Here is a 277,174-nt window from a genome sequence, read left to right on the forward strand (position 1 = left end):
ATCAATGATATTTTTTTATTTTTAAATCATTTTAGAATTGATTTTTTTTTTATATTTTCAATCATGTTTTTTCTATAAAATAATTAAGATTCTTAATTATATTTGGATTAATTTATTATTTTTATTGATTAAATTCTATACTGCAGTATTACATCACTAAGTATATTAATTCATGCCCGTATTAATTTATTTTATCATTCCAGTTATATTTTGGTACTTTAAATTCATCATTCCTTTTAAATTTGTTTCTATTATTTAATTTTATTCTGTTTATTACATAAGTCAATCCCTATGGAATACGATCCTAGATTAATCTTTGGTTCATCATAACTTCTAGTTCTATAAGCGTAGAAGTTAATATTATAAATTTATATATAGAATATGTAGTAGACTATAAGTAAGACTAAGTCTATATACATAATTATGAATATTATAAATTATATCTATCTAACTATTGGCTATTATATATATATATATATATATTGTATTATATATGTATAAATATATACGAATTGAGCTTCATACGAATTTGTTCACGGATATTAATCAAGTTGGTTGAGCTTTATATGAGTTTGTATCGTTTAATAATCAAGACTAATTATATGTTTACGTACGATCCATTTAATATTCGATTCGAGTCGATTTTGAGTTTAATCGAGTTGAATTCGAGTAGACTGTTCATTTTACAGCCCTACTCCTGAATGTTGCTCGTAGTCTCCGTTTTCAAGCTCACTTACCTTTGACTTTTGGGGGTGAATGTGTCCTCACCGCTGCTTATCTTATCAACCGTACCCCAAGTCGTATTCTTGATAATAAATCCCCCTTTGAAATTCTCTTCAATATTCCACCCACCTATGATCATCTTCGCGTGTTCGGCTGTCTCTGTTATACTCAAACTCTCCATACTTCTCGTGACAAATTTTCTCATCGCGCCTCTAAATGTGTCTTTCTTGGCTACCCTAGCAATCATAAAGCCTACAAGCTTTATAATCTCAACACCTAAGTCACCTTCTATTCACGAGATGTTACCTTCCATGAACACCAATTTCCATTTCAAGACATTCCTGATCTTCCTCATACATCTACACCTATTGTACCTCTTGTGAGATCCTTAAATTTTTGTGTGTTTTAATTCCCTATTTATTTATTTAAATGTGTTATTTTATTTTATTTATGTTTTATTAATTTATTTTGGTGTATTTTTGGTTTGGGCTTTTGAATTGCAATGTTTTTATTTTGTTTGGCCGTGTGTATGTGTGTTGTGTTGTGACCAGCCCGTGTGTTTTGAAATGGCCCAGCCCGTGTGAGTTTGAAACCCAGCCCCTCCCCTTAGTAGAACGACGCCATTTTGGAGAGGAACATTAGGGATCCATATCTTACTTCCTGCGCCGCTTAGCTTCTTCTTCTTTCTTCCACCATTTTCCAGCTTCTTCTTATTCTAGCAGCTATCGTTACCACCACCTTCTTTCCTCCACCTCATGGCAGCTTCATGTCGTTCGGTAGTGGCTTCGAAGACTCGCTGTCAAGCTACCGCTCCGCACGGCCACCATCTTCCACCTCATTTTTCTACTTTTTTATCCATGTCGTGTAGCAGTGAACTCCGAAGAGTTGCTGTCCAACTGCCGCGCCACACGTCCGCACCTTGGCATTTCTCTTCTCCACGGATTACATTGCCATTTTTCGTCTTCTCTACCTGTGTGACACGCGGCCACCTCGAGCTTCCATTGCATGTGAACTATGTTGTCCTCTTCAATCAAACCAACTTACTCGATCTATATATAGGCCACGGGTTCCTCAATTAAATCTTCCGAGTTCCTCATCCTTTCTATCTTGTATAAGCTATTTTCATTTCTAAGTTTTTAGTTTATTGTGTTGTGAATTTTGTTGGTGAGTTCGAGAGTTTGTGAAGTGTTTGCCATGTCCTGCTATCTCTATAAAAGTTGAGCTTCGCTCGGTTTCTTGGAAATTTTTATGCTTACAGTGAGTTAATTTTCCATCCATTTTTCTAGACCGAATTCCTTTGAGAGAAAACCCACCAGAAATGCCACTATCTTGCCCTTGAGTCAGTGTTGCCGCCACTGTGTCGCCACTTTTGGCAACACCTCCATTCGCGCGATCTTCCAAAAATTTTCCATCTTCGTGTACGTAATTTTTCAACGCAACCCATGCGTTTTAAATAGCGTTATTATAATTGACATTTATTTATGAACTGTTGGTTTGTTGGAATTGGGCCTTGGGCTGTTGAAGTGTTGTGAATTAATTGCAGTTGAGGTTAGTGTTGGGCTTTGGGCCAGATTGGAGGATGAGACTACACGTGTAGTTGGTTGTATACTGTGTATTTATAATTGTTGTAAATTTATAAATGAGCAATTTAATATGTCATTTGATAACTATTGTAATGCATATTTATTGTCTTTAATAAATTGTGCTATGAAGTCACGTTATCTGTTTGGAATTGAGACGGATTATGTTGGTGCGTGTGTATTACGACCCTAAGCCGAGATGAGACATTATCTCGGTGGAGCTCATCTGGTCACTCGGGAGCGTAATAGAATGACGTGACGTCCCCTGAGTTGTCACAGGGTGACGATAAGAACGGACGAGAAGGTAACGCTCTCGTACCGATTCTATAGCCTTTTGCTGGCGGGGTTAAAGGCTGCTTGGCCATGTACGCACTGAGTGCGGAACTGAGCATCGCTCATTACGAAATCTCATGTACGGACATTACCCGTGGTGTGACGATGAGAGTCAAGGTGTGTGAATGGTCCATAGGAGAGACCGTGGTGCATACATAATAAAATAATGGTTATGACTGGGCCAAATGAGATTTTTGGCGTGAGTGATTAAAAGTGTAATTTTTGGGAAGAAGGAAATGTGGTTTTGTTTTCTTCATATTTGATTGTATGTGCACGTGCGATTGTATTAATGTGTTTTAAATCTCTTAGATGTTGTTTTGCTTAAATTACTTACTGAGATGTCATAATCTCACGTGGTGTATTACCCTACAGTTCTGTCTTATGGTATCTTAGATTCTGATGCAGAGCTCGAGAATGAGCTCGAGAGACCGGCTCCGCTAGAGGTATGACTTGCTGATATGTTGATCAGAGTTATGAGATTTGTTTCCCTTATGTTATTTGTTTCCTTTAAATTATCTGTCGGATGATTGTATAAATCTTGTAATGATATTTTACTATTTTTGAACAATTTTGGTACTTAATAAATAAAGATATTTTTTATTTATACGTTGCGAATATTATATTTAACACTTATTGCATGTTGTACACACTTTGAGCACTGGTCGTTGGGGTGCATGATCAGTGTAATCATCATCCCGGTGTCACAAACTCTACAAAAATAACACGTGGGGGTTGAGGGCGCCACACCTCTCCCTATCCCTGAGCCTATCTTACCATCAACTTCTCACACTCCTTTCATTACTACCCCCGTTCCACCTCCCCCTCCCACTTCCCTTCATCCTTGTCGAACCATTACTCGACCCGCATATCTCTAAGATTATGTCTGCTAGACCCTACACAGAGCCCACGACATCCTCACCTGCTGCACAGACCTCAAGTACTGCTTATCCCTTATCTGCTTTTCTTTCTTATTCTCGTTTTTCACCTTCTCACATTACTTTTTTAACTGCTCTCGCTACTTCTGTTGAATCTTCATGCTATTCCGCTGCCCTTTGCCATTCCCTCTGGCGTGAAACTATGTCTACTGAACTTAGTGCCCTTGAGGCCAATTCCACCTGGACCCTTGAGCTACTACCTCTTAGTAAGAAACCCATTGACTGCAAATGGGTATTTAAAATCAAACTTAAGGCCGATGGTTTCGTTGAAAGATACAAAGCACGGCTGGTTGCCAAAGGCTATACTCAAGTTGAAGGTCTTAACTACCATGAGACATTTGCTCCTATTGCCAAAATGACTACAATTCAGTGTCTATTGGTTGTTGCTGCTACTCAACAATAGATCATCCATTAACTTGACGTCAATAATGCATTTTTGCATGGTGATCTTGATAATGATGTTTACATGACACCACCTCCCAGTTATTGTCCCGAAGGGGAGACCCATGTCTGTCTTCTCCGCAAATCCCTCTACGGCCTCAAACAAAGCCTCTCACAACTGGTTTTTTAAACTAACCGATGTGCTTCTTGATGCAGGTCTTTCCCAATCTCAGGCAGATCATTCTTTATTCACCTTGGTTATTTCCACCAGTATTACCATTGTTCTTGTCTACCTACACACTTCAAAACCAAAGATCTCAGTTTTCTCAAATATTTTCTTGGTCTTGAAGTTGCTCGTTCACCTCAAAGCATATTTTTCAACTAACGAAAATATGCTCTTGATATTCTATCTGATAGTGGATAACTTGGTGCCTGAAGCTCTCCATTTCTCATGGAAAAAAATTTGAAGCTCACCAACCATGATGGAACTCTTCTTCCTAATCCTCGTGCTTATCAATGACTCGTTGGACGTCTCATCTACTTGACCATAACCTGCCCTGATATTGTTTTTGCAGTGAACATCCCCATTCAGTTTATGCATGCTCCTCGAGCTCCTCACATGCAAGCCGCCACTCGTGTTCTCCGTTATATTAAAAGCAGTTCAGGGCATGGCATTTTTTTCTCTTCCTCCAGTAGTTTACATATTACTGCTTACACTGATTCAGATTGGGCCAGCTGTCCCACCACTCGTCTCTCCACCACAGGCTATTTCATCCAGCTCGGTTCTAGCCCTCTTTCCTGGCATACAAAAAAACAGACAACAATGGCATGTTCTTATGATGAAACTGAATATCGTGCCATGGCCGTCACCACTTGCCAACTCACCTGGCTGAAACAGCTCCTCACTGATATTGATATTTCTCATCTCGAGCTAGCTTACATTGTGACAATCAATCAGTTCTACACATCGCTCACAATCATATATTTATGAATGCACAAAATATATTGAGATTGATTGTCACCTCGTTCGTGACAAAATCTGATCAGGTCTCCTCACAGTTGTTCATATATCCTCTCATGAGCAAGTCGTCGATATCTTCACCAAAACTTTAGGACAGAACCCCTTCCACCATTTTCTCTGCAAGTTAAACGTTACATATTTCTATGCACCAACTTGAGGAGCGTATTGACATAATCTTTCCATATTAAGAGCACAAAATCAGCAATTCCTTGATTCTTGAAATTGTTCTATATATTTTGTAATTAGCATATCATTTCATTAGCTGCACAGTTTCCATATAGAATCTACCCTAGCGTAGCTGTATATATATATACGTAACCACCTTGAGTGTAAAATACAGATCATTTCAATGAAAAGTCTGATCATTTTTTATATTTGACAGTTCACTGCTCTCACTCTTCGAGGCTTCGGTCTCCACTGTTGCCATCTCTCTGTCTCTCAGTCTGGATTGAAAACCTTGTGTTCGCAGTAGTAATGGTCACTCAGTCCTGCCTCGTCTCCCAAACCCTTTCATTCCTCTCCTTCTTTCCCAAAACTCCCTTTCCCACTCCCACTCGCACCTCCTCATTCAACAGAGCCCCCAACCTTCGTTTCCCAATCTCTCTCTCTCGCCCAACCGCAATGGCCTCCAACTCCAATCTCTCAAATGACGTCCCGGACGCCCTTCAACAACTAGACTTTCTAGATTCCGAACTCGATCACTTTGCTAAGGTCGCCAACAAGGTCGCCGACGCCGCCGGAGAAGTCAATCGGAAGTACTTCCGGAATAAATTCGAGATTCTTGTCAAGGAGGATCTGAGTAAGTTCTTCTTTCTTGGAGTGGGAAATCTGGGTGTTTGATTTTCGTTTGTTTTTTCCCTCAGTTAATTGCTGAGAAATTTCCAGGAAAAGGAAGATGAGAGAGATTTTGCTTGAATCTACAGATGATAGAGAGTATATGAGTGCTTTGTTTTTGGGTCGTTATGGTAATGAAAAAAGAAGAAAAATGAGAAAAAGTCATATTTTTTTCCTCGGCAGAGAAGGTTAAAACTTAAATGTGAGTTGCTTGTGCTGCTTTGATGTTCCAATATTCCAATTAGTCTCGTTAAGAGATCTAAATATGGTTTGTTGTGAATTTGACTATTCTAAATTTGTTAGTTTGGATCTCAATTTCATCTCAATTCATCTTTATAATTTTTTTAAATTCTAATCTAAAATATAATAAATAATTTAATTTTTTTAAATATTAAAATAATAATAATATTAAAAAAATAATATTCTAACAATATCTTATAATCTCAATTCAGCTCAATTCTAACTCAATTCAACGACTAAACACAACTTAATCATTCACAACAAACCACTCCTACAATCAAAGTGATTGGACTGAATAGAAAATACGAGGCTTTATGCAGTTCTTTTTATGTCCTGAACCTTTACTGGCTTTCTGAGAAAACCGAGGAAGGTAAAACAAAATCAAAATCGAATTTATGAACTTCTATGCTTTATGCTATTCTCATTTCCTTAAGTTGGGAGTACTCGCATTCTAGTCGACTTATGAGTGGTTTGTATTCAGAGATTAGTTGAGATGGATTGAGATGATTTGTGAATGGTAGAATAAAAGTTAAATTATTTATTATATTTTATGTGATAATTTGAGAAAGTTATTTTGAGATTTAAAAAAGTTCAATTGTTTATTATATTTTATATGAGAATTTAAAAATATTGTAATGATGAGATGAGTTGAGATGGATTTTGAATACAGACGAGGCCTAGTCAAACTAACTATTATTTACTTTCGTAATTCTAGATGATGGCAAATTAGATTTCTCTCTCTCCTCACTTTTACCAATAAAAAAAAAAGATCTCTCTCTCCTCACTTATTAGGGGAAAAAATATCATGATCAGATAGGATTAATTAATTTATTTGGTCTAATTCTCTACATTAGGTCTTTTGTCATCGTTGTTCATATTTTATTCGATTTGCTGCAGGTCCTGTAACCATTGCAGATCAAGCAGCAGAGGAATCTATGGTTAAAATTATACTTGAGAATTTTCCTTCTCATGCAATGTACGTGATTATAATCTAAATACCATCCCATGTTTTTGTATCAAACTAGTTGCGTCTAGACTTCATTCTCTCAAGTCTCGTGGTATTAATCTAAAGAGAATTCCTTGCGACCAGTCCGGCTGTTATTAGCCAAATAACAGTCTGCCAATCACATAGTTACACGTATAACTTCCACCACACTTATCCTAAACCAGCAAACATCAGAAAAGGGGCAATCTCTCTTTTGCGCGATTTCAACCCGAAGGAAGTCCCCTCGCCCCTTCGCCGAATCTCAACCCAAAGGAACTCTCCACGAATCGCGTTGGCTTCGTCGAATCTCAACCCTAAGGAGAACTCCCCACGAATCGCGAATCTCACCTCCTTTGTTGAAGCTCAACCCGAAGGAAATCCAGAACCCCTGAATCTCAACTCCCAAATCTTCTCCTCGTGCCCTCACGAAACCCAGAGCCCATCCACCAGTCCACTGACATTGACCCTTCTCCTCAAACCACAATCTGTCAAATGTATTTGATTTTAAGAAAATAAATTTTCATTGTTGTTGTTGTGAATAATCAAATCGTTTGAGATAAAAGCTTACAAAAGTGGATTGAATGAACCAAAGACGAAGAATGAAGAATCGTTGGTATAAAGGAATAGAAAGGTCTTCGACACCGATGTTTGATGGAGTGAGGCAAGGAGTAGCAGTGAGGAGAGGGATGATGCCCACGTTGACGCCCACTCCAAGTGCAGTGGCGGGGTTGGAGCCGTTGATGGAATGAGGATTGGACATGATGGGATTATGCTAATGGTGGTGGTTGTGGTGGAAAGATGAGGCAGGTGTGACGACGAAGAGGTTGCGCAGGCCCACCATGCCCATCTCCATGGACGCGAGGCCGTAATTGATTTGCCTGGAGGGCGCAACAAACCACATTCCAGTGGGTCTAGTGCTGGTTCCTACGGCGGTAGGTCCGGCATTGAAGCCAAGGGAGAACTCATCCGGGGTGGTGCGGCCCGCGGCTGAAGAGGACGTAGCCGCCCAGTCTGTGAAGGCTCCAGAATCCGAAGGTAACCTCGTGAAGTCGAGCTCCGTTGAGGCTCTTGGTCGATCTCTGTCGCACAGGTTGGGTAGGGGAATTTCTAGGGTTGGGGGCTTTGGTGGAAGAGGGAAGAAGAATAGATGAGGGGCTCGTGTCTTGGGCGGTGCAAATGAGTAAGGGGCTAGCTTGATTGTCTATGGTCTAGCATATTTTTCTTTTAGTGTTTTTCCTTACGTGTCTTAAGTTGAATGGAGGGCTGTTTTTGCGGGATTAACAACCGGACCGGTCTGAAGCGCTTCTCTAATCTAAATGCTATGTTATTAATATTTATTTTCCTTTCTATCATCTCCTTGACTATCAAATAGAAATACCAATCACAATGGGCTGAAGTGAGGTTGTGGATTGAAGAAAGATTGTGTGCGTTTTGTAAATTACCAATCCAAAACCAAAAGTGTCGAATTTCACAAATAAAAATGGAATTTTTTTTGTTTCTTATTGCTAACTTATCAAAATATATGTAATCATAGTTATGGAGAGGAGAATGGATGGAGGTGCAAAGAGAAGTTTGCGGACTATGTTTGGGTTTTAGATCCAATAGATGGAACAAAGAGTTTCATCACTGGTATTTTTCTTCCTTTTATTTACATATATTATCATCATTAGGCTTAAGCCTTTTGAATTATACACAAATAATTCTATGCTACTATTTGTTCCAGGAAAACCCTTGTTCGGTACCCTAATTGCACTCCTATACAGGGGTAAACCAGTAAGTATACCTCAGCTCTTATACAGTGCATAATATTGAACTGAAATTTGCGATTAATATAAAAGGTGGGTTTTTTTTCTTTGAAATGTGAAACATAAAATTCTCTTTTTAATATGTTAAAAAAGTATGGGAGGAAGAAGGGAGGGAAATACATAGAATCCCAATGCATCCATGGCCTGTGCCCAAATCATTAGTGAAATACATATTGCCAACGGTATGTAGGGTTTTGTCTCTTTTGCATGGTATATGGATAGTTCAACTTGTGAAATAGAGATAAACTTCTTAAAAACTATATGCATGTTTTTTTTCAGATTCTTGGCATAATCGATCAGCCTATTCTGAGAGAAAGATGGATTGGGAGAAGTGGAAGGAAAACAACACTAAATGGACAAGAAGTGTCTACTCGGACTTGTGCAGAACTGTCACAAGCCTACTTGTATGACTAGTACATATTTCTTCTTCTGAAGAAAACAATAAACAAAACAAAAAAGTGCAGGAAATTAAATATCGGTTATTTTTTCTATGCATTTACATTTTATTGGGAAGATAGTGAAACTCTTTATGCATAATTTCTGTGATTAGTGGATCTATAACCTGTTTTCTTTTTGCATGCTTCCTTTCATTTTCTCTGTTTAGGTACACTACAAGTCCACATCTCTTCAGTGGAGATGCCGAAGCAGCATTTGTTCGTGTTAGAAACAAGGTCTATGGTTATCTGCTTAAACTTGATTTTGAAAGGAGGTTGTATGTTGTATTAAAAATATTTCCTAATAGTATCTGAGGATGTGCTTATGATTTAAAAAACTGTATGAAAATTATGATAATTCAGATTTTTTTAATGTTTTCGGTATTGCTTCTACTCATCTTTCCTCTCTACATCTGATGCTTCACCAGTATTTCTGACAAATTTTTTGGGCTGCTTTTAATCTGCGTCACCAGATGGCTTGCAGTATAAATTTGCCGATATTTTTAGAAAAATAAATGGCATGGTTCCCCGCACTATTCAATTAGGTGTACCCTCTCTTGCATCGGGAAACAAATTGAAATACTTGTTCATTGATTCCTGATGTTCTTTGTAACGTTCTATGATCCACAGGTAAAAGTGCCATTATATGGCTGTGACTGCTATGCTTATGCTCTTTTGGCTTCTGGTTTTGTGGATCTAGTTGTTGAGTCTGGTTTAAAGGTAAGCTTCAGTCACTCTTGTTTTATATTGTTGATTTACTGTGACACCCAGGACATGTTTGGTTATGCTTATATCTCTATTATCAAGTGCTAGTAAACGTTCCTAGATTTTCAAGCTGGGACAAGTAGTGAATGGCATGGGTGGCACTGGTCAAATGGATATGTGTCCAGGTCTTTCCGAGAAAACAAATCGGCTGGAGTGAAATTTGTATTAATCTTTTGGTGGTTATTGGGGAAACTACCTGAATCATATTTTCAGAAATAACGACAGCAGGGTTTTTTTTTTTTTTCCTGTAATCCTTTTGCGCAATAATCATCTTATTCAGAACATATAGCTATCCTGCTCCTATCTGATCAAAATGGTAACTCTTTTTTCTCAGCCGTATGATTTCCTTTCGTTGATACCTGTGATAGAAGGTGCGGGGGGTGTTATAACCGATTGGAAAGGAAACCAGCTTCACTGGGAGGCATCTCCAGATTCTCGTGCAACAAGTATGCTAATTATCTGCCAAGTTTTCACTTTTTGATGCAGACTGTAAATTCATTTCGTTTTGTTTTCCTGGGTGTATTTTTCATGGTCAAATCAACTTTGCGTAATGACATTTTGTTGCTTATTGCTTTATTTTCCAGGTTTTAACGTAGTGGCAGCCGGGGACAAACAGATTCACCAACAAGCTGTAGATTCATTACAATGGCAGTGAAGATTGAGTCGAAATGGAATATGTAAAAGCCAATGCCATTCACGGGTCCTATCTTCGGGTTTAGATATCTTGAATAGGATGTAGATGGACCAATAGGATTAAAAAAAAAAGAAAAACACTATAAATACAAAGGGATCCCACACATTGTGAGTGTGCCATGTCTCCTCTCTCTCTTTTTTTTTTCCTTTCTTTTTTTTCCTCCTCCCATGCGTCTCCCCTCCCCTCCTCCCCCCTTTCCCTCTCTGCCTCCGCCTCCCCATGGCTGCCATGGTGGTCGGGGACCACCTCAGGACCAGCAGAAGCCGCCGGTGATCCAAGCGGCACCGTCTGGCGGGGGGATGGGAGCTCCCGTGCACGGCAAGCTTGTGGACTGCCAGCTGCTTCTGCCGGCCCTAAGGTGGTCCCCAACCACCATGGCGGCCACGGGGAGGGGGAGGTAGAGAGGGAAAGGGGGAGGAAGAGAGGGGAGACGCACGGGAGAGGCGCTGCCGTGAGGGAAGGGGAGATGACGGCGGCTTCTGCCAGCCCTAAGGTGGTCCCGGACCACTATGGTGGCCACGGAGAAGGCGGAAGCAGGTGGGGAGATGCACGGGAAGGGGGAGACACACGGGGAGGGGGGGAAAAAGAAAGGAAAAAAAAGTGGGTAGATGTGGCAATGGTGTGCCACATCAGTGTGTGGGATTCTTGTGTTTGTAGCAGCCCTCAAAAAATAAACCACAAAAATATCTCTTAGGAGGAACTGCATATTTTTCATTGTCTTTTAAAGCCTGTGTGCATCATGAAATGCAAGGGCAATTGTCAATTATACCACCATATGTAGAATTTCATAAGCCATATTCTCCTCCCACCATAACTATTTTGGGGCACGTGTCCCAATCCCAACAGGATACACGGGATACGTGTCTCAAACTCAACAGGTCCACCAAGCCAAATCCTCGTTACTAAACCTGCCTTCAGGTTCTCAACTTGTCCTGGACAAGATTTGGAACCCAAGATTGGGTTGTGTATGGATACAATGATAGAGACTAATAAAAGCAAATGTTTTTTCATGGATCCAAGGGGTCTCTTTGTATTGGTGGATTAGTAATTGGCCTGTGTATTTCTTCCTCGGACATGGATTGAATTTCATTAAGTTGATCCGGAGAAACAGATGATTTCTTAATGCAATATGATCACCCAAAGTTTGGAATCGACGATTCCTGCTACTTTTTTTTAACTCTCTCAGGCTTGTGTGTGTGTGTGTGTGTGTCCATCAATTACAGGCTGTGTCTGTGTAGTTATTTCAAAATAGAAACTGTTGATAAAGAACAGTGAAATATGCTTGAAACTGTATGCATGTTTAATTTATGTGAGCTATATATCCCAGGAGTCAGGACTCGGGACGTTTTAAGCAAATGAAAAGCAGTGGCATTGATGTATGTTTCAACGTGTATGAAAGGGTTTACAAAGCCAACCCGAACTGCTCAAAAAGCCCGAACGCTATTATAGTTTTAATTTAATCAAAACCAACCAACCACTTCTAATTTTATTGCAACCGCTCAACCTCTTAATTTCGTGTTAAGCAATAATGACTTAAACCAAGTTAAGTTACTCGGAAATTGATAAAATGGCCAAGCATAGCCAGCCATGGGCAGAGGCAGCCACTGCCTCATGTAGGAGCATATCAACTAGAAATCCCAAGATTTTCGAAATTATTTTGACTTTTTTTATAAAGTAGATTATAAAAAAAGAAATTAATTTTCCCCACTCAAAAACAAATATATATTTATAGTTCTACCCTCAATTCAACACCCCCCCTCCCAAAAAAAAAATCTACTCAAACATAAACACTTTTCAATTTTTAATTTTTATACTTTTAACTTTTCAACTTTTTCATCGAAACATTACCTAATCATTACAACGTTTCAAACTTTCAAATAAAACATAAAAAATAATTTAATTTTTTCAAATCACAAAACAAAAAAAATATTAAAAAAATTATATTCTAGCAATAATTTTTAATATTTTTATTCAACTTTTTTTTCTCTCATTTCGCACAACCCATATAACATCTTAACTCAAACCATTTTATTACTATTCATGTACTATTTTACTACTATTTACAAACTTCTCATCATCTCATCTTAACATCCAAACGATGCTTTAATATTCTCTTTTACATGAATTATGTATGAATAAGTATCAATCCTCATTATATTACAGATCATAGACTGGACAAAATGCCCTTCATTTAGTCCACTGTTTATGGTTTAAACATGCCACAACGAAATTTGAAACACATTTTACTATAACTTCTTACATACACAAATATATATATATATATATATATATATATATATATATATATAACACATGATTACGCGGAGGGCTCAAAAACTTAGTATAATGTTGTGCCATATGCTACATACATATATATAGGTGGGCATACATATATGTAGAGATTTACTTCATTTATTTAGATATTTCCACACAGACTGCAGCCAAGCTTTTATACTCATGGCTAAATGAGCATCAGTTGGGTATGAGTTTGAAAGGAGGCTTCACAAGAGCTGGTGCTGGATCATATCTTCCATAGTCTTTTGTGTTGACCCTTAAAAGCCTCTCGTGGATACTGACCTCTTCATCGTGGCGGGATGGTTTCTGTACTGGTATTCCCTATGTATCCATTAAATAAATAAATAAATATATAAAATCACACAATATTGAACTAACAAATCTGAAAATAAAAGAGGACGTTGCATGGACGAGTACTTCACCCACATATCACAGTAATTTAATATCTAGCTAAGAGTTTAGTGCTTTTCAAGTTTGATTATTATATATAGAGAATCATCGATCCATGCAGCTTGGTGCTTTTGATGAAACGGCTACAGAAAGAAATTAAGAACATGACTCACATCCCAACACAAATAAGGATCAGTGAGTGACAAACCTCATTCATTGTATCCGCTTCTTTAGCCAACTCATTGAAGAACTTGGACTGCCCACCTGCAAAGGCATTTCAAGCATACAAATGGTGTAAGATTCTCCTCTTATCAAGCATATTTGAAGCAGCCAGCATATATGGGAAACGTATGGAAAGTAATGTTCACTAAAGAAAAAAGGAAAAACAACAGCTTATTAATTAATTTGTTCACATGCCTGGCACTAATATGTATAATAAGCATCTGCAGGAAAAGAAGATCAAGATCAAGATCAAACCCATGAACCTTTTCAGGAGCAACTGACATAAAACCCTAACCCCTTCTCTAAAAGAGGCTGCCAGTGATCATGTCAGTACGATTTGCAACAAAGGCTGCAGCAAATTACTTAAAAAGGACCCAAAGACCCACCTGCAATACAAGCTGATAAGAGTGATGCTAAAATGAGGAAGAGGATGCTGAGTTTCTTGAGAAGAATGAGACCCATGTTAGGACACAATTTGTGCTTTTCCTTTTCTCATGCAAGAGATCCTAGACCAAATGATGATTCCTTTCTACACTGTAAGGATCATTAACTTTACTTAGGGTGGGAGTCTTAGAGAGAAGCTGAAAATTGACAGTTAATTAAAAGGAAAGCAAGTTCCATTGCTTTTTAGTTTTAAAATTCAAACAAAAAGGGGAAGGAGACCACTTTTCTGTTGTTGGGGCACGTCTAGCATGTTAGTGGATTGATTGAGGCGAAATGTTAATTTAAGATGATAATCCTGAGATGACGCCTAGTTGAAACTACAAAAACACCCTCAATATTAAAACGAAGTTTGCTATTATTTCCAGATTAATATAAGGAATGAAAGCATTAAAGCAGGAATGCAAGAAATCAGCAAACAGATGATCACTTCAGGATTGCAGAAAATCAGAGAAGAGATTTCATAATCTCAGTACGTGTACATAGCTATTCTAGGAAGTCCAGGCTGTTAGTCAATTGTATTTACTATTGCTCTTTTATTGTAGCATTCTCTAATTCCTTTCTTAGCTTAGTTTCCTTATTTACAGATTGTAACAGCTTGTAATTATTTAGTGTGCACAGACTGTAATCATCCTATATATGTCAATAATATACACCCTCTCTATCTCAACTCGTGAGATAGCTTTTTCTCAAAACTTCTTTAATTAATTCTTCTTGATTTCTGTCAAAATCCATCTGCTAGCCATGCATAAGAGATTCCCAAGTACATGCATGCATTCAAGACAATTAAGGTGGACACATTTCATGAGCGTGCTGTAGTCATTTTCTTGATTCAGAAAATGACATTCATAAAACTCTATATATATGTGCCTCAGAATATGCTTATATGTATGAAGCAGAGCCTAGAATCATTGTATTTTCAGGTTTCAGCTGCATAAGGGTCGAAAGAGACAATGCAGCAGTGCAAACTTGGAAAGCATGCTAGCTTGTGATAAATTATTAGATTATTTTACCTACTTATGCTTTTAAAAAACACATTAGGTTGGCATAAAATAGCTTTTCTGGATGATTAGTGCTTTCAATTATCTCTAAAGACAAAGACAACAAACCAAATACCACTAAAAGGACAGTGGTGGAGAATAAAAGAGACACTCTGTGAGGTTTATAATAACAATATTTTCCTTGCTCCCTTTTCTAGCAAAGTGGTATGACGAGACAGACACCTTTCCCCTCATTCAAGCAAATCCTCCCTTCCTATTAGCACTCAATAATTGGGTCAATATTCTACTGATCCCTAGAGGTAGGTTAATTTTTGAAACACCAATGAAGGTTGAACAGCAAATGTGATCAAAGGGTTCTTCAGTTCTATGGTAAAACCTCATGGCCGGTAGGACAGGGATTCTTGTGATATTTTGTCATGATTTCAAGCATGCCAAAGGATGAAACACAGCACTTGGCCAAGGCTCCCTTTTTTTAGTTTACTTGCGGTAAAAGTATGCCATGCGGAACCTAATTTGTGATTGCTTTAACGAACAACCCAGTTTGTGATAACTTTAACAATCATCTCCAAGAGGAACTTTAGATTATTTTAGGGTCGCCTTTGGACTTCCAATAAAGTGATCACTTCTGTTCCTCTTTTTTCCTTTTCCCTTCCTTCTCCTTGTCCTTCTTTTTCTTTGCTGTTTTTCGGTCATGTCAGTAGTCTTCCTTCTTTGACAAGTACAGACTATATTTATATATGAGAAAAAGAATATTTACGAATATGATATACTAACTGCATTACTGATTGGACGTTTTATATCATTTATATTTATAAAAATTTTGAATAGATCAAAGAATTTCTCGTCACATTAATAAGATTGCCATTGTCACATCATTAGAAAAAGTTTCTATTGACAGATTACTTCCATTAATCAAGTCAATATCTTCTCCAATTTTTTTAACACAATGCTTTTAGTATAATTAGCCGTTACTCTGTAATTACACATTCATACCATACTAAATTAGTTACTTTAGATAGATTTATTCCTTATATCTATTTATTTGACCACTCCCAATGTAAAAATTAAGTCATTGAAATACAAACAATTGAGTTCTTGACATAGTATCAGCCTAACCACGATCCCTCCCTACCTGAGACCCCCATGGCTTCTTCTTCCTCTTCCACTGTCCTCTCTCCCTATATCTTCCATCCCTCTGACTCTCGTAACCTTATACTCGTTTCCGGCCTTCTCATCGGGGACAATTTTTCCAAATGGCAAAAAGCCATGACCCGTGCTCTTAATGCCAAAAACAAACTAGTTTTTGTCGATGGTACTCTTATCCCACCCGAAACTACCTCTCCAGATTATAGACAATGGAATACAACCAAAGACATGATCCTTACCTGGCTCCTAAATTCCATCAGCTCCTCCATCGCCAACTCCCTTGAATTTCACACCGATTCCCGAGCCGTATGGCTCGATCTGCAGTCCAGATTTTGCCGTGGCAACAATGCTAGGATTTACCATCTCAAGCATTAGTTATCCTCCCTGAAGCAACACAATCATTCTGTCCATGATTATTACAACCAAATCAAGCAAATTTGGGATGAACTCAGTCACTTACAACAAACCAATGATCTCAAACAATTGCAGCAACAAGCTGAAGATGAGAGAGTTTATCAATTTCTTCTTGGCCTCAATGACACTTTTTCCCAACTCAGAACCCAGATCTTAGCCATGGAAACCCTTCCCCCCATCGCAAAATTTTTTTTAATTCTTTGTTGTCTCTCCTCGGCAAACCACCATCAACCTCGGCGCCGATGGCTCATCAAGTCTCCACCTCTTCCCCACTTCCTGGTTTGACCCATGATATGTACCAAAAGCTCCTTGATCTGCTTCAACCGAACACTTCACCCGCAAACTTCATGGGTAATGTCTATTCTTCTCCTTCCTTTGATAGCCGCTCTGATTGGGTGGTGGATAGTGGTGCCACCGATCACCTCTGCCATGACTGACGCCTCTTCTCTACTCTGTCTCCCCTCTCTTATGACCAGAAGGTCACTTTACCAAATGGGCATATCATAAACATTGAGGGTGTCGGCACTTGTCATTTGGCCGAACACCTCATTTTACATAATGTTCTTTTTGTCCCTCAATTCTTATTTAATCTCCTTTCTGTTCCCAAACTCACAAATACTAATTCTTGCATTATTTCTTTTTCCTCTTCCACTGTTTCTTTTCAGGACCCACAGTCGATGAGACTGATTGGAGCGGGTGAGCTTTGCAATGGACTTTATGTGTATTGGCCCCAACCCATTACTGATTTTTCCACTCAAAGTACTGCTAATAAAATCTTATGGCACCAACGCCTAGGTCATCATTCCCGCTTAGTTATTCCTAGTCTTTTCAATAATCCTTGTGTTATTTCTGATTGTGACATTTGTGCTCGTTCTAAGCACACTAGACTACATTTTTCCATTTCTACTAATAAAAATACTATGATTTTTAATAGAATTTTTTGCGATATATGGGGTGACTATCATACTTCTTCTATTTATGGTGCTCATTATTTTCTTACCATTGTTGATGGTTTCTCTCGCACTACTTGGATTTATCTCATGCGCTATAAATCTGAAGCATACACTTATCTCATGCATTTTTTTGCTCTTATCAAAAATCAATTCCAAACCACGGTTAAAATTATTAGAATTGATAATGGCCAAGAATTTATTTCTCACAAATTTCAAAACTATCTTCATGATCACGGCATCCTTCATGAATGTACTTGTGTTGAACCTCCACAACAAAACGGTGTTGCGGAATGTAAATATCGGCACCTCCTGAATGTTGCTCGTAGTCTGCGCTTTCAAGCTCACTTACCCTTGAAATTTTGGAGTGAATGTGTACTCACCGATGCCTATCTCATCAATCGCACTCCCAGTCGACTTCTTCAAAATAAATCTATTTTTGAACTTCGTTTCGCTATCCCTACAACCTATGCCCATTTACGCATCTTTAGCTGCCTTTGTTATGCCCAAACTCTCCACGCTTCTCGTGACAAATTTTCTTCGCGTGCTTCTAAGTGTATATTTCTCGGTTATCCTGGCACTCATAAAGCATACAAACTCTATAATCTAGACACTCAGGTTGTTTTCTATTCTCGTGATGTCACTTTCCACGAACATCAGTTTCCTTTCTAAGATGTTTCTACTCCTTCACCTACACCTCTTCCTATTCTTCCCCTCCTTGTCCCTGAACCCATCTTACCACCCTCTACCCCTACCTCCACTATTTCCGACTCTCCTCCCCCTCCTCCTCCTCCTTCTCCTCCTCCTCCTCGTCCCCGTCGCACTACTACTCAACCCACATATCTTCAAGACTATATATGCCCGACCATACACACTGAGCCCACTGCATCCTCACCTGCTGCATCGACCTCAGGTACTGCTCACCCTCTATCTGCTTTTCTTTCTTATTCTCGTTTATCACATTCTCATCTTATTTTTTTAAATGCTTTCACTGTTTCTGTTGACCCTACCTCTTATTCTGCTGCTACTCATCATGCCCATTGGCGAGACGCCATGTCTGCTGAACTTCATGTTCTTAAAGATAATTCCACCTTGACACTTGAACTCCTTCCCCTTGGAAAGAAACCCATTGGATGCAAATGGGTGTTCAAAACCAAACTCAAAGCAGATAGCTCCGTCGAAAGATACAAAACTCGGTTAGTCGCCAAAGACTACACTCAAGTTGAAGGCCTCGACTACCATGAGACTTTTGCTCATGTTTCCAAAATGACTACCGTTCGGTGTTTATTAGTTGTTGCTGCATCTCTAGTGGATCATTCACCAACTTGATGTCAATAACGTCTTTTTACATGGCAACCTTGATGAGGAAGTCTACATGACCCCTCCTCCGTTCAAAAGAAGAGACTCGCGTCTGTCGTCTCCGCAAATCCCTCTACGGCCTCAAACAAGCCTTCCGTAACTGGTTTTTTAAACTAACTACTGTGCTTCTTGATTCAGGTTTTTCTCAATCTCAGGCAGATCATTCTTTATTCACATTGGTTACTTCTACCAGTGTCACTCTTGTTCTTGTATATGTCGATGATATTCTGGTGGCCGGCAATGATCATTCCAAAATTGAGGTCTTCAAACGTGTTCTCTCCACACACTTCAAAACCAAAGATCTTGGTCCTCTCAAATATTTTCTTGGTCTCGAAATTGCTCGATCACCTCAAGGCATTTTTCTCAACCAACGCATATATGCTCTTGAAATCTTATTTGATAGTTGACAACTCGGTGCTCGGACCGCTCCCTTCCCCATGGAACAAAACTTGAAGCTCACCAATCACGACGGCTCTCTCCTTCCAGATCCTTCTCCCTATGTAGACTTATTGGCTGTCTCATATACTTGACTATTACTCGTTCTGACATTGTTTTTGCAGTGAACATTCTCAGTCAATTCATGCACGCTCCTCGTGCTCTGCACATGCAGGCTGCCACTCAAGTACTTCGTTACCTCAAAGGCAGTCCCGGACAAGGCATTTTCTTCCCCTACTTCAACACTCTTCATGTTACTACATATACTGATTCTGATTGGGCCAGTTGCCCCACCACTTGTCGCTCCACCACAGGCTACTTTGTTCAGCTTGGCACCAGTCTCATTTCTTGGCGTACAAAAAAGCAGACCACCGTGGCTTGGTCCTCCGCTGAAGCTAAATATCTCGTCATGGCCGTCATCACCTGCGAACTCACTTGGTTGAAACAACTTCTCACTGATCTCGGTGTCTCTCACCCCGAGCCTATCAGCCTCTATTGTGACAATCAATCTGCTTTATACATTGCTCACAATCCTGTGTTTCATGAGCGCACTAAATATATTGAGATTGATTGTCATCTTGTTCATGATAAAATCCGGTCCGGACTTCTTACCACTGTTCACACTTGCTCCCATGAGCAAATTGATGATATCTTCATCAAAGCATTGGGTCATGATCTCTTTCACCATTTTTTATGCAAGTTGGGCATTACGAATCTCCATGCGCCAACTTGAGGGGGCGTATTGACAGATTACTTCCATTAATCAAGCCAAGATCTTTTCCATTTTCTTTTAACACCATGTTTTTAGGATAATTAGACGTTACTTCTATAATTACACATTCATACCATACTAAATTAGTTACCTTAGATAGATTTATTCCTTGTATCTATTTATTTGACCACTCTCAATGTAAAAATTAAGTCATTAAAATACAAACAATTGAGTTCTTGACAATTTCTGAAATAATGGATGATGACCTCAAGTTATACATGAAGTAACAAGCAATTGGAACTGCTTCTTACCAAATTAACAAACAAAAAGAAAACTAAACAACCAAACTAAAAATTGAAGAGTTTGGTATGATATATAGCAGTCATTGAATTGTCTGCTAAACACTCTGCTCCTTCACAACTTATGCGCTAAAAGTTAGAAGCTAATCCCAAAGAATCCATGCAGAACGTACGAAGTTAGATTAATTATCAAAATGGACAAAATCACATTTCTCAACATACACTATGCGACATCCACAATGTTTTCTCTTCCGCAAGGCTCCCTGAATAATAACAATGATTTTGAGGGATCCAATTGCAATGAGAGAACCCGAGTCGTCTCTAGAAAATTGCAACCACTCTTCGTCGTCACTATCCGATAGCAAGCTAGCTTGTCTGTTTTTTAGATATAAAACGGTGTCGTTTTTTTAGTCAGAGTTATATTGCAACAGAATTAATACGTCGCCGTTTTTACTCTAAAAAGTAATGTTCTTAATGCTGATATCTATATGTCGTTAAAAATATTGAATCAGCGACGCTTGGTGAAGACGTGTAGATCTTTGGCGGCACGCTGACTCGGGGAGGCTAGGAACCCGAGCTAGTCGGAGACTTCACCGGAGTGCCGCCTCGCCAAACAACGCTTCAACACCAAAGCCTTTGCCTGGCCTCGGAACGATGCCATCTTATAACTGTCGTCCTGCCTTTTTCCAGTTCATGAAGTCGTTTCTTATGATTCAAGTTGAAAACAATTACTCATTAAGTATGAATACAAGTTTAGGAATTCGGCCTGGTTTTCCAGAGTATCACATCTAGGTTTCTTTGGTGTCACACAAACCATGGCAGGTTGTTTGATAAAAAAAAAAAAACCATGGCAGGTTGTATCAGACAATTGCTGTCTAAATATATATTGCTGCCAAAAGTTCTTATAAAACACCTTTTTCTGCCCAGTAGAAACCGTTACATGCATATGAATAAAACAAAACTCAATAACATAAAAAGCCCAAACTCATAAATTAAAACCATTACCTGCGGCTTCTTTATTGAAGATAAGCATTACTTTGAGATACAGATCTTTCATTAAGTAATTGCTTCCACTGCAAAGCTGACCCTGGATCATCGATACTTGGAAAGATATTCCAAAAACGACTCAATATATCTGTCCACAGCTCTAAAATACTTCTGCCTCCAGTTCTTTTTAATGATAAGGATCCCAAAGAAAGCCCAAAACCCGAATGCATAGGATACTGTTACAAATGCGTAGAAGAATAAAGGGTGATCAATTATCCTGTTGCTTTCTTTTTCGTCTTTTTCGTCTTTCGGTTGGTTTGTGCTTGAGCATTTTCTTAGCAGGGGGTCTCCACAGAGTTCTGGATTACCGTCATAGCATTGCATTTCGAAAGTTGAAAATTGCCGCTCAAATGGGATTCGTCCTGAAAGATTGTTGTAGGCAACTCTGAATGCAGATAGAGAAGTGAGACCAACCAATTCAGAAGGAATTTTACCCCTCAACTTGTTGTGAGAAAGATCCAAAGTCTCCACCCTTGTCAAGTTTTGGAAAGATATTGGAATGGAACCTGTTAGAGAGTTATGCGACAAGTTTAAGGACACAAGCTGTGACAATTCTCCCATTTCAATGGGAATGCCACCTGTCAATTGGTTTGATGACAAGTCAATTCCAGTCATCAACAAGAGGGGGACACCTTTGAAAGTATATACCTTATCTTTTATACGAAACATTGATACAAAGCTCAACCCATAGTCTGAACTATTACTCCGAGTTAATAGGTAATACAGTCGACCCTTTTGCGTGAAATAGTTGGAGTTAGTAGAGCTTGGAGAACTCTTCTTCCAGAATGTAACGTTATCAAGGCAGGAGGGAATGCCTCCTGAAAGACGATTACGAGAGACATCAAAAACTTGCAGTCTTTGCATTCGACACAATCTTTGTGTTAGGTGACCTTCAAGGTGATTTCCACTTAAAAGAACGGCTACCAAGTGAGGATGATCATACAGCCACTTTGGAATGTTACCAGACAAGTAATTGTCACGAACATCTAGGATTACCAAGGCCGGACTGTTCGATATCGCAGGCGAGATTATTCCTTCAAACTGATTGCCGCTAAGATATAAGCACTCAAGCTTTGTCATGTTGGAGTGCCTTGGGAGCATTTCTCCTTGCAGCGTGTTGTTTGACAGATTTAAATATACCAGTGGGGTACTGTCATTTCCAGTCAAACTTCGTGGTATTGTTCCCGAGAGAATGTTGTTAGAAATGTCTAATATTTCGAGAGACATACTACCAAAGGATGAAGGAATTTTACCTTCTAGTTCATTTGAGGACATGTCAACATGTGATAAGGATGAAAAAAGATTTCCAAAATTTTTAGGAAGAGTACCTTTAACGTGATTATCAGATATGTCAAACTTTCGAAGGTTTACAGTTCCATTAATGAAGCAATCAAGAAAAGAACCTTCAAATTTGTTGCTTCTCAAGTATAACTCTGTGGTGTTGGTGTTAAAGAACAGTTGACAAGGTATGCTTCCTTCTAATGAGTTGTACGACAAGTCCAGGTACTGCAAGTTAATCTGGGTGGAGATGAAGCTCGGGACAACATGACCATTCTTCTTGTTGAGGTTACATCTCGCCAAATTCAGTGTAGTTAGCTGAAAGGTCGAGATCCACGAGGGAGACTCAGTTTCAACTTCCAACTCATGATTGCTTGAAAGATCGAGATAATCGAGACTTGAAGAATTGGCAAATATGGAAAATGACACCAGCCCTTCTAATTGATTACCAGAAACATCGAACAAGGAAATTTGGCTTTGATTAGAGAATATTGATGAAGGCACATTACCCTGAAGGCGATTATTTGAAAGATCAAACTGTTGAATTATCCCTGGATAAGAGGGAATATTGCCGTCTAATTGATTATCCGAAACATCGAACACCACAATCGGGCTATGATTTGAGAATATTGATGAAGGTAGATTGCCATGAAGGTGGTTTCTCGACAGATCAAGTTGTTCAAGGTTTTCAATCGTCCCAAGACAAGAGGGGATATTGCCTTCCAATGAATTACTCCCAAGATCCAAGATCATTAGAGATTTGAGTCTCTTTAGCTCACAAAATGCTGCAACCAAGTAAGTTTGAGAAATGTGCGTTAATCGTTATATGATTGGTCTATGATAAATAGTGGGTAATATTTCTACCAAGCAATTTAAATGAAGAAGACGTATAGATGAAAGGATTGACCTTGGCTGCCCCGGGTGGTGGCCGTCAAGAACCACCCTCAACTTTTCAAACCAGCTAGAATCGTCAATTTTTCAAAATATGGTTTGAATTTTTGATATTTTTATATGAAAAATGATTAACTTATAACTCTATATTAATTATTAATGAATGGTAGTTTTATAAAATTGAAATTATTTTTTAATAAAGTAGCATACTTGCATTAATTGGTTGTGAAAGAGGTTGTAAAAGAGTAATGAGAGAATACTAGGTGTATTAATTTTTTATTTTTTATGTTTTACACAGCATATAATTTGATTTATTTTTATTTTAGAAAAATAACCTCGCTTTGTCTCATCTAGCTAGGTGTTAACCGTGTTATACCTTAGATTTGTCTCTGGTCACATGGCTAATGATTTAGTAACAAAAGTTTAACGAAAAACTTAATTTGATCAAACTTAGAGAAATCAAAAGTTCAATTTGAAAATACATAGAATAAATTAATTTTAAAACAAATCACATGTACCAATTTAATTAATTTTAAAATAATTGGTGGTCAAGATCCATGCATTTTAAGGCCAAAAACATGCAGACAGAGTCACAGGAGCTCGTGTCGTGCATAGTAAATCTGAGGGATGCTTAAAATGAGATGAGATGATAATTTATAAATTATAGTAAGATAGTTTATGAATAATAATAAGATAGTTTGAATTAAATATTTATTGAATTTTGGGAGATGAAAGAGAAAAAGTTAAATAAAAAATATTATAAAATTAAAATATTGTTAAAATATAATTTTTATTTTATGATTTGAAAAAATTGAATTGTTTTTTTTATTTAAAAATTTAAAAAAGTTGTAATGATTAGTTTAAAAAAATTGTAATAATTAATTTTAAAGTGTTTGTATTTGAATTATGTTTATAAAAAAAATAAGATTAGACGTGATGAGAAAAAAAAAAAAAAAACTTTTCAGACATCCTGAATCATCTTACAATAACGTACCGTTTTGAACTTCATCCATCAGTCAAAATGAAGTTATTTGGATTTGAGAGCACAAGCTAAGCAAAATTAGAAAATTGTGTGTCTATATATATAGAGAGAGAGAGAGAGAGTATAATGATGATGAAATACATGGGGGATAGATAAATGAGGTTAGGGCTCTCACGTTGAAGCTCTCCTCCAATGTTGATGCCGCTAAGATGAAGCTCTTCCAATTCACCAAATAAGGTGAACAAAGTTACATTCGGGATCCATGTCCCTGATATTGGTATATCATACATGCTTAAACTGATAACGTTAAGTGCCCCGTCGCATTCGATACTATCACTTGCCTCACAACAATCCCCACCGTCAAAATCCTTGAAGGCTAGACCATCAGTGGAGTTTCTTATCTCCAAAAGAGCTCTCTTCTGTTCTTTGTTGCATACTTCGCCCCAAGCGGATGGGCAGAAAGTAGCGAGAGCCATAAACCAAAGCAAAATGACTGATCTTTTACCAAAGCAAGTCTCCATTTTTTCGAACCAGGGATTTATCAAAATGCGCAAAGCTAATAATAATGGCTATTCTTGTCTTGTTGATGCAACAGCAGAGATCAATGGTTTTGCATATTTGTCATCGTCTCGTTGGTGCCTTTTATAATGTCTCCATCCACGCTAGAGGATATGTTTTGGGTAAAGTCTTGAAGCCAGGTCTTCCCTTCCATCAGTCCATGCATAAAAAAGCGCAATTTCCGCTACATTTTCCTGGAAATTTCAATGTGAACTACTTTAACTTGAAGATTGTCCCTAATTTTGATAAATTGGTATCATCGATAAGTATATTAAGGTTGCGTTTGAATATTAAGCTGAATTGAGTTGAGTTGAATTTTTTATAAATAATAATGAGTTAAGATGATAAAGTAAGTTTTGTGAGATCTATCTAAAATGAGTATAAATATGTTTAAATGTTACGATGAGTTTAAATGTATTTATGAAAAATAAAAAAATGTTGAGGTGCTACCTAGTTTGCCTCCCTTATTACATGTTAAATTTTCTATTAAATTTGAAATGTTATGTTTATAAAACGGTAAACCTTTTAAAAGTAATATTTTATTATGAACTATTATAACTTTTAAGTTTTTTTTTCTTTTTTTACATATAAAGATATAAACCGATTCAAAACTCCATCCAAAAGCACTAATTCAACATTTATATTATTTTGTATTTTAAACAGAATCATATGACTCCAATGTGATATTCTATCGGTAAAAATAAGCATTCTATCCATTAAATTTGAAATATTATGTTTATAGAGCGATAATCATTTTAAAAATAATGTTTTAATATGAACTGTTGTAACTTTTAAGTTTCATTTCTTTTATTACATATAAAAATATAAACCGATTCAAATCTCAATACAAAAGCATTATTTCAACTTTTATATTATTTTGTCAAATAAATTGTCCTATAAACCATTTCAAGTTTCTTTATTATAAAATTCTATCTCTCTAGAAGTCTTTTCCTCATGCACAACATACACAACGATAAGCTTATTGAGCAAGTTATATAGGCTTTCTAATTATTCTTGAGTCGGAAAGGTAAGAGAACGTCTTGTCAATTGTTAACGAGGACGGTGACTCAATTCAGATAAATCTTACATTAAAAAAAAAAATAAGTCTTACGCATTATACATAGGACTGTAATCGAGCCGAATCAAGCTGATTTTTGACTTGCAGAGTTCGGCTCAATTCAAAATACTCAAGCTCAAGCTCGAGCCCAAGCTCAAGATTTGTATTTATTCTTTATTCGAATTCTACTCAACTTTTTTTTAAAAAAATAAAAAATATGTAATATTAAATTTATACAACTAACAAGCAGAACTTCTATTAAATTATAAGTTTTTAAAGAGTAATAAATATTTAATATCTAACTAGTTGATATTTATACATAATAACAATATATTATATGCCTATATAAATTATTAATACATACATAATAATATAGCATATGTTTATTTCATATATGGTTCTAATATACCAGTATATGAAATTATTAAATCTTATCGACTAATTATTATATAAATTATAAAATATAACTATGAAGTATATTTAATATATAGATATAAATAATTAAGTTACATGTTATATATAAATTATAAAAATGTTATGTTTTATATATTATTAGCTAGCTTATAGATATATATATATATATATATTTATATATATAAGTATATGTATATATTTATTAATGGGGTTTGCTATGCATCTGCCTACACCCGGCACACACTTCACATATTTTTTTTTTTTTTTTTACACTCAATGCATTGAGTGTGTGCCGGTGTAGGCAGATGCAAAAATTTTTCCTTTATTAATATATGAATAAACTTTAATCGAATCGATCCAAACATAAAAAATGGGCCTTGACTAACTTTAGTCAGAACAAGTTAACAACAATCAGCCTATTACGCGGCTTATGGACTTCTTTCGAATTATTCTTTACTCGAGTCGAAAAAGTAAGAGAACGTCTTGTCAATTGTTAATAAGGACAGTGACTCGATTCAAAGAAGGAAAATGATAGGGTTACTACCTTCTTATTACTTATTTATTACTTTTTTTATATTTGATTTTTTTTATAATTTTTTATTTTACTTAATAGTTAAGGAAGTGATAATTAGTAAATTTATATATTTTTTTAATTTTTTCTTAATGATTAAGGATGTTAAAAAAATACTTAAAATAAAATGATAAAAAATTAAAAACACTACAAGTAGTAGATGGGTAGTAGATAGGTAGTAAGCCTATCACTACCCTTCAAAGAAATCTTACAGAAAGAAAAAGAAAAATAAAACAAAACAAACAAGAAGTCTTACGTTACACACACCTAACTAATCTGACTAATATTTCTAATTTTTCAATTATTTTTTTGTAAAATAACACCCAGAGTTAAGATTTATCCACTTTATGCCTTGTACGACTATACGCAAGTGTGTTTAAACACAATGGGCTTTCTTTTTCTTTCTTTATTGATTGTGGGCCCCAAGAAAATTATATGGCAACTATCAGTGATTACGTAAAAAATGCTTAACGTCCCGTTCCCGGCACTCGTTACATTAATGTGTATTTTTTTTTATGTATTTTTATTGAGTTTTTTTATATAAATTTTGTTAATAATTTTAAATATTTAAAAAAATAAAAATAAAAATCATTTTTTTACTTTCTGATTAAAGAATGTTTTTTAATAATGTTTTAAATTTATTTTATTTTTTAAAATATATAAAAATATTAAAAAATCTATATAATAAATAACTTAAAAAAAAACACTTAAAAGAATAATGCTAGACCCCAGCGAAGACCGTAGCATTGTCCTTGATTACATTGACTGCATTGACTTGACGCTATGTACTAATTATTAATAGAGTAGTGATAAACAATCTATCAACAATTTATCTACTACTTTCTTATAAAATATAATTTTTTTAAATTTTAGATATATCAAATCAAAACCAAAAAGTAAAATCAAATTTTTAAAAAAAATATTATTTTATTCAATAGTAGTTTAAGAGTAATAAATTAGTTAGTAGTTTATTATTTCTCTTATTATTATTATTATTATTATTATTATTATTATTATTATTATTATTTTGAACACATAAGTTATTCATTGCTTCAAACTGTGTCATGGCCTTCAGCCATTAAAAGAGACATAATTCATGGTTTTACATAGTCTATATCTAAAATTTCATAATCCAGTGAGACAGCTTTCTTAGCCGGTTGATGTGCTACCTTATTTGCCTCCCTTTTTACATGTTAAATTTTCTATTAAATTTGAAATGTTGTGCTTATGAAGTGGCAAACTTTTTAAAAATAATATTTTTTAAAAGTAATATTTTATTATGAACTATTATAACTTTAAAATTTCACTTCATTTCTTACATATAAATATATAAATCGATTCAAAACTCAACTCAAAAGCATTAATTCAATATTTATATTGTTTTATATTTTAAGCGAAGTCACTCCAATGTAACATTTTACCCATAAAAATAAATATTCTACTCATTAAACTTGAAATGTTATATTTATGAAACAATAATCATTTTAAAAATAATATTTTATTATGAACTGTTATAACTTTTAAATTTCTTTTCTTTTTTTACATATAAAAATATAAACCGATTCAAGTTTTCCCTCAAAAACATTATTTCAACTTTTATATTATTTCGTCAAATAAATCACTCTATAAATCGTTTTAAATTTTTTTACAATAAAATTCAGTCTCTCTCTAAACTTATTCTTGAGTTAGAAAAGTAAGAGACGGTCTTGTCAATTGTTAATGAGGACGGTGACTCGATTCAGAGAAATCTTACAGAAGGAAAAAAAAACAAAACAAACGAGGAGTCTTACATTTCACACACCTAACTAATCTTCTAACTAATATGTGAGTCGGAACAATCAAATTTCTAATTTTTCGATGATTTTTTGGAAAATAACACCCAGAGTTAAGATGTATCGACTTTATGGCTTATACGACTAAATGCAAGACGGTGTGTAAACACAATGGGCTTTCTTTTTCTTCCTTTATTGATTGTGGGCCCCAAGAAAGTTATATGGCAACTACCGTTGACTACATTGACTTGACGCTATATACGTATTATTAAGAAGATATGAGATGAGATATAAATTAAATAAAATATTATTAAAATATTATTTTTTAAATAATAAATATCCCTTCCTATTTTACAGACTGAGACAGAATCCATGATAAGCGTTGGATGGACAAGGATTAATCTATTGAGGAACAGAATGCTTATTATAATAAATATAAACAAAAAAAGCATGCCAATCGAGAAACAGAAAACAATGCAAACATTGCTCAACATCTGCTAAATGGGTAAGAAGATGAAGAGATAAAATACCAATCACATCCAAATCACAACATTCATCAAAATAAAGCAGGTGTCTAGACAAGTCTTGAGATTACTAAGATGATGAAGCAGCATCAATCGGTTTGTCACTTTCATGTCGCAGGCTGTTTTCTCTACTGTAAGGAGCCTTGGCTCCCTGAGAACAATGAGAATTGATCCATTAGGAAATATAAACACAGAAGGATTAAACATTTGACTCAAGCTACCATAATATTTGCAAAACAACCACTTACTTGAAAGATTGTTCCTAACTTTTTCAATGCTTTACCCCGCAGCCTCAGAACATCCTTGGAAACACTAGGGTCTTTGAGAACCTGAGACACACAGAAGAGTCAAGGAAATCATTTCTTAAATTTCTGAGATGTTAATTTCTTAGAAAGTTAAAAATGAACCTAGAGTTCCTTTTCCTCAAAATCTCTATAACCTTTAATTCTAAAAGCACCCAAAATTCGAGATTATTATAATCTGTTGATTTACTGGTATATAGTCTTGAAAGTTCTTTATGAGCAAGGGACAGCTAAAATCATCTAGCATCAAGCCAAAATACTACAGAGAAAATATTAAAACTCACTGCTTGGCAGACATGCGACAGGATTGTCTCAATATCGACGACATTAATCTGCCAAAGGGAATCAACCATGGCTTCCTTCTTATCTTCAATGGCTTTCAGCATGTTCTCTTCTTTATTTTCTCCTTGGTTTAGCTTCATCAACTCATCCTGTATCTGAATTAAAGACACGGCACCTACACATTCTGAGAAGCATTAGCTATTCACATTCATTAGCAAAAGTCAACATTGACAGAACAACCTAGATTCTATTGTTAAAAAAAGAAAAAGCTTGATAGCAGATACACAGTACCTGAAGCTGCCATCACTTGCGATTTTATCAGATGTCCTTTATCCCGTACCCATTCTGCTAAAAATGGTACCTTCATGAATCGTATGTCTTTTCCAAGTTCCTTAGCTGCTTTCCTTGAGTAAATATAGCCAATGGTATGTAGCATAGCCTCACCAAAAGCTGATATCAGTAACAAAAATGAGCAAGCAAATTGCACTTGGTGATGGGGAAAAGAGCGCTACTATTTCTTTGTATCTAATGAGTACCTTCGCTTTGGTATGCAGATATGATGCAAATTTTTGCCTTTAAAGGCAATGGAAGACCAAATGAGGCCAGAGCAGATATACAAGCAGGCATGTATGTATTAAGCATTGCATGCACTTATGAAATACAAATGCAATACCACCTCCATTCACTGCTACTCACGGAAAGTGACTAAGAAGTGTGAAATGAAAGGTTTAAAAACCAGTTGGGTTGGTCCCAGCATAAACCTTCCACCAGATGGACAATGCAAACTGTCAACATAGTCAACCAGGCGGCCTTGTGACAAATTGTGGACTTGTGCTTGGTGAAGATTTTGTTCTTGGTGAAGAGGGGGGACAGATAACACTAAAAGACTTCATATGAATTTTCACCAAATGAAGTGTTCCACTTTTATCAGATTTATTATGTTAATGAGGCTCTCTCCAATTACAATAACAATAAATGCCTCTGAAAGTAAAGTAGCTGCTTCTCAAACCCTACGGGCCTACAGTAATAGTTATTTGTATTTTGTGCCCATCACTTGCCTTATTAACCAAAAAAAAAAAGGCCTTATTAGCCAAGCATTGACCTAACTAAACTAGATTGAGCTTTTATGTAATTGAAATCTAGAATGGAACCAAAACATCTTTTGGTTCAGTAGTGTTAGACTTTAACTTAACATGCCTGGGGCATCTAGAAAAATTATAGAGACCCTGAGGTTTGCTCAAGGATAAAGGATTATTGCTAAATGCGAGCTAATTCGTTCATACGACCACTCTAAAAAAATAGACCACCTTCTGAGAGGAAGATAAGGAGCAGGGGAAAGGACACAAGAAAAGTTGTTTAAATGTCAATAAATTTCTTTTGCATGTAGTTATAAATCTGAGATTTCTGGAGAATCTCAATCAGAACTTGCTATAAAGAATCAAAAGATCTCATACATGACCTGAAAATAGCTCATCAAGGCCATCTATGATGCTCTTGCTTTAGTAACTTAAACAGTTTCTTACTTTATTTCAATTTAATATCACTCTTCGTTCCCTGGAATATATTGGGGTTGCTACTCATTAAAATATCTTTTGTTCGGAGAGATTCTTGGAAGCCAACACTTTCCGATTTGTAGAATCTTAGGGTGGTTAAATATAGAAATTACCAACTGGTGAGAGCCGTCGTGCCTCTGAATTTGCCCATTCTATGAACTCATTTGTTCTACCTTCAACAAATGGTTGAAGGCGATTTTTCAGTATTTCTATGAGCCTTTCTTCCCTTTCCTTCTGCAATGCCTGCATGTGAAAAAAAAGGCAGGAGTTTCAGTTAAGTGAATCAAGAATTTTAGAGCAATGGTGAAAGAAGTATACCTTTAGCTTCTCCTGAATTCTTTGCTTACGGACCGTAGGATCTTGTGAGGCTTCTTCCATTTCAACAGATGCCAAAGAAGCTAATGCAAGTTGCCCAACATACTCTTCAAAGAACTCACTCCCAAAAAGCATCCCAAACACGGCTGAAGGGTCCACCATGGAGTCCCTGGCAAGGAGAAAGCAGTCACTAGGTTTTAGGTTTAAATAAAAAAAGCATGCGATAAGGAGAATGCAAAGCTTAATAAAGAAGCTGGTTGAAATAGGAATAGTGATATTCAATAGCCTAGTTAAGGTGCCATTTTTTGTATTAAATATTATGATCCAATGTCATTCAGTTTGAAATTAATAGCTCTCTTACAACCCCCAAAAAATGCCTATAAAGTTTCTTTCGATCAATAACTTGTGCTGCTTTTTACATAATTACTTTGATACCTAGATTTCTTAATATAATCAAAGCGAAGCATTGTCGATGAAGTAGAAAAGGTTCTTATAATCATCAAAAGACCTGAAGCTCTTTTATAAATTGCAGAAGTTTCATTTCTTAACAGCTATCCAAAGCACATGCAATTTTTTAAAAAGACTGAAGAGTCTAAACCTATGCTCCCCGCGATCCCCCCACCAAAAAAAAAGGTTGGCAAACTTACGATGAGACTCCTGCCTTTCCATGCTTGTCATATGCTTCACGCTTCTCAGGATCACTTAAAACTTGGTAAGCTTCACCAAGTGCCTTCACATACACCATGAGCCAAAAAATAAGAACGTAAGAAAAACAAAAACAAAAGATTGAGAATTGTACTCTTCACATTTTATTTTACCAGTATTGTTATAGAGCTAAAATGACTCAAGGCAACTTAAGGAAAAGCCATGTGAATCTTTGGCAAGAGGGTAGAATATGATCTATATTAAAACATAATTTACCTAATCAAAAGGCTCAATATAGACCTGGAAAAAACTTAGATTTTTCCTATTTGGTAATGCAGACTTGGGAATTCACAGTAATTAAATGATAGAAGAAGTATTTGTTTTCACAAAAAACTTCATATATAGCTTAATGAATTACATGATAACAAATTGAACAAGTAGAACGGTACAAAACTCAAGATAAGATATTTTGTATAGAATATTAAGAACCTGGTAAATAAGATTATTTTGTATAGAATATTAAGAACTATACCTGGAAATTTTCAGCAGCTTTAGGGTCTCCAGGATTTTTGTCTGGGTGAACTGACCTTGCCTGGAAAGAACATATAAGATATTTTCTAAGCGAAACATTTTACTAGTATTTTTCTTCTATATTCAAGATATGACAGCTCTAAAGTATCTAGAGAAAAAAGAAATTAAAAAGGTTTACTTGCTGTATTAGCAGGTTGAAATGTTGTATTCACTATGACTCGAAAAATGGCAGTTGGGAGTGGTATATCTGGTTCCCCATGAAGCCAAATTTGATTGTCAATCTGTGGTCTAAAACTTGCCCTTTACCCTTCTATTGTCATATTTGTTAATAATTTTTCAACCCAAAATAAACCAAATGCCTTGAAAAGAAAGCTGAAATATTGCAATAGTAGCTCAAACATACACACACACACACACAAACAATAGCAAACGGGTTCTAATCCGATACATTAAACTGATGGTCTAAAAGCAAGTAAAATTAGGTGTCAAGCAGACTATGACTTTTTAAAGCACAGGTTATCAACTCAAACTCACCTCAAATCACGAGCTAATGAAGTGTAATATTCCCCTAATAAAACCACCAGGCATTAATACACTGGGACTGGATGAAACTGGAATTAAATTATTAGCCATTTTCCCGGTATCACAGGGGTGTTATTAGCCTGTGGCCACAAAGTTTATGAAAATTGAGGAATATGTTACAGAAAGTTTTGGACCGTGGCCACTTTCATGGTTTTGGAGTAATTCTCACACCTCTAACACTGTTTGGCTGCTGAGACCATCTCAGACTAATTCTACTACTCACAAACTATTCACTATTATTCTATTCACATATGATCTGATACTCTTAAAGTCTTGTTTGGGGCCTGACATAAGATGAGAATTTTGTAAATAGTAATAAAATAATTTGTGAATAGTAGTGAGATAGTTTTAGTGGAGTATTTTTTGAGTTTTGGAAAATGAGAATCAAAAAAATGAATCAAAAATATTATAAAGATAAAATCTTGTAATAATATAGTTTTATAATATTATTTTTGCTTGTAAATTTGAAAAAGTTGAAATTGATTTTTATTTTTTATTTGAAAGTTTAAAAAATTTGTAATAATTAGTTTGAATATTTTATATTTGAATTATGTTTGAAAATAAGATGAGATCGGATGAAATCAAATCAGCCCCAAACCAAACGTACCGTACGAGCCCAAAATCGGAATCTACATCGAAACATACCCTACGAGTCCAAAATTGGAAACTACATAAACTTCAGAAGCGCTTAGCCAAAAACAAAAAGAAGGAAAAAAAAAGAAGAAGAAAAACAAAACCAAAACTGCTTCCAAAATTAGTGTAAACCCTAGTTAAGGGTCTAGGAGCCCAGCCGCGATTTTGGTTTTTAGGCAGAAAAAGAAAAAAGAAAAAAGAAACAGCGCAAAAAACACAAAAAGCAAAGTAGTTGAAGATGCCAAAGGCTGAATTTGAAGGGAAACGTTAGGTGATACCTTAAGGTAGTAAGCCTTCTTGATCTCCGCCGCGGAAGCGTCGACATTGACACCCAAAACATCGTAAAATGCAGTTTCCTTCACCATATCTCCTCGATCACAGCTTGGAGCAGCACACAACAGTAATACTAACGTTACAATTGAAGCAGATCTGAATGATGTTTGTGCTTCTTACATTAGGGGAGGGAGAGGGGAAGTGCAATTTGCATTAAGACCAAGTTATACGACGCCGTTCTCTACGGACAATACCAGAATATAATATATATATATATAGCGGACCGTGAGGAGCCATCTCGGATCTCTGACAGGTTTACTTATGGCAACACGTGGCGGATAGTCTGTTCAATGCCATCCAAATTTGCACACTTGTACGCCCTTCATCTAAACTGTATTTTTTTTCTTTTTATAAAAAAAATATTTTTAAAAATTAATTAAAAAAATATTAATACATAGTCACTTTCTTAATTATTAATACATAAATATCATTTTCTTTTTCTGTATATTATATTATGAATTCTAATCCTAGAATTAGTATGGTTTATGGATAGGATTTAATGAAATGAAGTCTACGGCTATGTTTGTGTACTAAAGTATTCTCAACACTTTTCAAATATTCTCGTACTTTTAAAAATACTTTACATGCCAAACAACTTAAAATATTCTCAATGGGACTCACAAACCTACTTCAATTTCTACGCATAACTATTCACAAACATTCTATAATACTTATCATTATTATATATAAATAAATAAATAAATCACTATAATATTTATCACTATTAAATATAAAAAAAATATAATATATAAATAAATAAAAAATCACTATAATATATAAATAAAAAAATAAAATCACTATAATATATAAATAAAAACTAAAATCACTATAATATTTATCACTATTAAATAAAAATAAAAATAAAATTATTATAATATATAAATAAAAAATAAAATCACTATAATATTTATCACTATTATATATAAATTAAAAATAAAATCACTATAATATATAAATAAAAAATAACATTACTATAATATTTATCACTATTATATATAAATTAAAAATAAAATCATTATAATATTTATTATTATTATATATAAAAATAAAATAAAATCACTACAATATTTATTAATATTAAAAAATCACTATAATAAAATCATTATAATATTTATTACTAAAAATAAAATCACTATAATATTTATGGGACTCACATATTTTTCAACTACCTATTCAAAAGTCAACAACTCAATATATTTCACACATCCAAACAACTCAAAATACTTTCAATGGGATCCACAAACTCACTCCAATCTCTACTCATAACTATTCACAAACATTCTCAACACTTCTCACTACCCAAACGTACATCTATTTGTCTTCAAATTATAAATGTATTAGTAACAAAAATGATAAGAAATCTTAATTAAATTTTTTAACTTCTCATTCCAAACATATTAAACACGAAAAATGTTTTATAGAGGGCTATAACGTGTATATCTTTTGAAAAATAATCAATTTCACTTTTCTTAAAAAATTTTGACCAGAGTTGCAACCATTAAATTTACGAAAGTTTAGATTCACAAAAAGATCTTTAAAGTTTAAAAAGTAAAATTTATGAATAGACATGTTTAAATATGATAAGTTAAATTTTTTTATACTAGAAGGATATTTACAATCTGATTTATCACAAGATTTACAACAAGTCACATTAATTTATAAGTTTTATTTTTTATGAGATTTCTTTATGAACAATATATTTCTTTAAACTTATATCTAAGTATTTAGAGAAATATTTGGAGTCTCAATTTTGGGTCTGGGCATTTTTACCGAGATTATATTTTTTTAACTTAATGATTAAATAATTATTTTTTTAATAATATTGTAATTATTTTTAAAAATATAAAAGAAATTATTAAAAAAAGGCATTTAGCTTTATCAGAATCCATCCTCGTGCTACACCCTCGGTGGGCGTAGACGACTCAAGTATTTATCATTAAATAATTAATAACAAAAGCAACTACGCAAGTAAAATCTTCATTTTAACCATCAAGTTGTGCGAATTAAAGAAGTTTTGAGTCCTCCTTAAGGGGATGTTTGGATTCGCAAGTCATCTCAACTCATCTCAACTCATCTCACTACTATTTATTACTATTCAGCAACTTTAACTCACAAATCTCACTACTATTCACAACTCATCTCATTACTATTCACAATCCATCTCAGCTCATCTCAGCTCATCTCAAGTCATCTTCGAAACAGCTAAACAATTCATCTTGTTTGAAGAAGTTTCGGCCTTAAACAGGTCCTAAACTAGCGGAATCGAGGGGGCAACGAATGGCAGGGTTCTCGTATTGGGCCGTACGACAATGTGGCCCAACTGTTAATGAATGCCGGTTTCGGGGCTGTCTGGGTAAATAAGATTTTTGGGCTTGAATATGAAGGCCTAAGAAGAGAAAAATTATATTCATCGTCTCTATATACTATATACTATATTTTTTTTTTCTCTTATAAAATATATAGTATAGAAATAATGAGTAGAAGAATTTAATAAGTTTAAAAAGAATAAAACTAACAAAAAAAATTTAAAAAAAATGTGATATGTGATTTGTGAAAATGATAAATAACAAAACTCATTTTCTCTCATTTTTCTAAACCCAATAAAACATATTCCCTAAAATCATTCCAAATGTTGAAACATGGAAAATGCTACTTTAAACGACGTAGTTTTTGAGCCCCATTTCTCTTGTCCCTGATGTGTATATAATAGTTAAAAGTATTAGTTTAATCTTTTTTTGAAAGAAGTATTAGTTTAATCATGAGTATTACAAACTATCAATAATTGGTAAAAATACCCTAAACAGCTCTATTACGTGAGCGAATATCATGGCCTAACAAAGTAGTAGTAGGGAGGGATTGTTTCAAGTGCAATATTAGATATAGTCTCTAAATGAGGACTGTAATGTAAGTTTAGATTATTTTAACTTTAAAATTTTTTAAAATTACAAAATTATTTCTCCTAAAATGATGTTTTCTCTCATTTAATAATGTGCCTGCATATGCAGTCTCTACTTAAGAACTGCAAATAAAATTTCTCTTGTTTCAATCTTCTGGTGCATTGCATGAAGCCTCAAGGAAAACAACAAGATCTTCTAAGCTGCAGTAAAAGATCAGATCTCGCAAATGCACATATATTTCCGTTCCTTCCACCAATTAAAGCCATTTTGCGGAGTACCGATGGAGAAAGCGTAAGCACCCAGGCCAAGGAACAACCATAAAAACACAACATTATCACATGTCATGGGCCTTGAATATATAAGTTAAGTAATAATATTCTATCATTTTAATTCTTACTACCGTTTCATCATTTTATAACGTGGCTTTAAATAATTTGAGATTATTTATTATATTTTATTTATGAATATATTATGATATTATTTAATGTCACATCATAAGATGATGAATAAATCTTTTCGTAATATTCTTTTGCTCTCATATTATACTAATATTGGTCGGGAGATATATATTTATATATATTTATGCTACTCGATCTTTACAGATTTCAGGGCATAAATTCATCCAAACTCTCTGTTTTACACATGCCTAGAAAGAATCACTTCCCCTTCAAGAAAACTGTCAGTCTCTCAATCTATCTCTCAAAAGATAATGTTATATACAATTATAGAGTGTATAAATATTACATATTTCATTTGAAAAAATGTACGAGTCACTCTTAAAAAAAAAGTAATTATTTCAAGTGGATCTTAAATTTATCTATTTTTTTAAAAATAAGTACACAGAAACTACACGTTCTAAAATTACAAATATAATTTTTCAAGACAAATTGATTAAGTGAACAATTCAAAGAAGGGTACTATATCAAGCACATGGTACATTGCGAACAGTTTAAACCCATAAATCGCACTAAAGAGGTCCTTTTTTTTTTCTTTTTCTTTTTCTTGGAGATAACCAATATGCATGAATTACTTGAAATGATACAGCTGATCTCTCACCAAACCAAAATGATTATTTAGGAGACCCCAATCTTCAATTAATGGAGCAGTTCAAGTGCAAGATTGCCCACCTGATCTCTCACTTAACTAATTAATGTCCTTGCCACTTCCTTTTTCCAACATCCAAATCCTAAAAAAGGGGAAAAAAGGCATGCTAAGAGATTTGGTCATCATTGTTCTTTCATTTAGATGTGGGGTTTGCTTTTGCTTTTGCTTTTTAATATTTTACTAAGTCTATATAGTTGCCTTTTTCTTTCGGAATAAATCTATGGCTTTATTTCACTTTACCCCCATTGTTTAGTAAATTTTCCTAATTCCCTTCTTTAACAGAGTTACTTAAATTAGCTCCATTACCATTACTAGAAAGCTCTAACATGTTTGAAATACTACTTGCCTCGTTCCCTACCAATCAAATTCCACTAACATTTTTATAACTAATACAACTTGATATATATCTCTTTTTTTGCCTCTTGGGCAACGCTCCGGTTCACTATTCTGTCTCTTATGTTGCGAGACACGTGTCTCAGATCTCACGAATCGAATTTTAACCTACTGATATTAAATTGAGTTTTGAACTTTTTGTAAATTTTTCCTAAATCTAGTATAATACTATGATATTGCTGAAAAAACAAAATAGTTCGAAATTACTCAAAGTCTATCTGTCTTTCTTTTTTTTCCCTGAAGATATTGCATTTCCATCCGTTGTTTTTAAGCTAGATAAAGTATAAGTAACTATATATATAATATTTAGTTGCGTGATATGGAATGAATAAGTACATTTATTATAAGATAAATAATATTTATAATTTTAGGATGTACAAATATCACGTACTTTCTTTAAAAATATATAGATAAATTTGAAATCCACATTAAAAAAATATTTTTTAATAATAAATTTCATTTTTTTAAATAGAGTGTGCGAAATTTGTACACTATCTATCATTACCCTTTATATAAACACAAAGCTATAATATCTTACTGCGATGTAGTTTTTTTTTTTTTGAATTACCGTACTTCAATTGCATAATATGCATGTTATCAAACATGCATATATGATAAAAGAGGGATGCTAGAGACATAAAGAAATCTTATAAAAAGATTTCACACACTGATGTGGTGCACTAGTAGTGTGCCACCTCTCTCTCTCTCTCTCTCTCTCTCTCTCTCTCTCTCATCCTCCCATTTCCTTCGTTGGCATTGTCTGCCCCAGCCAACAGACGGCGGCCATTAGCCATGCAAGCTTACAGCACTATCGTGAGCTACATGTCCCCTCCGATGGTGCCATTGTCCCTACCAACAGTGCCGCTTGGACCACCGGCGACTTCTACCCACCCTGAGGTAGTCCCCGACTACTATGGCGGGAACGGAGAGGGGGAGAAGGAGAGGGAAAAATGGAGGTTAGAGGCACGAGGAGAGGGGAGAGAAAGGAAAAAAAATTTTGGGGGGGAGGGGGGGCGTGGCACACTAGTGTGTCATATTAGTATGTGGGATTCTTTTTTAAGATTTCTTTGTATCTATAGTATTTTTCATGATAAAAGATATCCATTCAACGTGTTTTTTCATGCTCGGCCGACATGAGTTTCGCTTGTTTGGATTCACAAGTTATCTCAGCTCATTTCAACTCATCTCACTACTATTCATTACTATTCAGCAACTTTAACTCACAAATCTCACTACTATTCACAACTCATCTCATTACTATTCACAATCCATCTCAACTCATCTCAGCTCATCTCAAGTCATCTTCGAATCCAAACATCTTAATTTTAAATAGTAAGTTAGAAATATTCATTAATGGGAAAAAAGATAATAATACACTTACAATTTTTTTTAATTATTTTACTATTCATTTCGAACAAACTAATATAATTGTGCCATTTCATTAAAAAGTATTTTCAATCTTACATAATTACCCTTTATTTTAAATAGAATTATAAAATAGTTGTAAACTAGGTCTAAGTTTTTCGTTAATGGCCCAAAAAACACATATTATAAATAAGTTATATATGAATATGGTTTGTTTACGTGAATAAAGATTAAGCTTTTGATACAAAATCCATCTCAACTCATCTCATCTAATTATTACAATTTTTTCAAATTTGTACATAAAATATAATAAATAATTTAACTTTTTTAAATTCTAAAACAATAATAATATTAAAAAATAATATCCTAACAATATTTTATTCAACCTTAAACTTTCATCTCATCTCAACTCATTATCCAAACCATATTATCTATTAAGTTTATTTAGAAACCAACATTAATGGGAATAATAATGTGATTAAGTGCATGTTTAGAATTGCGGATGGAAATATAGCTTATAACTTATAGTTTAAGTAATAATTCTACTATTATAAAATTATTTGATGTTTAGTAACTATATGTTTAAAATGCTTTTAAACATATTACATTTGTTTATAAACAAATTCAAAAAAGGGATTTATGAGGTATAAATGATGATAATTTGGTTTTTTAAAGATTATAACCTTATCAATGAAAGTTTGAAAATTGTGATTATCTAAAAATTGTATAGGTAGTTTTGCTCATTATCCGTCTTTTTAAAATTTGAATTATGTTCCGTATTATCCAGAAAAGTACATTTGAGGAAAAATATCAAAACGATATTGTTAACGTTGTGTTTCGCACATCCTTGGCCAAGCTCCAACAACTCAAGTCTTCAGTAACGGGCCTTGCACAAAGGAAAATGTAATGCTGCTTTGAGAGGATGGCCTTGGAGTCGGAAAACCTCTGAAGCCAAAGTTAGTAAATGCTCTTGGAGTGTAATAAATCATTAAGAAAGTCTATGGATCTGAGAGAGTTTCCTCGTACTTGGGATAAGCTATTTATACTACAAGTTTGAAGAGTAAAATCATGCTTGTTACTATGAGGTTCAGGTTCCTCGTATTGTTCATTTTGCCAGAACCTTTAAATGCGACCTCATTAATGTGGCATGGCTTTGCAACAACGTCATTAATATGGCGTGTCGTCCGGGTGGTGGAGCTATTAATGCGGCGTTGTTCTCCAAACTTCTCCTCTAGGTCTGCCTTTATCCTGATCTGTTCATGCTTTCTTCTTCTGTAGATCGACGGTCCTCTATATGTCATGTCTGCTATGTGGGCAGACACTCAATGATTGGACACTATTGAAGGGACCTCAGATCAACGAGTCTCATCTCTTGCTGCACCATCCCTCCAACAGGTCACGTATAAGGGATTCTCCCAATGAGCCAAATTTGTGACTATTCATCCCGAGCTGGACTTGGTTGGGCCTCCTAAACCTTGGGAGGAAAATCCTCTTACATATATTTTTCCTCAAACATACATTTTAGATTATTTGGGATTAAAAATTACTTTAATATATAATATTCAAACAACTTATTTTTTCTATTAAAAAACTTTTAAGATTATTTAAATATTTGTTAAGACTCCTAACACAACTCCAAACAAGCTCTAAATAGGCTTAATTGATTTCATTCCATTTAATTAGTGCACACCACGTGTTCCTACGTTTCCAACCTATGATACACGGTATTTAATAGTAAGGATGTTACTCATTATCCCACACCACACACATTACATATTTTAAAAATATTTTTTTATTTTATTTTATTATTATTAAACTATTTAAGTTGTTATACTTATCATTTATACACTACATACTTGTTATAAAAAAATGAAAAAAATGAATATAGGTATAGTATGTAGGGATGATAAGTAGAATTATTCATTTAATAATAAAGTAATACTATTCATCATCCATTTTACCATCATCTTTTTATCATTCCATCATGTGATATTAAATGATTAAAAATTATTTATTATGTTTTACTTATAAGTCTATAATTTAATATAATATTAATGAATGTTGAGAGAATAACGATAAAAATGATAATAAATAGATAATTTCTTAATAATAATTTCGTCTTTTTAATACTCGTGCTATCTTAACCATGGTGGACCCACGTTCGAGGCTTCCAAAATTTTCAAGAAAAATTCAAAATACCCCTACATTTTATTTATAATTATATAAATATAGAAAATATCTCAACAAAATATTTATAATCCTCATATATTCTCTAAGATTTTCTAAAGTTTCAATATACTTAAAAATACTTCTCTCCACTTTGTTTCCTATATATAGTCCCAAAATATTGTATATTTTTCATATATTATCTATTTTTAAGAATGTGGCATCACCAAAATTAAATTAAAACTAAGTTTAGGAGAAATAATAATTTTATTAATATGAATTCTAAAGTTTTTTGTTATACAATATAATTAGGCTTCTTAATATGGGATCTAAAGTAAGAATACAAGAAAAATCATTTAAAGATTGATGATCTATACGACAAATATTCTAGAGGTTTTATCCTCTACACTTCATTGAGTAAGAAAAAAATATATTTAAGATCTCAATTACATCATTAAATGTTTAATGTGACACGAAAATATCTAAATTTTATATAAAATTTGGTAAACTAGTTTACATATTAGAATGAAAGATGGCATTCTAAAATATCATTTGATAGTTTTTATGAAGAAAATAAATTCTAACCCCATTACAAAAATAATCATGGTTTAATATTATTCTATGAAATATCATTGTTAGAAATATGAAATACATATTAATTTGTATTTTTAGGATTTTATACATGTATGTAGTAAATTATTGAGATATAATTTTATATATAATTATATTTTTATGATTTTTTTAATATCTTTTTATTTTATATAAATGTCATACAGTAGAAAAGTTGGCCCCTCGACAAACTTGCTAGTTCTACCATTGTACATCAGCTTGTCTTTCTTTATTATTAACTACCAATCTTGTTATGTTACTCTTGATTCTCCAATATTGATTAGAGGAGGATTATAACTCATTTTAACTCATCATTATAATTTTTTTAAATTTTAACATAAAATATAATAAATAATTTAACTTTTTCAAATCTCAAAATAATAATAATAATAATAAAAACATTCTAACAATATTTTATCATCTCAACTTAATTCAACTCAACATCTAAACGCACCTATTTTTTAAAATTTTCATCTAATTTTGAAGATATAAAATGATGAGAGACACATGAAATAAATTGTATAATATTTATTATATAATAATTATGTATTTAAAATCAAACAAAAATAATTATAAATATTATAATACTCATTTTATTAATATATTTTTATTTGAGACTCTCAAATAGTAAGATAAGACAATTTTCTATTAAGGCAAGTTGGTTGAGTGCCGAGAAAAAAAAAAAAAAAATGTTTGAGTGCTGCTTACTGAACCATGAGTCTGACTGACCAAAACTAGACAGCCTTTAGCCCTCTAAGTTTTTATATTAATTTGTGGAAGAAAAATGTGGTGAAAAGTACCGGGGATGAACCTTTATTTACTTCTAATTTTTTTTAAAAAAAATAAAATATTATGCATTGGTCATTATTCATTCTCATATTTTAAATTTATAAATTTTAAATAATTATACATATAATTATGAAATGTATAAATATCGCATAATTATTTAAAAAAAATAAAATTCACTATCATAAAGTTAATATTTTTTACGTGGATCTTATGTTTTATTTAATTTTTTCAAAATAATTACGAGATGGTTACACAATTTACAATTATAAATATTTTTTATCAAAATTTTTTTATAGGGTGTGAGAATTTTTTTCATATAATATGAAGATATTTTTTATAAGATATGGGATATGAGATTGTGAATAGTAATTGATAATAATTTTTTATTTATTTTTAAACCACACCTCTACTTTTTCTCCAATTTTTTTTCTTTCTTCTGTGTCTTTCTTTTTCAATATTTTTGTTTGTTTTCTATATGCGTGATGGGGAGTGCAGTAGGCGTTGGAATTTGGAATCAGAACCTCCATATCTCTGCTGAAAAAATCGAGTTGGAACCCACTTGCCATTTCAATTGGATTTAGCTATAGATCTTCACACAGAAAGCATTACAAGTTCATTATTCTCTGTACATTTGGTTGGTTTTTTTATTCTCGCAGAAAGTGTACAAGGAACAGTATTAATGTTAAAAAAAAACTAGAAATGAACAAGTTCCAGAACCATCCTATTTGCAATTCATAATAATCTGATTTATTAAATTAAGAATAATATTAGATATAATTTTAAAATATTCAACTCTGTACGCATTTTTTTTAAAAAAATAAGATTTTTTATTTAAAATTATTATTCATTTCATGTAAATATATGATCTACTCATTTTTTTTTATAAAAAATATGCGAGATTTAAATATTTTAAAATTATAAATATAATTTTTCTTGAATTATTATCGTCAAATAAGCCTTGTGTTCCTCTAAATTATGCTGCATTTACCCTTAATTTTTATATAAGCGGGGTTTTTCACTTCAAAAAAAATCTGCAGGAATAATCTATCATTTTCTGAAAAAAAAAGGGGGACCAAAGATATATAATACAGTACTCCTCAGTGTAATTTCCACGTGCATAATGCACAATTATAATACAGGAAAGTGTCAGTGGTCACAGACCTGTGACCACTTAATATTATATAAAGGAAAATGATAGAGCCACCGCTGGTGGCTCCCGCTGGGAGTCACCGTTGGGCTCTATCATGTATTTTTTTATATGTTTTTTTTATAATTAATTTTATATAAATGTTTTTAATAATTTTAAATATTAAAAAATAAATTAAATAAATTATAATATTATTAAAAAATACTTTCTTAATTATGAAGTAAAAAAAAATTATTTTTTTATTTTACTTCGTGATTAAAGAAGTATTTTTTAATAATTTTTTTTACTTCATGATTAAGAAAGTGTTTTTTAATTATATTATAAATTTATTTTATTTTTTTTAAATATTTAAAATTGTTAAAAACATCTATATAAAAATAATTGTAAAAAAAACACATAAAAAAACTCATGCTAGAGCCAGCGGTGGCTTCCAGCGGGAGCCACCAGCGGTGGCTCTAGCATCACTCTTATATAAAACTGTGACTTAATTTGTTTCTGATCCTCCATCTGTTTTTCAGTACTGGAAATATTGTTCCCTGCACGTGGGACTAGTTCCTCTCCACTGCACGAGCACTTCCATTTCAGCTCTTTAATATTGTGTTGATCTTTTATTAATCCTTTTTCAGCAAATAAAAAAAATAAAAAATATTTTGCTTCATCTCTCGCTTTTTTTCATCACTGTTTTCCTCGCAGAATGGAGTAGTACTATGCACTGAAATGCTTGGTCTAAGTCCCGATTTGTATTAGAGATTTGCTATACAACCTCCACCACACTTCATATTTTATATTTTTTTAATTTTTTAAAATTTTTTAAAATTTTTAATTTTTTTTTTTATTTTTTTGAGTTTACTGTTTTAAAATTATTTTAAAATTTCTATTCATATTTTATAAAAGAAAAAAATAATAAAAATTAAAAATAATATGGAGTGTGTAGTGTTAGGAGGTTGTAAAGATTTTTTGTTTGTATCAGGGGTGCTACTAGATGGTGCGGGGCTGGGTACTTCATCCCTGACCCGTCCCGTCCCGTCCCGTCCCATCCTGCCTTTCGTTTAATTTAATAATTCATTAGATTTATATTTTTTTTAGTCTAAATTTTTTTAGACTCAAATTATAATATAATATAATATAATATAATTATAAATTTATTAAAAAAAATATAAACTCATTAGAGTTGTATCTTGAATTGTCTTGGCCTTCTAGACCAATAGTAAGTCCTACATTGCTTAAGAATGACTATTGTATTATCTTGACTTCCTATATAAATGTTAACTTAGGAGGCCAAGTCAATCCATTAACTTAAATTTAAGTTTTTAACAAATTGTATATATTTATATAAATATAAAAAATAATATTTTTTATTATAATTTAGGAGGGTGCAGAGCAGGATGCAGGGTGGGGCCCTGCTGGGGTCAGCCCGCCCTCGCTAGGGATACTTCATGCAGGACGGGTAGAGGGGGCGCCCGCTGCCCACCCCTAATTTGTATTGGAAACTCATCTCATAATATAATTTTTTAAAATTTTTATACAAAATATAATAAATAATTTAATTTATTTCAAATCACAAAATAATAATATTTAAAAATAATATTTTATTCAACTCATCTAAAACTATTTCAATTTATCTCTGAATCCAAACAAGTCTAAGATGCCCATTTTGAAGTGATCAATAACTGCTTCTTTTGATGTGTATAACCTTACTATAAATGAAAATTATACTCCTCCGAAAAATTCTCATAAATTCTGTGTTTATTTACTTACAAATTTAGTATATAATACATAATTTATTATGAAGTCTATATTATATTCATAAAAAATAACAAAATGTCTATTTTTTGATTCAATGTATTTGGTGGGTCAATAATCAAGCTTGCAAAAAGAAGTGTTATAATTATAAAGAAATTTTATAAAAATAAATATATAAATTGATGTGATTTTATATGATATGTTAGATTTATTTTATAATAAAAATAATTTTATAATCTGATATATTATATCAAATCACATCAATCTGTAAATTTATTTTTATAAAATATTTCGTGGATAAAGCATTTCTTGCTTGCAAATAGAGTTATTACGACTACAAATTTCGTGTATCCGAAAGGATTAGTGAGAATTACAGAGTGAACTACAAAATGGACATTCAACTTCCTGCCCGCGAGAGTCCTTGAAAAGGTAATCGTAATGAGAACCAATCCCAACACAAACAGTCTTCTTTATGGCCACAAAGGAAACAGCAAGGAACGTATTTACTAAGCAAAGTATATATATTTGGTGACATATTCGATGTGGGATCAAATTACAGACAGCTCGGAATTCCATTCAGACCAAAGTCCGTAGTGGTGCTTTGTTACTCGAGCAATGCTATATAATCTTTAAACGGCGATTGTATTGTAAGTCTAGTTAATTTTATTTTTAAATTTTTTAAAAATTATAATAATATTCTTATCAAAATGATATTTTTTTTTATTTAATAAAGAGTTTGTACATGCAGTCTCTAAATAGGAATTGCAAATAGAATTTATTTTGTTACTCACATCATCTTCACATATCATATTTATTTTTATTTTTTTAAATTTTTTTTAAATTTTATCATTCTTAAACTAATTGAATTATTCTACTCATCATTCATATACTATATATTTAGTAAGAGGAAAAAAATAAAAAATTATATGTAATACGAAGATGATGAATAAAGTTTTTCAAAAGTAAAATACAGTAAAATAACACATCACTGGCAATAAATTGTCAAAAATATACAAAATCCACTCTTTTATCTCATAATTTTGTCCAACAAATGAAAAGGAAATCATGATTGTTATCATTCAAACGATTGAGTTGAGCAGATTATGACGCAAACTTGGCTGATTATATTATTAAAAAATAGGTAGTGCAACGTCCCACAACATTAATAACAGTAAAAACACCCACCTGGACTGATACAAATAATATGTCGTCTATTCCTTACCACCTCCACGCAGTGATGTTTCTAACCATAGTCTAGACAACAAAAGACACGAAAAAAAAGCCAAAAAAAAAATAAATAAATAAACATCAAGAAGCACGGCAAGATCAGTACTAGCGCTGAAACATGTCTGCAGCAGCAGCCATAATAGGCTGGTTCAAATACTGCAAATTCAACGGGTTCAAAAGGCTATCATATGGCTCAGTGAAGGAACTCGAGTCCCCAGCTCCAAAAACGCCATTGCTGGCATTCGAGAAAGTGAGAATCTCATCCAGGGACTGCAATCTGTGGCTAAGCTCACCCACTTGAGCTTTGAGTACTGAATTTTCAGCCTCGATATTCAAGTAATGCTGGGTGGTGATGTTCACGCTGGTGATGATGTGCTTGTTCTCCTTCCTGAGGTGAGTCACCTGCGAAATCAGATTGTCCAAATGCTTCTGTTTCTTCATCCGAGACCTTCTTGCTGATTCCCGATTGGATATCATTCTCTTCCTCTTCTTCAGTTCCAGCATAGCTTTCAAATCCTCCTCAGAGCCAGAGTTATGCATCAAAGTTGACCCTGAACATGTCCCACTCGAGGATGCCATGCATGAAACACAGAAAATTATACAGACTTTTGTAATAACAGTTAATGGTGAATTCAGAAAAGACAGGCAAGACCCAGATACTAAAAACCAGAAATATATTAGATTATAGAGCAATATAATTATACTGTTAGAGCCTAATGATCAGAGTTTGAGAGGGGATATATCATGAAACGTAGTACAACCAGTACAAGAACACGACAGAGAAGGATTGAACTAAGTGGGTCCTACGCCAGAATGTGGAATTTATCATACACCCAGAGAGGAGGATTTCACACAGAATTTGAGACATGAATCTCAAACATCAAGAACAAGATATTGACCATTAAGATTATCGTTGTAAGAACCAACGGTACTCTGTGATAAAATTCGAGATTAGAGTTTGCAAAAGCCTCGGAAACTCCAGCCCAGCATGCGAAATTCGAAAGTAGTAATCTTTCCGAGACTCGAGAAACAAGGATCTCCGAAGGAAAATAAAATAAATCAACAGGCTTTCAAGATGGGTTGTAGATTTCAAAATAAAAAAAACGACTTTGGACTCAGAAAACAAGAACCCTAATGAACTTCAGATCAAAGCCAGGGCTTCTTCAGTCTGGCATAGTCGTAGATGCCAAAATATCTGCAGAAGTGAAGCAAAAGAAAGACTACAGACAGAATGCGAATGGGAAGGGGCCTTTGAAAGTTTTGGGGATGGAATTTATAGAGCAAAATGGACAAGCGAGGTGATTAATTAAATGATTCTAAAAATTTTAAAAAAATCTAAAAATTAGAAAATATGGAAATAAAGGTGAAAAAGAACTTCGCAAAAATTAGTTGAAAAAGTTGATGGGACATGTGAGGTGGGTTGGGGGAGAATAGTTGAAGGGAAACCTCCGCCTTCCACGACTTCCACCTCCAGCATGGAATTATTCTCATTTATTTTTATATATCTCACTTAATTATTATAATTATTTTAAATTTTTATATAAAATAAATTATATAATTTAATATTTTTAAAATTAAAAATTAAAAAAATAATATTAAAAAATATATTTTTTATTAATTTTTTATTTTAATTTATCTAATTTCCTCCCATCTCATTCGTAAATAAAAATAAACTAATGTTATAAATTTAAATTTATAAAAATTTTTGACTATAATATTTTTCTTTGTACGGAGTACGGACAATTAGCAATCCATACAAAACTACGAGTTTTTTATTTCATTTTTCTCACGAGAGTACATGTTATATATATATTTTTTTAAGAAAAATACTACTTCAATGTTACCATTCAAAGTTATCATTCGAGTATTTTGATTTGTTTAATTTTAATTTTTTTCTTAGTGATTAAAAAAATAACTATTAAAAAAATTGTATATTTTTTTAATTTTTTTTAATAATTAAGAATATTAAAAAATTACTTAAAATAAAATAATAACAAAAAGAACTATAAGTTTGTACCAGTGGTTCGAACCACTACCACCATCCATTTTTTTAAGATTGATGTAAGTGTGCCGTCTAACTTTAATAGTTGGGTGTGTCTATTAGTATAAATTTTATATTTTATTTTTTCGTTATTTTCCTTTTCATATTAACATATTTAAATATTTTAAAAAGTAAAAAAATATATTAATATATTAAAAATTACTTTTTTAACCATTAAAAAAAATTAATATATAAACGTTCGAAATGAGAGTGCAAAACTGAGTTGCCGCTAGCTCCATCCACTTTTTTAATGCCTCGCGAGATATTTGAAGAAACTAGTGCCTGGTCTCAATAGTTTAATCATGCAAGTAGTTTAAAAGATAACGAGAATATCAGCGTTTTTTTTTTCCTCCTAAATATCACATTTTTAAATATATTTATCATTCCTAAAGTTGATGTTAAATACTTTTATTTTATATAATGAAAAATACTATTTTGCCCACTTAGTTTGTCTCATCATTTTAATACTTAATGTATTTTAATTTATTTTTACTTAATAGTTAAGAAAATGATTATTAGTATATTAATTTTTTTTATATTTTTTTAAAAATATTTTAAAATAATAAAAAAATATAAAAAAAATATATAATTTTAGCCTAACGGTCAAATAGAGCGGTCCATTTTAAACAGCAGAGTAGCATGGCTCTTTATATAATTTGTTTGCAGTTTGCTTATGTCCATTTCTTGTTGTTCTGACACGAAACACTAATTAGGAAAAAGGAAGGTACAGGGATGTGGGTTTAGCTATTAATTATTTTGTTAATCAGAATTTGGGTCCAGAATCCAGCTGGACTTTAACGTTAAGAACTCCAGATTTTCGAAAATGACCATGTTTATTGTATAATCCATACATTACTTCAAGGGGTACTTTGTCTTTTCGGTTTGCAGACAAGAGAATTGGAGATTATTCCTTTTCAGGGCAATATTTTGCCACGGTCACCATCTATCTAACTCAATTTTGCAATGGTTCTAATAATATAATTATTTCTGATTATGTGATTGAAATTAACTTAATAATGTACAATGTTCCCATACTATTTGAGTGCAATAATGGTACTCTTTTCCTCTTTTTTTTTCGTTCACTAAAGAACAAAGGATATTTGTATTAAGGTGCAATTAATGAAAATTAAACTTTGGAGAAAAAAGAAAACAAAGTATTTATATAATGGATAATGATACTAATCTTACACTTTCTTTACTATTATTTTATTATCTATTTATTTTTTTCTTTTTACTATTTGAATCTAGATTAAAAATATCATGACTTTTTTGTATAATTTAAAAATAAATAAATTTAATTAACCAACGTAATCATGAAAAGTAGTTAAAAATAAATTAAATTTTATAAAAATTGGCTCAAAGAGTAGTAAATTTAATTAAATTACATGATTACGTTAGTTGATTAAATTTATTTTCTTATAAATTATGTAAGGATATAAAGTTATAAGATTTTTAATGCAGATTCAAATAGCTAAAAGGAAAAAAAGGTAACTGAGTAGTAAATCATAAATCAGTAATAAATAAAATATAAATCTATCATTAATTTTATATAATTATAGAGTATGCAAGCTGTTATTTTATCATCTCAAATGTAACGTTCAAAATTATTGATAATATATTTATATTTTTTTAGTTTTAAAAAAACATAAATACAGTAATAAAAACTTTGAATATTTAAGAGGGAAACATATCATTTTCCTTTTCTCTTATATATAATTAATACAGTATTGAACAATTGAAAGCGAAGATAGGTGCATGATCGGTACTCGATGGCTTTCTGACCAATCTTCTGTTTTGTTCATTGTGGTAAACGAGGCTCAGCTCACATCACTGCAAAGATCTCAATTCTCCATTTTTTTTTTTTCAGCAGCCATAGCAGTTACACTGCACGTGAACCCACATTCATCCATGCTAATCTATGAACAGAGATTTTTTTTTTTTTTCCCAACAAAAGCATCTTTAGGCATCTCATAAAGCAATGGAAAATGCTGGGACCAATGAAATGGAACTCTCAAATTGATTATATTTGTTTTTTTTTAAAAAGAAAAACTTAATGATGAAGGAAGTATTTATTAGTGAATTGATGTTTTTTTTTTAAATATGTTTAAAAATGTTTAGAAAATATGTATAAAAAAAAAAATAATAATTTAACCTTAAAGTAATGGAAAATGATAAGGATCTTGTTGGGAATCCCGTTCAATTTATACTGTTTTAATATTTATTTTTATTTTTTAGTTTTTTTATGTAGTGATTAAGAAAATATTGTTTAATAATATTGTAAATTTAAAAAAAAATATTTAAATTGTTAAAAAAATAATGTGAAAAAAATATTTAAAAAATATTGTTGAATTGTTTTAATCACTATATATATATATATATATATATATATATATATATATATATATATATAAAGGGGATGCTTAAACGGGATCCCTAGCTTTACCCTAAAGCAATACATGGTAAGTGGTAACCACGAAAGGTCGTTTCATGGAATAGTAGTCTCGCACTATGTTCGTACGTAGCCATCGTTTACTTATCTGTTTGGTTTGTGCAACATGGTTTGTTGGTGTCGGGCTGATTATTCTATAATGATACGTTATGATGTTTTTGTAGATTTTCAAGGAGGAAGACTATGGAGGAGTGCAAAGTTCGCATGAAAGGCCGTTCCATTATAATTTAGATATAAAGTTTACTCGACAAATCGCTTAAACGAGAATATCGGATGAAGAATTTGCTCAAGGCGCACTCAATATTTCGCTCCAACGAATAACGCATAAAAGTGAAAATTAAGATTTTCGCCGACACTATAAATATATATTTAATAAATTCTATAGCCATTTATGAATAGTAAATTTCACCGCAAGTGTATTTTGTGATTTTTCTTTATAATAAAATTATCTGCAACTCTTTAAACGTAAACATGTTATCGAATCACGTTAATTTTATATCATGTAATTAATTTACTTGTGTGTAGCTTATTTTTTATTTTTTATCTTCATTTTCATGACATTATCAAAAGAAAATAATTGATTAATTTGTTCCAACTTTCTTCTTTCTTTCATTTTTTTTTTTTTTTAATAAGAAAAAAAGGGAAAGCAATGGGTTACTCGTAAAGGACCAAGTTATCCCAATCCAGACCAGACCAAACTACCTACAAAGCTATAAAGTTGCACGTAATTTTAGGCTCCGTTTGTATAATGAAAATGGTTCATCTTGTCTTATTATTATAATTTTTTTAATTTTTACAAAAAAATATAATAAACAATTTATTTTTTTCAATTCTCAAAATAATAATAATATTAAAAAAATAAGATTCTAACAATGTGTTATTAAACTTGCATCTCAACTTATTTCATCTCAACTCACTATCCAGACGACACAATTTGTAAAAAAAATCCATTAATTAGATGAGTTAGATATAATTTTTAGAGTGGAAAAGTCAAGCTTAGTTTATTTGAAAAAATATTACCCATTAAAAAAAGACTACATAATATCTATATACCTTAAACCTACATCTAGTATTATTCGTTTAGTTAATCCAACCATTATTTGGAGCGGTGGTTGCCATCGTGAGCAACAATTGGAAAAATCTCCTGCTCTCACTGGCATCGAAGGCCACCTACAAGAAAAATTATTCTCATTAGTTACTATTCACCATCTCGCACCTCATACCCTATGAAAAACATTCTCACACTCTATAAAATACACATTCACACCCTATGAAAAAAAAAATCGTGTGGGGTGTATAATATGAACAATTGCTAATTTGTAGCCAAACTCCACCTACAATTAATGTCATTTTTTTCAGTTTTATTTATTTTAAAATTTAATTTAAGATTTTTAACGTAGATAGAGTAAGATAAAATAAAAAGAAAGAGTTTTGGCCAACATAGCATGGACTGTTGAATTGATCAAAATAAATAGGCATATAATGTAACAAATGAGTGTAAAACAAGGAGAAAAATAAGGAGCTAAACATGGACTATACACTTGAGAGCTAACGTATATTTTTCAATACAAATTTACACAATTGAAACTAACTATGCTGTTGAGTAACCATATGAGAGTTTTCATCTGGTTGTTAAGTGAATTTTGTAGCAGGATATTCTACATGTGGCAGTTGAGAAAATTGTGCAGCACCTTGAGAGTGTGGAGGGACAGATACACTAACACCCCCTGCAAATTAATGGGGAGATCGAACGCCATCAATTTGGAACGCAAGAATGTAAAACGTAGTGATGTCTATCCGTCTGTAAATACATTAGCTAGTTGATCTTTTGTGGAAATGTGGCAAACCAAAATGTCTTTATTGACTACATTTTCTTGAATAAAATGGTAATTAATCTCAACATGCTTGGTGCGGACATGAAAAATCAGATTTGAAGCAAGAGCAATCGCGCCAATGTTGTCACACCACAAAACAAGAAGAGAAGGAATATAAACACCAAGGTCATGAAATAACATCCTTATCCAGTACAACTCTGTTGTAGCCAATGCCATAGATTGATACTCCGCTTCGATATTGGACTTGGACACCACCTTCTATTTCATCGCACTCCAGGATATAAGATTTTGGTCAATGAAAACTCCATAACCACTAGTAGATTTACGATCATCCGAATTTCCTGCCCAATCATAATCACAAAATGCATTTAAAGCAATAGAAGATGGAGTGTAAAGCAAACCATAGTCAATAGAACCCTTCAAGTAACGCAAAACTCATTTGACTGCAATCCAAAGGGGTTCATGTGGGCTATGTGTAACGCAACGAACAAGAGGTCTGGAGAGTTAAATCTTGTAACCTAACATCATCTTCCATAACAGATTTGTACACTCTAATATTCCAACAAAATACAAAATCAATTTATTCAAACAAAAAATATATGTCCCTCCATCAAGACACAAATTAACTATCTCAAAGAAATAAATTAGAATTCCACACAGTCTCAAAATTTTCATGACTTAGAATGTCAAAATAATATAAAATCAAAAATTAACTAAATAAGACTCCAAAATAAATACTTGTACCCTCGGGTACTTATTCTTATACAAACATCAAACTTCTCAAACACAGTCTACTTTTGACTCCCAGCTGAAGTATCATAATCATCTGAAAAATATTGTGGAGATAAATGGATAATTATCAACAACTCAGTAAGCAGAGAACATATACTATTGTGTAAACATGAGCATTTTCAGAAATTTCAGAATGCAGGACAAAATATTTACCTTCAGAATGCAAAATCAGAAACATTTACTTTCAGAATGCAAAATCAAAACATGTTACCAAAAATTTCAGAGCGAAACTTTCAGAAAACTTTATTATTCAAAATCATTTGGCATATCAAAATCTGAGACCTTATCTTCATAATATCGAAGCATCAAATTGGGAAAGATACCATGTTTAACCCCTAGGGTTATAAACCACCATTGTAACTCGTGGAATGGCCTTATCCACTATTATAATCCGTGGTTGGGCTATTGGTAGGGTTATAAACTACCATTATACCCATGGCTGGGCCGTATCCACTATTATAATTCGTGGTTAGGCCGTATCAACTATTATAACCCATGGTTGGGCCGTAACGGAAACCAAGCAAAACATCAGAATCAGATTTAATCAGAATATAAAATTAGAATCTCTTGCCAAGGTTTTCAGATGTCACAACATATTAAAACAGAGTATTGAACAAATTCAGATCTTTCGCATATTCAAAAACATTTTTAAAATATTTTCGCATCACATGCACAAATTTTTCATAAATTTCATATTCACTCTTTCTGCATAGTTCTGAAACAGAATTTACAAAATTAGCTCAAGTCTACCAGTCATGACAGAAAATATTTTCTCTTATACAACTTTCATGCATATATGGAACACATATCTGAGGTTGTTTTCAGATTTCTTTTCAAAACAGACATTCATATTTTCAAATCAACCTCGTTTCATTTTTGTTTTATGCAAAGTCTAGTATAGGAACCCCGCTTACCTAGACTTATTAGCTTTTCCTAAAATTTTCCACAACAGTGCCGAGTAAATATCAATCGTCACCTATTGAAAATTCATGTAACTTAAGTAAATCTCCAATTGAACAGTTACTTTGTAATTACACCTAAAATACTTATTTTAATACCTTAAACCCTAAAATTTCTCTTAATTCTAAAATACTGTCACTTTCTACATTCATCAGTATCGACTTAATAAATATTCCGTTAACAGACACATGTATATATATATAAGTATATTTTCTTTTTAGCAACAAACAACTCAACAACGTGTGGCGACAACACTTACACAAGGAAAAGCTAGGGGACAACAGCACCGTATAGAGGCTGTGACAGAATTTAGGTGGCTGAGGTGTAAACCTCATCGGATGGGCGACTGCACATAGAGAGAGTGACGAGAGAGTGTGAGCGGAGAGAGGAAGAGAGTAGGCCATGAGAGGGAGAGAGTCCACATGGAATACTCACTGAGAGAACAGCAATGTGGCAGTGCCAAGGTTGGGCAGCGGCAGATCATAGGGTGGCTAGGGCGTCGATGTCGCTTGGCTGGGTTGAGTCAAACAACGATAAGCCGAAAAGAAAAACTATGTTTCTTGGTGCGAGAATTGGGGCCTTCCGTCGTTGGCGGCGTTTGGCCTTGATCTGAGGAGCACGAAATGGGGCCCATGTGGTTGAGGTGTGGAGGAAACGGGGTTGTTGGCGTGGACGACTGCTCTATTTTTGGGGGGGAAAAACAAAGTTGAGTGAGGCGTTGCTGCATGTAAGAATGGGGTGATTCACAGTGGTGATCTAGGGTTGTGGTGGTGCAGGATTGCGCTGCTGGGCTACACGCGAGAAGGATGTTCCCGATGGCAACGAACTATTGCTGCGGTTGGCTTCTGTTTGGCTTTGCGTGGAGGCTGAGGGAGAAGACGTGGAAAGCTTGGCTATTCAGGGAAGAGCTTCACCGTGCAGACTTGGTTTGCTTGTTATTTCATGATGCAAAGTTGGCATATGTGGGACTCTGTTTTGAGGGAGGAACCGAAAGTGGAGGAGTCTCGAAAAGTGGTTGATGTCCCTCTAGCTAGGCAGTGGCGTGGTGTCTCTAGCTGGGCTTCACGATGGTGGTGCTACGTAAAAAACAGAGTAAGAAGAGGTGTAGATTAATGTTGTATGCTCAATTAATTATACAAAGCATTCAAGTGAAATGAGATTAATGCAGAAAGTCCTCAAAGGTAGGTTAACAAATTGTTTCACCGAAAGAGAAAATAATATAGGTGGTGGAAAGTGAAAATGAAGGAATGGACAACATGCGCATAGAAAAGTAAATAGTGCATGTGGGGTGCACACAAAAGACCGGCACATGGGGTTAGAGGAAAGAGTCATGTGGTGCATGTTAAACAATCGAAAGTGGCAACTCCACAATTAAAAGAAAAACTTAAAAACAAACATAGAGTCCCTCCGCTAGCCGAAAGATAATTAGTGGTCCCAAAAAAATTTGTGAAGCGGTTTGGCTGGAACCGGGTGTTAAAAACAAATTGTTTTACCAAAAGAGAAAATAATCTGGGCGGTGGAAAATGGAAAGGAAGGAATGGACGGCATACGCATGGAAAAGTAAATAGTGCATGTGGGGTGCACGCAAAAGAATAGCACATGGGGGTAGAGGGAGGAAAGAGTCATGTGATGCATGTTAAACAATCGAAAGTGGCAGTTTCACAATTAAAAGAAAAACTTCAAAACAAACATAGAGTCCCTTCACTAGCCAAAAGATAACTAGTGGTCCCAAAAAATTTTGTAAAGCAGTTTGGCTAGAACCATACATTACACTATGCATGAACTGATAGAGTTGGTTGACTGCATAGCTGATATCTGGAAGGGCAAGAGTGCAATACTGCAAGGCACTTACTATCTGTCGATATTCTGTGGCATCTGCCTGCAACTAACCCTCATATGCAGAAAGTTTGGTGCCAGAAATTGTAGGAGAAGCCAGAGGCTGAGCACCTGTCATACGTTTTCGCCCAAGCAAGTCAAAAATATATTTTGATTGTCTGAGATGTAGACCAGTATGATCTCTTGCAACTTGAATGCCTAAAAAATAGGAAACCTGGCCAGGGTCTTTAACGTGGAACGAACTACTAAAACCAGAGATAAACTCCTCAATGACATAAGTGCTAGAGCCTATGACAATGATGTCATCCACATAGATTAAGACAAACAATTTGAATTTGTTAGTCTATAATGTGAAGAGACTGTAATCGACGACAGATTCTTTACAACCATCATCAAGTAAGTGTTGTGATAATCTTCTAAACCAAGCCCTTGGTGCTTGTTTTAGTCCATACAAGGACTTATGCAATCGGCACACATAGTCTTGTTTAGATTAATTAACATAGCCTCGTGGTTGCTTCATGAAAACTTCCTCATCCAATAAACCATGCAAAAAAGCGTTAGAAACATCTAATTGTTTAATTTCCCAATTAAAAGTCACAGCTATTGTAAGAACAATACGAATAGTTGTTGGTTTGATGACTGGCGTGAAAGTTTCATGATAGTCCAAACCATAACGCTAATCGAAGCCTTTTGCCACCAACCTTGCCTTGAAATGATCAATCTTGCCATCAGGGGCCCACTTTAGTTTAAACACCCATTTGTTTCTAACAATAGGATTGTGTGATGGTCTAGGAGAAAGAGACCAAGTGCCATTAGCCAGTAGTGCATCAAATTCCCTACCCATCGCTGCTCTCCAATTTGGATTGGAAACTGCTGCACTATAGGAAGTAGGTTCCTGCTTATTAAAATTAGTGGACAACATTTTTAAAAGATGGTGTTTAGCTACAACACTTTGTAGTCAGGATGTTTTAGGCTTGAAATGTCTTATTTTTGACCGTGTAATCAAACCAGAACGAGGTGCTGGTGCAAAAGGTATTACAGTTTCAGGTTGGTCAATGTGGTCCATAGGAGGTGGAATCATGTTAGGACTCAAGGCAAGAGGTTGTCCAGCTATAGGAGATGGTAGGGTAGTTGGATAACGAGACTCTTGAGAGAACTAAATATCTGAGGGGACAGAAAAAGTAGGCATCTGATTTTCAAGAATTTGAATTTGAATAGAAGTTGTAGTTGGATCTACACAAATTGGTTTAGAATTGGATTCTGCAAACAGAACGTTAGGCAACAAATTACTGAATTGGATAAGGTGTAGAAATTACCGGCTAATGAGTACTACTCGGAGCTTGAGAGAATTGATTGTTGTCCTCTATCGAAAATGTGGTTTCATAAAAAAGAACATGACGTGAAATATAAACTCTTTGAGTTTGTAAGTCTATACAGCAATGCCCTTTTTGGTTATTGGAATTGCCAAGAAAAATATAACGTTTACTTCTATTGGCTAATTTATGTGGCTGATATGGTGGAAGTAAAGGGTAGCACGAGCAACCAAAAATTCTTAATTCAGAATAATTTGGAGTTTTGCCAATCAGCACTTCAAAAGGACAACAGTTTTGAAGGACTTTTGTTGGTAGTCTATTGATTAGGTACACTGCCGTTAGGAAAGCGTCCATCCAATAGCACCGTTTAAGATGTGATTGCGCTAATAAAGTTAATCCAAGTTCTTGAATGTGATGATATTTCCGCTCAATGATACCATTTTGCAATGAAGTATGCAGACAAGTTAATCAATAATATATCCCATATTTTGAAAGAAATTCACTGAATTGTTTAGATAAGAGCTCACCTCCATTATCAGTTTGGAATTGATTGATGGAGCATGAAAATAGATTTTCAACATGAACTTTAAATTTAAGAAAATTAGCAAAGACTAATGATTTATTATGTAAGAGGGATACAACCATGAAAATCTTGAAAAATCGTCTTCAAACAGGACATAATATCAACAACCACTAACGGAAGCTACATGTGAAGTCCACAAGTTCAGAGTGTACCAAAACCAAATGGTTGGTAGACTGTTGGGTGAAATCACTAAAGGGAAATTGTTTGCTTTCGCTAAGAGGACAATCAGAACAAAAGGTAGATTTATTTGTACCTGATGAAAGGAAAATAGAACTTGCACATAAAAGGAACTAAAAAACAGCTTGTAAAGGATGTCCAAGCCGACTATGATGTTGCTTGACAGATGTTTTCTCACCAATAGTTGTTGCAAGACCATGTAACTTGTGAGGAAGGCTTGGCGTGCCAGCATTGGGATAAAGACCATTCTCAACTTGCCCGAGGAGTAGTATTTGATCTGTCTGATTCTCCTTCACATTGAAATCAAAACTAGTTTTGTAACAGTTGTTGTCTAAACAAAATTTATTGATAGATAGTAAATTTGTGGAGGCATGCAAATAGTGCAATATATTGGATAATTGAAAATTAGATTGGCCAATTTGCAAAGAAGTGGGTTTAGTACTTTTAATTAACAAACATGTACCATTTCCTACAATGACAATCTCTCTTCTATTGAATGGCAATGGATGAGTGAGATGTTGATCATCGGAGGTAATGTGAGTATTGGCTCCGCTGTCTGCATACCACACTTGGTGTTCAAATTGTGGATTACATTCAGCTACCATTGCTGCAAGCTCAATTGGCGGATGACAACCCTGATATGAGAATTCAAATTTGTGGTAGTAATCTATAGCAGTATGACATATTCTCCCACATATTTGACACACAGGTTGATTGCCATTGGAGGTCTGAGTTAAAGCTAGTTGACTAGATGAAGAACTAGGGGTAAGACCATCAGTGGGACCACTTGTTTGAGAGGGACCTGATCGTCGAGCAACAGGGACCTGATGGTCGAGCAACAGTAGGAATTGAAGGCCTTTTCTTTGGTCCAAATGAAGGCTTCTTGTTGGCAGCAAAGGCAAAAGTGGTATTAAATACCACTGTGCTATGTTGACTTTCAAGAAGAGCTTCATGACTCAGCAGCTTGGCATTGAAGACTTCAATGGTAAAGTCTTTGTCTCTAGAAGCAAAATTATAAGATGTAATAAAAGGGTTAAAATCCTGATTCAAACCACCAAGAAGGTAAGATATCAAATCCTGATCATCAATAGGCTTCCCCAGGGTAGCCAATTGATCAACAATAGAATTGGCTTTCTCCAGATAGGCAGAACAATTACGAGACCCTTGAGTAATGGTCTGCAACTGGCGCTTCATGTAAGCAATGCGAGAACGAGATTGACTGAAAAATCTCATTTTAAGAGCAGTCCACACTTGTTTGAAAGTGTTTAAACCATACACAAAAGCCACAAGATTATGACTGATGGAGGACAAGATAATTCCCAGCAGAGCTTGATCTTTCTTATACCAGGCTATATAAGAAGGATTGGGAGAATTATCAGCGTTGAACCTCTCACGGACTGGTGTAGATCCTTCCAGGAACCCTAATAGATCATTGTTGTTAAGAAATGGTAGAAATTGGGACTGCCAGCCCAAGTAATTTAGGCCATTAAGCTTAAAAGATGCTGGCGGGGAGGGATGAGAAAGGTTGAGTGGATTGGTGCTATTGACATCATTGGATGAGGGAAGTTGACATGATGCGGAGGTGTGATCCAGGAAGTGTAGCGTGAGCTATTTGCCAACTGATACCAATTAAGATAAAGTAAAAAGAAAATTTTTGGCCAACATAATGTGGACTATTGTATTGATTAGAATAAATAGGCATACATCGTAACAAATGAGAGTAAAATAAGGAGAAAAATAAAGAGCTAAACATGGACCATACACTTGAGAGCTAACGTATATTTGTCAATACAGATTTACGCAATTGAAACTAACTATGCTGTTGAGTAGCTGTAAGAGAGTTTTCAACTAGTTGTTTAGTGAATTATGCAGCAGGATATTCTGCATGTGGCAACTGAGAAAATCGTGCAACACCCTGAGAGTGTGGAGGGACAGATAGTCATATACACTAACACATAGTCTTATTGGAAGCTCCAATGAAAGACAATGTATCAACTATCCAATAGAGAATGTGTAAAGAATGTGACTCACACCATATTCGTAATTTTTTTTATATGATAACTATATTTAAATTCTCTTATAAATTAAATATTGTCATGTATGTTGTATGAATGATACGTACTCTTCATTAATTGATAAGTAGAGGAACTCTTTTACTTTTCTCTCTAGCATGATGACATAAAATTGCTCAAGAACAAATAAGAGAAAATAATTGCATAAATGGTGGTTTCGGGATTGATATTGAATAAGTAAAGAAAGAAAATTGTTCTTCTAGAAATTAATCACCTTTTATGATTGCCATTTGTATAGTAAATATTCTGTTTAAGTCAGTCCTGTCATAACCCAATTTTTTTACAAGCCCAAGCCTAAGGCCCAACTCAGATAAGGCCCAAAGACCAGCCAATTTAAATTTTATTTTTCCTTCTTCTCCTTTCGGACCCTGATTCAGTCCCCCCCGACTCTCGTCTCTCTCTCGCCGAGTCGCCGCGCGACCTCACCCTGACCCAGTAACCACTCCCGCTGGCCGCGGTCGATACGGTAAGCCTCTCTCTCTTCTCCCTTCGTCTTCTCTCTCTTCTTGTAAGATGTGAATCTGTGTAATTTTGCGATGATATGTTGTGTAAAATCTGTGTAATTTTGTGATTATATGGTTGTGTAAAATATGTGCAATGTTGTGATGATGAGTTTGTGTAAAATCTGTGCAATTTTGTGATGATGAGTGTGTATAGAATACGTGTAACTAAAATAGGATGGATGTTGCAGTCTTGCAGTTAATGAGTTTGAGTTAATATTGGGGCTGTTTTTGTTGGGATGTTTTGAAGAAATAAACTGTGATTATACTTGTTTGGATGGATGTTGCAGTTGATGAGTTTGTGTAAAATCTGTGTAACTAAAATAGAATGAGTTTGGGGCTGTTTTTTTGTTGTTGCAAGGAATGATTGGATAAAACTGTGATTATACTGGGGCTGTTTTAATTTGAGTTAATATTGGGGCTGTTTTTGTTGGGATGTTTTGAATGAATAAACTGCAATTATATTTGTTTTTGGAGCTGTTTTTGTTTGTGTCTTGTGGTTTGGGGCTGTTTATATATTAATATGATGCTAAAGTTGGGACTGTTTTAGTGAACACGTGGGCTGTTTCATTTTCTTTCTGTAATTGATGGTGTGGTTGTGTACCCCAAAGTTGAACATTTTTATAAGTACAAAGTTGAAGTTTTATCACCTTTAGGAATTCAGACTTGACGAAATCACGTCTTTTTGATAAACTAATTTAGTGCATATACGACATAAGTTGTCATGTTATTCCCTGAAAGTCCTGCTGATGTCTGTTTTGTGACTTACAATCTTGAAAATCATGAAAAGAAAGATTGGATAATTTATATCACATTCCTTGGTTGAATTGGGAGGACCATCAACAATGCTTGCATTGGATTTTTGGAGTCTGTAAGATCACTGAATTGTTAGTGGTTGGAGTTTATTAGTCTCTTTGAACTGTTATATAGTTCTTGGAGTTCGGGAACTCCTAAATTTCATGGTGTTAATGTTATTCACTGTGAAATTCATGGAGGATAATGGATATTTACTGCATAGAAAAATTCATAGTTAGCTCTGTTGTCATTATCATTTTCTGGTTGGCATAGCAAAATATTTTCTAACTAAAATATTTTCATATTATTTAAGCACAACTTAGAAGTTGGAATGGCAGTGTGGCACTTGGAACATTTAATTTGGTTGGGACTTAGAAAATGTTGGGTTTCTCTCTTTTTTTTTTCAAAATTAGAACTTAAAAAATGTTTGTTGTAATCGTTCTAAGAACATATTATTATGATTGATGTGGATGATGGATGATGGGTGTGGATGTTTATTGTAGACTTGAAGTGATTAGTTGGATGTTGATGATGGATGATGCATTGATGGGAGTGGATGTCTATTTTAGTGATTAGTCATTTTTAATTTTTTGAAGCATGTTAGTAACTTAGCATGTTACTTGTTTTCATTTATTTTTATTTTTTGTTATGTTTTTAGTAAAAAGTAAATTATTTACTTTAGATTGTGATTTTTGAAAAAAAATTAAATTTAAAAGGTCACACAAAATCTTTTTTAAAAAGTGTGCCAAATATGAAGTTGAAAACAGTAAAAAAAAGCCAAAAAAAAGGCTCAAATCCGACTCTGCTCCGACAAGTCGGATTCGGAGTGGAGGATGAACATGTCGGAGTCGGAGGTCGGATTCGACTTTCGACAAAGTCGGAATCAGAATCGGAGGATGGCCATACCGACTCCGACTTGGTCAGTGCTCAACCTTAATTCCTGATCAGCCTCTCACATCCTTTGCATCTCTCGGCATCCAGCTCAGTGGCTTCAGGCCGTCGCATCGCGCAACACCTCTGTTTGAAGCACCACCACAAGCCCCGTCTCACCCCACCATGACGGTAAGCCTATTTTTCCTCTCTTGGTCTCTCAATCTCTCTCTCTCTCTCTATAGTATATATCTCACTGTTTATTCCCACTCTATTTGCTCCGTGCCTGCCAACGTGATCAGTAGAGGCTGACGCATCGCACGTACAGTCGCACTTGACCGTCGCTTGGAGCACATCACACCATTACCGGTGAGAAGTTAGCCTTAGAGGTAAGAATTTATACTAGTGTTTTTGGAATTGGTATATGGTATCTAAACAGCTCATAAACAAAAATTCTGTTGGTTTTAGTGCAATTATTTTGGAATGGATTTGGACGACCCATTTTGTGATGATATTCTGGAGACAGTTAAAAGTAAACGTAGGTTATTCTGACACACCCCTCTTAGCTTGTTATCTTTAAAACTATTTTCCTCTTTAAGCAGTTTAAAGGTTTGTCAAAATTTTTTTTTTTTTTCCAGCCAAGGCTGGTGGCAAGTTTCAACCAAAGGCTAAATCCAGTGCGAAAGATGGGACTTCTACATCAGTCCCATCAGGTCCTTCAGGTTCTAACGATGAAAAGTCTGTTAGACTAACCTCCTCAGGCTTAGAGACTAAACAATATGCTCGGCCCGTTGTCGCAGAAAATAAATTGACAACTGGGGATGGAATTTCTGCAGCTACCTCAGAGATTGTATGCATTAACCAGAAATCAAAAGACAATGAAAGCTCTTTTTCTGACAACAAAAGCTTGGAATCTGTCAAGACCTCATCCCAACATGTCATGGGAGAGGATATTGGCTCTAAAGATGCTCTGCATCCAGAGGTTGCAACATCTGAGAGCCACATTGGTTGGCATTCCTGCATGGGAATCTTGTCAGCAGAGGTAGATATTTGGATATTCCAAATATATATTTTTTTTATATTTGTATTTGTTTGCTGATTGGGAACTCCTTTGGCTTTAGATAGACTCCATGGAATTTGAATTGGAGCCCTTTGGAGGTATTCTTTCCGAGGCTGACGCAACAAATGGTAATGATGATCGGGAAGGTTCCCTTTCTCATTCAAAAATGCCTACTTTTCTTGATTTCAACAATAAGGATTCAGTGGAGCATTTTGGTATTCGGGCTTGTAATTCTGTTGACTCTTCAGCACTTGGGGCATGTGAGGCTGCAGAGCCTCAAACTTGTCCTGATGCTCATATAAACCGAGATACAGTTACTTATAGGGAAGCTGGTGTTTCTAACAATGTTGTAGATATTCAGATTAATAATGGAAGGTCGGAAACAGAGGTGAAGATTTTTAACTTTTAAAGAAGTACTCTGTTTTTTTCTTTTGCTAAATCGGATAGATTTGTGATTAGTTTCAGGAAGCTGGGGCCTTTTCTGGCATGGAAGATCTAGATTTTATGTCTCAGGCCGATACTCCATTTGGTATGTTTAGAATCAGCTGCATGCTTTATTTGTTCTTGCTTTATGTTGCATTTATAGTTGTTTATTTTCTCCGTCATATTTTAGGACTGCATACTGGCAAGTTTCGACCCAAGCCCAAGATGAAAACAAGAAAAGAAAAACCTAGTACTGACATCTCTCACCCAGAAGTTGAGTCTGTTATGCATTCGCAAGCTCCTGAGTTGGTTCCTTCTGACACTGGATACGCTAATGTGGACTCAGTTCCTGCCTTCCCGGCTGACGATTTACAAGATAACTCCATGAGGATTGATGATTTTATTACATTGGACCCAACCTCTGAAATTTCAATAAACGAAGATTCAATAAATCTTGCCAAAACTTCTTACTCCGATTGCCCTGTTCCGAGGGATATTCTGCATTCAGAGGATGTTCCTGAAATTCTAACAGAACTGGTAATTCAATTATGGCAGTTTGCTATGGTATTGGCATTTGATAGATAACCAACTTATTTGCTCAAATATCTTAATACGGTCTTGGCATGTTTCTGCCCTAGGATTCTAACTGTAGAAGAGGAGAAGCTTCTACATCATCGGATCTTCTTCAAAAATGCAAAAGATCTGCTACAGCTGATGAAGAGAACAATGATGACAAATCGTTGAGAAATCTAAACAATGATGGCAAATCGTTGAGAAAGCTAAGGAAAAAAGTATCTTTTCAACTTATCGATGAGCCAGATGGTGAGGCTAATGAAAATGGGGGCTTCTCTAGTGAACCTCCCAATGATTCTAATATAGGCGAAGTTGAGGACGGTGATGATGAAGATGAATATAGAGTGGAAAGTGATGATGAATTTAGAGTGGAAAGTATGTCCCAGAAGAAAAGGGCTCCAAGAAAGTCAAAGAAATCTGGGGTTGAAAATGGTAAACCCGTACAAAAGCGCAAGAGGGCCAATGAAGCTGCCGACCAGTTGACCAAAAAACCTCCCAAAAAATTTTCTCATTCAACTCGTCGAAACAGGAGATGTGGTAAATCAAATTCCCAGATCTCTAAAATTGCAAGATAAACACTTTCAGGTATGCATATTTGCATAGTAAAGTAGGCTGTATTAACAGAATTGTTGGATTACTTTCTCTATTGTAGTGGATAAGGTTTTACTTGAAACACCAGAGGATGAAATTGACCCTCAAAGGTTGCCTATCAAGGATCTCATTTTGCTTGCTGAGTACAAGGAGCGACTAGCGGTACATATTCTGCACTCTAATTCTTGTTCTTGTTCTTGTGATGATGTCATTTTAGTAGAAATACTAGTCTCTTGTTTTTTAGTTGTAGCACTACCTTGCTATAATTACTGTGTCTTTGCTAAATTCAACTTTGCTAATTTGCTTTGGTCATCTACAACTTGTCCACTCATGCAGAGCAAAGAGGCAGAAACGTCAAAAACACCCTTGACCAATTTAAGGTACTCTTTTAAACATGACCTATATGTGGCTAGACCTGTAGAATTGCTATTTGTTTTCTGTATCAAGTGACATAATGTCTGCATTCATAGGCAACTCTAGAAAATTTGAGTTATTTCTTTCTTTTTTTCTATGTAGTCTTTGCATGTCATTGGGATTATGTTGTTCCTCTAAATAAGGGTTTATCTTATGTATATTCTTTTTCTTTTTAGTTTAGGTTCTTACAAGACTGCAAGTATCAGATAATGTTTCTTGATTTTATGTAAATTTGCATTTTAGGAGTGTTAGGGCAGGCCCCTTTGGCTAGGCCAGCTTCTAATGTTGCCTTGTGACTTTATGGAACATGTTGTTTGGCCTGAAAATTGTTGTATTATTTGATGAAATGCGGAATTTCGAATAGCCCGTAATCTAAGCAAATGTTGTTGGTTGTTGGTTATTAATTTGGTTTTATTATACCTGGAGTCATGTAATCCAATGATTAGCCCCCTAGTGGTTGGCTCAAGTGGTAAGAGCCTTGGTCTTGGCGGTATGCTCCCTCTAGGTCCAAGGTTTGGAACCTTGGGTTCAAACAATTTCTAGGGGCTATGTCCCATTGGTTAAAAAGTCTATGATTTACCTGATCCGTGTGATGGGGGGACACATTACACAGGTCCGGTGTTTAACCGGGTAAAGGACATGTTGTGTTTGCATGCTCTCCAGGATTCCTTTTCATAAACAATGTGATCCAATGAGTTTTTTTTTTTTTTTGTGTTACAATTATTTTCTGTGCAGGTCTTACAATTCCTTTCCCGAGGAATCATCTTACAAGGGAGAGGCTGCTTTTGTTTCAGAACAAGGCAGAGGTTCTGATGATGATCAACCAAGTTATGAGGTTCCAACTAACCCTTTCATTAATTACCAGTCTTTCATGGACAAAACTCCCAGTACAAGATGGTCAAAACAAGACACAGAACTGTTCTATGAGGTACAGCTGTAACATCTTATTCATTTCTTGTTTTCACTTGCAAGAAAAAAAACTCCTCGTTTATTTCTTCTTTCCATTAGTAAACCATCTAAAGTATATGATCAGAAAGATGACCAAGTTTTAGTCTTGCAATCACTGTGAAAGCAAATAAATAGTCTGTTTCAGCTTATGAAACTGCCAAAACTGAAGTTTGTTGATTCAAGGAAATCACAGAGACTTAGTCCATTGAAATTTATGGATATCACCCGGGGATCTAAGGCCCGGTTTGGATACAGAAAACCATCTCATCTCATCTCATCATTAAAACTTTTCCAAACTCCCACACGAAATATAATAAACAATTAAACTTTTTCAAATCTTAAAATAAAAATTATATTCTAACAATATTTTATTCAAATTTTAACAAAACATCTCATCTGAACTGCGTAACCAAATGAGGCCTAAGTTTTGTGCAAGAAAGTTTTAAGTTCATCTAGTGCCGCTCGTGATCTTTGAAGTTTTTATCATTCCTCTCCCTCCAGATACACCATGGTAGACAAATGGGGATCAGCTTGCACACAGCTGCACTTGGGTGTTGCCCCTTAATCCTCTCCAGGTAGCAAGGAGATCTTCTACCTGTCGAGGCGTAACTGATGCTAAATTGACTCTTGTCAAAGAAATCGTACCACATGGTACTAGCAACCTCACAGTGAAGTAGTAGGTGGTCCCCCCCCTCCATTTCTGCACATACAGCACCATCCGATATGGCTTATATTTTGTTTGTTAGGTGCAACAAGTAGATCCAAAATAAATTGGCCAAGTTGTTATCTTTTTAGTGAAATTTTGGAACATATGTGGTGTGCGATTATAATCCAAATAGAGGAAGATGAAGGTATATTGGACATGACAGATGGCAAATGTTATAGGATTAGTTAGGTTGGAGATCTGCTCAGTGGTTATCTTTAATTTACAGTGAATTATGTGGGTCTGTTGGGAGAGAACAGTTTTGGTAATTAATGAACACCATGCAGGATTTCGTTTATGCCTCTATGGTACTGGTAGTCTAAGGTTTCTGAGGACTTCATAATTTTTATTTATTTATTTATTTTTCTGTATATTTGTCGTAATCTGTATCCTGCGCAGGAGGAGGGAGATCACCCCCCATTAGTGTGCGAATGCCCGTTGGTGTTCACTGAACTGTTGCCACTACCTTGAACAATTATTGTTTAGTCATATATTAAGGGGTCGTTTGGATTGAGAGAGCATGTCAACTCATCTCATCTAAATCTTATTAAATCATTACAACTTTCTTAAACTCTCAACTCCGAACAAAATACAATAAACAATTCAATTTTTTCAAATCCTAAAACAAAAATAATGTTCTAATAATATTTTATTTAACTTTCAACTTTAATCTCATCTCATCTCAACTCACTATCCAAATCTCCCCTAAATCTCTTCTAGATCTCTCTCTCTCTCTCTCTCTCTCTCTCTCTCTCTCTTTTATTTTTATTTTTATGTTGGGGAATCTCTCCAACGCAAAGCCCTTCGGACCCACTCCTGTACAGTAAATCCCAGTCTTGTGCTCCGTACCCTCGAAAGTTTTCTTTCAAAAAACTAGTTAAATCGCTGGCTTTTCACCAGGGGGTGTAGCCCCAAAGGATTGTTTGCACCCATGAGATGTTGAACCTTGGACTTTGAAAATTAAATAAAATATTGTTAGAATATAATTTTATTATTTTTGTTTTAGGACTTGAAAATTTTGATTTTTTTTATTATATTTTGTGTGGGAGTTTGGGAAAGTTGTAATGATTATATAATATATCTACCAAACCAGGCCTAAATCTATAGTTGAGTTTACCATTAGTTGAACTTTAAAACCAGCCCCAAAGTTGCAGTACTCTGGAAGGGTTTTGCAGTGTGTCAAGTGATTTCCATGAAACCATATAAAGCAGTTCGTGATGTTGTGATTTAAGTGCATCTTCTTTTCTTTTATTCCTTTTTTGAAGTGGGTCTTACCAAATAAGATGGTTTTTGCTTCCCTTGATCTGTCTTTATGAACCTTTCATGTGGCAATTTTCAATCATTTATATGCTAATTAGATGCACTAAGAATGGGGTGCATGTACTGCAATGTAAACAACTTCCCTGGCAAGATTCATGTTGATAATGAAGCATTTGTTACCAAAAAAAAAAAAAAAAGTGTAGGCTGAAAAACTTAAAATTTGAGATAGTGCAAGAGAGGGAAAGGGATGAGACAGCATTAACTCCCTAGAGTTGGTTACTGATTTGTCCTTTATCATCCACTGTCATTTTTTAAATTGGAATAAAGAATTTAATTGCTCTATTTTTTGTTCTTTTTCTCCAGACAAAAGTGGCAAGGTCCAGTCCATCGGTTGCTGTTTACATAAAAATTAAACTATTCTCTGTTTTAATATGTGATATAGGCTGTTCGGCAGTTCGGGACAGATTTTGCTATGATACAACAACTTTTTCCTGGTCGAACTCGTCATCAAGTCAAGTTGAAATTTAAGAAGGAAGAGCGTCAATATCCATTACGGCTTTCTGAAGCCCTAACCAGTCGTGCTAAAGGTGAAGTCCTTTATCTTTCTTTTTAATCTCTCTTCTGTTTCTTTATCTCTCAATTGTACCATGATAATTTTAATTTTAGTAGTCTCAGCATGATTTAGATTGTATTAATTCATGTAGTCTCATATATAAGCATTGGGAAACTAAGCTTAACCATTTTGGTACCAAACTCAACAAGATATATTTTATGGTTTCTATTGGAGTCTTTATCAAGGTAATCTTCATGAGTAGGAATGCCGAAAACTTGCCTAATATATACTTTTCTGTTTTAGATCATTCCCATTTCCAGTTGGTGATTGAGCGGTTGCAACAAGCTTCTCAGGCGGAAGATGCTTATGTAGATGACGTGGTTGGAAGGACAGGCAAGGAGGAGGAGGAGGAGATAGTGGAATTGACTACTCAAGCGAAGGTAAGCTTTTTGGTGTTTTTTTTTTTTTCTCTTCTGCTAAAAGATAATATGGAACCTGGTCTCAAGCCCCACTAAGCATGAAATGACCATGTTTATGAGGCATCTTATAGTTTTTGACTAAGCTAGTTAGGATTATGGTTAAAGGTTTTTTTGGTAAAATGAAGTTTTTTTTTTCTTTAACTATTTCATGCAGTCATGATGCCTCTTTCTAACCTGATATGTGCACAGGAGGAAGTGGCAAAACCTGAGCAGGATGAGGAAGTAGTTGTTGAAGATCAGGAAGCAGATTTGGGTGAAGTTCATAGTCCTGCCAAGTCTGATGCAGGCGATGATAACCTCTATGACTGGAGTCAATATAAAAGTGATTATTAGCAATAAAAAAAATACACAATCTATTTGTTTTTTTTTTTTTTTAAATTTTTATTCTAATTAAAGTAAAGCAGCCTGTACAGCAGCACTCTGACACATGAAACCGCCCATTGCTTCTTGTAAGAGTGATCAATTCTTGTCTGAAAATGCAAACATTTTATCGTTTCCATCTTTTTGACGATTTAGATCATCACCTTCAGCATAAAGAAATATAGCATTTGGAAATAAATGCATTTCTATTTCCATTTAGAAAGAAAAAGGAGTACGTCAATGAAGGAACCTCCCCCCCTCACCCACCCCCCACTTGTTAGGATTTCAACATCTAATTGCAATTTACAGGTTAGGTTGTTAGTTTATGCGTTTCATAATTTGGAAGATGTCTTAATCGAAAGGACCTCATTGCCTTTGGTAAGTGCTACAAGCAACTGATTGGATTGATTAAATCCGTCGGTGCTGAGGATATAAATATATATTTTTGTTTTTTTTTTTAGTTGACTTTGTAGCACTTTGTTTTTAAGCACAAATTTTCTGACAACAATTTAGATAAGACGGAAGAATGTTTTATTATTGAGTAATGTTATATGCATATATATATATATATATATTTATATATATGTAAGTATTGTGTATTTTTTTTTTAAAAATAGTAAGGTCTATCATTAAACAAATTAATTTTTTTATATTGATTTCAATTTTTTATATTTATTTAATTTTTTTTAAAATAAGTGTGCTACGCTTGTATATTCTATAAATGAAAATATCATTTTTCTTTATTATTATGTGTCCCATTTTTCCCACAAGTTAAGTTAGTATTTAAATGTAATTTGTCATTTCTTTTGGTTCAATGATATAGTTATAGGGTGTGTAAGTCTTCTATCCCTTTTTAAAAAATACGGAGTCTATTATTAAAAAATTTATTTTTTCCTATATGTTTCAAATTTACTTATTTTTTTTTAAAGAGAATGTACGAGACTAGACGGTAAATATTATTTGTCATTTTATAATATTTATTATTATCGGTATAAGTGTTTTATGCAATATTAATGTCTATAAATTTTAGTTTCAATAATATGAAAAAACTTGAAAAAATTAAGATAATGTTTTAAAATAAAGTATTGACCAAAATAATTGTTTTGATGTGTTTGTGTTTGTGTTTGTATGGAATACGTTAATAAACAGAATTGTGAACAGATTTTATTCCGAACTTTAATCAATGAGAACGTGTAGGGTCAAAACCGGGGCAAAAATTAAAACTCCTTGCACCCCTTTTGGGTTACAAAGGTATGATATTTGTACAGCATTTGGCATGTTTCACGCTGCAAGCTGGTGCTTGATTGCCTTAGTAGCACGCTAGCGGTTAGATCATCATTTTTATTAAATTTAGAGTCAAACATTAACAAAATGATAAATTAAAGCAGGTAGGTAGGAAAATGAAAAAAAAAAAGAGACAAGATAACTATTATAGTTTGACAATTAATAAAATATAAAAAAGATTTGTCAACTATGGAAATTGAATAGGGAAAAAAAACGACCCTTACCTACGTGGCTCACCAAGAAAGCTCCATGTGGCTGCTTTTTGCCCTTATTTCCGCCAATAATCTAGGCTATCTAGCTTGCATTTGAAGAAAATTTATTTCCATAAAATGGACCAGCAGCGTTTATAGGTGTTAGGTATTGATCAACTAACAATATTCTGAATTTCGCTAAAGGTCTTTGGTCTGATTGTTATAAACTTTCAGCTTCTAAAATGAAGGTCTTAGGTTCAAAATCTCCCTCCTCAAATGTATTAAAAAAAACAATATTCTGAACTTCGATTGAAATAATTAAAAGTAATTGTTGATATCGTGTTTCGCAGCCCGAACAGTTTCACAAAACCCAAGCTCCTTGGTGCCTGCAACTAAGAAGAAATAAAGGCTCCTGTGGCCTTTGAGGTCACTTCGATATCTAAGTCAGTAGATAGTTCTCTGGTGAAGAAGAAAGAAATATAGAACAATGTTGAATTGTTATGCAAATTGAGTCGAGAGTCTCCTGTATGAGGGTTCTCCCTTATTTATACTTGATTTGGACTTTTCCGTTGAGGGAGATCGTTGCATGTTAGACGTCAGGCCTGCCACCACTCATTTTCTGTTACTTTAGTGGGTGTTAGTCCACAGCTTAGCAGGAGATCGCGTAGTGCCAGTTGCCCTACGTCTGTCTGGCCGCCATTGCCATGCCTTGTCAGTAGGTGTTAGATCGCGAGTGAGCCGTCCTTGGCTCGTGGGACGTGCCGTCACGCATCGGATTCCCTGACACTGACCCGGGTTAGCTCGTGCCTTGGGTCCGTGACTTTAGGACTGGGTACATGTCGATGTAGTGCTCGTCTGGCCTAGGGATTAGGCTTGTTAATTTGTCGACCCCCAAAGCGTTCCTCCTGATCTCTCGAGCCTTGAGTCGAGAGGCCAATCCTGATTGGGTCTGCGCTCACTTCTCGATCCTCTCGCACCGGGCTCCTAACTTCTTCCATTGGACGTATAATTTCGTATCTTGGGCCATTCTGCAAGGTGTTGCGCGCTTGGTCTTTGATTTTGTGGTCCAGAGTCTTTAGCTCCCCTCTTCTGGCCTGGGCTTCGTTGTCAGGCTTTTCTAGGCTTGGGCCCTTCTGGGATGGGCCTCCCCTCAATGTAACGTTAATATAATTTTAAGTTGGGCAAGACTTGGTTTGTATAGAAAGTTCAGATGATATGAGACAATATATTTTAAATAGTAATGAGATTTTTTCTTTCACTTTTTTGGATTTGGAAAAGATGTGGGTCCCACAATATTTATAGAGTACCTTAATTGTGTACTGTTCACGTAAGTTTTAACTATTCACGTATTGTTTACCTTAGTTTTGACACTGTTTATGTTAGTTTTATCCTGTTTATTTACTGTTCATTTAAGTGAATGTTTTCAAAACTTAAGATATAAATATTGTGTTGGGATAGCCAAAATTATAATACGGTACAATTCTAGATGAGATGTTTTCATTTATATTGGCTAACAAAACAGGGTCTTGTGTATTATTTTATTTTTTTTTAAATGAGGTCTATTGTTAAAAAATATATTTTTTTATGTGAATCTTACATTTTTTTTTAATAAATAGGTGTGCAGGATTGTATAAATTATTTTTTAATAAAATTAAATAATTAATATTGAAGTTCATTGAATGAATTTAAATTTTATCATTTCAAAATTTAGAAAATAAATTAGTGAAAATATATAATCTCAACAAATATAAAAAAAATGCTACTCATTGGAACTTTGTTCAATCAATCACGTGCGTAATAATAACAAGCATGGCTCCTTTAATGCTACCCCGTTAAAAAAGGGAAAAATCCTTCGTAAATACTAACAGTGGGATTGGAGTAGCTCACAGCCAGGGACTAAATCATTGCTCAATCACAGCGACAAATAGTCGTAGGAGTAGCCGGGTAGGTCGCACATAGCTCCGGCTACCGACGGCGGATCACTTATTCAACGCATCTGCACTCTCCACGTGTCCATCCTAACTAGGCCCCACACCCCCCCGTATTTTTGTTGTACTTAACCCCCAAGGTTCAAGGTTCCTCTCCCTCTCTCCGGCTCTGTCTCTCTCTCCCTGCGCCGTGGTTTCTCGGCGATTATTTATTTAAATTTGATTAATTTATTTATCAATTTCTCCAACAAATTCGTTCTGATTCCTCTCGAACTTAGCGATCCGTTACAGCACCCAGATCGGTAAGGAAGGAATTACCGTGGGATCTTCCTCGTGATTCGTGACGAGAGCTCTCTCATTTCTTTCCTTTCCGCTCTCGCTCTCCAAAGTCCAAACGGTACTGCTGTTGCTGCTGCTACTACTCGAGGGAATTACTACATTCTCCTCCCTAGGCACCGGATTGTGCCGGAATTTGGTGCTCTCCTTCTGGGGGTTTCTGAGCTGAATGCGGGTTTTCTTGATAAATCCATCATCCTCTCAGCTTGTTACGTGACTTACTGATCGGTTCCGGGCTGAAGAGCTTTGTTTTTGCGAGATGTCGGGCCCTCTGGACCGGTTCGCCAGGCCTTGTGAGTGCCTTCCAATTTTCTTATTTTTTCGTCCTTTTTTTTTTTTCGAAATGGAGTTCTGAATGTTTGTCGATCCAGTGCAATAGTGTTCAGTTTGGTGGGATTCTAGGGTTTCACTTTGGCCTCTTTGTTTGGTTGGAGAGTTGTTGAATCTGGTTGTTTGTAACGAATGACTGGGCTGATGTAGTTGGGAATAAGAAACAATAATATTTTTCCCCCCGAGCTCAAGGAAAAAGAATTATCGGGGTTAGGCTAAGGTGAATGAACTATTTTCTTTTATGGGTTCCTTAATAATGAAATGCGGGTAAATGTAGAAAATTTTACGAATGTTTTTCTTTTTATCCTTCTGCAAATATTCTCGAGAACCAAACGCAATTGTATCAAAGAGATTTTTTTTCTCAGTAATAAGACATTTTATTAATGCAAGTAAATAGGCATAGCCCAAGTTGAAGTATACAAACGGAAACACCTAAATACAAGCTAGGGACTAGAAACTAGGAAAGGCTGAAAGAAAATCATTTAAATTATCCCCATTCAATACAAGAACTTTCGCCCAAAGACAAATAGTTTGAAAGAAAAACTCTCTAAATTCTCCCAACGAGCGTTCTCTATCATCGAAACAGCGCCCATTCCTTTCATGAGAGTGGCTGCAAGTACACTAATAGTTTCACTCTTGCCCCTTGGGTTTGAGGCGGCTGTGTGATGTTTATCCAGATAAGAAGTTGATTCCTTGAATTTTGAAAGTTTTGAAAAAGATGTGGATGCCCATATTGCTTATAATTGTTTTGGGTAAGATAATATATAGCTCTAAACAAGAAGGCTCTGGAAATTCAGCAATACTAGCAAATTTTGCTGAAAGCAAATAGAGTTTCTTTGGATACACTTCAATCTTTCATATTTTTGCATTGGTTATTTGCATTATATCGTTTCATGATGTTCCTTTGTGGCAGGCTTTGAAGGTTTCTCTGGTAGTGATGAGAGAAAAGAAAGAAAATCTGATTTTGAGAACTCTGAGGACGAAAGGAGGACTAGAATTGGGTCTCTTAAAAAGAAAGCGATCAATGCATCTACCAAATTTAAACACTCTCTCAAGAAAAAGGGTAGAAGAAAAAGTGATGGTCGAGTCAGCTCTGTTTCAATTGAGGATGTTAGGGATGTTGAGGAGCTAAGGGCTGTTGATGCATTTCGACAAACACTACTCTTGGATGAACTGCTGCCAGATAGACATGATGATTACCATATGATGCTGAGGTGCTCTCTCTCATCTTTTTACAATCTGTCTATCAAATCCATACAAATTATTCTTCCATATCGAGGCGCTCTCTCTCATCTTCTGTTATTTTTAACAATTTATGAGTACAAATAAGTTTAACAATAAGTCTGTACATGCTTCTATCATTTAGCCAGTTTCTGTACAGGCAACAGGGAAGAGAGAGATTTAGTGCCTTTTTAAAATGATTCTCTTTTCAACTTATATTTTTACTTGCCTGCTGAATATGCCTCCTTGTCTTTGATTTTCAGCTTGTAAAAATTTGTAGATGTCTCCATTAGCTTTCCTGAAATCTGTCCTCTATGTAAGAATTTCGGTTTACATTCTAGCACGTGTCTCCTTGCATTCCCCCATGCTTTTCTTTTGGTATCAGATGTGGTCGTCTTCACTATTTTTTCTTCTCCCTGTTTTAAATAGGATTAAATACACTTTTCACTCCTAAATTATAAGGTTTGGTACACATTGCACCCTCCAAAACTGACACATTGTACCTCAAACTACTATGAATTGGAAAATAGCACACTCCATCTGAGTCTGACGATTAAGAGAAAAATAGACGATGCAGCACATTCTTGACTGTTGAATTTTAATAAAGGGTATTACTTGACAGTCAACTTAATTGGATGGTGCAATGAGCTGATTTTGGAAGTTTGGGTGAAAAGTGTGAAACACCTGATAGTTATGTTCTTACCATGTATTTTAACCCTTGAAAGTATATTAAGGACTACACTCTCAAGGATTATTACATTAATTTCAGGTTTTTGAAAGCAAGGAAGTTTGATATTGAGAAAACAAAGCATATGTGGGCTGATATGCTTCAGTGGAGGAAGGACTTCGGTACCAACACTATTATGGAGGTAACAATGTTTGCCTGGATTTAGAGTGCATAGTAGCTATATTTTCACGTTATTTACCATATTGATGTTTGCACCAGGATTTCGAGTTCAAAGAGTTAAATGAAGTCTTAAAGTATTATCCTCATGGTCATCATGGTGTGGACAAGGAGGGAAGACCTGTTTACATTGAAAGACTGGGAAAAGTTGATCCTAACAAACTTATGCAAGTTACCACTATGGATAGGTATGTTAAATACCATGTGCAGGAGTTTGAGAAAAGCTTTGCCATAAAGTTTCCAGCTTGCACCATTGCGGCAAAGAGGCACATAGATTCGAGCACTACAATCTTAGATGTACAAGGCGTGGTATGTGGCCTGTACATAATCATTGCTGATTGCAGAGTTCATATTTTCATTTTAAAAAGAAACTCATTATTCTTTATTTGTTCATCCTAATATTTTAATCATTCAGGGCTTTAAGAACTTCACAAAGTCCGCACGGGAACTCATCACACGGCTGCAAAAAATTGATTGTGACAATTATCCAGAGGTACTAAGTCTGCTTTCTTCCAATGTTAGATTATTATATATTTGCACATTCATCATTAAGCATGTGATAAATTAATTAAAGTCTAATGTCGGTTTTGGAACTTGCTATGATCTTAATTATGCAGACTCTTTGCCAAATGTTTATCATCAATGCTGGCCCTGGATTTAGGTTGTTATGGAATACTGTAAAGACTTTTCTAGATCCCAAGACAACTTCCAAGATTCATGTATGCATCGTTCCCCCTCCTCATATGTTTTATGCGTTATGTTACAAACTTTTAGGGCCCTTGACTTATGATGTTGTATGTTCACCAACAAAAACTTGCTTTTGTTTGGAATCATTTTAGGTTCTTGGAAACAAATTCCAGAGCAAATTGCTTGAGATAATCGATGCCAGGTATTTTTGATATTTTTATAGTATGTGAACATTTTCTGGTGGCTGTACTTTCATGATTTTTACTCGTCTTCGTTTCACAAGTGCACTAGTTGTTAACTTATGCAAATCTTTGGCATTTGTACAGTGAGTTGCCAGAATTTCTTGGTGGTAACTGTACCTGTGCAGATCAGGGAGGTTGCCTCAGGTCTGACAAGGGGCCATGGAAAAACCCTGAAATATTAAAGGTTATGTTGGAGCCTCAAGATTTCTATTAAGATTTAATGCGTCAGATGTGCTTTTACATTCACCTTTTTATATTTATAAATATGCTTTTTTGTTCAACTTTCTACTTCAGGTTGTAAATGGTTGTTTGACACTTTCTTGCAGATGGTGCTTAATGGTGAAGCAAGGCGCGCCAGGTCGGTTGTGAAAGTTTTGAACAGTGAGGGGAAGGTTATTGCTATTGCTAAGCCGCAATACCCTATGGTTAGACTCTTTTGATTCACCCGTTTTTATGGATGGAGCCACCTGTCAAGCATTTCTTATCCTACAATGATTTTCCCATTTTTTATTGATGGAGCCATATTTCTAGTGTTTTTTATCTGACAAAGAATTGCCACATTTTTTGTCTTTTGTACTATCTCCAAGCAGGTAAGAGGGAGTGATACATCCACTGCTGAATCAGGATCTGAAGCTGAAGACATCACTTCCCCAAAAGCAATTAAGAGTTATTCACACCTTAGATTGACTCCTGTTCGCGAAGAGGTTGGTTTCTCACCTTTTTAATCTATGCGTATGATAACAGAGTCGATGTTTTTCATCAATGATTTGACCAAATGATTTTGGGTGCCTTGATGATATTTATTTTGCTTGCGGTGAAATGACAACTAGAGTTTAATATTAAATTTTGGATTTAAATTCAAATATTGGTCAGTTTGGAAATGGCTGTGGCATATTGCTCTATTTCTTTTGAACCTTTCCTCTTTAACTTAGAGAGGTGCTGATTGATAATGTATGTCTGTAATTTAATAGGCAGTTTTATCAAGGAATTTATATAATGCTATCTTAAATGATAAATATGCTCATATTTTTAAGAAACTGGTTACTTTTTTGATGTACTTTCATGGATATGCAGGCTAAGGTCATTGGAAAGGCAAACTATGCTGGTAGCTTCTCAGGGTATGATGAATATGTTCCAATGGTTGACAAGCCTGTTGATAATGTTTGGAAGAAGCAAGTTCCCCCCGAGAGGCCTAATGCTCTCAAAGGTTAGAAACTGTACCCTAGATCTACTGGCATCTATCATGTTTGTATCTTCCTGCAGTATCGATATGACTGTGAAGCTGGAGCCTTGTAATAAAACAATTTCAGAAACTTCCTTGACTTTCCATACTTGTCATATTACTCCGGCATTGTTGTTGTCTTCCTAGAAGAATAGCACCCTTTATATCCACTTCAATGTTAAAACCACCTTGGTATTATGGTCTAAATTCATTGGAGTAATTGGTATACGTGCATAAGAAGTTCAACTTTCCTATGCAGGGTCACTTCCCCTGCCTGAGAGTCCAAAGACACCTGAAGGGATTCGTGCTCGGATTTTGGTGGTGATTATGACCCTCTTCATGACTCTTTTCACTTTCTTCCGTTCAGTGGCTGATCGTGTGACAAAGAAGCTTCCTGAAACACCATCTAATAATGAGCAAAATATTCCTGCACTCACTCTTGATGCAACAGACAAAGAGGAGTTTCAGCCCCCTTCACCAACTCCAGCTTACAAAGAGGCAGATCTCCTGTCTTCTGCACTGAAGAGGCTGAGTGAGCTTGAAGAGAAGGTCGATACACTCCAATCAAAGCCATCCGAGATGCCGTATGAGAAAGTGGAATTGCTTAATGCTGCTGTTTGTCGTGTGGATGCCCTCGAGGCAGAGCTGATTGCAACTAAAAAGGTACAACAGCTTAAGTCCTAAGTATGTTGTTTTCCTGCAGGAGCATTAAGAGTATTGTTGTGGAGTCCTTTCTCCTGTCAATGCTTAGAATCTGTAGTGGGGGGTTCAGATATTGTCCAGTTGCTGGATTGTCCAGTGCACATTGAAGAGGCATTGTTGGTCATATCTCAAGGTGGGCACAACATGTAAGAGATGGGTGCTATGTGCATTGGAAGCATCCAGCGATTGGATGGTATTCAGCCTGATGCATACCTTCGTTACTTTTACATTTTGAGAAGCTTGGTGGACACACTGCACGGCTTTTTCATGTCTTTTTATACCATTTGCCACATAACTGGATTTATCATCACTTTGGCCTGTGTTGAAAGGGCCTGAAAATGATGGGACACTAAAGGTATTTAATTAATAAAAGTAATTGAACCCCCCACCACCACCACCAACACATAGACACACAAAAGTCTGGAAGTAAAACACAGAGTTTGGCTGCAAGTACATTTTTTATTGGCTTAAAAAAAAGACAATAAGATGTTGTAGAATTCTCCTTTTGTGATGTATGCGCACAATATCTTGACTCTCGACTTGCAATTGTGATGCATGCCTTACACCCCTCCCCTTTTTCTCTCTTTGTAAATTCCTGTGTTGTGATGCATTTGGAATTTGATTTGAAGATAACAGCATATTCATACTTGACGTGTTTTTTATTTAGTGCAATTTCAAAAGATGGATGTATTGATTGTGAGCTTTCTTTTGAGCAGGCCCTGCATGAAGCTTTAATGAGGCAAGAGGAATTGCTTGCTTACATTGACAGTCAAGAGGAAGCCAAGTTGCGGGTAATGGGATTTGTGTCTACAAACTGAAACATATACTTGAACTATTATTTCGTTAATGGGATTTGGGGATTGGTGACTGACATTTTCTTCTTTTTGCTTTTTAATCAGAAAAAGAAGTTTTGCTGGTAAGATGTTTGGCCAACGACAATACTGCAGGAGAATACTTGTTTGATCCTGCTATGGAAACGCAATCTTAAACAGTGTATCTATCGGGAAATAGACTTTGCTGTAAGATGTAAAAGCATTGGATGTTCCTAAATCTTCAGTTTGTTTTTGTTTTGTTTTATGACTTTGTGCCTCCCAATATGATGTTTGGAAAGAGTGGAGTTCTTAACCAAATCTAGTGAGTTTGTTTTGTTGGATCCTTGAGACTACTACCAGATTGGAACATTTGACAATGAAGCACTTTGTCTTAATTCCGAGTATAACAGCTTATACATTTCTTGCATTTGTGCTTTTAAAAAAGCTAACGAGGACAGTTTTTTTTTTTTTTGAAGATAACTGTGTAAATCTTTATTGAATAACTCTGAAAAACAAGTTCAATCAGTACAGAATTTCTCACTAAGTACAGTATTTGTAATCTGTCTAGGGCCTTCTTCTATCCACACCCTCTCTTCTATACTAGACAAAGCTAGTTTTGCAAGTATATGAGCTACTCTGTTAGCTTCTCTATAAACGAATCTTGTAGACCAATCAGTCTTACTTTTAAGAATTTTTTTTGTATCTTCTATGAACACCACATAATCTGTTAGCACCTCCTCACTACTGCACAGGTCCTTCACAACAACCTGAGAATCCCCCTCCAGTATTACTCGATCAAATCCCAGTTCCAAACACAAAACAGCAGCTCTTCTAGCAGCCATGGCTTCTGCTGCACAAGCCCTCTCTTGGTTCTCAACAGCCAAGCACAGACAGGCTAACGAGGACTGTAACTCTTCTAACCGATCTTTTACTTATACATAAAAAAAAAAAAAAAAAAAATTCGCTTATAAAAAAATTAATATTCTTTTTATTTTTCATTTGCTTTATTTAATTTAAGTCGAGATTAATTTAAGTGATTAATAGTTTCTTTCTTTCTTTCTTTCTTTCTTTCTGTCAAGACAATGCATAGATGTTGTAATATTTAGAAGTTGGACAAGTGACACAGAGCCTTCAGATATTGATCTGTCATATCTTTGAGGCCCAAGAAGCCTCTTGCACACCACACCGTATATGAAAAATAACAAACTACTAATATTATTATTTTTCTTTAAATATGAATTCAGTAATATTAATGGAAATATTATAAACTGTGATATTTTTTTATCATCAATAATATATATATATTTTTAAGTTGATGGACGATAGCTTATCACGGTAAGGTGAAAATGGGAGGAATTTTTTTTTTTTTTTTAAATACCAAAGTTAATTTAATGGAATAAAGGGATTAAAATGGGATTAAAATATAATAAATTGCATAAGTTCTATTTTTTAATATGAAAAGTATTGATTTATAAAGAAGCAATTAATGAATAAAAAAATAAAATTTAAAAGACCATAAACCCTAATACCCTAGTCACTACAGTGACTAAATTAGTCCAAAGCATTTTTCGCTCAAGGCTTTCTTCTTCGTCAATGGCCGCCACCAGCTTCATCTCCCACTCCCCATTCCTCCCTAAAACCATCAGATTTCCTTTAAACCAGAAGCCATTTTCCCAAATCCCAATCTCGCCCCTCAAACCCACCCCAAAACCTCTCTCCCTCAGAGCCGTCCTCGCCCAAGACCCCACCAAAACCCTAACCCAGACCACACCATTTGAGCACTGTTTCACCAAATCCTCGGATGGGTTTCTTTACTGCGAGGGCCTCAAGGTCGAGGACGTCATGGAGTCCGCCGAGAGGAGGCCTTTCTATCTCTACAGTAAGCCCCAGATCACCAGGAACTTCGAGGCCTACAAGGAGGCCTTGGAGGGGCTGAGCTCGGTCATTGGGTATGCTATCAAAGCCAACAATAACCTGAAGATTCTGGAGCATTTGAGACAGCTTGGTTCTGGTGCAGTGCTTGTTAGTGGAAATGAGCTGAGGCTGGCTCTCCATGCCGGATTTGATCCCACTAAGTAAAATTATATTTTCCCACATTATTGATTTTGAATTTTTGAGATATGTAGAGCTCGATTAGACTAGTTATGCTGTTAGTTTAAGCGCGATTTCGCATTGTCCTGTTTTGTCATTAATTCTTTAGCTTAACTTTTGTGTCGACATTGGTGTCGGTATGAACAGATGTATTTTTAATGGGAATGGGAAACTCTTGGAGGATTTGGTTTTAGGTGCCGAAAAGGGTGTCTTTGTTAATATTGATAGTGAATTTGACTTGGAGAATATTGTAGCAGCTTCAAGAATAGCGGGCAAGAAGGTTAATGTTTTACTTCGGATCAACCCAGACGTGGATCCCCAGGTAGGTTAGGTAGATTATACTACCTACATAGTCACTGATCATATAATATGTGGAGCTCGTATTAGTTGTAAAGAGAACATCTTTTACAGGCTTCAAGTTGAATGCTTCGAAATCTTTGCCTATTGACTGGATTCATTCATGATCTCTGTGAATTCCATACATTAGATGGTCCTTTGCAACTTAACTACACGTTGGGTTTAAATAATTTAAATCATCCCTTATTCAACCATTTTTTTATAGGTTATCATTCCTTATTCAACCAATACCCTTGATGCATTTAATTTGGAACTTGTTCTACTCCCTATTTGTTTAAGACTTTAAGTCATTCATACTAGTGGAGGCAGAACAAGGCTGTCACCAAAATTCTTTTTTTCTTGTTTTTCTAGTAATAATCCTCTTTAAAAAAACATTATGATTTTTGTTTTAATTTTGAAGTTTGAAACTGATATGACATATATATATGCATTTTTATTGTCATTGTTTCACAACTTGTAATCAGATTGGCATTTCCCTCTTTTTAAGGCTGAAAGCAAACTTCATTGATTTGTTGGAAGATATAATACCCAATTGAGTCCAAGTTGGTCTGCCTTGCATGGGAAATTTTATCTTAATAATGCATCTATTATTTTCATAGGTCCATCCTTATGTTGCTACTGGGAATAAGAACTCTAAATTTGGCATCAGAAATGAGAAGCTGCAATGGTTCTTGGATGCCGTGAAGGCACATCCTGATGAGCTGAAACTTGTGGGAGCACATTGCCATCTCGGGTCCACCATCACTAAGGTAGTTGAGTTTGTCTCCTTTAAATTATTAAAGTAATGCTCATTGTATAATAATTATTAAATATTGTAATATACATGACAAAACTCTTTGAATTTTTTGTGAGTTGAGTGACTTTGGTTGTTTGATGCTATTTCAAATTGTCATTGGATGTTGCTGTTGAATTAAAATATATATCCTATGTTTTTCTTTTTTATTGGCACTGGGTCTTTGGAAGAAAGTATTAATCCCGGGGGTGCATGGGCCCTCGGCCAGTAGTTTCCTGTAAGTGCACAAACTCTCCTAGTCCAATGGCCTCTAGAAATTGTTTACACCCAATGGCTCGGACCTTAGACTTGGAAGGAGCGTACCACTGTGACCAAGGCTCATCTGTTTTCTCTATTAATCTTGTGCATTATACTCGTGTTGATTTTGGTTTCATTGTCTGTCTCTTTCAAATTCTGATGTTATGCATTAATTTTTTTTTTTTTGATAAGTAATCGATAATGTTATGCATTAATTATTTATTTCTCTCATTTTGAATAAGGGAACATACATGTTCTTTTTATCATGTAAATTTTGGAGCTCAGTTTTTTCATATTTTCAGGTGGACATATTCAGAGATGCAGCCATTATTATGGTAAACTACATTGATGAAATCCGAGCTCAAGGTTTTGAAGTTGATTACTTAAATATTGGAGGTGGGCTTGGGATAGATTACTATCATTCTGGTGCTGTCCTTCCCAAACCCAGAGATCTCATTGATACTGTGAGGATCATATCTCTCTATCTTGTTTTCTGGATTTTATTAAGTATGGAAATTATGTCTGTATGGTTAATAAGTCATCAATTGAAGGAAGAGGAAGTTCCTAATACATAATTAGCATTTGCTTTTGGAACCATGGACACGTTTCAAGCATGGTCTGCTAAGTTTTAATCTCAAAATTACACATATTATAAGCTGCATATCAAATACTCTACAGTTGATCTTAGAATGATGAGTGCACAAAAATTTCTCAGGTTTGCATTTGTTACAAAATATAGAGCACCATAAGCATTTGAGGGACAGGATTTTAATTTTGCTATGATTCTCACCATCTACTGAGCCTAAAGTCATTTTTGTTGATTTATATGAAAATATAATGCCAGCCAGAAATAATCATAATTTTGACATGAATAGTACTTGGAACTAATGACATCTCCTATCCCTCTAAATAAAGGATGGGAGGTGAGCTCACTGGCTCAGCACTGTGTTGTGAATTCTTTACGTACTAAAATAAAATCTTTTGATTAATTAGACAACAGGTTCTGTGCCTTCGAATCTTCTACCTGTGAAATAGAAGTTTTTTTTTTTAAATATATATATATATATTGTAGGATTTTTGTTTTTAACTCCAGTGAAGTGAGCATAAGTATGTACTAGTTATTTTAAGGAGTTGTTGCCATTGTCAATCTCTACATACATTGAGACTGAAATGATACATGACATGTTTAGTCTTTGACACTTCATATGTTATTCGAAGCCCACATCTCTACTCTCTTAGAGGAATTCTACTTTGATGTCATTATTATTATGTTTTGACAATTATAGTGAACATATTTGACAATTCTATACAGTTCCATTGTGGACGAAAGACTTGTGACTATTTCAGAGACTTAGTTTGGAATTAAATATGGATGAAAACTTAGAAATTATGGCTTTGCTTCCTAGTGGGCTTTAGTTATCAAGAGAATTAGTAATGTTCTTACTTTGGTTGATATAAAGTTCCAGTGAACATTTTACTTATAAGAAAGAAGTTCCCATGAACATTTTTAGGATATTGGTTGCTGTTGCAGGTTCGAGATCTGGTTCTTTCACGAAATCTTAACCTCATCATCGAACCTGGGAGATCATTGATTGCAAATACTTGCTGCTTTGTTAATCGGGTAACTGGGGTCAAAACTAATGGAACGAAAAAATTTGTTGTGATTGATGGCAGCATGGCAGAACTTATCCGTCCTAGTCTTTACGATGCTTATCAAGTAAGTGTCCAATTACTCTTAACTTCTCATCTTCAATTGTGGTGTGAATTGAGGACGATGGGTATTTAACTTTAACCAGCTTAGTGTCATTGTTTTGAGTGTATTGTCAAATGCTTGGATATTTGTACTTGAAAACATTGTTCAACATGTTGCAATTGATCAATAGGATGTTAGTCAGTGGCCTATTGCAGTATCAATCTATTTAAAGGTTTACATTGCTGGTTCTGATTTTTTTTTTTTTTTTTTTGGGGGGACCACCTATACTTTTGCTCATTTTGGACGTATTTCTCTAATCACCATCACTGTTCACATATTATGTCCCTGTTCCGTTTTATCCCTGTTCTTGCCTTTTGTCCCACAATTGACTTGTCGGCGCATGGTTGCAGCATATAGAGCTGGTTTCTCCTTCAGCTGGTGCTGAGATCTCAACCTTTGATGTTGTGGGCCCTGTCTGTGAGTCAGCAGATTTCCTAGGGAAGGATAGAGAACTTCCAACTCCAGCCAAGGTATTATTGTGCAGTCCTCTTATTGGATTCTCAGATCTTTAATTTTCTTAACTACTATTTTCTCTATCAGGCTTCAATCTAAAAAATCATGATTGTACACTTTTACATTGTCTGATCTGAAGTTTCACTTTGCAGGGCGCTGGTCTAGTTGTTCATGATGCAGGTGCTTATTGCATGAGCATGGCATCAACATATAATCTTAAGATGCGCCCTCCAGAGTACTGGGTATGGAAGAATGACTTGACTTGTCTTTATCTTCTACCACACATCTTTCTGTACAAACGATACGAGGAAAATTGCACTCCTAGTAACTCTTAGAAAGTGTAACTGCTTTTATTATCCCCTAGAAAGTCAAGATCTTTTGCCTCAATGAACTCCTATAAGAACATCTTGTAAATTGTAGATATATTTTTTGCTCTAAATTTTGGAATACTTACAAGTTATAAAGTTAACTCTTGGGAATTTTGTAATGGTTTTAGGTTGAAGAAGATGGGTCAGTGGTCAAAATCCGGCATGGGGAAACATTTGAAGACCATATAAAATTCTTTGAAGGGCTTTGATTGACACCATGGTTTGTCTGTAACTGCAGCTTAAGATATCTGTCAGTTGCTCTTAATGCATGGTTTGCTCTATTCCAGACTGGATGTTGATCTAAACATTAATTCTGCAGCCATACATTATGCTAACAGCTGTCTTATTTGTGAACCTGTTATAATTTAGCTTTCTTGAGAGGAAACACGAACGGTGTAGATGGTGATGTGCCTTTTGTATTCTGTTAGATGAATCAATGGATATGTATTTTGAGAAAGAAATATTTGGTTCACACGGAAATCGTAGATAAAAGTTTTCAAAAATTGGCGTGACTTAATGAAAGGAGTAAGATCTAGTTTACAATAAAAAGATATTTAGGTGTATTTAGGTGTTCTTTTGTATATTTTTTGTATACATGGATTATGCTTATTTCATTCGTATATGTGTACACGGGTTATGCCTATTTTATTCGTATCAATAAATTTACTTATAAAAAAAACAATAAAAAATATTTAGTGACAGTCGGATTTGCACAGAAATTTTGTAGATTATTTCTTAGATTACAATTGGTAATCGAAAGTCTTTCCATCACATATTATCATTTAAATTTTAAAATTTAAAGCCTCTTCAAATAGAATTATTGAATTAAAAATCTTAACCACGTAAAGCTAAAATGGACGCCTACAAGGGCTTTCAGATTATCGCTGAAGGGGACGGCCGGATTAACTAGGCGTTATGTTTACCATTCGCGGATACTGACAGGTGTCATGCTATTGGCCGCTGTAATGGATTTCCCGCCTTGACAGCAATAATACAGCCCGCAGCTTTTGGGCCACTGAGAAAGGCTGCAAAGCAAAGGTTTTTTTTTCTCTCTCTCTCTCTAAGCATTAAAAACTTAGATATTGACATAAGTTTTTCTTTTGGCATCCAGTATTTGGGGTTAGACAGATATACAATTTTCTAAGTATTATTTTAATATTTTTAAGTTTTTCATTAATCATTTATGACTTTCTTTGGGTTTTTTAATTTAAGTATTTTCAGTAAATTTATTTATTTTTTATAATTTTAGGTATTTTTATTTGTAGTTTCCAAAACTTTTTTCATTAAATGACTTTATAAAATCTTAGTTGATTTTCTTAATTTATGTTAGTTTTATTTAGTTGATAAGCTAGGCGTTATGTTTCCATTAGAGGATAAATTAATTTAGTTGATTTTGTTTTTTTTTTTCTAAAATTGTTAAAATTCCATTTTTAAATCAGACAACGCAAATCTTAAAAATAATTTATAAATTTTAAACAAGCCTAAAAAAATAATATTTATCATTTCATGTTATTTATTATTCATTTATCTACTATATTTTTAATTATCATTTATTCGTCATATTTTTATTTGATATTTAACAATTAGATGATAAATAATAAATAATCTTAATAAAAATAATAATAGGGAAAAACATTATACATTGTACAAGACAACTGCGTAGTGACAAGATTACTATCCTATAATTACCCATTTATCACTTACATGTATTTGAAATTTTTTTATTTTAAGGATTTTTTAACATTTTTAATTATTAAAAAAATTAAAAAATATATAATTTTATTGATAATCATTTTTTTAATTATTAAGTAAAATAAAAAAATTAAATAAAATAATAATAAATAAATAATACGAGAGTAATAACTCTATCGTTTTCCAATTTAAAATAAACTATAAAGGTTTTAAAAAAGAAAAGGGTGGGGGGAACATGTTGGTGAATTTATAGGAACAAGTAGGAGCATTTGATGTTAACAACAACGCCTATATTTTCTATTCGCGGTATATATAGCCTCGGCGACGGCGACATTCCGCGTCAACCGTGCTTTTGGACTTTTCTTTCCTCTCTATTTCTCACTTTTTCCCCTTTTTTACCCGAGAGGGAGAGACAGAGAGAGCACGGGGGAGAGTTTGTGAAAGCGGTTTTGGGTTTTAGCTCCTGGTTTTTGCAGTCTCTTCCTCTTCTTTCTTCTTCTTCTTCTGACAATCGCCTGAGTCTCTCCGAAATGCCGCATAGCTGACAGCCAACCACAAGTAAAGCACCCTTCCATTACCTTTCTACCCTAGTTTTTCTCATACCAAACTCCCTCATTCTCTCTCTCTCTCTCTGAGTGAGGATTTTGCGCTTCGTTCGAGATCGTCGGGTTACGTTTGAACATTTGATGATTTTTTTTCATTCTTTTTTGTTAAATGATCTCTTTTCCTTTTGATTAAGATTGTGGGTTTGGTTGCTTTGTTTATTGATTGATGTGTGAGCGCTGATCAATGAATGCTCCGATTTCAGATATTTTATTATGACAGTTTTTTAGTAAATTAGTAGGTTTAGCTAATCGTTTTGGGATTTCGACGAACGTTTGGTGGATTTCAACTCCCGATATGCTTCCTCTTACTTTTCCCGTTCTTCAAATTCGCATTATCCGTCTAATTTTTGTTAGTATTTTTACTAACTGGAGTATCCGATCCCTCTCTCTCATCCATCTTCTTCTTTACTTAATGCTAAAAATCCGATCTTTAGGGTTCGTCAGTAATTATAGTCTATAAATCGTGGGAGTTCTCTGTTATTTATGTGGAAATATGCTGTTTTTGGTTTGAATCATAGTGGGTTCCATATATTGTCTTCGAGTAATGATCTTTCCCTTGAAACTGTATTGAACGGTGGATTCCCTTTTTTTCCTCTGGGTTTAATAACTGTTGCAATGACACCCATCCCAGGAAAAAAAAAGAAAAGAAAGAGATTTAAACGTTTGAAATGGAATAATTGACGGATTATTTTGCATGTGTGCACATATCTGGGACATGATCCCCTGTGTAAGCTGGGTACCGCTCGTCTATTTTTGTTTATATATTGCTACATTGGTTTGGTTTGATAAGAACTTAAATTTAAGAGGTTATACGTAGAATCAGAATTTCGATTGAATCAGGGTTTTTGTTTTGACCCAATTTAGACGATTTGAATTGGTTGGAGTACTCATAAAAAAAAAAATCGCTCTTAAAAAGAAGGTTGGATGATTTCCTTTGCATGTTCAGATGTTTCAAGTTGGATTGTCATGCCCTGGACTTACCTATTTTGAAGTGCTTGCAGCGTTCTTCTCTCTTCATCGTTTCCGGACCTTGTTTGTTCGTTTGTCATGTTGTTCCGGTCGTTACTTTTCTGATTGGATCACAGTTAAGGGATGGTTTTCCATGTATTGTAATTTTTATTTTTTTATGATAAATCTTTGTGATCGATTTTAGGTTCTCCTGCACTTCTGCAAAAGTTAGCAGTTCGGTCCTCGTTTTGAGCCATCGTCCTAGTGTCTGTCAAGTTTTGGCTCGATTATGGCTAATGACTCTTTAATAAGCACTAACGGCCATGGTAATGGCAACAATGGCAGTGGACAGCCTAATCCACAGAGGACTTACCAAGTCGTCGTGGCTGCAACTCGAGAAATGGGTATTGGTAAGGATGGAAAACTGCCATGGAATTTACCCACCGATCTCAAATTTTTTAAGGACATTACCACGAATACGTCTGATCCTGGGAAAAAGAATGCAATTTTAATGGGTAGGAAAACATGGGAGAGTATTCCCGTTGAAAAGCGTCCTCTTCCCGGTCGCCTTAATGTGGTTCTGACTCGCTCTGGAAGCTTTGATATTGCAACGGCAGAAAATGTTTTAATATGTGGAAGCTTGGTTTCGGCTTTGGAATTGTTAGCTGCTCCCCCGTATTGTCTGTCAATTGAAAAGGTGTTTGTCATAGGAGGCGGCCAGATATTGAGGTGTGCTTTTGTTGGTCATTATTGTATTGACGAGCACTTTTTTTTCCCCAACTACTGATCATGTTTATATACAGGGAAGCTCTCAATGCGCCTAGCTGTGATGCTATCCATATAACAGAAATTGAGGCAAGCATTGAATGTGATACATTTTTGCCTACGGTTGATTCCTCCGTATTTCAACCATGGCACTCCTCCTTTCCCGTGGTGGAGAATAACATTCGATACTCCTTCACAACACTTGTTCGCGTGAGGAGTTCTGCAGTTGAATCCCTTCGTCAAAATGGTGATCTGGTCTTTGATGGTAATTCTGATTCCACGAAGTTTGAGGTAAAGAATTTCTCGTTCTTGCCCAAGATGATCTTTGAGAGACATGAGGAGTATATGTATCTTAGACTGGTTCAAGAAATAATTTCCGATGGCACTCTTAAAGATGATAGGACAGGGACTGGTACTCTGTCAAAGTTTGGTTGCCAGGTAAAATCTCAGATTATTAAGCAAACTTTCTTTGCTTCCATTTTAAATATCTTTTGTTTACATACCGATGGTCTTCAATCGGTTGCACTTTTTCCATTGTACTTCCACAGATGCGGTTCAATCTGCGCAGATCTTTTCCGCTTCTTACCACCAAGGCACGTGAATCTTTCTTATTGAGGAATTAAAAAAAAAAATCTGTGTAACCATTTGGTTATACTGCATGTATTTCCTTTTTATCAGTAATTTTGATTCATGACGTGTTGTTGGTCACAGGCTTATTTTATTTAAAAACCAAATTTCTCTTTTTCATCTGGATAATAAGTTGACGCATGTTGTTATCATTTGGTTAATAGAAAGTATTTTGGAGAGGTGTTGTTGAAGAACTTCTATGGTTTATCAGTGGGTCGACAAGTGCCAAGGTGATAATTTCTTTATGAGCCTTTAATTGCTATGGAAAATTAAGTAAAATAATTTCATTTACCCATGGTGTGCATATTTTAAATTGAGAATCTTCATCTTTCTGATGAAGATGAGATCATGGTGAAATGGAATGTATTCTTAGAGGTTGGCTTAATGACAGGTCCTTCAGGAAAAAGGCATTCATATATGGGATGGCAATGCTTCCAGAGACTACCTTGATGGGCAAGTATCGAATTACGATATGAATAAAAACATCTATAGTCATTCGCATCTATCATGTGTGCTCTGTGGCTCGTGTATATAGCTTTTGTTGTTCAATGAGTTTTGTATTTTATCTTATTTGCCTGTTTCCAGCATCGGTTTGACAGACAGGGAGGAAGGTGATTTGGGACCTGTCTATGGATTCCAGTGGAGACACTTTGGTGCTCGGTTAGGAGGATTCAACTTTTTCTGGATTCATCTTGTGGATTAACCTAAGAAAATTAAATTTCACCAATTTACCCATCCATCTTACATTCTGCAGGTATACTGACATGCATGATGACTACTCTGGCCAAGGGTTTGATCAATTGTTGGATGTTATTCACAAGATAAAAAATAATCCTGATGACCGACGGATAATACTCTCAGCATGGAATCCTTCTGATCTCAAATTGATGGCACTTCCACCTTGCCATATGTTTGCCCAGGTTTGTAGTGAAGTAGTACGTACAACTCTTTTTTTCTTAATTTCTCTTTGTTATTGAGTGCATCCTCTTTCTCTTTGCAGTTTTACGTGGCCAATGGTGAATTGTCATGCCAAATGTATCAGCGCTCTGCTGACATGGGCCTTGGTGTGCCTTTCAACATTGCATCTTATGCTCTTCTGACATGCATGATTGCTCATGTTTGTGGTATGCATTTTAACAGCAATCAGTTTGTTTTTACATCCAGATTTTTCTTGAATGATAACTGTAGATGATTTGTGTGGTGGCATCACATGAATAAAAAGAGTTTTTGATACCGCATGTGATGGTAAATGTTAAGTACATATGAGGTTCTGAGAATCAATTCACGGATGCCTAGACTACGCGTTGGTTCCTTGAACATTCAATTTCATGGTTTATCATTCACTTCTATAGATCAGATTAACTGATGATGTGTATTAGGATTGGATATATCACAATTGCTTCAAAAAACCCTTCATACAGTTTCGGAGAGATCTATGTTCTTGGCTCTACTATTCAAATTAATATTAACTTTATTTAACCTAATACTGGTGGTTTTCTTAGAATCGGTTGTAATTACCATCTGTCTTTTACAGATCTCATCCCAGGTGATTTTATCCATGTTTTTGGGGATGCTCATGTTTACCGCACTCATGTCCGACCTCTGCAGGAGCAGCTTCAGAATCCCCCTAGGCCTTTTCCAGTATGTGTAATAATGTTCAGCCAAGACTTTGGTGACTTGATTTTAATTTCATCTTGAAATATAATACTGGTTGGGAAAGGGTATGGTTTTTGTTACTTTTTTTTTAACATTATTTGCCCCATCACTTCTAATGCAGATTTTGAGAATCAATCCAGAGAAAAAGAAAATAGATTCTTTTGTGGCTGGTGATTTCAAACTCATAGGTTATGATCCTCACCAGAAGATAGAGATGAAAATGGCGGTATAGCCATATTGCAGAGGTTCTCAACTAGATGGCCTCTTCGACCAGGCAGTACGTCCCCTAGTTTTTGAGGCAAGTATATGATTCTCTGCTTTTTTGTTTTCTGTCAAATTTTCAAAATGCCCCCTTGATTGCTCGCTTATTGAAGTCCACGGCGTGTCCACACCATTGCAATGAACATGTTCTCATCATCTAGTCAGCGCCTGTGGTAGTTTATAGTCTAAGTGTTGTCTATGGGCTTCTTGCAATAGCACTCTTCATGATACATCATTCTCGATGCTGACTGGTGCTAGCAAATGCATTTATTAAGTTTTTATCGTATTTTATCATGTAAGACTGATATTAATGCGCTTTATTTCTGCATTCCTTTACCTGTACCACAATGAGTAAGAACTGATGGCTTTCTTTCTATGATGTTTCAGGCAACAACTGTTGGAGGTTTATGTTACTTTGTCAGGAAAAGAAAATGTTGGAGATTTATGTTGATACTGAATTCTATACGAGTTTTGATTTTATTTTAAATATACTTAAAATCTTTGGAGATGCTGTAAGAGAAAATCCTTTAGTTCCACAGAGTTTGGTGGTTCTAAGGTGATTTAGATTATGTAGTAGCTTCTGGGTTTTTAAGTTTATTTTCCTCTTCAGCATGGCTATCACTTTCTTCATAGCTGGCAAATACTCTGGTCCTATCCTTGAAAGTAGCCAGAGTTAAAAATACAGTAATATCTTCACTTTTGTTGTTAGAAGCGAACTCGAATTGCTATCATGGATGGGTAGTGATTGCTATGCTTGCACTCATTTAAAATTTTGAAAAAGTAGATTTCAGAAACTGTTATCCGCATAATATCCAATCCTTGAGGAATTGAAGGAAACACACTCATTTTATTAATGAATTGAAATTATAATTGTGATTTATCAATACATAAAAAATTCAGACTATAAGTTAAATTATGCATCAGTTCTGAGGTTTTTTTACACAAATTTTTTTGTTACGGTTATTGTCTTTAACTTTTAATCAAACTTTCTCTTAATAGAAGAAACATTCTGTAAAATAAAATTTAAAGCCCCCTCTGTCCTCTTAGGGAGATGTCAGCAGAGACCTTTAAGTTATTAATAAAATAAAAATAAGTCATTAGATTTGGTGTTCATAGTATCATCTTGCACCCAAAAGGCATCTTGTTCACGAGGATTAGACACTGGAGTCTTGTAAATTCAAAAGCAATTGCGGGGTAAATTTTTTAGATAGTATGTAAATATCGTATAATTATTTAAAATAAAAATTAAATTTATTATTAAAAAATTATTATTATTTTATATAAATTTCATATTTATTTATTTAAATTGTACTGCATTTACGTACTGAAACTATCATTTCTCAAATTTTCTTTTGCATGTTTTGATGTAACATCATAGGAAAAATATATGTATCTGTCTCACACAGGCACACACTCAACCTATTGAGTGTAAAAAAAAAAAAAAAGTGATGTGAAGTGTGTGCCGGTGTGGAATTTGGAAGTAGAAAACTGCTACATTCTTTTAGTAATTTTAAAGTATAATAGAGTACTGTTCTTCCCTTCGAAGCTTTTGCTGTCGGGCAATGAAAGCCTCCACCCTGCGCTGGAATTCCTCGTGACTACTTTCATCCTCAGTATTTGAGCTCTTTGTCGATCTGTCACAAGAGTAAGAACTCTTCCTGAGTTTTTCTGTCTCCAGACGATGTGGTACAGGGAGTGATTTCTCACCAAAGCCTCTGTTTGAGTTCTGCAAGTAACTCTGTACCCTCCGGTAATCCTTAACTTTACTATCGTATGTGCTATGCTCTTCAAGGCGTCGGGTCTCATCTGAGTGAACTCTCTGATTTTTTTCACTTTTCTTGATGAACTCCTCGAAAAGATCAAATTCAGAAGTCTTTGTGGTAGAATCTGGAGTCGAAAACTGGCCGGACTTGACGAAAAGAGTGATGACTATAACGTTTCCGACAACAAACACGAAGCGAGGACTTGCCAAGTTGACTGCCACGTTCTGGAAATACCCACCGGAGTTCTTGAAAGCAAGTAGGAGTTGCATGGAAAGCCAGGAAATCAAGACAAGAACAACGCATACCTTGATTATCCGGCACAGGTTTGCGATCTTTTGAAGCTGGCGATGCCTTTGCATCGCGTTCGCCTTCTCAACTTTGATGTTGTAGAAATTCAATGAATCCATTCGAATATAGGACTTGAAAAACAAAGGATTGAAATCTCAGTTTAGTTTTTCTTTTTCTCCTTTGATTTTCGCAAGCTTTCACTCGAAAGGGAATTGAGTTTTCATGGAAGCTTCATTAGCGACTGTTTGTCTGAACAGAGAGAAGACAAAAAGGCATAGACACAGAGTTAAAAGGCAAGGCAGCCAAGGTCAAATAGAATAGAGTTAGTTGGATAGAGGAAACAGGGTTAGAAGATGCTCTCTGCTCTCTTTGCCCAACTGGGGATAATCATTTTTCTTGAATTATTTTATTTTGCAGGGTTTGCTATTTATAGGGTGTAGATTAGAATATATACCTTTCACTTTTTCCTCCATTTGTTTCCTTTATTTCTTCTTTTTCTTTAAATCTATTTACTTTTAGTTCAAACATGGAAACTGTGGACATTTGTAGCTGTACCACTCTTCAAGTGTGTTTATGAATTTCCCCATTTTATATTGTATTGGGTATAATTTCAGGTTATCAAATCCACTCTCCATCCTCAAAAACAAGTACAACAATCTTCAATTCAATGGAAGAAAGAGTTTTGTTATTCATAAGCCATACACACCATACATCATTTTTTTTTTTTAATTTTTTTTAAAACAATTAAGTTCTTCTACTTATTATTCATTTTTAATCTATCTCGTTTGTATTCAAAACTCATCTTAACTGATCTCATCTTATTATTATAATTTTTTTTAAAATTTTCATACAAAATATAATAAATAATTTAATTTTTATTTTATTATTTATAAATCATCTCATCCAACTTCAACTATCTCTGAAACCACTCTATATTTCAAATTTCTTAGCGAAAAAGAAAACACGTCATTGTAGTTCAAATCGATATGATTGCCAAAGGAGGCATCCAATAGAATCCAGAAACTACAAATGATATTGACTTGGCAGCCATTTGGTTCTGAACTAAAAGGCTGCCCAGATTGCAAACATTGAGTGGACAACCCAGAGAGACACCAGCAGCACTACCAGACCCGTTTCTTACCAAGTAAGAAAAAACAGAAAAGGCCTAGCAAGCATGCAACACTATATTTTCCTTTTTTTTTTTTTCTTTCTTTCAAACTTTCAGTTTCACCTTTAGTTAGTAGTCGGTGACTCGGTTACCCTGCTTTTCCTTTTCCTTTATCTTTACCTTTTTCTTTTCGTTTTTTTGAACAAGAGACTCAATTTACACTGATGCTTCTTCTTCATCCTAGAACATGTTAACGTTGTTTCGCATACTTTTAAATCAACAACTCAAATCTTTCAAAATAGGCTTGCAAAAATACGAGGGAAGACAACTAAGAGAGAACTATCTTAAGACTGGGGAGTCTTCGATATCAAAGTTAATAAATATTCTTAAAAATTTATAAATAAGTGAAAGAGTCTAGAGATCAGAGAGTTTCTCGTACCTGAAACTTGCTATTTATACTATAGGTTGGGAGAGGTGCAGATTGTATTTGTCTCCACAGAGTTCGTGCCTCTCCTACTGTTTCTACTGTCAGAGTTCCTTAATGTTGTATGACTCTGTGACGACACCATAAATATGACATGTAGTTTGGTAGTGGTGTCATTAATGCGACGTGATTTTCAAGTCTTGCTTTTACCCCTTATGAGCCATAGATGTTCTGATGTCAATGGATCGAGAGTTTTCCACATTTCCCGTTGTGTCTCATGCAAGTCCCCGAGTTCTGAACGCGGCCATGGGTTGTCAGGCTGACCTGTTCTATCGGTTACTCAACTCCTTTCCCTGATAGACACCTTGCTCCTTATACGATCTTGGTGACCCGTGGGCCGGGTATTGGGCCGAGGCCCATTGGACTTTGTAAAGTGGGAAAAATGCCCTTACACCACCAATGATCGACGGTGCAGTTTTTTTGTCATTTGCCCATCTTCTTGTTCTTTCATTTTAGTTGAGATTCTGAATTATATACTGAGATAACTAAAAAAAGTTACTGTTTTTACCATCAAATGAATTTGCAGTCGAATAAGTGGATGTGAAATACCCTTTTACTACTCAAATATTACTCGATAATAAGATAAATGCAAGCAATATTATGGTGATTATAGTTTATTCTATCTTTCTTCCCTTTTTTGTTCTCGACAAAAGAGGATAAGAGGGGTGTTTTGACAATATTAACGTTCTACATTCGTTGGCTTCTGAATATTTATTATCTTCTTCCAAAGTGACAAAGTCTGCAAATTTTAGGTGATAGGCACAACCCTTAAAGAAGGCCAGAAGGGTACCAAATTACCAATGCTTCTACTCCATGGTGAGATTTTAGAACATATGTCTCCTTTAATTAACAAAGAAGCTTAACGCTTTCGGACTTTTTATATGGAGACTGGGAGAGTATCATTGAGAGAAGGGAAAACAAGATTAAACAAAAAAAAAAATCAGTGCTGGCAAGAAAGAAGTAGACGAAGAAAACATACCGTAAGTGGATCATCAAGAGAATAAAGATGATATTTCCAGAAGGAAGTGAACCCAAGTGATCTTACCCTATGAAGTTATTGTTAGAAAAAATTAGATCAGAGTGTTGTTTATCTCGAGAGCAGTAAATCTTATATCTGATGCGGTTGTTTCACGAATTTTTTATTGTTGTTCATCCAAAATCATTTTTATCGATGGTGGAGCATGCTATGTGAAAAGCAACACTCACGTATTTCAGTCTAAATGTGAAATATTTGAGAAAGATTAGAACAAAGTACAAAATAGAAAGAAGCTCTCCATGAGCTTCTGTTCGTGCCCCTTCGCTGGCTATTGAAGGCCAGCCCCTTCTCTTGTAATGAAGTGAGCCGTTTGGCCACTTCAATGCGTGTAACACTGTAAGTCGAGCCATAATTAGGCTAGACATGAAAGGCCAAGGCTGCTCCCACTGTGCACTCTTGTTTGGATTCAGAATTCACTTCAACTCATTTCATCTCATCATTATAATTTTTTTAAATTTTCACACAAAATATAATAAATAATTCAATTTTTTTAAATTTTAAAATAATAATAATATTAAAAATAATATTTTAATAAAACCATTTAAACTCATCTCTAAATCTAAACGGGTATTTATCAGTTTATCCCATTAGGAGATACATCTGTCTTAATTCAATTGGTTGTTGGCAAGCAAACAAAGATGCCAGCCCTGTAGATGAAAATGCCATGAAGCCCTGAGATTTTTGGGTGGTTTTTTCATTTGCAACTTGGCTTACTGGAAGCATCTGAATTAGCATATAACAGAAAATGGAATACCTTTTTATCCAGAGAAAAGCATCTGCTCTTGGATTTAGATATCCTCTTTTACGCATATCCAATCAATAGGACATGCGCATTTCATGAAATATTGCATCAAGCATCTGCTTTTGAAAAATTATTTATGATATTTGATAAATATTCAATGGCATGTATGAGATATTAATGTACATGCACAGTTACGTCGGAATTGAAGTAAAATGCTTCATGTTCTTGAGTAATTAATTCTATAGTACAGAATACTCTTCTTCCCTACGAATCCTTTGCTGCCGGGTAATGAAAGCCTCCACCTTGCGCTGGAACTCCTCGTTGCTCATTTCATCCTCTGGACATGAACTTTTCGCCAGAACCTCATCGGAAGGACCGGTATTCTTGCTGCATTTCTGTGTCTCCAAACGTCGGAGTACTCGGAGTGATTTCTCACACAATCCACTGTTTGAATTTTGCGAGAAACTTTGAATCCTCCGGTAATCCTTAAATGTACTCTCATCAGATACGCTAATTTTGCGGGGGTACGAGGTCATATCTGGGTGAATTCTCTGTTTCTTTTCACTGTTCTTGAAGAACTCCTCGTATAGATCAAGTCCAGAAGTATTTGCTGCTCGAGCTGAAAACTGCCCCGACTTGGCGAAAAGAGTGAAAATTATAACGTTTCCGATGACAAACACAAAGCGAGGACTGACCAAGACAACTTTAACCTCATGGAAATAGCCGGTGGAGTTCTTGACAGCAAGCGGGAGTTGCATGGAAAACCTGGAAATCAAGACCAGGACAACGCATACCTCGATTACCCGGCACAGGTTTGCAATCTTTTGAAGCTGGCGATGCCTTGGCAACGCTTTCGCCTTCTCAACTTTGATGTTGTAAAAATTGATCGAATCCATTCGCGTATAGGATTTGAGAGACAAAAGGGCTTTGTTTTTCAGCTCTCACTCACTCGTAAGGGAGTAATTGAGTCTTCATCAAAGCTTCATGAGCAATCATTTGTCTGAACAGAGAGAAGAGAAAAACTGCTTCCATGGTCGAAGACAATACGGCAGATTTCAAGTTTCGAAGCATAGGGAACTTCAAAGGCAGCCAAGGTTTCAGGGGAAAATAGAGGAAGGTTCGTTGGGCAGAGAGAATAGAGTGAATCGGTTTGTTCTCCAGGGGATGTTCTTTGAAATGGTTTGTGTTGATATTTATAGGCTCTAAATTTATTACAACTTCCCTTTCTGTCTTTTCAATTTTTTCATTAATATTTATTAATTTAGAAAAATTTTATTCATCATTCTCGCCCACTATATATTACATACCATATTTTTTTTTCTCTCACCAAATGTGTGGTGTATGGATGATAAGTAAAATAATTCAATTAGTTTAAAAAGAATAAAATAAAAAAAATTAAAAAATAAAAATAAGTGTGGTATGAAGTGTGTGACGTGTGAGGATGATCAATAGCAAAATTCATTAGTTTAATGACGCTATCTTATGAGAGACAGCATCCAACTACTCTTCCTCATTTTGAATGATCTCATCCCAATTATATCATCAAATACGTCGTATTTAACTAATTATTTCTTTGGTTTAATCGAAATATTAAACTATTTAAAATATATAATCTCAATGATATATATATATATATATAAAGATAAAAATAGCTTTCTTTAAGTGAATAACTTTTTAAATAACGTTATATATAATTTTATGGTGCGTAAAATTCATACACTCAATATTAAAAAAATGGAACCACCATGAAAAAGTTAATGTAAAACTACAACATATATATATATATATATATCCTTTTTTAATATACAAATTATTTCTTTAATTTCCCCCACGTCAGAATATGCAAATTGAGAGCACTTTGACTGCACCAATGCCCTTTGTCGCTTCCTTTGGCTAATAATACCATTTATCCAGAAAACAGAATAGAATAAATTCTCCATCCCTAGTTTTGGGGTAAGAATATGGTTCGTGTTTAACTTTTGTACGAAGAAAACAAATTAGGTATTAATTATACATCTAATACAATGCACTCTGTTTTTGGAGACTATTTATTATATTATAATGATGGATCAATCATTTGATACAACGTCAATTAAAAGCTACATCAAAATAAAATAAAAAATATTATTTATATATATATATAGCATTGAGATTAATGTTAAAAATTTGAATAAAATATTCTTAAAATATATTTTTTTAATATTATTATTATTTTGAGATTTAAAAAAGTTTATTTGTTTATTTTATTTTGTATAAAAAGTTGAAAAAATTATAATGATTAGATGGGTTGAGAAGAGTTGAGAAGAGTTGTGAAAACAAACAAGACTTGAGTTGCTTAATTTGGGAGGTTTAAAAGATGAATCGATGATGGATTAAGCTTGTATTAGTAACTCTCCTTATCTCTCTCTTTCTTTTTCTATAGAATTGGGTTTATTCGTATCATATGCTTCTTCCAAAGAGACCAATCACTCTAATCCACTGCTGCTTCTTTGTTTTTGATTGAGATGAATGAATGATTCAGACCATATACGCGAAAGTTACACGGTTTTTGTCTTCTAATTGAAGATTCACTATACTGCAAAATGACTTTCCAAACCATTGAGTTATTTACTTTCAATCTTCAAACCAAATTATTTTAGAATTTAATGAAAAAGTTGAGAGGAGTTGAGATGAGATGAGTTGTGAAAATAAACGAGACATGAGTTGCTTAATTCGGGGGGTCTAAAAGATGAATCGATGATGGATTAAGCTTGTGTTGGTAACTCTTCTTATCTCTCTCTTCCTTTTTCCATAGAATCGGGTTTATTCGTATCATATGCTTCTTCCAAAGAGACCAACCACTCTAATCTGCTGCTGCTTCTTTGCTTTTGATTGAGATGAATGAATGATTCGGACCAAATACACGAAAGTTACACGATTTTTGTCTTCTAATTGAAGATTCACTACACTGCAAAATGACTTTCCAAACCATTGAGTTATTTACTTTCAATCTTCAAACCAAATTTTTTTAGAATTTAATGAAAAAGTTGAAAGGAATTGAGATGAGATGAGTTGAGATTAGATGAGTTGAGAGGAGTTATGAAAACAAACGAGACATGAGTTGCTTAATTCGGGGGGTCTAAAAGATGAATCGATGATGGATTAAGTTTGTATCAGTAACTCTCCTTATCTCTCTCTTCCTTTTTTCTATAGAATTGGGTTTATTCGTATCATATGCTTCTTCTAAAGAGACCAACCACTCTAATCTGCTGCTGCTTCTTTGCTTTTGATTGAGATGAATGAATAATTCAGACCAAATACGCGAAAGTTACACGGTTTTTGTCTTCTAATTGAAGATTCGCTACACTGCAAAATGACTTTCCAAACCATTGAGTTATTTACTTTCAATCTTCAAACCAAATTTTTTTAGAATTTAATGAATTCTCTATAGTAAAATATCTTCAAAATTCTAGAAAATCTCAATATTCTTATGCGCGTTATAACTGATTTATTGATTAATAGATTGGATTTATTTTAGACAATTTTCAACGTTTTTTCACAAAACCAAAATCTATGAGACTCACCTAATTATAAACACTAGTCGTTGTCTACCCGTACTAAGCATGAAAATTTAAAATTTCGTTTAGATGGTGAAAGTATTTCATTTCATCTCATCTCATCATTACAATTTTTTCAAATTCTTATACAAAATATAATAAATAATTTAATTTTTTCAAATCTCATAATAATAATATTATTAAAAAATAATATTCTAATAATATTTTATTCAACTTTTAACATTCACTTCAGCTTATCTCAACTAAATCTATCATCCAAATTGTTGGTTTCATAAAAGTGAAACTCATTTTCCAACAAGAACGAGAAACTCTTTATATGAATGCTAAAAATACAAGGAAAATGTTCAAATTATTACAGATTTTAAGAAATTAGTGACACGTCACCGGTATAATAAATTTTGACTCCACTTGCGCTTTTGTATGTAAAATATATATTTTAAAATTAGCCGTCTAACTTTATCATTACTAAAAATGTGCCCATTAAGAAAATGATATAAGAAGTTATGAATCTAAATTTCTATGAACATGATATTAAGAAAATGAAATTCATGTCCATTACCCTAATTCTGTAAAAAAGGTCAGTAAAAAATAAATATATTATTTTGAATAAAAGAAATGCTAAGTGTATGCATAACAGACATACAAGAAATTTATTGTATATTCAATAAACAAGTTTATGGTTACTTTCTTTATTATATTTTATTTTTCTCAATGAAAGTGATGTATATGTATACATACATGTATATGTATATATATACTGGTAAGGGCTCACACGAGTTGCAAAAACATGAAAAATATTCTTAAAAATAAAAATTTCTTGTAAAAACATGTAACAAGAAAGAGAGAAAATAACCTAATAATTGAGAGAGAATAACCTAATAATAAAATAATATAGATGCCAAAATAAAGTAATTTGATCCAGCAACACATGCAGTACCTCTTCAACTAATTTTATACTCATAATTCGAAACATATCTATTCGATCAAATTGGGATCACAAAATTATAGTGCTCCTCCATACCAAACACATCCATTTGGTATGATAGCATGATACTTGAATCTAATGAACCATTTGATATGTAGTCCTTCCCCATCGCTACACCAAGGAATGAACTGAATATATCTTGATGTGCTTTATAAGGTGTGAACATGCACATGTGTATGTAAACTGCATATTGTTTGGTATTCAGTTAGTAGGATGGAACGTAGCAGTCAAAAACCTCACAGGCACTCAAGTTCAAAATAGAAAGACACACCACACTTTCATTACTGATATTACCTTTTTCCATTTCCCTATATTTTTCTCAGCAACCAAACATTGGAGTAAACAAAGTAAAAAGTTAAAAAAGTAAAATAAAATCCTGAATTATAAACTATGAATAGACATATACAAACCTCAAAGCAGCATAAACTTCAAACCAAAAAGTCCAAATTCCTTGAAAGAAACAAACCAACAAATCAGATTAACTAAAGAAAAAAAAAACGACTAGAACATCATAACATGCAAAAAAAAAAACTCAAAGTCAATATATATTCTTTTTTTTAGAGACCAAACCCAAAAAACCGGATCACAGTCCAAATTCCCTAAAAAAAACAAACCAACCAAACAACCGATAGTTCAGAATACAAAAAAAAAATAAAGATGTAAAAGTACACATTGGAAGTTGCCTTTGAATTTTATTTAAATGGCTTAACTTCGAAGCCGCTCCTGTTTTGCCGTGTAAATCATCCATTTTTAGCCAAACCATATAAGGTAAAAATCCTAGATGTAAACAATATACAAGAAAAAATAGATCTAGATAAATAGATCGATAGATCTAAAGTAGAACCTCTTGGATCCGGACTAAATTGTCTAGATCTGTCAAAGTTTGCAAAGAAAAAAAAAATCCCCAAAAATAAAGGTCAAAACTGTATATCAAACTTCTCGGACCTATATTAAAACATGTACATATGTTCAAGTTTACAAACAACAACAAATTCTTTTTTAAAACTATAATATAAAAATCTAAGATGTGAACAATACATAAGAAAAACTAGATCTAGGTAAATAGATCGACATATCTAAAGTACAACCTCTCAGATCTAGACTAAAGTGTCTACATCTGTCGAAGTTTGCAAAGAACAAAAAAAAAAAAAATCTTCAAAACTAAAAGGTCAAATTCGTAGATCTGAACAATATATAAAAATAAATAGATCTTCAAACTTTTCAGATCTATACTAGAATGTGTAGATTTGTTGAACTTTAGACAGATAAGGAAGAAAGTTTTATCCATATATAATAACACCCAATGGATCCCATCTTTCTGCTAAAAAAATAAATCTAGGTAAATAGATCGACAGATCTAAAGTAGAACCTCTTGGATCTAGACTAAAAAGTTCAGATTTGTCAAAGTTTGCAAAGAACAAAAATAAATATAAAATAAAAATATAAAAGGTCAAAACCATAGATTTGAACAATACATAACAATAAATAAATCTTCAAACTTCTCGGACCTACATTAAAACATGTACACATGTTCAAGTTTACAAATAACAACAAATTCTTTTAAAAACTATAAGATAAAAATCTTAGATGCGAACAATACACAATAAAAAATAGATCTAGGTAAATAGATCGACAAATATAAAGAACAACCTCTCGGATCTAGACTAAAACGTCTACATCTGTCAAACTTTGCAAAGAACAAAACAAAATTCTTCAAAACTAAAAGGTCAAAATCGTAGATCTGAACAATATATAAAAATAAATAGATCTTCAAACTTTTCAGATCTATACTAGAAGGTGTAGATTTGTTAAACTTTAGATAAATAAGGAAGAAAGTTTTAACCATATACAGTGACACCCAATGGATCCCATCTTTCTGCTATTTGTTCGAGGACCAAAAATATGGAATTCAAAGAAAGAGCTTTCAAGAGAACCAAAGACAAAGAGAGAGAAAAACGAAAAATATAAAAGTATCATGCGACTAAGAGGAAGGTGAAACCATTGTGTGTGTCGTGGTGGTGTGGATATGAGACGGAGAGAGGAAGAGAAATAATGAAGAAATTGGGGAACGATGAGAACGAAGAAGCCTCTGGAATGTGCTTCTTAGGGGGGGAGATATATATATATATATAGGGTTATTTTTTCCTCAAACGGCGTCGTATAGAGGTATGGATTTGGGGTTAGGAAATGGGTTGGGCTTGATGGTCAGTTTTGGGCACACATAAATTGGGCCCAACTCTTTTTTTAGGCTTGAAATGTGAAAATACCTAATTGTTATGTGTTTGTAGACTTATTTATTAGTTCATAGTTTGTTTAAAATTTTTCACTTAATATACGAATTGCACATAAAATTGTATTAAAAATTTAAAATATAATTTAGTAATAATCACAACATTTAAGAGCTTATACATTTTGTTATATCCTATGGTTTGTTATATTCTTAACACTTAGATAAACTCACATATCTATTAAATTACTTAATGTGTTTGATATAGTTTGATATAATATGATTTATTGATAAACAAGTTCGATAATTAAAAAAACTATTACTCATATTGATTAATATAAGAAAACAATATATAAAGACATAAAGAAGAAAACAACAAAATTTTTAGACCTAAAAAAAAATTCAGATAATTTTCTCCAGTATTATATTGTATTTAAATTTGAATTTTATAAATATCCATTCCATTTATTGTATTTATCATTATTGTAAATGTGCGATTATAGTTTCATTTAATAAATGTAATTTTAATTTTATTATATTCTGTTGCTTTTATATTCTCTTCCAGATAAATTTGTTGGTTGTACTTTTTTCAACTCCACGTGACCTCGCTTGTTGTTGATTTTCTGTATTTTCACTGTTCTTTTATTTGTCTTATACTTTCTGGTATGTTATTATCTTTCTCATAGGAAATATGCTTGTGCTATTTACTTTGTAATGACTACTCTACTTATTCATATGTTATATTTGATAAGCATATGAATTTCTAATTTTTAATTATAATTAATGAATGCCTATTATATGCAAATTTAAACTTTTACATAGAAATTGTGCTGAAACTAAAAATTTCTCTATTTTGCTTTAAATATAAATACTATCGATGACAGTAAATTCTCGTTCCTTATCAATAAATTTCTCTTTTTTGTTTGCAATTATTTTACTGTATATCCAAATATTAATGACTTGTGTAAATATATATTGCTAATTTGTTATATGGTTTGCTTATCCATTTCCGTCTTAATACAGAGACCAACTTTTATGATTAAAGGAAGATTTTTCCCGATTGATCTAGATCAGCACTTCTAATATATGTCTTGCACAAACTGTAACAACCGGGTATGAATACAACGAGGATTTTCTAAGTTACAGTTGCAAGAGCATGAATATGTCGCGGCCACAGTAAAAAATTTCTTTCATATTTTGAAATGAGTCTTGCTAGATACAAGCGAGTTTATGTACCAAACTGCGTACTGATACTTATATGACTTCTTTTATAAAAGAAAAAAACAAAAGAAAAAAAATTTTGAGAGAAGAAAAACGTCAGCTATCTTATGAAAATCATTTTCGTCTTCAATTCACACCATTTCATTAAATGGATGTCTTATATGTCAACATCGATACACGATTTGATATTTAAAGTCGCTTACAAGAAGACTTTTTATTTTGAAATTATAGATTCTTACATCAAAATTAGAACGTACTAAATGTGAATATTAACAAATAATAATTTCCTTGTTAATTTTAGATGTTGAGTATATTTAGAAGTATATGACGATAGCGAATCTACAATAGTCATAATGTTCGGATCAACAACAGAATAAATCATCAATTGCACTACAATGGATCTCTTAGAACATGAAAACGAGGTAAAATGTGCATTTATAAATCTATTTTAAAAAATTGATACATTACTTATTAATATATTTCCATAATTACATGATCGCTTTCCATATTTTTAGAATATAGCAGTTTAAATTTCAACTAAAGAATAGATGCTCCTGTTGGGCGTACAGATAAATGAATACGGCCAATTGCACCAAAACAAACTGAATGTACTATCTGTTAATGCCGTTTTCGAGACAGTAAGTTGAATGTTTTAAATATCTTCTTTCAAACTTATCGTTGTTATGATATATACTTTAAAAATATCTGTACATAGTTGTGACTTGGTTCTTGTAAATCATTGTATTATAGTTATAAATATTATACAGATCGTGTGTATAATATGTGTTGTAAATGTGAAAAAAATTCTAAAACAATAGACAAATTTATGTTCGTTTATAGTTAAAATTTTGAAACATAACAAAATTAGTCAACTGGACAAACTTACTAGTAAATATATATATATATATATATATATATATATATGAGTTTTGCCATTTATCATCACCACACATTACAGGCCACAATTTTTTTTTTAATTTTTAATTTTTTCCTTTTGGTTTTATTATTCTTAAATTTATTGAATTCTTCTACTCATCATCCATATATCACACATTTGGTAAGATTAAAAAATAAAAAAAGTATGGTGTGTGGAGATGATAAATAATATATATATATATAAGTAGTCTACATACAGTCCCCATTTGGAGACTGCTTATGCAAGTCCATATAGTTATGTTTAAAAAAAATTTAAAATTACAATAATATTATTTTAAAAATGATATTTTTTCCTTTTATCCTCATTGATGCTCATTCATCAATGGGACTATGCAGTCCCCCACTCAGAATTGTAAATAAAATTTCTCATATATATATAGAGAAATTCTATTTGCAGTTCATGTGCAAACTCTTCATTAAATGGAAAAAAAAATACAATTTTGATAAGGATATTATTTTAATTTTAAAAAAATTTAAAGATAAAATTAACTATACTTATATTGCAGTCTCTATTTAAAGACTGTATGTAGCATTGCTCATATATATCTGCCTATAACTTAAAAGCATCTATAACATCTACAGTAATGAACAGTAACGGTAAACAGTAATTATCTGCCTCATCACGTCCCTCTCTGCCTCTGCCTCCCTCTCTATCCTCATAGAAACCCACGGCAAAATCACCACAAAAACTCACGGTAAAATCATCACAAAAACTCACAGCAAATCACTACACAAATAGCACAAAATCAAAAAATCACCTCACAAATCACCAAATCAACACAGCAAAATCATCACAAAAACTCACGGTAAAATCATCACAAAAACTCACGACAAATCACTACACAAATACCACAAAACCAAAAAATCACCGCACAAATCACCAAATCAACACACAAGTTTCACACAGATCACAAATCAACGCACGGGGAGAAACCAAATCACCACAAAATCACCAAAAAAATACAACAAAATCAAAAAATCACCACACAAATCACCAAATCAACGTATAAATTTCCACACAAATCACAAATCAACACACGGGGAGAAACCCTTGCGTGTAGAGGAAGAGAGAAGGCGATGGGCTTCGACCTATTGTGGCGGGAGAGAGAGAGAGGTATGTGGGGACGAGCTCGGTGGGCTGCTGGTGGTGGTACGGTGCCGTAGGGGTGGCTAACGGCGGCCGTACGGGGAGAAACCCGTGCGTGTAGAGGAAGAGAGAGACCTACGAGCTTCGGCCTGTTGCGGGGGCAGAGAGAGAGGTCATTGGGCACCAGATCGGCGTGGGGAAGGTCGCCGGTCGCTGGGCTTGGTGGTGGCGCGGTAGCGGCGGCCGGTTGCGCTGGGCGGAGCCGAGGAGAAGACATCGAGAGGGAGAGAGGCGTGCGGCTGGAGGGAGGGAGGAGAGAGAGGGAAGAGTGAAAATGAAATAAAAAGTTAGGGTTTTGAGATTTTAAATCTCAACCATTCATTTTCAATCCTCATTGATTCAACAGTGAAGATTAAAACATTAAAAATAAACTAACTTAAAATAGATAATTACAATATAAATTCAACTTTAATTTATAAAATATTAATGTTTTATCATTAAATAAATGATAGAGTTTTGTTAAATATTTTTAAAAGAGTAAAATCATATAAATAATTAGAATTTTTAATATAATTAAAATCTCATAATATTTTTAATTAATTAAAATCATTTAAATAAAATGATTTTCTACCATTATAATATTTTTGAAGTTTCTAAAATAGAAGAGACTTACTTTAGTGATGAAAAAATGTGAGAACAATATAGAAATAAAAGACTATGTATTTTTTTAGTACTCCCTGGGTCATTGAGTAGTATGGTTGAATTCTACAATTCATATATTGCAAGTGAGGAGAAAAGAAAATTTTTTGGAATTTAAATCTAACATTTCATCATAACTCTCCAAATTAGATCCAATGATGAAAATTTAAATACTAATTTAAATTAATTTAAAATATATAATTAACATATAAATATCATATCATAAATAAATTATCAAATTTAATTTATAAAATACTAATCTTTCATCATTAAATAAATGATGAAATTTTGTTAAATATTTTTAAAAAAGTAAAACTATATAAATAATTAAAATTTTAACATAATTTAAATATGATAATATTCTTAATTAACTAAAAAGAACTGTTACAGCTATCGAAAAAGTAACCCGAAAATGTGTCTTGAATATGTATTTCACTTTTTTATTTTTCTTTTTTTTTTATGTATATTTTTAATCATCATAAAAATTTTTTAAAAAAATAAAAAATTTACAACATCATTAAAAAACACTTCTTTAATCACTCACTAGGTTTAAAAAAAAAAAAATATTAGGCAAACGTCCCTTGGACGTTACACTACCGCTAGTATATATATATATATACACATAATTTTTGCACCTTTTTTTTTAATTAGAATTTTTGAACATTTTGTTGTGGAGTTAGCATTGCTTTTTTTTTTTTTTAAAGTAGCATTGCCCTTAAAACTTAAAAAATAATGTTACCCGATTCCCCATAAAAAAATTATATATATTGATATGAAGAACGGCGTCGTTCGAAGATGGGTTTTCTTTTTCATATCATCGAAACCCTAGTTGTATAAGTGCCTCCGCTACTTCGTTCGCTGTACACAGCCTCTTTTTCTATCTCTTGCTCGCTCTCTCTGTCTCTGCGACCCGGTCCGATGGTATGCATACCCGTGTTTTTCCAATGGATTAATCGTTATCTGTTAAGTTCCTGTATGCCTCGCTCTAACAGTGTTCGTTTATTTGTCCCCGTGACAGGCTCCAAAGAAAGACAAGGCTCCTCCACCCTCCTCCAAGCCTGCCAAATCTGGCGGTGGGAAGCAGAAGAAGAAGGTTTGATCCACCCTAATTAGTAGCCGCCGCTGGGTTTTTTTTTTCTATTTTATTATAGCGAGTGTGTGAAGTAGTTTGATGAACATTAGGTGGAGAGGCGAAAAATGGGTTTCTGATAACATATATATATAGTTTCTAATTTATTTATTTGGTGGTAAAACAGAAGTGGAGCAAGGGAAAGCAGAAGGAGAAGGTGAACAACATGGTGCTTTTCGACCAGGGTACTTATGACAAGCTCCTCTCCGAGGCTCCCAAATACAAGCTTATCACCCCCTCCATTCTCTCCGACCGTTTGAGGGTATCATTTTTTTTTTCTTTAAAGAAAAATTAGTGTTGTTTTGTTTTTCTTCGACGTTGCGTGAATAATTAGTTCAGTAAGAACCTTTGTAGGTTTTCTTTTTATTTACAATTAGTGGGATTGTATAGCAGGTAGGCTATTGTTGTATGTGAATCTGAGATATAATCCGTTCAATCATGGATTAAAAATCACTGGGAAAGTTAATTAATTTACTAGGAACAAAATAGCTGCCGCTGCGACCGTCAAAGTTTTTTATTCTGTGTTAAGATTACATTTTTCATCGGGAGAATCCCTATTGGAGACATAGGTGCTGGTGGGCAATCGGGAGGAGGTGGGGGGGGAGGGGGGAATCAAGGATGGACACGCTTGGGTCGAAGATTGTTTTTATTACGAGGAATGCCAACCAAAGAAACCTGTTGTTGAACATAACATCCCAACAGATCCATTTGAAATATCAGAATCCTGTGAATGGACCAGATGTAGAATACAAACAAACATGCACTACTAGTTTGATGCTTTCTACAAGCTTATTATGATTGAGCGTGGGTGAGTGTGCTAGGAAAAAAAATAAAAAGAAAGAGAAGCTAACATCAGCCATTCTTAAAATTCCTATGTGCCCTTCGTGGGTGGTAGGTCGAAACTAAACCTCCGTGGATGAGAGGAGTCTACTAGGCTTGTGAGTACATTGTTAGATGACTGACAAGTTGATTCAATATGACGAGGAAAAGCTCCTTTTGTTGAAGGAGTTATGCAAATTCTTCGATAGATCATAGATTAACAAGGCAAGCTTTTTTATTCTGCAGCTGTAGTCATTGTGAAAATTTATATCCATGTATGATTTTGTTAGATTTCATTTATTTATAGATTGCATGATTATAGTTTTTCTTTTATTTGTGTGTGTGTCATAAGATAAATTCTCTAGTAGTTTTTTCTTCTAGTTTTTTGTTTGTATTTGTTTATCAACTCATTCTGTTAAAAGGAGGTTTCTAATCATATAAAATCTTTCAGATATATTCATATCTTTACAGTTTGATAAAAAAATGTGTACTTTGAATATTTTCTAGCAGGTAGATATCTAGTACGCATTTTACTCAATGCTTACAGGCCTAGGCTATTGATAGGGTCATCATCTTGGTTTTACGTGAGTGTTTGCCTGCAAAGTTGACAAGTATGTCTTAATTTTACGTGAGAGTTATTTGGGCTCTTGCCTATCCTCATGATCAATAAAATCTTATTTACCGATTAAAAAGAAGTTTACACCGAAATTCTCGTTGTATTCAACTCTAGCTTCCATCTTTAACTAGGTATTCTCAGTTGTATACTTGGCTATGACTAATTGTTGATTTAATAAAACTTTATTTTTAGTTGTTAAAAAGAAAGTTTACAGCTACTTTTACTTGGAAAAGAAAGTCTACAGCTGCGTGCTTATAATATATACTCGTCACCGTCCTCTTTATCTCCTATTTCCTTTTATATGTGTTCTTTATATTTAATTTGTCTCATTTTTGTATGGCCCGTACAGATTAGTGGATCACTTGCAAGGAGGGCAATCAGGGAATTAATGGCGAGAGGTTTGATTAGGATGGTTTCTTCACATTCAAGCCAGCAGATCTACACACGGGCAACAAACACCTAGTCTTCACCCCGGTGGTTTGGTGGTTTTATGTAGTGTTGTTGAGTTTGGCAACTTTTGTTATTTCTATGTTATGACATTCCTTCTGGGTCATCTTCTATCTGCTAGGGTGAGTACGTCAGCTTAGTTTTAGACTATCTGCTATCTCCGATAAAAAAAAAACAAAAATAGTTTTGTATCATCTGCTATAATTTAATATGGATCATATGGAGTGATTGAAAATTTTATATCCGTGTTTTTCTTCAGAATATCATCAATTAGTAAAATGGACATTTGATGTTAGTGCTCTTGGCCGTCAACATCGCAGACTGACTGACTGACTGACTGACTGACTGACTTGTGCCCTTTTGTGTGGCCTATGGCTAGAGTGCCAGAGAGTAGATCTATTTGCAGGCTCCTTTATATTAATGCATTGTTGATGTGAAAGTATGTTGCATCTGTTTACATAAAAAAATTATTTATATTTTAAACTCTTTTTATGAATATAAGTGGCGAGCTATATACCAAGCTTGCAAATAGAATCTTGGCTCAAGAAATATCAAGTTTTTAGTAGATTAAAAACTATTGTAGCTGAAGCTATTATCATTTTGGGATTGAATTACTTCTGGAGAGAAGAACCGTGTAGAATGTTTGTCTAATCGTTTAAGCAGCCCATTAAAAGAAAATGAAAAGAAAAAAGAAAAAATAACTACTACACTTACAGCAGTTCTGTAGAATCTTATTCTGGCCGATTTATAAGTCTTTTTCTGAAAAGGTTGGGTTTTTATTTGGGAAAGAGCGTCTTGAGTTTTGCTACAGTCGTTTTGGCGTATTCTGTTAATATGGTTGGTAAAAGAATTATTTTATATTAAAACAATAATAAATTCACAACTCGAGTAAAAGTCTTTGAATTTGTAATTTTGGCGTTTGTCATACTTCACTAGTTCTTGTTTTGTTCCACCGGGGTGGCCCGCACGCTTGATAGATAGATATTCGTGGCACTAACTCTTAAAACCACGGTCTACTTCTATTCTGGGCCCACCATCAGGTGGCGTTAGATTAATCAAATTGCGAGAGAAGTCCAAGATACAATTTGTTGGATGGATCGGTGCACAATTGCTGTACCGTATATGACAGGTGTACGGCGAATAAACCCAACAACTAATGTAAATTTACTTGGGTCACTTGTCTGTCAAACATTGTTTCTCGATGAAATAATCAACCCTTATTTGTTTGGATGTTTCCCAGATTGTTAAGCCCCATCATGCCATGACAGATCAGCCACCAACTCACAATTCGTGCGTCAATTCTTGTATTTGTACTTATCAAATCAATATCTACGATAATATGTATATATATTTATATTTATATATTTATGGGTAGAGTAATGTTATATATACTACCATCACTCTATTTTTATTTTATTATTATATAAGATATTATATATTTATTACTATTAAATAATAAATAATCATCTAATAAAAGATTATGTAATAATGATAAATATGTCACATCTTATATAATAAAATGAAAGATAGTGATATGGTGTATAGAATTTTTCTTATAAAATAGTGTTACACACATTAAAGGTGTAGCATGAGACGGGTCCGTTAAGGGCAAATTTTTAATTTTTAATTTATTTTTCATTCTTTTTTTTATACCCTTAAAACATTCTTCTTTTAAAAAAATTTACAATAATAATAAAAAAAAAAAATTGTCGGGACAGAATCGGGACCAACTGTCGGTAGAGGAGCATTTTTCTATTTCTAATGCAGCGTTGGTAAAGTTGATTGCTGTGAACTTCTTTTGTTACTGGAAAATCAAATGCGTTGGCTTAGCCAATGATTAAGCAGTAACTGTGACTGCTTAGAGAAATAATGGAGCTCTGCTGCTTACTCAGGATTTATGTACAGGGGAATGACCTTTGGTCTTAATTTCATCGTATATAATTATAATTTGATATTGATGTGGGCTCTTGAGTATCGAAGTGGGACAGGTGTTGTGTAAAGAGAACCGTCCATGGGATTAGGTGGTGGTATATTTCTTAAATCTAGTTGAGAGAGTAGTGGACAACGTGGACATGATTGAAGAGTCTACTTATTTGGATCTGTGTTTAATGGGCCCCATGACACATATGGCCTCTGCAATGATCTTCCAAGGAATGGAAAGAAATATCTCTGAAAAATGAATCGAAAACATTTGCAAAGGTGATTGTTACTTTGATGTGAGACCTCATTCATCTTACAAGAGATTCATTTTACTGTGAATTACTGAATTTTGTTTTGTTTTTTGAGGCAGAAGCCGCCTCTAAAATACCTGTAGATTGGTTATGTAATAATATATGATTAGTTTTATCAAATTGGAATTGCTGTAAAGATGACTGCAGACAGATGATAGATAGAAAACGATTTTCATGTCTTGATGGAAACTTCCAAATCCAAGAAATGAAAGATGAATCATGAGATTGCCACTGACAACTGAACCAAAGAGGTTAATGTCCTCATGGCATTAAAATCGTACCAACTGCAGACTAGAATTTGCATGAGACTAGAACAAGGTTTAGATCCTGCCTGTATGCGATGTGTCTAATGTCCAAGCTTGTAAAGAATTACAAATTTGGGTTGTATCGGTTCTTCTACGAGGGTGTCAGTGAGAAATATACTGAAAACTGTTTGAAACTAGCTTGCTATTCTTGTGGTTTTTCTTTTTCTGTTTTCATGTTTCTTTTTTCTTTTTCTTTTTTTCTGGGATCGCACATCCACAAAAAATCAAAATCAAAGTGATACAAAATTACAAATTTGGGTTTTGAAGATTAAGAAAAACTATATGATATATGAAATCAATCAACTTATTATCATTCAGTAGCAACATGTCAAATGGATGGAAGTATATGCATAATCCCTGCTGTCAAATGAGACATTACAACTGCTTGAGAATGCTTGGAGAGGCATGAGAGAATTTCTTCTTGTGCAATCACTACTAATTAAAATTTCCAGCCGGAGGTGTGAAAAGTGAAAACAACCTCAATTTTGAGGCTTTCATGCTATTTTGTTTTGTTACGACTTTGGCTTGAAAGGGACAGCTGTTAGTTCAAGTCGAACCTAGAAACTTGGACTAAGGCAGAGGTGGGGGTTCAAGGGCATGGTGTAACATTACCATCTCACTCTCATCTTTCTATATATAACATATAATACATTTATCACCGTTGTATAATCTTACGTAATAGGATGGGAGTACAGAGTATTGCATAAGTCGGTATATTAAGGCAAGGCTGCATTAATTTATGTCACGGTATTTTTTTATAGTATATAAATACCAAAATAACAAGATTTCTCGTGAGAGCTAGCCAATAAAGCTTACCGTCATCTTCAACATCATTCACGCATTTCACTCCCTCAATTTGACTTCTACTCCTACATTCAGGATCCCAAAGCTCGCTGATCACTCTAAATATCACAGTTTTGGTGGTTTCGAACTTCAGGTCACCTTTCTTCTACTCGAATTTTGTTGCTCTGTTTTTTTAGTCTTAATGTTTACCATCAAAACTTCTTTTGTGCTTACTGATCACTTCTGGGTACTTGAAATTCTTGTTTCTTATGAGCTTACTTGGTCCGGATGCTAAGAGTTTCCTTGGCATTCTCGTTGTTTACCAGGTGTAGTTTAGTTCTTCGGAAACTTCATTCTGAGGTTGCTAAGTTTAAGGTTTTTCTTTACAAAAATATTATTCCTTGAATAACTTCGATTGTATGACACCAATTTTCTTTCTGATCTATACTTTCCTTAAGTTTAGAGTTTACTTTACTCGACTCACTTTTTAAGAGTTGCACTTTAATGGGATTTGGGTTCAACATTTTGAGAGAGCATCATTCATCTCTGATCCACTACCATCTGGTTTACTATTTTTCTGGTTTAGTCTTAGCAGCGAGGCAACTGTAATGGATTCTTTCGGCTTGACCTTGAAACCTAATACCCATTTGGCAAAAGCAAGCAAAGGTGGTCTCAGTCGTGGAAATAATGGATTTTTTGGGGAGAGGATCACACGGAGCCTAAGTAACAATTTATTGGTTAATCAGTTGGCAAAAAGTTTGGGAACCGAGAAGAAGGTCACGAAGCTCAAACCAGGTGTTGCTTTTGCTATTCTTACTTCAAATGATCATCCCAAGGAGGCTGTAGTAAGTTAATTCCTATCCAGAATCTATTTGAAATCTATGAAAACATGAAAATGATCATTTTATTTGTATTCGCCTCCTTTAAATACTTGAAAATACTGTGTGATCATATTCACTGTGCATATCAATCATATTTAGTTTCATTGTCATTGTCTTTGTCATCTCGGGCAGTTTTATGACTGCTATTGCTAATAATCTTGGGTTTGATCTCTCAGACCTTACAAGCACCACCTTTTTATAGACCTAAAGCAGACCCAAAAAATGTGGCTTCGGTCATTTTGGGAGGAGGTGCAGGGACTCAACTCTTTCCTCTTACTTCCAGAACGGCTACACCTGCTGTAAGAAAGTAGTTTCATGTGTGTTATACGATTTATATAAATGACTAAACTAATCAAGTTGTTGTTCAAGAAGAAGAGTGCCCTCGCCTTTGTTGAAGTGTCCTGTTTTTTGGTATCGTTATGTGATGATATGGTATGATCTGCAGGTTCAAGTAGGAGGATGCTATAGGCTTATAGACATCCCAATGAGCAATTGTATCAATAGCGGCATAAACAAGATTTGTGTACTCACCCAGTTTAACTCTGCTTCCCTCAATCGACACATTTCGCGCACATATTTTGGAAATGGTGTTAGCTTTGGGGATGGATTTGTGGAGGTATGGGACCCAGCAGATGTATATTTAGATGTCATTTTTTTTTTTTTTTGGAAATTTATTGGTACTTTAAGCACCATGGTTGAGTTGCCACTTTAAAAAGATTAAAACAGCTAGGTCTGATTGATTTCCCTCCTCATGACCATCCGCTCATAAAATCTGCATCATTGGCAGATGAGAACGATGTGGGAAGCCTGATGATCTAATTGATCCTAAATAGAGTATTTGGTCATCAAGAGAGGGAGTCAGATCACAATCGTCTAATGTTTTCTTTGGTAGTAATGTTGTGAGTTCCTTGATTTTTAATGACTCAAAATGAACCCACTTGGAAAATAGATTCTGGCAGCGACCCAGACACCGGGAGAAGCAGGAATGAAGTGGTTCCAGGGAACAGCAGATGCTGTGAGGCAATTCCTATGGGTATTCGAGGTGGGTATGGAAGTTTGTACAGACCCAGACTTAAATAGATTGGCCTTGCACCTGAATTTTTTTTTCCTCTGACTTGAAGTGGATTCTGATATATTACACTGATTATTGTAGGATGCCAAGAACAGAAACATTGAGAATATACTAATCTTGTCAGGAGATCATCTCTACCGAATGGATTATATGGACTTCATCCAGGTATACCATACTACTAATTCCTAATAAGATCGCCTCGTTTCATTTTTCTTTTCTTTAAAGAACTTGGTTTGTTATCTTTACTTAATTAACAGAGCCATATCGATCGAAATGCTGATATTACAATATCCTGTGCGGCAGTGAGTGACAGGTCTGTTCAGCTTGTTTTTGTCTCATCCTTCAAATTTTATCTTTCTCGTTTGATTTACCTCGATCATATAGATTTTAATGGTTTCTCTGAATAACAGCAAACGAGTTTCTTCTGCTGAGGAAGTGGTAAAATGAAAAAGTTTTAAATTTAAATGTCATCTAACATGGAGTGTGCACTTTCCAGCCGTGCATCAGATTATGGATTGGTGAAGATAGACAGCAGAGGCCGTATTGTTCACTTTGTTGAAAAACCTAAGCGAGCTGATCTGAAAGCAATGGTAAGCATTAGAGTTGATCGCACCTAGGGAATGAGTTAACTCTGCTTTGCTAATGATTTAAGCCAATGAAGCTCAAAAGTTTCCAAATTGCTCTTGATTTGATCCTTTTGTAACCTAACTGTGGACATCAGAATGATCTATTTTGAAGGTTTACCTTTCAGTTACTTGCATGCTTTATAGAACCCAGATTATTGTTATCTGATTTTACCTATGCATCTATTTTTTAGCCAGTAATTGGACTACAATGATCCCAAAAAAAAAAAAACCTTATAACTTAAGGCTTCGTTTGTTTTTGCAGATGAGATGAGATGAGTTAAGATTAAAGTTAAAAAGTTGAATAAAATATTGTTCGAATATATTTTTTAATATTATTTTTGTTTTGGGATTTGAAAAAGTAGCATTCTTTATTTTATTTTGTGTGGAAATTTGAAAAAGTTGTAATGATTAGATGAGATGAAATTTGGGACTACAATTTTGTTTTTGAAAAACAAACGAGGCCTTAATTGTTGGTTAATTCTATGCAGCAAGTGGATACAAGTTTTCTGGGGTTGTCCCCACAAGATGCCAAGAAAACCCCATATATTGCTTCAATGGAGGTCTATGTCTTTAAGATAGATATTTTACTTGAGCTTTTGAGGTGGAGATATCCTACAGCAAATGACTTCGGATCTGAAATCATTCCAGCAGCTGTGAAGGAGCGCAATGTCCAAGTAAGAGAACTCTCAAAAGGGTGGAAAAAAAAAGTGTATTTCAAAATTTTAAAAATAACCTCGTTCTTGGAACAATATGTTCCTGAGTAGAGCACTATATAGAAAATTATATTTCTTATCTCACTTTTCATGCTTTCTACACACCCTTTGTATATGCATGATGAAGAAAAGGTAATATGTATATGACATGTCTCTTTCTTTGACAGGGGTACATATTTAGAGATTACTGGGAGGACATTGGAACGATAAAGTCCTTTTTTGATGCTAATTTGGCCCTTACTGAAGAGGTTTGTTTACTAGTTTTAAAGAGAGGGACATCTTTGAGTGTCATGTTCCTGCAGAATATACTCATAACTGCATCAAACGCACATTGATTTTCAATGAGCCATAACTCAAATCTGTATTACGGCATTAAGAGCAAACACATTGAAGATTCTGGAGTTTTTATCATAAATACAATTACTGTTTCATATCCCATCAGTACTGTAAATCAGATCTTCCTTCCATTATTCGAAACTTATGTGATTGTCTTATTTCATTATAATGAATATTGACGTCTGTGTAGTGACATCTATTTTTACAGTTTCCAAAGTTTGAATTCTATGATCCCAAGACACCTTTCTACACATCTCCTCGATTCTTACCGCCAACAAAGATGGATAAATGTCGGGTATGCTAACAGACTTTGTCCTTTGCTTCTGGCTTCATTGAGTTACTTGCCTTTCATACTTCACTTGGGTTTTGCAGATTGTGGATGCAATAATCTCACATGGATGTTTCTTGAGAGAATGTAAAGTTGAACATTCAATAGTTGGTGAACGCTCAAGATTAGATTATGGTGTTGAGCTCAAAGTAAACTATCACGATTTCTGCATTTTTGTCCTAAACTACAAAGAAGCCTAATACACTAGAGCCCTTTTGTTTTGGTTCTCTCTTACAAATTAGCTGAGTGGTCGTCTCCGTTTACAGGACACCGTCATGGTGGGTGCAGACTATTACCAAACTGAATCTGAAATTGCATCTCTCTTGGCAGATGAGAAGGTCCCAATTGGCGTTGGACGGAACACAAAAATTAGGTGACCGCCCTTGAATATCAAGTATCCTCCTTAAATATAGATTTAATATTAGAGAGTATAGTTCTGACCATGTTCGACCATGTTCATTATTTTCCTTCGAAGGAATTGTATAATCGACAAGAATGCAAAGATCGGGAAAGATGTCATTATCATGAATAAAGATGTAAGCATTTGCTCAGACATTCTTTCTTCCTTCAATGAGAATAAGCTTCCTGTCTAAGTAAAACATTCCATCTTATGTTTCCATCCGAATGCTGTGTCATTGCAGGGTGTTCAAGAAGCAGATAGACCAGAAGATGGATTTTACATTCGGTCAGGAATCATCGTTATCCTGGAGAAGGCAACAATACAAGATGGCAGTGTCATATAAAGGGATCTCAAGCACTTTCACATGGTGGTTAGGCGATGGGAAAGGAATTATGCAGAGGCAATAGCTATGGCAAATCAGGGGGACGTGCCACATTTTCATCTGCAAAGAAGCAAGCTGCAGCTTTGTTGCTGCATTTGAAAGTAGAAACTCCTTGCCTGTAGAAAATGAGAGCTTAATAGGCAGTAAGATTCACAGATGCAAGAAGTACATAAATAAATAAATCAGGGAGCTGGATGTCAAGCTGCTGGGTCTGCGTTATTCCTTTGTATGGGGGTTTTCATCAATGCCAGTCTGTATCGATATTGAATAGGAATAATGGTATTGTTTATTCTATTTTGGTAGGAATAATGGTATTGTTTATTCTATTTTGGTAGGAATAATGGTATTGTTTATTCTATTGTGGTAGGAATAATGGTATTGTTTATTCTATTTTGGTATACATGTATGCTACTTCCATAAATAATTATAAAAAAAAAATTTGAAAATGCAAATATTTTTTCATACCAATTAACATTTACAAGAGTGAAAGAATATTTCTCAAAAAATTAAAAAAAAAAGTGAAAGAATACAATTACTTCGAGAGTATTACTATAGTTACAAATGGATTACACAAAAATAATATTATAAATTGACGTAGTTTTATGTGATCTGTTAAATTTATTTTATAATAAATATAATTTTATAATATGAAGAATCACATGAAATCATTTTAATTTATAAAATTACTTTATATAATACATTTTCGGAAAGTATTTCTCTTGTAACTAAGGTATTAGTCTGTAACAATTATTTTGACCACGTGTCGGCATAACACGTGGAACTGCTACTGCTCTTACTCCTGTCCCTGTATGCATGAAACTCTCGAGAGAGAGTGGAGAAGGCAAAAGGATAAACAAAGCAAAACACAAAATTTGAGACAATGACACAATGATATGGATTCCAGGCAAATGGAATCCGTAATGAAAGACTCAGAAAGTGGGATGTTGGAGAAGAAAGAAGTCCTGATTTCCAACCTTAACACCGACCACAAAAAACAACATCTTGATTCTGGCACTTCTCTCCAACTCTTTCTTGATCGTATCCCCATCAGTTCCATTCCTGGCATCAATAACTCCTCCGGTAGGTTTATGTAAACTATATATATATATATATATATATATATGTATGTATTAATTTTGTATTATTCATTTGATTTTGTGAGATAAACCCATGTTGAATATGCTAATTAAACCTTCTTTTTTTTTTTTGAACTTTTGTTTTGGTAATTTTCATTTTATTAAAAGTTCTGGAATTGAAAAGTGGGGATACTGTTGGGGATGCGATACAAATGTTGTACGAGAAGGATGTGTTTGGTGCTCCCATTGGGGATATCTTAGACTTGGACCCCGATGATGACCGCAGAAGATTTTCGGATCGGTATATTGGTTTCATTGATTTTGCAAGCATGTTTCTCTGGTGTCTTGAGGTGATTTCCCTTTTCCACATTCTTAGGACCAAACCCCCACCATCTTTGTAATGCAATGGATGATGATGCCAAGAACTTCTCATACATTAATGTCTTTTACAGGAGTTGGAAAATGGGGTAACGAGTGCCAAGGGCGTTGGAGGTGAAGGGAATGCCTTTTTCGCCATGCTAGCACAGAATCCTGATATTGGCCAAACCAAGGTGTTTTGTCTTTTCTGTATGTTATTTTATTGGTGTTCTGTTTCTTCCAACAATCATATTCGATCGGCATTCATTCAATAGGTTGGAGAGCTAGCTAAATCATTCCTTTGGAATCCATTTTTCCCTGTGCACTTAGACGAAACGCTCTTTCGTGTTCTGTTGCTTCTTTCAAAACATCCGTTGCAAGTTGTGCCTGTCATAGACCGAACCAACTCCAATGTCACTGGTTTTATTACACAGGTACGTATATATCTGGACACATTTTTGCTTTGCAAATTCTACTGGCAATTTGAGTGTTCAAAGTTTTCTTGGGGGTTTTTCGCTCGGGTTCTTCCTATGGTACATTATTGTATTGAATGAGATAGTTAGTATGTATGATCTTTGGTTGGTTTTGTTTGAAGTAAAACAATGCATGAATTATTTCTTGTTCTGCTTATGCTTGGATAAATGGCAGAATGCAGTCATCCAATTGCTTCTTCAATCAAGTGGACTCGAGTGGTTTGATAGCATCGCAAATAAGCCATTATCAGAGTTCCGGTACATCACACTGAAGATAAATTTCAATAGATATTTGAAACCCTCCCTCCCTTGCTAATTTTTTTTTTTCTTTTGGAAGATTTATTTACTCATTTTATTAGACTCGTTTTGCATCTAATCCCATCTTTGTTCTCTTTTCAGGTTTGAGAATGAAGAGCATGTAGTTCATGTATATGGGGACCAAAGCATAGCAGAAGGTCTACATGTTCTGTGGGGGAGCCGAATTGGTGCCATTGCTGTCCTAAATCGAGAAACTAACAGGCTCATTGGTAGCATTAGGAGCAGTGATATCTATCTTCTTATAGAGAATGAAACTTTCCTTCATGACAGAAAGTAAGTCTTCACTTCCATCCCTTTTAATTTCCAGCCTTAGATTCCAAGGTATTGAATCACCAACAGAGTTTGATTAGAAAGCCTTCATCAGCTATTTTAGATTATAAACTAAATAAATGTAAAATGAGTATTAGACCCTATAATGCATATCTTTGTATCCAATCAAATGCATTTTTTTCATAACCATAGGAACCTAACCATCGAGGAGTTCATTCACGTGGAGACCGACAATAAGGGTTCCGATCCAACAATTGAATGGGACCTTGGAGCTCTTTTCTCGGCAGGGATCCTGCGTCTGAAAAATAACTTTCTTCCAAGAATGGACTCACCAGTCACCAACAAGAAAATTGACACACTCATGCAAGTGATGAAAAACATGGCAGAGACAAAAAGCACCTTCAGCTTTCTAGTCGATGATTTTCAACAAGCCCTAGGTGTTCTCACCCTAAGAGATGTAATAGTTCAGTTTGCCCCGCCGTGTATTGACTCGACTATACATGGAGTTGGATTTTTTGAATCTGCTCTGGAACAAACTGGGTGTCATGTCAAAGATGGAACTCTAGTTTGCAATCAGTGACATTCTTTTCTGTATTTTGTTGGTTAAGCTTGCACATTTATTGTATTTTTTAAAAATCTTAACTGGATTTTCTTGCAAAGCTAGATGTACAAGTTCTTTTGTCCATGCCAAGCGAAAGCTATTGTCAGGGGGGCCTTTCATGCTTGGTATTCAGCAAGCATAGGGTTGGCTAGCCTTTGGATAAGATTTTTCAAGTGGTGTAAAATGTGTAAAGAAATAAATCACTCAGTATTACAATGGAAACTTCACCAATTTTATTGATCAAACATATGTCCCATATATAGACTTTTACAATCCATTAAGGAAATTTACAGCTATTGAAAGACTGGAAAACAAATCAATTTACAGAATATAATTACATAAATGAGATGATGTACACGCATGATAATTGGCTTGATTGTTGCTGCTTGATTGTTGCTGCAGTAACTTCCAGATTTGCTGAGAATTTGGAGCTGATACTTATTTTGGATCACCTTCCTTAATACGCCCCGCAAAATTGGGCTGCCATCAGCAAGACCAATTTTGGCTCTTAAAAATTCTGTGCGTTCCTTGTACAGTGGCTTTGTGAGTAGATCAGCCAGTTGATCGTGAGTGTGGACATGACTCACTTTAAGTGTTCCTTTCTGAACTTGATCACGCACAAAGTGAAGATCAATTTGGATATGCTTCATTCTTGAATGTTGAACAGGATTAAAACTTAGGTGAGTTGCTCCAAGATTGTCACATAAAAGAGAGGGTGGCACCTTTAATGGGAACCGCAGTTCTTGAAGGAGTGCAAGTAACCACAGTAACTTCCAGATTTGCTGAGAATTTGGAGCTGATACTTATTTTGGATCACCTTGAGGCGTGATTGTGGGTGAAGTAGATGCAAGAATAGAGTTGAGAATTAGCTTATCTTGCCGAACCCAGTGATGTTTCTTGGCTATAGATGATGGAGTTCCATCGGAAGGAGGGCAATTCGAATTGCCATTGACATAATCCATTAGATCATAGCCAATTAGGAGTGCCTCAAATTGAGCGCGCCATTGGGGAAAAGATGAGGGTGTGAGTTTCTCATTAATCTGAGCGGTAATGTTAAAAACAACTAGAGGCAGTTCTGAGGAGGAAATGATACTTATTTTGGATCACCTTAATAAAATGTGCTTTAAGTTAAGATAAAAGGTTGAGTTTCCAGAGGAGCATTCTACCAATTATGTTCAAAAGATGAAGCAACGTGTAGCAAAGAGGTAGGGAAAAGAAATTATATAGAATCTGATATTGACCTCTAAACTGAAGAGAAGACATCATCATTCAAACGAGAATGGAGAGGAAGATCTTTACCCCATCCGCCTCACTTTCCTAGTTGAGGTTTCCTTCTTTTTCAGCCTAATGAAAAATAGGTAGCTCAAGAACATTCAAGTATTCAGTGGTTAGCAGAAGGAGCACATGCATAAACTTCAACCATTTTATAACAAAGAGTTCTCTCCCAAACTGCAGTCATCCAAAATAACCCATCAGGGATAACACAGGAAAAGAACAACCAAAACTGTTAAAAGCATATATATACACATACAGGATACATAAAATAGAATTTTTAAGCTCTCCCTCTTTTCACATATATACAAGTCTGTCTCTGTGTGGTTGCATGAGGGCAAGCATGAAGATGCACGCTCTCTCTTTTCTTTCCTTTTTTTCATTTTTTTGAATGAATTTAATTCTTGGTTCCCTAGCAGTACTTAGATTTTCACTCTAGTTATTCAGGGAGAAACAGCAGACCACATCAGCAGCAAGACAGGTGCTTTTGAATTTATCACAAGACTAGTTCTGGTTGTGCCATCCTCACTTCGAAGTTGCCATGGTCAAGAAACAATCCTCTTTGGAGTTCCTCCCACCAAGCAGCGAGAAAACATATTCCCGAGAAAACATATTCCTCTAAAGAAAGAAGAAAAATAACAGCAAGTTCAGAACCAGAAATGGAAAAGAAAACAATCTACATCTCCTCCCTATGATTAATGGCCAAAGCATTTCTTGTCCTTTTCAACAACTGGAACGGGCAATATTCCATTAGATCTCTTTGTTTACTCTTTCTTTCCACATATCTCTTTGCTTACTCTTAAATGAATCCATATTACTCGGAGCACAGTTATTTTATGACCCTTTGGTATTCCAAACAACAAAAGGCCCTCTTTTCTTATACTCACATGGAGGGAAACCACACATAGCCTTCCCCATCAATGCCATAGCAGCAATGCTTGGAAATTGCTTCTTTTGAAACCCATCTAATGGTGCCTTTGAACATTGTGGCTCACAAACCACCACAGCCTCAGGCCTCTTCTTGGCAACCCGATTATGGCACCACCTCCGAATCCAAGGATGTGAAAGTGTTACATATTGACTTTTCTTCCCTGAATCAACAGAAGAGGACCCACCATTCCTTATTAACATTGCATTTTGACCTAATTCCATCTGTTCCTTACCATGACATCTACCCAGAGAGGGTTCGGAACCGGTTATGCCGCGTTTTAAAATTTTGCTGAAGAACTTATTGCCCTCTTCATGGGTAGGTGCTTCTCCCATTTTTGAGCTCTTGATACCATGAGCAGAACCTGAAGAACTCAACTTTAGACGTTTGGCCCACCTGCTGCTTGGCTCTGGTCCTAGAGGGCCATCCTGACAACCACTAGGTTTGGAAGTCCCAGGCTGTTCGGCATCGGAAAGAAGCTGTTCAATGTCCAAACTCTGGGTTCTTGATGAGCTAGTCTCCCCGCAACCCATAGGGCTTGCCAAAGCAGGAAGATCAGGAAGAGGATGATTTAGATCACATACCACCCCATTCAGGGGTCTTCCCTCCATTTCTACTCTAGCCGAAGCATCTGCAGCTTGAGATTTTTGTGACTTCCCCTTGAGGCACTACAATATTCAAATTTTTTATCATTGCTTTATAATAGCACCAATGTAATACAAACCCAATTTACTTGGAAGACAAATAGACACATGGACTAGTCAATTGACAACCAATACAAGGACACACCATCCAAAAGACCAAAACACAGCAAGAGTTACCTTTCTAGATGAGGATGAAGCAACACCTGCAACAAACAGGCAGCACCATCAGCCAAAAAAAGGGAACAGAAAAGCTTATATACATGAAAATTCAGGCAATTGGATAAACTTCAGTGAGACCAGAAATGTTATTTTCCATCACCCAATAAAATGCATCTTACTCTCAGTGTAATGCTGTAGAACCTAGAATCCTATCCATATAAAACAGTGCAATGCTATTCGATGGAATCCAGAATGTCAAATATAGCAAGTGTACATACCGGGAAGATAGTTCTCCTGGAAAACATCCATGTCCATAGTATCAGTTTCAGCTGATGATTCGTTCCTCAGTCCAACTGGAACATTTACATCTCTAACATTTTCTTTTCCCTCACTTTCTGTGGAGCTCTCCAAAGGCTGCAGTTTCACTCCTCTTTGAATGTGGAAACCAAAATCTGGAGATAAACTGAGAATGTCACTTAAATCTTTTCCTTGGAGTTTATCAGATAAGTCTACATCGGTCTTTTCCGTGATCATAATATGCTGAGCTGTTTGGGAGAATTTAATAGGACTTTTAGCTGCTCCCCTCATTGAGTCATTGGTGGTGTAGGCTCTCATAGCCTCCACATCATCAACAGAGTACGGCAGTCTTGGTAGTGAATAACGTTCATGATATAATTTTTCTGTTTGGGCCATCTCTGGGGGGCTGCTCTGTTTACCAACGTAGTAAGCCTTCTGCCTCAAAAAGGACTTGCCAGATGTTATGGAGTCTAATAAGTTACTGAATTTCTTCTCATGAACCAAGATAGTGGAATGGTTGTGATGAGTGTCATGAACGAGTTTTTCTGATGCCATAATGGAGTTTGATTGGTTTGTTTCATCTTGTCCAGGCAGTCCGCTGTTAATTCCATGTGGCACAATTTTTAAACTTGATCTCATAAAATCATCCTGAAGAGACGTTGAAACAGCTAAGCTGTTTGTTTCAAGATCTTTATGCGATTTCACCTGCTGCTCTGAGGACTGAGAGATGCCTCCAGGTTGAAAACGACATTCAAGAGTGTCCATTTCAGGAGGAGCCCCTGAAGATTTTGAAGGTAAATGACTCTCACTTCTGTGGAGAGAACCAGTAATATGCCCAACCCTGGAATCATTTTGAGAACTCAGTACTCCCCCATGACGCATGGCTTCATCATTCTTTAAAGCCAAAACACCAACCTGTCTCTCTTGAGAAAGATTGAACATGGGAAAGGATCGGTAACCATGTCTCTCTCTCATTAATCGTTTTGAACTTCTTTTCATATTCTCATTATCATTGATAATATCAACTTCCTTGGCTTTAGTTACTTCTCTAAATCCTCCAGCACAAATTTCTATCGCTCTCTCTGGCCAACCATGTACAGGGTGCCTCTCACGAACTTCTTCCTTGGACTCGTAACCGATCGATAAATTACTGCAAGCCTGAGTGGCTGGCTTACAACTTGTTCTCATCCAATGAGCCATCCAAAGAGATCGGTTTTCAGCCACTGCATCACTATCTTTATAGGATTGTGTAACGTGATCAGACATGGTACTTAATTATGTTTCTCAATCAATAGCAATTCCTCATCAGCTCATCAAAAAGTCACCTGAACACATCATTCAGCAAAAAAAAAAAATGTTCATGGTACTTAATTATGTTTCCCCATCAATAACTATTCCCCAGTCTCTCCTGGGCCTTATCATATTATTATGCCATTTTATATCTGTTTTAACTCTTGGGACGGATGATAATTTATCTTGATATCATGTTTCCGAGGTCAACCCTGAAGACCACCTACCTCTAACTCTTATCACCTATTTAAACTTTAAAGTTAAACCCAGAAAAGAAAAAAATCATAACGATAACATGTTGAGCTTGAGGTATAGGTGTTCGAGTCATATGCTTTTGTGATAAGCGATGATACATCGGCACAAGACGTAGCCGAAGCAGCTTTAACCAAGCAACAATAAAATTAGGCTTAGACGAAGTGAATTCTTGAGATGATAGTCTCTTCCAAACAATCAGTTTCAATTTCCACACACTTGTTAAGTCAAGAGGCAACAATTTGTAAAAAGTTAATTAAAACTACAAAATAAACAGATAAAAAAAATCTAAAAAAAAACTCACCTGAGTCACAAATACAGCGAAGACCACAGGTATCGAAGTTCAAGAGAGGCTGTAGATCCAGAAAGAGAGATCGAAACAGAGCCACGGAGAGAGAGAGAGAGAGAGAGAGTTCTTGTACGTCCGGAAGATGGAATTGTTATGGACAAGGGTAATCGAAAGAATAAATATGAATGGATGAGAAGAGAGCGAGCAGAGCACTAGAGCAAGAACAGAAAGAAGAAGAGAGAGTTTAATGGAAGCTGGGAAGTTGAAGCCGAGCTCCTTTTACTTTGGACATTTTACGCTAAGCAGGAGTGATCGGGGAGGGCAGGGAACCCCAAGCTGCACTTTTTTGACTGGGAACTGGGAAGTGATATTTGTAGTGTCAATAAGTTTTGTGTATTTTAATTATAAAAATTAGATGAATTTTAAAATTTATATGAAAAATTATTGTTTGATGACTGATTCTATTATCTTTTAAAAATGATTTATATAAATCTTAAATAGATAAATTTTATATAAATTTTTGTAAAAAATTAGAATGCTTAAAAAATATGAAAAAAAAATTATTCTAATATTCTTTATTAGTATGATCTATTTTTTTACAAAGAGATTATATAGAATTTATCTATTTGAGACTTATAACTAATGTTACTATTTTCTTTTTTTTTTTCTTTTTTTTTTCTTTTTTTAATTTCTTTCCTCTCTTGCTATGTCCTAAAAATGGCTCATCCAATAAAATATTTCAAATTAAATCATTGCACCAAATTTAACAAAAAAATAGTTTTATAAAAATCTTTACACCACGTACTATCCAAGTTGTGTAATTTGATTTAAAATATAAATTTTAATTTTTACAAATTAAATTATATCATTAAATGATGTGTAGTGTAAAAATTTTCAAATAATACTACTCATTATAAAATATCTTCCCTTCTAGGTTACAAGAAATTAGATTACCAATTGAAAAGGTTGGATAGTTCTTTTTATTAAATAAATTGTTCTCCAAATAACATAATTCTTATACGAAAATAATTTATATAGTTGTAGGGTGAGAAAATCTCATTTACCCCTTTTAAAAAAGTGGACACAATTTGAGACCCGCATGAGATAATTCATTTTTTAATGATAAATCTTATTATTTTTATAAAAATACGTAAAATTCGTACATTTTATAATTTTTTTTAGTATTAATTTGTTTATATCTATAGATATAAAATATATTATGCCTTAGGAATTTAATTTCTAAGCTCTAACTTTCGCACTTAAATTTAAAATATACTGTTTGAATTTTTGCGTGATACCATTTATCAGTGATTTAGATTAAATCTAGATGTTGAATTAAGTTAAGTTGAATTGAAATGATAAAATATTATTATAATATTATTATTTATTATTATTATTTAAAAATTTAAAAAAATTAAATTATTTATTATATTTTATATTAAAATTTAAATAAATTATAATAATAAATTTAGATTCCCAACCAAACCTATCTCTACATATGTAACATTTCACATCATTGGCATGATTTATTATATCGAAATATAAACTTACGGACAATTGTTTCTCAAAAAAAAAAAAAGGTACACAAAATTATGGCTGCGGTGGACTTGGCTAGTGCGAGTTGAGCCGATGAAGCAGAGGCTTAGATGGCGCTGAGCTGAGCTGATGGATAAATAATGGTAGCTAGTTATTCGACACGTAGAGATTGAATTTGTTGGATACTGATCACCAAGAAATGATAAAACAACTACTGTCTTACGATTTTTTTACAACCTTCTAATAAAATAATAAATTTTAAAATATTTATTTTAATTTTAATTTTAATTTAATGTGTTTAAAATTTAAAAAAAAATATTATTTTATTGATAAATTGTAAATCAAGTGTAGTGAAATTGTAAGGCTATCATTACTCCTGATCACCATGTTCTGGGCTTTCCCACCTATCACGTTTTATTTTGAGAGGTATTTTTTCACGTCATTTTTATAGATTTTTCCATCTGGTGTTTGAGATTTTATACTATACATAAAATATGGTTCCAGTGTAAAAAATTTTAAATAAAATTATTATTTATAGATACATATATATTAAATATTTTGGATTTTTGAATATCTATCGTGAGTTTAGTCCTCTCCACTGTTGAGGGTGAGGTTGGTTTCTCTGTTGGGTCTGAGTGAATTAAGGTTTATGAAAATGTTTCATCTCATCTCATTTCATCATTACAAATTTTTCAAATTTTCACACAAAATATAATAAACAATTCAACTTTTTCAAATCTCAAAACAATAATAATATTAAAAAATAATATTCTAACAATATTTTATTCAACTTTTATCTCAATTCATCTCATCTCAATTCACTATCCAAACAATACCTAAGATTTTATGTCTCTTAAAAAGTTCTGTCTAAAGAGTCACAGAGAATGGATAATGAAATATCCAAACTCTATGAGGGTCTACGATTGATTGAAGACGAGAAACTGAAAGTTACAGTGAGGGAAGAAGATGTTTTGTTGTTGGTTGTTAAAAGCAAAAAGTGGAGGATTTCGTTTAAAGAGGTCGGACTGAACTGTTTTCTGATCAAGTTTCAGGGTGAGAGTGAGAAGAACTGTGTCATGCAAGGACGACCATGGTTATTCGATAATTTCCTAGTATGCCTCAATGAATGTGATGGGGAGTCTGCTCCAAAGGACATGCAGTTTGATTCAAAACTGGATTCAACTTCATGACATGCCCTTCGTGGGCATGAATACGAGTACGGGGGAAAGACTAGGTAAATCTGCAGGGTAGGTGATCTTAGTAGACATTGATGGGAGTGGCATGAGTTGGGAGAGTTTTTACGTGTGAAAGTCTTGGTGGATATCACGAAGCCTTTGGCTAGAGGCATAATTCTTAATATCGGTGACAAAAGGTACTGGATCCCTTTCAAGTATGAAAGGCCTTTCAATCTTCTGTTTTCATTGTAGTGTGATTAAACACACTAATAAAAGGTGCACTACGACTGTCCTAGGATGCATGCAAGGTGAGGAGCACCAAAGCTAGTATGGTAGTCGGCTAAGGGTTGGTAATCCTAAAGCCTCATCTGGTTCACAAAGGAAAGGTGATAAAAACCACCCAAAAGACTCCACCGACAAAGTCCAACAAGACAATTTCAATGAAGGTATCTTAAGCAGCAACATAAAAGGAAAGGAGTCTCAAAAAGTAGTTAATAATTCAAATAGAGGTAGCCCATGGAAGGTGGACAAATTTCAGCAAGAATCAAGGTTTATTAAGGAAGGTGGTGGTGTTGATCCTTTGACTCTAATGATTGGAAATAATCTCTCCATGACTTTAGGAAACACTAGGGAATTGAGATCTTCCTTTGGTGGCACACGTGAAGACAATATAATGCATCATATTAGTCAAGTTGGTCTATCAACTCCTTTCCCCTCTAATATTTATGCTCAAAAAGGAAATGGTAAGAATTTATCCAATTGGAAAATAAGAGCTTGAGTAGGTAACTCTCAAAAGAATATTGATTTGATTGATAAACCTGGAGAACTAAATTTGATTGATCCTATTAAGAAAAGGAGTAAAGAGGAGGCAATTGATCTTTTGGCTAATAAATGAGCTACATGTCAAAATGGTGTGGTGGATAACCACTTTAGTGAATTGGCAAAGGTTGCAGTCACCATCAATCTTGTATGGTGGAACTGTTGAGGGCTTGAAAACTCTTGGACAGTTCGTAAACTTCATCTTATGGTGAAGGAAAAGGTCCCAATAGTATTTTTTTTAATTGAAACCGAGTGTAACAGAAAGAAAATGGAAGGATTACATGATAGGCTGGGGTTTGATCAAAGCTCAGTAGTGGACAGTTTAGGCATGAATGGTGGTTTAGCAATTCTGTGGAGGAAGAATATCAATGTTAAGCTTATATTCTCAAAGTCACATTTCACTTTCCATCGCTATGACAAATGAGGAGAATAAATGGTTGTTGACTAGCTTTTATGGTAGTCCCGAGGCTGCTAATAAAGAAAGTAGTTGGCAACTATTGAAACTTATCAAGCCCAACCAGCAGATCCTTTGGCTATGTATGAGGAATTTTAATGAAATCATCTCTTAAGATGAAAAGTAAGGCCTTATAAGCATATGAAATTATTCAGAGCTACTCTTGAGGAGTGTGGCTTAAGAGATATGGGTTTCACAGGCTTGAAATTTACATGGTGTAACAAGAGGGAATGAAAGACTTTTACCAAAGAAAGGTTGGATCGAGTGTTGGGGAACAATGAATGGAGTATGCTATCAAGTCTCACAAAGATTCATATTCTTCCTGCTATCAGTTCTGATCACTAACCTTTTTTTGTCACATAATGAAAGGGAACCTTCTACTAAAAGGAAAGTATTTAAATATTAAGCCAATTGGTCTAAAAAGGAAGAGTGCAAAAAAATCCTCCAGTTCCTGCCACACTGCTGTTGAGTCAATTAAGAATGGCTTGGAGAGGTGCAAGCATCGGTTAGTAAGTTGGAATAAGCTATCTCAGGGAAACCAGAAGAAGCAACTCAACCAAAAGAGAGAAATGATTAAGGCCATGCATGACATCAATCAAGGGGACTTCAATAATACTATTGCATAACTACAAAAAAAAGTGGAGGGCTTGCTGGAAGAAGAGGAGTTGAAGTGGCGCCAAAGAGCAAAACAAAAGTGGTTAAAGGATGGGGATAAAAATACCAAATGCTTTCATACGTGTGTCAACCAACGGAAACAGTCAATACCATTTCAAATGTCACCAATGAGGAAGGTCAGGTTGCAAGGAATCAAGAGGAAATCAACAACATGTTCTAGGACTACTACTAGAAGCTATTCACCTATTTTAAACCTGACAGTTTTCAAGAAGTACAGGAGAATTTAAGGACTAGAGTATCTGAAGATATGCATAGGCAACTGTTGAAAGCTTTTTGTACTGAGGAGATTGAGACAACAATCTTTTAGATGAATTCTCTGGGTTATCCAAGCCCAGATGGCTTCCCTGCAACTTTCTACCAAGATCACTGGTCCACTGTGGGAGATGCGATTTTTGCTGTGAAGAACATATTGATGCAGAGGAGAGGCATTAAAGAGCTTAATCAAACTTTTATCACTCTGATCCCCAAGAAGACTATTCCTAAATTAGTCATTGACTATAGGCCAATTATCCTGTGCAATGTTGCCTATAAAATAATTGCAAAAGTCCTACCTAATAGATTGAAACTTATTCTTCCTGAGATTATATCTCGAATACAAAGTGTCTTTGTTCCCGAGAGATTGATCTATGATAATATCATTGTGGCTTATGAAGCTTTGTATTCTATGCAATACAGAATGAGAGGCAGGGAATAAGGTTTTTTGGCTCTTAAACTTGACATGAGTAAAACATATGATAGAGTCGAGTGGCCCTTCTTGGAAGCTGTTTTGTAGAAATTGGGTTTTGATAGGCTATGGACTGAACTTATCATGCAATGTGCAAGCACTATTAGTTACTCCCTTCTCATTAATGGAGTACCTCAGAGGACTTTCTTATCTTTGAGAGGCCTTAGACAAGGAGATCCCCTTTATCGCTTTATCATGTGCTCAGACGCTTTGAGTTCCATTTTGAATACCACTGAGAAGAGAGGCCATATAACAGGAATTCCCTTTGCTAAAGGTTCTTTGCATATTAATCACTTATTTTTTGCAAATGACACTCTTTTGCTTTGTAAGGCTAACCCTATGGAGTGGAGCATGCTTTTCAGGCTACTATAATATTATAAACTTGCATCTAGTCAGAGGCTAAATTTAGACAAATCTTCAATCTTTTTTAGTATCAACACCAAACAAGTAGTTAAGGATATTATTCTTACCATAGTAGGGATCCAAGCTTCTAAGTCCTATGAGAGTTATCTGGGCTTATCTTCATATGTTGGTAAGAATCAATCTAAAGCCTTTAATTCTATCTTGAACAAGATCAAAAGTAGAATTAGCAATTGGATGGTAAAATTGTTGTCACAAGTTGGAAAGGAGATACTGCTCAAGGCTATAATTCAGGCTATCCCCACTTACAGCATGGGAATCTTTAAGATTTCAAAGGCTATTCTTAAGGAGATCAATAGCATTATGTAGGAGTTTTGATGGGACAAATGGGAGACCAGTCAAAGATTCATTGGATTAAATGAGAATTGCTAGGAAAGGCTAAAAGTGCAAAAGGGTCGGGATTTTGAGACTTTGAGAATTTTGATTTGCCCCTTTTAGCTAAGCAAGGTTGAAGGTTGATCTAGTCCCTACAGTCATTGGCATCAAGAGTCTTAAAGGCCAAGTACTTCCCTAGTACCGATTTCTTAAATGCAAAGACCAAAAGCAATGCCTCTTTTATATGGAAAAGCTTCATGACAACTTAGCACATCTTAAAGGAGGATTTGATATGGAAGATAGATAATAGGGAATCAGATATGGCATGACAAGTGGATCCCCAAGCCAACTACATACAAGATTCAGTCCAATGAGGGGATATTGGAGGAATCAACTAGCTTTGGTGAAGGAATTGATAGATGCATATACAAAGCAATGAAACATTCCTTTAATTCAAAGATTATTCTCTTATTCTGAAATAGAAATCATTTGCATAATTTCCATCAGTCCTTATAACAGCCCTGACAGGTTAGTTTGGAGATGCATTGCAGATGGTAAGTTTTCTATCAAACTCAAAAGTGCTTACCACCTTCATGGGGATATACTGGAGGGAAGAAAGGGGCAGACCTCGAGCAACAACATATCATCAGAGATATGGTCCAAGCTATAGAAATTGCAGGTACCTAATGCTATGAAAATTTTCCTTTGGAGAGCATGTCATGCGTCCTTACCAACTAAGCTTAATCTGCATAGAAGGAAGGTAGTTGACTCCTCTTGGTGTCCAATAAGCAATACACATCCAGAAACTACAACTCATGCTTTACGTAGTTGCAAGTCAGCTCAAGATGTGTGGGGTCTTAGTTCAAGGAAACTGCAGAAAGGTTTGGTGGAGGATATAGCTTTTAAAGATTTACTTTTTTAGAGCTGGCATCGTTTGAACAAAGAGGAATTCGAGGACTTGACGGTAATAGCTCATTAGATTTGGAAAAGAATGAATTCTTATGTATTTGAAGGAAAGTTCATATATCCTAACAAACCGGTGTAGGAGTCCTACAAGCTCGTGTGGAATATAGAGATGTAGTGAGCAAATCTTTTGTGAGAGAAATTGAGAGTGTAGTTACATATCTTCTTTGGCACCCACCTCCACTTGATACTTATAAGATCAACTAGGATGATGCCATAGATAAAATTCATTGCAGGGTGGGAATTGGGGTCACAGTCAAGGATTAGGAAGGCAGCGACAGCGACTTTGAGATCTTCCAGAAGTCTATTTCCTGATGCCAAGTTGGGTGAGGCCTTTGTTGCTCTAAATGCATCTATCTTGTGTCAAAAATTAGATCTACAACAAGTGATTCTTGAGGGATATGCTTTATTTGTTGTAAATGAGATCAATAACACAAAAGAGAAGTGGAATTCAGTGGAAATGATTACCAAGGATGTAAGGAATTTGACGGGAAAAGTGGATCACTGGTCTGCTAGACATGTTCCTAGCCATTTGAATGTATTGGCCCATACGGTAGCAAAGAATGCTCATGAGATTGCTGGGGAGAGCATACTGCTAGTGGAAATTCCTGTGTATTTAGTCTTTGCTATGATGTATGAATAACATTTGTCTTTCTCTTAAAAAAGAATATATTAAAATACTTTTATATTTTTTTCACATTTTCTATGTAACTTATTTGAATGAAATAAATAATCCGAATTTTGTCCCAATTATTGCATAGATTTGCAATTGTCTGTTAGAGAAATACAAAAAATATTGGATTAAGTCTTAATTTAAGAAAAAACTAAATTATTGTGTATAACTGCAACAAAATAAAATAGGTCCAGCGTAATTATATTTCAGATAATTTAATGACTATCTAATAGTGCGTGGGAAACCCAAATAAACTATAATAAATTTTTTAATACTAATTTATTGTACTTATCTCTCTAACTTTAAATTTTAAAACTCATTAAATTATAAAATTTCTTAATTTATCGTGTTATTGATGAAAAAAATATTGATAATGAAACAAACACAATTAATTTTAAAATTTTAGAAATATGACATATCAATAAATGTAAAGTTATTTTTATTGTAAAATAAATTTAATATATCATATAAAACTGTATCAATTTATGAATTTACTTTTATATGATTTTTTTTAACTATAAATTTCATTTTTTAAAATTATATTTATTACGGACACATTAGATATGATCGATAATTTTAATTTAATTTCTCTACAACAACTTCATTTAAAATACAAATAAGAACAACCACAAAAAGATCAAATAAATAATTGTACGACGCTAGCTGTGAGAACATGATGACCCACAAATTTCAGTTCATGTTTCTTGCCAACTCAAGTAGATTGCCAATCTCGTGATTTTTGAACATCATTAATATTGGTTCTCAGATTTCGCACAATTCGGATTTAAATATGTTTGTGAAGATCACATGTCTATGCTATATTTTTCAATTGACTGATTAGTCCGTCTTCTTCGACTCTTTCTCAAATTATTAGTTATCCACTCTTATTTTAACCTTCTGCATCATTTATTATCATTAAAATTCATTAGCATCTAGTCTTTTTTATTGAGTCTCAAATCCAATACCTATTTGATCTCTAAAAATTATTTGATACATTTTTCTTACCAGACTGACATTACGTTCTATAAAATATTAAGAAAACTCAATAGTTTTATAAATTCATATTGGTGGACACATATTCAATTATTCTCTCTGAAATCCTTTACCCTCTTTAAACTCAACCTTCTTCACCTACATCTCTGATTATCGTTTTTCATAAAGTCATCATTAAACAAATTCTTACATTTAAATAATGGGAAAAAAATTCTTATTTAACAAGAAAACTTTCTCATTCTTATTACCCGTCATATTATGATTATTACAATTATTAGCAGGCATGAACAAAAATATTTTTAAAACAAAAAAAAAAAATTACGTCATTCCTAATTCCTCTATTTCGACAAATTACAAGATATCAGGAGACTTCCACGATGGCTTTTTACTATAATGAGATTATTATGGACCTGAACCTCTTCTCCTTCATCTCTAATAAAGTTTTAAGACCTTCTCATCACAAAATGATTATTCACTCGCATTAAAACATTGTCTACCACTTCTTCTTTTCTTCTTCAAAATAAAATTAAACTGGATCATGAAATGAGAATATGTTATCAAATCTCATCCATTTTTCAATACCATTATGTTCTTAGCCTTCTAAGTTTATATTGAGGTAACATTCTACTTCTTTGTTCACTCGAAAGATAATGATTCCACAAGCCTTTTAATTGATCAGTAAAATCTGTAACAATAATGTGAGCTACCTGATGATATGTTTTTCCATTACCTTTATAGACATTAGCAACCATAATAATTTCTTGAAAATAATTTAGTATTTCATATTCAGATAATCCATCTATGTTCTATTCATATATTACGTATGGTAAAAAAGTAGATCTTACTATATGTTCTATTTTTTCGAATTGCATATATCTAGTGGAGTTGGCCTTGGATACCAGTTGCATGTAATTGAAATATGTCATTTAGAATTCCTAGCTGAATACTCATTAACATAGTCTCACCTAATCTTGTTTATTTGTAAATCTATATTCTTAAATTAATTTTCTATATTGCTAATTTCAGAGTCAGATACAATAAGTGAGTCTATTTTACTTAATATATTAATATGAGATTGTTTTGAAGTAGATGCACTATTAGTAATATTTAATTTTTATAATTTATTAGAGATTTGTTCTAATAAATCAGTTTTATTTTTAGAAAAAATAGTTTTTAAATGATATGAAATTTATTTCATGGGGAACAAATAAATAAGTTTCATTTGCTTATTTAATGGTAGGATTTGTTCTAATAAATCATTTTTATTTTTAGAAAAAATAATTTTTAAATGAGATGGAATCTCATAGGGAACAAATAAAAGAATTTCATTTGCTTCTTTAATGGTAGGATTAATGAGAGATAATTGAGTCTCAATTCTCTCTAATTGTTTACTCATAATTTTTAAAAATAAATGAGTATAATTATTTTGTTGGATTATATTATCTGTGTTTTTAATTTTTGTTTTATAATTATATTTCTTTATTGGTGATGCTAAGATTTGAGTACCTCTTTGGCTGTACTTAATGACTTTAAAATGAGGATATTTTTTATAAACAATTTGATCACTCTCTTCCTTAATCCATTGATTAGTAGTCCTATTTATGGTTGATAATTGGTTTGATTTATAGATTTCAAGTCATGTAAAGAAATGTATATTAGTTTGTATTCCTTCTAAGTACTCATAATATTTATCTTGAATATAATCTTGTTCCATTTTGTAAAAGTTGAAAAGAATAATAATCTCTTTTGATTATTTTCTTTTTTCATATAATCTTGTTTAAAATATTTTTTATTTATTTTGAAATATTCCTTATTAATGGTGTATATTTGAGCATCATCTCCAATTACTTGTAAATATGTTGGAGGAGATTTACTTGCTCAGGATTATAAGAGATGCTATACTAGGATTAATAGTATATACATGTGTGTCAATAATGTTTCCAGGAATAACTCATCTGATCTGGGTGTCTATATTTTGGGATCTAGTGTCCAAATTCTAGGATCTAGTGAAAAATAATGTGAAAATAATATTCTAAAAGGTTGAAAAACTATTTTGACTGATCCGTCCTTCTTTTGGTTTATGTATTCAAAATCATCTATAACATTGTTTTCTATTTTAGATAATGTAGTTATATTATCTAGCTTTCATTCATTATGAAGAGTAATTTGATTCCAATGAATTTGTTTAAGAATCTGTATGCTAGAGTTTAGTATGTTAGATTGTAATAATTCTGGACTGGTAATAAGAGCTTGTGGTTCTAGTGTTGTTTTCATAAACTTATAATGAATCTTATATACAACGGTTAAATGATGTGATTATTTCATCATATAATAACTACTTGTTTTAATACTTAATGTTTTAGCATGTATAATATTAGTATCAAATAATGAAAGTGAATAATTAGAATTACAATTGAAGTAAACCTGGTCTTGGAACATGCTAGATTCTACCATACCAAGTAATGAGCCATAAAATTTATAATGTCTTTCGTCTCTTAGACAGAGTAGTACTGAGACATTTAATCCACTTTTAGTGGATCGCTTTATAGCAACTTGTACTGATCCAATATATATGAAAGAATATTTATGTTTCTTATAATGTTTAATAGCATCTTTGGTTAATAATTGTAATGCTTCACAATCATTGTTTAAACTAATAGTTTTTTCTACAGTTTTAATAGTATAATTAGTAAGAAATGATAATTTTAAAGAAAAAGTAAATTATTTATAGATTTGATTTTTTGGAACATTAGGAATTTTTAAATCTTATAAATTTATTTATATGTTTAATATATTATAATCTTCTTGATTGATGTTATCAGGCTCTATAGGTATACTAGTAGAGGATCCGGATTTGAATAAATAATTCATTGAGACGAAATTTTTAAGCAAGGATTTCCTATATTAAGATCTTGTGGGAACACTACTAGGATCACCCTTAAAACTCTCTAGCATAAACAGACCGACTAACAGATTTTTATAGCTTACAAACACAAGACTCTTTATAGTCTATCGTTGTTAAAAATTTGTATCAATGATTATTTTTTTTTATAAGACAAGGATACTCAAATGATTCTTTATACTTTTAATTTTGTTTTTTAAGAAATTGCAATGATCATTCCATTCGTCTATTGTTGCCTGTCTACTTTTAAATACCCAACATCTGTAAATCATTGTTTCTTTATCTTGTTTCATTAATTATTATTTTTTATTAAGATAATTTATTCCATCTATCATTATTTTTAATTCAAATCTTCTATTATAATCTAAACATTTTAAATCATAAAAATCACGTTAACCAACACTACAAGCAAAATGATATTCCATAAAAATAATAGATAGCATAACAACAATATAAAAATATAAAATAGATGTAGCTAATGTAAATGATTTGTATATTAATAAAATTAAGATCAATAAATAATACCACATCATTTAATCTTAAAGATTGGTTCTAAGTGCAAAAGCCTTAATTTTATAGGCATATATTCTCCATAAATCTAAGATTCAACTTTTAAATATAAATATTTTTTATAGAAAATGTTAATACGTTTATTTGAGTTTGTCTCTTCATTTTAACTGTTCATATATTTTATTTTATTTTTTAAATTTGTTTACTTAATTATTAAAAGAGTAATTTTTAATATATTGATATATATTTTTATTTTTTAAAAATATTTTAAAAATATGAGGAAAACAAAAAATAAAAATAAATTTATACTGACCAAAACGGCCACTGTCAAATCTGGACAGCAGCCTAGCACGACTTAACTTTTACTGACCTCCTTGCATATATGAAAAGCCACACCACGTGCGTCGCATGTCGTATTCGATTTACGGAAAAATATAAAATAATTTATATAGTAAGTATGCTGACTTTGCTTAATATATTTGAAAAAGATTATGACGTACTTGGATTCGAAATGACAAATTATGGCCCATTTTTTTTTATGTGAATTTCAAGCATGTCAATTTTTTTTCTCATAAATATTGAACAAAATTTATAGACTCTCATTAGTTTGTATTTATAAATTATTTTATCTCATTTAATTATTATAATTTTTTAAATTTTTACATAAAATATAATAAATAATTTAATTTTTTTAAATTATCAAATAAAAATTTTATTAGAAAATTATATTTTAACAAAAATTTATTTAATTTTTAATTTTTATAACACCTTATCGTATAACTAAACGATACCTAAAACTTTTTAGTAATAATAATAATAATAATAATAATAAAATACTATAGTCACCATCTGCTGCCCCGTGACTCCGTCTTCAACGACCGTTCAACGGCGTGATTGTCCGTTATAATACGAAATTAGGAAAAAGGAAAAGAAAAAGAAAATAATATCAAGAAGGAAATAGGGTATTCTTCTCTCTCCCGCACAGATCTGCTGGCTTTTCGCTTCCTGGCATCAGATTTTCTGTCTTGGCTCCCAACGCTCGAAACAACACAGTCATCCAAGGTCAGCTCCCCCACATTCACAGCTGAATCTTTCTCCCTAATTTACCCTTTATTCATTTTCTGATTTCGATCCGTGCCCTACTCTATGGTTTACAATCTTCGATTTTGTCTGTTGTCTTTTTTTCATCTGCTCTTTTGTTTTCCCCTTTGACGTTGCATTTAATCTCTTTACTGATTTTCTTGTGCTATCTTCCTTATGGATCTTGGAGAACATTGTCTGTTCAATATATGTAGACCTAAACCTAACCCTTACTATCTGTTTGGTTTCCGAGAAATGTTTGGGAATACAATGGTATGGAAAATAAAAGAATGGATCTCGCCTCTATTATTTTCAGGGTTTATCTTAGCTAATGAATGCCGTTTCCTAGCATTTTGCTTGATGTGCCTGAGAAGTAATTGAATGTCTGTTTTCATTCACTTAACACTTGTTACTGCGGAAATTCATTTTATAGTTTCAAATATACGGAAATATATATATATATATATATATGTATGCATTTATATATTGTACACGAAAATACACAAGCTTAATGATATACATACATGCAATGTATTTCATGGTGTATACTTGGTTTGATTGAAGCTTACCGTCTTATTGTAAAGGTTGATTTGAATGGAAGGAGTTGGGGGTGACAGTGCAGCATCAACACCTGTGAACATATTTTGGCAAGATGTGTGGAGGCGGTACCAGTATTTTCTGGATAAGACGACTCCACATGCAGTCTATAGATGGATTGGGACCCTCGTTGTAGCGTTGATCTACATTTTGCGAGTTTATTATGTTCAAGGGTTTTACATTATCTCATATGGTCTGGGGATTTATCTGCTGAATCTTTTGATTGGATTCTTGTCACCTTTGGTTGATCCAGAGATGGAAGTTTCAGATGGGCCTATGCTGCCGACAAAAGGTTCTGACGAATTTAAACCATTCATTCGCCGGCTTCCAGAGTTCAAGTTCTGGTAACTGAACAATTTTCTTGTTGTCCGGTTTCTGTTATCAAGTGATGTGGTTCTGTCATATTAAAATTTCAACGCATCCTTAGCAACCTATACAAATAGATTCTCGGTCATCACTACTATTATTCTCTTCAAAATTTCTAACGTTTGAGTCTTTTTATGCATGCTTTTTATGCCCAAGGTCATATCATATTTCCCTTGCTTGAAAGTTTTGTTTTCTTTTTCAACAAAATATAACTCTTCTCATGGATGATCATATTACACATCTAAGGTGACATATTTCCACATGACATGCAATGTGGCTTAAGACTTATAGTGTGCTAAACTTAATTGCTTAGACTTAGCTTTCCCATTGCTGATTTACGCATACGGAATGGCTGCCACTTCTCTTTACATTGAATGCTTTAGCTAAATGGTGCAAGTTGCATGTGCTGGTAACTTCCATCAAGTTTTCACTTGAGACTTATTTTTACTAAGATTTAAGGTCACTCTAGGCTCTAATGATTAGGTATGGACTTGGGCTCCAAAGGTGGACTTTAGTGTGTAAATACTTGAGTATAGGAAAGTGTTGAAGAATCCCACATTGCTTGGGAAAGAGAGTTCTTGCCTTCATAAGGATTTCAAGGGATGCGAACTGACATTTGACTAGCCCTTTTATAGTACGACTTTAAAAGTAGCTTGTACTTTCTATTATAATTGGACTCCCTTGGAAATCCCTATGAAGGGCAAGAACTCTCCTTCCCAACAACGTGGGATTCCATTCACCATCTTCCTATACTCAATCAAGGGTGTTACATAGGGCCTCAAAAGTTTCTGAGTGTTAGTGTTTGTCGTTATTATTATTACTTTTTATAAGTAAACGATTATATTGATATGAATAGGCATCGCCCAAGTACACAAGATTGTATACAGAAGGTAACACCTAGTTAGGAAGAGGAAATAGAAACTAGAAATTCATGAAAATTGAGGCCACGGAAATCTACAACTGTGGCCCATAGAAAAAGAGTGCTGACAAAAAATAATCTAAGTTCTTCTAATGAATGCTCTCTCTTCAAACGTCCGGTCATTTCGCTCCTTCCATAGGCACCACAGAATACATATCGGAACCATTTTCCACACCGCTAAGATTTGTGGGAGACCTCATAGATTTGTCCAACTGGCCATGAAAATTAGTGTTTGTCGTTATTTCTGCACTGTGTCAGTGGAGTCGACCGTACTGTAACTCCTGAGATTGTCTTACATGTGGTTTGAGTAGTTGAAAGAATAACTCATTGAGAGTTAATAGCATAATGCTAAAGGTTTAATCAAGTGTCCTAGGAAGGCCCAAACAGCAACTGTCTGAAGCTGTGGTGGTTTGCAGAATTTCTGCAGTGGCCTAAACTCCATTCTCTTGAGCTCTAGCATGCATTCAATACCCTGTTCATCCAAATAATACTTGAGTTCTTATTTAATTTTACTGACAAGCACACAAGTTCCTACTTATTCTTTGCTGTATAATGTGATCATTGCATTGAACAGATTTTAAAAAATTAAAATGCAAGGAAGATCAGTTTGTTTTCTCTTCGAGAAGTTTATCAATCGTGAAATTCCTAATTTTTTTTTAATTCAACTTGCAATCTCAAAATATGTCATAAATCTGCCATTTAACCATGATCAGCACTTAGGTTCAAATCCCCTTGGGTGCAAACAATCTCTAGGGGCCATCAGACTGGTGAATTTTTCCCTTGAATTACCCGAGATGCACTTGCGGAAAACTCCTTGCCGAGGGCCTATGCAACCCTAGGATTAGTTGGGATGCTGTTCGTAGACACCCAGTGCCTATAAAAAAAAAAAAAAAAAACCCCATGATCAGCACTTATACAACCTACAGAAGCCTTAACAAAATCCTTGCCTTTGGTTTTTCGCCATGTACTAAGGGAAGACCTAAGCGGTAGAATTTGTCAACTTGAATTCCATGTGCGAGAACCAATTTCTTGTGTTTCTTGTGGTTGATCCAGTTTGCCCAAGAAACATTAAGGAATAATCAGAGCTATTACGAAAGGGAAAATTTTCGTCTCATGGAAATCTTGAAGAAGACTTATCAAAAAAAAAAAAAAAAAAATCTTGAAGAAAAACTCACCTTTGTTCAGTTTAGAGTTGCACAAAAAAATTGCTGCCTCTAGGGATCTCTTCTAGGTTTTGATGTTGGCTGTTTGGTGTGAAAACTTCTCAAAACTTACTTCTATGCTGTGGCAGCAAGAAAAACAAGAAGATGCTTTCTTTATAGATGTAACGCCCCAATGGAAAGCCCAAACCACATGGCCTATACTCCAAAAAGACTAGTCAATAATGCAATTGGAACCTAATAAAGAGCAAAAACTTCTCATTCTTAAGCTATGTGGGATCCCATTCACCACCTACCCTTATCCTTATCATATGGGGTATCACAATATAACTCAGGGTTTGCTGAGAATCTGTATAGAATCGTAGGAGGGATTTACTGATATATTTTTCAGAGGTATAAAGAGGAAACTTGATCAAATTCTTTGAAGTTTCTCACTTTGAAAGGACTTTTATTAAAAAAAAAAAAAGAATTCTCACTTTAAAAGGGCAACAGATCTCGGAGATGGTTCTTAGGGATTCTCTTCTTGGCTTTTGATGAAAACTTGAGGAAATAGCTAGCTATAGGGGCTGACAGACCTGGCAGAGGAGTGGATTAGTTGATAAACGTGTTTTAAAGATGATTTCAATAGAAAACCTACTTGAAACACTTTCACTGCATATTGTCACATTGTGCCATTTATTTGAGTCACTTTTTGTTTTTATATTTTAATGTTACCCATGTATGACGAGGACGGGTCCACATGCTAGAGTTAGTAAGGGAGACATTTTCCTAGTGAAGAAAATAAGCGTTTTTATCACATGAACTATTAGGATTTCGATTAGGATTAGTATTGACATTCTCTCCCTCTCCCTCAATTTTGATTTATCAGATTGTCACATGTAATGATTTAATAAAGCGTTCAGTCTTGTTTGAAAAATTCTTAAAGTATACGTAAACCCCCCACCCCCCCCTCCAAATGCTGGGTGCATGTGCAAAACTTGCATATATAAAAAGTAATAATATACATTAATACTACATGCTAAAGTTTTTTGTATATTATTCCAATGCCTCTTTACTAATCAAGAGTTTGTTGGAACCTTGTGTGCATTGCTGCATCCTGGTTATCAGCATGCAAGGCTAAGAATTATTATTTTTTACTTACCGAAATGGGTAAGAATATTTTCATTTTTTTTTTCTGAACAAGGCTCTTGTTTTTCATTTATGATTGCGTTACTCATATTTATGCATCTAGTTTCCTTTTGCTAGTATAGATATCTCCTCCGTCTCCCTGGTTCAAAATTTCTGGTTGCCTTGGTCTCATCACCACTGCAAAAATTTCTTGTTGCCGTCTCACACTCTGATACGAGCATAGGGTTACATAAAGTTCCATAATGATGATATCTTTTTTTTGATAAGTGATAGATAAATTTTATAAATAAGAATGAAATAGGCATAGCTCGTGCACACATGAAGTATACAAAAGAACACCTAAATACATTCTATGAACGGTAAATTAAAGCCAAAAAGTCATGCACCTTGTTCCCATTTAGTACAATAGCTGAAAACCAAAGCATTAAAGTGTGTACAAAAAAAATCTGCAGCTCTGCCATTGTGTGCTCTGCCTTCAAAACATCGTTCATTCCTTTCCAACCAAAGACACCACATGATGCACAATGGGATCATCTTCCGCATTGCTGCCACTTGGGGACAGCCTTGGATCATTTTCCAGCAGCCCAATAGATCCACCCTCAATGGCATTACCCAAGCAATATCAACCCTTCTAAAGATCTCATCCCACAATGCGCATGGCACCTCATAGTGCAATAAGAGATGATCCATTGATTCTCCACTTTTTTTACACATATAACACCAATCCATCACAACACATCCCTTCTTCCTCAAATTATCCGTGGTTAAAATCTTCCCAAGAGCAGCAGTCCATACAAAGAAAGCTACTTTAGAAGGCACACAGGACCTCCAAACATTCTTCCAAGGGAAGGGAGTGTTAGCTTGTGATGTCAATATTTTGTAATACACCCTGACTGTACATTTCTTACTATCATTGAGCCTCCATTGCATTCTATCTGGCTGTGCCATGAGGTGTCCCATGAAAGTCCCTATTAAAAAGGATATGCCATTGGTAAGAGCCGTGAAAAGATACCTGCACATCCGCCACTGAATCATCCTTATTAGTAGCAATACGATAGAGGGCTGGGAAAACCCTATCTAGAGTGCGATCTCCGCACCACACATCCTGCCAAAACTTGATTCTAGTACCCTCTACGGCCACAAAACGTATATGTTTTTCAAGCATGACCATCCATTCCTTATAAATTTCCATAATCCCACACCATAAGCCCCCCTCACTCCATTGGAGCACCAACCCCCCCTCACTCCATTGCCAACCCCCCCCCCCCAAAAAAAAGCACTTCCGTGTCTAGCATCAATAATCCCCTTCCACAACGACTCTCCCTCCAAATGGTATCTCCATAACCATTTCTCCAATAAAGTTGTATTGAATGTTCTCAAATTGCATACTTCCAAGCCCCCATTCGAGACTGGGGAACATAAGGTAGGCCAATTAACAAGATGGTATTTCTTTTCCCCCCCTATTCCCCCCCATAAGAACGTCCAGAAGAGTTTCTCAATCCTATTCGCCACCCCTGCCGGCAAAGGAAACAAAGATAAAAAATAGGTGGGGAGATTAGTTAGGGTACTCTTTATTAAAGTGAGACAACCCCCTTTCGATCAATACACCCTTTTTCCAACCCGCCAACCTCTTCTCTACCTTCTCCACTATCCCATCCCAAATAGCTCTAGCCTTAAACTTTGCACCCAATAGAAGGCCCAAATATTTTATTTGCAACAAAGACACCTTACAATCCAGAAGGCTTGCTAAGCTATTAATGTTGGGCACCACACCCACCGCAACTATCTCAGACTTACCAAGATTCACCTTAATGATATCTTGTACACTAGGTTTTTGTTTGTTCTAAGATGTTAATACTTGTTTTTGCAACTGCATATAAATTTAAGAAAAAATTTGGGGAGCAGCCGGCGCACACCCTAGCAAAATGACTAATTTGTCCCTGCAACAAAAAGCACGTCCCTCTCTCAGATTTCATCCATTTGAAATCTACGAAGCTTCCTCCCCCCCACCTGCCATCCCTCCCAATCCCCCCTGCCATCCTCTCGTGCGTGCATATATAAATGGGAGAGGCATGGAGCATATAAAGGGTTGAGGGAGGTGTAGTGGAGCTGGTGGTGGCAAGGGGGAGGCGGCATGGTGGTTGGAGGGCGGCATGGTGGTTGGAGGGCGGCAGATCTAGGTCAAATGGGTGGAGAAACCCATCGGAGAGTGCGGGTGCGGGTGCGGGTGCGGGTGGAGGAGATCGGGGCTATGGGTGGCTAGGGTAGGTTGATGGTGGGGAGGCTCGAGGTGGCGGTTGGAAGTCGTGGGTAATGGCGTATGACAGGCTAAGGTGGAGAACCCATGTATGGGTGAAACCCATTTCGGGAAAGAGAGAGAGAGAGAGGGCTGCCGTGCTATGGAAGCTCGACGGTGGCTGGGGGGAGGTCAAGGACTTGGTGGTGCTTGACGGTGGGGTTGGAGGTTGATGACAGCGGCAGTAGTAGCGGCGAGAGGGAGAAACCATGTAGGAGAACCCATTTTAGGTTGAGAGAGGGGGCTGCGCATGGGGGCTTGAAGGTGGCTAGAGGTGGCTGGCGTGAGGGGGAGCCGATGGTGGTGGCCGGTGGCACTGCAGGTGGCGCACGGCGGGGTTAGGTGAGCTGAGAGAGGGAATAAGGTAGGGGGATGGGGTGCTGGGTGAGCGGACGTTTTGTTTAAATATATATATACATATACATATAAGATACACGTAAGGTGTTCTACAGATCAGCCGTGAACAGTGACTGATCTGTTGTAAAACTCTAAATTTAATAGTCATGACTGAGAAATAAGCTATCCTTTTTTTTTTAGGAGAAATAAGCTATCTTATCTGTTGCATTATTTTTTTTGTTGCTATATCTTTGTGATGGAGAAAACTATAGAACAACAGGACAAAAAGTTACTTTCCTCTGTCTTGCCCATTCTTATGATCAATAAAATGTTGTTTACCGATAAAAAAGTTACTTTCCTCTGTCGGACCTTGATTCTGACTTTTTAAGTACTTTTAGCAAAACTGTATGTCTAGATGTGGCGGATGTTAGAGAGGTCAGTGCTAACTAGAAAAAATTGCAAAGGATTGTATAAAAACAACCTAATTGATCAAATTTGCTTCCTATGGGCTGATGCATGCTACTTCCTTGGAAGTTGGGAAAGCTTGCAATTTGCATTAGTCATACCTGTATTTCTTTAGCCACTGGAATTATGTGAACTTGCTCGGTTGATATGCATATTTCTCGAGTTACCAAAGCCTTTCCCCAATTTACTAGGGATGGCTTCACAAGTATTTTTGTTTTGAAGATGCATTCATTGGATAATATTTTCTGTTTGCTGTCATGTTTCAGGTACTCCTTCACCAAAGCTCTGTGCATTGCTTTTGTCATGACCTTCTTTGCTATGTTTGATGTTCCTGTCTTCTGGCCCATTTTACTTTGTTACTGGATTGTTCTGTTTGTCCTTACAATGAGGCGCCAAATTGCACACATGATCAAACACAAATATATTCCATTCAACGTAGGGAAGCAGGTGAGATTCATACAGTTCTAATTAACTTTCTATATCTGGACTGACCGCTTATCCTTAGAAGCAACTTTGTTCCTTTGTCATTAGCTTGTGTTGCCGTAGGAGCAACCTTTCCTGTAAATGATTTCTGGCGGTTGAAAAATTAACTTTTTATCATTGACAGAAATATGGCAAGAAACCTTCTGCAAGTGGCGGTGGCTCCCGTGGTGACTGAACCTCTTCTAATTTTATTATGATTAGGGCAAATATAAATTTACCTGATGGCCAAAAAAAAAAACAACAAAAAAGGAAAGGCTTAGGGAAGATTTAGGATAGTAGATTTCTTTTTTGTATGGATTGTAATATGAAGTTCAATTGTCTTGTTTTTTCATGATACCAGAAGAATTGCCAATGTTGCAGGGAGACTTTATTGTCCATATACAATTCAGATTCAATTATTACGTTTTTCAGATGACTGTCAATGTATCTGCATCTGCATGATGCAGAATATTTCCACCCTTGCGTGGTTTCCTCTGTTATCGATAGCAGATTCCTGTGCTTATATAAATGTCTTGCAAGTGAAAAAGAGTTATCAATGTAGGAGAGGAGTAGTTGTATGGCCTATTCTCTGTTTTCACAAACTCTTTTCCCTGTTTACACTTGTGGTCGGTCGCCGCATGAAAAGATAAATGCTTTAGTTACAAAATGATTTTAAAGTAAATTTATAAATTGATGTTATTTGATGTGATATGTTCGATTGTAAAATTATTTTTATTATAAAATAATTTAACGTATTATATGAAATAATGTTAAAAAATGAATTTATTTTAGTGGGATGTCTGGGTTATAGCACTTCTCATTAAAAAAAAAAACAATTGATGAAAGGGCCCACGGCAAAGCTAGGAAAATGAGGCCGAAATGGTAAAAAGCTCCAAAACCAATGCAAAGGATCTCAAATGGCATCAGCAAACAAGTAAAAAAGGGGAACAGAGGAAAAAAGAAATGGGATTTAGCATAATCAATCCAGATTTATGTTTGCCTTAAAGTTCTGTTTTTTATTTTATTTTTGTTTAATAATTTTTGTTCATGGATTTAGCAGATGCCTAAATATTCAAATATGAGTATAATAGAATTTTTCAAAATAAAATTGTTTTAAATTCATGATTTAATTGTTCTAAGAAAGTACCGAAAGGCATGCTTGGATCCATCATTATGATGTTTTTTGAAAGAAAATTTTTTCTCATCAGTCACTATTCACCACTCTACACTTCACATCCTATGAAAAATACTTCCATACCTTATGAAAAACATTCTCACATCTTATGAAAAATACTTCTATACCTTATGAAAAATATCCTAACATCTTATAAAAAAGTTATATATGAATAAATAGTTACTTATACATAAGCTCATAACATGCTTCTTTTGAAATCGGGGAACATGGTGCGTGGTCGTCTCTAATCCTCCAAAGTGACAACTATTTAATTACTGAAAAATTTAGCTTTCATTTAAGTCTTCTTTCAGTTTTGAAGCAATGGGAACTCAATTAATTATTTGTCATTTGTCATTTGTCAACAGAAACAAACGGACCGGACCAGACCGGTCTGGTAGCAAATTGGATCTGTCCGGTCATGGTGTCCGCGTACGACGAGACCCCATTGGCAATTTGGCACAGGAACAACGCCATTTTGAGAATCTGCGAAGAGAGAATTTCAAATTTCAAACGGCTCTATTAATAAATAGCCGTTGGAACTTGGAAGTTTGAAATTTGAAAGAAATCAAACGTAACGGTCCGGGCTATGAGTCTATGGCTATTGTTTTTTTTATTTTGTTTTGTTTTGCTTTTAGGATAGCATATTTATAAGCTCCAAGGGAGTTCAAATATCTCTCAATACTTTACCGTAACTTTCTAAAGTCAAAAGCACTTTCCCAGAGAAGAAGTTCCAAGTAGCAGTCGAGGCGCTCGTTTCTTAGCATCGTCTTCATCAAGGTTTCGTTTTTCTCATATGCATTATTATTGTTGAATTGTATCTGCTACAACATTCACACTGCGTTAGATTATAGATAGCATTCTAGAATCAAAGTCCGTAGATTTCGAATCGAGGCCCTCTTTCGTCTGTGTCAAGACTATGTTTTGTTTGGTTGCTGAGAAAACTTTTCAAGTATAAAATACAAAAGAAAGGACAAGCTCGAAAATTCTTTTAGCTTCGGTAGCGTTTTGCGGTTTGTTCGAGTTGAACTTTTGCATTTGCTTCTCAGGAACGAAAGGGTGCGCAAGCGTTATCTCTGTTTGTCACCCATTCTAGTTTCATTACATACTTCTTGTTGGAGGGATAAAAATTATGTTTAAAAAAATTTAAGCATCATCGCAGCCTTTTTTCTCAACAGGTTCGCTTGCTTTTTCAAGGTCTGTATTGTTTGGTACGTATAATCATTGCTTTTCCGGGTTCTTTTTTTATTTAGGCCATTGAGATTTTGAATTACAGGTACTCCCTGTAATTATACGGTGGTCAAAGAACTATGTTTCTCTTTCTTTTCTATGATTCTGTTTGGTTTTGGAGAAAACTGTGTGATCTAATTTCTATGTTTGGCTGTTTAGGGAAAACAGAATAAGTAGGTTTATCTTATGAATGTTAATAATATACGTCAAGTTGAGCAGAATTCCCAATTTTCATGCAAACAGAGCAAATTCTCTTCGACCCAGAAATCTTTCCTTTCGTATTGCATTTTGCAATGGCCAAATTTAGATCTCAATAGTATAATAAGTTTCTTCGATTACATTCAGGTTGGTGTTTGATCCTTGCAAATATGAATGACCTTATGACGAAGTCATTCCTGAGTTACGTGGAACTCAAGAAGCAGGCCATGAAAGACCTTGATGCAGAGCCGGACATCGAGATGGGAAAACTTAATCCAACTGATGAACAGAATCTCTCACTGTTTTTCGAAGAAGTGGCAGGAATCAAGGCTGATATGGAAGAAATCACCAATCTTCTTCTTAACCTTCAAGACCTGAATGAAGAGACCAAGTCCACTCACAGCGCTAAAGTTGTTCGAGGGCTAAGAGATAGGATAAACTCAGACATGGTCACCATTCTTCGGAAGGCGAAAAACATCAAAGCAAGACTAGAGACGCTCGATCGTTCTAACATAGCTAATCGCAAGGTCTCGGCAGCATACAAAGAAGGAAGCCCGGTTGATCGAACAAGGATGTCGGTGACGAATGGTTTGAGAATTAAACTGAAGGAAATGATGAATGATTTCCAGTCATTGAGAGAGCGGATTGTGAAAGACCACAAGGAAGGTCTTAAAAGGAGGTACTATGCTGTGACTGGAGAGGAACCAAGCGAGGAAGATATTCAGAAGATGATTTTGGGAGGTGGGCAGGTGAAAGTCTTTGAAGGGAAGGCAGATTTGGCAATGGAGAATAAGGAACGGGACGAGGCTTTGAAGGATATACAGAGGAGCTTGACAGAGCTCCATCAAGTCTTTCTGGACATGGCAGTTTTAGTGGAAACACAAGGCGAGAAGATCAACGACATCGAAGAGAATGTGGTTCGCGGTGGCGTCGACATTAGGGGCGGAACCAAAGGGTTGTTTGAAGCTGAGCAGTTGAAGAAGAGTAGAAGGAAATGGCTTTATTGGATGGTTGGTTTGGTGCTGGCTCTGTTTTTGGTATGCCTCCTTTTCATCATAATATTTTGAACTCCTCTCCTGAGTTCAAAAAATGACTAGAAGGCGGCGTGATTCTGATTGCTGGGATGGAAGAAAAGTAAGGGAGGTTTGTTGTGTATGGTGGGATATCAGAATATGAGAGCATGGAGAAGTTTTGGAGGAGTTTTTGTATTGGGTCTTGCACTCTGATACTTATGTCATTTGGACGGCTATCTGTGATGATATCTCTTCATCTTCGATTTGGATTTTGTGGATGGTGGTGTTCTTCTACTGAGGAGGCTTGTTAATTGGGTGTTTCTTTTCTCTATTTTTCTTTTTGGTTGCCGATGAAAAAAGCACATTAAATTGAGACTCCTAAAATATTGAGGCTTCTTTTCAATTTTCTTTTTTAATTTGCTAATTAAAAAATGGTCTACTGGATTTGGTGGGCTGAAATGGGTTTTGGGTCCATATTATGTGTTGAAATCCTGTGAACAAGAATGGGCTTTAACAGACTTTCTCGTACCAGGCCCATGTCAACGGGGGGCACCCAAAATAGTTTAAATTGAGTAAAAAATATGATAAAATTAAAATATTGTAATAGATATGGAATGGTCCCATATCTCAGACCTCTCTCACATTCCATCCATGTTCTCAATCCATCTTCTCCTACCCGTCGTTGCCAAGCATCTCCGCCGCCCATCATCCCTGTCGTCGCCATCTCAATCTCCTCTCCAAAAAATCAACCCACCATCAAACCACAATCACAGTGAAACCCATCTCTGCTTGGTTGCCAAGAAAAAATTCAGGAAGAAAAGAATAGAAAAATCGAAATCATGGACATTTCAATGCTGCCCTTATTGCTTCCAACATTTTCTCAGCAACCAAACAAAACTGAAGCCAACACAAACCGATTCGAACTCTAGCAGAAAAAAAACAACATTAACTAACTCTCTGATTTCCAAAATACGAGTCACGGGCTAGAAAAGAAAATATGAGCCAAAATCAATGGTCGTTAAAACCTGAAGAACATGACCAGTGGTTGTACATGAAAAAACCCTAAAATGGAGAGAGTCGTCGTCTGGGTTCCATGGGAGAGAATGAGAAAGGGGGCGTTCCTCATGTGACGACGGGGAAAGGCTACGTTTCTCTTGTGACGAAGGAGAAGGGGGCTCGAGTTCCTCATGCGACGACGGAGAGAGGGGTCGTTGTCTTGGCGGTGAGGGCGGTCGTCATCGAGGAGACGGTTTTGTGGGAGAGAATGGAATCGATTTTAGGCTGAGTCCCTGGGGGAGAGAATGGAGAGAGGGAAATTGTGCATAATACCGTGGGGTGGGGGCACATGGTAGTGTTGGTGATTTGTCTACGTGAAAGTCACCCATTGGAGGGCTGTTGTTGATGGGGGAAAAATAGTTCGACTCTGGTGTTAAGATTAACTCTATAGTTTTAAAATATTATTCTTGTTGGGGAATTTGAAAAACTTGGAATTGTTTTTTTATTTTTTATTTGAAAGTTTGAAAAAGTTTAATGATTAGTTTGGAAAATTTTTGTAATGATTTGAAAATTTTGTATTTGAATTATCTTTGAGAATAAGATGAGATCAAATGAAATGAGATCAGAAGAAAATTTTGTGTCTCATCTAAGGCCCCAAATCTGCCCTAACAACCACCTTGAAACCCTAAGAACATTAGCATTGGTTTATGCATATGCATATGCAAAGTCATATTTGCATAATATGACCTTAAAATCTTCCACATTGGCTTATACATATCCAAATATTTAGCTACCTATGAATAATGCTTATCCAAATTTGGATAACTACTATTCACCCTACAAATCATATTTAAATAAATATTTCTCTCTCCTCCTACTCTCTCTCACACAATCCTTTCATTTTCTCTCTCATTCAATAACAAAACAAACATTCACTTGCACATTCATTTTATTATTATAATATATTATATATATATATTTCATTTTATTATATTTTTTAATATATTATTATTAAAAAATTATATTTTTTTATTATTACATTTGTATTATTAATGTCAAATGTATGTAGTGGATGTTAATTGCAAAAAATATATAAAAAAAATTGATTTTAGCAAAAAAGTAATAATAATAAAATAATTTATTATTATTTTGTCTCAAATATGCATAAGCCAATGTGAGAATTTTACTTGAATGGCAAAGTGGATATGCAAAAGAGGTAATTTTGCATATGCATATGCATAAACCAATGCTAATGCTTTAAGAACCCCACTAAACCTTAAAGCCCTAAAACCTAAACCGCCAAACGAACTCTAAACCTAAAAACTTGAAACTCCGACACTCTAAAACCCTAAACCATAAACCATAAAAACCTAAACCCTAAACCCTACACCCTACACCCTAAAACCCTAAACCTTAGACCCTAAACCCTACATCTTAAGATCCTAAACCCAAACCCTAAAACTCTAAACCCTAAACTAGGGGTGGGCAAAATTTTCGACCTCCGACCTCTGTCCAATTTTTGACGAGTTTAGGATTTTAGGGTTTAAGGGTTTAGTGTTTTAGGGTGTAGGGTTTAGGGTAGCCCACGCAGGCTCCAAACTCGGAACTCCGATTTTTTTATTTTTTAAAAATACACATGATCAAAACGATGTCGTTCGACATCGTTTCGTGAAGGAAGGGGGTCTAAAACACAAGACCCCTTCTTCCCCTCTCACTTCACACAACAAACTGCTATACACTTTTGCATAACTCAGTTGAGCTCTGAGCGCCGTTTGCAACTCTGCCGTCACCGGAGTAATTATAAGAATGATTTTTAACTTCCTCTTCCAATAGATTTGTTGTTCCCCCATGTCATTATAAAATATGAAATATAATTTGTAACTCTCTTTGTGAAATGTGTATGATTTGTTGTTCATTTCAACTTCTTTGTTGTTTTCATTTTAATGATTTCGATTTTTAGGCAATTAAATTTAAGAATTGAGAGATTTAAGTTTTGTAAAATTTTAGTTTTTTGTTTCAAGTGCCGTTTGCTCGAGCCATACTCTAGCGAATGTTACACAAATTGTTCTCTCGAGTGTAGCTCGGGCGACATCACACAGATTATTCGATTGAGCCTTCGCTTGAGTGTGGCACGAGCGAACATCATATAGATATGTGAGCTCGAGGCTTCGCTCGAGTTTGGCTAAATCCTAAACCTTAAATCACTAAATCCTAATAACCCTACATCCTAGATCTTAAATCTCAAACCCCAAATCTTAAATCCTAAACCCTATAACGTATACCCTATAACCTAAACACTAAACCCTAAAATCCTAACCCTTAAAATTCTAAACCCTAAGCCCTAAGATCGTAAAACTGCAGAATCTAACAAGAAATGAGTTTTGGGTCTTACATTGTACTTTGGCTTATGTCAATTGATAAATTTAAGATTCACAGTAATCTTTATTTTTTTTAAAGAAAATATGTGGGGACTTCACATTAAAAAACTGTATAAATCATTAGTTATTCATCATTTGTAAAAGATTCTAAGCACCTTTATCTTCTTTGACCCGGCAATTGATCTAAATATTAAAAAAAGAACCAACCTTTATCTTCATTAGAGCGTGATACTCGGGTACGACAAGTCACATGCCTTTGAAAATTTGCAAAACTTTTATCATTCATTTTAGAGTCCCACACCCTTGGTTGTAAATGGCTAAAAATATTGAGAAATGCGGTCATCATCCTAAATTTCGTCTAATTTTCTGCCAACATGCCAACATGTTTTTCATATGACATTTGACTTTGAAAAGAACGAATGTTTTTCGTCTAATTTTCATATGTTTTTCGTCTAATTGCCCCTACTCGACTGGATAAGAACGAAAAACCCAACGAACGTATTTCTGAAAAAAAAAAAAAAGAAAAAAAAAAAAATCGGGAAGAGCCAAAGAGGGAGCGTTTTTTTATGAAAAAGCACGTTACAGACTTACAAAGTTAATCAATTTCGATACGCAAGTTGTTTGGCGGCTGGCGCAGGAAACTCCAAACAGCCACCCCATCATTGCGACACTCTCAAATGCCCCAAGAAAGAGCATAATCCAGCCCACCTTGTTGAACACAAAAATCTCGCGGTTTTCAAGAATTTCGAGTGCATATTTCCGTTGTGATAGGAAATGGATACGTTGCGGGAGGATGAGGAGGAGTACAGCTGGAGAGAAGTGAAGCTGCCTAGTTTGATACCCATAGTGCCAGAACCAGAGCTGGAGAGAGAGAAAGGGGAGAGGAGACGAGGCCGGGACGTACTTATAGCTGTGGATCACGGTCCTAACAGCAAGCACGCCTTTGATTGGGCTCTCATCCACCTCTGCAGGCTCGCTGATACCCTCCATCTCATCCATGCCGTTTCCAGTTAAGTAAATTGCACATCTTTTCAAAATTGTTCGTATTGATTTTTTCTATGATCGTAAATTCTTGATTGTTAATTTTTGGGGTATTCGTTTCGCTTGGGTTTGTTTAGGCGTGAAAAACGAGGTCGTTTACGAGATCAGCCAGGGGCTTATGGAGAAGCTTGCAGTTGAGGCTTTTGAAGTTGCCTTGGTGAGCCATGTTCTTTAATTTGCTTATTTTCTGCAATTAATTCAACCCCCCAAAAGGTTTGAAATGCCATGTAAAGATACAGATGTTAGAGTTTCACCTTTGATTGAAAATTAACGTACAAATTTAAGTAGTTTATCACTTAATTTGATTGAAGCCCACGAGTTAAGATTTTGGGGAAGGTGGTCTCCTGATATCTATCTATCTTAGGCCGAAATCTAATGGCCCAGCTTCTAAACTTTTGACTTTTCTTTAAAAAAGAAAAAAGAAAAAAAAAAAGGAAGAGAGAAAGAAAGGAAGAAGAAAATGGGAACCCTGGGTATTTTACTTTCTCCGAAAGATCCATATTTTGTATGGTTAAGGTCATGCACCATCAAACTTTTTCAATTGGTTTAGCTATGATGACTTCTTGGTATCCCTTGCCATTGCTTTGAGGAAAGCTTATCAAAACTGATCCTGGGTTGTTTCTAGTTTCAAAATAAAAGGTTTAAGTGAGACAGACATGTGTGTAAATTTTCTCACATATAATCAAGAACTTGTTGGATGCTAAAAAATTTGGTCTTTTCGTCACACTGAGCAATTAAGATTTATCTGCTACGCCCTGTTGATAATCCTATGGTTGCTTAGAGATTCGACCTGATATTTTTACCTTTAAAGTTTTAATTTTTAGTTAATGCCTCAGTGGCATACTCGTCTTGGCTAATTTATGAAGTGGCGCTGCCCTCTAATGAGTCTAATCTACCAGATATGCTATGACACTTGCATAAGAATTATTTCTTGTAGTCAAGCCAAACTGTCACACTTTGATGGACATTCGGCTTCTCATCTCCAAATGAGTTGTGCAGATGACTGAATTCTCTTCCACTAAGAAACCCCAGTTCATACCTGAAACTCCTTTGTCACTACCAAAAGTAAATCGGCTGTACCTAACCTGTAACACCCTGTTCTCGTAGGATAGAGATGTTACTAACATTCATAACATAATGTGAAGATATTCGAAGTCATGAAAAATACCTCATTTACTCAAAACGTCAACTAAACTGAACATAACTATTTTTGAAACATGAAACTGAAAACATAAAGTAAAAACATAAACTAAACTAATTCTTGTGTAAATAACACTTATTCCTTTCTAAGTCTTTACACTAGATCTATTCCTGGCCCCCCAGCTTTGCGTCCTCATACTCATAATCTGTGACAGTTAAATATAGAAGAAAATAGAGAAACAAACAAAAATGAGTCGAATACTCAGTAAATAGCACATCATACCGTAAAATACATCTTAGCCTAGCATAAACTTCATTTTTGAAAGACTCTTCATAACATACATACAACATCACAAATTCACAATCATACAGTACACATAACTTAATTTAACATAGGCTTAATTTCTAAAAACTAACATATATACATATATCGTCACAGATTCACATAGCGTATCTATTCATCATTATCATGAGCGGAATCATACATAATCATGGCAAACATGTAACGTGAATACATAAATGACTGGCTTCATGCATTTTCTAACAATCATACATGACTTGTTTATCTTGTCTTTCACTTATCATATGGTGACCCACGCTTGCATCCGTGGTACCGCATAACTTAATTGGTGGTGAACATGCTTAAGTCTGTGTTTCCCTTAACATATGGTGAACCACGCTTAGGTCCGTGGCATTGCTTATCATAACTTGTGGTAAGCACGCTTAGGTCCATGTCACCCTTAACATAACTTGTGATGAACACGCTTAGGTCTGTGTCATCCTTAAACATAACTTGTGGTGAACACGCTTAGGTCCGTGTCACCCTTAACATAACTTGTGATAAATATGCTTAGGTCCGTGTCACTCTTAACATAATTTGTGATGAACACGTTTAGGTCCATGTCACCCTTAATATAACTTGTGATGAACACGCTTAGGTCCGTGTCATCCTTAACATAACTTGGAGTGAAATACGCTTAGGTCTATATTTCACTTTACATATGGTGAACCACACTTAGGTTCGTGGCACCATTTTAACATAACTTGTGGTGAACACGCTTAGATCCGTGTCACCCTTAACATAACTTGTGATAAACACGCTTAGGTCCGTGTCATCCTTAACATAACTTGTGATGAACACACTTAGGTCTGTATCATCCTTAAAACTTCTTATCTTTCTTAATGCCTGAGAAGTTTGATGGATTTCATGAACTTTTCTATCATGGCGTATAGTTGTACATAGCATAACATAACATGATATGGCATAAGGTGATCTAAACATAAACATTCCATGACATACATGATCTGAGAACTACATGAACATTACATGACTTATATGATCTAAATACTTCATGACATTACATTGTATGGCATACATGTGATTTCATGACATATCATCCATCAAATCGCAATCCATAATAGCATAACATACATAAACTCACTTACATGCATATCATTATAATTCACAAATCGCAATCCATAATAGCATAACATACATAAGCTCACTTACATGCATATGATTATAATTCGTCGAAGATCATGAAAGGGATCTAACCTTGACTTAGCTTGTAGCATAGCGTAGACAAACATCACATTCTCATATACAACTAGAACATTTACAGTACATATGCAATTATATGATCATACTAATTACCTCTCAGCGTTGCTTCCTGATTTCCAACTTGTAGAACTTGTAGCGCGTTACCTATACGAGGTACTCGACGTTACTAATTTTCTAGATAGACGTGTCGTGGTTCTTTGCGTGATTAAATACAAAAGTGGAATTTAACATATTAGTTATCTTGTTTCCATGCAAAATTAATGAATACTTGTAATAAATAATTAATCAAGAATAAATAGCTTAGTAGTATAATTGGGTTTAATATAAATCTGCTAGATAAATAGTGTAAAACTAAATCCGAAATTCCAGGTTTTATCATGTAAAAATATATAAATTAAAATAATAACCTAATTAACTCCTAAGTATTGTCTATGCAATTTAAAGGATTTCGGCCTACTAACACAAGGTGCTGAAAGGAATAAGGATCGGGCCTAGTACAAGACAAAGCCCATCTGATAGTTTAGCCTAGGGGTGCTACCTGCACCATGCGGGGCGGGGGCACCCCCTCCTCGCCCCCCGCCCCGCACCATGCGGGGGGGTGCGTTTCAACCCGCACCTGCCCCGGCGGTGGGGTTGAAACCACCGCCCCCTCAACTCAATCCAGTGATTCACTAGATCTATAATGTTTTTTGGGTCTAAACTTTTTTTTAGACCCAAATTATAATATAATATAAGTATAAATTTTATTTAAAAAAATATAAACTCATTAGAGTTTTATTTTAGATTGGTTTGGCTTCCTAAGCCAACCTTTATATAGGAGACCAATGCAATACAATAGTCATTTTTAAGTAATGTGAGACTTAACAATAGTCATTCTTAAGCAATGTGGGACTTACTGTTAAGTCTCACATTGCTTAAGAATGACTATTGTATTGCCTTGGCTTCCTATATAAAGGTTGGCCTAAGAGGTCAAGGCAATCCATTAACTTGAATTCAAGTTTTTAACAAATTGTATATATTTATATACAATATATATTTATATAAATATAAAAAATAATTTTTTTTATTTTTTATTTTTGGGACTATGCGGAGCTGGGTGCGGGGCGGGGCCCCGTTGGGGTCAGCTCGCCCCCCGCCCCCGCTATGGGTCCTTCATGCTGGGGCGGGGTAGCAGGGGGGCGGGCCCCCACTGCCCACCCCTAGTTTAGCCCTCACAAGAATAAAGTTACCAGGCCGAATGGGCCTCAAAGCCCAAGGCCCACTTTAACATCAAAGGCAGAATACACAAGTTTGAGAGGAGTTTGTGAGAGGGAAGGTGTCGCACGATAACAGGGAACTCACCAAGGGAAGGAGGCTGAGGCGACTGCAGCTCTAGGGTGGCTAGAAGCGACCGGCTACGCGACTGGGTCCTTTGGGCAGTTGTGCGACGCAAGAGAGAGAGTGAGTTTAGAGAGAAAACTATCAAACCGAAAAACACTAGGGAGAGAAAATGATGGCCGACGGTAGTGGGCTTACCAGAAGGGAGTGGGTGCGACGGGGTTGGGCTAGTTGGCGCTTTCTGTGGTGGTGTGGAGGTGCTCCGATGTCCTGGGGTGATCGATGGTGGCTGGGCAAAAAACTAGGCTATGCGGGAGTGGGTTCTTCCTCCAGGTATTTCTTGGGTTTTATTTCTGAAGGGTCTCGGGTGAGTTTTTATAGATGAGGGGAAGGAAGTATGTGAGTGTGAGTAGGAGACTAGGTTATAGTTTGAAGTTGTCTAGACTTTAGGAACCTATTCCTACGAGGATATACATACTGAGAGCATTGGCATTGGATTAGCCAAATGTCTTTTCATTTTCAAATTTAGCAAATATCATCCATATTTGCTCCACATTGAATTAGCTAAATTGTTTTCATCCAAAATATAAGTTACAGTAAATCCATTCTTCTTTTCAAATATGAAAAAAACTATAGCAAATCTAAAAGTATTTTTTGAGATTATTATATTATAGATATGAGATTTTTATTCATATGAGATTTTACCATCTATATACATATGAGATTATTATATTATAGATTGTTGGATTGTGAAAATGAAAATGAATATGATTGTTGAAGGTTATTGAAGATTATGAAAATAAAATAAAAAAATATAAATAATAAAAAATAATAATATTTTTTTATTATTGAGAGTGTGATAACTAATCCAATGTAGACTTCAAGTTTTGAATGATTAGCTAAAAGTGAAAAAGTTACATATTAGTCAAAATTTGAAAAATATGATGGTCAATCCAATGCTAATGCTCCGAGAGGATTTGTTTTTTGAAGAGTTTGAGTTGGAGCTGGTTTCAAATTGGAATCTATTCAAACTGGAAACCAAGGGATAACTATGTCGATAAGGAACTTCCTAATGAAATACAAACCCTTTTAATCTGATTAGTTGTCAAATAAAATAAAAATAAAAATAAAATCACACTTTTGGGGTCTGGATGTACATAACCACTTTCTAGTTCAGTTTGAATCTAATTTATGCACAAGTGAGAACCTTATATACAGATGTCTCCATCCCCCGCATGCTCTCTTCGTTTGATCATGTTCACCCCTCATGCTGCGGTTATCCCTAAGCTTGGAAGAACACCTAGGGGGTTGGCTCAATTGGTAAAGGTTTTGGTCTTGGTGGTATGTTCCCTCCAAGGTCCAAGGTTCGGTGCAAACAATCTCTAGGGGTCGTAAGATGCCAGAAGGGGGGATTTTTCCCTTAAATTACCCGAGGCGCACTTGAGGGAAACTCCTTGTTGGGAACATGTGCACCCTTGAGATTTAGTCTGGATGCTATTTCAGGACACTCAGTGCTAATAAAAAAAATCCTTAAGCTTGGAAGACTGAGATATATTGTATCTATGCAAATACAAGTTATCCCCAACTTTCCTGGGATTATTTAGGACTTCGTTCCTGAATACCTGGTGCCAATAAAAAATTAAGGGCTCGTTTGTTTTTAGAGATGAGATGAGATGAGTTGAGATTAAAGTTAAAAAGTTGAATAAAATATTATTAGAATATATTTTTTAATATTATTGTTGTTTTGAGATTTGAAAAAGTTGAATTGTTTATTTTATTTTGTGTGGGAATTTGAGAAAGTTATAATGATGAGGTGACATGAGATGATATGAGATGTTTCCTGAAAACAAATGAGGGCTAAGTTAACTCCAACTTAGCAGATGCTGGTGTAATAAATAAATTTGTCAGTGTAAAATATTGGACCCCATTGGTCAGAGTTGATCCTTCCAGTGTTTTTATTATCAAGTTTTGATGTTCTTTATGGAATAGGTGAGGACCGAGGCTCGAATTGTGGAAGGGGATCCTGGTAAGGTAATTTGCAAGGAAGCAGAAAGGTTGAAGCCTGCCGCAGTGGTCATGGGTACCAGAGGCAGAAGCATTATTCAAAGGTTCATCCTCCCCCCTCCACACACCCCCTCCCCTCTCTCTCTCTCTCTCTCTCTCTCCTGCTATCTCACTAAATTTTGTTGTTGGGACTTCAGTGTACTGCAGGGAAGTGTGAGCGAATATTGCTTCCACAACTGTAAATCAGCACCTGTAATAATTGTTCCTGGGAAAGGTATTGTCTCTTACTAATGAAATCCTTTGCTTATATTTCCTTTAGAGTTTTAATTCTCAAGTATTTATAACTTGGATTGGCAGAAGCTGGAGATGAGTCGTTGATCTAGTGAAATGGCAAACAACCAAGTGTATGTTCTGAATGTTGTGATATTCAACAATAGCTTGCTTGTTGTGGATAGTTGTAGGTTTTCTGGATAATACAGTTTATTATTTTGTGTGATTACTATGAACATTGTATACGAGTGTTAATGACATGTTTAGCATGTTAGGTTATTTATGTGAATTCTCTGTTGCTATCTTGAGACAATTTGGGGTAATGGATTTTGGTTTCATTATAGCAAAATTTCATCGTCCCAAATCTAACAAACATTGAAATTTATGATCTTTAATTTTTGTGACTACCATACTTAAATCCAACAGCTTGAACGGCACTCTTTTATAGCCAAAGAAAAAAGAAGCGGTCTTTCAAAAACCTGTCCTCTGTGTGGACTGTGGATCAGATCAAGCTTGAACATAAATGATCATTTGTGTAGCTTATGAAGTCTCTGTCATCTTTTATTCAGTAAAGCTTGTCATGCGAAAGCCTTGCATGGAATTCATAAGTCTAATATGGCATAGACCAACGTGTATGTTATAATTGAAGAGGAAACTGGAGAACTGTGGCCTGAGAAATAGTTTGGTGATACTACAAATATAGTCCTAATCAAGTCCTTGCCCTTTGAACTTTTCTATCGTATTGTCTTCAGTTCTGTGAGGTTGATAATTCATACGTTCAATTACATTATTCCATTTTCTCTTTTCTTTTATTTAACAACCTGGGTCGGTATTACGGGTGTTTTCTTGTAATGACTCGGGGAAAAGGCCAAGTCTATTAATCCGGGTCTATTAATCCTTGTTAGAGATAATACCAAATCACTTGATTAGGATAACATCAAATCAAGAATATTATCTTAAACATTAGAGATGATATTCTAATAAAGTGATTTAATTTTTATAATATCAAATCAAGAGGATTGATTTTCATAATAATTGAGATATTTACCTTCTCTCATCTTTTGTTATTTTCCTATAAGTAGATAAATTCAAACACACTTGAGAATAGTAAAGATGTAGCTCTCAAAATCTCTCTCCCTCATTCTCTTCCTCCACTCTTCTCTATCTCAATTTTTATCTCGACACTTCGCTCGAGTGAAGTGTCGAGCGCGCTTCGAGCGAACAGCCAAATGAACATTGGCTCGAACAGAATGTCAAGCGAACACTATGATTTTTGTCTCGATCGAGCTAAGTGTTGAGCGGGACTCTCGGACTTTAGCTTCGCTTGAGTGGTATGTCGAGCGATGTTGAGCGAACTTTGGCTCGAGCCAACTGTCGAGTCAACTTTCAGCAAATACTTTTTCAGTTCCAAAACCAGTCTTCACATATACCCCAACATTACATTCCCTATATCTTATACTCTCATCCCTCACCTCTATTCATAGATTATGTTGCTGTAAACTAACCATACCAACTTAGCAGATGTTATAACTTAATCATCACCCTCGCATTATCTTGCATCTCTGTCATTAACTTGGATCTTTGGGTGCATGAACATACCTATCTTAACCATGTTGGCTTCAAATGAATCATATCAGTAGCAGGATGTTCTGAAAAAAAACTTGCCTCCCATATTAGCCCCCAGGATCGCACTCTTATTACTCCTACCCCTTTGTATGATTTTAACTGTATGCATTTTAATGAAACGAAAGAGATTTTTTATTTTTATTTTTTTCCTCAAATGCCTTTAGGTGGGTTAAGCAGAAACATTCTAAGTTATCATTGTGATGTCAAAGAAAATGTGGGTTTAAAATACGAGGGTTCGAGTATGTTAATATATATTGAATCCGACATACAAATATAATTTTTCATATATATCTGAATGATCTGTAAAATAAGACACTGCATATTTTTGAAATGGATGGAGTATTAATTATGTAAATCAATCTACCCAAGTTGTTTGAGACTGTCTGGTGCTACTCTTGACAATTATCATTAGGACCAAGCAAAAGTTCTCATACCCAGGCTTGGTGGGGCATGGGTCTTTTTGGTGTACCAAAAAAAAAACTCTGTTTCAGGTTGCCTAACCGCATTACTCTTAACAGTCTGATACCGCTCTGTTTGTTACTCCCAACATTCTTATCTTCCCTTTCTGCAATTCAGAACCATAGAAATATCTCGTCCTAGAGTAGATCTCTATTTATTTGTATTTTTATAGGATTCCCCTACAAGAAAGAGACAACATGAGAGCTCACTGGTGCCCAACAAATGTTGCCAGTGGTACCAATATATCCATACTTGCAAGAGAATCTTTGTGGGTTTCCTATAGAGTCCTCCTGTGAGTGAAAGGTGGAGAGAAAAACCTCAAAAAAAAAAAAAAAAAAATGAATGGAAGTTTCATTCAAAGCTGAAATGGACCCAAGAAAGGGAAAGGACAATATCACCATCTAAAGGAGCAAAGAGAATCAAAGAGATCTTGCCTGTGGATGAGGCCAGCCCCTCTCCTCTCCTCTCCCTATTACATATGGCTTGAAAATGAAGGAAAGTTGGGTCTATTGTTTACTCCAAAAGCAAGAAGATGCGATGAAGGTTGCCTAGCCAACCTTTTCCGTGGTCCCCCAACCATTACTACAAACCTAACACTGACAACCTCGTTCTTTATATGGTAAAATTCAGATCTAAATGCCTGTGAAAAGTTACAGAAGACAAACTTTTCTTAGAGATTACGGTGATGGAGTGGAAGGAATACTTCATGTCCATTGTTGAGGCTTTGTTTGGTTAAGATCTATTATTATTGCTTCATCCGAACCGCTTATATCTTCTGCATTTTTCTTCAACTCATGGATAATTGCAGATCAGACGTGTATCACCATTTGTGCATAAACAGATAACTCTTCTAGGACAAAACACAGTCGGACGTTCCAACCAACAATTCCTTGTCGTGTCTATTTTCTCTTTGGTCTTTTCCCCCCCTTCTTTGCAAAGGCCAATATAACTTTTACTGCTGCTGAATTCATTCCCACCTTCCTAGTATCATCGGAAATTCATGGATGAGGGTCACTATTTATAGCTAAAACTGCAGAATATGTACATTTGTAAAGGTTCTTATAATGGCTGATTTGAATGAATTATTGTTAAAGACATTCAATTTACGCATCCTTCCTGTACTGACAGAAAAAAGTTATGGCATGCTGACTACTGCACTCTGAATCTCTTTCCTGAATCCTTCAGACAGTCTGGGTGTCTTACTCACCTATACATACATACATACATACATGCATATATATATATACTTGGTCTATAAGAGATTTCATATAAATAAATTTATAAACTTACTTTTGAAGTTGATATATATATAAGAATATATACTTAGCTGGAGCCTTGGAAAATCCCAAATTACCAATTAGTTAAGTAATGATTTCATGTAGTAGATAGTCAACCACTATCTGCAACAAGATAACTAAGATAATTGGCATAAATTAATGGTCTGCAAAAGCACAAAAAAAGTACTTATTCAACTCAAAAGTGTGGAAATACAAGTCGATGTGATATACTGTAATCCCGTTACGTTACAAAAGTGGTAGTAGGGACATGAGACCACTACAACGAATTCAATGTGAAAGGATATTTTAGATATCTTTGGTCCTCTCTCCTCCCTTTTTCTCTCTGCATCTTTCTCTCCCTCCCTATCTTCTTTTAAGTGTAATAATGGTCTGTATTCAACATTCTGCTGCATAAATTATCAGTATCTCAATCAAACATATTACTCTTTCCAAAGGGAACTCAGACGGTCCACCGGTGTAGGCTCAGTGCTTAAAAGTTGTCGCTCAGTTTCAACCAACGTAGGGACAACTTGTACCACTGGTTTTTAAAGCCACTTATTCCATTCGCATTTATAAATATTTTTGTGACAGTTCGACGCAGATTTCATTCACTTTTGTACTGATTTGTTTAGATTTGCGTAGTAAAAACACTTGGTCATGAATGGCAAAAATTAGCAAGTAATTGCAGAGGATGCTAACTAGATAGATTGGCTTAAGGTATCGTTTGGATTCGAAGATAAGTTGAAATGAGTTGTGAATAGTTGTGAAATGAGTTATGAATAGTAATGAGATTTGTGAGTTAAAGTTGCTGAATAGTATTAAATAGTAATGAGATGAATTGAGATGGATTGTGAATACAAACGAGGCTTGAACTATTCATTTTCATATCTCACACTTTTTCTTAGGATGTGAGGTGTGAAATAGTGAATAATAGCTGATGAAAAGAATTTTTCGCCCTGCCCCCACCCTTGGTCCTCTCATCCATCTCCATCAACTTTTATTAGTACCTCTGGCTCTAGCGTTATTAATCTCATTTGTTGTAATTACAACAGAAAGCAAACAAAAAAGAAAACACCAAGATTGTTGACCTAACATGCATTGATATTATTCATACTATGAGACAAGAATACATACAAATATATACGATATGTACTTTAACATTAAAAAAAAAAAAATGAATATGAATCAGAGCATGTGGAGTGAACTCGGTTCTATTCAGATCTCCATCTTCAAATTGCTAGCTTCGATGGAACCTGCAAAACAATTTAGTGTCTGTTAGGGTAAATACTTGAAAGAGTAACAAATGCGGTATCGAAAAAGAAATATCCAAACATGAAATCAAATAATAAGAAAGTTTTTTTATGCTAGTTCTATATCTTACCTGTAAATGGTTGGTATGGAAATGAAATCGATCTTTCTTGATGGAATTCCAGATTCAAAAGGTTTTGTAAATCAGCATCCCAAGTTGGAGGAGGCTGGAGTTGCTGCAGAACAAGGCCGATCGATTTTAGAAAAACTGACAAGTTTAAAGAGAGAATAGATCATGAAAATACATAGTGCAGAAGAAATTACTGTGAAGCAGGATGCATCAAGATATGGTTCGGGGAGTGATACGGGAGCGCTGAGTGATCTTCGAAGTGCCATGTCAGGTGAATTCAACCCCATCTCGAACCCACAACATGCCACCACTTGTTGTACTGGATTAAACTGAAGATAGGCAGGATTAGTCATTTCGGATGACAATCCAATTGTTGGAAAATCGGCTGAGCAAGCAGGAATCGTCTGTTGATATGGAAGCAAATGAGAGTCATAAAAATGAGAATATGGGGGCACACCTATGAAGGGACAGAAAATTGTTTCAAGAAATTGACCTTTTCTAGCTAGCATTTTCCAAGCAAAATGGAGATAATTAACATGTTTTTGGGCTATTTTATTAAACTTTTCTATACCTCTTTTGCAAAAAAGTCATCAATGTTGAAGTCAAGCCTGGGATTCACAGCAGCTAGTTTCATGGACAGAAACTGCATATAGAAATAATGGGAGGAAAATATTCAGAGATTTAAAGAAGTATAAGCAAAAGCATAAGGACTATGAAGACTAGTAGGTGAAGCCACCTCTACTTGTCGTTGAAGGGATTGGACATAATTGATGATTTCATCGAGCATTCCAGCTTTCCCCGTGATTTTGTTGCATCCTGGTACTAAATCTTGCAGATACTTCATTCTCTCACTGATCTTTTCCCTTCTCACCTGCATAACACATTTAAACATGACATCAATCCTACAGATTGCTGAAGGGAAATTCCACAAAGCAAAAAAATCGTTGATTATGACAAGAAGTATGCCTAAAAGTGAAAAAAAAAAATGTCATAAATTCCAACTCACTCTCTCAGCTAAGCTGTGGCTGTCAGTGGCCTGGCCGCGACGTGCCCGGACATGAATATAATCGGGCTTTTGAACCTCGGAAGCTTTTGAATTCTCCTTTGACGAATCAGCAGAAGTCTCCCTATTGTTGGTCGTGGGGGTACTGGTGTTGTTTTTGGTTCTGGCTTGCTCTGTGTTGATCTTTGATTCCCCCTCTTCTGCACATGCTTTGCTTCTCTTGTCTTTGGCGTTGTCTTCAGCAAAAACCTAAGACAAGTCGAACAAGGCATTGATTTAAAACACAGAGAAATCAAGTACCAAGAATTGTTCATTTCACCCTCTACAAGATACTGCGCAATTAGGAGACAATAAATCAGTACCAGGAAAAAACGCATTGAAAACTTAAGGAGGCATTTTTGCCTAGTTTTTATGGTCTTCATGGTAAAAACATCATAGAAATCCTGATGATAAAACAAAGACAGACACTCACACACCTTGGTGTTCTGCATCTTATCAGCCTTTCTCTTCTTGGAGCTGTCTCTCCCAGCTGCAGAACTCATCTTCTCCGCCGGCACTGACACTTTGCCTTTCGCTTCGGGCGCCGATTGCGCCTCCGTGGGCGGGCAGCTAGAAGTCTTTGAAATGGAAGAGTTCATCTCCAACCCTGTAGGACTCCCATTCATCGATCCACCAGACCCAAACCCCAACTTGGGCAACTCCAACCTGCCCAACTCAAGCCACCCATTTTCCAAGCCCGGGTCCGGCTTCACTGAGTGGGTCACCACATCATCAAGCACCGAGCAGCCGCCGCCGCCCACCACCAAATCCTGAAAATTCCCAACTTGATTCGCCTGACTTGGCTCCAAAAAGACTCCACCAGAGTCACAGCCTCCAAAATAGCTCTGCTGCCACCTCATGCGAGCCCTCTGCCTCTCCAGCACATTCATGTCCGTACAGTTGCCAGGCCCGTTTAGACAGTGCGACATCTCCGGTAACGCCCTGTTCATCAACTCCTCCGCCACAAACAAAACCAAAAGACCCTTTCAAGAAACAGAGAAAAAGGCACCAGCTTTTGATCTGCGAAAGAACGCAGTGCACCTCGGTGAATAAAAAAGGTGGTGGAATTGGTAATCAGATTAGGCAAACTTCCACTATCTGATGCTCAACACACACGAGGCTTTTGTGAGCGAGCAAAGGTACTGTGCTGCTGACTATTGCTTGTTACGTGCGCTTAATGTATGTATGTATGTAGAGATGAAATGTTCTCGTTTGTAGGACTTCATGTATATGGTAAAGAGAAAAGGAGCTAGGTGTGGGGTATATTTAAAGGCACAAAAAAAGTGGCGGGGACGTACAGGGAGGTTGTGCCGGGATCTGACAACAACTGGCCGGAATTATTGTGTGTGTGAGAGAGAGTGTGGGTATGTGAGAGTGAACGAAGCAACTGGGGAAGAGAGCCATCGAAGGTATCCATAACCAGTGCCGTGGGTGGTGGGTCCCACCGACATGACCGCCACGTGGGACTGTCCCAGAGAGGAACGGGTCAGTGACCAATTTGGTTCCGATGCAAGTCAGATATTTAATTCGCAGCAGCAAATACATGTAGGGATCATTAAAGTTCTTTATTTATTAAATAACTGTTTTTTTTTTTTTTGAAAAGCTAAATATTAAAATAATGTTTATTAGTATTGTTATTATTTACTATCCATCTATGAAGAGTGAAACAAGTCTAGTTTTTATGTATAAAATTATATATATTTATATGTGTGTGTTTTTAAAACTCAATATTTTATTTATTATATATTTACATAATTAACTTAAAATTTTTATTCTTGAAAGAATAATTATATTCATATAACTCCTTTTTATTATCTTTAAACAATCCGTTAATGTAATTGTCAATTTATTAAAAATTTTAAAATATTTTCTTTGAATTTTGTCAAAGTTTGCCACTTTGACAAGCCGTATAAATTTATAATTGATGTATTAATGAAGGGGTTGGAATTATTTAGGATTAAAATATGAAAAACGTCATATATATTGAGAATTTTATGCACATAATTATACGTATCAGCTATTGAAATAATGTGGATTTTAAAATTTAAAATTTAAATAAAAAATTAATAAAATAAATATTATATATTATATATAAAATTATAAATATATATAACACTATTGTTGTAATTCTCTTAAAAAATGGAATAAAAATTAGAAGGACCTCGTAAGAGAAAAAAATCTTATTGAATGATTCATGATGACCAAAAGTTCTCTGCCCGAAGATGTTATTTTTGTTTGGGCTTTTGGGCCCCGCGAAGGGTGGCAGGAGGCTCGGTCATTATAGTTACGTTTTCACCAAGACGTGGGATAGGCACGTGGCAGCTTCCTGTGCTTTGGATCTGACATCTCAGAAGGGTGACGTGGAAGATGACGAGTCCCCTGTGGGTAATGTATGGCACAATTTGGTACCTGGGAATTTGTAAAGAGATTTATATTTAACTAATACAAGAGAGAACGGCCTCAGAAGAACCTAACGAACATTTCTTCCCTGTCCCTCCACTCAACTCGCACTACCGGAGCGTGGAATGCACGCACAAGAACTCTGCCAGCTCAATCCTTTCCAAAAATGGTAAGAAGGGCTCTATTTCATTAACTTCCAAATTTCTGTTTTGGGAATAATCATTAATATTTTTTACTTTAAAAAGCCATCAATCAATCAATTCTAGTTATGAATGGTTTGATTACCAAAGAATCTTTAGAACTAATTAAGTAGAGACCAAAAACATAGATTAAGGAAGCTTATGCATTGATGACACCTTTGACGGTATTTGATGTTGTGGTGGAGGTTAAAGAGTCTTTTCCATCAAGTTACACGCTTTTTTATTGCAATACAAACTTCACAAAAAGGTCTTGAGTTTTGAGTTTACACTTGCGTAGTGATTGTTTGGATAGCAAAATTTAAAGCGACAATTAATCTTAGATTAGGAAATCGAATAATTTAAGATGATCGTGTTTGGTTATTTAGAGTCATGTCATGTTAATTTAATTTAATATATATATATATATATGAAAAGAAAATTATATATATTATACACTTAAGTTATGTTTGGATAGTGAGTTAAGATAAAATGAAAGTTAAAAATTGAATGAAATATTGTTAAAATATTATGAAGCGAGAGAGGGATATGGAGTGAACTGGACAGAAATCTGAGTATGAGAGTTGTTTTTTTCCCTCGGTGCGATTTCATAGTAATGTAAATAGGAAGCCTACGTTGCATCAAATTATTGGAGGGCTGTTTTTTGATAGATGTTAGCCCGACCAGTTATAAGATTTGCTCTTTGCAAATTTAGGCAGCCACTGGACATAACATTCTGTTGCCAAAATCATGCTTTGCTTGCAAAATTATGAAGCGATTTGAAACCAGCTTGAAGCAATGGGGATGGTAGATAGATATAATTTGCCAATTGGGAATGGTGGGAACAGGTCCAGAGAGGATGAAGGCTACTTCCATTATCAATTTATCACCAACTGGACCCTAGCTCTCACCACCCGCCCACCCCACCTCCTTTTCATCTTCCTTTATAGTGTTCGACCCCCCCTCTCTCTCTATAAGTACCGTAGCTAAAGGCAGATGGGGCCTCTGTTTCTCTATGTATATCGTTTTCTTCTATCACTTTCTCTTTAATTAATTGGTCCTTATTAAACTAACCTGTAGCCCCCTGTAATTTGTCTCTCTTTTTGCTCACTCAAGTGCTTGCCATTCTTATATTTGGCTTCACTATAGCCCCCAATGGTACTGCATACTGCAGTGTATTCGCTTCTTTCATTGTGCCACAGTACCATATAATCAGAAAAGAAATTATTGAGTAATCAATCAAGAACTAATCCTTTTTCATCCTGTTTTGGGTTCTCTTTCTGAAGAGCAAAAACATGGTTACAAAAACAAAAAAACATGGATAATAAAAACATGGTTAATCTATCTGATTGAATGGTTTTCCTTCGTGGTCACAAAATATCATAGCAACCCACCAATTATATATCACAAAATGGAATGATCGAGACATAGAAAAAAAGAAAAAAAAAGTATGTATTTTGTTGATGATCATGATCATGATATTGATCGATCGATCGGGACCAAGTGGTCCAATCAAATTTCAAGGTGAAGATACAAGCTGATCCCCCCATCAGCCATATGCTAAAAGGTAAACCAAAACAAGAGGCCGACAGAAAATGCCCAAGGTTTTTGCAAATTGCAGCCGAAATACGGCTGCAGAATCGCGCGCAGATCAAATTGATCATCATATATATATGGCCCTTGATCTGCGATTGGTCTTTCCGACTTTCCAGCTTTTGCAGAGTGTTCTCTTTTTTTGATCACCTGAATTTAGACAACTTGTTCAAGAAAACAAACAAGCCTTATTACTTCCCAGCAATATTATTATAAAATTTATTCGAGAGATCTTATCTAATAATTATCTAAAAGTGGATGAATGAATGAATAGATCTTGTGTATGATAATAATAATAGAGAAGTATAGTGAGAGACATGGGTGAGGGGGCAACGAGATATAGCAGCAGATCCGATGTTTAGAGAATCCTAGTTCTCAAAGGTCCTGATCTAGTTCTCTCTCTCTCTCTCTCTATTATAATGGCGATAGAGAAAGAAAGAACACAAAAGTTAGGGTCTTTGGCGATTGTGTTTTGTCTGATCTGGCTCCATTCTACTTACAACTGTATATTATTTCTAATCATACCATGCATGGGCTCCTCTTCTAATGAACCAATGCCAATGCCTCATACTGTTCCACGACTTTCGAAAAAATAAATAGTCGCGCACTCGTGCTTTGCGAGAAAAAAAAAATGTTTTAATTTTTTTAGTTTAATTTTTTTGTAACTTAATTGTGAGTTTATTTTAAGAGAAATGATAGTTATAGAATTATATAATTATTTTTAAAAAATAAATAAATACGAAATTTATATAAAAAAAATTAATTTTTTAATAATAAATTATATTCTTTTTTAAAACGACTGTATAGTATTTACATACTCTACGATTATATGTAACATTACTCTTATTTTAAATTTTGATCAGTACTTACACATGAATAAATGACATATGGCTTATATATGGTAGAAAATTAATATTAAAACAATAATGGGACAATGATACAAGCTAGACAGCTAGCTGATAGAAATTAAAAACAAAAATAAAACGACAATAAGTTAGTACTAGTTAGGGTCGAAGATCGATCGAGCAGCTTCCCATACTGCCATGCAAAGCCTTCAATTTAACGCAGATATATACATGAGTAATTATCACTCTCATATTTCTTTATTATCATCACTATTACTTAATATTTGAAATATGTTATATCTACTCTATTATAATAAGTGCTTATCTAATTGCTACAATTTTTTTTTCTTGTTTCTCCTATTAAATTTTCTTGTTTCCCGTTAAATCCGTTAACTTTTGTCCAACACGTCGTAACCAAAGCCACAGTTCATTCAAGCGGCAACTCCACTCCATCTCTCGTTCTCCACTTTCAGCCACTTTCCACAACAGTTGCTCAGTTATAAACCAACTCCACTAAACCAAAACAGTTGCAAGCATGGAGGCTCACAGATAGACCTGCAGTAAGGGGTAAAACATATGAAAAATAACTTAAGAAAGGAGAAGAGAAGGCTCGAATTTGTAGTAAAACAGTAACAAGATCATAGAGATTAAAATGCAAGCTATTACCAGACTAAAAAGGAGGAGGAGAGCTGCGGCACAACCAAATTTGCATATGAAGAAAGATGAAACTAGAAAATCTTCTCAGAGCACGGGTTGACGGAAAAAGAAATGGAAATGCAAAGGCGTTTTTCACAAGCTTGAACCTGAAATACTAAGGGAACAACAGAGAGAGAGTGGCAAGCATGGAGGCTCAGCTATGCTCATGATTTGGGGTTAAAACAGGGCACGAGTTGGGGCCAAAAAACAGTGCATGGGATGGGGGAGAAATGGAGGTGAGGACAGATGGTGGTTCTCACCGCAAAGCACGTGGCACAGAGGAGAAATGGCGGAGAGAGAGAGAGAGAGAGAGGCAAGCAATGAGGCTCACGGATAAGGCCTGCAATGGAGAAAAACATAGGAAACTGAGAAGAGGAAGAAGAAGGAAGGCAGCGGCGCGTAGGAGAAGAAGAAAAGAAGAAGAAAACCCTAAGGATTGGCCAAAACGGCGCCATTTGAGGAAGATAGGGTTGGGCTGAAAACAAGCCCACAGGCTGGGCTTCACAAAGCCAAACGGGCTAGGCCCAAAACAGAGAAAATCCACTAAAAACAAGCTCTATCCGAAAAATACAGGCTCAATACAATAAAAGACTACAACTAAAAATTAATAAAATTAAAAATTAAATCCCAACAATGAAATAAATTAAAATAGAGAGCAATTTAAATACTAAACAACAATTAATATCAAGAAAGCACGTCAAAATAAATTTTACAACTTAGTTATCACAAAATAATACAACGAAAATCACGTAAAATTTAAAATAAGAGAACCAATATTACTAATAAATAAAATAATTATTTAATTAAAATACACAAAAATATGGATATCACAAAAGAAGCGATTATGTTGGGGGTAGCAAGGAAGCACTAGCCCAACCCGTTGGCACAGTTTTCCTTGAACCGTACTATGTTGGGGTAGGGATGGGCGACCATGTCAGCCTGTAGGGTTTTCTCTAATGGGCAACTCATAGTCTATGAATGGTCCTCTAGGCATGTTAGAAATTGTATATTTCCCCTAATGGTTTCCCACCAAATTCTTGTTGCACATGTGCTAGCAAGAATTAAAGTACTGATCATAATAGTTAATTTATTTGTTAAAATTTTTTTATAAAATTCTATTAATTATATTACTTGTATAAAAGTTGAAACAATATCTTCTAAGCTATACATGCCATCAACTAATTTTACAAATTTTGTAAAAAAGACATATTATTTATAAAACAACAATTTGATCTAACTAGACAAACGTCCACGTTGCTTTGACCGTGTATATAAATATATATATATATATATATGTACGTACTGTATCTCACAGTTCCAATATCTTAAATTAATTAATTAACGTCGACAGGTATCACAGCTGCATGCATGTTCTGAGCCCCGCGTGGTGCCCATATTCATGGCTCACGTATTATATATGCAACGATTATATGAGCGGTTGTAAATTACTGGTAAGGGTTGATATTGAAAATGTTCGATATTTTTTTTTTCTTTGTATTCGATCTCTCTGGTCGACAAAACTGTTCATTTTTTGCTTGGGTACTTAAAATTATTGAAAGAAAATATACGAAGGCAAGATCAACAATATCATCTAAAGATAAAGCCAAAAGGAAATGAAGAAGAAAATAGAACATGACAGAGGTTGGAAAGAATTAATCCTTTAATTGATTAATTCTGTAAAAATATGTATATGCTATGCTGTACAGTGTCCTACTTACAGAAGAAATGAAATATTCTATACAAGAATGATAATACATAAATGCCCTTAAATAACCGTATATACTCCTTGCTTGCTTATTTGTCATTTTCCTGATTCATTTGTCTGAGTGTTGAGCAACTTGGCAGCTTGTATATTAGCTACCTTGTTCGAAACTAGCAGCAGAAGTTGTCCAAGATGCAGCCTGCGGTGCGCGCAACAAGACCATACAAGTTCAGTTTTTTTGTGTAAAAAACTCATGATGTTGGCTTTTGAGTTATATCATTTGCCCTTTTGCTACCTCTTGGGATTTCCTTTTATATACCATCTAATTTAATTTGTATATGTAGTAGTCTGCATATATATGCTGTTTTCAATATCTCACAAATTAAAGGAGGCCGTCCAGAGAGAGAGAGACAGAGACAGAGACAGAGATATATATGTGGCCAAGTTTTAAAGCTCGAGCTTTTGGAAAGTTACAGGGAAACAAGCTTAGTAGTGTTCAACTGAAAAGTAAGCAGTACTAATAGGGAAGCTTTTTGAATAGCAAATTATGAACAGTGTGAAGATAAGTACGTATATAGAGAGACATGGGGGAAGGGGCTCTTTGCTTTTTGATCTAATAAAAGGTTATAGATCTGCATGGATGCATGCATGCATGCATATATTGTGCATTGGATGAGTCAAAACATGGTCCAAGACAATAAATGCCAGCTGCAGTACTAGAATCAAAGATATATAGCAGAAAGACGAGTTCCAGATCAATGGCCAACCCATGCAACATTCATGTCACTGATCGATACAAAATCATATCAATATTTTTGTAGCATAGGGCATATATTTCTCAATTCAACGCGGATATTCAATAGTACTGAACAGACTGCTGATCTCAAAGCTATCTACTTTTTTCACCCTTTTCTTTTTTCCTTTCAATACCGACACAACTAAGTGTAATTAACCCGCAGTTCAGCCGATCAATAGGCCTTGCCTAAGTTTCGTATCTAAAATATATTTTCGCCCATGAGATAAGAAAACAAAGACCCTGCTAGAAATTGTGTTAGATGATTCCACCAACTTTTAAAGGCCGGGGTGCTCCCAAAATCAAAGATACGAAGAAAAACAGAAACCCATTATATATTTTTTTTTATATATATGCATATATATGTTAATTTATTTTTTAAGAAATCAAATCAGAGGTGAAATCAGAGTTGGGTGAGATAATATATAAAATGCTAGGGAATGTAACTAGAGACATTATCACATGAAGGCTTTGAGATAGCTATAAAAAACAAAGACATGAAAAGTCTTAAGTGATATGATATGGTTGAAGATTAAGATTTTTGTAGTGAGGAAATGGAGCCGTGTTTAGGAATATACGTGGGTGAGAAGGATTGGTGACTGTGGGGAGGGAAACCATGGATCTGCAGAAATTTTTTGGGGGGATTTTGCCACCCTCACAAGGCCATATGGCCGGTGTGTTCCCATTTCATTCTTTGCTCATGTTCCCCTCCAAACCCCTTCTCTGTCCCTCCCTACGAATACGAACATATCAATTTCTATGTATATGTCTGTGTTACACACACACACACACACACATACATATATATGTATGTATATATATGTATATATATATATATGTATATATGCAGATGCAGTACTGAGGCCACTTGTAATTGTTTATTACATTTCCATGACTAGCTTCTTTGTAAATGTGCATATATGGTTGATAACGCGCGTCAATACTGAGGTCCCTGTAAAACACTATCACGGGGACAAGAGGTCATAGAAAATGGTGATTGAAGCCTTATCAGCAATATTGCTTGTACGTCCTACTTTGTATTCTACTCACCATCTTCCAAGTTGCAAATTAATGGCTGAATTTCTTTATTCCGGATCCAATACCAAATGATTGACTTTTTTTTTTTTCCCCATTAAACCTATTTACCAATCCTATCTGATTGGATTTTCAAAACTCTTGTGGCTGGAGAGTTGTTTTGATATCATATCAAATCATCGCTTATATTAAAAGTTTAAAAGATTAATTAATGGAAGAAATAAATTTAATTATTTTTATTATATCTTAATACAAATAAATAGATTCGTGATCATCTCCTATTCAGGGACGACTAATGAAAACGGTTTGATAATATGTGATCATGATCCTCTCCTCGATTATGCTAATTGAGATAAGTTTTTGAAGGTAGTTTCCTCTGATAATGGCATTTAGATCACCTGATCAGTCATTAGAAGACGATGATGCTCTCGTGACCAAGAAAGAAAACAGTAGTCGTTCTTACTGTTTGGGTTTTCATATTAGGAAGCCCTTAGAGATTTGAGTGGACAACCAAACATCTAAATGTGGGTATCTCCAACTGTAAATTAAGATGGTGGGGGTGGACTTTAGTCCTTCAGGATTATGATGGTGCTTCGTTGGATTCTTTGAGAGGGCCAGCTGTAATGAGTTAACTATTAATATTATTATACTATAATAGTTGTATGCAGATAGAGATTTCTTGTTGTCCTTTTGAGCCACTAGACACTACGTGTAGAGGAAGTACACTTTCATGGCACACCATGATTTCAAAGGACAGCTAAAAAGGAAAAGGGATCGAAAGTAAAGAATCAAAGTCGCAGTTTTTCAAGGCCGGAATGAGAAGCTTTGGCGACAGATGATGGAGGAATTATTATATATGTTACTTCGATTCGATTCGATTCGATTTGGTCTTGGTTGTACAATGTAATATATGTCAACTCGAACTTGACAAGAACCAATGTCCCTGCAGATCAGGTTCAACAATCAATTATGCCCATGCAATACTCTTTTGGGATCATCATTCCTTCTAGTTTTACAGCCACAGATCAAGAAATTTTATAAAATGAAATTGTTAGTGATATGGAATCCAAAGGTTATTCAAATTGTATCAAGTGTTTTATCTTGTACGTTTGGATAGTGAAAGTGTTTGAGAGTGTTTGTAAATAATAATAAAAAATATAATAATAGAATATTATATATGAAAAATAATAATAAAATAAAAAATAATAATAAGATATTCTGAGACACAGGGAAGGTCCGGTAAAAGAAAGCATTACTGCATTTGAGCTTGCTTTAGTTATAGAGCAAAGGGCTTTTTGGAGTGTCTCAATGCCTGGTTCGTTTAACACCACAGATATTTCAAAAAAGCAAAAACAAAAATTTTCTAGTTGGGCCTGGAGTAACTTTTAGCAGGGTACTGAGGATTTCAAGTTTTCACAACAGCCCACCATGAATTGGATTGGGCCAGGTGTGAAAAAGTTGCAGCTATAAGCCCATTAGATCTTAGCCCAGTTTGTGGAATTGGAGAACGGTAAAATTTACGCATATATCTTGAATCATCTTCGTTGTGGAAAATTGATAGATGTGTGAATATGTTGACTTCTTGGTTTCTAGAAAGGCCTCTGGCTCGGAAGTTTCTCAAGCTGCGGTGAAGTAAAAGCCGCAGCCATATTTTATCCAAAGTCGTTTAGCATTCTGCCCAAACAAAAACGTGACTTTTTCTTCTATACATGTCAGCCACTCTGACTTTCCTTATTTTATTTTATTTTTTTATAGATTTGGTATCATTATTAAAAATTAATTTTTTTATATAAATTTTATATTTTTTAAATAAGTATATTACGGTTACACAATCTATAACTATAAATATTATTTTTCTTTCTAAATTAAACTACTTAACTTGATAATGAAAAAAAAAAAAACGTTTCCCATGTGAAAATAATAAACTGTACCATACTAAAAACTGTAGAGGAAGTTCCCATTCAACCTAATAACTAAATTCTTATTCATGGATTAAAAATAAATAAAATTAATAGCGTAGTGAGTAGCATTATAATCGGGATAGTGGGAAGAGGAAGAATATTTTTATCCCTTTCGAGTTTCAACCAAATTGGCAGCTGATCACGACAGTTTGAATTTTTCCAGCTCATGGCCACTGTCCTCCGCATATAAAATTCAATTTATTGATTCCTCTGCACAAGTATCCATAGAATTCCGCAAGACTTGTCGGTTTCAGTGACATAATTGTTACTGCTAAAATCAAGCAGTAACAAATAGGAATTACTTTACACAATCTCTTCGATCTATATATATTATATTTTTTAAAATTTTTAAAATTTTACTTTAAATTTATTCTTTTTAAATTACTTCAATTCTTCTATTTATTATTTAAATATTAAATATTTAATAAGAGAAAATAATAAAAATTAAAATATATAATATATTAAAATTATATAAATAATAAAAAATTGGGTAGATTTTTTCAATAAATACTTGTTCATATTCTTCTACCATTATCGAGAAGTTTCGGGTACTAAGAATTTTCAGGAATTCTATGTTCATGACTAGAAGCAGGTACTACCTTGTTTTTTTTAAACATTAAAATTTAAAATTTTTAAAACCTCTCATCTCATTATTATAATTTTTTTAAATTTTTACATAATATAAAATAACTAATTGAATTATTTCAAATCTCAAAATAAAAATAATATTAAAAAATATATTTTCATAATATTTTATTCAAATTTTTAACTTTAGTTTCAACTTATCTCAATTCTAAAACAAATGAGGCAAAATATACCAAAAAAATACACAAAACGACCTGAACGATAACTCCCGGCCACAACAAGGAAACACAACATCACGACATATTTGTCCCTGTAATGCACGTGAAAAAAGTGGATGGAATAGAAAAGAAGAAAGCTAAATTTGGATCTTCAATTGTTACCTTTGGGTTTGAACTTTGAAGGAAACTTCTTCTTAAACGAATTTGAGGCAAACTGATGGATACACAGCCAGGAAGAAGGAAATTTCCCAAAAGGAAATACTCCCTGTAATGCATGTGAAAATGGGATGGTGTAGAAAAGTAAGAAAGCTAAATTTAGATCTTCCCCGGTTACTTCAGGGCTTTAACTTTGAAGGAAATTTCTGACAAAAGAAAATTGAGGGGAACTGATAAATACAACAAGGAAGAAGGAAATGTCCAAAAGGTGGGACCGTGGGGTAAGTTCGAGAAGGATTATAGAGTTTCCCATCATGTCAACGGCTTTGTATTAATCAAGATTTATTTGGTAAAAAGGATATGTTATATTTCTCAAAAAAAAAAAAGATGAGTATAAAGAAACAATACTGTTGAGTTAAATTAACAATTTATAATTTAGCATCGAGATAAGGCTAAAAAGCAAGCTAAGAGATAAATTTATAAAAAGATAAGACAAGTTGACTCAGACTCTTAAAAAGAAAGAGATTCAAACTTCTAAAAGGAAATAGATTCAAACTCCTAAAAGGAAAAGACTTTATAAGCCAAGTTGGACCTCTATATATATATGAGGAGATATCCCACAAAACGGACGAACTCTCTACAAGCTCCTACATAGAAGCTCCCTACGCCAAACTCCACTATAACTCCAAAGAATCTTTCCTAAGTTTCTCTATTGTACTGTGAGAGCTGCTCGATGCCGACGCCACAACGTGAGCTTGTGGCGCCTTCCATGGCCACACCATGTAGCTTTGGCACTTTCTGTCGCCATCACGGTGACCTTCACCAACCTAGGAAACCATAAAAATTCTTATCGCCAGCAAGAGAGTTACTCACCATTGGAAGACTGTTACTCGCCATCATGAAGACATCGCCAGGAGGCCATTGCTCACCGTCAGGAGCCAAGGACCAAAAGGAATCAGCTACTCACGGTGGGCAAAAACACTTTCGCCCCCACGCTGGGCAGACATGCAGAGACAATTGGAAGCACTTCGGCACAGAAGCTTTGCCCACCACCTTGAGTTTGCTCGCCACGATCAGTACGGATCGACTAAGGCTACATGAGTCACTCACTCCCTTGTGATGGGCAACAAGTTCCTCGCCCCACCACGTGCCCAGTAAGCCAGCTCACCAACCTTTGGCAAGCCAATGAGTTCCTTGCAATAGGCAGACAACGAGTTCCTCACCCAGTCAAGAAACGAAGCAGCAACTAAATTATTCAGATTTGTCTTTCTCAAACTTTTTATTTAAATTTTCTTTTTACTAACAAATCTGACTTTTGGATATTTTTCCCACCAAAACTCTTTGAAGCTTCCACAAGAATCTGAGTGGCTACATGCCTCAGGAAATATAATTTGTGAAAATTGCCCACGTCGCATGGAGCACTGGCTACAAAATCCCTCACAGGCACTACGCAAGCTTCTTAATCTATTTGCATCATAATAGACCACTTGGAATCACAGGCATCCCAGGTCTTCATCAATGCCAAAGCATGGCTGCCTGCGGGCGTTGTCTGTGTGTCACTGGTAGGGGTGTCAATATGTCACACGACCCATTAACCCAACACGAACACGACACGATAAAAGCGGGTTAGGGTTTACTCTTAACGGGTTCGGGTCAAAACGGGTTGACCCGTTAAGACACGATAGCTTAACGGGTTGATAACGGGTCAACCCGTTATGACCCGTTATAACCTGTTATGACCCGTTAAGAAAGTTAAAATTACAATTATACCCTTATACCTAAAAAATAAAATTGTTGAGATTTTAATTTAGATATTTTTATTGTTTAGATTGTAATTTTGGACTTGTAGTTAGTTTTATATTTTGTATAGATATTGTGATTTTAACATTTATATAAAATTATGCTAAACTTAACTAGATTAAGGAGGTTAATTTTGGGTTTGTTTCAATCCATTTACATAAATAGGTCAAAACGGGTTGACACGACACGACCCGTTATGTTATTGGGCCGTGTTAGGGTTTGAGATTTTGACACGATAAGCTTAACGGGTCGGGTTAGGGTTGACCTATATAGTATAATATACATGTCTTGACACGACACGAACACGACCCGTTAACACGATTTGACACCCCTAGTCACTGGCCTTCACCACACTCTAGCGGGATGGCCTAGGTTTACAAATCTCAGAATTGTAATTTGTATCATGCTAACCTATTTGGTTTTAGGTGGAACCTCTCAGGACGATCGAACTCAGCCTCTCACCACAACAATGCGGTCGAGCATCACCTCAAACACCAGTGTTGAGTCAATAGTCGCTATGCAAATCAATGGGCGTGGAGGGCACAAGACCCCACGACCCTAACAGTTAGCCACCAGTGTCGAGTCTAACTCGCGGTGCAAGCACACGGGCGTGGAGGTCAGAAGACCGCACGGCCTACCAACAATTAGACACTAGTTTCAAGTCTAACTCGCAGTGCAAATCAATGGGCGTGGAGGTTACAAGACCCCACGACCCCAACAGTTAAGCACCAGTGTCGAGTCTAAGTCGCAGTACAAGCAAATGGGCATAGAGGTCAAAAGACCCAACGACCCACCAACAGTTAGCCACCAGTGTTGAGTCCAACTTGCGGTGCAAATCAACAAGCGAGAAAGGTCAGGGACCGCCCAACCTCTATAGTTAACCACCAATGTTGAGTCAATACTCGCGGTGCAAATCAACAGACAAGAAAGGTCAGGGACCGCTTGACCTCTACAGTTAGCCACCAGTGTCGAGTCAATACTCACAGTGTAGCCAACGGGCGGGAAAGGTCAAAGACCTCCTAACCTCCCAAGCGCCTAACAGGCGGGCAACTCTTTGGATTACCTGACCTCTCTCACATGGACAACAATACAGGCACAACATTTTCTCCAGCAAATGTCGAGTGTTTATGTTCGTGCTACAACTGCCTCGAGCGGGTTACCTTCGGGAACGAGCCACCAAGCTCTACAATTGCTTCGTGCGGGTGTCCTTTAGGAACAAGTCGACGAGCTCAACAACCGCCTAATATGGATCTAGGGGTCGACGAGCTCCCTGACCACTTAAGCGCAGGTTACTACCAAGAAACACCAACGGCAAAACAAGAACACCAACAGAAATTTACATCGAGGGGCAGAAAACCCACCACTATCAATAAACAGCAAAACGAGAACACCAACAACAATTTACATCAAGGAGGCAGAAAATTCACTACTACCAACAAAAGCAAAAACGATTACAAAAACACACAGAAAATTCACCTAATGCGGTTGGGTACACCTCCCGCCTATCTCTCCAAGCTGAGCTCCTCACTACTTAGCACAGAACAAACATAAAACTAAGGGCCAAACAGCAAACCAGGGACCAAACAAGACACCAATGACCATTTTTTTTTATAAGTAAAAATATTATATATATATATATTTATATATAGATCAATAGGAGGAATCAAATACACTGGATGTATATAAGAAAATCCCTAACTCATACTAGAGAGCTCCTATTGCCCCAAAAGCCCACGAAAAATTACCTAACATACATCAAGCCTGAGATAGAATAACTCACCCCTCTCCAACCCCAAGCCCATGTTTCCCATAGCCCAACATAAATCACACCTCCAAAAATACCCTTTATGCAAAAGACTACCCAACATACATCAACCTTTATGCCCTCGACTTGAGCTACCACTCTTAACGTCATAGTTGATTGCACTAAAAAGATGCTTCAACTCCCCGCTTTTCTTGAAACTTGATTTGGTATCACGTAAGTGGCTTGCCTCAATCGCAGTTATTAGAGTTTTAAATTGGTCTTCACATCCTCCATGTGAGATTCCCACAATATGCTTAATCTCATTAACTTTTTGTAAAACCCAATCTGAAGATGATTCATCTATATTGTTTAATGGATGAAGAGATACCAAGGGGACAACATCTTCCCCCGATGTAGCGCCCAACATAGATCCAAATGGTACCAACGATAAACTCTTATTAAAATCATGTGCCTCCTCAACAACACCAATGGTACTCTCCATTGGAGATTCTGGGTTGGCAGCAAGTCACTTCACCTTTGGCGACCTTATGTGTGCAACTTCGACAAACCCTTTAGACGTCGGTGTAACACCATGATCACAGGACGAAACCAAAGCCAAGGGACACATCGTTGTTATCTGTGTCTTCCCACCGTGCTCCAAGCCTTCCACAGACTCTACTCCTGTCGTGGACTTCTCAGATACCCTACAGGTTGCCTTTTCCGCCATTATGACTGGCGACAAGTTGGAAACTTCCTCCCAGTGTTCCGTAGAAGCTTGCATGAATTTATGCGTAGGAGTTGTTGTCACTGACGAAGGAATGCCTGTGTAGGGGTCGTGATCGATGACGGAGGTTTTCGGCCACGAGATTAGGGTCTCCTTGGTTACCTTCCTGTCCCTTTCTGTGATACGACAATAATTTACACCCTCCATAGACAATATAAACACATTTGATTCTATTAAAATGTGTTTAAGAGTCCTCATCGTATAAACACCCTCCCAAAGCTGTATAAACACATTTCATCGGATCAAACTTCCCATTGTTAGAGTGAAACCCAGAAAAAACATATTTGTGAGGCGAAAAAAAAACCAGACTACTCAAACTCAGTCGTCGGAGATGTAACTGGCGTCGAAAGTCCCTTGCAGGAGTCGTCAGACTTGTCTGTTTAGGTGGATGTGCCGGAAACACAGATTAGCCGCATGAGGGAATGACGAAAATACAACGCCGGAACACAGATCTAACAAAAAAACGTGTCGTTGAAAGCCTACCAGCGCCGAACAACCCTTGACGAAGTCGCCGGGGGTTGGCGATCTTGTCTGTGTCGGCTGTGCGAAGACGCTCACCGGACTAGAGGTGGGTGAGTATTGGTGTTGACACGGGTTATGTCTATGCGAGAGCGATGAGGAGGCAAAGTCATGAGGATGAAGGCTAGGATTTAGAAGGGCCGACGGCGAGAGTGGGATGGTGACAGAAGGTTAAAGGGAGCCGACGAAAGGTTGAAGGGGAAAGGGATGGAGGCTAGGGTTTTTTTTTTTTTTTTGGGAAAAGTTGTACGGAGAGAATTTGAGTATTTTTGCCTCATAAAGGGTTAGGATTATAGTCAGAATTTTATCATGGAAACCAATGACCAATTTTCTAAATCTATTCTGCAAATTATTTACTTGAAAATTCTCAAGGCCTTCTTGTACAACAAATCGTCCTTAAGAATCACGGGCATCTGTAGAGGTCAAATCAGCAGCCTATAATTTAGCATCAAGATAAGTCTAAAAATCAAGCTAAGAGATAAGACAAATTGACTCAGATTCCTAAAATGAAAGATATTCAGACTCCTAAAAGGAAAAGACTTCACAAGGAAAGTTGGACCTCTATATATATGAGAAGATCCCCCACAAAATGGATGAACTCTCCACAAGCTCTCTACACAGAAGCTCCCTACGCCAAACACCACTACAACTCCAAAGGATCTTCCCTAATTTTTTCTATTGTACTATGAGATGTGTAAGGCCATGAGAGATTGTAAAAGCACCCATTATAGTGGATTCCGCCCCCAAACAATTTATGGATATAGACATTATGCCGAACCACGTAAATTTTCGTATATCTCTTTATTTACTTTTATTCACTTATTTATTATTTATCATATGGATGAACGCGAAAAATATCATATTGAAGCCTGAATCGTCTCGTGGGCCAAGGATAATTCTTTCCTCCATTCCGGTCTATTGTGCAAATTAAGGCATGAACAAAAACAAAGGTATTTCATTCGTTCTTATTGTCTCTATAAAACCACTAAACTAAGCTAAGTTAAAGCATATTAACTTAAAGCAATTGTGTAACAGATCCTGCATCATCCAACAAAGCTTTGGACATCATTTCTAGTCATCACCGATCCTGTGTCATAGTTTAAATCTTGACTGAAACAGCGAAATCAAACTTCAAAATATCCGAGTATATGTTATTGCTATGAAAATGACATGTATTCTAACTTTTATGCATTTAAACTCAATATAGCATAATATTTTCTTGCATAATGTCTGACCGGGAAAGGGTAGGCAGTTCTCACGCATAATAGTTGGCCAGGTCAATCAAGCAATCGACATATTGGGCAATATGCCAACACAAAACACCATGCTGCATAGGTGGATTCCCTCATGCACTATGATTGAGCAATAACAAACACCAGTAGGCTTGAGCTGCTGCAAGTCAATAAAGTTCTCATAAATATCAATAAGCCAGCAAATTAAAAAAAAAAAAAGTAAGAATAGTGGTGTTTGGTAATATAATCAAGTTCAATCGGCATCTTCCAAGTGGATCAAAGTACTCAACGACTGGCCAAGTTCACTTAGTACAGGTTAGGGAAAATTGTGTTATGAGCAAGGATTGCCTGCACAATATTTATGAGCAAGGATTGCCAGCACAATATTCACCCAAGTCTTGTATTATGGTACCATCATGAGCCATGAGGAAGCATCGGGAAACTTTGAGGGTTTGAAACTACGAATATTGGTTCTCGTAGCCTCTGTTCCGTTTGCTTCATTGGAATACAATCCCCAGGACATAAATTGAGGTCCTGGTTTATATTTGAAGTGGAATTTATGCATTCAAAATCTGGCACAATCTAAACCAAATGAATTCCATTTAAATTTGCATGTTTATATGCCCCTTTGAAGTGCATACACCATACTGACCCAAAAAGTACGGTTGGGCATAAATTTATCAAAACACCAAGCTACAAGAATCAAGGTCTAAGAAACAAAGCCATACAGTAATACTAAAGAATACAACATAACCAGACATGTTATAGCTTTCAAGCCCAAACAACACAATACCATGACCAATAAGTTAAAATCTAAAGTTTCTAAACATAAAAGAAAAAACAAGATAATTGTCTCGTTCATAGGTATCATGGACTCATGGTATCACTTTGTTTCTAAATTAAAGCATCTAACCGAGTTGTGGCTGAGCCTATGCAACTATCTGCACTGGATACTTGTCAATGCAATCTTCCCATGGACTATTAGGAGAGGGTTTCACATTCCGGAGGGCCTCCCAAACAGCACTATTACATTTGAAACCACTCCCAAATGCAATCTGCCACACACGGTTTCTCTTTCTCATCCTCCCCTTTGCTTCTGTATAAGCCAGCTCATACCAAATCGAACTCGACGAAGTATTACCAAACCGGTGCAGAGTCATCCTTGACGCCTCGACATGTGTTGGGAGAAGCTGCAAATTCTTCTCAAGCTCATCAATCACAGCCCTCCCACCAGCATGTATGCAAAAATGATCGAAAGCAAGCTTGAAATCCGGGATATATGGCTTCACTTTCGCATTGAGCAGTTTCTTGGTCACCAAGGTAGAAAAGAAAAGAAGCTGCTCGCTTATGGGAAGCACGAGGGGACCCAACGTTGTAATATTAGCCTTAAGAGCTCCACCAGCAATGGCCATGAGATCCTTGGATAAGGAAACCCCGGTTTTCCCCGCATCATCTTGCTCCTGATAAACACACCTAAAGGCCTTATCATCAGCCCCACGATGAGTCCTCACGACATGTACGAGCTTATACTTAGCTCGCCTCCTATCGGACGATTTGTTCGAAAGCAAAACAGCAGAACCACCGACTCTAAACAAGCAATTGGGTATTAACATTGACTTCTTGTTTCCGAAGTACCAGTTCTGAGTAATGTTCTCGGTGCTAACAACAACTGCATAAGTGTTCCTATGAACTTGCAGCAAATCCTTAGCAAGATCAATGGCTATAACGCCAGCACTGCACCCCATACCCCCCAAATTGAAGCTCCTAATATTACCTCTCAGCTTATACTTGTTAAGAATCATAGCCGAAAGTGATGGCGTCGGATTAAACAAACTACAATTCACAACGAGAATACCGATATCCTTAGGCTTGACATTGGTATTAGCGAATAAGTTATCCAAGGCTCCAAACATGACTTGCTCCGCCTCTTCTCTCGCGGCGGACATGGATGGCCGAGGAGGAAGGTAGTGCATAGCTTCAGGGACGTAGGTCTCCTCGCCCAAACCGGAGCGTTGAAGAATCCTGCGCTGGAACTCCAAAGACGAGTCGTCGAAATCACCGGTGAGCTTGGAGTGCACCATGAACTGGTGGGATTTGACCTGGAGATGCGACGGCGGGCGATAGCAGGAGTAGTCAACGAGGTAGATGGATCTCGGTCGGGTCATGATGTATACGGTGGATCCGAAAACGAGAACAACGAAGAAGATTACGACGCTAACAAGGTTGTACTGTAGGTGGAGCCAAAGTAGGTGAATATCATCGGGATTGAGCTGGGAGGCTTGGATGAGAATGACGGCCATCAAAGGCACTAAACAGAGAGTCAAGAGGTAGGAAACCAGGTAGTGATAACCCAGTTTCACGTACTTTAGATTCACACTTTGAAGAAAGTCCGGCAGCCTCCGGCTCTGGTGGATCTGAACCCCATCGGAGGTTGCCGTCCTCTCGGATTCAGAGCTCATTTTTTTTTTTTTTTTTTAATTTTTTTGGGAAATTTTAGAGGGTTGTGGAACTGCTGCCAGCCAGGGAGGGCGCTATATAAACTCTACGAGGCTGCCAGGAAAAAATAAAAAAAATAAAGGAGAAATAATAATAAAAAAAATCTCTGAGCTTAACGGAGAAAGCTGTACATACGGACGGATCTGTATCTGAGTGAAGAGAGAAAATGTTTAATGAACAGAAATGACAACTTTTCAAAGAAGATTTTAACAGATTTGTAAAAGTAATCGAATCCATTAAGAAATGGTTTAAAGGGCGTAATCAATCTTCATAAAGGCCGTAATAAATCATTTAAATTTTTTGTTTTTCCCTTTTATAATTATAAAAAAAAGTCAACATCCACTTATCGTAGCCAGAAAATTTAGACCATTATTATTGGCCAAAACTCGACCACCATGGAAGTTACCCAAGGTATCTATAGCGGGTTCCGTTTCTTTGTTTCAAGATAAATGATATTTGCATCCTGATGTATTTATTTTTTTTAAATAAAAAATTAATTTAGATTTTATTTATAATAATTAATTTTTTAATAATAAATTCTATTATTTTATTAAAAAAATATGACACATATATAACTTATAAAAAATAATGTTACGTACAATCATGAAATATTCAAAAGCCGTACAGTCGCTTAAAAAAATGGGATGTACTCATAAAAAATTAATTTTTTTCATGTGAATCTCATATTTATTTTTTTTTTCAAAACGACTGCACGACGCTTGCACACTCACAACTGCAAGTATCATTTCTCTTTCAAACTAATCATAGACTAATTATTTTTTCAATTTTTTATAAAACAAATTAAATAGATCTTAATATGATATATAAAATATTATTATTCATAATTCAATTTATCTCAATATCCAAACGCATCATAAATAATGAAAAATCAGATGAACCTTTTTCAAATTGAATTTGAATCATAGCTTAAGTCCTAATTACATGAGATTATCTTTTGAGATTTTTTAATATTTTTTAAAATCCTAATATTTAGAAGATGCTGATACAAGTATACAACTGCAACAAGGAAGCCTTCACATCATGGGTGGGAATGTTGACTCGGGTGTTAAGTACTTTGTTTGTTCTGTTATCCTAATCCCATCTCTGTCTTTCTATTATTTTAATTTGAAAAGAAAGATGATTGGCTTCATAGATTTCTTTGGTCTGGTAAATCGAATGGGTGAAATTTAAATGAAAAATATAATTGGGGGTTCTATTTTACACGTTTTACAAATGAAAAAATCTATTCACCATTTTAATTTTTATCATATTCTCATCATTTTATGATGTGGCATTAGATGATAGATATATAAGTAAAATATAATAAATAATATCCAATCATCTAATGACACATCATAGGATGATGAAAAAATAATAAAAATTAAGATGATGAATAATATTGCTCTAAAATTATTTATCATCTAATTATTAAATATCAAGTAAGAGAATGGTGACAAAATGATAATTAAGAAACATAAAGTTTCTATATGATAATATTTTTTACGATCTCAAATGATATGGTTAGATTTGATTTAAAAAATAAATTTTAAATTTTAAATTTAACAAATCAAATTATATCACGTGAATGATGTATAGTATAAAAGTCTTTAAATAACTCTACTTTAAACAATAAAAATTGGCTATTATGAGATGCGACCATAGATTTCGATATATATGTTAGATGAAGGGTAGGCGAGGGACCCGATTCAAACCAAACCCTGTGAGATACAACATGCACGTTGAGATTATAATCTCATTAAATCGTACTAGAAAAATACATATGATATTGAAAAGATCGCTGGGACAAATATAGAGACAAACTCATTGATCATGTATACCGCCAAATGCTAGCTTAAAGAATTTAATTTAGTAGTCCTAAACTCATGTCGGCATTCCCAACATCATTAATTTTATCATTCACTTTTATTGTTAATGTCATGCACTCCAATTCAGATTTATTTCACCAAAAAAAAAAAAATTAGGGTAGGTTTGGGGGGTGAGATGAGAATTTTGTGTTTTGTTTTGAAGTTTAAAATATTATGTTTTAATATTATTATTATTTTGGGATTTGAAAAATGTGTATTGAGATTTGAAAAAGTTGAATTGTTTATTATATTTTGTATGGGGATTTGAAAAAAATGTAATGATGAGATGAGATGAGATGATAATTTTATGTTTTATTTTTGTTACCAAACCTGCCCTAAAACAGTTCCTCGTAGGTGGATTATGAAAGCTAAACAAAACATCCATAAACAATCGCGATATAGTCAAAGGTGGATTGACAGATGAGATAGTTTTAGATGAGTTGAATAAATTTTAAAATATTATTAGAATATTATTTTTTAATATTATTATTATTTTGAGATTTAAAAAAATTGAATTGTTTATTATATTTTATATAGAAATTTGAGAAAGTTGTAATGATGAAATGAGTTGAGATCACTTATCAATCCAAAAGGAGCCTTAATGAAAGTAAAATAATGATACTTTTAAAAATTATTTAACAAATAAATATATAACATGGTCATACAAAGAAAATAATGCCCTTTTTCGCCTGACTACATGTCAAAATAAGCACTATCTAGAGTTTAAATAAGACACGTTATAACTTATATAATAATGTCAACCTGTCAATCAAAACTATTAAGCTGACTCTTATTTTATAATAAAAAAATTATATTACTAAAATTATTCATATAAGTAATAATTTTGATGACAAAATATCTTATGATAAAATGATTTAAGTGACATAAACAATGAGATAATTAGCACTAATTGCATGCGCATACAAAAAATCAGATATAAAAATCAACTTTACCAATTTGAATTTGATACTGCAGGCGGCCAGCACATTGGATGCTCCATGTCCCTCAGTCTTCAGACATTGTATTTTCTTTTTCCCTTTTATTTTTCAGATCGTGGTCAAAGATCAAACCAATTATTCGTCTGAAATGAAGTGAATTGATGAACGTGAATAGAAATAGATAACATAGAATATATGAATCTGCGACATTTCATGCATATTATTCTTATATAATATAAAAGAATTACTTATCTATATAGACTGGATCATCATCATCAATCATCGAGACAGATGAGAAGAACCTAAAAAAAAAACTTAATCTAGAAGGAATGAGTGGGAGAATACAGATATGGATTGCATGGGGCTGATTAGAAGGCACCGGTGCAGACACACGTGCTTATCTGCAGGTTTTGCTGATATTGCCTCGTTTGTTTTTATTATTCTTTTCAATTTATTTTATCTAATTATTATAATTTTTTTAAAATTTTTATAAAAAATAAAATAAATAATTCAATCTTTTTAAATTTTAAAATAAAAAATTATATTAAAAAATATATTTTAATAATATTTTATTTAAGTTTTAATTTTAATTTTAACTCAATTTATCTGTAAAAATAAATGAGGTCAGTTGAGTTTGCGTTCAAATCCAATGTGAAAATCGAACGCATTTTTATGAGTAGATCTGATGATCATGAAACTACGTCCTGATTGCACCTAAGAACTGTATGAGCCCAAGAGTTTCGATGGAAGTCTCAATTTGCAACTTGTTGAGTTTTCAGTCAGTTGAAAGCCTTCGGTTAAATGGTGCATTGGATGGGCTTTCCAGTCAAGCCCATTTAGTTTTCTTTTTGAAGCCCATTTTCAAATTTGGGCTGCTGAGAAGTTCTAGAGATCCATTTCAATTTTTTCGAAGTGACAACTGCTTTTGAACAACAACCAGCTATTGGACAGTAATTTCCAGCAAGTATCACGTTTCTCTTGTTTGTTCCTCCATTATTTTTCTCCCAGCACTTACTTTCGAAGTTGATTGTTAATAACAAAATACCATACACAAGACTCTTACTCTAACTGTTATCGTACTGTATTGATAGCAAATATAATATAATATAATATAATATAATATAAAAGAGAGAATGGATGAGAGAGACTCTTATGCCTGCATTTTTACTATTTTCATTTGTGTTATGGAATAGAAGACATAAATTTCTATTTAAAGGAAAGTTACATTGAAATGAGATAATGTGAATATCTTAATTATTATGAAAATCAAATCAAAGTGATTTGATAATTATGAAAATCAAGTCAATATATTATCTCTAATATCTTCCTTCAAATTTAGGGTAGAGAATCTTGAAATTTGAGTATAGTATTCATATATATTGATTTATCACCGATGAGATAATAAAAGTGACATTGGTGATGAAGTGATTGGAAATTAGAACATCAAATATAGAGTTATTGCCTACAATGGGTTGATAATGGGCCGAAGGCCCAAAGCCAACAAAAGGCTAAAAATAGGCTAAAAAATTGAGCCAATAATGGACTACTTATGACTTCGGCCAACTATAGGACTAAAATCAAAATGCCAAAAATGGTTCTAGGGCTTCAAATAATGCTCATAATAGGTCAAAACCCAATAAAAAAGGCTCACAGTTAATAAGGACACTCAAAATGCTTGTGTTTGAGATAAAACATAGTTAAACAACGATAAAAATTTTGTGAGAGATAAAACTGGCAGAAGAACTTTAAAAGAAATAGTTCATAGAATCGAGCATGTCATTAGCACTGTGATATAAAATATAATAGAAAATAAAATAAAATAAAGAAGAGAGAATGAGGAATAAAGAATTTGAGCGTTACATTTTTGCTATTTTTAATTGTGTTAATAAATATAAGGCATAGATATGTATTAATAGGGTAATTACATTGAGATGATATAAGCTAAATATTTTAGTCATTATGAAAATCAAAACAAGATAATATAAAATTCTTGATTTGATATTACAAATTTGTTACTTTAAATAATAATAGTGAATCCAATAGTTAAAGTGTAGTGTCCACCTCAGCCTAACGCGATATTAAAGTAAAATGAAATGAGAATATTGTATAGAACATAACTTTTCGCGATTATGTGCTATATCTATACATTACAGATGATTCCAATGGAAAATTAGTTGTAGAAAAGAAAACAAACGATTCTACTCAGGCTCCTTCATTTTTTTTTTTTTTAATTTAAATGAGTGACCACAAGGATTCATCCGACTAAAGCGTTGTCATGGAACCTAATCGGGATGAAGTGGTACCAAACAATTGACACAAGTTGCTGTTAATTCTTGACATTCTCTTTTTTTCCTCTTTTTGTCTTTAATATATATATATATATATATATATATATATATATATATATATATCTATATGGATGGCTCTACAACCACCACTTCCAGTTCTCATTGGGAGCTATTGTTAGTCTCGGGATTTTTTTTTCGTATATGTATTTTTTAATATTTTTTTAAAAAATAAAAATAAAATCATAATATTATTAAAAAATACATCATTTATCATTAAGTAAAAAAAATAAAAAATTAGGAGTTGTAGTCTCCAGCGGGATATATATCATTTTTCAATATGAGTAATGTTAGAGAGAAATTACTATAACAGTGCACATTTTGCACTCACTGTATGATTGCTTCTAGTTGATTGTTTCCAACATTCACTTGAAAAGATGTGTGGTCTATATAATACCACATCATGTGTATAAAATGGATACTTTTAATAATAACTTCTATCAATATTTATTATTCCAATATATATATATATATCTTTGTTGGGGAGCGTTGCTAGGGGTCTTTGGGTGGAGATTTTTTGGGGGGGCTGTGTTGTTAGCATGGCATGTTGATTAGCCAATTTTGAGGATATTGAAGAGATCATGGGTGGCGGAGGCACATGCATGTCGTACACTTTGAGGGAGGTTGTTCAACAACCAACCTAACATCAATCAAAATTAAGTAGGATTTTCTGCTCACTTTATTCAAAGCTGCGCGATTAACAATGCCTACCAATTAAACTTATTGAATCATGTGCTGACTTTTAAGAATAATATTACTTGAAATTTTTGGAGACTTAAATCGAGAGTCAAGTTGCTCCCCACTATATATATATCTTTCCGAGTAAAGGAATGGGATCCAGACCTTCTTTCTTTCTTGTTTTTTTTTTTTTTTTATATGAGCATGTTCGTAGGCTTGATCAATTGAGAAAGTTGGTTAAAATATACATAATTGATGTAAAAAACATTCTGCATTGGATTAGATAAATCTAAAATAATTTAAATTTTTGCTACAATTATTAGTCAAAGATGGAGAACTATAATTGATTTATCAAATATTAAAATATTAATTTCTCACTCCAAGTAAATATTAAGATATTAATTTCTTACTCTAGGTAAAAATATTATTTGGTTTGTAATTAAGAAATTTAAATAGAATTTTAGATAAGTTTAATCAAATATTTTTTATTATTAGCATTAAATGACTTTTGAAAATTTAATATTAATTTAATTAGATATAATTATTATTAACATTTAATTAGTAGAGCTACAAAATGTGATAAAATAAATTAAATAAAAAAATATTTAATTAATAATATTTAATTATTATATAGAGAATGAATTGATAATCTAATGTGAGGATTGAATTTAAATAAAATAGACAAATATAAAAAAGTATGATATTGACTAAATTTTAAAAATGAATTTAATTAGATATAAAAAAAGTCAATAAAGATGCTCTAAGCGAGTCGCAAGGTTTTTGTTTTCTTCCTTTAAATGATTGGCACTATGAGAGGACATGGAAGACAGGCAACTTTATTTTTATTTTTATTATTATATCTATCAAAAATTTTATTTATAGTCATTTTTATATATTATTTTATACATTTTATTAATGTAATTGACTGCATCACTTTTTAATATAAAATAATTATTTTGGCCAATCATATTAATATAATATATAAAGAATATATAAAAGTGAACGTATCTAGAAAAACTCTATCTATTCCCTACACTGGCCCCACTGGAGAGAGAGAGAGAGAGAGAGAGAGAGAGAGAGAGATTGCACAAGTTGGACTACTTCATACTTAATTGGCTTTGGCTTTCCTGCGTACCAGTTCTTTCCATATACGTACAATAGGCAAAGCGATGCATGTTTCAAACTCGATACCAAAAGTTGTAAGGAAAGCTTTGTAGTTTGTGAAAGGGTTATTATATTCATTTGTGTAGTGGATTTTAAGCAGTTTTAACTTTTTGTTATAAATTAATTAAGTGAAAAATTACTAAAGATAGATCACATCAATCAACTAGTACTGCAATTAATTAGAATATCATGCATATTGCTATTAAAACACGTGCATACTGCTGATCATACATATTTCATTGCATTGATACATAGCTTTTATGGTGGAATCGTAATAAAATAGACGATAGGTAATTAACTAAAGGGACATGAATTCAGTTGAAGACTGAACCACTGACCATTTGTGATTCTTATACTAGAACTTGTACTATTCGAATATTAGCAGAACTTGTTGCTGCAATGGCGATTCTACTTCAGTAGAGCCTCTGGTTTTGCATCCTGCAAATACGAAGAAATTTCGACCGAATTAGGCATAGTACTAGAAAGGAGCATTCTTTGAAAGAAGCAGAAGAAGAAGAAGAAGAAGAAGGCATCTTGTCCATGGGTGCAAAACATATAATACATTATAGTTAATGACTTTAGATTTTGTATATGATTGGGTATATGCAAATTTCGAGTAAGCCTGAGCATGATATTGTCATTTGAGGCCCTGTTTGGTACGGGTTTCGGAAATAGTACTTGCTTTTGGGGTCAAAATCTAAACAAAAATGGCTTTCAAAAGCAACCAAAGTACGTCTAATATACCGACGAAACGACAGTTTTGAAGTGTTTCTTATTCTTAACAACTACTGCAAGGAAAAAAAAAATAGTTCAAAGGAAGGAAATTCTTCTGGTGGCATGGACAATGGTTAAGGATTTTAGACAGAGAGCATATGTTGTATGTACGTGTAAAACCAAAGTAGAATATGCATAGCAATGTGTGGATGTATTTGTGTGTGCAGGCAAGAGGTCAGGGCCAGTTAGCTTAGGTGAAAAAGCTTTAAAAACTTCTTTTTAACTACCTCTTGTCCTCGTCGGGCATGTTTCCCTGGCCAGTTGTCTTGTACTTTGGGAAGGGCACTCGGCCAGACTCGATACGCTGGACATCCTCCAGAAGTTCTTGATAGCGTCTTTTCACCTCTTCTTCAGTTTTCCCACCAACGGCCTTAGCAACATTGTACCAACGGTCTGGGGTGTCCTTATCGTACACAGCCAGAGCCCTCTCGAAGGCCTTGTTGTCCTTGGCACTCCAAGAGTCGGAGCTTTGTGAGGACATTGAACTGGATGCCATTTTCTGAGCTAGGGTACTGAGGCTGTTTGCAAAGGAAAAGAAGGAACACTGTATACTGAGCGATTGCAGGAAGGAATGAGTGTAAGAAAAAGAAGATTTCTGATCTAAGGTGTTAAAAGCAAGGAAGCAAATAGGAAGAGCTGAAAGGACAAAGATGGTCAGTCAGAGAAGTTTGAAGAGAGTCTAGAGAGAAAGACTTGTAGTCAAGGGGTGATATGTGCAGGGAGATGCCAACTTCTTCTCCTTTTATAAGCAGGAGTGGAGGGGGCTGAGGTGGGGTATTGCCAGTTAGGGCAGAAATCTTCCCCAAATTCCTGTGGGATTTTTATGATATGTAACCTTTGGAACCACAGAAGGAAATGGGACCAAGAAGAACTGCAATGATTTGGGAGAATCAGTACCTCCACGGGATTATATACTTGAAAAGGTGTTGGAAGTTCATAAAATAGTAGAACCTATATTCCCCAAAAAGCCCTTTCGTGTTTTGCAGATAATCAGGACTAAGCAAAATTCACATGGGTTGGTTAGGATGACTGTGGAAGTCGCCTACTCCTAGAAAACTCAGTAGAAGTCACAGGGCAAGCTTCTCCATTTGTTTTTGGAGTTAAATTTACATTTGAAAAATGATAGTTGCAGTCGTGAGTGTATAAGTACCGTGCAGTCATTTTGATAAAAATGAATAAATATAAGACTCATATGAAAAGAAATTAATTTTTTAATAATAAATTTCATTCTTTTTTAAAACAACTATACGATATTTACATATTATACGATTATATATAGCATTATCTTTAAATTTACCCTTTTTCCCTTACATTTTACTCCTAGCAGTTGCAGGGTCAGAGGCTCATAGGTCGGCCCGACCTCAAACCACAACCAAGTGTTTCACGTGTGCACCACAATCCATATTTTCTTATTTCTGCTCGAAAGAGATCTATCTTCTGCAATAAAAGCTTTTTGAGCTCTCTGCATTGCAGGTCATTATCGATCTTTTCAGTGTAATCTGTCCAAGTTTACTGCAGTTCAGCTTCTGAAAGTACTGGCAGTGGCAGGATGGATTCGTACATTTATTAAATCATTGTGATATGATATCTCTCTCTATTTTTGTTTTTTATTTCCTGTAATCCGAGGAGAGGTTGGAGGTCAACATATGCTACCTACCCTTTTAGCAGTTTGAACATTCCTGAATGTGTCAGCGAGGGGTGCCTGATTAGCAGGCAAACTGGTTTGGCTTATTTACTCTGGAAGAAAAGCAAAGTAAAACAAAACATATTACTACATTCCCTGCTCAAGATGGAAAGACTTTCTACTCTCAACAAACGTACTTAATTTGTAGATTACTTTCTAATCGGACCATGAAAGTTCCCTAATCGATATCATCCAAATTCAATGAACAACCAAGGGCCCTGTTACTGTGTTACATCTCCTTACCTTTCATGAACTTTAAGATGCAGGACTGCAGAGAAGTCCCTTCCCTTTCAATCTTTCATAGTTTTTTGTTCTAGCAATTTTTCATTCCGAAACTCAAAAAATGCAATACCGCATATGGTTTTTGTAACCAGGGGGCACAGGCATTAGTGACAAGGCTTGCTAGTTCAGAATTGTGTGCTCAACATGGGAGAAGGCTGATCTCCACTTATTTTTAGATTTGGTTTCTAGAAGTAGTTTTGTAGCAGTCCATATTATGCTCAGTTAAGAAGCATCACAGTAGAGAGCATGACGCATCACAGTAGTCAGTTTGGAATCAAAAGCTCAAGTCTAACAAAGAATCATATGTCGGATCCGGGCGGTGTGAGACCATAGCTTTAGTCCGAAAGTTGGTATATGATAGCCCCAACCTACAGGCCTATGTTGGAGAAAGTCTCGCAAGTAGACTTCAGTTTAGTCTATTCACCACTAGAGAATCTATGAAACCAAATTCCCAAGTTGGGAGGGAAGTAGGAGTAGAATGGCTGAAACAATGAACTTCAGTTTCAGGAAATGATGAATGGTATATGATTCCTTTTTGCAGAACAAAATGTGTTCTGAATATTAACTTGTCTAAAACCATATTGGTTTTGCCGTAGTAATTCCATGTATTGCCCATCTATATATACAATGCTCTATCCAGAGATTTTAATGTCAAATTGCAAACTTCCTTGAAATTTTGAAATTCTTTACTAAACAATCTTCTAATGACAGCAGTTATTCTTGATTAAGTAGAAGCCAAAGTGGCCACCCAAGTTGTCAAGTTGCAGGAGTCATGGTCATGGGATTTTGGCCACAAACAATGGGGCTAGCTCTGATCATTAGTTGAAAACTACTGGAGCAATTTTTCCAGGAATCTGTACGAAAGAAATAAAAAGGAAAAAAAAGGAGATGCTTTGAGATTCACCCGGCTAAAAACACCAAGTCCATTTTAATAGAATAAAGTAATATCTCAAGAATCCTTGAGACTTTTCAACAACTGGTCCCTCCTTACAAATGGCAAATGGGAGAAAGGGTATTAAACATGCTTGTCTGGATTTTATGCCATATTAAGCCACTTATACCAGTTACTTGACTGGGAGGGGACCTGGAATCTCCATTAATGGTGAGGGGAAAAAGTCCACTCAAACTTGGCCGACTGGTCCTACATTGGCCGCAAAACAAAAGAGCTTGCCAACTTTTTTTTTTTTTTTTAGTAATGTTTGATATAAATTTTAAATAGATAAATTTTATATAAATTTTTTTTATAAAAAAGTGAGGTTCATTAATAAAAAAATAATTTATTTTATACTTTTTTAAGTGGCTTTCACTTTTTTACTAAAATTTATATAAAATTTATCTGAGATTTTTATAAGAAAAAATCTATTTATCATTCCAGCTTCCATCATCCTCCCATTATTTTATGATGTAGAACTAAATCTATCATTCCATGATGTGGAATTAAAATGATAGGTTTAATTCCACATCATTTTATGATGTGAAATTAAATGTGATGTAGAATTAAATGATAAGTTTATAAGTAAAATGTTATAAATAATTTTCAATCACTTAAAATCACATCATAGGATGATAGAATAATGATGAAAGTTAGAATAATGAGTAATATTATTCTTTTTATAAATCATTTATATTTTTTAAATCATTTATATTTTTTAAATGGAACCTTCAACAGAGTGGGAAACTTTGGGAACCGCAAATTCTAATTGGAAGATGTGGCCGTTGGAAAGGAAGGAACTTTAAATAATTGTCAGTAAGGGGAATATACACGTAGACATTCCAGTTTGATCAACGAAAACCTCCTTAGAGCATTCTCATTGGCTTGGCCAAAATTGAAGAATGTCTAAACTTTAAATAAGTTATGTCAAAAAGACCTCACTTGGATTGGGCATCTCCAAAATAATTTGGATTTCTGCTACAGTGATTGGCCAAATATGAAGAACCAAAATTGATTCGCCAAACATTAAAATACTAATTTATCACTCCAAGCAAACAAATTAAATTAATTAGAATATAATTAACATTTAACATTTAGAATATAATTATTATTAACATTTAATAATACTTTTTTAATATTAATTTAATTAGAATATAATTATTATTAACATTTAATAATACTTTTTTAAAATTAATTTAATTAAAATATAATTATTATTAACATTTAATAAAAAAAAATTTAATATTAATTTAATTAGAATATAATTATTATTAACATTTAATAAAACTTTTTTTATATTAATTTAATTAGAATATAATTATTATTAACATTTAATAAAACTTTTTTTAATAATAATTTAATTAGAATATAATTATTATTAACATTTAATAATACTTTTTTAAATATTAATTTAACTAGAATATAATTATTATTAACATTTAATAATAATTTTTTTAATATTAATTTAACTAGAATATAATTGTTATTAACATTTAATTGGTAGAACTATAAAATGTGATAAAAATAAATTTAATTAATTAATTATTAAAATAATAATATTTTAGTATTATATAGAATGTGAATGGCTAATCCAATGTGGAGATTGAATTTAAATAGAATAGGCAAATATAAAAAAGTGTGATATTAGTTAAATTTTGAAGATGCATTTATCCAAACCAATGAGAATGTTCATACAGGACAGGATCGGTAAGCATTTGTTAGCATGAATTGAGCCCTATGAGGTTGGCTTGCGTTCAAGGAAGGAAAATCCCATTTCTGAGAATTTAACTAAGCGTACGTTTGGATAGTGAGAATATTTGAGAAATGTTAAAAATATTTATGAATAGTTAAGAGTAGAGATTAGAGTGAGTTTGTAAGCCCCATCGAGAATATTTTGAGTTGTTTGGATGTGTAAAGTATGTTGAGTTGTTGACTTTTGGGTAGGTAGTTAAAAAATATGTAGGTCTCATAAATATTATAGTGATTTTATTTTTAGTAATAAATATTATAATAATTTTATTATAGTGATTTTTTAATATTAATAAATATTATAGTGATTTTATTTTATTTTTATATATAATAATGATAAATATTATAATGATTTTATTTTTAATTTATATATAATAGTGATAAATATTATGATGATTTTATTTATATATATATAATAGTGATAAATATTATAGTAATGTTATTTTTTATTTATATATTATAGTGATTTTATTTTTTATTTATATATAATAGTGATTTTATTTTTTATTTATATATTTTAGAGATTTTATTTTTTATTTATATATAATAGAGATAAATATTATAGTGATTTTATTTTTTATTTATATTTAATAGTGATAAATATTATAGTGATTTTATTTTTTATTTATATATTATAGTGATAAATATTTTTTATTTATATATTATAGTGATTTTATTTTTTATTTATATATTATAATGATTTTATTTTTTACTTATATTTAATAGTGATAAATATTATAGTTGTTTTATTTTTTATTTATATATTATAGTGATTTTATTTGTTATTTATATATTATAGTGATAAATATTTGTTATTTATATATTATAGTGATTTTATTTTTTATTTATATATAATAGTGATAAGTATTATATAATGTTTGTGAATAGTTATAAGTGGAGATTAAAGTGAGTTTGTGGGTTCCATTGAGAATATTTTAAATAGTTTGGCATGTGAAATATTTTTAAAAGTACGAGAATACTTGAAAAATATTGAGAATACTTAGTTACCCTAACGTAAATCTCTGCATGCCTCTATTCGAGAATGCTATACAATTTTATCAATCTTTATATATCATATTTTTAAAATTTTTTAAAAATATTTTTTAAGTAAATTCTTTTTAAATTAATTCAATTCTTTTATTTATTATTTATATATTAAATATTTGATAAAAAATTAAAAATTTAAAAAAACAGAATATGTAAAAATTGTGTAAATAATAAAATGATGGATAGATTTTTGAGTGGAGCTATTTTGCTGCTCCACTCTTGTCTACCGTTCATCGTTTTTTTTTTTTATAATTTTTAATATATTTAAATATTTTTAAAAGATAAAAAAAATATATTAATATATTTAAAATTATTTTTTTAATTTTAACTATCGATCAAATAGAATGATTAAAGTAAAAAAATAAAGTAACTTTTTCCTAGATTTTTTCTTCTCGAATTATCGCATTGATCTGATCTTGTCCTTGTCGTTCTCCCATCATAGTCGGTTCCTTGTCTTTTATCTCCTTCGGGATTTTTCTTGGGAGATGGTAAAAGCAGTTTCTTCAAAATGCTTATTATTTATGGAGTACAGAAGCCGCTTCACGCAAAACCATGTTGAACTTAACATGCGATTCTGTTGCAAAATCGAAACACACCGATAGGTCTTTAAGAGGGTGATGTCGACTGAAACCGATCCAGAGAGAGAGAATTGGCCAAAATCTTAAGGCCAGTACGTATTGGTTCGACAATCGGTCCGTTGACTGTTAACCTATTCTCAAATTCACATCACAAATTTATAATAAATAATAAAAATTTACAACAAATCAATTCAAAATTCACAATAAAATCACAAATTTATAATATAACCTTAGGAGAAGAGGTCACCAGAAGAGATGAGAGGAAAACAAGTGAGAAAATGGATGTTTTAGAGAGCTTGGAGAGACGTTTTAGAGAGGAGAGAGCTCGGATAGGTGAGGGATAGGCCGATGATGATAGATCTCGAAGAGATGAGGGATAGGCCGAGTGGCGTGAAGGAGGAAGGGAGGGGAGGGCTGCGTTGCGAGGTTAGAGATGAGAGAAAAAACAAAGAGGATCGGGTTGAAGAAAATGGAGGAGAGGGGTTATTAAACCCTAGATATCAATTACATCGTTTGGTTCACTTATAATTTTTCTTTTTCTATACGTTACGTGTAAAACGACGCCATTTAAATCACTTAATTGAAACATCATCATTTTGCCTAAGATATATATAAAAATATAAATATTATATTTGTCGATTCGGTGGTGGCGATTTGAACCTGGTTCAGACCGGGATCGATCCGGCCGACATTGGTTTATTGTATTTCTTACCGCCGGCTAAGGGTGTAAAAAAAAAATCGTGAAACCAGCCCGAATCAGTCAAATCGGTCCGGTCCGGTCTAGAACTGGTTTCCGTAATGGCAAAATCGACCAGAACCGGTTCGGTTTGACCAGTTCTAAGCTTTTTAGGCCCGAACCGGATTGGTTCTATATAATATATATTTTAAATTATCTTTTTAATATCATATCTAATATTTTTTATATTATATATAATTTATATATATAATAATATAAGTTATTTTAAAAATAAACTGAAATTGTAAAACTTTAAATTGAAATTGATAAATCACATCAACATTTTTTTATCATTTAAAATCAGTTTAAAATTGAAAAAAAAATCATAAATATCAAAAGATTTGAATTTATATACCAAAGTTGTAAATAAGATCACTAAAATATTATTTACCAAAAAAGAAAGAAAATCACTCAAATATTATCACCAAATTTTTATGGCCTACAAAATTCTCAATATATTCTTTTTGATAAGTACATAATATATTAGTAAATTAGTAATACTAGTATACATTAGTATATAATGTATGTTAATTATAATTTACATTTTATGGCCTAATACTAATAGTCTAATACTATATTACTATAAGTAATATACTTGAAGTCTATATATAAATCACTACACTAAATAATTACATATGAAATAATGATATAGTAATATTAATACTACTAATAATTTAGTATTAGTATACTAATACTAATATATTATCACTATAGTCTATCAATAATATAGTTATAATAAATTAAACTCCCTATAACTAATACTAGTATATATACTAATACTAATATATAGCTATACTAATAGCCTAATATTAATACTTTTATTAAAACCGGAAAACCAGACCGAATTGGTAAAACTGGATGTATCGGTTTATGGGGTAACCGGTGCATAATCAATTTTGAAGAATGCAAAACCGATACATATCGATTTGGTCCTAATTTTATCCAAAACCAGACCGGACCGGACCAGTTACAACCTTATCGCTAGTCGACTGTTCCTGACTCCGGCGACTGATTCCCATCAGCGACGAACGGTCTTGTCAATTCTTGTACACCCCTAGAACATATAACACGCGAAATTAGGCCCAGATAAAGTGTCGGCAGGGTTAATCTAGCCCCGAGGCCCACTTATTGGGTCAGAGACTAATGGTCTGTTTGGAAATATAATTATTTTTAAATATTTTTAAATTATTATTTTATTATTTATAGATATTTTAAGATATTCATAATATTCAAACGTGCCTTAAATGAATTAAGTTGTTGGATTCCTGCTAGACAAAGGCAAAGTAAGTTTTGTGCGGCCAGATAGGCTAGCTCAGTCTAATTTTAGGCTGAGTATAACATCCAAACTTGAAATACTCAACTCTCAAATTACTAAATTCATCTCAACTCAAAACCTATTTACACGTGGGACCCACAAACTTTTTCAACTTGATACATCTTTATACGTGAGACCTACAACTTTTTTCAACTTTCCATAAAAAGTACTGAACTCATTTTAACATCTAAACAGACTTTAAACTCAGTTTAGATGTGCCCCACATAACTCTCTCCACTACTCAACTCATTACTATTCATAAAAAACTGAATTCAGTTCAACATCGACACGTAGCCCTAGGTTGTTGTGTTCTTAATCGTAGTGTTGTAGCCCAGCTCAGGCCCCAAGTTCAAACTCATCCTACGCCCACACTCTGCCCATTGAAAATTTGTTTCTTTCTTTTAAAATAAGAAGCCTATAGGTCAATCAATACACCAACCTAGGAAGGCATAAAAACACATCGAGTCAAGGCCCAAAGTCCATTCAGCTCAAGATGAGTCCCCCTTCCGCAAAACATCTCTCACTTCTCAGTTGCCACCTAGCACCCACCCCCAACAATTCGTTAATTTAGAGAGAGGGGTGTCTATTGTCTAGTTTTCTCTCTCTTATTCTTTTGCATTTTCCTATTTCCTAATCACGCCAATTAGACAAGAAAGAGTATTTCATGGTTGAGTAATGCTACTCGTTATCCTAATTTTCATCATCCTTCTATCATCCTATGATGTGGTATTAGGTGATTGGAAATTATTTATTACATTTTACATATAAACCTATAATCTAATATCACATCATGGGATGATAGGAGTTGGGATGATGAATAAATTTTCTCTTCATGGTTATTTTTAGAGATAAAGAGGATTCGACAATGTTTTGTCAAAAGGTCTGTTGTTGTGTTTGCTCATAGTGTTGATAAAAAAACCGCTTATTCGGCCCGATTGAATTTTTTGGACGACCCCAAAACCCGACTCATTTAAGTGTAAAAAGGGAATAGGAATAACCAAACCCGTTTGTTTTCTTAATCGGGTAATACCCGATTTTAGCCTAAAACAACATTGTTTTTGGCCTCTCACATCTCAGGTTTCTCCTCTCCTTTCTCTCGCTCGACGGCGTCGATGCTCACTCTCTCCCTCGCAACTCTAAGCCTCGACTCCTCTCACAATCTCAATCTCACCGTCGCAGCTCTCAAGCTCTTGCAGAATCGCAGCCTCACTCTCTCCCTCGCAGCTCACTCTCTCAGTCGCAGAAGGTAAGGAACTGATAGTCTTGGTTTTTGTTGATTTGGTGAGTTGATGTTATAAGGTGTTAGGATTAGGATTTGTCTCTCCTTCTCTACTAACTGGGGAGCCAACAACCCAAGATGTGTGCTTATGACTGACGTTTTTGGGGCTGCCACAAGGATGAATGTGTCATTTTGTGCTTTGTTTTGTTCACTTTTCACCCACTTTGTTTCAGTTTTAATGAAATTGGGTTGCAATATTTGGAAATTTCAAAGATGGATGTGTCGTTTGAATGAGAAGGATTTGGGTTTGAATGAGATACCAGGGGTTAGTTAAGAGATTGAACAAATTATACAATTACAAATTCTTAATCAACTTGCAGCCCTAATGAGGAATCCATTGAAACTGCAACCCAATTCAAAAAATTTCTTGGAACAGCTTATCAGCACTTTCAATGGGTGTCACCAAAACCTCAATTGAGTCTTTATCAGCCTTTAACTTGAGCCAATACACCTAACACCTACACCACATGAACAGACCTTGTTATAGCTGATGCACACAACAGTTTCAAGAGTTTTTTTCTTTTTTTAAATTTTAGATATAGCAAGTTAATCAAATAAGACTCACTTACTAGGCACTACTCAGACCCCTCTTTCTGCAAGTTACAAATGTGTGTGTGAGAGGGAGAGACAGAGAGAAATTTTTTTAAAATAATATAGTTGTTAGCTGCTACTTGGGCTTGGACAAGTAATTTGTTCTTATAAGAAAATGATGCCCAATTTGAAGTTTTGAAGACAAGGGGACAGGAAAAAAAATTTGAGAAGCTTTTGAAAATGAAATCTGCAAGTAGGAGGCCAATCTGATCATCGGATATTGTTAACAAATGTAAAAGCCTCTGCCAGTGATGAAGAATCCACAACAAAGTCATGTTCATCCTCCTTGATTAAATTGATGATGCACTCTTATAGCCGACTGATATGACCATTGCATTCATGCAGCAGGTTTTCCCTTGCAGTTTTGGCATGCTCTCTCATTTGTCTTTCCTGTTGAATGAGTTTCTAAACAGAAAAATAAAAATAAAAACATGGTATAATTTTCACTGTACTCTTTGATTATCTTCATCTTATATAAAAAGTATCACATCTCTGTTTATATCAGTCCTAGACTTTGGAGTATGAATGTAGGCTCCAAAAGGGGAAAAAAGAAAAGGAGAGGATCATGGAGATTAACTTGAGTCCTTGGTGAGTCATGCTAATGGGAGACACACTGCACTCTGCAGAGTAGACTAACCAATTAAAGGAAAACTTGTCATAAGAAGCAATCATTTCCATTGTGTTCATCAGTACCCTATGCACCCCTAACTCCTACACTATGCACATTTGCATAAACCCCCATGGCCATGCAAATTTCAAAAATACCAGACTGTAAACGTTCACATGCATGACCAACGACCATGATACTTTCTGTCTATTTTTCTTCCCTAACTTGTTTTTCTCTTTTTGTGCTAAGTAGCACAAAATGCTTTATTGTCTTTTTCAAAATATTTCGAAATTAATGACAGACCTACCACCAACACGGATCTTGATCAAGACCATATCATGCAGCTTCATTTCCATGTCTATATATATATATATGACCTAGCTTATTAGGTTTCCAATTGGATTTTTTGGTAGTATATTAATTAGTTAATCCTAATAGATTGACCTACTAATGTTTGTAATTCTAAATGTCATATGTGTGCGCTCAAAGCTTCAATATAATTCTCTATATATTGTACTATCCTTCTTTGGCATTTGCCTTTTATTGACAGTGTGTTGTCTTGCTTTTCTTTCATAATACACTAATTTCTTTACAAATTTTATTTATGTTTAATTTTATGACGTTGATATATAGGCATAGCTTTAGTTTTTTAATCTAAATATATTGGTGTACATGTAACATAATTTATCCTATGGAACGTAGTGCTGCTATACTTTTATCTGGGTCTGAATCAATGTCCAATGTGATTCATTTGGATAACACTATATGTGCATAACAACCCATTTTATAAATGATGATTGGATCTTGCACAAGAGAATTATAGATTTTAACAAAGTTCTTGACCACAAAGGGATAACAATAGGAAGAGAGATTGAATCATTCGTACTTGGATGGGCATAAAGAAGATATTTAAAATCACAGTCGACAATACATCTTCTAATACTACGACCATCAATTATTTGAGAAAAATTGTCAAACTTAGGAACTGTATGGTATTAGACAATGACCTTATGCATATAAGATATTGTGCACATATTTTATATCTCATTGTCCAAGATGGAATTAATAAATCAATTGTGAAGATTCGAAAAGCAGTGAAATATGTGGAGTCTTCCCTTGCAAGAATTAATAAGTTCAAGTCATGCGCAGAGAAACAAAATATTTTGGGTGGTTGGCTTCTTTGTCATTATGTTCCAACTAGGTGGAACTTAATATATCTAATGCTGAGTGCGGCTCTAAAATATTATGCGGCGTTTGAGGTGTTGCAAGATGAAGACAATGAATTTGGTCCATATTTATGTGAGGTTGGACAAGAAATATCAATTTTACATGATTGGAAAATCATCAAGGTATTTGTACGATTTTTTAAGCTTTTTATGATATGACCTTGCAGGTTTCAGGCTTAGTTTATATAACTTCTTCAAATTTATTCATTAAAGAAATATTTACAATCTATAACCATTTGAACAAATTTTCTATAAGTGAGAGTGATATGCTAAAAAAGATGTTGAAATATGATAAGTATTGGAGAGATTGAGAAATTGAACAAAATGTTATTTATTGCAGCTATGCTCTATCTGCACTCCAAGTTTGAAGTTTTTGAATTTTGGTTTGCAAATATTATTTGTAAAGCGTCCCGTTCCCAAGAGTCCGGAAAGTTAACTCAAAGTTAACTCATATTACCTGATAATCAATTCCAACACTGCTAATATATTTCCAAAAGCTCCAAATCAAACGTAAACACTTCAAATTTAATTAACCACACAAACTCATATATCAAATCTTCGATACAGTAACCCAAAAATATCAACTTCTCTGCATGTCACTTAAACTCACATTTCAACAATATAATTGTAAACTCCAAATTTCCAATATTATAAACAAATTTTGATTCAAACTAATTTCCTCAATATAATCAATTCTTCAAACTGCCAAGTCATCAAAACACAATGAAATTTCTTAACAAAAATCTTCAATACTTATCGAAAACTTTCTATTCTTAATTTATTATTCTTAAGTTATCTCAGCCAATGCTTCATAGTCTTGATCTTCGGCTAAAATATCCAAAATCATTTGAAAAATTTAGTAGAGATAAGGGAGTGAGTTATTAACAACTCAGTAAGCAAAGAACATATACTAGTATGTAAACATAAGCATTAATCAAAATTTGAAATGCTGAACAAAATATTTTCTTTCAAAATGTAGAGTCAGAATACTTGTTTTCAGAATGCAGAATCGAAACATGTTACAAAAAATATAAGAGGAAACTCTTAGAAAACATTCTTATTCAAAATTCTTTTTACAGAGCATAACTGAATATCCTCATCTTATCATATCATATCATATCATAACAGAGATCATGTTTAACCCTCATGGTAGGGTTGTGCATTATGTGAAAAGCTAAGCATAACATAAATCACCATAAAAATCAAATTGATTGCACTCAGAACAAAAAACCTCTATTATATCCTGTGGTGGGTCAGAGGTTACTATTGTATCTCATGACAGGGCCAGAGATCACTGTTGTATCCCGTGACAGGGCCAGAGGTCACTATTATCTCCCGTGATAGGGTCACATATCAAAACAAAACAAAATCAAAATCACATCAGAATCAAAGTCAGAGTCAAAACAAAATCAGAACGTCATGCCAAAGGCTTTTCAAATGCCAAATCGTTCCAAAACAAAGTACTAAATAAATTTAGATCATTTCACATTTTCCAAAAACATATTCAAAATATCTGCACGTCACATGTAAAAATTATTAATTTTCATATTCGCTCATATTTTCCTAAGTTCAATAACAGAATGTAAAAAATAAGCTCATGTCTACACCAGTCATGCCAGAAAATACTTTATTTTTATAGAGAATCTCATAAGCAATGCAAAATATATAACTAAGATCGTTTAACATTTATTTTTATAACACAACATGCACATTTTCAAAATTGACCTCAGTTCATTATATTTTTATACAAAATCTAGCATAGAAACTCCGCTTACTTGACTCTTACGGAGAGTTACTAGAGCCTTGAACTTGAGCTCTATTAATGTCACGACAGTGCTAAAAGGCAATTTCTGAAAGATCAAGCACACGAACACTAGATTTAACGAAGTGATATTTTTGGAATAAAATGGCTAATTAACTGAAATAAATCTAGAATATAATGGCTGGAAGATGCAACTCACGGCAAGCACAAAAAATATCAAGAAACCAAGTGAAGCTCACGGCTTTTATGGGCAGAAAAGGTCATGGCAAAAAGTGTAAAACAGAGCAATGAAAGACCAAACAAAAGGGAATGCAATGGGAATAAATCACAAGTATGAGCCACGAAATTAGTAAGGACAAATTAAGAGAAAGTACAACAATGGAGGCTCACAGACAAACCTACAAATGGAGAAAAACAAATGAAAAATAAATGCTAAAGAGGAAGAGATTTGAATGGTTTTACAACAAAAGAGAAACTAAAAATTAAAGAGATGGAAATGGAATCATTACCGGCTGAAAATTAAGGAATGAGTGGCAGCATTCGCTGACTTGCAGAGGGGAAGAACCGAAAATAGGATGGAAGGAAGTAGCAGACAGCATCCCAATGAAAAATAGAGGAAAGAAATGACATAAAATGAAGAAGGAGAATAAGAGAAGAAACAGCCACACAAATTGAAGAAGGAGATGAAAACTAAAACAGAAAGGAGGTGAAAAAGCAACGGGGCGCATGTGAAGAAAAGAATAGATGAAGAAGCCCTAGGGGCTGGACCAAACGATGCCGTTTGGGGGTATTTAGTGGGCTGGGTTGAAGGCTCACGGGTGGGCTGGGGACCGAATGGACTGGGCCTAAAAGAAAAATAAAACACACTCAAACAGGTCTAATCCAAAAATAGAAGAGTCCAACAAAAGAAAAATATACAATAAAAATAAATAAGAGTCAAATAAAAACACTACAACTCAATATTAATAAAATAAAATAATTAAAGTCTAACAATAAAATAAATTAAAGCAAAGAACAATTTAAATACAAATAATAATTAATATAAAAAAAGCATATTAAAATAAATTTCATAACTTAAAAGTCATAAAAAAAATTCAACAAAAAAATTCGATAAATTTAAAACAAGAGATCCAGTATTTAAAATAATTATTTAATTAAAATACACTAAAGTACAGAACATCACTATATTGGCTATAAACGAACGTCTAAACTTGTAACAAGATTAACAAAGATGATTAAGTAGATGTATATGCAATATTCTAAATTCAATATAGTTCAAGTAAGGGCCAGTCAAATATTGGTGAGACCGAAAGCAACACTAAGAGCATTCTCATTGGATTAGCTAAAAGCTAAATCTAATGAGAATTTAGCTATTAGGTAATAAAATCTCTCACATTGAATTAGCTATATTTCAAATATTTGGAATATAGCTACAGTAAAGTCTAAACTAATTTTTAAATTTAGAACACACTATTCATTCATTAAATCTTTTTTATATTATTTCTTTCTCTCTCCTTTTAATATAAATTATTTCTCTCTCCATTTTAAATGACAATTGAAAAAATATAATTAGAATACAATTACTAATTAATATATAATATTATGAATAGTAAAATATGATAAAATAAAATAAATTCATAATTAAAAAAATTAAAAAATTTTCAAAATTATTAATTATTCATTACTATATAATGAATAAATGGATAATTTAATTTAGAGATTTGATGCGAATAGTCAAAGTTAAATTTATTTTATATTATTTTATTGTCATATAATGAAAAAGTGACTATTCCAATGTAGAAATTTATGTGAATGTAATAGCTAAATGTTAAATTCATCTTACATTCATAAAAAATGTACTTTAATTTAACTAATCCAATAAGAGTGCTCTAAGATGATCTATTCAGTATCTATCGCTATCAAGTATCAAAAGGTAGTCTATAGAATTGGATAAGTATTTGATATAAAGCGTCGAAAGATTGAACTTTGATAAGTAGCTGCCCTTGGCACCACTAGTGCGGCAAACCGACGAATATTATTATTTTTTTAGCTCCAATGGTAGTAGATATGTTTGTTAATTATCGGTTTGATTCTCCAAATTCTGATGGGGTTTACCAAACCTCGTCTTATTACATAAATTGAGACACTTTTTCATTCCGGACAAAAAGATCGCTCATCTTTCATTGTATCACGTATCAACATGATGAAATTACTAAAATGCATGTTATTTAAAATGCAGAGAAGTTCAGTGACAGAATTGAAGGAAAAGCTACGCAAAACAGAATGCGTAGGAGAAGATCTATATTCCATTCGATTCGAGTATATTTTCTCTTTTCTGGGGATGGGATAGTAAACATCAGAACACAGCAACCATCGGTCAAAAAGGAGAGCACCAAACTGAAAGGAACAACAAAACCACAATCGAAACCATAAAACCAAACCAAACCAAACAACTATCTTCTACAGACTACAGCCACTCAAATCAACGATATAAACCCGACTAAGCCTTTAGCCCCTTCAGTTCCTCCAGCTACCACCATCGCCGCCGCCACCACTCGAGTATCTGGACCCACTATCACCATACCCACGGTCACGGCCACCCCCATACCCGCCACCTCCATATCCGCCACCACCTCCATATCCGCCTCCACCTCCGCCGTAGCTTCTGTCACCGCGGCCATACCCGCCTCCACCTTCACGGCGCCCACCACCACCGTAACCCCCACCTCCGCGGCTGTAACCGCCGCCTCCACCTCCTCCGTTTCCGCGGGACTGAGCTTCGTTAACTGTGATGTTACGACCGTCGAGGTTCTGACCGTTCATGCCCTCGATGGCGTCCCTCATCGCCTTCTCGGTGCTAAAGGTAACGAATCCGAATCCCCTGGACCTCCCGGTCTCGCGGTCGTTGATAATCTGAGATAACAACCGGATATAATCAGATCCACCACATCTAGCTACAGATTAATCCAACAAAGTTTTCAGAAACCGATCGATCTTCGCCTTATTGTAACAAAGCAGAAGATGAACGTACCGATTTGTGTGAGAGAGTAATAAAGAATCATTTCATAGAGATAGTAACACATAGAGAATCAAGTAACACAAACAGAGCAGATCAGATCAGATTTGGATGGCAAAGCCGAATCGAGTCAGATCCGATATCTCTGCGACGTCAAACGGACCTTCGATTCGAGGATCTCGCCAAATTGAGAGAAAGCGCGCTCCAGGGACTGGTCGTCGGTGGCCCAGGCGAGCCCGCCGACAAAGCATCTGTATTCGATTTCTGCAGATGCCATAACTGAGAAGAAAACCCTAAGATAGGGACAAGCAGAGAAATAGAGAAGAAGACTTGGGAAACACGAGCTATATGGAAGAAGTCTCTAGCCCCTCAGGATATATATAAATCGGAGACGCAGTACAGTTGTTAACTCTAGTTAAATTTAGAGCGGCGATTGAGCCCACATGTTTGGTTACCGTTACCAGTCTGTCTCCCATGACAGCTAAATGCATATTATCATTATGGATAGGAAATACCGTATGCTACCGTTATTTTCATTATTATCTTCGCGCTATATTTATCTCTCTCTGAAATTTAAGATTGCGTTTAGATGGTAAGATATTTTTAAATATTATGTAAATAATAATAAAATAATAATAAAATAATAAATCGACTGTAAAATTTATAAGACATTATCAATGACGGGACTATCATAAATTAGATATTAAACGCAGTAAATCTGTACAGATGTTTGAGATCATGTTCAAAATTGTAAGTCCCTTGTCAAAAGAATTAGAATCAATGGAGCACGCTGCAGTATGTATCTCAAACTCAAAATGGTAGTTTTAACCATAATGTTATTTTGAAAGTATTTACATTATATATATTTATACGATATAATTTGATTTTAAATATTTAAATTTTAAAATTTATATTTCAAATCAAATTATGACATGTAGATAATGTATAATATAAAATTTTTTAAATATAATTATTCTAATTTTAACGATAAAAAAACTACTCTACAAGATTGCTCATAAGAATAACCTTGGAACGGTAACCAAGCAGCAAGAGATAGATGACCAAAATGATTATTTATAAGAGTAATTTTACGTATAATCGTAACATGCGTAAAATCGTTGTGTAATTAATTTAAAAAAGAGTAAAATTTATTATTAAAAAATTTATTTTTTTTATATAAGTCTCATATTTTATTTATTTTTTTAAAATAATTACGTATCAATTGTATAATTTATAGTTATAAATATTTTTTCTCTATTTATAAACAAGAAATTATATTTTGAAGTTTTCGGATGTGTATTTCCAGCGTTTGAAAAAATAAATAAATCTTGATTTAAAAAATATATATATATATACGGGAGGACTGCAATACTTTTATCTAACGTTACCTTTTTTTGTAAACTCTGGTTAAGAAAACAGCGTCCGTTAGGTAGTAGGGTCCACCTCAGTCCCGTGACTCTTTCCTTGATACAATTTGTAGGACCCCCATATTTACTGGCCCGAAAAAATATCTCTTGAGGCTGATGGAGACAAATGTGGCCCCCGACAATCAAATTAGCCGATCCAAATTTGATTCAGAAAACACCGATATATGGTCACGGACCGAATTTAATTAATCGTGACTCACGGACCGAATTTATATATTGCATTCTCTGTCTTAAAAAATAATAAGATGTATTCTAAAAATAAAATTAATTTTTTCATATACAAAATATACTATATGTAATTGATATAACAATATTTAATTTATAAGAAAATTTTAATTTTAAATTTCTCTTACAATCTTTCGTACTGAATAACAGATATAATTATTCTTAATGGAAGGACACCACCATCATTTAATACGATGTATTTGACGTATACGGGCGTAGTTAAAACAGTACAGTTAAAGAAATACATGTTTTAAACGAAAATAAATTAAGTTCGGTTTTAAAGTGTACAAGTCATTCACATTGATTGTTTTAAAAAATAGGATCCACATTTAAAAAAGTAATTATTTCATATATATCCTCAAATTTATATAATTTTTTTTAAAATAAATATACGAGATTTACGTATATATTTGGAATGTAAATATATGTTATATATCTTACAGCTGTAACTATTGCTGATGTGATATTTATAAGATTGTATACTCCGGTTTGAAATTTGGAATCCACATGTTTGATAGGCCTTAGGCCCAATTAAAAAGGATTCCTAGCTTCGGGCCTATAGTCACTGCAATTCGGTTCGGCCCAAAACGTGATTTAATTTGGAAAGTCTCTATCCTGGCGTGCTCCATAATCCCTAATATATATATACATTTATATGTATTCTAGCAGTGGTTGCCATATCTGCCAATTTGAAGAAAAAAATAAAGTATAATTTTGAATATTAAAATAGTCTAATATATAAGAATAAAATTATTCTTTATTTATGTTCATCATTTATTATGAAATTTAAATTATATTAAAAATTCAAATTAATTAGATCTTTTTTTTCTTTTAAAAATGTACATTAAAATTTCATCATTTATTTAATGATGAAAAATTAGTATTTTATAAATTAAAATTGATTTTTATATGATATAATATTATTCTCTTAAAAATGTTCAGTAAAACTTAATCTTTTATTTAATGATTAAAAATTAATATTTTATAAATTGAAGTAAATTTTAAGTGTATGATAGAATATTTATATTTTAATTATCTATTTTATGTTAGTTTAAATCAATATTTAAACTTCTACCGTTAGATTAAATATGAAGATTAAAGATGAAGGGTTGGAATTTAAAACCCAAAAATCAATATTTTTCTCCACTTTTCCTTTCTTCCTTTCTCTCATTCTCCATGCACGATTGTGGTATTACGTCACACACTGGTATTCACACAGACGAACCAAAAAAAGAAAAGAAAAATCAAACAAACATGCGAAGAAAAAAAAAACTCTCTTTACTATTCATTACTGTTGATGAACAGTAATAAACAGTAATAGAGATAGCCTCTTTTAAGTTATACGAATATATATATATATATATAGATACTAGCAGTAGGGTAACGTCCAAGGGACGTTTGCCTATTTTTTATTTTTTATTTATCTAGTGATTGAGGAAGTGTTTTTTTAATGATGTTGTGAATTTTTTATTTTTTATTTAAATATTTATGATGATTAAAAATATATATGAAAATAAAGAAAATAAAAATAAAAAAGTGAAATACACATTTAGGACATATTTTTTGGCTACTTTTTCGTTAGTTGTAATAATTCTCTTTAGTTAATTAAGAATATTATCATATTTAAATTATGTTAAAACTCTAATTATTTATATAGTTATACTTTTTTAAAAATATTTAACAAAATTTCATCATTTATTTAATGATGAAATATTAGTATTTTATAAATTAAATTTGATAATTTATTTATGATATGATATTTATATGTTAATTATCTATTTTAAATTAATTTAAATCAGTATTTAAATTTGTACCATTTGATCAAATTTGGAGAGTTATGATGAAGGGTTAGATTTAAATTATAAAAAGTTTTATTTTCATCTCGCTTTCTCTTTCTCCCTCTCTCACCTTTTTTTTTTATCTAGTTATTAAGGAAGTGTTTTTTAATGATGTTGTGAATTTTTTATTTTTTATTTTTAAATGTTTATGATGATTAAAAATATATATGAAAAAAAAATAAAAATAAAAGAGTGAAATACACATTCAGAACACATTTTCGGACTACTTTTTCGATAGTTGTAACAGTTCTCTTTAGTTAATTAAGAATATTATCATATTTAAATTATGTTAAAACTCTAATTATTTATATAGTTTTACTTTTTTAAAAATATTTAACAAAATTTCATTATTTATTTAATGATGAAATATTAGTATTTTATAAATTAAATTTGATAATTTATTTTTGATATGATATTTATATGTTAATTATCTATTTTAAATTAATTTAAATTAGTATTTAAATTTTCACCATTGATCAAATTTGGAAAGTTATGATGAAGGATTAGATTTAAATCCCAAAAAGTTTCTTTTCCCCTCACTTTCTCTTTCTCCCTCTCTCTCATTCCGCTCAGCCACGGCTTCTCCCTCTCACCCGATCTCCTCCCTCAAGCAGCCGTGCGCCACCGTGGGTGTCACCGACCACGTCACCGGCTTCCCTTCACGCCGACGAGCAAACCCTACCGTCGAAACCCCTTTGCAACTCTTCCCTTCGCCGCACGCGAGCAACTCGAAATGGGTCTCAACGCTTGCGCCACTACACCACCACCATCGAGATAGCCTCTTTACTGTTTATTATTGTTCATCAAATAGTAATAGAGATAGCCTCTTTTAAGTTATAGAAAGATATATATATATATGCCCGTAATAAAAAGTCATATGTAGTTAATATGTAATACACGAACGTAGTTAAAGTGATTGCAACTTTGAAGCAAAAAAGGATAGAAAAGTCCACTTAATTGTGCAGCTTTTCTTTGATTACGGACGAATTTACAGCCGAAACAATAATGGTTGACACAGCTTAGGTTCAATATAAACTTCGTAATCGGACATTATTGTTGGTAGTTACATTTATTCTCGATACCCTAAAAGAGGAAGTGCTTTACTCCTAACCTAACTCTAATTCCCTAGCTAGATCAATTGAATGACTCAGTTTATTTTACACTTCAAGGACAACTTTTTGCAGTTAAATAATCAAACCACTTTTTTTTTTTTTGGTACTCCTACGGTTCCAATGATGCTAATCCATTAAATTCCCCCCCTCTCTCTCTCTCTCTCAATAAGCAAACATTCATGTTCGTTCGAGTCCTGTTCGACATTTCACTCGAATTAATATTCATTTAACTATTTGTTCGAAGTACGCTCGACACACTGTTCGAGCGAAGTACGCAATTTTGTTAGGTTAGGGTTTCCATGCAATGTGCTATACATATGTCATATTTTGAGAGAGAACAATTATCTAGTGAGTGCATATTATGTGAAATAGCAAAAAGTCTTAGAGAGTGTGAGTTGAGATTGAGTGATTGTAATATTCTCTGGTTAATAAAATTTACGCAGCTCTGTAGACGTAAGCAATTTGCCAAACCACATATATTATGCGTCGTGTGCTTGATTGTGTTGTTTTTCCTTTATTTGTCATCGTTGATGTATGTGTTTTGCACAACATTACACAATAACTGATATCAAGAGTTAAGGTTGGATTTGAAGGAAAATGATGACTGGAGATAAAGTGATCGCATCCGGGATCGAGAAGTTGGACAACACTGATTTTGGATACTGGAAGATGCAGATCGAGGATTATCTCTATGGGAAGAGGTTTCACCTTCCACTGTTGGAAAAGAAGCCAGAGAACATGGATGATACTAAATGGACCCTCTTAGATCGACAGGTTCTAAGTCTTGTCCAGCTGACCTTGTCCAGAATAGTGGCACACAATGTCAGTAAGGAGAGAACCACGGTGGATCTCATGGTGACTTTGTCAGGTATGTATGAAAAGACGTTGGCGAACAATAAAATGCGTTTGATGAAGAAATTGTTCAATCTGAATATGTCGGAATGTATGTATGTAGCTTAACACTTGAATGAATTCAATATAATCAAATCAACTGTCTTTTGTAGAGATTGAGTTTGATGATGAGATCAAAGCGTTGATTCTATTGGCATCATTGCCAAATAGTTGAGAGGCCATGATGATGGTTGTGAGTAGTTCAACCAACAAGACAAAACTGAACTACAATGACATACGTGACGTGGTATTTGTTGAAGAGGTACGTAGGAGAGACTTATGTGAGTCATCAGGTTCGGGATTGACCCTGATTATTAACAATAGGGGCAGAGGATATGACAGGTCAAACTCCAAGAGCAGAGGAAAAAGCAAGATAAGACCTGCGCAGCAGATCATGTGCTAGAGTTGTGGCAAGCCGGGCCACATCAAGAGAAACTGTAGGAATCAAAAAAGTGTTGATAATGATGTTGTGAACGTAGTGGCAGAAGAAATTCATGATGCCTTACTTCTTATAGTGCACAGTGCACAGTGCACAGTCCAATTGATAATTGTATGTTAAATTCAAGGTTTTCGTTCCATAGCACCTCACATCAAGAAATCATGCAAAATTATGTTATTGGTGATTTTGGGAAGATGTATGCGGCTAATGGAGAGGCATTGGATGTAGTGGGAATGAGTGATGTGCACATCACACTTCCAAATAGGAGTGTGTGAATTTTACAACAAGACAAACATGTTCTATATCTGAAGAAAAACCTTATCTCTGTGGTCTATTGATGTGCATGGAAATACAAGAGTGCAAAAAGGCAGACTTGATTGGGCAAAACGTGTGAGGAAGCCAAAGTGAGTCAGCTTTGTCATTCCTCATGAAAGCATAGAAAAGTTGGCTAAGGTTACCAAGATCGGTTTGAGACCGGATACTCCTAGTGCAGTGGGAGTTGTGAGTCGCCTAATAGATGTACTGACTAAGGGTGATGTACGTGAAAAATTGAAGTCGGACTTGACTTTAGTACGTTTTCTAGTTTAAAGAAGGGAGATGTGAGCTGCAGAGATGATAGGGCTTGGCTACAAACAATGGCTAGTATGTGGAGACCCAGTCTCCAAGTAGGAGATTGTTGGGGTATATTTTGAGACTGATTTTGGAGCTGAAAAATGTATTTGCTGAAAGTTGGTTCGATAATTAGCTTGAGCCAAAATTCGCTCGACATCGTTCGACATACCGCTCGAGATAAGCTCAAGTCCGAGAGTTCGCTCGAGGCCCTCTCGGCCCTCCTCTCGAGCAAGACGTAAATTCTAGTGTTTGCTCGAGTCCTGCTCGACACCCCGCTTAAGCCAATGTCCATTTGGCTGTTCGCTAGAGGTGCGCTCAACACGCTGGCCGAGTGAAGTACACAGTTTTTCCAGATTAGGGTTTACACGCCGTGTGCTATATATATGTCATATTTTGATATGTCTTGGAAGGCCTCAAGTATATATTGAGAGAGATAAATTGTCTAGTGAGTGCATATTGTGTGATAGAGCAAAAAGTCCTAGAGAATATGAGTTGAGATTGAGTGATTGTAATCTCCTCTGTTTAATAAGATTTTTGGAACTCTGTGGACTTAGACAATTTGCAGAACCACGTATATTGTACTTTGTGTTTTTGACTGTGTTGTTTTTACTTTATTTGTCATTATTGGTGTGTGTGTTTTGCACAGCATTACACAACAAGAAAAGCAGCAACACACCTAGCAACATAGAGGGAACCCTCTTTTCCAAGCTGCACCATATTATCTGTAAGGCGTTGAATTTATTTTGCCTTAGAAACGGTGGTTTCAATGCGCTCATGCTTCACCAATTAGGACAATATTATCCTGAGCATGGACATTCGGTGACCTGTAGGTCGACTTAGCTTCCTAAACTTGGTCATTATTGTTCTTCTTCCAAAAGAGAGAGACAGAAAGCCTGAACTGGTCAACTAAAAACCTTAGAGTTTAGCTTAAGGTTACTTTCGGTGTAAGGCGTACAACGGGGGCATACAAGAATGAGAGGGAATTAAAGGCATCGACGACAGAAACCAGGGACGGAGGGCATTAACGTGAGGCATACAATGGGAAAAAATATCTCGAAGAAGAAAGGGTTACAAGCAGAGATAGTTAGATAAGGAGGCGTATGGAGAGGACTTAACGATGGCTGCTCAATGCGATGGCTTGCGGCGACCTTTGTGTGTGGAAGGAAAGGGGCGACGAAGATGTGAAGGGGGGCGCACAATAGAGGGAAGAGCGATATGGCTCTGTTTGCTCTGTCTATGATGAAGGGAAGGGAGGGAGAAAGCAAAGACTCAATGAGATGGTGTATATGAAACACAATGTTTCATTTGTCCACGTGAATGGATGGGTACGCGGGGGTTCCCCTGCCGAGTGTAAATATACTTTTTCATCTTCTTTAAAACATCAAGAATTGAAATAACAACAGAAAATGATCAGAGAAAAAAAAAAGGTCGTGCTATGTGCCACTTGGGTATTACTGATCAATCTTATTGCTCATGCCACGTCACATAATTATTATAAAAATAAATGCAAGAAACAAAATACAAAAGTACAATCTAGCCTAACATCTTACTCCCTTCCCTCCCTCCCTCACGTCGCCAACCACCAGAAAATTACTTTGTGACTCAACTGTTGAAAAAGGTAGTCTTCAACAAGATTAGATTTTTGGTTTGATCATTCTTGGAGAATCAAATCCTCTAACTCAAGCGCTACACACTCAGTACCAAATTGGAGGTTCATCCAACCATCACACCCTTTGCCAAATCTTGAGACACAATATCTTCCAATGATTGGTCCAATTTTAGCCTCAAGCTTAGGTACAAGCTAATCTTTGCCCATACCTCCTCCAGCTCAAGCTTGGTTGTTACTGCTCAAAACCATGAAACCACATAAAATTCTGGTTGAAGCAAAACAACAAAAGAACATAGATCTAACACAAAATCATAGAGAAAACAAGATGGACATGGAACCAGATGAATTCCTAAAATTTCTTTGAGACTCTGATAGTAGGGGTGCTACCCCCCCCTTATGGGGCAAGGCCACCCCTTCCCCTCATCCTGCCCAGCATGGGGTTAGTGTTGGGGCTTTCACCCCCGCCTCCGCATCCCCGTGGGTGGGGTGCGGGATGGATTCCCAATCCGTCCCGCCTTATGTTTACTTAAAAAAAGGAGTACATTCCATTAGGTTTAAAAATTATTCCTAGATCTAAAAGTGATTAAAAATACATTTTTAGACCCAAATTATAAATTTAAATTTTGTAAATATGACTATAATTTTAAAATTAAGTAGTTTTTAAATTTGTTAGTGCATACTTTGTGAACAAGTCTAACAAATTGTAATATATATTTATATATATACAATTTGTAAAATATAGATATAAATATATATTTATGTTTATATATGTATATAATATATATATATATATATATATAAACATCTAAACGGGGGCATGGCCCAAGCTCGCCTCCGCTAGGGGTGCTAGATGCGGGGAGGGGCCCCCGCCCCCGCATGGGCGGAGCGGGGTTGTCTGCCCCACCGGGCTAGCCATGTGGGGCCAGGTGAATGGGGGCGGGGCCCCACTGTCCACCCTTATCTAAGAGCATGGGAGAGAGATGCTACTGTTGGCAGAGTTGTCGCCTTTTAGCCAATCAAAGATTCTTCTTTTCTATATATTCAAAGGGATTTATTATCCATCAGCCACTATTCATTCTTACACCCCACACCTACAGCTTTTTCATAGGGTGTGGAGGTGCTTTCTATAGGGTATGTGGATGTTTTTCGTATGGTGTGGGATGATAAATAGTGGTTGATGAGAAAAATGTTTCATATTCAAACATGGCCATTTGTTCTGGGAAAATTAAGAGGGAGAAAAAATATCTCATAAAACCAGAGAATAGAGATGGATAGAAGAAGAGATTATGAGAAGGTTTTGATATTGAGTTGAGATGAAAGTTAAAATATTATTTTTTATACTATTATTATTTTGAGATTTAAAAAAATTGAATTATTTATTATATTTTGTGTGAAAATTTAAGAAAATTATAATTATTAAATGAGATAAAATATTTTTTATATCCAAACCTAACCTATATGGTTGAACAAGGCGTTGGTGAGTTGGCTTAACATTTTCTTCTTCTCCCTTTTTGGAAATTTGTTTATGTACCAAATGGAGGAATTTCCAACTTTCAAATGAAATCCCTTTCCTGGGTTTTATTTCATTTTTTTAATTTTTATTTTTTTAATAACAAAAATAACTATGCAACGTGCCATTCCAAATGACATGGCACGTAAAGGGGACAAACCAAGCGGTGAGTATGAACCGATAGACTAGCAATTTTTAAAAAAAATTAAGGGCCATTTGGGGGGCAGAGTAGCGCAAAAGAAGTATCACTGTGTACATGCTCCAAATCTAATATGACTTGTAGCTGACATGTGGGCAGTGGAGTCTCGCTGCCCCGTTCGCCCCACCCTCGCATGGCGGGGTGGGTAACCCCTGTCTGCATCTGGCCCTCTAGCGAGGGCTAGGGGTGGGCAGGGCCCAACCCCGCCCCACATTTCCCTCGCCCCGTATTTATATATTTTATTATATAAATATATATTTATACTATACATATTTATAATTATTTATTATTTATATTATATATAAATATAGTAGTATGTATTAAGTATAATTTTTACTTAATATTTTATGTAAGTTGTAGTATAGTAAGGTGACCCTTTTATAAGTTGTCAAGACAAAACAAGAGTCTCACATTACTTAAGTGTGAGACTTGTATTGGTGAAGACAATCTATAAAAAGATCATATTATTATACTACAACTTATACAAAATATATACTAATAAATTTAAAAATTATATAATTTTTAAATTATATTTATATTTATAAATTTAAATTTATAATTTAGATCATTTTTAGATGCGGTAGCACCCCAACAAGTGGCGCACCTTGGCTACGTCGCTACGCAGCAAGTAGTGGTTGACTGACTGATCAATAATTTAGCGAGAGTGAAAAAGCTACCGCAGATGATTAAGAAGGACGATGATTTTGTCCACCTCCATTCAATATTCTCATTACGCATCATATAACTTATTTCACATCAATCTTCTAAAGTAATGCCATTCAATTCTTTTTCATGTCACTATTCCAAACACATACTCATAATCATTTTTCTAAATAATAAGTCTTTATTATATATAAATATATAATTATTTTCGAATAATAGTCATCGAATTCTCTTAAATAAAAGCATTTTATTCACGATATATATTTATACATAACGATGGATATATAATTACTGATTTTCTGAAAATTTTAAGGTATTTTAAAATCACGTGTATTCGTACTTTGAATCTCAACCACGTCAAATTGTGAATATTGATATTGTGTATAATGATTATTCTTACGTTAAAATCCTTAAATTAAAAAAGAAAAAAAAAACTGAAAAATATCTTGATATTATGGAAGAAATTAAAATATATACGTCCACAAGAAAGAAAAACGAAGAGACAATAGTAGTGCCAACTCAGTTCCACGTACAGTTAATTCAACCTTTTTTATACATTAATGTTGTTGGCGTCGGTCGTTAACATTGTTGCTGCTTGGGACCTGCATTGACATTAATTGTTTCAGACACAAAACAGTGTTTTGACCACTAAATGGGGTTGACTCTCCACTATCCTCTCCTCATCGGTCATCAGATCACTCCGAGTGCCAGATATTTTGGTGGAACTTCAAAATTTTCAGAAGAACCAGAGCTAAATCTTCGTGGAACTTGAAGAAGATTCTCTTCCTTGGTATTGAGGAAATATTTTGTCTCTATTTCTAAATTTAACATTAATTTATTAATTAAAATAAAATCCATTATGTAAAAATTTGTTACAACTATACAATTTTTCTCCTGATCCAAAATACATCGACAAAGCTTTTATATTAGTAAAACTTTAACTCATACCTATTTTCATTTCACAAAAAAGACTGACAGAGGATTTTAACTAAAGTTATTAGTTAAACTTTTTGACTAATGCTCTTTATCAAGGAGGTTAAGCCTCCTTTTATAGGCATTGGGTCTTACCTCTTCCTCATTTTTCACTGATGTGGGACTCCAAAGAGCATCACCCAACAATCTCCACCTTGCAACTTTGGTTGCTCCTACAGTCACGCTCCACCTCGATGAAGATCTTTATAGCTTCCGCTATCATGCTCCACCATAAAAGCATACTCACTTAGAATAAACCAATTTCAAGCATTTCACTTCGTCCCAAGTAGAAAACAACCTTGCTGAAAATTATAGTGTAACTTCCACGTTTGGTTTTCCTGGAAGTTTATCAGTTATCAACATGAATTTCCACCACACACCCTACATCAATGCAAAACCAATGCCTGTGTGCAAACTTGTAGACTTGTTAACATTAACACATACTCTATCATGACAACTTTTGAAATTAGCGGCATGCCATGAGGATATACATATCCCCTTTCAAAGGATATCGTCTTCTATGGAGAGAGACACAAAATTAGCTTCTTTTCCAGTACCTTGATTTACTGACTTGGAGCCACTTGCCGAACTTGCACTACCTTTTGAACAATTTTTCTTGACATGCCCAGATTGTTCACACCCCTAACAAACTGCTTTCTTCTTCAAGGAGTTCATTTTCTTCCCTTTACCAGCTGCTACCATTGCTAAGTTCTCAAGTGGACCATTACTTCTACCGCCTAGTATTATCTCTTCAGAAAATAGTTTACTACTATCTTCTGAAAAAATTATTTTATCTTTTCTACGTATCAAAATAGGCTTCTTATGCTCATAGGAAGGTGGAAGAGACCATATGAGCCTCAATGCTTGATCCTCATCATCAATTTTAACTATAATAGATTCTAGCTCAGCGACAATGTCATTGAGAACACTTAAATGATCTAAAATAGTCGTACCTTCACTCATCCGTAGTATATGAAATTTCTCATTCAGGTACACTCGATTCGAGACGCCCTTCGTCTGATACAACTTTTCAAGCATTTCCCATAATTCATTTGCCGTAGATAGTCCATATACATTTGCAAGAACATTCTTGGTCAGGTATAGACATATCGCACTTGCTGCTCTTAAATCTAGATCCTCTCAATCTTCATTACTCATTACAGATCTGCTCTTTGTTTCACCAATCACGCTAGTACTACTGTTGATTTTAGGGGTTGGTCTACCCTTCAACGCCTTGTGTAATCTTGATTTAATCAAAACATCTTTGACTTATACTTGCCACAAGCCAAAATTGATTCTCTCATCAAATTTCTAACATTGCCTACTTCCTGACATTGTCTTGATGAATTTTATCGTATAAAAAAATAGTACTCACTAAGTAAATTCCCATGAAATATTGAAGGATTACAATGGTCCACATAAATTTCAATCTCCTAGACATAACCTCTTTAGACAGTACGTATCCACATTACCACACCAAAGCTCCACCCCACCAAAAGGACTTGGGATCTGACATTACTTGTTGAGAATTTGAACATTTTAAATTCACCCCTTAGAATCCACTATTTGTAGGAATATTAAGAAAAATAGAGAAATAATAACAACACAATAATTTAAGTGAAAAACCTCCAAAACAGAAGAAAAACTACCAAGTCCAGAGAAGAAAATCTACTATGTGAAAAATTGTTACAATCACACATTTTTTCTCCTCATCCCAAATATACCCACAAAGCTTTCCTACTAACAAAACTTTAACTCACATATATTCCCCTTTAAAAAAGGCCAACAGAGGAATTTAACTTAAGTTAACAATTACTAGTTAAGTTTTTTGATTGATGCACTTTATCAAAAAGGTTAAACCTCATTTTATAGGTCTTGAGCCTTGTCTTTTCCTCATTTCCAACGGATACGTGACTCTAAAGAGCAACATCCATCACTCTTCACGTACATAATTCTCGTATCATCTTAACCGGTATATGTGCTTGTAGAGAAACATCATTAATGATAGCTCTGTCGCCCCACTCTTACTGCTGGATGTACCGTCCAATGATTTTTTTTTCTTATTTTTTTTCACATTTTTTTAATACATTTAAATATTTTTATAAAATAAAAAATATATTAATATATTTAAAATTACTTATTTAATTATTAAGTAAAAAGAAAATAAAAATTTGATAAACGGTCAAATGGAATGGTCAAAGTGGAGAAGCAAAGTAATATGGGGATGATTATTTTGATAGTGACAAAACTTTCAGACATATATACCCCAAATTGAATTAAATTCGAGAGACAGCTAGGCAGTTATAAAAACGAGTGAGATTAATTAATATGCATATTAATGGTAGGTCTTGTTTCGTCTCAACTACGTATATATGTTGCAAAACAACTTCGTATATTCCTTGACCAAAACAACTTCGTATGTACGTATGTTGCAACGGTACATTGTTTAATATTTTTGTCAAGTATTATTATTTGAGTTTTATTACTCATTATCTTCATACACCACACACTATATTTAAATTTATTTTATTTTATTTTTCTTAAACTAATTGATTTCTTCTACTCATCATTCATACACCACACATTTAATAAAAAAAGAAAATAAAAAAATTATATATAGTGTGTAGTGTAAAGATGATAAATATAATTTTTCTTCTTGTTAATCTTACGTGAAATAGTGACACTTAGTTCAAAGGACACTCGTTCCTTTTTTATTCTGAGCAAAGAATTTAGAACATGGAACCATGCTAAGAAAATTCATGTTCAGAAGGAGTGAATGCCGTTGATATTAAAGCATGGGACATATGCATGCATCAGCTTTAATTCGATCGAGTTGAGTGTCATGGGTGTAAAATAGGTTTGCAGCAGTCTTTTTCTTAATTAGCTTGAATTGAATATATAATAGGATGGTTCGGGAAGTACTCCAATTAATTGCCCAACAATCACAAAAAATATAAAAATAAAAACTTAACAAGGGTTGAAATGAAACCTAATTTGTTGCCGTTGGGGTCTCATATTTCTCGAATGAGAACTAAAGAAATTAATTATCATAAAGACGATTTTATCTGATAAAAAGAGACGATTTTTTAGTAATAGTATACAACTATTTTTACAATCTTTTATACAATCATATTTTTAGTATTTTTATAAAATAATATTATTTTTAGAATTTTGCTACAAATCAATAATTACTGTTCACATCACACACCCCACACCTATAATTTTTTCATAGAGTATAAAATTATTTTTTATAAGATGTAGGGTATGTAATGATGAATAGTGGCTGATGAAATTTTTTTTCTTTTTTTAATAAGTTATTTTTATAAAAAATGCACATAATTTGAAACGTAACTCGTGAAAATGTGAAAAAAGTTGACTATAACATTTTCATTTCGGTAAAAACGAAACACATGCATGTGGTTTTTTTTTAATTATATATAAAAGAAGGCGCAGTTAAATATTGGTTTAAATAGAAAGAAGGTCAACTAATCAAGTGCTGGATATAGTTAATTTATAGATAAACTTTGGACACGGTATTAGGAAAAGAAATACATTTGCCGCAAGCGTTTAGTGTAAACGGCGTGCAAATATGGTTGACGTGGAGACACTTGATAAGAGAGAGACTGAGCTGATGAGAGAGAGAGCTAATGAGAGAGGAATTATTCATTTTAAATCTGACATGACATAGATGACTACACGCTAATTGTATCTACCAACTGTATATAGAAGAACTGTTAGGAAATATGATTTTTGTTTTGAAGAATGTTTTTACATGAAAACTACGAGCTATGTTGGATATGAAACCTATCTCAACTTATATCAAATTAATTATTGATGGAAGTACTCATTATTTTTTCAACTTCACATAAAAAGTTAAATGTATCTCAACTTATTTCATACATTCAAATATATATTTCAACCTATTTCGTATATTCAAATGCATATAAATCCATAAAACATTACTATTCAAATATAAACTCGAATCATCTGAGATCACCTCAATATCTAAATGTAACCTATAATATATTAACATCAACCTAGAATTACAACGTGGCATCCCTTGATGTAGCCATGCCTTTCTTCATGGTGAATTGATATAAGGGAAAAAAGGTATTTAAGGGATCTGTAATTAATTCAGTGCACTTAATAATAATGTTCAATTAAGATATATTGTAAATAGTAATGTTAGAGAGAAGTCGTAATAGTAGTGTACACTTTGTACTCACTGCGTGGCTACTTCAGGTTGATTATTCTCAATACTCACTTGAAGAGATGTATAATTTACATGATGTCATATCATGTATATAAAATAAATATTCTTAATAATGACTTCTATCTATATTTATTGAATTGCAAAAACCAGCTCAATTGGAAAGCCAGCCTCTCGCGCGCTCGTAAGTCTTCACACCACTCAATTTCAATGCAGTTGATGGACATAAATGTTATCCTCATAAATTCAGATCCGGAAACACTGCTAATTATAATCCATTATTATGATTGTAGCCTTTTTATAGACCTCAATAAATCAAGCTGGACCTTCTTGGTAGAACAAAAAAAAAAGAAAAAAAAAGGAGTCAAGCTTTTGCCATGGCCAAGCTAGATAGTCCATCATAAAGGATTGCTACAGTCAACAACATTGATATTGTCATTGCCATTAATGTCTCACTTTTGAAAAGTTTTTGTTGAAATTTCAAACTTTAGAGAAAAATGGAGACATAAAAAGACAATCTAAAATAAATTGATAAATACTTTAGCGATTTTATAAAAATAACTTATAAATTGATATATCTTATACGTTAAATTATAAAATTATTTTTATTAAAAAATAGATATAATATATTATATAAAATCATGTTAGTTTATAATTTTTTTTTATGATTATAACACTTATCAAATAATTTAAGTTGTTCATGTAAATTTTTTTAACAATATTAAATATTTAATAAATGTATTAAGAACCTAGTTCATGAGACAAGTATCCTCTCTTCATTTCAATCATCAATAATAACTTATTTATTAATATTTTATGGAATCATAATAGAAAGTGAAATTATTTTGTCGCTATTTTGTTATAAAATATAATCTTTTTGTTTGGATACGATGCTAGTACATAATGGATCTAAGCACAAGGAAAAAAAAAATTGATTTAACAGTCAACTACTATGAAAATATAAAAAGATGAATACTTTTATTCTTTTTTAAAAAAGTAGATAATAAATAAAAAAAATAAAACTTAAAGGCTTGGAGTACCCAAGGGTTAGAGGCATTTGCCTAACCAAATGTCAATGCCTAATCAAATTTTGATTAAATAGTTTAAAAGTGTTATGAATTAGAATATTCAAAACTTCAAAGTTCCACTTTTGAGTTATAGTAAACTTATCAATTTTTCCAAATCAGTGATTATTCATCTTTAAAATAATATTTTATTTTAAAAATATTCTCAATGGCTACTACTGAATAATTAGGTTGAGGAAAAAAATAGTTGAGAAATAATAATTTTAAGTAAATATTAAATTATCAATTAATATATAGAATGTATTTACAAAATAGAACAAATTATAACATTATTATTAAAATATCTAATATTATATTATTATTTGTATTATATTATTATTTGAATTGATAGTCCAATATAAATTACCCTCTTTAATAATTTTGAATTTAGCCAAAACTTTAACTTTTATTCAAATTTTTTTACTTCCAATGCTCTCATAGCATTGGTATTGGTATTGGTTTTATCAAATTTATTTTTAAAATTTGATAAAAAATATATATTTTTTATAAATTTAAAACCTCTCTAACTATAATCTAATATTAGATTAATCATTGTATTAATCAAAATAATAATTTTTTTAATTTTTTTTTTCATATTTTATAATTATACTAGTTATATATTAATTAATAATTTAATTTAATATTTTAAATTTTAAATTAAAAAATAAAATTAAAAATTTTATATCTAATCTCACTTATCAAATTAAGCATATCTAATTCAGTAATTTTAAACACAAATATATTAAATTTAAAAAATGAGACAGTCGAATGCCAATGCCCTTACGGAGTAAGCTAACACCAATTGTCGTGTCAGATAATCCCATCCACGGGGATCTGAAAGAAAAGTATATGTGAAAATGACACATCTTTCTTCCATTACTTTCCGGCCAAACTTTAAACAGGGGCCTCTTTCTTCCGCAGGTTTCTTAAGCCAATTGAGAGAGAGAGATTGAGCAAATGATCAATAGTTTTCTTCCTCACTTCCCCGTCCCTCCAAAATTTGCAGTAGCTTTGGATTGGGCTTAGCTGCGCCGGGTTGGATTAACGGGGTCAAGGTCAAACCCCCTGCTGGCACACACCCGGTGCCGGACCTGGTTCAGTGTCTGACACTCGACGCCCCTCCCCGCCCCCCCCTCCGTTCACCGAACAGAGCCTCCACTCCAGTCAGTCCCTGCCACCCACCCGTCGTATCAGTTTAATTTTGCAGCTCAGACTTGGCCTTATTTTCTCTTTTACTTCCTTTTTTGGGGGAAGCAGCGGAATAAGCTTTGTTCTAGATTTAGGGCGGAGGGAGTGTGATAGTCCAAAGCTGTTCCTGAATCTTGACCAAACCCGGATTTACTTTGATGCCACTCTGTCTCTCTATCTCTCTCTCTAAATTATTGTTCTTATTTTAATTTCCAATTTTTTAACCCCTCTCTCTCTCTGCTTTGGTTTTTTTTTTTTCCTGCGTCACCCTCTCACCCTTTCGTCAACCGAAGAAACTGAACAACTCACAGAGTAGGTAGAGGGAGAGAGAAAGAGATACAGAGAGAGGACACAAAGCAGAAAGAGAAGGAAAAAGATGAGAAAATAATATCAAAAGAAAATTTATATACAGATTTGTCAACATTCACAAACAGTGTTTCAAGAACCGAAGTTTGAGGTAAGTGGTTTTGTTTTTTCTCCTTTTTAAGAAAGAGAGAGAGAGGGGGAGAAAGATTAAAAATGCATTTTCGGTGTATTGGATATCTTTGATTGTGATTCTTACATTCAAAGATAGCTACACTTGTTGAACATTCATTACAAAAGTCCACATTAAGAGTGAGAGAAATGACCATGCTTGGATCTTTGGGTCAATGTTCATGAACTATGGTGGGTCGGCGAAGCATTGTATCTTTTGGGTTCTTGTTATTGTTGCTGTTCGAATCCACGTTAGAACAGTCAGAGCCACTGAGTTCACACACTGAGCGAGCTGCTCTGCTCGACCTCAGATCGTCTTTAGGGTTAAGAAGCAGGGACTGGCCTCGAAAGGCCGAACCTTGCTCTAGCTGGCGTGGTGTGAGATGCCTGAATGGTAGAGTCATTGGCTTGAACATTTCTGGGTTTCAAAGAACCAGAGTTGGCAGGCAAAATCCACAGTTCGCTGTTAATTCCTTGGCCAATTTGACGCTCTTGTCTTCCTTTAATGCTTCGAATTTCTTGCTCCCCGGGGCGATCCCCGATTGGTTCGGGTTTCGAATGGCGGCCATCCAAGTGCTTGATCTTCGGTCTTGTTCTGTTAATGGTACTATCCCTTCGAGTCTTGGAAATTTGACCAACTTAACTAGCCTCTACCTCTCTAAGAATAACCTCACTGGGCAAATCCCTGTTAGTTTGGGTCGACTGCTGCGCCTTTCAATTCTTGGTCTTTCGGGGAATTCTCTTAATGGATCCATTCCCGCGCCAATTGCATCGCTCGGAAATCTTTCTTTTCTTGACCTGTCTTCGAATAACTTTACCGGGTCGATTCCCCCGGGCATTGGGACCCTAGTGATGCTTCAGTATTTGAATCTTTCGGGCAATACTTTATCATCTTCGATACCTGCTCAATTCGGGGACCTTCAAAACTTGGTTGACCTTGATCTCAGCTTCAATACTTTGTCCGGGTCGGTGCCCGAGGATTTTAGAGGGTTGAGGAATTTGCAAAATATGATAATTGGGGAAAATTTTCTTGGTGGGTCGCTTCCGGTTGATTTGTTTGCTACTTTGACGCAGTTGCAATCCATAGTTCTGAGACACAATGGTTTTACTGGGTCTCTCCCCGATGTTCTGTGGTCAATGCCTGAATTGCGTTTACTGGATGTCTCTGGCAACAATTTCACTGGCATGCTACCCAATAGCTCGAACACGAATGCCATTTCTGCTGTACTCAATATTTCTCAGAATATGTTCTATGGTGGTCTTACGCCATCCCTGAAAAGATTCAGTTTCATTGATCTGTCTGGAAATTACTTTAAAGGCAGCGTTCCGGACCATGCAAGAAGTAACGCGTCTCTTGACAGCAATTGCCTCCAAAATGTGTCAAGTCAAAGGACTTTAGCAGAGTGCTCATCGTTCTATGTAGAGAGGGGTCTGAATTTCGATAATTTTGGACTTCCAAACTCGGCACAACCTTCTGATGCAGGAAATTCGAGGAAGAGCAATAGAACGACAATCATTTTGGCCGCAGTTTTTGGGGGACTTGGTTTTGTACTTTTGGTCATATTGTTTATGCTGTTGCTAGTATGCACCCGTAAGAGGGGTGCCACAAATCAAAGAGGGTTTGGTGTGGGGCCTGTTCCCCCCAAGGGCAGTGAACCACCTCCTGGATTAGTGATGAACTTTTCGAGTCTCGGAGACACATTTACATATCAGCAACTGCTTCAAGCCACAGGTGACTTTAGCAAAACAAACCTCATCAAACATGGCCATTCAGGGGATCTCTTTCATGGTGTTTTGGAGAATGGAATCGATGTGGTCATCAAAAGGATTGATCTGCGTACGATTAAAATGGAAGCATATCTTTTGGAATTGGATTTCTTTAGTAAAACTTCACATACAAGATTGGTTCCCTTCTTGGGACATTGCCTAGAGAATGAGCACGAGAAGTTCCTGGTTTACAAGTTCATGCCGAATGGAGACTTGTCAAACTCCTTATACCGGAACAACAATTCAGATGATGATGGTTTACTGTCGTTAGATTGGATAACAAGGCTGAAAATTGCAATAGGAGCTGCGGAGGGTCTATGTTATCTGCATCATGAATGTACTCCACCACTTGTACACAGGTATTTCACGACTCTTGTTGTGTTTCAGTCTTTGCCTTCTGTCTTCTCTTATATATGACGTATGATCAGAATATCTCAAGTAAATTTAATAGCCTTCGTATTTTGTTGATGGTCAGTGACTATCTGGTGGCATGCTTATAAATGAATGTATCCGTAACACAGCTTACTAGTTGGACAATTTTCGCCTATTGATGCAAGTACTAATGTGGCTTTCTTTTGGTTGTTAAAGAGATGTTCAAGCAAGCAGTATACTTCTTGATGATAAATTTGAGGTGCGCTTAGGGAGCCTGAGGGAGGTCTGCACTCAAGAAGGGGATACTCATCAAAACAGAATTACCAGAATGCTACGGTTGCCACAGTAAGTATTCCACTGATAGTTCCATACGTTAAGAGTTGATACATTTTCAAAATTCTGAGTATTCATGAATGAAAAAACCTGGATGTGCTTAAATGCCACACCTCCTCCCCTCGCATGAATGAGGTGGAGAATGAGATCAAGGGTCTAAGACCCACCGGGTGCACAGGTAAATTACATAAAAAAAAACTTTGATCTGAATTTGGTATTTTCTTTTGCCTTTAAAATGCATTTATGATATGCCTCTTAAGCCTTCTTTTTCTCCAATTAACTTGATGAGGGATTAATGTTTGAGATAGTGTGTCTACAATGTTTACTGCAGGAAAGCGTTGACCATGCTTACTAATGAAAAATAAAATGTTATATTTTGCTATAGCATCCTAAATGCAGGTGTTGATATTAGACATGGTATAACTAATTGGTGCTGGAAAACCTGGAGCAAGAGTAGACATTATTGTGATACTTTTGAAGTTGACAATATTCACCAAACAAGTTATCTAGTGCCTGTTGTTATTGTTAGTTTTTTTTTTTTTTTTTACCTTTTCCGAGGATAAATGCTGTTTTTCATGCTCATGGTGTACCAAATCATGCCCCATTATTGTCTTAACTTTTTTGAAGTTTTATGTATTTATGATGCCTGTATGAAATTGTCATAATATTTTTCTCTTTATCATGTGCAGATCATCTGAACAAGGTGCTTCTGGTAAGACATTTTTAGTTGTAACTATATATTTGTTTTCCAAATTGGTTTTGCTGCCTGGATGCCTTATTTGTTTTTATCTGTTTTGAGTATAAATAACCATTTGCTTATATCTCGACTTTGTATAGCCTTTTATCAAGTTCATGGCTGTTTAACGGCTTGTACTGTTCTATAACTATGTATAGTTTATTCTATCAAAAAAAAAAAACTATGTATAGTTTATTGTTTAATGGCCTTAGTTTATGGTTTCTGGTTTTATTTCATTTTACACTTTGGTTTTGGTTCCTTTGCAACCCTAAGGTGTCTGATTGTTTTAACGGTATTCCTCCACCATAAATGAGGGCATCAATAAAATTTGGGTCCCGTCCTCTTAAAAAAAAAGGCTTGTACTGTTCACAGAATTCAGCCTATTCCTTGGATAGCATAATTCCTATTCCTTATGTTGAAGATGGTCTTTGTTATATTTAAGGAATTCAGTCCATGCATGTGGTTATTCAAAGTTTATTAGTCCTGGTCATTTCATCTGGAATCATTCGCTGACATAACATTAGGTTCAAGAACTTGGAGTCCCTTATAGATGAGTTTTTTCAATGGGCTTTGGTTGAGTAAAGAGGGGAAACTGGTATCATGATCAAGATTTTGAGAGGTTGGGTAGTCTATCCTTGTCTTTGTTTGATCGAGTCTGTTGGAGTATTTACATCAAATCAAGAGATTGTGAAATATAATCGATCCAAGATGCTGCATTTTTTCTTTTATATATTTTCTAGCACTGGATAATTTCTTAGCTTGTTTATTTCTGAAGAATGTTATAGTTTGCCTCTCCTACAAATGGCCAAAAAATAAATTAGACTAAAGCTTATAATTACATACATTAGCTGGTGGGTTTTCTTTAATTTAAAATTTCCCTGCAGTCGAATGCTGAAATTCCTTTTTCTTAAATTCCCAGGTCCATTGACATCAATATGTTCCTATGATGTTTACTGCTTTGGCAAGGTGTTACTCGAGTTAGTAACCGGCAAACTCGGTGTCAGCTCCTCTAGTGATTCTCAAGTTAAGGAATGGCTTGAAAATACATTGCCATACATCAGTATATATGACAAGGAACTTGTGACGAAAATTGTGGATCCATCTCTGATTGTAGACGAGGATCTATTAGAGGAAGTTTGGGCCATGGCTATTGTTGCCAGGTCTTGCCTCAATCCAAAGCCTTCAAGACGGCCCTTAATGAGATACATCCTCAAGGCTTTGGAAAATCCTTTAAAGGTTGTCAGGGAAGAAAATTCCACTTCTGAAAAGCTTAGAACTGCTTCTTCTAGAGGGTCTTGGAATGCTGCTCTGTTTGGTAGCTGGCGCCAGAGCTCATTGGATGTTACAGTTATTCCAGCTGCCTCCGCTTATAGAGCAGAAGGAGCAAGTAGCTTGAAACAGTCTACGGGTTCGCAAGGAAGTGGCCAAAGTGGCCAAAATGGTGGGGGTGAACGTTCATCCTCCCGCAGAAGGCATTCCAAGGAGATATTTCCTGAACCATCCGATGTACTAGAAAGACCAGATCATGACTAGCACAGAGGACGGATGTTCTTGATTCTTTGTCAATAATACAGCAGGCTTCCCATTTACTGGTTTGCTGATACCCTGCATGCGGCACGCCCTTCTTGTTGTTGAGCTATTGGGATTTCAAGCCCATTTTATATTCGGTGTGTTTGCAGGACATCTAAACTCTCTGAAGGAAAACTAGAACATAGGTGGTGCATAACTGTTTGAGGGCTTGTTGTTGGTAAGAACAGACTACAAGTTGCAGCAGTAATTGAATTATTTTTTTTGGTTGAGGGGGTGGTTCTTGGTGTCTGAGTCATTTTTGTGGAATGTAATGTATGATTGCAATGGCTGCTTCACTCAAATCAGATTCTTGCCTGGTGTTCAGAATGTGGAAAGGACAGAAGAAAGATTATACTAATTTCTAGTCTTTTTACATCCTGGAGGATTGACGAATCTAGCAATGGCTTGATTAGAATGTCGAGCACTAATCATTCCTTCTTCAACTTCAGATTGATTTCTATAACCTCTACACGCAATTTCTTGTTTTACAAGGAACCTTTCTCCCGTGAACCTTCCATCCAAAGTTAAAACCCGTTCTTTTTAACTGTACTTCACGGTTTTTTCATCCATTTTCAAGAGGTCTCGACCAATTTTTTAATTCGATCGGTATTTTTTCTTGGTAAGAGTCCGAGATTTCATCCCTTTTTTTGGTTATCTCTTTTGTTTTAGTTTATTTAATAAAATACTATTCGCAAAAAGAAACTAAAAATGAATAAATTAAGGAGAACATTTTGTCACATCAGCCAAAAAATAAAAATTAAAAAGACGCTTCTGAACAAAAGGTCCCACCGAGATTTGAACTCGGGTTACTGGATTCAGAGTCCAATGTCCTAACCACTAGACCATGGGACCTGTTTGCTGGCATCACGAAGAATTATATGCTTTTCTATTTTTAAGCTACGAGGTTTTAGACAGATCACTATTATCTCTAAATTATAGGGAATAATTTAGGAAAAAACTCATAAACCCTCTCCCATCCTATTCCCTATTTTAGGATTTTGGTTTAGGGGATGAATAGTAATTCCCTAAATATAAGGAACCACTATTCATCCCCTAAATCATCTTTTATTAATATTTTATTATAATAAATAAAATACGTTCTTTTTCTAATCAATTACATTTTCTCTTATACCTATATTTATTATAGTTTTAAATAATAATTTTAAAAATATTATCAAACCCGTAAAAAAATAATTTAAATTTTTATTTAAAATATTCACTATAATAATAATTTAAAACATAAGAAAAAAATATTAAATAGTTAAATTTATAAATAGAAATGAGAGAAAAATTTTTTTTATAGAAAACCTAATTTGAATGCTATTAGAATAATTGTTTTAGATTACACAAATGAGATCAATCACCTACCATTGGCTGATCGAATTTCGAGGTGGAATTAGAAGACACTTCAAGACACGGAATTCAATTCATTTTTGGAAAATGCTTTGGCTCCCGAAATGGGTCTGATTGTCTGTTTTTTCTTTTTCACTTAATGAATAATTACGTATTTTTTAATAATATTACAATTTTTTTTAAATATTTAAAGGGTTTAAAAAAATACATAAAAAAAATTCCAATGACCTTATCGGTGACTTTTATCGTCCTACACCCTTGATAGGTGTAGTAGTGCCCTTCATTTTTACTCATTGTCTTCTCTTTATACATTTATTTTTCTCTCTTCCATTTCTTCTAGCTTAGCATTAGTATTAGTTTCATTAAAATCATTTTTAAAATTTAGATAAAAGTATATATTTTCTATAAATTTAAAACCATTCAAGACATAACTTTATACTGAATTAGTCAAATAATATAATATTATTTTTAATAATAATTTTATTATTTATTATTTTTCATATTTTGTAACTATACTAACCATATTTTAATTAATAATTTAATTTTTACTTAAATTATTATTTCTCAACTATTATTTTTTCTCAACTTATTTCTCAACTATTAGTTGGGTCTGACTTTTAGAATAAAATATCAAAGTAGTTGGGTCTGAATTTTTAAACATTAATATGAAGAAACACTCTCAAATACTGTAGCTCACATTTCAAGTCTTTATTGTTTGACTACTACAATGCAATCGTTCAAGCTATATTTATTCAAATTTTGAAGATGCACATGCCAGTGCTTAAGAAGGTCGGGTTTAGTCGGATTAGGCCACCAGTAGTTGAGTCCAAATTTAGAATTACAGACAGAACCAATTCTATTCTCAGCACTTCCTACATCTTCGGATAACATGTCAAAGACTACTAACTATCTTTGCCCTTTTCTATATACACTGTACAAAGCACATGCAAAGAGCTCCGAACGCAATTCGATAGACATTTATCTTCACAAGCTTTAACCGGAAGACACCTAGTCTAAACATAAACTGCATACAGCATATGCAGTTTACATGGGGCAAACAGAGGAAAAACAACATGAAACTCAGCCACACAGCTTCCCAGACCATGAAATTTACTAAGCATACGCATTACATTCTAAAGCAGTCTTTCATTATTCATTCAAGCATACGCAAGGACACTATTTCAAATGACCTACAAAATTTCAAATGACACTATTTGGGGTCAAAGAGTTGCAAGTTCCAGCACATGATGTGGACAATGAGATTTAGGCCGTTGTCTGTAGCCTTGGAGCCACGGCTTCTGTGTTGTACACAGGATGAAGAACGTGACCCTCCTTGGGCTCGACATGTACCCATTTTCTTCCAGTTAGCTTATTTCGCTCAAACTTCACCAGGCCTTGTTTCAAAGCGTAAAGAGTATGATCCCTCCCCATTCCAACATAGTTTCCTGGATGGAAGCGGGTGCCACGCTGTCGTACAATGATATTTCCAGGTATTACTCTCTGAAAATTAACAAAAGAATCCAACCATAAGTAAATAAAAATACTGATTTCATAAGGCCATTATGGTTACCACCAATTATCTTTTCATTTTTGTTATTGTTCTTATTATCGTTATTGTTTCTCTCTGTCATAACTTTATTTAAAGCAACATAACTCTATTTAATGCAAGAGTCAGTTACCTCTCCACCAAATTTCTTCACCCCGAGGTTCTTAGGTTTTGAGTCCCTTCCATTCTTTGAGGATCCTGCGGTCTTCTTGGTAGCCCAGCGCCTAAACATCAAACTCAATCCATCCACAGAAACCCCTAAATTCAGCAGAAACAGTGAATTCATTAGAATAGACACACTCAACACATTCGCGAAGCTAAGTAGCCTGCCCACCAAAGTAGTATAAAATCGTACCACTAGCACTGCTGTAAACGGGAGCATTAGTAACCAGCTCCCTAAGATTCAATCTCCTGCATAAAGATGCTGCAAAATTCATCTTCTTGATTCCAAAATACGATGAAGCACAAAACCTGAAACAAAAATGCCCATATAACAACACAAAAATCGCAACAATTGAACAATGAAAACAGGAGCGTTGGAAAACAATAAAAGTTGGGTGCTCCATACAAACCAATCATCATTTTACTTATATAACATACCCAAGTGGTGACTTGCATCCAAATTTTCTCCAAGCTTAATGATCTTACAATGTCATCCAACTTCCTGTTGTTTTCTTGTCCTCTCTCTCACACTTCATATTTATTTTATATTATCCTTTTTTAGCTATTATGTTGTTGAACTAGATAGCTACACCTGTGAATCAGAAGTCAGCACGAACCCCTTTGAGAACCCCCCCTCCAAAAAAATAAAAAAAACTGGGGGCCGCTAGACACTATGAATTAACCTCCAACACCAGATCTAGCTCCTGCTTACTGACAATGGCGTAACAAGGGCACAAGATCAAAGAAATAAAAGAGTCCCAGAAAATGAATCGCACAAAACCCAGCATGGTAACAATCATCTAACGACACCAATAAAATGAATGAAAATGGAGTGGACTGAATTCAAACAAGGACTCGGTGTAGCGGCGCGGCGCGGCGCGGCGCGGAGTCACGATCAAAGCAGAGTGTGAGTGGCGTACGGGTTTAAGGCGAAGATTTGGTGCAAGGGCTCCGCAGCGGTGTGGAAAAGACGGCTACGGCGGTGACAGCACGGAATCACGATGAGAAAGGCGCTGAGACGGATCAGAGAGAGAGATAGAGAGATCTGGAGAAGAACCGAGCGGGAGAAAAAAAGACCTACCGGCGGCGTAGTGGGTGGCGCGGCTTACAAGTGCAGAGGGGGAGAGATTGGGGCAGAGAAGAGATGTAGAGAGTGGAACGGAGAGAGAGTAAGGCCAATAGACTTGCCGGTTGGGCCACTGGATCGGATGGCGTGGAGGAGCACGGCGGCAGCGCAGCAACAACTTGGGGGGCGTGAGGCCGGCGGTTTGGCTGCAGAGAAAAGGAGATCGGGAGAGGGGGTGCGCGCAGGAAAGGTTAGGACGAGAAAATGGGGCTTTAAGAATGGGTATGCGGGCTGGGCCTTGGTCTTGGGTTTGAGAAAAAAAAAGACTGGGGATATGACTGAAGGAGGGAGAGAGAAGAGTGTTATGGGCTGAGCCCAATTGGCCCAGTTGATTGTCCAGTCCATCCCTTGTTCTATCGCTGGGTTCGTATATTTAATGGCCTGTTATAAATCTGGTCAGTAGCTGAGATTATTGTAAATTGGTTAGCAATTGCCTTTAAATATTTCTGAAAATAATGAAAAGGAAATATGGAAGTTGCAATTATTTGTTATTTTTCTGGAGGTAATCTTCTGAAGGTTGATTACCTCGAATCAATCAATTTCTTATCTTTTCCACCATAATCACACTTAACAATGGTATCCAGAGCCGGTCGATTCCATGGAAGAAGGAAACACTAGTACATTGTATTTCCACTTGTCAGAATTGTTGAATTCAGTCAAGCAAACACAAGAGGTATAACCAAAAAAAAAAAAAAAACCAGAAATCCTTACAATAGATGGTTGATAGCCTGGCACATCAGTTGCAAGTGGTAGCTAATAATGTAGATATGTTGGTTCATCAAGTTGGAAAAAGACAGGAGGAATCACCACAAGATTCTCACAGCACAACAAACAACTCCAATTTTTAAGAAACTGGTAGTATACAGCCAAGGTCACTTCGGTTGGATTTTTCCAAATTTGATGGGAAATACCCAAATGGATGGCTTTATCGTGCCAATCAATTTTTCTGCTTTCATCAAACTAATCCTCACCATTGTATTTTGTTGGTTTCATTTCACGTGGAAGGATAGATGTTGACATGATTTCGAGATTTGGAGACTTCAGGCAGAATTACTAGCAGGATAATTTCGTGAAAGCCTTGCTTGTACATTTTGGCCCAATTGCTCATGTTGATCCCATGGAAGCATTGACAAAGTTGCAACAAACTACCACCGTGAAGGCTTATAAATGTCAGTTCGAGATTCTCTCAAACCAACTTCGTGGTTTGGAGGAGCCTTACAAGCTTAGTTGTTTTCTTGGAGGACTATGTGATGCAACATCTGTTATGGTTCAGATGTTGCATCCTCAAACACTTTTATGTGCATTTGGCATGCAAAAAATGCAGGAGGAAAATGTAGCTACCCTGAGGAGAGTTGCAAGGTTGGGTCCCAATCCTTCTAAGACATCATTGGCACTTCCAGCAACTGAACCAAAGGTTGTTGTACCGGTACATTAACTTTCACCCATTCAAATGAAGGAACAACGCGATAAAGGATTGTGTTATAATTGTGATAACAAGTGGGCTTCGAGCATAAGTGCCGTGCAACTAAGTTATTTATCACAAAGTGTGAAGATTCGGGTGATGAGGAAGATATTCAATCAACTCCTGTGGTAATTGAGGAGGGTGTGTCCAGTTCAAGGCAAGTTAAGGATGAAACACATGTGACGGAAATAGGAATCTCTGTCCATGCCATGATAGGCTCACCAAACCCAAGAAATATGCGTCTATTGGGCCAAATTCACAGTATTGGAGTGATCGATCATTCTTTTGGATACCGGAAGTACCCACAACTTTATAGATCCTTCAATTATATCCAAGGCCCGACTACATGTCATTCACACCTTGGGATTATCTGTTAAGGTGGCAAATGGAGAAGCTCTACAAAGCGATGAGATCACTAAGCAAGTTCAATTCCAAATGCAATGTATCAGTTTTTATGATTATTTTTATGTGCTAACTTTAAGTGGGTGCGATGTGGTTTTAGGTATGCATTGGTTAAAAACTTTGGGCCCAATATTGTGGAATTCTTCTCAGCTTTTCATGGCATTCTCATTCAAGGGCAGCAACATCACTCTTCAAGGCCTAGCACCTACTATATTGACACTAATGGAGGGTAAGAAATTTGGGAAGGCTGCTAAATCTGACAAAAGGGGACTGATTATACAGCTCATTGAAGGTACATATTCTCTAAATTCTCCTATTAGTTCTCATCCTCAAATACAAGCCTTATTAGATCAATTTCATTTTGTCTTTAACACTCCTACTAGTTTGCCTCCTAAAAGAAATCAAGATCATCACATTGAGCTCCAAAAAGGATCCAAACTAGTGTATGTTCGTCCATATAGGTACCCTTACTTCTAAAAAATAGAAATAGAAAAAAATTGTCCAAGAAATGCTTAGCTCATAAATTATCCATCCTAGCCAATGTCCATTTTCTTCCCTTGTTCTTTTGGTTCGTAAGCAAGATGAGAGTTGGCATCTATGTGTGGATTATAGGGCTCTTAATAAAGAAACTATAAAGGCCAAATTCTCTATTCCTGTAGTGAAAAAGTTATTGGATAAACTCAATGGGGCTATTATTTTGTCCAAATTAGATCTAAGGTTGGGTTATCACCAAATCAAAGTTTGCCTTAGTGATGTCCCAAAAACAGCTTTTCATACCCATGATGGTCATTTTGAATTTTTAGTAATGTCATTAGGCCTTACAAATGCTCCGGCAACCTTTCAAAATTTGATGAATGACATTTTTCGACCATTTTTACAAAAATTTCTCTTGTTTTTTTTTATGACATTCTTGTCTGAATTAAAATTATGGAAGAACATGTACATCACCTTAAATTAGTATGGAAACACTCCAATAGCACCAATTGTTTGCTAAATTTTTTAAATGTAATTTTAGATGTTATGAAATTAATTACCTAGGGCATTTAATCTCTAAATATGGTGTTAAAGCCGACCCCTTAAAGATTGAATCTATGCTCCATTGGCCTTTTACCTAGAAACATCAACTCCCTATGAGGATTTTTTGGCCTTACGTTTATTAAAGTAAATTCATTAAGAATTATAGCCTAATTGCAGCCCCTCTCACTGCCTTACTTAGAAAAAAATTCCCTCATCTGGTCTAACTCAGCAACAAAAGCCTTCCAGGCCCTCAAACAAGCTGTCTCTTCCCCACGAGTTTTAGCGCTCCCAAATTTTACTAAGCCTTTTATCATTCAGTGTGATGCGCCAATTTGTGGAATTGGGGTCGTGTTACTGCAGCTTGGAAGAGCCATTACATTCATGAGTTAAGCTTTAAGGGGAAGGGTATTACATTTATCTACTTATGAGAAGGAATTAATGGCTTTGGTTCTTGCTATCAAGAAGTGGCGACCAAATGTTCTAAGGTAGAAGTTTATTGTGTAAACTGACCAAGAATGTCTCAAATATTTGTTGGATTAGCGTATTGGCACCCTAACATAGCAATGATGTTAACTAAATTACTGGGGTATGATTTTGAAGTTCATTATAAAAAAGGAAATGATAACTATGTGGCGGTTGCTTTATCAAGGCAAAATGAAGGGGAAATTTTTGCTTTAACTACATCAGTGGCTACATGGTTGGCAAAATTGAAAGATGACTATACCACCTCACCCGAGTTGATTACACTACTGAGCAGAGTTAATCATAGCAAATATACTAAGAAGGATGGCATTATCTTCTATAAGGGACAAATTTATGTTGGTGCTAATACTCCTTTAAAGGAGTAGCTTATTCAGCTAGTGCATTGTAAGGGACTACATAGGGATATAAAAATTTTTATCAAGGAATGTGACAATTGTCAGAAAAATAAAAGTGAAAACATCTTCATTCCAGTCTGTTTGTAGCCCCTCCCTATTCCAACAAAGGTATGACATGATATTTCTATGGATTTTATTGATCAAGACTTACCTACATCCCAAGGCTGCAGTGTTATTATGGTGGTAGTTAATTGTCTTACGAAGTATGACCGTTTTATATGCCTCACTCACCCATACACAACTTCTAAAATTGCCCACATTTTTATGGATAATATTTTCAAGCTCCATGGTATGCCATCCTCCATAGTTACAGATAGGGATCCCACATTCACTAGCATTTTTTGGAAGGAATTGTTTAAGATGCAATTTCATTACAGTTCAGTTCGGCTTATCATCCACAATCGGACGGTCAAACTGAAATTGTCAACAAATGTGTTGAACAATATCTTAGAAGTTTTATTACAGACAAGCCTCGTAATTGGGCAAAATGGCTTTCCTTGGTAGAGTGGTGGTATAATACCAACCTTCACTATTCCACTAAACTAACTCATTTTGAATCTCTCTATGGCTACCCCCCCCCCAAAAGGTTGCTCCTTTATTTTTAAGGTATAATGCAAGTTCAAGCTGTAGACGAGACTTTGCGCACAATGGAGGAAATCAGTCGACTACTTCAACAGAATTTACAGTTTGCACAAGAACGCATGAAAAGTTTTGCAGATCTAAGGCAAACAGAACGTGAATTTGAAATTGGAGATCATGTTTACCCGAGGTTGCAACTCTATCGACAGCAGACAGTGGTCACTCGGCGCAATCTAAAACTATATCTTTGTTTCTATGACCTTTACAAAATTCTAGAGAGGATTGGCACTATTGCGTATCGATTGGATTCAAGCCATTTTTCATGCATGCTCTTACTTAAAGAAGAAATTGGGCAGCAACAACGTTCATTCATCACCGTTACCACCAACCACAGCTGATAAAACTTATAAACCAGAGCCAGAATTAATCTTGGACCGTCACATGGTGAAACGGGCATCATCAAGCTGGAGCAAAAGTCTTGGTCAAATGAAGGGAGCTTGTTGTCGAAGATGTGTCGTGGATGGGCTATCACAAATTGGCTAAAGACTTCATTGACCTTGTGGGCAAGGTCTTGTAAGGGGAATGAAATGTTATGGACCAAGCCCAATTGGGCCAGTTGATTGTCCAGTTCATCCCTTGTTCTATTGCTGAGTCAGTTTGGTATTAATTGTCAGTTTTATGTTGTTAATCGTGTCCCTGGTGTAATGGTCTTATGACTAAGTCCTTGTTCTGTTTAGTTTAAAAGTCGTGGGTTCTAAGATGATCATTGTTTAATTTTAATGGTCTTTTATTAGTTTGGCCATTAGTCAAAATTACTGTAAATTAGTTAGTAATTGTCTTTAAATATTTTTGAAAGTAATGAAAAGGAGACAGTGAAGTTGTAGTTATTTGTTATTTTTCTGGAGGCTGATAACCTTGAATCAATCAATTCCTTATTTTTCCCACCATAATAGCATCACACTTAACAGATAGGATTGCCTGGTCGGGGCAGAAAACTCCCAAATTCTTGCTTTTGATTTTGCTTGATTCTTCGTAGCTCTCCAGACCCTTTTTATTTTCCTCTCTCTTTTTGTTTGTGCATAGCATGGAAAGAAAATGAAATGAAAGGAAAGGAAAGCCACCCAAGATTTGGAATTGGACCAAAAAATGGCCCAAACAGAAGATTTTTGATCAAACACGGATTGTCTCTGGCCAAAATAGGGGGGACCCAACCACATTTCATTTTACAATATGCTAATTCTCCCTCTCTTTTCCAAGTTTCAACAGTTGAAGAGAAATAATTATTCAGTTATTAGGAATCACATAAAAATGATAGTATCTTGTTTTTGAAAATGTAAATTGACTCAAATGATACAATGCATTTGTATCCCAACAGCATATAATGAACGATTTTTTCCTAAAAAAAAATTAATAAACGAATTTCACACTTGGCTAAAAGGAGGTTTAAGCAATAGAATTTCTACATATACCTCCAATATATAAAAAAAAAAAATTATTAAGAAAGCGGTAGACCAAAAGGAAAAAAAATCAGAGACATTTTTTTTATTATAAAATTAATGAATTATGATAATTTTATATAAAAGTAAATAATCATATGTAAAAGAAAAGAGAAATTATATTTGTAGTGTTAGGGTATACAAGCTCCGCACTCTTTTTGGAAAAAGTAGAGAAATCTATAATACACAAAAAAATTATTTTTTTAATAATAAATCCTACTTTTTTTTCAAAAGGAGTACACATGACTTGTATATCCTAAGACTATATCTAGCATTACTCGTAACTTTTTTCAACAAAAAATAAAGGGAGGTGCATGATAGCTTCATTCTTCAACAATGGCCACCATGAACAAATCGTAGATAGATACCACCAAGTCCAAAGATATTTCTCAAATGTCAAGATTCTGCAAAATGAAATGGTATCCCTCACATTTTAATAATTTATCCATCGCGTCAGGATGTATTTAACAAAAAATAAAGCTTGCAATCCAAGAATACATTCAAGACCCATACACAGATCTATTTATTGTTTCTACATTGGCAAAAAGTGAAAAAAATGCAATTCTCAACAAGAGAGAAAAATTGGATTGAACATTCATTGATAAAGACATTCAGATTTGAGGTTCTCTGCGATCTTGATTTCCCAACGGTCCTCATTCTCAAGCAGCTTCTCTTTGTCATAGAGAAGTTCCTGCAACAATGGAGAAAGATAAGAATCTGATCAGTTTGTTATTGGATTATTGACCTATGATTTTGCAAAAAGCATGCATACTAACCTCGTGAGTTTATGTTGCAAACTCAAAATTGGGCCCTTCAACAATGGCATCAACAGGGCATTGCAGAATCCACAATAGATGCACTTTGTCATGTTAATGTCATACCTGGAAAAATACAAATATGCGAGAGAGAGAGAGAGAGAGAGAGAGAGAGAGAGGGATAATGGGGTGAGAGCTAGCAAGATCATTCACCAAGTAGTTCTACGGCTACCATCTTCTCGCTCCTCCGCTTCAATAGTGATTACTTGCACAGGACATATCAAATAAACAACAATTGCCTTGTGGGATTAAAAGACATACCGCTACCAAGCCACATCAATTACATTAGAAAAGTATATTGAGATGAACTTTAACATAAACTCGCCATTGATTAAACATTCATTTTTAAATATTTGTTAATCCCATTCATTTACAATAAGCCCAGAATAAACTGGTTGACGGCTCAGCAAGAGAATGTATTGCGCACATCCAAATAATTGTTACAACAAGTTCGATTCACCAATATTATTTATTCCTACGAAATGATTTCAACTTGGGCTAAATCAAGTTTCTTGTATTCTTGTTTGGATCAATGTACTAACTCCATGTATCAAGCAAATACAGATCTCAGACTTAGGGATTCCTCACCGGATTGTAATGGTTTTAACAAGTTTTTGGATGTAGTCAGCAATAAAAGCAGCATGGCAGAATAAGGATACCGTTAATCAATAATGGATGATCATATCCACATCTCCAACTTCTAAGGTTTTCAAATCTAAAGGAACAACGCACTCAGAGTTTGTGTGCAAATTAATATGTACAGCATACTTAAGTCAGAGACTTTAAATGGGGCACATATGACAAACTGGCCAGAAATCAATGCATGGTTCCAAATATCAAATGAGAATCTTTAAATGCAACCATAGGGCCCAGTCTCTAGGCACTTCTAAGACGATTAGGCCAGCACTGCCCATGCCAACCCATGAGTCCATACTTATATAGTGTTAGGCTAATTCAGCAAGGGCCCAAAAGACTTCATGTGTGTGAGTGTGTGTGTGTGTGTCTGCAGGTGATAGAGATAAAATACTACAATCCTCATGCCCTACTTCTCCAAGGTTTGGTTCAAAAAAAAAAATGTCAATTAAACTAGATTAGTCACTAGAAAAATAATCAACTCTTATTGCTTCACAGAGTTTGCATGCAATGCAACGTTCCTCTCCAGTTGGGCATCGTCGGAGGGCATGTTCACTACGAAATCGTGGGCTCAAAGGGCCCTTCTCAAATAGATAATTGATCTGCAAAATAAAATTTAGAAATTTATATCACAACTTTATGCAATCCAAGCTGAACAACTGGTGTAGAAAGACACTTTTTTAAATAGGATGGTGTGTAAAGACACTTACAGTAACTTTTTTTATCAAAGAAGTATTTGAGTGTTAGCATTAGTCCCCGAACCATTTCAATGAAAAACAATGTGTTATGCTTCGCTCAAAAATTGCAATCACTCAAAAGCATCAAATAACTGTACATTACACATTGTAGAAACATGAGTTAAATAAATAAAAAACACCAACATCCCCAATTCGTGTTGTACATACCAGAACTCCAGTCTTTCGAAATCTCCTTTGTAAGTTGTTCTCTTTCTTCATCATCTGTAGTAGGTGGAAACATACATAAACCATATATAAAAAAATATAGTTTATGCAGTACAACAATAGCTCAAACAAGGCAGTGAGAAAATAAAAAATGATAAGGTTGTCCAAGGTGATTTTTGAAGAGGCTTTAGGATAGGTTATTAAGTCCAACAAGAAAAAATAAAATACTAAGTCCCCCCTCTTGGTAAAGTTCTTTTAAAAATTCACAACCAAAAGAAAAAATCCTCTCCACTATCTCAGCCGGTCATGACAAAGAGGCTAACAACTACACAACCATAAATCAGTATCATTGTTTTAAGCCTACAATATGAATCATACAAGGTTATGCATATCATATAACTTATAGATCTAACATTTAATTCATCCTTAACACAATTCTCTGGGATTTTCTCTTCAAAATATCTTAATTAATACATAAAGCATGGATATAACCAGAAGAGCAAAGCAAACCTTTTTTGGTGCTATATGGGTGAGCACCAAACCGTTGCCCATAGTTGTGTGAACCCAGCAATGCTTGTCCAGGAGCAACCTACCAATGGAATATTAGAGAAAAACGCATTAGACCGTGTGACATCCAACACAAATTGAGGGCCACAAGAACACATAGATCGAAATTAAGTCCTTGAAATAACACATTGATTGGATGGTGAAAAATCATTAGAGCATTAATGATAATAATGTAAACAAAATAATATTGATAATATTTTCAGAGAAAATATTATGCCTGTTGCAGCCCAAATTGTGTAGGGGGTAGGTAACTTGGGAGGTAGCTCATACAAAGTAAGCAGAATGATTCCTCCTTGAGTTAAGTCAAAATGAACCTAATGCCTTTTTTTATGAAACCTAACAGTTATCTTAAAGCTTAAATCAAGAGCTCGAAACATATTTTTACAGAATTTTCGGACACAATAACAGATATTTGAATCCATACGGTCACACAACATTTTACCTTAAACCTCTACAAACTTTCCTTGCTCTGATATTCTTATCCTTGTCTCAGTTTACACAATTTTTAGCATACCATCACGATATATACTACAATCCTCGGTGCACCACTGGACTCGTGGTACATCTGCTGAAGTGTCGCACTGCAATATCATTTCATAAATGTTCATCAATATCCATCTCCTTACAACAAAAGATTAGGATTTAGGTCATTAACATTTGTCGACGGGGACCTAGCATACTATCCACGATGAAATTGTTGCAAAACTATGAAACTTATAAGACTTCCGCTTCTACCTTTCTTTTTTCTTTTTTCTTTTTTTGATAAGTATACTTTAGCTTCTACCTTATATGGAAATTTCATTATTTTCATAATATTATAACTTCGAGCACTACTACTAGACTCAACAAAGCCAACTTTTTGCTAATGTTTACCTAAGTTGCACAATAATCCATTATAATAATAATTATAGCCCAAGATCATTTCACTGGCCAAATCTGGCCAGCCCCTTGGCCTGGCTAAATATTATTTTTAGACTAAATAATTCATTTTCTCGCTGCCTGTTGCTCTCTCGCGCAAGAAGAAAAAGTGAAGAAAAATTGTGCAAATGATGTTTGCTACAATCTTGCTGCCTGCTGCTTTCCTCTCTTTCAGTTGAACAAAACTCAAGCTCCACCGAAGGATAGCTGTTGAACTCCAGCAGCTGCAACCACTGAACATCATCGACTCCCACAATCGCCACCGTAAGCCACGCTGAACTCCATTTTTCTTTTTTCTATTTTTTTCTACGATTGCCCGTCGACTCCATTTTCTAGGATTGCCCACCGTAAGCCCGTCGACTTCATTTTGGAATTTGAAATATGGCATTCACAGAGTCTCATCTGGGTTTCTAGCCGTACATCTCAAATGTAAAGAATATGTGCCTATATGATTTGAGATGTTTTTTAATAAATGATTTTAAAATTTTAGAAAGTTTGGGATTTTTTTTAGAAAATTCACAAACAAGGGTGGCTTGTGAATTGAGGTCTAGAACAAAAATTTAAATAAAATCGTTAAATTTTAAAGTGACATCAATTAGGTCTTGTTTGGTTTTACAGATAGTCTCGATCCATCTTATCTCATCTCAATATTTAAACATCATTCAAACACAAATATTTTTAAATTTCAAATTTTTAAAATTTTCATCTAATCATTACCTAATCATTATAAGTTTTATAAATTTTTAAACAAAACACAAAAAAGAATTTAACTTTTTCAAATCTTAAAATAAAAATTATTTTCTAATAATATTTAAATTTTATAATATTTTTATTCAACATTTTCCTCTCATTTTTCTCAAAATCCCATAAAATATCTCAACTCAAATTATTTCACTAGTATTTATAAAATATCTCATTAGTATTTATTTCTTATCTCATCAAATGAGACCATTATATTATTTATTTTTGAAAGAATTGTACTTCACTCGTCGTTATTATATTAGATCTATAACATTTATCATATTTTTTACATTATTTAACTTTTTTTTTTCAAGATACATTAAGGATTTATCATTTATGGCCCAACGATTGAGCCGGTGACAAATGAACAGCCACTTACTTTAGATTTAGGCATAGTTTGTACAAAGATCTCCAATTCATTTTATTTTATCTAATTATTATAATTATTTTAAATTTTTATATAAAATAAAATAAATAATTTAATTTGTTCAAATTTTAAAATAAAAATAATATTTAAAATATATTTTAATAATATTTTATTTAATTTTTAATTTTAATTTTAATTCATCTTATATCATTTACAAAAATAAACGATAATGGTTGGATGGGAGCATATCTACAGTAAAAATGGTTGTCCACGTTACCCTTTTCAATCAGACTCAAACAGGTTGCTTTACGTGCCTACGTGGCGTCGTTTCGCCCGATCTAAATTGTATTTTCGTGGGTAGGGTTTAAGCTGCCTTCCTCAGGCCCCCACGATCCAATCACATGAACCTCTGAACCAGAAATGGCCTCGTTCTCCAGATCAGTTCTAACGGCTGGTTCGAGGTCCCTCGCCGCTCGTTCCAAAACTCCAAACCTTAAATCCCTGTGCCCGAAACCCATTCCCTCTCCTGCGGTTTCTTCATCGACGAGAGCCATCCCTCGCGCTTCAAGGTATAAACTTCCGCAACATCTCTGCCTATGTAGTTATCTCATACTTGTAATCGGTATTTATATTATTTGACTTTTGCTATTTTTTTAGGATTGTTTCGGTGTTGGGGAGCATCGAGTCAATGATGCCACTTCACAGCGCCATTGCTTGTGCTCGGCTTAAATCCAGCATCGCCGTCGATTCCTCCTGCTGGAGCTGTCTTTCTCAAGGTACTTCGTATAGCTTCATTCACCTCATATTTCTTTCGATGATACTCACATGTTTCTACCGAATGTTTAATGATGGTATGAATCCAGTGCTACTAATATTCATATGCAATGAATATTGGCGAAATAAGGGTGGTTAATGCTTTTAATCACCAATTTCAATGTGGGCTTGATCTTTAAATTTGATTCGTGTATTTATTGGTGGGGTAACCTACTCAATGCTATTATTGATATGATTGTGGGAAATTACTTAAAAAAGGAATCATCATTTATACTTTTATAGCCTGATCCTTATTTTCTAATTTTTAGTTTTCCCTAGAATCTAACAAGGATAATGCTGATTAAGGCAAAAACATTATACATCTTCATGTAGATTCGTATTTTTGTAGTCAAATGTGATTAATTACTTCTTTCTGACCCGTTCTTGTATCTTTATTCATATGTAATTATGTTTATTCTGACCTGTTCTCCAATTTGTTGACACAGGACTTGCAATGCCATTGTGACAGGGTCTTGCTGGATTTTTTGGGACAATAAATGCTAGGATATATTTCTTCATCACTCCGTGGATAGGAGGAAAGCCTTCTAATGTTAATTTTTTGTAATCTGTATTGAGCAGTAGTAGATGCAAACTTCTTTACCCAACTTTCAAAGATATTTTGCCTTTTTTAAGTTTTGATTTTATTGATTTTTCAAGAGCCATGGATCATGTGGATACGTCATTGGTACTTTGAGTTATAATATCCTTTTAAGTTACTGTTAAATGCGGTGTGTTTATGAGGACTGGTGATATATTCTCCAAAATTCTATAGTTTTCACACCTTCACTTGACTTTTACTACGATTATAGGTTATTGTAACTTATAAAAAAAATTATAGATTATTGTTACTAATTCATCTTTAAAACGTTATATTGCTAAACTTTATGTTTCTTTTTTCTTGGTATAAGGTAGATAGAGTTACTTGTCTGTCTACACTGTATAGAACTTACAACACATTAGTGACAAGTACCTGCTCTAAGCAGTAACTTGAACATGTGGGAGATGTGCTGCTGTGTTTTTGCATCCCATCTGGTTAGACCCGGCACTGAGCCTAGGCTTTGTATCCAACAATGTTGTTGAAGGCTCTTTGAGGAGCTGTTTTTTCAGTTGGGTCATTCCTAGGCTTCTGGTATGGACCTTTCAAGATGCTTTGCTTTGTGAAGGAAATTGCCATTTATATGACGGTAAGTTCTGAATGTGTTGTGGAAGGTATAGGTTTTCAGGCATAGCAGATATGTGATTTCATGACTATATGTAGTGATTTTCTCTTTCAGTGTACTAGCTCCCTATTAACTGTTGGTGTTTTCTATAAAGAGAAGACATTCATAGGTTTTTGGCGATCAGATTTTTGCTGCATTGAAGCATTGGAAGTGCAGATGTGATTTGCTTGATTCACATCCCTGTTATCCATAATGCCTGCAACACAAGGGTCGTATATCATTAGGGTTGAGCAAAAATTCAAAAATCCGAGTCCGTTTGAAAGTCGGATTTTTCTTTTTGTTTGAAAGTCGGAGTCAGAATTGGAGGTGGCATCGGACCAACTCCAACTCCAACTCCGACTCTGATATATGTATTTTTCTATATATTAATCATATATATTTTATATAAATAGAATGTATGTATTTAGTTAGATTCAATAATATACTAGTAAGTAGTATGACTACTGTATGACCTAATTATTATAAAATAATATATTTATACTATAATATAAATAGACTAGATTGATTAATAATAGTTTAAACTTTAGTATATGTAAACATAATACTATGACTACCATGTAATACTAATGTATAATAACACTAGTATAATAACATATAATACTAAGTCTAGTATATAATTAAGTTAGAATCTAATATAATAACATGTAATACTTTTAAGTTTTGTATAATAACATGTAATTAAACACTATAGTATAAGTATATAATAGGAATAAGTTAAACATTAGTATAAAATATTAAAATGAGTTAATAACATGTAATAGCATAGTATAATAATAACATGTAATTAGACATTAGGCACTAGTTAAATAGTAATTGTTCATAATCAATACTAATAATTAAACTTAGTGATAAAAAAATTATAAAACCCAAAAATAAAAAAAAAATTATGGTTAAAACAAAGATTGAAATTGATAAGGGTTTGGTTTATGGGGGAAAAGAGGGTTTAGAAGCCCAAAACCCTCGCAGCCAGGCCCAAAACAGACACCATTTTGACTCTGAACACCTCACCACAGCCACACTATTACATTAAGAAAAAATCTAAATCACACTCTACTGTTTGTAGAGTCCCCAGCACACTCAACGTGCTGGGGTGAAAAAAAAAAAAAAAAAATATCTTCACAGTGTGCTGCGGCTTCCGGCTGCTCCCAAGCATTTCTCTTACATTAAATGACGTTGTTTTTAATTTTTTAAGGGTAAAATGACGACGTTTCACATGTTTAGAAACTTAACAGTTAACAACCTTCGTTTGATCTCATCACTTCTAGTGTTTGGAAACATTCAGAGTTCACCCCCCCTCGATCTCTTCTAAGAAACCCTAGGTCCCCCATCCCGTCGCCACCGTTCACCCAGCCCGTCGCCGCCTCTCTCTCTCTCTCTCTCTCTCTCTCTTCTTCAGGTAGTGCCTTTTCTGTTTGCAACCTCACTCTCCCGTCGCCACCTATGTGTTCCCTTCGCCATTGCCATCGCCACAACTGCCACTTGCAGCCGGATCATTCTCCTAAGTCCCTCTTCCTCTGCCTCTTTGTCTCTGTCTCTCCTAAGTCCCTTACTCTCGATCTCCATCTCTCGCTTCATCTCCATCTCTCGATCTCTGTCAATTTGTTGATGTTAATTTGAGTGTACAAATGCATTTTGGGTGATATTTTGCTTCTAGATTTTGGGGTTTGTGGCTCCAAATACACTCCAGTTCCGTCGGAGCGGAGTCTGCGGTGGTTGAAGTTGGAGTCGAACTCCGACATGAAATTAGGAGTCCGATTGAGTCGATGCTCAACCCAATACATCATGTTACCTTGAATCGAATTTTGAGCTCACAGTGGGCATAGTTGAGAAACTTTGTTTTTCATCTTTGATTTTGTCAATCTAATCATATCTTAATGCTACACATTTATGTAAACTATTTAAAACTTGTTGCCTAATCACACCAGAATCATAAAAATTGCAATAGCATTGCTCGGCATAATTATGTCAAAGCATTTCATCATTGTAGGGTTCCCACTAGATCCTTCTAGGAGAACACGATTTAATTGCATCAAGCCCCATAAAGGGTTTGATGGTCAACAAAGCCTAGATCTTTTGAGGTTTTTTATCTCACAATTTCTTTCAATGAACTTAAAACTTGAAAAAGCTCAAAACGAGGATACCAACTTACTAGAGAGTGTGGGCCTGCCTGATAGGGGTGGGCTCTGACTCCGTCCACCTCCGATTCCGATTGGGGTCGGAGGTCAAAATTCCCTCCGACTTCGATCGGAGTCGAAGTTCGACTCCGATCGAAGTTCGGGGCTCAGAGTTGGAGCTCAAAGCTCTAATTGGAGTAGCAAATGGGCTTTTTTACACCCATTTGCCCTACTCAGACCCACTTGCCCTACTGAAAAAATAAACTTCGATAGGCCCAATATGTTTAATAATTAAAAAAATCTAAAATGCTGTAAAAAAATAAGTTAAAAAGCTAAAACTTAAATACAATAACTAAATCAAACTACAAATCGTAAATCATAAACTTAAATTTAAAATTACAAATGGCAACAAATTTAAATTTACAGCACCAAAATATTAAATAATGTCATAGATTTTATTCAGATATAAAATAGCCACAATGCCCCACATCAATCTTGGACAGTCCATGCATTTGAGTCGATGACTCGATAGTGATTTCCAATTTTCTTGCATGAAGTTTTAACTTTTATTGATCAGATGCAATATGTTTTCTTTAGTCATTTAACTATAGACTTCTAAATCATCAGCCAAGTGATATTATGAACTCACCTCCACATCTAACTCTGAAGAGTTTTGCATGATGGTAATCATCCCATGGTGTGTCGGTCTCAAACTCTTAGTCATCTACAATTAGTCTGGAGTTTACAGCTAGATCTACAAAATCGTATAAATTATAAATTAAATAATGAAAATATTAAAATTATGTAAATAATCATTTAAAATCATAAAGTTACCTAATTCAAGCCTATAACTCTCGGCATCAACGGTATCTATTCCAATGGGCGTTAAAACAATTAACAAACAACCGTCATTTTAAATGTTATAATAATTATCTACAAATTGGAAATACATTGAAAAGGAAAAACACATGTGTCTAATCGTGTTTGTGATTTTAAAAATAAATAAAACACACAAAAAATGAATGTCCGCTTGAGCCACACTCAAGCGAAGACTCAAACGAACAATCTGTTTGATGTTCGCTCGAGCCACACTCAAGCGAAGGCTCGATCGAATAATTTTTGTGCTGTCGCTCGAGCCACACTTGAGCGAAGGCTCGAGCAAACAATCTATATGACGTTCGCTCAAGCCATACTTGAGCGCCACTCGAGCGAACGTCACTTGAAACAAAAAACTCGATTTTTACAAAAGCTAAATCTCTCATTTCTTAAATTTCACAGCCTAAAAATCAAAATCATTTAAATAAAATTAACAAAAAAGTTGAAATGAACAACAAATCATACACATTTCACAAAGGGAGTTACAAATCACATTTCATATTTTACAATTACACAGAAGAACAACAAATCTATTGGAGGAGGAAGTTACAAATCATTCTTACAATTATTTTGGTGACAACAGAGTCGCAAACGACAGCCTTAGGTGACGATAGACGGCATTCAGAGCTCAACTGAGTTTTGCAAAAGTGAGGAGCAGTCTGTCATGCAAAACTAAGGAGGGAAGAAGGCGTTTTGGACCCCTTCACGAAACAACGTCGTTCCGCTTATTTTTTAAAAAAGTTAAAGTTTGGAATTCCAAGCCCATGCGGGCCCGACTCCGACTCTGAACCCGAACTCCGATTACTGGACTCCGACTCTGACTCTGAATTCTATAAATTTTGACTCTGTTGGAGTTGGAACTTCGTCGAAACTCGGACAGAGATCGAATGTTGAAAATTTTGCCCACCCCTACTGCCTGCTGCTCTCTATCCTATGGGGGCTTGTGTCCGTGAGCTCCATGTGCATTTAACGTGAAATGCGAGAGTAAAGGATCTACTTTCAGTGTTCCACGTTTTCTTGTTTGGAAAGGTCAGGGATTTGCTTGGATTCTGTAACAGAAATGGCAAAAAATGAACAAGAAATTAAGAGCATTTAAGACGTGTTAAGTTACAATTTGTAAAAAAGAAAAAAAACAGTTTAAAAACCAGATGCCAATGCTTATCCTCAAAAGAAAGATTGTATTTAAATGAATGTACAATAATAAAAAAAAGCATTTGATACGATTCTCGAATAGTGTATTTGATTTAATTATTTTTATTCATATGGTAATATTTAATATCCTATCCAGACTAATTAGTCTTATTTTCTAAAGAGCAACGTGCAATTATGCCTATGATATTCTTAGAATAATTATTATTAACGTCGTGTTTCATATATTTTTAGATCACATCTCATCTCTTAGGATTCCAAAAAGCAACCCACCATTGCTCGATCATCTACCGAGTCTGAGTATAAAGTTGTAGCTAATACAACATGTGGAATTCTGTGGTTCCAATCATTGATAAAAAAACTTAGTATTTTTCTTCTTGAGCCACCTACTTTGTGGTATAACAATTTGGGTCTGTCATGCATTCTCATACTAAACATGTTGACATTGATTATCATTTTATCCTTGATCTAGTGGCATCCAAAGCTCTCAAGGTTTCTTTTGTATCTAGCAAAGATCAACTTGTTGAAATTTTACTAAATCACTCTCTACAGCTCGATTCACTCTCTTACGCTCAAGCCTCACTATCTGCTCAGTGCCGATTGACTCGCAGGGGGCTGTTAAGGAAAATAATTCCTCTGAATCAGAACGTGATGGTCTAAGAAGCACCAACAAAAATATGGAGGTAGCTCTAGAAGACTCTAGGAAAAATGCTGCACAGTCAGATGGAGAAATCCTAGGCGTCAGAAGGAATATTCTAAATATTCCTTATAATAGATTCTATTATTGTATATTTGAGATATAAAATATTCCAACTGTGGAATATATTTTTGTGATAAGACTATAAATACATTGTAAACATCCTATACAGAAGGATGAAGGGACGCTGTTTACACTATGAATGAAGCAATACTCCTTTGAGGACTTTCTTCGTACACTTGCTGTGCTGTGATATTTTCATACTTTATCAGAATACAGTGCAAAACTAAGCATCAAATATTGACATATCAATATTTACTTTTCTAAAGAAATTGATTCAGCGCGGATGTATTTTTTTAAAACAAAAAGATAATGGACCTGATTTATAGTAGGTATTAACGTTAAATTTAATGTTTTATTATTACTCATATATATATATATATATATCTATATTTCTCTTACTCCAAAGTCTAAAATTTTGATAAGAATCAAGAATTCAGAGGATGCTAATTCATGAATTTGTATTACATGAAAACGGATCATGAAGTCTCGCTGCAGCTGAATTTGTAGCCAAGACCCAAGTCTAAGATAGAAAGGTCTAAATCATTGGCCTATCAATGATTGACACCCACTTATCTAATTTCCATACATTTTGCAATGAAATACGAAGTCATAAAAGGCTTGATTACTTCTGTACGCAACATGGGATAGATCTCCATTTGCTGCATAAGATACCCAAGATTTTTCAAATATTGCATGGAGATTGTTAAGCAAAGTAGGACAACACGTTCCTCATCACTTTGTCCAATTTTCATGCCTTACTTAACAGGGAATACTTTACCTTCATAAAAATAAAGCATTTGCAGCTTTACATTCCCATGATATTAGAGAAATCTCTCGTATGTTCATAAATCCTCTACACCCAATAGCACAAAGCTGGCCGTCCTTTTCAATACATCGGCCGTGTCTTATTGTATGAGTTGCCTTTCTAAAGTTTTTCCCCGTCTTTGGATAAGATCCGAAGAATATCTGATACAGTGCGACCCCACTTCTACGGCCAAAACCATTTTGCTTGTCAATTCAGACTTCGGAGGCTTTGGTGGGTCTTTGTCTAGTAAGATGTAGCCCTTTGCGTGGCTACAATTTTTTCCGTGGAATCTCAAAGCTCTGTTTTTTTCACTTTTTTCTTTTGGAGGGGTCAGTCAGTACTCACACTAGAAGATCAAATTCGATCACCGGCATTTAGAGGCTGCAAAGAGAGAATTCAAGATATTTGCGGTGAGTTTTCCTGGGAATCAAATAAATTGTTGGCGTGGGTTATTTGTCGTCAATCGACGGTATTTGGTTGGAATCTCTGGGGTTTTATTTTGTTTGTCTGATGTATCATCAAATGGTTAAGAGTACACTTGTTTTGTTTAGCTGCAACTTGAGCGACAACAAATTCTTCCAGTAGCATTTGGTTGCTCTGGTGACGATGGTATTTTCATTTTTCACTGTCGGTGATTCCTACGCTTTTTCTATTGAAATATCTTCATTTCCAATTTTTTATGTTGGTGGCCTTTTTTCCCGTTAGTTGAGCTTGATGTGATTTTTACTTCACCTCAAATTGGGTGTGAATCAGTTTTGAAAGAGACACGCATTGTTCAGCTTTTGCTGTCAATATATGCTGGGTTTCACCCTAGTATCCTACTGTTCTTTGGATTTTTCTCTTGTGGTTTTCCATCTTCTTATCCCTTCTTTATCTTTCCTTTCTGCTTCTTGTTGGGTAGTTTGTTCCTCTGTTGGCCTCTGATCTGTGTGATTATCTTATGTTTGTGTGTGCGCGCAATTTATTCAGAAATTAGAATGTTTTCATCTTAAAGGTGATGTTCCTCTGTTTAAGCCCTCTATCTTGTTAGGTTCCATATATAGTTGAGTGTAGACCTCCGTGTCCTTTCTATTATTTCTTTCTGATAGGTGTGCTTCCTGCCTGAACTTGGTTTCGGCCGTTATAAATTAGAAGTTATTTTATTCAGTTATTGCTCTTCACATAGACTCTGCTGTTCATATCTGTTTACACCCCCAATCCCTTATCTTGAATACTGATTGGGGTTCTGCTTTCTTTTGTTTGTTGGTCTTCCAGTGTCCAAACGATGCTGTGGGTTTTCTTTCCTCGCTTGAATTTCATTTGTATCAATTGTCCCAAAATCCTCAACTCAATCGAATCAATTGAAGTGGACAGATTTCTCTGAGGATTAAACTCGTTGGGGCCATGGAACATGATTATGCAACGTCTAGTGGAAATGGACGGACTAACAATGGCCACATGGTTATGATGAACTCTTCTTATCAACCCAGCGCCAAGGTTTCTCTAACTTGGCTTGATTTGAGACTTTTTTATGTTCGAGTTAGCAAATGTGAAATTGATGATTCCACTCCCGAGTACCTCACAGTCAACCATGTTCCCCTCAACCGTGATACTCTTCTTGAAGTCAATGGTGTTAGAGCTAGTATATATTCTGATGGGGTGTCAACTCTTCTTAGAAGAGATCGATTGGATAAGAAGTCTGAAGAGGCTACTTTTGTGAGTACTGATAGTATCAGGATGACAGGAAGTGTGAAGTTTGAGGTCTTCGACAAGGATCTTCTTGTGTTGTCTGGAATTTTAGAATTGCGTAATCAGAATGGTTCTGTCAGGGAATTGAATAATCAAGGTTGGGCATGGATCATGAATTGTAAATCTAATGTAACTGTGGGTACTGGCTTCTTCAAGGGAAAGCAATTGTTGGGGCCAGAGTTGGCTTCACCTACAATGGAGGTCTACATTGCAGGGTCCTGTTCGGGCACTCCAATTATCTTAACAAACGCTTTGCAACTTACTCATCGAAGGAAGCATGTGAGGAAGGGCACGTTGGTTGCAATACCTGAGTATGAAGCGACTGAAGGGCAGAAACTTGTTCCTTCCATGCTTGCTTTGCAGGTAGGGGTTCAATGGTTAGCATCTTTTTAGTTTTAGTTCTATTCATCTATAATGTTAAGTATTGCATTATACCGCCCACATTTGATCCCATATTTGTTGCCTAAAGTTGACTCACTTTAGTAGTTCTTGTTGCAAAAGTATGGGATGTCTTGACATGTTTTGAAGCTAAGAATTGATACGGTGCTACTCTTTTGTTTTGTGGCATTATTTCAGCGAGCTGCATAACAGAAGTATCATTATCTTTCATGGTTTTCCATGTAATGTTTGCTGACATAAACAACCCTGGAAAGATTACCTACTCTTTGCTGCAACTGCATAACCCAAGCTTTTTGAGTGGCTTCCCATGATTATCTTCTTTGCATTTCGCATGTTCTTCACCATTCCTACAAGTTCAGTTCGTGTGTCAAACACTTGCAGCTTTTGGCCCACATCACTCTTAGAACCCATTCTGATTTAGTGAGGAGGTATAATCAGCATGACCCCAGACTTGGAAGGAGTAGAAAAGTTATCTCGTAATTCTTACATATCACGTGTATTCAGTCGAGGTTTAGAGTTAGCTTATAGTGGAGATAATCCAATATCCCTTGTGAGGCTTGATTTCCATCACCTACAAAATCTTGGCCATTATTCATTAACGATAGTCTAATAGAGAGATCACCTGCTGTTCTGAGCAATCGAATGATGCTGACCCAAGAAAGAAGTTTTGTGGGAGTCTCGGGAATTCTCTCGGTTTAACTTCTCAGTTTGTTCATAGCGTTCTTTCTTTATCTGCTAAATCCAGTATCTTGTCAACCCCTCCCTTCTGCACTGTTTGTTTTGCTGCTATTGCCAATTTCATTTGTATATGAGCTGATCTAGAAATATGTTGCCTCCTTAACAAAATTGCCAATTGCCAATTTCTTTATCTTGACGCTTGAATAGGTACAAAATCTTTTAAACCATATTGGAACTTTATCTTCAAAGTGATGTCTTAATATGAAATTCTGTGTCTAAATTGATTAGCTGAAGTCAACTTCAGGATTTCTTCAGTGCCTAGTTGGTGCAATAGCCCGAGCATGATGGTAATTGATATTGTTACCGCAGCTAAGACTTAATTGATTTTCTTTCATATGATTTCCATAATTTGGCGGCGTACCCTACTTGTCTCTTATAGTTGGCATTTACCTTGGGGAGCTAAGAAACATTTTGTCACCTAGGATATCTTTGTAGTTACTTGCATTATAAATGTTCCTTCCCATAACCAGGCATCCTGCTTTTTATGTCATTTTGACTTTCACAGATGTCAGAACTCCCAAACCACAAACCAGAAAACGAAGACACCTACAATAGCCAGTACCCTGGAACAGCATATTTTGAAGGTGAAGATGAAGAACTTTCGTGGTTCAATGCTGGGGTAAGGGTGGGTGTTGGGATTGGTCTTAGCATTTGTCTTGGAGTTGGAATTGGAGTGGGCTTGCTGGTTCGAACCTACCAAGGCACCACCCGTAACTTCAGAAGGCGGCTACCATAATCCAGGCTTTTCCTGTTTGCCCATCTTGCCAAATTCCATCCATTCAACTCTTCAGTGATGAAAAACAGTTAATTTGGTGGTACTTTTGGCATGTGTCTGTTGTCATTGAGGAGGCTCGTCTCTTTGGAATCAAGTGCAGGAAATGCATGACTTCAGGCCTCCTTGGTCTCTCCTGGGGCTAAGCCTTTCCTCTAGTAGAGAAGGACCACTGGTTTTGGATGAACAATCACGCAAGCAGGAAATTTGAGATCCTCGTTAGTATGTTGAGATCCTCATGTAAGTTGTGCAGTCTACAGCGGCCTTAAATATCTGTGAAGTTCAGCTGCTTTTGTTTTGTAAGGTATTAATAGCCGTGAGGTTTTTGTAATGGAAGGATGTGTAGGATGTAGATCCCCTCGACTGCTCATGACTCAGACTTCTTTATACTTATTTTGCATCTGTTAGCTTTGCTTGATGTCTGTGTTGTAGCATAATGTGCCGTGAACATGTTAAACTAAGAGTGAGAGCGGACACAAGATCAAGTCACTGCTAGTGTTAATGCAAAATCCAATCAAAAGCTGTAAAAAGTGAATATTTCCGATATATGTATACAAATTTATATTATTGGTTCTTTGTAACCTCTCAATTTCGTAGAGTTAGAACGAAACTTCCAACTTCAAATCCTGTGATCATAGAGGGCTCCTCGTTTCTGGATTCTATTAAAAATTATGTATACTGAACCTTTTTTTTTTACAAGTAGCATGGCTCTTTTCCATCAGAAGAATTTCTCAAACTTCGTATAGAAGTTACTAGCTAATTCTGACAGCAAAAATGATTTTTCGCAAAGGCTGATTATTATTTCTTAGATTTTTGGGTTCAAATCTGTTATTTTCAAATACTCTGCCTCTCATTATGAAAGGAGTGTGAAAGGGGAGTCTCATCAGTTCGCAATAGCCCTTGTGGCCTTGTCTAAATGGATGCTAATATTCACAGTCCGCACAAAGCTCTATCCAATGATGGTGTTAGTATGCACAATATTTGACAGAGAAGGCCGGGCATTGTGTCTAACTAAGGTTGTCTGTCCATGGAGGTCGAGCCGCACGGCGGAACCAGGTGTTGAATGCTGTGAACAAGTGAGGGCAATCTTCAACATTTCGAGTTGAAAAGCTGAGGCACTGCTGCAACAGCTCTTGTGCATCTGACATCGGCAGGGTGGAGATTATTCTCAGAAATGTCTCTTCCAGTTCCAGGTACGGTGATCTGTTACTAGGCGAGACATTTTCCTTGCATACAATAAGAACGGGAAGCCAATTTTTCACTAGCTTCTTTCTAACCTGAAAAATAAGAGAAGAAAATACATAGGCATGGTTTACTTGGAGTTTAATTTTGATTAAAGTTGATAAACTGGTATATAAGTCAAGTACCATCAGATCAAAGGTCAAGGAGTACTCAGGACACAAAGAGTCTGTCTTAAATAATCTAAAAGCCTGTACCTCTACCATGAGAGTGATTGCATGTCCATTGGCCGCCAAGACTACAGGGAAAACCCAGTTTTGATAATTTTGATGTGTGTGTGTGTGTGTGTGTGTGTGTGTAGATATATGACTATTAGTAATCATGTTAAGGAGGCAAATGGGTTTACGTTTTTTATGATGAGGAATCATGGAGACTACAAATGCAACATGTATTTTACCTGGTTAAGGAGTACTCAGAACACAAAGATTCTGTCTTAAATAATCTAAAAGCCTGTACCTCTACCATGAGAGTGATTGCATGTCCATTGGTCACCAAGACTACAGGGAAAACCCAGTTTTGATAATTTTGATGTGTGTGTGTGTGTGTGTGTGTGTGTGTAGATATATGACTATTAGTAATCATGTTAAGGAGGCAAATGGGTTTACGTTTTTTATGATGAGGAATCATGGAGACTACAAATGCAACATGTATTTTACCTGGTTAAGTAGTACTCGGAACACAAAGATTCTGTCTTAAATAATCTAAAAGCCTGTACCTCTACCATGAGAGTGATTGCATGTCCACTGGCCACCAAGACTACAGGGAAAACCCAGTGTTGATAATTTTGATGTGTGTGTGTGTGTTTAGATATGTGACTATTAGTAATCATGTTAAGGAGGCAAATGGGTTTACGTTTTTTATGATGAGGAATCATGGAGACTACAAATGCAACATGTATTTTACCTGGTTAAAGACCAGTGCCGTGTAACCCATACCCATCATGGATCAGGTAAATCATCATCTTTTTACTGATCAGATGCGGCCCTAAAAATTGTTGGCACCAAAGGCCTCAAACCTTGAACCTGGAAGGAACATACCACCAAGACCAAGGCCCTTACCACTTGAGCCAACTCCTAGATGTTGAAATGGGTTTAATGGAGACAAACAGACGTTATAAGCGAGCAAACAATGAAATAAAAATTAACCATTTATGCTTCAGCTTGCGCAGGGCAAGTGGTGGCTATGAACTTTGTGGGTAGATGTGAACCAAGGGAAATAGGGTTTTAGCTCCTCACACTTTTTTGGTGCTATTCTTGCATTCTTCCAAATCTTAACTCTAGAATTAAGATATAGCCTCTTGTTATTATTTGCCCAATAAATTTTCCTCCAGAAACTCAACAACATAAATCCACCATGAAAATAGAACTAACTTATCACGTAGTCTAAAGCGGTTCCAATAGGTTAAAAATGACCAGTCCTATTACCAATTGGCCAGTGTTTTGCCCAAATCTAAGAACTCAAGATCCAGCCACCAACTATTAAGGGTACCCACTAAACTATTTCAACCAGCACGTAAAACGAATACAATAAGAAAGTTAGTCCATCGGCAGACCGGAAGTACCTGTCTGGTGGCCAAAATGTTGCCCGCAGCGACAGCATTGGCGAGCTTCGTGGTGCATCTCAGCACAACAACCGGTAACCCTGGCACGATATTCCTCCACGCATCGTCACGAAACGCCCTCTGAAAATCGGCCGTGAATGCCGCCTGGTCACTCCACTCCTTGACTGCCGAATCGGCCACCCTCAGCTCGATCATCCTCTCCACCAACCACAGCAAATGCCTGCCGTTCGTCATCGCCTTGTGAAGATTGAGCCTCTGAATCGCCTCGGTCTCGTTGTGATCCCCTCTGAAGTCCGGGCTCGAGTATTCCTCCAACGACTCCTTGACGACCTTCAAGCTGGTCTCGAACGCGCTCTCCAAGACCCTCTTGGCAGCCTCCCTCGACGATAAATCCCTCAGGAGCTTCGCCACAAAGGCCTTCACGATCGCCATGTTCGGATAGTTGTGAATGGCGGATAAGACCAGCCCGTGCAGCATTTCCTCGCACAAATCGGTTTGACCGGGCGAAACCCTGTCGAGAAGTTCCTTGCTCTCTTCCTCTTTCAGGAATGGGATTAGACCGAGAACTCGCTTCTCTTCGTCCTCGGTCCAGGGCACGGCCTCGAGGAACTGGACACAGGACTTGACGCAGTCCTCGAAGAGGAGCTCGAGGGCGACGGGGAGGAGATCGAGGGCGGTGGAGGCGCTGTCGATGGAATTGGAGATATCCGAACAGTAGAGGAGATGGAGGACGGAGAGGTGGGACTGGAGGGACCCGGTGGTAGGCGGGACCCCAAGGTTCAGTTTCAAGGGTTTGAGATTGGGATTTTTGCCCTTTTTCTGGCCGTGGGGTGGTTGCCACCTGTCGGATAAGAGGGCGGAGAAGTATTTGGAGCGGTGGAGGACGTGGGAGTGGAGGTAGATCTGAACGTCAGAATCGGAGGCTGCGGTGATGGTGGTGGGAGAGTCGAAGGGAGAGGGTTCAATGAAGAGGTGAAGGACGACGTCGGCGGTGGAGCGGTCGTTGAAGAATACGCCGGCGGTGGAGGTGGGATCCAAGCGCTGCCGTTTCTCGGGCCCATCTATCATCATTTTCTCGGCTACAGCCCGTAGGAAAAGGATTTGGTTGGGGTTCTTTTCTTTCCAGATACAACTGGGAGAGACGCCGAGAAAATGATCTTACAAAAACAGGAACCGTCTTGGAGCTTTGGTCAGGTGAATCAGCTGCGTTGTGGACCACTCATATTGTTCCTTTTCTTTCCATTGCATGGCAGTGGCATACGATGTTTAGATTAATTATTGATAATCGAGAAAATATAAATATCAGCCTATTGTTTTTTTTTCACTCAATAGATTGAGTGAAAAAAAAAAAAAAAAATCTGTGTGGTGTGCTGCAATTTTTGACTGATGCGCAGCACAACCCTTAAACTATTAATATGTTACGGCCTTTACAAATAAATATCATTCAATTATTTAATATTATATTAAGAGTGGTGGTACATTTATTTACAATTTTATTTATATTTTTATTTGTAAAACTTATTTTTTTAGTTTTTTTTTAAATTAAAAATATTTTATAATTTTTAACATATCAATAACTGATAAATGAAAAAATAAGTTCTTTATAAATTTTTTTTAATACATTTAACATTTTCTTTATATTATTAATAAAAAGTATTAAGAATAATGTTTCTCTTTCTAACTTTGGATCAAATCCTTACAATTTAACAATCAAAGCCAGTGTTTTTTAATACATAGTATTTTATTTTTATGTGATCCTTTTTAATTTGATAAAAAAAATAATGTAAGTTTATTAAAGTAGGTTGATTATGATATTTTGCAAACTCCCAAAAAATTCTAAAATTTTATTTATAAAGTGAGTTGAATAGATTATTGAATCGTGTTAAAATCAATAGAAATTATGATTTTTTAAATGTAAATTGAAGCATTTTCTAAATGAGAAACGGTTGGGCCGGATCCTCACAATGAATAAATAAAACCAATTGCAGCTTATCTCTCCCATTAACCTTCTTTGTTGCTCTCTTTCTCCCTTCCTCTCTCTCTCTCTCCTCAATAATTTTCATCCCTCTCTCTCCTCAAAGCAACTGTTTTTTTCATCCTTATCTCTCTCTCATGTCCATACAATGCAACACATCCTTGCAAGAGATTCGAGAAAATAATATTGAATAAATTAAAGAATGAATAGAAAGTATATGTGAGCTTTAATGGCTTTCTCTGGTAGAATTTCAGTAAGAGTGAGTAATTAATGTTTTCTAGATGGACGAAAAAAAATCTAGATCTGGGTTTGTCCCTACTGGTACGTCTTTTCCATCATTATTTACGCAAAAAGTTTTATTTCGACATTATTTTATTTTTTTTTTTTTTGTAATATTTGTTGTGAATTGATCTATATTGATTATATATTTTTTTCTTATTTATAAAAAAAATTATAAATAAAAATGAAATTTTTAAAAAATGAGTTGAGATGAATTGTAAATAATAATAAAATGAATTGTGAATAATAATAAGATTTATGAGTTAAAGTTATTGAATAATAATAAATAATAGTGAAATGAGTTGAAATAAATTAAGATAGACTGTAAATACAAATGAGACCTAAATGAAGAATTCTTAATAGAAATAGAGAGGGACCTGCTCATGAGAGAGGAGAGAGAAAGGGAGAAAGCGATGGAAGGTATAAAAGTTGCCTACAATCAATTCTATTTGTCTTTTATAAAAAAAATATATACTTGTCACAATATTATTGGAGCGTGTAAATATCTTCTTAACAATCATCCTTTTTGAAGTTTTTTCTTTCTAAATATTTGAAATTATTTTTTCTCGACAAATATTAAAAATAAATCACAAGTAAACACTTTCCAAGACGGATCCGCTCCATTTGCCAATGCCAAGTGTTCTGCTCCATATGCCCAGTCTTTTTCAAGGAACAATGGCTTGATTTGAGGAAATATAATAATCTTGAGAAAATTTAGTCAACAAAACAATAAGGATTAGATATTAAGAATGTATTATGAGCACAAAGTTTTGATACAATTAATATATAATTATTTTCATAATATAATAATATCTTTTTGAATTTAAATATGTTTAAATAAAATAAAATAAAAATAAAAAGAAGAAGAAGCAGCTACACAACTTGAACATCTCGACACTGTGTGGATCCATGATCTATATTTTGTAATGAGTGCAAGATCTAGATGGCCCTAAACACATGGGTATGGTGCCAAAATCTACCGTTAGTGGGTCCCAAATCCCAACTCCCGATGTCCAACGGTCCCCGCAACCAACCAACCAACCAACCAAATCAGTTCCGACGGACGCAGAAGCTCCTCGTATCGATCTTAGCATTAATTAACTCTATTCCTTGTGCCCATTGAATTGAATTAATTACATTGCACTGATTTTGGATCCACTCTTAGGTTTTGGTTAGAGGTAAAAAGAAATGAGATGAAAATGAAAATTTAAATTTTAATATTATTTTTATTTTAAAATATAAAATAAAATAAAATTATTTATTTTATTTTATATAAAAATTTAAAAAAATTATAACAATAATATTAAATAAGATAAGATAAATTGTAAAAATAAACTAGACAAGATATTTTTCATTCTCTTTTGCTAAGCAATCAAAAGCAAGGACATGACCTGAGTCACGACCCAACCTAAGAGCATTGGCATTGGCTTCTTCAAATAACTTTTCATCTCTAAATTTAAATAACTTTATCAAAAATTGACCCACATTGAATTAGCTAAAGACTTTTCATCTTAAATATTATCTACAGTAAATTCATACTTTTCTTCAAAGATAAAAAGTACTATTCCACCTCCAAATGTATAATTTATTAATTTCGGCCCTCTCCCGCGTTCTTTTTCTCTTTCTTCTTCTTTTCTTCCCTCTCGCGCGTTTCTTCCTTCTCTTCTTCCTGGATTTCTCTCTCGCGTCTCTTCCCCGTTTTCTTCTTCAATTTTTTTTTTCTCTTCTTCTCTTCTTCCCTCTCCCGCATCTCTTCCTTCTTTCTTTTCTTCTAGTTTTTTTTTTTTTCTCTCCTTCCCTCTTTCTCTTCTTCCCCATTTCTCTTCTCCCGCAACCATTCTCTCCCGCGACGGCACACTCCAGCACGGCACCGCAACAACGTTTCTCCACCACGACAAGCACACGGTAAGATTCTAAACCCTAACCTTTATTTTACTATTGATTTTTATTGTTTGGGTTTGATTTTGTTGATTTTGTTGATGTTGTTTGGGTTTGATTCGAAGCCCTAGCTGTGATTCTACTCTTGATTTTATTGTTTGGGTTTGATTTTGTTGATGTTTGGGTTTGATTTTGTACGTCTCGGGTAGTTTCTTCGGTCTCGCTTGTCTTTCATGATGGTGCGATTTGGCCGTGCTGCACTTCCTCTGTTTTCATGCCTGGTTTTTGTGTGTGTTTTATCGAATAATAATGTTCAACTTAGACGGCTCCTTGTCACTTTCATGTGTGTGTTTTATTCACTTTCATGCTGAAATTCCTTGTCACTTTCGTCACATTGTAATGGAAGGTGAGCTTGAATTAAGGGGCATTTTGCATTTTAAATAGAACCCATCAGATCTTTCTATTTTCATTTTTCTGATTTGGGTCAAAGAAACCAGAACCGAACTTGATGTAGGAAGATATGTTGGGGCAAATTTAAATATATTATCATTGGACTATAATATATTGATCAGCACTGAACTGAACTGATTTGGGTCAAAGAAACTAGAACTGTAACTTCTTGACAGCATCTCTGAATCACTTTCAAACGTAAACCTCATATTATTGTTCCCTTCCCTGTAACTTCTTGACAGCATCTCATCAATAGAATTTCCAGTTATGTATTTTAGATATATACAATGTGGGTCCAATGAAGGCCATAGCCCCAACCAAGAAGCTGCACAACGAGCATTTTTTTTATATATTTTTTTTTATGGAGTAACCTATCAAAAGATTTTTTTGCTGGAGGAAGTTTGAAGAACAAAATCATATGGTGCCCTCACTCCTCATGTTAGCATAACATAATTGATTTCTATCAGTTATAGCCCAGAATTTTCAGGTCCAAATAAAATCACTTTATCAATTTATCCCAAAAACTTCCCAAAAATCGATTTTGAACACAAGAAACGGAAGGTGCAGTTTTCTTAATACTCAGCATCTGCAGTTTTCTTTAGGATCATAAAAGGCGCTGCATTGGTTTTACTAGTCTTTGCCAACTTTGACATTTCATTAGTTCCAAATTGAGGTAGATGAAGTCTGTGAAATGAATAGGATTTGAGGAGGCAGAACCCAAATATGTCAGCAAAAGAACTAGGATCACAAGTGCTGTAACTATAAAAGAACTAGGATAACATCTTTGAGTCATCTTTTCTGTTTTACCATCTTGTAATAACCATAAAAAATGTCAGAAAAATTAAACAAATTAGTACAATTGAAAGGCAAAGAACTAAAACTAATATATTGTTTACTTATAAGATTATGGTGCCAATAAAACTAAAATAATTGAAAGGGCAAAAACAATAGAGCAGAAGCAACCTCTCTGATTTGCAATGCAGACTAGAATCCTTAAATGGTATCAATATTGATCCTCTATGGCAAACAGTTTTAAAACTATGATTTAAAACTTATCCCACCTCACTGCAGTTTTAAAACTCTTCTCTGAAATGTCATGCTCCCACCTCACTGCATTTTTAAACCCATTACACTTGTTTCAACAGTTGCAACTATATTTTATTAGGCTTCTCATTTTCTTACATTTTACATATTTATATGTTCTTCCCATCTATATAAGCATATTAGTTGTGCGCTCAAAACTAATATATTGTTTAATTATAAGATTTAAACTCATCCCACCTCTCTGCATATACAGTCTATATATATATATATATATGAACTAAAAGTGAGTTCAAGACACCATGCAGTTTTCTGGCACCATGCAGACTAGACATCGAGTAAATGGTATCAATATTTTATTAGGCTTCTCCCACCTCACTGCAGTTTACCCATCTATATAAGCATATAGATTATGTGTTTTTTTGAAATCAAGTATTGTCTTTTAAGCAATTGTTTGATTAGACTTGCTTGCATGAGATTATGTGTGAATACTTGAGATTGTGATTGTTGTTCAGTAGCAGTATTTATGAGTCTAGTCCTAATTTGTTATAATTATACTTGAATAAAGGATGGACACCACATTTGATGAAGATCATTTCTTTACCACTCTATTGCAAAGTGGTGAACAAGGGAGATCCACAACCGTAATGGCTAGTAGCCATGATAATGTTGGACTCCAAGCAACACTATTGGAAGGTGAAAAAAGGCCACCTAGTAAGAAAACACAACGAGGTGTGTCTTTCACCGTAGAGGAGGACAATCTCCTCGTGTCGGCTTGGCTCAATATTAGCATGGATGCTATACGGGGGACGGATCAAAAATATTCTCAAATGTGGGAGAGAATTAGCAATTATTACAATGAGCATAAAAATACTAGCATGGCAAATCGTTCTGGGGGGTCATTGACCAATCGATGGTCGGTGATCCAAAAATGCACAAATAAATTTTGTGCTGCTGTGGCTCAAGTAGAATCTTTGCATCCAAGTGGTGCGACAGAGCAGGATAAGGTATGAATTTCTAACTAAATTTCATTTTAAATTTTCTTGCTAAAATTCTAATCTCACATTTTTGTTACATTCGCATATTTAGATTGAAAGAGCTAAAATCATGTACAGAGAGACTGAGAAGGCCACATACAACATGGAACATTGTTGGTGTCTATTGAGACACCAACCAAAATGGCAGCAACACGTGTCCATGTTGTCAACTAAAAGGAAACCACATGGGAAACGCCCTGCTATGGCAGAGTCGACTCCACTAGGAGACGACACGATAGATGACAACGTAGAGGTCATTTTTGAAAGGCCTCCAGGCAAGAAGGCTGAGAAAGAAAGGGAGAGAAAAAGGAAGGCTGCAGAATCTTACGATGCATAATTTGTTGAGGCCTTAACTTGCATGACAAATGATAGAGCTGTTTTCATGTCTGAAAGAAGACAAGCGACTAGTAAATTGGATCTTGATAGGGCTCAATTACTAGTGGAGAAAAAAAGGAGAAATGATACGGAGAATAGGAAGATTGATATGGAGATAATGAAGATGGATCTTGCTGGCATGAATGGAATGCAACGAGAGTATTTCTTGAATCTTCAAAAAGAGGTTTTTGAGAAATCAAGGAAGCGATTTTCATCTCCATCTCAATCTTCATCTTTTGAAGATGTGTAGTCTTTTGTTGGTGGGGAGTTTTGGGTTGTAGCCTATTCTATTTTGTGGTTTTTTGTTATTTTGGATCACAAATATGGGTGTGATGTTCATTGTTTTATATGTTGGTTACCACCCTATTCATTACTCTTATTTTGCATTAGTTGGTAATGATGTTTGTAAAAATTGGCTTGGTTGCATTGAAGATGGATGTAATTATTTTGATAATATTGATATCGTGTGATTAAATTTTGTTTATTGGATTATGAAAATGAAAATGAATATAATTGTTAGAGATTATAGGAGGTTATGAAAATATAATTAATTAAAAAATAAAAATTAATTATAAAAATATAAAAATAAAAAATAATAATATTTTATTATTATAGAGAGTGTTATAGCCAATCCAATGTAGACTTAATGTTTTGAATGGTTAGCTAAAAGTGAAAAAGTTACATATTCTTCAAAATTTGAAGAATAAAATAGCTAATCCAATGCCAATGCTCTAACAATGTAAAATCAATGCAAAAAAACAGCTAGCTCCTTATTAAATAGGGGACTCTGTCGTGTCTCCCAAACATTTGTGATTAAATAATTGTTTCATAAATAGTTTTTAATTATTTAATACATATGGATGATGGAAGAACGGGGAGAGTTGGGTTATTCTTACGAAAAATAGACCGGCATTTACACGTGAATAGAACAGCTTGGGTGACAAACTTTACTCCCACAAATCACAATAATCATTCGTATTTCCGAACTCAACATTCAACGTGGGCCATCTACGTTAAGACGGCCCTTGTTAAACAATACCCGGTATGTTACAATAATTTCAGTCACGCACACGGCACTCACCATTTTTGTAAGCAAATCATAAATGTGCATAGCCACCCACTCATTGTCACATCATAATTTCATATAAAAACGATCCATTGCCAAATGTACATGCCAATGAAAATGAATGCTTGACGGTGTCAAACCTTCTTTTAGGTGAGATTTGAATACTAAGATAATTTTAGATAAAAATTGAAATTTAAATAAAATATTATTATAATATTATTATTATTTTAAATTTAAAAAATTTAAATTGTTTATTATATTTTATATGAAAATTTAAAATTTTTTTAATAATGAGATGAGATGAGATAAGTTTAAATGATTCTTGAATTCAAACTAATCCGAAGAGATTGCAAGAGACATGTTTCCATTCAGCCATTAATTCAGATTTCAGTAGAAGATACTTCACGGATAATAATTTATATTGTTGTTTCATAATCGGACTTTTTAATACTAGCTCCCATGATCTAATTTTTGGACATTTTTTAACCTTACTTTGTCTTCTTACTCCTTTCTTATTGGCTAAGTATTTTTGCTACAGTATTGCTCCCAAATTTAGTAAACCCATGGCAACAAGAAGATTTTTGGTCACGCCTTCAGTGGATCCTTTGTCTTGGAGTACAATTTGGGGGAGGAGATCATATGCTTAGAAAGAGATTTTTCCGGTAATTCAACTTAGAGATAAATATTCCCCCTCCAAATAAAAAAAAAAAACTTAGAAATAAATACAAGATTTTGATAGTTGTTGGGAGGGTTTTGCTATACAGCCACTAT

At 34.8% G+C, this 277,174-nt stretch overlaps 29 protein-coding genes, 2 non-coding genes and 1 pseudogene across 47 annotated transcripts; 16 read left to right on the forward strand and 16 right to left on the reverse strand.

The window, feature by feature from the left end:
• Nucleotides 1-3,515: 3,515 nt before the first annotated feature.
• On the forward strand, nt 3,516-3,974 carry LOC109013342 (uncharacterized mitochondrial protein AtMg00820-like). The gene has a single exon (XM_018995382.2). The coding sequence runs from the start codon at nt 3,516-3,518 to the stop codon at nt 3,972-3,974; it is 459 nt and encodes a 152-aa protein (XP_018850927.2).
• A 1,290-nt stretch (nt 3,975-5,264) lies between these two features.
• LOC109013338 (bifunctional phosphatase IMPL2, chloroplastic-like) lies at nt 5,265-11,880 on the forward strand. The gene is made up of 9 exons (XM_018995375.2): nt 5,265-5,772; nt 6,945-7,023; nt 8,567-8,661; nt 8,756-8,805; nt 9,117-9,241; nt 9,442-9,508; nt 9,902-9,991; nt 10,371-10,482; nt 10,621-11,880. Exons 1-9 carry the CDS (start codon nt 5,448-5,450, stop codon nt 10,689-10,691), a joined length of 1,014 nt encoding a protein of 337 aa, XP_018850920.1. The 5' UTR covers nt 5,265-5,447; the 3' UTR covers nt 10,692-11,880.
• Nucleotides 11,881-12,869: 989 nt separating this feature from the next.
• Nucleotides 12,870-14,224, reverse strand: LOC109013341 (protein CASPARIAN STRIP INTEGRITY FACTOR 1). Of its 2 annotated transcripts, none has more exons than XM_018995381.2 (3): nt 14,024-14,224; nt 13,624-13,679; nt 12,870-13,331 (listed from the first exon to the last, which is right to left on the reverse strand). In XM_018995381.2, the coding sequence occupies exons 1-3, from the start codon at nt 14,097-14,099 to the stop codon at nt 13,203-13,205; spliced, it is 261 nt and encodes an 86-aa protein (XP_018850926.2). In that variant the 5' UTR covers nt 14,100-14,224; the 3' UTR covers nt 12,870-13,202. The 2 variants fall into 2 exon arrangements, with proteins under 2 accessions (XP_018850926.2, XP_018850925.2); XM_018995380.2 differs by having other exon boundaries at nt 12,903-13,346.
• Nucleotides 14,225-21,312: 7,088 nt separating this feature from the next.
• On the reverse strand, nt 21,313-25,191 carry LOC109008782 (receptor like protein 21-like). Its single transcript, XM_018989004.2, has 2 exons — nt 24,768-25,191; nt 21,313-23,504 (listed from the first exon to the last, which is right to left on the reverse strand). The coding sequence occupies exons 1-2, from the start codon at nt 25,111-25,113 to the stop codon at nt 21,487-21,489; spliced, it is 2,364 nt and encodes a 787-aa protein (XP_018844549.1). The 5' UTR covers nt 25,114-25,191; the 3' UTR covers nt 21,313-21,486.
• A 4,159-nt stretch (nt 25,192-29,350) lies between these two features.
• On the reverse strand, nt 29,351-34,847 carry LOC109008781 (chaperone protein dnaJ 10-like). Its single transcript, XM_035686771.1, has 9 exons — nt 34,610-34,847; nt 33,118-33,177; nt 32,588-32,670; nt 31,944-32,109; nt 31,739-31,868; nt 30,364-30,522; nt 30,075-30,247; nt 29,737-29,817; nt 29,351-29,639 (listed from the first exon to the last, which is right to left on the reverse strand). Exons 1-9 carry the CDS (start codon nt 34,694-34,696, stop codon nt 29,559-29,561), a joined length of 1,020 nt encoding a protein of 339 aa, XP_035542664.1. The 5' UTR covers nt 34,697-34,847; the 3' UTR covers nt 29,351-29,558.
• Nucleotides 34,848-47,984: 13,137 nt separating this feature from the next.
• Nucleotides 47,985-49,362, reverse strand: LOC108981944 (bZIP transcription factor 44-like). Its single transcript, XM_018953201.2, has one exon. The coding sequence runs from the start codon at nt 48,681-48,683 to the stop codon at nt 48,210-48,212; it is 474 nt and encodes a 157-aa protein (XP_018808746.1). The 5' UTR covers nt 48,684-49,362; the 3' UTR covers nt 47,985-48,209.
• An 11,675-nt stretch (nt 49,363-61,037) lies between these two features.
• LOC118344904 lies at nt 61,038-61,182 on the reverse strand. The gene has a single exon (XR_004798635.1). It is a non-coding gene; the product is annotated as a small nucleolar RNA Z247 (small nucleolar RNA).
• A 1,341-nt stretch (nt 61,183-62,523) lies between these two features.
• On the forward strand, nt 62,524-71,832 carry LOC108983431 (transcription factor TFIIIB component B''-like). Of its 8 annotated transcripts, XM_035686705.1 has the most exons (16): nt 62,524-62,628; nt 64,439-64,519; nt 64,630-64,716; nt 64,796-64,865; nt 64,966-65,049; nt 65,128-65,369; nt 65,449-65,775; nt 65,847-65,916; nt 66,001-66,347; nt 66,449-66,920; nt 67,036-67,136; nt 67,311-67,354; nt 68,124-68,316; nt 70,742-70,886; nt 71,156-71,292; nt 71,521-71,832. In XM_035686705.1, the coding sequence occupies exons 4-16, from the start codon at nt 64,811-64,813 to the stop codon at nt 71,662-71,664; spliced, it is 2,361 nt and encodes a 786-aa protein (XP_035542598.1). In that variant the 5' UTR covers nt 62,524-62,628; nt 64,439-64,519; nt 64,630-64,716; nt 64,796-64,810; the 3' UTR covers nt 71,665-71,832. The 8 variants fall into 8 exon arrangements, with proteins under 8 accessions (XP_035542598.1, XP_018810597.2, XP_035542597.1 ...); XM_018955052.2 differs by having other exon boundaries at nt 64,966-65,369; XM_035686704.1 differs by having other exon boundaries at nt 64,966-65,369; nt 65,853-65,916.
• A 3,416-nt stretch (nt 71,833-75,248) lies between these two features.
• On the forward strand, nt 75,249-81,968 carry LOC108983432 (phosphatidylinositol/phosphatidylcholine transfer protein SFH8-like). Of its 2 annotated transcripts, none has more exons than XM_018955061.2 (14): nt 75,249-75,723; nt 76,674-76,974; nt 77,751-77,850; nt 77,928-78,194; nt 78,301-78,378; nt 78,503-78,604; nt 78,725-78,774; nt 78,899-78,998; nt 79,141-79,239; nt 79,402-79,518; nt 79,889-80,021; nt 80,296-80,699; nt 81,455-81,529; nt 81,638-81,968. In XM_018955061.2, exons 1-14 carry the CDS (start codon nt 75,690-75,692, stop codon nt 81,656-81,658), a joined length of 1,881 nt encoding a protein of 626 aa, XP_018810606.2. In that variant the 5' UTR covers nt 75,249-75,689; the 3' UTR covers nt 81,659-81,968. The 2 variants fall into 2 exon arrangements, with proteins under 2 accessions (XP_018810606.2, XP_018810607.2); XM_018955062.2 differs by having other exon boundaries at nt 75,255-75,723; nt 79,405-79,518.
• Nucleotides 81,969-83,079: 1,111 nt separating this feature from the next.
• On the forward strand, nt 83,080-88,098 carry LOC108983429 (diaminopimelate decarboxylase 2, chloroplastic-like). Its single transcript, XM_035686519.1, has 8 exons — nt 83,080-83,625; nt 83,789-83,963; nt 84,598-84,747; nt 85,331-85,492; nt 86,560-86,745; nt 87,132-87,251; nt 87,387-87,476; nt 87,731-88,098. Exons 1-8 carry the CDS (start codon nt 83,144-83,146, stop codon nt 87,809-87,811), a joined length of 1,446 nt encoding a protein of 481 aa, XP_035542412.1. The 5' UTR covers nt 83,080-83,143; the 3' UTR covers nt 87,812-88,098.
• A 1,540-nt stretch (nt 88,099-89,638) lies between these two features.
• Nucleotides 89,639-94,765, forward strand: LOC108983433 (bifunctional dihydrofolate reductase-thymidylate synthase-like). Its single transcript, XM_018955063.2, has 12 exons — nt 89,639-89,852; nt 91,053-91,576; nt 91,651-92,050; nt 92,161-92,205; nt 92,404-92,469; nt 92,631-92,692; nt 92,825-92,899; nt 92,994-93,159; nt 93,240-93,363; nt 93,774-93,880; nt 94,017-94,193; nt 94,544-94,765. Exons 2-11 carry the CDS (start codon nt 91,137-91,139, stop codon nt 94,125-94,127), a joined length of 1,596 nt encoding a protein of 531 aa, XP_018810608.1. The 5' UTR covers nt 89,639-89,852; nt 91,053-91,136; the 3' UTR covers nt 94,128-94,193; nt 94,544-94,765.
• Nucleotides 94,766-95,555: 790 nt separating this feature from the next.
• On the reverse strand, nt 95,556-96,632 carry LOC109014545. Its single transcript, XM_035686326.1, has 2 exons — nt 96,225-96,632; nt 95,556-96,143 (listed from the first exon to the last, which is right to left on the reverse strand). Exons 1-2 carry the CDS (start codon nt 96,324-96,326, stop codon nt 95,667-95,669), a joined length of 579 nt encoding a protein of 192 aa, XP_035542219.1. The 5' UTR covers nt 96,327-96,632; the 3' UTR covers nt 95,556-95,666.
• A 3,087-nt stretch (nt 96,633-99,719) lies between these two features.
• LOC109020733 lies at nt 99,720-100,727 on the reverse strand. The gene has a single exon (XM_019003259.2). The coding sequence runs from the start codon at nt 100,471-100,473 to the stop codon at nt 99,817-99,819; it is 657 nt and encodes a 218-aa protein (XP_018858804.1). The 5' UTR covers nt 100,474-100,727; the 3' UTR covers nt 99,720-99,816.
• A 10,351-nt stretch (nt 100,728-111,078) lies between these two features.
• On the forward strand, nt 111,079-113,594 carry LOC109020740 (40S ribosomal protein S25-2-like). The gene is made up of 4 exons (XM_019003266.2): nt 111,079-111,210; nt 111,308-111,382; nt 111,546-111,680; nt 113,203-113,594. Exons 1-4 carry the CDS (start codon nt 111,208-111,210, stop codon nt 113,314-113,316), a joined length of 327 nt encoding a protein of 108 aa, XP_018858811.1. The 5' UTR covers nt 111,079-111,207; the 3' UTR covers nt 113,317-113,594.
• Nucleotides 113,595-116,589: 2,995 nt separating this feature from the next.
• Nucleotides 116,590-121,713, forward strand: LOC109020737 (glucose-1-phosphate adenylyltransferase large subunit 1-like). Of its 3 annotated transcripts, none has more exons than XM_019003263.2 (15): nt 116,590-116,773; nt 117,206-117,464; nt 117,677-117,799; nt 117,946-118,116; nt 118,450-118,542; nt 118,654-118,737; nt 118,830-118,885; nt 119,069-119,162; nt 119,687-119,872; nt 120,079-120,159; nt 120,456-120,542; nt 120,620-120,724; nt 120,842-120,948; nt 121,051-121,111; nt 121,217-121,713. In XM_019003263.2, exons 2-15 carry the CDS (start codon nt 117,228-117,230, stop codon nt 121,316-121,318), a joined length of 1,587 nt encoding a protein of 528 aa, XP_018858808.1. In that variant the 5' UTR covers nt 116,590-116,773; nt 117,206-117,227; the 3' UTR covers nt 121,319-121,713. The 3 variants fall into 3 exon arrangements, with proteins under 3 accessions (XP_018858808.1, XP_018858809.1, XP_035542736.1); XM_019003264.2 differs by having other exon boundaries at nt 117,215-117,464; XM_035686843.1 differs by lacking the exon at nt 116,590-116,773 and adding an exon at nt 116,893-116,945.
• Nucleotides 121,714-122,125: 412 nt separating this feature from the next.
• On the forward strand, nt 122,126-124,666 carry LOC109020735 (SNF1-related protein kinase regulatory subunit gamma-1-like). Its single transcript, XM_019003261.2, has 7 exons — nt 122,126-122,437; nt 122,602-122,783; nt 122,886-122,984; nt 123,066-123,224; nt 123,439-123,521; nt 123,663-123,854; nt 124,044-124,666. The coding sequence occupies exons 1-7, from the start codon at nt 122,251-122,253 to the stop codon at nt 124,429-124,431; spliced, it is 1,290 nt and encodes a 429-aa protein (XP_018858806.1). The 5' UTR covers nt 122,126-122,250; the 3' UTR covers nt 124,432-124,666.
• A 1,278-nt stretch (nt 124,667-125,944) lies between these two features.
• LOC109020734 lies at nt 125,945-129,926 on the reverse strand. The gene is made up of 4 exons (XM_019003260.2): nt 129,599-129,926; nt 127,734-129,077; nt 127,474-127,499; nt 125,945-127,320 (listed from the first exon to the last, which is right to left on the reverse strand). The coding sequence occupies exons 2-4, from the start codon at nt 129,016-129,018 to the stop codon at nt 126,559-126,561; spliced, it is 2,073 nt and encodes a 690-aa protein (XP_018858805.1). The 5' UTR covers nt 129,019-129,077; nt 129,599-129,926; the 3' UTR covers nt 125,945-126,558.
• Nucleotides 129,927-142,677: 12,751 nt separating this feature from the next.
• LOC109020736 (protein RER1B-like) lies at nt 142,678-151,098 on the forward strand. The gene is made up of 4 exons (XM_019003262.2): nt 142,678-142,804; nt 143,407-143,763; nt 150,356-150,536; nt 150,697-151,098. The coding sequence occupies exons 2-4, from the start codon at nt 143,417-143,419 to the stop codon at nt 150,745-150,747; spliced, it is 579 nt and encodes a 192-aa protein (XP_018858807.1). The 5' UTR covers nt 142,678-142,804; nt 143,407-143,416; the 3' UTR covers nt 150,748-151,098.
• Nucleotides 151,099-152,359: 1,261 nt separating this feature from the next.
• On the forward strand, nt 152,360-154,566 carry LOC109014937 (syntaxin-112-like). The gene is made up of 2 exons (XM_035686301.1): nt 152,360-152,502; nt 153,298-154,566. Exon 2 carries the CDS (start codon nt 153,321-153,323, stop codon nt 154,215-154,217), a length of 897 nt encoding a protein of 298 aa, XP_035542194.1. The 5' UTR covers nt 152,360-152,502; nt 153,298-153,320; the 3' UTR covers nt 154,218-154,566.
• Nucleotides 154,567-158,118: 3,552 nt separating this feature from the next.
• Nucleotides 158,119-165,213, forward strand: LOC109020739 (universal stress protein Slr1101-like). The gene is made up of 5 exons (XM_019003265.2): nt 158,119-158,546; nt 158,656-158,735; nt 164,586-164,704; nt 164,798-164,874; nt 164,958-165,213. Exons 1-5 carry the CDS (start codon nt 158,312-158,314, stop codon nt 164,981-164,983), a joined length of 537 nt encoding a protein of 178 aa, XP_018858810.1. The 5' UTR covers nt 158,119-158,311; the 3' UTR covers nt 164,984-165,213.
• A 4,099-nt stretch (nt 165,214-169,312) lies between these two features.
• LOC108989126 (transcription factor bHLH63-like) lies at nt 169,313-172,043 on the reverse strand. The gene is made up of 7 exons (XM_018962640.2): nt 171,090-172,043; nt 170,617-170,862; nt 170,347-170,481; nt 170,182-170,253; nt 169,805-170,014; nt 169,614-169,716; nt 169,313-169,485 (listed from the first exon to the last, which is right to left on the reverse strand). Exons 1-7 carry the CDS (start codon nt 171,600-171,602, stop codon nt 169,448-169,450), a joined length of 1,317 nt encoding a protein of 438 aa, XP_018818185.1. The 5' UTR covers nt 171,603-172,043; the 3' UTR covers nt 169,313-169,447.
• Nucleotides 172,044-188,786: 16,743 nt separating this feature from the next.
• LOC109019693 (3-ketoacyl-CoA synthase 4-like) lies at nt 188,787-191,499 on the reverse strand. 2 transcript variants are annotated; one of them, XM_019002044.2, is made up of 2 exons: nt 189,805-191,499; nt 188,787-189,048 (listed from the first exon to the last, which is right to left on the reverse strand). In XM_019002044.2, the coding sequence occupies exon 1, from the start codon at nt 191,348-191,350 to the stop codon at nt 189,821-189,823; it is 1,530 nt and encodes a 509-aa protein (XP_018857589.1). In that variant the 5' UTR covers nt 191,351-191,499; the 3' UTR covers nt 188,787-189,048; nt 189,805-189,820. The 2 variants fall into 2 exon arrangements, with proteins under 2 accessions (XP_018857589.1, XP_018857587.1); XM_019002042.2 differs by having other exon boundaries at nt 188,787-189,051; nt 189,805-191,498.
• A 7,033-nt stretch (nt 191,500-198,532) lies between these two features.
• Nucleotides 198,533-199,885, reverse strand: LOC109019691 (protein RADIALIS-like 1). Its single transcript, XM_019002041.2, has 2 exons — nt 199,379-199,885; nt 198,533-198,815 (listed from the first exon to the last, which is right to left on the reverse strand). Exons 1-2 carry the CDS (start codon nt 199,645-199,647, stop codon nt 198,791-198,793), a joined length of 294 nt encoding a protein of 97 aa, XP_018857586.1. The 5' UTR covers nt 199,648-199,885; the 3' UTR covers nt 198,533-198,790.
• A 15,310-nt stretch (nt 199,886-215,195) lies between these two features.
• LOC109019694 (glycine-rich RNA-binding protein-like) lies at nt 215,196-216,317 on the reverse strand. Its single transcript, XM_019002045.2, has 2 exons — nt 216,118-216,317; nt 215,196-215,851 (listed from the first exon to the last, which is right to left on the reverse strand). Exons 1-2 carry the CDS (start codon nt 216,229-216,231, stop codon nt 215,456-215,458), a joined length of 510 nt encoding a protein of 169 aa, XP_018857590.1. The 5' UTR covers nt 216,232-216,317; the 3' UTR covers nt 215,196-215,455.
• Nucleotides 216,318-233,609: 17,292 nt separating this feature from the next.
• On the forward strand, nt 233,610-239,590 carry LOC108984328 (probable LRR receptor-like serine/threonine-protein kinase At2g16250). The gene is made up of 4 exons (XM_018956246.2): nt 233,610-236,513; nt 236,743-236,871; nt 237,549-237,571; nt 238,515-239,590. Exons 1-4 carry the CDS (start codon nt 234,577-234,579, stop codon nt 239,126-239,128), a joined length of 2,703 nt encoding a protein of 900 aa, XP_018811791.2. The 5' UTR covers nt 233,610-234,576; the 3' UTR covers nt 239,129-239,590.
• A 354-nt stretch (nt 239,591-239,944) lies between these two features.
• On the reverse strand, nt 239,945-240,016 carry TRNAQ-CUG. The gene has a single exon. It is a non-coding gene; the product is annotated as a tRNA-Gln (tRNA).
• A 1,332-nt stretch (nt 240,017-241,348) lies between these two features.
• On the reverse strand, nt 241,349-243,540 carry LOC108984329 (50S ribosomal protein L27-like). 3 transcript variants are annotated; one of them, XM_018956249.2, is made up of 5 exons: nt 243,307-243,531; nt 243,146-243,199; nt 242,419-242,534; nt 242,197-242,321; nt 241,349-242,017 (listed from the first exon to the last, which is right to left on the reverse strand). In XM_018956249.2, the coding sequence occupies exons 3-5, from the start codon at nt 242,498-242,500 to the stop codon at nt 241,781-241,783; spliced, it is 444 nt and encodes a 147-aa protein (XP_018811794.1). In that variant the 5' UTR covers nt 242,501-242,534; nt 243,146-243,199; nt 243,307-243,531; the 3' UTR covers nt 241,349-241,780. The 3 variants fall into 3 exon arrangements, with proteins under 3 accessions (XP_018811794.1, XP_018811795.1, XP_018811792.1); XM_018956250.2 differs by having other exon boundaries at nt 242,664-243,540; XM_018956247.2 differs by lacking the exon at nt 243,146-243,199 and having other exon boundaries at nt 243,307-243,533.
• Nucleotides 243,541-249,780: 6,240 nt separating this feature from the next.
• On the reverse strand, nt 249,781-252,667 carry LOC108984323 (annotated as a pseudogene).
• Nucleotides 252,668-254,468: 1,801 nt separating this feature from the next.
• Nucleotides 254,469-255,665, forward strand: LOC108984325 (protein NONRESPONDING TO OXYLIPINS 2, mitochondrial-like). The gene is made up of 3 exons (XM_018956240.2): nt 254,469-254,697; nt 254,786-254,904; nt 255,388-255,665. Exons 1-3 carry the CDS (start codon nt 254,549-254,551, stop codon nt 255,405-255,407), a joined length of 288 nt encoding a protein of 95 aa, XP_018811785.1. The 5' UTR covers nt 254,469-254,548; the 3' UTR covers nt 255,408-255,665.
• Nucleotides 255,666-262,067: 6,402 nt separating this feature from the next.
• On the forward strand, nt 262,068-266,078 carry LOC108984327 (uncharacterized protein At1g01500-like). Of its 3 annotated transcripts, none has more exons than XM_018956242.2 (3): nt 262,068-262,275; nt 263,120-263,956; nt 265,236-266,078. In XM_018956242.2, exons 2-3 carry the CDS (start codon nt 263,249-263,251, stop codon nt 265,464-265,466), a joined length of 939 nt encoding a protein of 312 aa, XP_018811787.1. In that variant the 5' UTR covers nt 262,068-262,275; nt 263,120-263,248; the 3' UTR covers nt 265,467-266,078. The 3 variants fall into 3 exon arrangements, with proteins under 3 accessions (XP_018811787.1, XP_018811790.1, XP_018811789.1); XM_018956245.2 differs by lacking the exon at nt 262,068-262,275 and adding an exon at nt 262,290-262,474 and having other exon boundaries at nt 265,236-266,076; XM_018956244.2 differs by lacking the exon at nt 262,068-262,275 and adding an exon at nt 262,527-262,859 and having other exon boundaries at nt 265,236-266,076.
• Nucleotides 266,079-266,389: 311 nt separating this feature from the next.
• Nucleotides 266,390-269,548, reverse strand: LOC108984326 (BTB/POZ domain-containing protein At1g63850-like). The gene is made up of 2 exons (XM_018956241.2): nt 268,303-269,548; nt 266,390-266,779 (listed from the first exon to the last, which is right to left on the reverse strand). Exons 1-2 carry the CDS (start codon nt 269,371-269,373, stop codon nt 266,510-266,512), a joined length of 1,341 nt encoding a protein of 446 aa, XP_018811786.2. The 5' UTR covers nt 269,374-269,548; the 3' UTR covers nt 266,390-266,509.
• A 4,946-nt stretch (nt 269,549-274,494) lies between these two features.
• LOC108980565 (glutathione S-transferase T3-like) lies at nt 274,495-275,299 on the forward strand. Its single transcript, XM_018951518.2, has 2 exons — nt 274,495-274,932; nt 275,015-275,299. The coding sequence occupies exons 1-2, from the start codon at nt 274,495-274,497 to the stop codon at nt 275,297-275,299; spliced, it is 723 nt and encodes a 240-aa protein (XP_018807063.2).
• The last annotated feature ends 1,875 nt before the right edge of the window (nt 275,300-277,174 follow it).

The sequence above is a fragment of the Juglans regia genome, chromosome 16 (genome assembly GCF_001411555.2).
Source record: "Juglans regia cultivar Chandler chromosome 16, Walnut 2.0, whole genome shotgun sequence".
Classification (NCBI taxonomy): Eukaryota; Viridiplantae; Streptophyta; class Magnoliopsida; order Fagales; family Juglandaceae; genus Juglans; species Juglans regia.

Bases quoted from the DNA above. Each gene is read 5' to 3' on its own strand.
- LOC109020736 (XM_019003262.2), top strand. From the start codon at position 143,417: ATGGAAGGAGTTGGGGGTGACAGTGCAGCATCAACACCTGTGAACATA. The intron at 143,764-150,355 runs GTAACTGAACAA...GTCATGTTTCAG, and splicing joins CTTCCAGAGTTCAAGTTCTG to GTACTCCTTCACCAAAGCTC. The intron at 150,537-150,696 runs GTGAGATTCATA...TATCATTGACAG, and splicing joins CATTCAACGTAGGGAAGCAG to AAATATGGCAAGAAACCTTC.
- LOC109020733 (XM_019003259.2), bottom strand. From the start codon at position 100,473: ATGGATTCGATCAATTTTTACAACATCAAAGTTGAGAAGGCGAAAGCG.
- LOC109019694 (XM_019002045.2), bottom strand. From the start codon at position 216,231: ATGGCATCTGCAGAAATCGAATACAGATGCTTTGTCGGCGGGCTCGCC. The intron at 215,852-216,117 runs GTCCGTTTGACG...TTGTTATCTCAG, and splicing joins GCGAGATCCTCGAATCGAAG to ATTATCAACGACCGCGAGAC.
- LOC109014545 (XM_035686326.1), bottom strand. From the start codon at position 96,326: ATGGATTCATTGAATTTCTACAACATCAAAGTTGAGAAGGCGAACGCG. The intron at 96,144-96,224 runs GTATGCGTTGTT...GGGTATTTCCAG, and splicing joins ACCTGTGCCGGATAATCAAG to AACGTGGCAGTCAACTTGGC.
- LOC109014937 (XM_035686301.1), top strand. From the start codon at position 153,321: ATGAATGACCTTATGACGAAGTCATTCCTGAGTTACGTGGAACTCAAG.
- LOC109008782 (XM_018989004.2), bottom strand. From the start codon at position 25,113: ATGGAGACTTGCTTTGGTAAAAGATCAGTCATTTTGCTTTGGTTTATG. The intron at 23,505-24,767 runs GTGAGAGCCCTA...ACTTGGTTGCAG, and splicing joins CATTGGAGGAGAGCTTCAAC to CATTTTGTGAGCTAAAGAGA.
- LOC108984329 (XM_018956250.2), bottom strand. From the start codon at position 242,500: ATGAATTTTGCAGCATCTTTATGCAGGAGATTGAATCTTAGGGAGCTG. The intron at 242,322-242,418 runs GTACGATTTTAT...TGCTGAATTTAG, and splicing joins CGTTTACAGCAGTGCTAGTG to GGGTTTCTGTGGATGGATTG. The intron at 242,018-242,196 runs GTAACTGACTCT...GTTAATTTTCAG, and splicing joins TGAAGAAATTTGGTGGAGAG to AGAGTAATACCTGGAAATAT.
- LOC109013342 (XM_018995382.2), top strand. From the start codon at position 3,516: ATGTCTGCTAGACCCTACACAGAGCCCACGACATCCTCACCTGCTGCA.
- LOC108984328 (XM_018956246.2), top strand. From the start codon at position 234,577: ATGGTGGGTCGGCGAAGCATTGTATCTTTTGGGTTCTTGTTATTGTTG. The intron at 236,514-236,742 runs GTATTTCACGAC...TGGTTGTTAAAG, and splicing joins ACTCCACCACTTGTACACAG to AGATGTTCAAGCAAGCAGTA. The intron at 236,872-237,548 runs GTAAGTATTCCA...TATCATGTGCAG, and splicing joins AGAATGCTACGGTTGCCACA to ATCATCTGAACAAGGTGCTT.
- LOC109020739 (XM_019003265.2), top strand. From the start codon at position 158,312: ATGGATACGTTGCGGGAGGATGAGGAGGAGTACAGCTGGAGAGAAGTG. The intron at 158,547-158,655 runs GTTAAGTAAATT...GGGTTTGTTTAG, and splicing joins TCTCATCCATGCCGTTTCCA to GCGTGAAAAACGAGGTCGTT. The intron at 164,705-164,797 runs GTTCATCCTCCC...TTGGGACTTCAG, and splicing joins GGCAGAAGCATTATTCAAAG to TGTACTGCAGGGAAGTGTGA.
- LOC109013338 (XM_018995375.2), top strand. From the start codon at position 5,448: ATGGTCACTCAGTCCTGCCTCGTCTCCCAAACCCTTTCATTCCTCTCC. The intron at 5,773-6,944 runs GTAAGTTCTTCT...GATTTGCTGCAG, and splicing joins TCTTGTCAAGGAGGATCTGA to GTCCTGTAACCATTGCAGAT. The intron at 10,483-10,620 runs GTATGCTAATTA...TTTATTTTCCAG, and splicing joins TCCAGATTCTCGTGCAACAA to GTTTTAACGTAGTGGCAGCC.
- LOC108983432 (XM_018955061.2), top strand. From the start codon at position 75,690: ATGTCGGGCCCTCTGGACCGGTTCGCCAGGCCTT. The intron at 79,240-79,401 runs GTTAGACTCTTT...ACTATCTCCAAG, and splicing joins CTAAGCCGCAATACCCTATG to CAGGTAAGAGGGAGTGATAC. The intron at 80,700-81,454 runs GTACAACAGCTT...TCTTTTGAGCAG, and splicing joins AGCTGATTGCAACTAAAAAG to GCCCTGCATGAAGCTTTAAT.
- LOC109019691 (XM_019002041.2), bottom strand. From the start codon at position 199,647: ATGGCATCCAGTTCAATGTCCTCACAAAGCTCCGACTCTTGGAGTGCC. The intron at 198,816-199,378 runs GTAGTTAAAAAG...TCGTATTTGCAG, and splicing joins ATGCCCGACGAGGACAAGAG to GATGCAAAACCAGAGGCTCT.
- LOC109008781 (XM_035686771.1), bottom strand. From the start codon at position 34,696: ATGGTGAAGGAAACTGCATTTTACGATGTTTTGGGTGTCAATGTCGAC. The intron at 30,248-30,363 runs GTACTGTGTATC...CAGAATGTGTAG, and splicing joins GCAAGTGATGGCAGCTTCAG to GTGCCGTGTCTTTAATTCAG. The intron at 29,640-29,736 runs GTAAGTGGTTGT...CATTGTTCTCAG, and splicing joins AGTTAGGAACAATCTTTCAA to GGAGCCAAGGCTCCTTACAG.
- LOC108980565 (XM_018951518.2), top strand. From the start codon at position 274,495: ATGGACACCACATTTGATGAAGATCATTTCTTTACCACTCTATTGCAA. The intron at 274,933-275,014 runs GTATGAATTTCT...TCGCATATTTAG, and splicing joins GTGCGACAGAGCAGGATAAG to ATTGAAAGAGCTAAAATCAT.
- LOC108981944 (XM_018953201.2), bottom strand. From the start codon at position 48,683: ATGGCATCCTCGAGTGGGACATGTTCAGGGTCAACTTTGATGCATAAC.
- LOC108983431 (XM_018955052.2), top strand. From the start codon at position 64,811: ATGGATTTGGACGACCCATTTTGTGATGATATTCTGGAGACAGTTAAA. The intron at 65,370-65,448 runs GTAGATATTTGG...CTTTGGCTTTAG, and splicing joins TGGGAATCTTGTCAGCAGAG to ATAGACTCCATGGAATTTGA. The intron at 66,921-67,035 runs GTAAATCAAATT...TCTCTATTGTAG, and splicing joins TCGTCGAAACAGGAGATGTG to TGGATAAGGTTTTACTTGAA.
- LOC109019693 (XM_019002044.2), bottom strand. From the start codon at position 191,350: ATGAGCTCTGAATCCGAGAGGACGGCAACCTCCGATGGGGTTCAGATC.
- LOC108984327 (XM_018956242.2), top strand. From the start codon at position 263,249: ATGGAACATGATTATGCAACGTCTAGTGGAAATGGACGGACTAACAAT. The intron at 263,957-265,235 runs GTAGGGGTTCAA...TGACTTTCACAG, and splicing joins CTTCCATGCTTGCTTTGCAG to ATGTCAGAACTCCCAAACCA.
- LOC109020740 (XM_019003266.2), top strand. The intron at 111,383-111,545 runs GTTTGATCCACC...GTGGTAAAACAG, and splicing joins GTGGGAAGCAGAAGAAGAAG to AAGTGGAGCAAGGGAAAGCA. The intron at 111,681-113,202 runs GTATCATTTTTT...TGGCCCGTACAG, and splicing joins TTCTCTCCGACCGTTTGAGG to ATTAGTGGATCACTTGCAAG.
- LOC108984326 (XM_018956241.2), bottom strand. From the start codon at position 269,373: ATGATGATAGATGGGCCCGAGAAACGGCAGCGCTTGGATCCCACCTCC. The intron at 266,780-268,302 runs GTACTTCCGGTC...CTTATTTTTCAG, and splicing joins ACATTTTGGCCACCAGACAG to GTTAGAAAGAAGCTAGTGAA.
- LOC108983429 (XM_035686519.1), top strand. From the start codon at position 83,144: ATGGCCGCCACCAGCTTCATCTCCCACTCCCCATTCCTCCCTAAAACC. The intron at 85,493-86,559 runs GTGAGGATCATA...TTGCTGTTGCAG, and splicing joins CCAGAGATCTCATTGATACT to GTTCGAGATCTGGTTCTTTC. The intron at 87,477-87,730 runs GTATGGAAGAAT...TAATGGTTTTAG, and splicing joins TGCGCCCTCCAGAGTACTGG to GTTGAAGAAGATGGGTCAGT.
- LOC109020734 (XM_019003260.2), bottom strand. From the start codon at position 129,018: ATGTCTGATCACGTTACACAATCCTATAAAGATAGTGATGCAGTGGCT. The intron at 127,500-127,733 runs GTATGTACACTT...TGTTTGTTGCAG, and splicing joins CCAGGAGAACTATCTTCCCG to GTGTTGCTTCATCCTCATCT. The intron at 127,321-127,473 runs GTAACTCTTGCT...TGAATATTGTAG, and splicing joins CTTCATCCTCATCTAGAAAG to TGCCTCAAGGGGAAGTCACA.
- LOC108989126 (XM_018962640.2), bottom strand. From the start codon at position 171,602: ATGAACAGGGCGTTACCGGAGATGTCGCACTGTCTAAACGGGCCTGGC. The intron at 170,863-171,089 runs GTGTGTGAGTGT...GACTTGTCTTAG, and splicing joins ATAAGATGCAGAACACCAAG to GTTTTTGCTGAAGACAACGC. The intron at 170,015-170,181 runs GTATAGAAAAGT...CCATATCAACAG, and splicing joins ATGACTTTTTTGCAAAAGAG to ACGATTCCTGCTTGCTCAGC.
- LOC108983433 (XM_018955063.2), top strand. From the start codon at position 91,137: ATGGCTAATGACTCTTTAATAAGCACTAACGGCCATGGTAATGGCAAC. The intron at 92,900-92,993 runs GTTAGGAGGATT...TACATTCTGCAG, and splicing joins TGGAGACACTTTGGTGCTCG to GTATACTGACATGCATGATG. The intron at 93,881-94,016 runs GTATGTGTAATA...CTTCTAATGCAG, and splicing joins ATCCCCCTAGGCCTTTTCCA to ATTTTGAGAATCAATCCAGA.
- LOC108984325 (XM_018956240.2), top strand. From the start codon at position 254,549: ATGGCCTCGTTCTCCAGATCAGTTCTAACGGCTGGTTCGAGGTCCCTC. The intron at 254,698-254,785 runs GTATAAACTTCC...CTATTTTTTTAG, and splicing joins GCCATCCCTCGCGCTTCAAG to GATTGTTTCGGTGTTGGGGA. The intron at 254,905-255,387 runs GTACTTCGTATA...TTGTTGACACAG, and splicing joins CTGGAGCTGTCTTTCTCAAG to GACTTGCAATGCCATTGTGA.
- LOC109013341 (XM_018995380.2), bottom strand. From the start codon at position 14,099: ATGGGTCTCATTCTTCTCAAGAAACTCAGCATCCTCTTCCTCATTTTA. The intron at 13,680-14,023 runs GTGGGTCTTTGG...ATGCCTTTGCAG, and splicing joins CTTATCAGCTTGTATTGCAG to GTGGGCAGTCCAAGTTCTTC. The intron at 13,347-13,623 runs GTTTGTCACTCA...ATGGATACATAG, and splicing joins AAGCGGATACAATGAATGAG to GGAATACCAGTACAGAAACC.
- LOC109020737 (XM_035686843.1), top strand. From the start codon at position 116,908: ATGCTAAGAGTTTCCTTGGCATTCTCGTTGTTTACCAG. The intron at 118,738-118,829 runs GTATACCATACT...CTTAATTAACAG, and splicing joins ATTATATGGACTTCATCCAG to AGCCATATCGATCGAAATGC. The intron at 120,725-120,841 runs GTAAACTATCAC...CTCCGTTTACAG, and splicing joins ATTATGGTGTTGAGCTCAAA to GACACCGTCATGGTGGGTGC.
- LOC109020735 (XM_019003261.2), top strand. From the start codon at position 122,251: ATGGATTCCAGGCAAATGGAATCCGTAATGAAAGACTCAGAAAGTGGG. The intron at 122,784-122,885 runs GTGATTTCCCTT...TGTCTTTTACAG, and splicing joins TGTTTCTCTGGTGTCTTGAG to GAGTTGGAAAATGGGGTAAC. The intron at 123,855-124,043 runs GTAAGTCTTCAC...TCATAACCATAG, and splicing joins ACTTTCCTTCATGACAGAAA to GAACCTAACCATCGAGGAGT.